Source organism: Choloepus didactylus, chromosome 23 (assembly GCF_015220235.1).
Source record: "Choloepus didactylus isolate mChoDid1 chromosome 23, mChoDid1.pri, whole genome shotgun sequence".
Classification (NCBI taxonomy): Eukaryota; Metazoa; Chordata; class Mammalia; order Pilosa; family Megalonychidae; genus Choloepus; species Choloepus didactylus.
The window spans coordinates 18,119,442-18,363,234 of NC_051329.1; the positions used below are offsets into that span (position 1 = coordinate 18,119,442).

The 243,793-nt window shown below is 44.6% G+C and overlaps 2 protein-coding genes across 6 annotated transcripts; both read left to right on the forward strand.

Moving 5' to 3' along the window:
- Positions 1 to 42,983: 42,983 nt before the first annotated feature.
- On the forward strand, positions 42,984 to 243,206 carry CCDC60 (coiled-coil domain containing 60). 5 transcript variants are annotated; one of them, XM_037817366.1, is made up of 16 exons: positions 42,984 to 43,564; positions 121,808 to 121,887; positions 165,921 to 166,091; positions 174,188 to 174,295; positions 181,273 to 181,380; positions 202,233 to 202,323; positions 215,837 to 216,071; positions 226,208 to 226,292; positions 228,926 to 228,997; positions 230,576 to 230,638; positions 231,276 to 231,398; positions 233,326 to 233,457; positions 235,469 to 235,658; positions 238,146 to 239,484; positions 241,080 to 241,197; positions 243,097 to 243,206. In XM_037817366.1, exons 1-14 carry the CDS (start codon positions 43,475 to 43,477, stop codon positions 238,245 to 238,247), a joined length of 1,650 nt encoding a protein of 549 aa, XP_037673294.1. In that variant the 5' UTR covers positions 42,984 to 43,474; the 3' UTR covers positions 238,248 to 239,484; positions 241,080 to 241,197; positions 243,097 to 243,206. The 5 variants fall into 5 exon arrangements, with proteins under 5 accessions (XP_037673294.1, XP_037673293.1, XP_037673295.1 ...); XM_037817365.1 differs by having other exon boundaries at positions 174,185 to 174,295; positions 243,097 to 243,205; XM_037817367.1 differs by lacking the exon at positions 228,926 to 228,997 and having other exon boundaries at positions 174,185 to 174,295.
- On the forward strand, positions 125,034 to 126,178 carry LOC119519625 (interleukin enhancer-binding factor 2-like). The gene is given in 2 exon segments (XM_037817371.1): positions 125,034 to 125,193; positions 125,196 to 126,178. Coding segments are annotated over 2 exon segments (1,143 nt in total).
- Positions 243,207 to 243,793: the final 587 nt, after the last annotated feature.

Consider the following 243,793-nt stretch of genomic DNA (forward strand, 5'->3'; position numbering starts at 1 on the left):
ATTTCTCCATTGAATGTGGACCCCGTGTGTTTGATTTGCCTAGAAAGGTGTGGAAACCACCCAGACACAGTGCTAATGGGATGTGACAGATCTTGCAGCTTTCCCAGCCCTGGAAGGAAGGATGTTGACGGAGGGGAGCTTAATGAGCTTCCACCCACATTTCAATTATCTTAACAAGCTGCCAAAGGAAGCCCTGTTTGCTGTAGCACATTCTGGAAAGTTATGACAAGCCCTGGAAGAATCTGTCCAGGCCGAAGCGGAGAGTGCCTTAGGAAGGAAAGCAGTCTTCCTCCATGAGAAAGGTTTATGGATGACAAGGCCAAACTAGCAGTCAGCTTTGTCATCTGATATTCAAGAGGTCTCTCTGTGCAAAAGACTGCATCATTTACTATCTCAGTACAACTGTATCAGTTATCTACCACCACAACAATGCTGCATAACAAACAACCATGAAACCTCGTTGGAATACAATAATTAAAAATTATCTTCACTCACAAGTCTGTGGGTTGGTTCTGATGAGCTGAGCTGAGCTCAGTGAAGTTCACACATGTCTCTTTGGTCAGCTTGGTAGCTTTGCTTTTCTTGGCTGTGTTTTCTCCCATGTCGGAGACAAATGGGCCAACTCAGCGCTACTCCACTAGGTCTCTCATCCTGCCTCAGACTACTCAAGGCTTGTTCATAGGGCAACAGGAGTGTTCCAAGAGAAAGGCCAAAATCGTGTAAAGCTTCCTGTCCTCACACTCAGAACAGGTAGACTGTCACTCCGCGTGCTCATGGTCAAAGCAATCACAAGGCAGCCCAAACTCAAGGGTCGAGAAACGGATTCCATCCCTTGATGGAAGGAGTTGCAAAGTCAAGTGGCAAAGAGTGTGGAATGCCAGACCATTGACCAGGTCCATCGGAGCAGCCGATCTACAGCAACAGTGTGAAACGAACAACCACGTTTTATTGAACAGCAACTATATGCCCACTTTTGCATAACAGGATGTTAAAATGGAATGGTTTGAGTCTTGGTTTCAGCCAAGGCCACACAGGTCAAGAGTAAAATATGTTCAAATATCCTACATTTCAAAGCAAGACGCTGGCCTTGCAAAGAGTCTAGGTGAAAACAATTTGTGACTAGGTTGGGTTGAATAGCTTCTAATCAAAATTCATGACCACTTAGAACCTGAGAATGTGACCTTATTTGGGAATAAGGTCTTTGCAGATGTAATCAAGTTAAGATGAAGTCATTGGATTAGGGTGGCTCTAATCCAGTGACTGGTGTCCTTATAAACAGAGGGAGATTTGGAGACACATAGACACACAGGGAAGACAAGTGAAGCGGGAGACGAAAATTGGAGTGATGTAGTAACAAGCCAGGGAACACCAAGGATGGCCTAATCCACCAGAAGCTCAGAAGAAGTCAGGAAGGATGTTGCTTTCCAGCCTTTGGAGAGCATGGTCCTGCTTCTACCTTAAGTTTGGACGTCTAACCTTCAGAATTGTAAGAGAATAAAGTTCTGTTGTTTTTAGCTGCCTAGTTTGAGGTATTTTGTTACAGCAGCCACAGGAAATGAAGACAGTGACCACTGGCCCAACATCCACCTCCAGGGTATAAAATGGTTGAAGCTGGAAATGAGAGTGGACTTTTTTTTTTATTGTGAACTTTATCATACATACATAACACTGATAACTTTCAAAGTACAATTTCACAAGTAGTTAGAAAGCAAATTTCAAAGAATACCATGGGTCAGTTCCACAACTTCAGACATTTCCATTATTGTAAAATATAACATACTACAGAAAGGTGTCAACTCTTGATGTACAGCTCAACAAGCAGTTATATAGGTAATTTCAACAGTTACTATGGATTACAACAGTCTCAGACCCTTCCATATTATGCAGTAGGAGGTATATACAGAAAAGTGAAGACCTTCAAGGTACAATTCCATGAGCAGCTATAGAGCAAATCCCAAAGGATGCTACAGGCTACAGTTCCGCCATGTCATTTACCTCCTTCCAGCCATCCCAACACCCCAGCATCCAAATATATATATATAATTATATAAACTTTCAGCATTCATAGACCTTTGTTTAATCTTACCTTGTTTGTCACTACCCCTTCCACTCACTTAATACCTTTCTCCATCTTTAGGGTGTCTAGGCAGTGAGCACCCTGACTTGTTCATATTGAAAGGGGATATCAATACCATGGGGAAGGGGGCTGCATCTGATTGTTGTTCTTAAAGAGGCTGTTGCCTCTGGATTTTAGGACTTGTCTGGCATAGGAACACTCTGGTGGATTTGAGTTTCTGAAAGATAAAACTTAGTGAGTGAATCTTTTATAGAATCTCCGGTAGGGACCTAGGAGAGTGGACTTTGGGGAGCAAGTCATCCAGTGCGCAGTGAGTCTCACTCCCCCTGGAGGAGGGGAGAGGCAATTACTCCTGACTGTAGCGTGGTGAGAGGAATTTTGAGGGAACATCACTTATATGCTATACGTTCCCTGGAAAATGGGGGCGGGGAGGGGGAGGCTGATTCAGACCTGAACAATGTATAGGTCAGTCAGACAACGGCTGGAGCCCCTCAAGATCTTAGGATAAGCAGTGGAAGCAGATGCTATGTCCATGCTTGGGATGGCAAGGATGCATGAGTTTTACCATGAGACAAGTAGGTGTGTAGAAACTGGGCTGGAGGTGTCTTAAATGTATCTTCCCCAAAAGGAGTAGAAAGAGGCAGTGACGTGTACCAACTGGATTGGGAGCTGGAGTCCCCACCCCATCAGGGGACCGTGCAATGTGAAAGCCACTAGAGGGGGTCCCAAAGAATCCACAAGGAACCTTCAAGGCATAGCTGAGAGGAACTTTAAATACCTGCCAAGCAAAGAGTGAAACCCCAGACTGTGACAGTACTAGTCAAAGCACTATTCAAGGAAGCCCTCTCCTGCCCTCACTTCTCCTCCCTCCTGTCTCAAGTCTTTGACTAGCAAGCTGGGAGAAGGTGAGGACACAGGGAAGCTGACCACAACCCCCTTTCTAAGTCCCGATCTGAGGGGGAGGTGAAGCAGGGCTACTGCTAACCCATGCTAAGACTACACTTTGCATGAATTAGAAAAAGGCACCCCCTCGGCAAGAAATTTTACTTGCATCCATCTGAAAGGTGGCATAATACGTGATATTGGTTATCTGTTGCTGCATAACAAATTTCCCCAAAACAGCAGTTTAAAACAACAACATTTATTATCTCATGGTTTCTAGGGCTCAGAAACCCAGGTGCCACTTAACCTGGATCCTCTGGCTCAGGGTCTCCCATGAGGCTGCAGTTAAGGTGTCGGCGGGGGCTGCAGCCTCATCTGAAGGCTCGGCAGGGGGAGAACCTGCTTCCAAGCTCACATGCTTGGTTCTGGAAGGAGGCAGTCCCTCTCCGTTCCTCGCCATGTGGCCTCTCCATAGAGCAGTTCACAACCTGGCAGCTTGCTCCATGAGACCAAGTAAGTGAGGAGAGCCAAAGAGAGCCGGTGCCAGCCAGACGGAAGACTGTCTTTTATCACCCAATCTCAGAAGTGACATCCATCACTTTTAGCATCTTCTATTCATTAGAAACAAGACAGTAGGTTCAGCCCTAAGAGAGGGGTGGGCACGGGGCACAAACATCAGAAGGAGGAGATGATTGCAGGTCATTCTAGAAGTTTGCCTCCCATATACCCTGATTTTATTAGAGCAGCACGCTGCCTTCAGCCAAGGAATTGTTATAATAAATACACAGACCTCCAATGTCTAGGACGTGAACTGTACCCACTAGTCTTACGTGCTATACCACCCGCAATCCTATGTGTTTGCCTGGGGGAGAGGCTTTAACATCTCTTTCAAACTTTTCCTTGTGGAAGTTTTCAAACATTTATAAATGGAGGGAAACTAGTAAAATAAACATGGCCATTCCTGTTTCACTTATGCCCTAACCCCTTCCCTCCCAAGCCATCAGATTACTGAAAAACAAATCCCAGTGTATTATTTCATCTTTACTCAGTCAGCATAAATCTCTACATACCATATTTAGCATTACATAATTAGCAAGTCCTTAATTTCATCCAATAGCCAGTAGTCAAATTTTCTCTAATTATTTCAGAAAAAAAAATTTTTTTTCACAATTGGTGTATTTGAAAGAAGGCTTCATATTAACTGAAACCCAGAGTTTTAACCATTATGTAAGCCTGGGCATGTTAATGGCTGAGATGGAACCCTTCTGTGAGTAAAATGACTGCGGGATGTTTTATTACCCAGGAATGCCCATAAAGGGATGGAGCTGCTCAGGATTTTCCCCAGGGGCAGAGACAGCTACAGACTTGTCAATGGACAGTGGGGAGGAGAATCAGGCTGCTTGCTTGCGTCTATGGATCCTGTGTGTTCAACGGGATGGGGACACACAGGTTATCCCTCATCCTCGCTACAGTCCTTTGAGGTGGGTGTTATCACCCCCATTTTACAGATGGCAAAATTCAGAGTCAGAAGAATTTGCTTGCCTAAAGTGACACAGCTATTACTTGACAGAGCTGATATTCAAACATGGGTCGGTTCCACCTTCCCTAAAGACTCTGGGCACAACCTATAAACTAATACTGTCATAGCCCTTGGAACAGACACTCAGGGGTGGTGAAGGGCTTCTTACAGGACCTTCTCCTCTCCACCTGGACTGGACACCTGGCAAGAACTAAATCACGCCTGCTATTCACTCAAAAATTTTTTTTTATTGTGAAATATAACATATATGCAGAAGAGTGATAAATTTCAAAATACAGTTTAACAAGTAGTTATAGAGCAAATTTCAAAGTATGGTATGGGTTACAGTTCCATAATCTCAGGTATTTCCTTCTATCTGTTCTAATATATTACAGACTAAAAAGAAGTATCTATATAATGATTCAGTAGTTGTAATTATCTGCTAAATCCTAACTTCTCTGTTACAACTCCTCCCTCTCATTTGATCATTTATTTCAATGTTCAGGGATATTTGGACAATGACTGTTCTAACCTCATCATGTTGTAAAGGGTGTTGACATTATGGGGTAGCGGGATGCAACTGGTTGATGTTGGAGAGACTGGTACTTCTGGATTTCAGGGTTTATCTGGCATAGGGACAATCTGGGATTTTAAGTTTCTGATAAACTTAGTGAGTGAAACTCAGAGCCCTTGGGTATTCTTTAGGGTTCTCAGGAATACTGTTGGTTGGGGCTTGCCATACCGTGGCAATTTGCATTATCTAGCTGAAGCTTGCATAAGAGTCACCTCCAGAGTAGCCTCTCGACTATTTGAAATCTCTGCTATTCACTTTTGTACCCTCAGTGCTTGACCAGAACTGGATATACAGTAGGAGCCTGTGGTGTATAGTGGGGCCTGTATAAAGCCTAGCCAGCCTGCTTTAGCTCTGAAGCCACCACAGCCCAGAACCTTATACGAAGAAACCCCAGATCAGACAGCCAAACAGCCCATCGGAAAAGCCATCTCTTTCCATTGCCCCAGCCACCGTCAACTTCACTTCAACTCCTGTTCTCCTTAACAATGTGCCACAATGGCTGAGTTGGTGGAGAGACAGATTTATCCCACGCTAAAGAAACTCACCTGGGAATATTCTATTTGCCTTGCTTTCCAGAAACTAGGCATTTAGAGGGGTCTGACGGGCGAGTTCCTAGCATTGTATCCTTTGATGAGGAAGCTGTGGCTAGGTAAGCTGCAAGCTTTCATTCTACGAAGCCTTCTCAAATGCGGTTACCTCTGTCTGAAACTAAACATACACTCCACCCCAGCTCTCTGCCTGATGAACTCCTAATCCTTCAGGGCTCAGTATAAATCTCACTTCCCTGGTGTGCCGGTTTGTATATATTATGCCCCCCAGAAATGGCCATATTCTTTTATGCATTCTTGTGGGGGAAGTTGTAGTAGTGTGGATTGGGTTGGAACCTATTGGTTCAGTGTCCAAGGAGATGGGACTCACCCAACTGTGGGTGATAAGTCTTGATTGGATAATTTCAATGGAGGTGTGGCCCCACCCATTCAGCGTGGGCCTTGTTTAGTTAACCAGAGCACTATATCAGCTCAGACAGAAGGAGCTCATAGCGAGCTGGAGCTGAGACAGACATTTTTAAGATGGCCGTTGGGAGCTGATGCAGACATTTTGGAGAATGCCATTTTGAAACGCAACCTAGGAGCAAGCAGATGCCAGCCACGTGCCTTCCCAGCTAACAGAGGTTTTCCGGATGCCAATCGCCTTTCTCCAGTGAAGGTACCCTTTGTTGATGGACACTTTATGGCCTTAAGACTGTACCTTTGTAATCAAATAAACCCCCTTTTATAAAAGCCAATCTATCTCTGGTGTTTTGCATTCCGGCAGCATTAGCTGACTAGAACACTCCATGAAGTCTTCTTCACCTTTCTAGATGAAGCTCCTTCCCTGTAGTTCCCTGGGTTCAGTCTGTCTTCCCCTAAGAACTATAAGCCCAGTAAAGCAAAGACTGCATCTGTCTTGTACCTGGAACCTGGAACCCAGTAGGCACCCAATACATATTTTATGATTGATCAATTCCATAAAAAAAAAAAAGGTATTTTAAAAATTGCCTTTATTAAAGAACCTTAAAAACTATCATAGAGACACTCCATTCATAAAACAGAGCTAAAACTCACTTTCTTCTCCCCATCACTGTTCCCTGGCCCACACCACCAAATCTCTCTCCTCTAGTTTGCAAACTCCCCAAAACCTCCGAACCAAGCCATGCAAGTTGTTTTGTGTTTTCTTCTCTAATCTTCGGACCCTGCTCTCCTGTAAATCAACTTGACCTTTCTTTCTGCTTTGAGATTCTTTATTCACCCATTATCCAGATTCTAGAAATCAAAGAAGCATGCTTGAGGCTGACCCAGTAATCCTACCTCCTTTAAAGGTGGTGCAGGATTGTAAACTCGTGAACCATGGATTTTTGCCCATTTTCTCGCCTGCTGTGTTCTCAATGCCCAGAAAAGTTGATGCTCAATCGGTGTTTATTGGCTGCAGAATATATCTTTTAAACTTGTCACATATTTTTGTTGTTTTGGGATGAATGAATAAATAACAAGAGGTCTTTCAGGAGAGAAAGGAGGCAATAAAAAAAGATGAATAAAAAGTGTTTTCTCTATTTGGAGGTCTAAGATGGGGCGGTGGCTTGAACCAAACAGCCAGACCCCACGGTACACAGCCCCCAGTCACTCTCAGACTGGAAGAGCTGTCTGCTGCTGAATCAGCAGGAAACTGCACTGGGGACACAGGTGAGTTACAGCTCGGCAGTGTGGCAGCAATTTGGCTGACAATTTCCTTCTGTGTTTCAGCATAATTGAATTAGCATCCATGGAGACCATCTCCCAGACATCAGCAAATCCAATACTATGGAGCAGGCGCTGCAATTCATCTGGCATTATGAGACATTGAATTGCCATCCAATCCCGTACCTCTCCTTGTTGATTTGTGTGAGCTTGTTAGAGGAAATTAGGTGGCTGTGATGAGCCTGGGAACAATTAAAATCTTCCACTTAGCCGGATCTCAGTAGTAGTGTCCAAGTTTTCCCGACAGGCACTCAGGTTTGCTCAGCTGCTGTGCACGACTTTCTAGATGTGCTTTCAAATTTTGAGCAATGGATAAAGATTTATTTTTGCTACAACCAAGGGTTTAGATTGATAGGGCATGGAGTAAAGAGGACTTGCAGGGACAGCCATGTTAAAAAACCAACCAGGACAGCATCCGTAATGGATAGTGCTGACATCAGGAATGCTGGCGCTCAGTCCAACTAAGAAAAGTATTTCACAAGAAGAGTCTAGGGCAATGGAGATAGATGGTGAGCCAAGGTCAAGGGCCAGGAAGATGACACCCAACATGGAGTTCAGAGGGAGAGTTGAGAATGGGAAGCTGGGAGGATTTGGAGAAGGATGGAGTGTGGAGTAAAGAACAGCGTTGGGCAGATGATTCAGAACAAAAGTCGTGAACATCGAGAGAGGGCTAGATTCAAGATACTGTAAGCTGGGGCCGCCTCTTAAAGGGTTGTATTTCATGGGCTGGAGGGACTGGCTGACAGCCACTGAGGAGCAGGGTGGTGTGGGAGAAAGAGATTTCTTGAGTACTATGGATCTGAGATTGAATTCCAGTCCTACCACGTGTAGTGATTCAACCATTTTACCCCTGGAATCTTCTGTTTCTTCAAAAGAGAAAAAAAAATCTTTCAAGATTGGGAGAGGATTAGGGTTGTAGTAAAGACAAGAGATGTTACATGGGTACCAGGACTTTGTGTTCGTGTGAGTTCCACCAGACATAGACTCCCAGATAAGGATACGCGTGCACATAGTTTACTGGGATGTGGTAGAAAGGGGGCAGGGAATGAGGCAGGAAGAGAAGGAACCAGTAAAGGGGATGTTATCAAGCCAGATACAGCTTTGGGCACCGGAAGTAATCCCATGGGGAACTCTGGGAAGCCATGCAGAGCACATGCCTCAGAGTTATTCCAACCTAGGAGAGAGGGATTTGGGAAAATGATACACCAGCTCCCACCCATCATTGTTGAGGCTGCCTCTGTGCAATCCGGCACTTCTGTTCTGCGTGGGGGTGGGCAGCCTGGTTTTCCTCTTCTTGAGAGACAGTCCCCAGGCACAGAGATGACGATACTGGCAGATGAAAGTTGGCCTTTCCGGCACTGATGGGGCAAGTCCTGAAGGATAAGGATGGGGCCCTGCCAGCTTCTGCTGCTGGTGTTAAAATGGGACATATGGTCTTGGTTTGGGCTAGGGCCCCTAAGACAGCTGAGAAGAAAACAGTAACTCCCAAGTCTCCCCACCTTCCCAAGTGAAGTACAAGACCCCCAGTGGGACTGCAAAGGAGGTGGTCAGCATCCGGTTTTGTGGCTCTTTGCTGCTCGCCTCATTCGAGGGTATAAGAGGTTCAAGGTGAAGTGTGGGGAGAGTGGGAAATTGGAAGGAGGATTTCTTTAGAGAGAGCTGATGGGGTGCTGTGATATTTTTGTCTCCCCCATTCTGGGTATGCTCCTAGTGGGAGGGGCTTTGAGAAAACCACTTGGAGAGCTTGATTTGTGTCCCCCAAAGAGTAAGGAGCCCTGTGGTGACTGGGGTCTGACTCAGGCCCAAGGAATCTAGTGGACACACGGCTGGTTGAAGATGCTGCAGCGTGGCAAGCAGCTGCAGTCCCACCAACAGTGTGCGTTTTCTGAGAGTCCAATGTGGGGAGGTGAAGAGGACAGAAAGAAGAGAAAGGCAGAGAGAAAGAGAAAGAGAAAGAAGCGAAGAGAGACAGAGAGCAATGAGGAGAGAGCTGACCTGGGGTATCTAAAAGATGCTCTATTAAGAAGGCCTCCTGGAGGGGCAGTGGACCCCAGTTTTTTTTTACTGGACAACTGGAGAATTGCACCTCCAGTGTGAGAGAGGTGTGCTTCCAGGGTCCCTGCAGACAGGTGTGCAGTCTGGGCACCGAGCCAAGGCTCTCACCCAAGAGGGCGAATGGCAGCTAAAATCCGGTTCACTCTGCTTTCAGGGAGTGCACACACATGTGGGCTTGCAAAAACCTTACAGGAAGGGGAAGGCTCTTCTGGCTCGCAGAAAGACAGCATCCATTTACCAAGCCATGCATCCAGGAGGGTGCATCTGAGGACAGGGCAGATCTTTTTTCTAACTCCTCTAAAGGTTGTGTTGTGTTTGAAGTCAATGGAGACAGAGTTCCTAAGCTCACAAAAATACCCCACGAGAGAGTCAGTCCGCAGAGCCCAGATCACAGCAGGCCCGGCCAAGTGAGGCATTTTTCTTCCCGTACTCTCTCCCCCCACTGTGCCCTCACCCACTTTGGAGGGTCAAGGGCAGCCTGGTTGGGGAGGAGGTTGGAAGGCAGAATTACTGCTCACTTAAGAGAATCTCTGGCTGACAGTGACCCTTTCCCACTGCAGCTCCCTGCTGCAGCAGGCCTGGGCAAACGCAGCCCAGAGTTTGATCACTGCTCTGGGCCAGACATACTCATCAATAAACTGAAATGGTTTGGGGGACTACATATGCCAAAGACATTTTTATTACCTCCATATAAGAAGATGAGCTGAGGGGTCTGTCTGAGATTCATCCAGAACCAGGAAGGAACCAGCCCTGGAACTGCATGACAATGGGGGGAAAAATAAAAGTAGCATTACGATTATACCCTGCAAGTCCTGCTCTTTCGATATACAGGTTATTTAGAGAAAGCATTTGATAGGCATTCGATAAATGGTAGCTATTATTATGTGCTGGCTGGACAGGTGAAGGTGAAGCCAGAATTCTCAGACTGTCAGAGCTAAATCCCAGGGTGTTTGCACCTGCTGATCAGCCAAGGGCTGGCCCAGCTCTTGGCCCAGTGGGAGAAAATGAATGGCTGAGAGCAGGATCTGTTTTTTCAAGCAGAAGACAAGGGCTGCCCCTCCTGCCCACCACTACTGAGGGTCATTAGTCCCAGGAAGGCTGCCCTTGGCCATGTTTATGCGATGCTGGCTGCTGGAATGGCATCTCTGGTCCCTTTGGACAGCAATTGGAGAGAGCCATTTGCTCATTATTCTTCCTAAAGCTAAACCTCAGGGTGGATGGGGGTGAGCAGTGGGGGTGTCCACTAGGAACGTCTGCTTCTTGCACCAGCCTTGCAGTAGAAGCTTCCAATTCTTCACCCAGAGCTCAGCCCCCAGCTGTGGGGTGAGCAGTGGTAGAACTTCTGCTCCTTTGGGGTTTAGGGTGCACATGGAGGCTTCGGGCAAAGGTTGCAAAAATAAAGCCTAAACAAAGAGGAAGGGATTCCCATGTGACTTGTACATTCACTGCCTTCTCTTCTCGCTGGAGCCACGGAGCTGTGTTGTTTTTATCTTCACATGATTCAAGGTTCAGCAGGGTACACTTTAGCTGAGCTAGCTCCTTTTTCTGCAAGACACTGACACAGATGGCTATGTCTCAACTCATCTTTGAATCCCTGGGACCTGGCCCAGGGCCTAGGATAATAAAATAGAAGGAGAGTGGGTTTGAAATTCACACAAATGGGGTCCGAATCTCAGCTCTGCCACTTACTAGCTCTGTGACCTTGGGGAAGTCACTTCATCTCTGAGTTTCAATTTCCTTACCTGAAACATGGATATAAAGATACCTCCTGCTGTTGGGGAGGACAACTCTATTTAATATGCTGATTAAAGCAACTGACACCCAGGAAAATAGTAGCTTTTTTTTTTTTTTTTTTTTTTTTTGGCAATGGCTTCTTCTCATTTCCTCACATGTTCTCAGTCTTAATGATTATGCTCAGATGGGTCAGCTTCTTTTACAGAATTTAATGCAAATCTCACCGGCTCATTTTCCTACTGAAGGCACTTTCCATTTCTGGTGCAAATCCTTGGTTACACAAACTGTAGACATTGTCAGAGCTGCAAATGCTTTCTCGTTATCAGAGAAGAAGATCCCTGCTTGTCCTTCCTGCAGTCTCTTCCTGCTCTAATTCTGGCCCCACTTAGTCCTAAGGAAAAGTGATCTTGCATCACATGTCAGTTTTATAGCTAAAATAAAATGTAGCATCCCAGGTCCCCATGAGGTCAGCTCAACATTTCCACAAACTTCCAAAACGCCAAAGAGAATAAAACTGCACCTGTTGTTTCGAACCAGTTTCCCCCAAATCAGATTTCGACTCAGTGATTTATCTGAGCCTGAGTTGCTTCATCTGTAAAATGGAGCCAACAACACCAACCTCTCGCAGAGGATGATGGGTAACCGGAGTTCTCGAGTCATTCCCCCAACTTCCAGGGGGAAATCAGTGGCTCTAGTCCATTATTGCTATTGGCCAACATTGCATCCAGGCTAGATTTGATCTGGAAAGGGCTTCTAGGTGGAGCAAAATTGACTGGCGCTATGACATGCTTTGTGTGTTCTGGTGAAAGACACCATGTCGTGTGGTTCTGTTGTGTTTTTATTTTTTTAACCATTTCAGAACTCTGCAAGCTGCAGACAGAGCATGGAAGGAAAAGCAGTGTGCATTAGCAGGCTGGAGGGGCCAGACCACGGTGTTTGTGATTAGAGACAAGGCTGGAAAGGTGCGTGAAGGGGATGGCGGCCAAGGGGAGGTGCCTGAATGTTATCTCCTAAGCATCTGGGAATCAGGAAAGGAATCAGAATGGAAAAGAGTGCCTTTGCCTTGGACAGCACACCCAAGTGACCCCCCATGGAGAACCGTACATTTCTGGAGTGGAAAGTCCTTAGAGATGGAAAGAGGAGAGGCGCCAGGGAGTAACAACCCCAGCCACCAGGTGCCGAGCACCAGCCACACGCCCGGGCTGGGCTGCGTGGGTGCTTCACATCTTTCTCAAACTCAGGCCTCTCCAGCCTATCCGGGTCAGTACTGTCCTCGTTGTACAGAGAAGGCAACCGAGACCCAGAGGAGTGACTTGCTCAGTATTCCCTATTCTGGTTTACTAATGCTGCCCGTTAAGAATAATACCAGAAATGGATTGGCCTTTATAAAGGGGGTTTATTTGGTTACAAAGTTACAGTCTTAAGGCCATAAAGTGCCCAAGGTAATGCATCAACAATCAGGTACCTTCACTGAAGGATGGCCAATGGTGTCCGGAAAACCTCTGTTAGCTGGTAAGGCACGGGCCTAGTGTCTGCTCCAAAGTTCTGGTTTCAAAATGGCTTTCTCCCAGGACGTTCCTCTCTAGGCTTCAGTGCCTCAAAAATGTCACTCTTAGTTGCTCTTGGGGCTTTTGTCTTCTCTTAGCTTCTCCGGAGCAAAAGTCTGCTTTCAAAGGCCATCTCCAAAATAGTGCTCTGTAAGCTGCAGCTCCTCTCTCAGCTCCTGTGTGTTCTTCAGTGTCCCTCTTGGCTGTAGCAAGCTTGCTCCTTCTGTCTGAGCTTTTATAGGGCTCTAGTAAACTAATCAAGGCCACACTGAATGGGCAGGGCCACACCTCCATGGAAATTATCTAATCAGAGTTATCACCTACAGTTGGTGGGTCGCATCTCCATGGAAACACTCAATCAAAGAATTGCAATCTAATCAACACTAATACTTCTGCCCACACAAGATTGCATCAAAGATAATGGCGTTTTGGGGGACATAATACATTCAAACTGGCACATTCCCCAACCAGGAAATATTTAAAGGCCAGGCCTTTAAATGTTTCCATCATTTATTCAACATCATTTATTTCTTCAACAGTCACTGTCTGGGTGTCAGGCCCTTGCCAGCCACTAGATGGGATAGAGTTGGGTAAGCAGAGAGGAAAGAGGAAAAGAATTCCAGGCTAAGGGTAAGGAATGAACAGAAGCCCAAAGTCAGAGCCAGGAAGGCTTCCAAACCAGGAAAGTGCTGAGAGGCTGGGAAACTATGGGTCAGGCACACCTGGGTTGTGCAGAGAGGGAAGGGGAGCCCCCCATAATCCTGACTCTTCCCCAGTCCTGTTGCCCCAGCCATGTGAGAAGCTTGTGGTGCTGATGAGCAAGTTTTGTTTTTTCCAAAGTGACTGAGGCTCTGGTGCCAGCAACCTACATCCAAAAGCAAACAGAAGTCAAAACAGAGTCACCTAATCTCACCAGGAGACACAAACAAACCTCCCTGAATCATAGACTTCCCAGAAATAATAATAGTAACAAGAAGCTGTTGAGTAATTTACTATGTGTATGACTTCTTCCTGGGCACTTAGTATGCCTTAGCCCATTTAATCCTGAAAATGACCCTATAGCAAAGTAAGAGGTGAGTAGGAGAACAATCCACATTTAGCAGATAAACTTAAGCTCAGAGAGGTGAAGTCACTGTTCCAAGGACACACAGCTTGGAAGTGGCAGAGCCAACATTCGAATCCAGACTCACCCCACTTTAAAGGCTGTGTTCTGAACCTCTGCGTACACTGTCCCTCCCACAGCCCCACAACCACGAGCTCACCCCCACTTCTTTGTGGCCAGGATGGCTGTAGCCATGATGAGAGCAGTAAAGCAGCTCTGCCTCTTCTAAGCTGTGTGGCCTCGGGCAAGTGGCTTCACCTCCTCTACCCCAGGAACCTCAGTCCCCTCATCTGTAGAGTGGTACTATAACCCAGAGTTGTGAGGAGGTTGCACAAAGCCTTACCCACAGAAAGTAAGCACACACACACACATACACACACTGTATACACTCCATGTTGGAAAAGCAAATGCCGGTGGGCCCTGGCAGGTGAAGGAAAGATCGCCACCCCTAGCCACCCCCAGCCTGTAAGGTCAGGATCCCAGGGCCCAAGAGGCTGGACATGTGATGGGCATTCAATAAAGGTTTCTTGTGAAAACACACACACGCACACACACACACGCACATACATATACGCACACACAGGTCAGAAAGGAAATACATCAGCATGTTCTCGCTGGTTGTCTCTGGGTTGTAGCATTTTATCTTTATATTTGTTTATCTGCATTTTCTGACTTTCTTATAATGAACGTGTATTATTTGCAGCATTATCTAAGATCACGACACACACACACCCCACTGGAGCTAAAGGTTACCACTGGGAGATGGGGGTGGGTGGCACTAGTTAATTGTGGGTATTTTTTTCTACTTTATGTACATCCTTATTTGTTTGTGTTACTTTTGTAATTTTTTCATAAAAGAAAAATAAGGCACATTATGGCAGGAATATTATGAACTTCAGCACGAGAAAGACTTGCCTTCAAATGCTGGCTCACCTATTCACCTCTCTGAATCTCAATTTCTTCGTCTGTAAAATGGGGATAAAAATGCTACTTCGTAGAGATTGTTGTAAGGATTAAATATAATGTGTGTAAAAACGTGACATATAGTAGGTGAATAATAATTTTAAACAATTATTAAGGCTTATTTGAGGGCAGGTAATTTTGTCTGTGGGTTTATTCTGTATAAAGCACGTATCTGATGAAAAATGAACCCTTATCAAACACCCAACTAAACTGCCCCATGTCACCGTGGTGAAAACACATCAGAAAACTTCAAATGCATTTGAAAGAAAATACCCATTTACATCCTCTATATCCAACTTAATCACTTCCCCAAGCTAGGGAGAAAACTCTAGAGGGTTTACTTTTCTTTTTATTTAATTCAAATTTGATTTTCTCCTTTTTCTATTCTACCGCAAAATCTTCCTCTGGCTGGAAAATTCAGCCCACCTCCTCCATCCCCAAAAGAGCCCAAGGAAGCGAGTTTTACCCCAGATAAAACGGCGGCGCCAAGCTAATCTATTCTTGCGTCTTTAGGAATCCGCTTGCCTGCTGACCCAGATGTCCTACACACGCTCACAAAAACCTTCTGCCAAACCTCATTAGCTATTCAGGCTTCTGTGGTGCTATTCTTAGTTCCTTATTTTCTGGCATTAATTTAAAGCAACATTTTTTCACTTTTGTAGGCATTCCTCCATGAGTTAGAGGCTTAAAAAATGGATTGTAACCTATTTTGTCACAAATTGCCTAAAATCTTTTCCAAATGATTAGGAGTCTCTGCTTGAAGCACCACATTAAGAAGGAATCTGAGACCATTCCCAGGCAAATAAGAACACAAACACACACACACCATAGCCTGGTTAATTAATTTTTTCCACTGAGGGAGTAGTGATGTCTGCTGTGGGCATAAGATTAGGGGCTGGTGGCATGTCTGACATCCCAAATCTAGACCTCATCTAATTAAGAACTTTTTCCTTTCACTCCAAAGGAACAGCCTGGTGGGAACTCCATGCAGTACAGCGGGGTATTTGGGAGAGAGATATTTCGAGGTGAGGGGCTTGGTGAACCCCTCATCCCAGATCCATTACATAATTGCTGTGCGGCTATAGACAAAACACTTAACCTCTATGAGTCACATTTCACGGAGGCTGCCTGCTCTTTCCATGGTAATAATAATAGCTATTATTTACGCAAGCCACTAGGAGCTAGATGTTTTCCATACATAATAGGTCTGTGGCAACTCCCCAGTTATCAGGACAGATCTGGTCGCAAGTGTCAGACAAACAACTCACACTAGCTTAAACAAAAAGGGGATGTTTATGCTCATGTAACTGAGAAGAGAACTGAATTACAGCTTAGCATCCCAGGAAGAGTTTCGGGAACCAACCTCAGCAACTGGCTCCAGAAAGCCCCTCTCTTCATCTCTATGTTTGTCTTTGCCTATTGACCACATTTCCTCCTATTACAAAGAGGCCTGTGGCGAGGAAAATGGCCGCCATTTTCCCAATGGATATAAAATGCTAACTTTCTCTCAGCATGTGCTTATCAATACCAGGGAAAAACTGATTGGCCTGTCTGGGTCACATGCCCATTCCTTGGACCAATCACTGTTTGTTGTCAGGGGACTTGGCCAGAAGGGGATTATTTTCCCATATTTCTGGCCAAGAGGTTCATGTCTGTTAGTAGAAGAAAGAGGTTAAAAAAGCTTATGAAGCAGGCAAAAACAGGGCTGCTATGAACAGTTGTATAGCTTGTATGCTGCACAAGGACACCAGCCGAGGGGCTAAGAGGGAAAATCTTGCCTCGGCTAGAAGAAGGGATGCCTTTTTCTGGTTCATTCAAAGGTGTCATATGAGCTAGCAGGAGCCCTGAGTAAAAGCAGTAACGACCACAGACGACTTCAAACTCTAGGGAGTAAATAATGTTTATCCCATTTTGCAGATGATAAAACAGAGGACCAGAAAGGTAAAGTGACTTGAGCAAGGTTATAAAACTAGGATACAGTAGAACCAGGATTCAAACCCAGGTCTGTCAGGCTCCAAAACCCATCCTTTCCCCCTAACAACCCTTTCAGCCACCTGTAGGAAAACTAGGACTCACCAGGTTCCCAATAAACTGAGGAAGAAGAGAGAAAAATGGCTTCTGAAAATCCAGCAAACCTCATAGAGACAGACAATCCATCAAAGAGAAGCCAAGCCCAGCCCAAGACAAGACACTTCACAAAAACTGCGTTTGCAAACAGCTTGAAAGTCATGGTGTTTCCCTTAAAAAGGTAATTTCTTGCTTGGAACGGTAAGAAATTAGATGCAATCTGTTTTGATTTCTTTCCAATTTTGGACATGCTTTAGTGACCAATCTGAAGACATGCCAGCAGCCTTCTGTCTGGAGGATATGTTAGCTTGGTTTATGTCTCTGTTCATAAAGAAAGTCTAAATCATCCCATGGGAATAGCAGCCCAAAATGTGTACAGTCATATGGAGACAGGATGAGCTTCCTCTTTCTGGATATTATTATTAAGAAGAAGAAGAATTACCATTTATCAGGCTGTTACTGTGAGTCAGCCATGGGTCTAAAGACAACCATCAACCACACGGTCCTGTCAGAAAATCGGGAGGGGATGGCAGATCTGGGCTACTCAGCATCGGAACACACTTCCTGCTGGGGGAAAATCCCCCATTGGCAGAGTCTTGGTGGCAGCTGGACCAGTCTCCCTCCAAAGAAGCGGAAGAGGCTAGAGCTCAAATATCCTTCCAGTAAATTCCTTTTTGCTTATGTTAACCAGCCTGTTTCTGCTGTTTGATTGCAAGCATCTGGTTACATAAAGGTGTTGAGACTGAGAGAGTGAAGGACTTGGTGATAAAGCCATCAAGCTAGAGAGGGCCATTGCTTTATGAAGTCATGAAGGATGGACACTGCTGTCAACACAAGCTCAGCTTTGTGGTCAGACTTGACATGGATGTGTAAGCTTTGTCACTTACTAGCTGGGGTACCTCTGGCAAGTTACTTAACCTCTCTGTGTCTCCGTTTATACTTCTGTAAAATGGGGAGGGTTGTAGCTATATGATAGGATACTTGAGAGCATTTAAAATAACGTACATATTGCTCTCAACACAGTGTTCTGGCACACAGAAAGCACTCAACACAAGTTAGATATCGTATCTGTTGTTATTGTTTGTGCTGATTAAATCTCTTTCTATCGCATCATTTTTATACTGGGGGCTAGCTGACCATCTAGCAGGATTCTGTTTGCTCTATTCCGCGATTCTCTCCCAACCATCACCCCTGGAGTCATGGTGAAGGCAAGTAGAGGGTGAGTGATCATTCCCCAGGGAATCCTTGACAGGGAGGTGACTTCTGAAACCAGACATTCACTCTGGCCTTGTCTGTTTTTTTCTTTTTTGTGTCTCAGGAAGTCCCTGGCACGGCCCAGTGGACGCTCAGCCCGTGCTCATTGATCACACTAATGACGATGGATTTCTTCCCCTTTGCCACTTGATCACCAGCTGCCCAGGGTTTTATCGCCATTTCCCAGGGCAGAGCACACCACCCCCGCCCCCGCCCATGAGAGCCTTTTTTTTTTCTTACTCCATGTCACCCAGAACAGAGCCAATTAAAGAACTCATTCATTCTCCACCCTCCACCTCCTTCATTACAAACAGGGCTGAGAGCTGAGTAACACAGAACAAAAGACAGATTTATTTACCCCAGGACATAAACAAGATTATCATAAACAGGCATTCAGAAGCCCTTAGCTCCTAGGAGATTTTTAATTTGCTGACCCCTGCCTCACGGAAATCGCAGGTCTTTTTTACGTAATTATAAAACCCCAAGAGTTTCATCTGCCTGCGTTATTTGTTCGCCCGCATTGATCATCCGGGCTCCTGGCTTTCATCCGCCAATTATAAGCACTCTGTGCGGGCTTTAAACCAGGCTCTTTTGAGTCAGTGCAGGAAACTGGAGAGAAATTCTCTTTTCCTGGTGAAGTTTTCCTCCTGGAAGCTGAGAGATATAAACAAGACGGAAGAAGAGGCGTAATTATATAGGTTCAAATGCTCTTGGTTATAAAACATCAAACCCACATCAAACTGGCATTAAGTCAAAAAGGGGATCTATTGGCTCGTGTAACTGAAATATATGCCACTAAAACTATCTTCAAGCACGGCTCAATTCAGGGGCTCTAATAACTGTGCCGGCTTGGTCTCCGCTGCATCCCTCTCCTGTTTTCCTCTGTGTTGCCTTTTCCTGCATGGGAAAGATAACCCCAGAACTCCCAAGCTGCCGACCTATCAGCTCCTAGATCAAGTCTCATTGGATCGGCGTCGGTCACGTGCTCATACTTTAGCCAATCACTGTGCCTGGAGGGTGAAGTATACGGATTGGCTCGACCTGGTCACATGCGCAATCCTATGTCTGGGATATGTTGACTGAGGGTGTCCGAGAGCGAGTACCCGAAGAGAAATTGGGGTGCTGTTTCTGGAAGAGGGAAAGTGGATGCTGACAGAGGAAAACAATGATGTCCATCAGAGTATTCCTCTGGGGTGGGAGATACAGGACACCCCCACGGTTTTGCTTGGGGCAGCTTGGAAGGAGTCATTTCAGTATTCCTGGGGGTCGGGGAGGGTGTTAAGTCCCCCTGAGGGCCTGGCAAGGGTTGATTCAAGCCTAATTCCATGCCCTCGGGAGTCCAAAGCTCTACCCGGCTTCCTGCACATTTCTGGGGGCTTAAGCCTTGTTAATCACTCCTGGTTTGGGGCTCCTGTTTCCAAGTGGGTTTTCTCTGTTGCACACAGAACTGATCCAGAAATGAAACTTATTCCTTTTCCGCAACTGCCATCTGTAAAAAGAAACTCCTCACCTAAAACCTGTTCTCTACACTTTGCTGAATTCTTGGAGTGAGGGAAAGGAGGAGATTATATTGCAAATTCACAGTTCTTCAACATCAAACAATAAGAATCCATCTTCATTCGTTTGTTCAGAAATATTTATTGAAAGCCCACTGTGTGTCAGACACTGTTTGAAGCATGAGGAGATTCCGTAGAGAACAACATGGATAAGATCCTTGACTAATGGAACTTACGTTCTAGTTGGGATGGCTGGTGATAAGTGAATTATACAAGAGAATACCAGATGGTGCCCTAAAGATTTCATGGGAGTAGGAACTTTTGGGATAATCTTTTCTTGAAAAGGGGTTCAGGAAAGGCCTTTCAGAGGGAAAGAAAGTGGGACTGACTCTAGAGAAAAAGAGAAGTGAGCCATGCGGGGAGAGCGTTCAAGTGACAAGAAGAGAGCATGGTATGTAGGAGGCCTTAAGGCAAGAAAGAGTGGCTGGTAGGTAGGGAGGGTAAGAATGAGCCATCCAGGATGAGGTTGAAAAAGTGGACCCTGCTCTCCCTTCCTAGGTATGAGTAAATTCACTTTCTGCATACTATTATTTGTTCAGCGTTTTCTTCATCTGGAGACTGTTAGGCGCCCCCCCAGATTCTGTTTTGAGTGCCTTCTAGAAGAGTGTCATCCAATAGAAATTGCTCACTAGTCACGTATGCAATCTAAAATTTTCTGGGAGCCACGTTAAAATAAAAGGGACAGGTAAAATTCATATTAATAATTATTCCAGTTGGCTAATGCTGCTGTTATGCAAAATACCAGAAATGGATTGGCTTTTATAAAGGGGGTTTATTTGGTTTCAAAGTTAAAGTCCTAAGGCCATAAGAGTGTCCAAAAAAGGCATCAACAGTAGGGTACCTTCACCGAAGGAAGGCCAATGGCATCCGGAGAAAACATCTTTTAGCTCAGAAGGCACGTGGCTGGCATCTACTTGCTCCCAGGTTGCGTTTCAAAATAGCTTTCTCCCAGGACATTTCTCTGTATGTGTCTGGGGGAATTCTGTTAGTTTCTCCCAGGCAAACTCTGGAGAAGCAAAAGTCTACTTTCAATGGCCGTCTTCAAAAAGATCTCGCTTGGCTGCAGCTGCTCTCCAAAATGTCACTCTCTGCTGCTTTGAGGTCCTTCTGTTTGTGAGTACCTTTATAGGACTCCGGTGATTAAATCAAGACCCACGCTGAATGGTCGGGGTCCATATCTCCATGGAAATAATCCAATCAAACATTTTGCTTACAGTTGATTGAGTCACATCTCCATGGAAATGCTCAATCAAAGGATTCCAACCTAATCAAGACTGATACATCTGCTGCCTCAAGATTGCATTAAAGAACATGTCTTTTTGGGGGACATAATACATCTAAACCGGCACAATAATATATTTTATTTAACTCAATATATCCAAAATATAGTTCTTCAGCATGTAATCAATATAAGATATTGTTGAGATATTTACATTCTTTTCTTAGTACTAGGTCTTTGAAACCCAGTGTGTGGCACAATTCAAGCACATCTTAATCTGGATTTGCCATGTTTAAAATAAGTGGTCAATAGCCACATGTGGCTGTGGATCCAGAATTGAAGAACACAGTTCTAGATGATTTTCCAGATTTGATTCCAACTGTATAGAAGAAGGAGGAACATGGACCTTGAGGAAATTCCTTTCCAGGGAGGGTAGTATGAGCACAATCCTGAATACAGAAATTTCATCCCAGTGCCTCTCTCATTTCTCTTATTCTCAGTCTAGGAAAAGAGGTTCAATGGCAATATAAAAAGCTTCCAGGTTCTGAGTACCTATAATATAATAAGCTGTGTTCCAGTTTGCTAATGCTGCCAGAATGCAAAACACCAGAAATGGCTTGGCTTTGATAAAGGGGGTTTATTTGGTTACAAAGTTACAGTCTGAAGGCCATAAACGTGTCCAAGCTAAATCATCAACAATAGGGTACCTTCACTCTAGAAAAGCTATTGGCATCTGGAAAACCTCTGTTAGCTGGGAAGGCACGTGGCTGGCGTCTGCTTGCTCCTAGGTTGCGTTTCAAGATGGCGTTCTCCAAAATGCCTATCTCAGCTGCAGCTCTGAGGTCCTTCTGTTTGTGGGCTTTTGTTAGACTCCAGTGAACTAATCAAGGCCCACACTGAATGAGCAGGGCCACCCCTCCATGGAAGCATTCACTCAGAGGTCACACCCTAAATAAAGGTGTCACTCACAGTTGAGTGGGTCACATCTCCATGGAAACAACCTCATCCCAATATCCCACGAGACTGAATTAAAGGATCATGGCTTTTTCTTGGGGAACATAATATATCCAAACTGACACAAGCTCCCTGCTATCTACTTCTGTATTATTGCCATTCTTCTCCTCAACCCAGTGATGTAGTGTGACGGTGCTTGTGTCAACTTGGCCAGGTAATGGTGTCCGATTGTTTGGTGCAACAAGCACTCGCCTAATTATTACTGTGAGGACGTTTCGTGGACTTAAATAATCAGTAAGTTGATTGCATCTATGGCTGATTACATCTACAATCAACTGAGGAGATTGCCTTTGTCATTGAGAGATATTTAGTCCAATCAGTTGAAGGCTTTAAAAGAAGTGAGGATTTCAGCCATCAGAAGAGAGAATTTTCATTTTTACTTCAGCCAGCTAGCTTCTCCTGGGAAATTCATTGAAAACTTTCACTGGAGTTCCCAGCTTGCATCCTGCCCTAAAGAATTTGGATTCGTGCATCCCTACAGTTGCATGAGACAATTTTTTAAAATCCCATAATATTTACAGATATCTCCTGTTGGTTCTGTTTCCCTAGAGAACCCTGAATAAAACCATAGGAATTATTATTATCCCCACTTTACAGGTGTGAAAACAGAGGCTTGGGGGTGGGTGGGTTATTCACCTGGTCAAGGTCATGCAGCTAATGAGTCAAAGCCGTGATTCCAAACTTGAATCTATCAGAACCTAAAGACTAGGCTCTCCCCACCAAACTCACCAGCTCCCTTAAGAGGCCAAAAGGTACTAGACTAGGCATCAGAGATATGTCCAAATCAACTCCAGACTTTATCACAGAGGTAAGTGCCGCCTCCCCATCATCAGCATTGTCCTCCAGTCAGGAATGTTGCCTCCCATCAATCCAAAGCCATCCAAATCTCAGTTTCAAATAATAATATATTAGTAAAAGTAGGAGTAACAGTAATGACAATGACAGTATCCATCGTTTATTGAGCATTTATTATTAGCCAGGCACTTTTTCAGGTATTTGTAATTTAATCTTCACAACCACTCTATGAATTAGGTATAGTTATCCCCATTTTATAGGTAAAGAGATTCACATGTAGCTGGCCAGACCTGATTTTGAATTCAGGTTCAACTGAGTCCAATGCCCATTTTCTTTCAAGGGGAATTAAATGAATGTGCTCTCTCCCTGACAACTTGTTCCCTATTTCTATGGATTAAGATATTGTAAGCCTGTCAATTAGTGCAGGTCCTTAAGAAGTTTGTGTGGGCTCTTGTTTGAGCAGCTGTTAGATGACCTACAGAGGAGATGGAAAATGTGGCAGTATCATCTCCCTTCAAGTGGGTGGTGAGATAGTACAGGGGAACTGCCTGCAAACCCCGCTTGTGCCAATGCTGGGTCCAGACTGTAAGTGAGGATCGTAGGGCAACATCACCTCCCTGATGGTGGGGCCAGATTTTCCCTGAAGGGAGTGGGAATTCCCAATGGCAGTCATCCCATATCCATGGCAGGAATGAGGATGGGATAAGAAAGAATGTTCCTCTTCTCCTGAAGTAGGTGGGTGTGACATCCAAGGAAGGTGATGCCCTGAGCCCTGCAGGGACCGACAGGGAGGGAAGCTCTGTAAATGACCACAAAGTTGGGTCCAGGGCTGTGAGCACATTCTGCTCAGAAGTTATAAGCAATGCTTTGCATCTGCTTCCCTTCCACCATCTTAGAACTTGCTGGGCCTATCCTGTGCTTGAAAGGGAGGAACCCCGGTCAGCCCAGCAGCAGCTAGGGGCAGAGGGAGGGCAGCCGACACAGAGTGAGCAGAGCCCTTTGGGAAACGTGAAGCAGTGGTCCAGAGAATGGCGCTGGCTCAAGTGACAAGCAAGATGAATTTGTGAAACACACACATGTTCCCCAGTGAGGGAAACCTGATTTTACAAAGGAAAATGAAAAGAAAGGAAAACAAGTGTGAGGGAAGCTTCCAAGAATTGAGTGGGATAGGGGCTAGAACATCACAATTTGGGCCTTGGAAAGAAAACCCCAATCTCACACCATAAACATAGGGACTTAACACCCAAAGCACAAGCAACAGAAGAAAACATAGATAAATGGGACCTCATCAAAATTAAAAACATTTGAGCATCAAAGGACTTTATCATGAAAGTGAAAACACAACCCACTCAATGGGAGAAAATATTTGGAAGCTACATATCCAGTAAGGGCTTAAAAGCCAGAATATATAAAGAAATCCTACAACTCAACAATAAAAAGACAAACAACCCATTTGAAAAACTGGCAAAAGACTTGAATAGACATTTCTCCAGGAAGGAGAAACAAATGACCAAAAAAGCACATGAAAAGATGCTCAACATCATTAGCAATTAGGGAAATGAAAATCAAAGCCACAATGAGATACCATTTCACACCCACTAGAATGGCTGCTATAAAAAAATGAAAATTACAAGTGTTGGCGAGGATGTGGAGAAATAAGAATACTTATTCATTGTTGGCAGGAATGTAAAATGATGCAGCTGCTGTTGAAGACCATCTGGCGGTTCTCAGAAAGTTAGGTAGAGAATTACCATGTGACCCAAGCAATCCCACTTCCTGGCATATACCCCAAAGATTTGAAAGCAGGGACTCAAACAGATATTTGTACACTAATGTTCAGGGTGATATTATTCATAATTGCCAAAAGATGGAAGCAACCCATGTGTCTATCAACTGATGAGTGGATAAATAAAATGTGGTATATGCATAAAATTTAAAAAGAAATAAAGTTCCGATATTTGCAACAAAATAGATGAAACTTGAAAACATCATGTTCAGTGAAGTGAGCCAGACACAGAAGAATAAATGTTGTATGATCTCACTGAAATGAAATAATTAGAATAAGCAAATTCATAGAGTCAGAAACTAGAATACAGTTGTGCCGATTTGTATATTGATGTCCCCCAGAAAAAGCTATATTCTTTAATGCATTCTTGTGGGGGGAGACATTAGTGTGGATTGGGTTGGAACCTATCGGTTCAGGGTCCATGGAGATGTGACCCACCCAACTGTGGGTGATAACTCTAATTGGATAATTTCCATGGAGGTGTGGCCCCGCCCACTCAGTGTGGGCCTTGTTTAGTTTACTGGGGCACTATATAAACTCAGACAGAAGGAGCTCATAAAGAGCTGGAGCTGAGACAGACATAAAGAAGACGGCCATTGGAAGCTGATACAGACATTTTGGAGAACATCATTTTGAAACTCAACCTGGGATCAGCAGACGCCAGCCACATGCCTTCCCAGCTAAGAAAGGTTTTCTGGACACCATTGGCCATTCTCCAATGAAGGTACCCGATTGCTGATGTGTTACCTTGGACACTTTATGGCCTTAAGACTGTACCTGTGTAACCAAATAAATCCCCTTTTGTAAAAGCAAATCCATTTCTGGTGTTTTGCATTCCGGCAGCATTAGCAAACTAGAACAACAGGTTACCGGGGGTCAGGGTGGGGAGTTAATGCTTAAATTGTACAGGGTTCCTATTTGGGTTGATTGCAAAAGTTTTGGCAATGGATGGTGATGATGGTAGTACAACATTGTGAATGTAATTAACAGCACTGACATATATGTGAATTTGATTAAAAGGGGAAATTTTAGGTTGTATATGTTACTGGAATAAAAATTTGGAAACAACAACAACAAAAAACAAGAAGAGCAGCATCACAGACTGGTAAAATCTGGGGCCTGCTGGTTACGGTACAATGACAAATGCTATCTTTTCTTGAGGACTTTACATGTGCCCAGGAAGGAGTTTGGTCCTTTCCATGGTTTATTTAGTTTAATTCCCCAACAGCAGTGAAGCCAGGATGGCTACACTCACTTTATATCGATGAGGATACTGAGGTTCAGAGAGGTTAAATAAATTGTCCAAGTTCACACAGCTAGAAACCAGTACAGCCAAGAGTTGAACCTGGTTCTCTCCATCTCCAAATCAGAGACTCTTAACTGTGACACCAGAGCTTCTGAAAAGGTGTTCTGCAGACCACTATGGCCCAAACGGAACTGTTAGGGAAAAGAAAAAAAAAAGAAGAAGAAGAAGGAGTATAGTTTTGACCAAACAAATTTGGAAAATGCTGCATATTATCTCCCACTTTGAAAGTCACAACACACAGCAGGTTGTGAGTTCCTGTTTCAGTTTATCTACTGCTGCGTAACAAGCCACCCTAAACGTGGTGGCTTCAAACCACTACAATCATTTTATGTTCATGAATTCTATAGGTTAGGAATTCAGACAGGGCAAAGTGAGGACAGCTCTTCTCTGTGCCGCAACATCTGGGATTTCATCTGGGAAGGCTCAGATGGCTGGAGCTGGAATGGCAGGGGCTGGAGGCTCAGGGCCAGCAGACGGAAAGCATGCCTGTGGCCTGTCAGTGTGGTGGCCTCAAGGTATTCGAATTTCTTACATGGCGGCTCAATGTTCCAGCAAACAAAGTGGGAGAGGCATGGCCTTTTAATAGAGCCCGGCCTTGGAAGTCACATAGCCTCATTTCCACCACAGTTTGTGGGCTACTAAAGTAGTCCCAGGAGTTCCATCCAAGTTCAAGGGGAGGAGACAGGCTCACTTTGAATGGAAGGTGTGTGAAAAATTTGGCATCCAAGTTTTAAAACTCCCACAGAGACCCTAAAGGAAGGAAATCTGTTTAGTTTTGCTTACCCCAGCGTTCTCAAGATCCCACTGAGGTGTTACCACCAGTCATTCATTCATTCATTTGCTGACTTACTCATTCAGCCAAATTCAAGGCCTTTCACAACTTCCACTCTCTCCTCCAACTCCCTTCCCTTCCCCTCACTGAACTACTTTCTGTTCCCTGAAACTGAGATTTTTGTGAGGATTAAATGAAAAAAAAATGCCCAAAATGCCTGGTAAATATAAGAACACAATAAATATTGATTCCCTTTCTTTAGCTGCTTGTCCTCTCCTTTGTTTCACTTGTTCACTGCCCTTGTCCTGTGGGTTTGCTTCCCTTTTTGGGCTCAGCATCTCCCAGCCACCTGAGCTTTCCAAACATAAAGAGGCTGGAGCCTGACTCCTCCATCCTCATGCGAACTCCTCCTTATGGCTCCATGCAGACCCTCTGGGCAGCCCGAGGACAGGGCAAGGGGCTCACCAAGTGGGAGATAAGACTTTGAGACATTTCCAGGTTTGATGGAAGAAGTGACATAGCAGAAAGATTGCCAAGCATGGCAGGAGTCCGTGTTCAGTCGTGACTCTAATAATAATTAACTGTGTGATTTTAGGCAGGACTCTGAGCCTCTCTGGGCCTCAGTTTCCCCATCTTATATAAGCCAGATAGCCTCTGGGGTCCTATTTCCCTTAGGACCTAGACAAGGTTGACAGTCCTTTCTAGACATTGCATAAAATCTGGTGCCCTTATCAAGATTCCTGTGAACCCCCATGTGTGTTTTGTTCTCATGATTTCCTTTGGGTTCTGCTGTCTTAATTCTACTTAGGGATCATCTTGATGTCCCACTCCTGGGGTCTCGTTCTGCATTAGGGCATGCAGATGAGGATTCAGCCCCTTGGTAATCTCCACCAAGATAACTACGCACATGAGGTGTTCGTGCAAATGAGCTGGTAGAGGCCATCTGTTGTGTTTTTGCTTCCCACCTTTGATTCTCTGTATGTGAACCTAGTTTTTCAGAAACTACTCTTCTCTCAATCCAATTGGATGTGGATGTGACGTAATCTCTGTTTCCAAGGATAGTGATGGGATCTAAGCCTGGCTAATCAGAACATTCCATCTCTCTGGCCTTGATGAGTTCAAAGATGGGCTTCTGATTCTAGTCAATCAAATCAGAATGAGTCCTGGGTCTTTTTGGGAAAAAAACAATTGGGATTCAATACCTGTGAGTGAAGCCAAAATAGAGAAAAGAGATAGAGAGACCAAGTTTCGGTGACATTGATTAAGCCCCTGGATCCAGCTATGCCTGATACATTCAATTTCATGAGCAAATAAATACTCCCAGCTTGATTTTTTTCCTCCTTAATCCAGTTTGAGTAGTATTTCTAGCACTTGTTCCCAAAAGAGACCTGACTAATATTAAATCTTACTGAAAAGGGAGGGTAGATGAATTTACAGTGTAACAATGCAAATAACATCAATTCAATATGAGATAGTCTTGTTTCGAAAACTCCTTCATTTATTTTGTTAACTCAGGTTCTGCTCCCTGCCTTGTGGCTAAGTGCTCTCCGTTCCAAATTCCTGTTTATTCCTTGTGTAGATTGGTTCAGCAGCTCCCACGCCTGAGCAGATATAAAGGTATTTTTCCTGAACAAAGAAAATTCTCTCCCTTAGGGGAATTCTTAACACCGTCTATTGAGAAAATAAAATGTTCATTCCTCTGCATATAAAATTAGGGGTTGGACAAGACCCTGTCCGTGATTCTATCCAACTCAAAACTCAGGATTTCGAAATACAATAAGCCATTAAAATTATGGCATAGGAAAATGTTTTCAAAGTGCAAGTCACAACCCATTAGTGGGTCTGAAAATCAATTTACTGGGAAATAACCAGTGTTTTTACAAAGTGAAAGAGAGTAGGATAGAAAATAATAGAGTACATCATACATTAATGGAGGTGAGCATTGGTTCACGAAACTTGTTTTCAATTATAAATATATATGCATTGTACATATGCTGTACTGACTCATAATTTAAAATGTATTTCTCACTGTGTGTCATGGTCCAAAATATTTGAAAGCCAGTCGCTAAGTCAGTACTTACTGACAGGGAAAGATATCAGTAAGTTAAAATTTAGTATATTTGATGTGATCCAATGTTTGTTAAAATAACAGAAGGGATAGTGCCTAGATGTATCTGAAAAAAAATATGGAATTATATATACCAAAAAGCTAAATTTATTATCCCTGGGTGGAAGGATTATGGTGGTTTTCATTTTCATGTCTATGCTTTTTTTCTGGGAAGAAGAAAGTTCTTTTTTTAATTAATTAATTTTTTATTAGAGTCATTATAGGTTTACAGAAAAATCACGCCCCAAAGTAGAGTTCCGCTATTTGCTCCCCTTAACACACACAGTTCTCCCTATTATTTACACTTTGCATTAGTGTGATACCTTTGTTACAAATGATGAAGCAATGTTATTATAATTATGCTATTAACTATAGTCCATAGTTTATATTAGGGCTCACTGCTTGTGCCATACAGTCCTATGTTGCTGCTTTCGTTTTATTCTGGTAACATACATACAACCTAAAATTTGCCATTTTATGCACTTTGAGATATAAAATTCAGTGGTGTTAATTACATTCACGATGTTGTGTTGTCATTACCAACACCCATAACTGAAACTTTCCCATCACCTCAAACAGAAACTCTCTACCAATTAAACATTAGCTCATTATTAAAAATAGACACGTCAAAAATTTTTTGACTACTTTTATTTTGAAAGGGAATCCTATTTCTAAAAACCTTCCAAGAAGAATATTTATAAGAATACCTAAATATTAAAAGTACTGATTTTTAAGTATTGGAATCAGAGGTGATTTTGCATATTTCCTTTTTTTTTTTTTAAACTCTTTGTATTTTATAAATTTCCCACAACTAACAAGTGTTACTCTAAAGGTAAGAGGGAAAGGGTTTTTGGTTGGTTGGTTGGTTGGTTTTGTTTTAATTCCATGATTCTTCAGTAGGTGAAAGATGTTTGAAAGCAAAACGTGAAAAATCAGGAAAACAGACACCGAAAGAAATCGCTGGGTGGGGCTGGGGGTGGGATTTGGGTTGGGGAAATTGGCAAATCCTTTGATTTGATTTTCCACATCAGTGAGTTCCTTTTCTTCTTTGAGCTACTGTCTGATGGAAGTATATGTTAGAATGCAATGATTATATATTCCAAATGTCATATTCCTCAACACCTGTTTGAAAGAGCATAATTTATTGAGAAAGAAGTGTCACTGAAGCTAAGAGAAAGAAAGACAGTTTCTACAAAATGCCAAAAATTGGACTACGACTAGATGGGAAACAGTTGTGGACTTCTGAGGCTGTCCTTGAACAGAAAGTAGACATTGGCAGAGGACAAACCCAAAAGACAGGAGGCAAGGAGAATCTTTTCAAATGAGATATTGTCAGGAAGTTGAAAAATTGGACCACCCTATCCACACTGTCTGAACAATGAAGGCGAGAGTGGGAAAATTGCTGCCCAAATGGTTGTTTGAATTGCGAGTTCAAAATTGTATGTTTTAAAAAAAAATTACAGAGAGAAAAATGGGGAAGGGGGAGAGGAAGGAGGGAGAGAGATAAAGGAAAACAATCATGGTAAACTAAATTCTTACCTGTCTCCTTTTCAGAAGAGCAGTGGGAAAGGTAGCACTGGGGAAGAGATGCATTTGGGGGTAGATGAACACAAATGAACATTTCAGTCTTGTCTTGGTAACGATCAGCCCAGCAGCCTTACCCAGAGTCCTCTGGGAAAGAAAAGGTTCTGCCAAAGCTTTAACCCTCCAATGGGAAGCCATTTGTCCCTCCCTCTTCTTTTCAGAAGGTAACACATCTCTCTTTGCTTCTGTGTGTGAAATGGGGAAGGGAACTGACATTTATTTTGATTTCAGTATTTTTAAGGTAAAGCAAAGTAAAACAAAGGGTTAGAGGGGGAAAAAAATCAAACAGTACAAAAGAGTACCCAGTGTAAATAAAGTCACCTGTTCTCCCCTGGCAACTTTCCTGCAAGATTGCCTCACACCAGCTGTATCTCTCTACAGGGCATTAGCCTTTCTCATGTGACTGCTCTCCTTCAAGACACCACTCCCTCCCCTTGTCCCTTGAGGGTTAGGAATGATCACAGCTTGGCTGCTTCTAACTGGGTTGCTGCCCTTCCCTTTTGTTCCTCCACAACCATGCCTGTGGGCAGAGTCCCTTTGTAAAGAAACCCTCCTAATAGTATCCTAAGAGTCTGCCATCTGTGTCCTGTTGGGGTCTCGGCCAACGTACCCTCCGATTTCTGATCCCCTCCCATCTGCTGCTATGCCCCATTACAAAGCAACCAGTGGTACAGTTTCTTGTGTATCTTCAAGCATCTCCCTCCTTCCTCCTTCCTTCCCTCCCCACCTCCTCTCTCTTTGTTTCTCTCTCTCTCTCTAATAAAAATATTAGTATATGATACACTTTGTCTCCCTCTTTTAAAAACTTAACAATGTATTTTGTAGATTGTGCTGGATATTTTTTTTCTATTTGCACAGCCTCTGCCCGACCCCCTCCCCGCTCTTCTGCAGACTGAAATACATGGTCTACATAGATGGGCTTCCTTCCCCTCTGGCATCTGGTTTGACTTTGCCAATTGGTGACACTGGCAATGAATAAGAAGGCAGGAGGAGTGTGAGCCTGTGGTATTTGTCCCTTTCAAGACATTGGGCAATGAAGGACAGTAATCTCTGAAAGACAGGAAACAAACGAGGTGAGCCCTGCGATTGATTGTTCTAGTTTGTTCACTGGAGGGAGTTTTCAGACTCCGCACAGGGAAAGGGGACCCAGGCAGAGCATAGTCTGGTAGAGAAGATAAAGCTGGGAGTCCAGGGAAACCAAGGCCTCCAGAACTCCCAGGGAAGAGTACTGGAAAAGAGATTGCTGCACAAGGATCTCTGGAGCGCTGCAGAAGGTTCCCTGGAGTCTTCAGCCAAGTTCTGATCACAGCATGCGTGTGCGGAAGCCTCAGAGGCTTCGGAAAGAACCTTCCAAAAGGATTAGAGGAAGCAATTTCCAGATCTCACATAGCACCAGGAACAGTGTCTGTTTCCACAAGCCAGATTGGAAAACTTCATAATTTATGTGGGATCAAGTACTAAGAAAGGTTTGTCTTTGTAATGGGGCAAAATTAGACCCACATTAAATCTGCCTAATAAAGTTTAAAAGCAAGACTTAACAGAATCAAATTTAATTATGTGCCAGAAAAAAGAATCTCATGAACATTTATAGGAATACAAAAATATTCAGCACTCAGCAAGGCAAAATTCACAATGCCTGGCATCCAATAAAGAGTTATCAGGCATACAAAAAAGTAGGAAAATCTGGCCCATGATAATAAGAAAATTAATCAGTTGAAACTGCTCAATTAATCAGTTTTCAACTGGCATAGTTTTTAATAGTCAAGGATATTTAAACAGCTATTGAGTAGCTAGAAGAAAGATTGAGCATGTTACGTAAAGCAATAGAAGATTTTTAAAAAGACCCACATGAATTTCTAGAGATGAAAACTACAATATCTGAAAAGAAAAATACACTGGATGAGATTAACAGATTAGACATTGCAGAGGAAAATATTAGTGACCTTGAAGACATAGAAGTACCTGTTTTCTTGAACACATTAGTCCTAGTTATTTTAAAGTCTGTGCCTGATAACTCCAATATCGGGATTATCTTTGATTTTATGTTTATTGTTTCTTGGTTCTCTTGATTTTCTGATATTCACGCCTGCCTGCTAGTATACTGGTAATTTTTGATTGACTGCCAGACAATGTGTATGAAAAATAACTAAGAAAGTTCTTTTGAGGCTCTGAGTAATATCATCACCATTTACAGAACATTTACTTTTTATTTTTGGAAATCTGTTAGAGAAGGAAAGATCACTGTGATCTAGTATGGGATTGAGTTGATTTAAAACTGTTTTAGTCTTGGCAAAGGCTGATCTATTTCCTGGCTTTATGATCATTCTTCTAGTTCAGCCATCAGGGAATTCTAACTACAGTATCAAGTGCTTTTCCAGGCAACTCCTTGGAGGGCTCTGAACTCCAATTTTTATATCTCATCAATTTTTATATCTCTTAGTTACAATTTTCTGCTCAGATTTTTAGCCTCTGAGCCCCGTACCGTTCATGAGTTCTCAAAAGCCTCAAGGGAAAGCACTACAGTTTGCTAAACCCACCTCAGTGCATGTCCACCTTCTTTCCAGAGTCCTTACACCTCAAGTCCTAGCTGTCTTGGTGTCTCTCTAATGCCTTCAAACCCGCACATTAATAGAAATATTAATATTGTATGGGTGTGGGTGTGTACAACCAGCTTCTCTAGTTGTTCTCAGCAGTAGGGATGGTCTGATAAAAACTAGCTCATGATCAGAGAGAAAGTTTCACTATTCCTTAATATATGTATCTAAGTGACAGTAAATTTACACTGGGTACTCTTTTGTACTGTTTGATTTTTTTGTACTGTTTGACAGTTTCTAGGAACTTTTTCTAGAAAGTCTTTATTTCCATTGAAGGAAGAAAGGAAGGGAGGAAGGATCAAAGGGAGGGAGGGGAAGGAAGGGCCTTTTAGGAGGACAAAGGGAGCTAATAATCATAGCAAACATTTATTTTGTAAATATTATATGTTATGTTTTGTGTATAATATACATATTAAAATATATTTTGCATCTAAAATATGTAAATGATAGATAATTATGTCATTTATCCCCCACCTGCCCCATGTTGGCGATTTGATTCTTGTTCTTTGTAACAAGGAAATTGAAGCTCATATGATTTAAGAAACTTGCCCAACATCACACAACTAATATGTGCAATGCAAAAGGAGGATGTGAATTCATTCTGTTTGGTTCAAAACCCCAGGCATTTCCCCCTCTACTACCCTGCCTCAGTTTGTTGTACTCTCCCCTCCCCTAAACCTACCTCTCATGATACTGCCAGTCAAAATGTCCTGTCTCATGTGTCAGGGTATATTTTTAAATCTCAAATGGGATTTTGGGAGACTGGGACAGAACCGACCCTTTGGGTGGAAAAAGTCTCTTTCCAACACAGATGACAAAGTCTCAATTCAAAACAACTTAAGGAAGATAACAACCACCACAGCCACACTAGCTGCAAAATGGGATTCATGGACTCACATAAATGGAATTTTTTGCGTGGTGCTATGAGCCCACCTGGACCCAAGCATGCAAGCAAATTCATCAAAATTCAGCCTCTTCAATTTTCTTCTCTCTGAGTTGGCCTCATGTTTTTCTACAGAAAGGATTTTCCTTGTGACACGAAAAATGCCCTTGAACAGAGCCCAATTTGGATCCTTCTCATTCGATGACTTAAAAGGAAGTCCCCTTTCCTATAAGAAAATAGCCTCGGGAGTGATTCTGATTGGCCCAATTTGGTGACATACTTCATCGGCAGCCAGGGGGAAATAGGGTTCTCTATCAGTCACTTGGATGATAAACTCATTCCCATGAGCCTCACAAGAATCCCTTTGTAACAGGGATTTAAAAAGACCCACATGAATTTCTAGAGATGAAAACTACAATATCTGAAAAAAAAAATGCACTGGATGAGATTAACAGACGAGGGGAAGACCAGTTCCCAATGGAAGGAGGGGAGCTGGACAGACGAAAGCAGCAAACGTCCACTGTGTAAGGTCATGGCTATGTCCCAGCACTAGGCCCCCCAGCAAGGGGTGGACGCTCAGCTACAGTTGATCTCAGGGCTCTGCAGCCAACAAAACATCATTATACCCTCAAGAAACTACCCAGGTCGTGGAGCCGGGATAAGAATAAACTGATTCCTAAGCAATAATAAGGAATCGGTTGAACAAACTGGACACACCCATAAAACTGGGGCCCCATTTTGGTAAGCACTTAATTTAAAACCATGTTTAAAATGCCTGGGAACTTTATTTTTATTTCATGGAAAATTCAGTGGTGCCTAATATTTAATTTTTAGTCACTGACTATGGAGCTATGCTGCAGGCTTCCTCTATTATCCCAAAACTTCTGTAAAAGTCGACCATACACAATGTTGAGAAAGTGGCATATTGGAGGCATAAATAAATCAAGGTGGGGAATGGAATAAAGCTGGAGTCAAGGTGGATAGGAAGCAGGCTAGAGTGTAGAATGAACTGAAAATTGTGAGCTACCTGTAAATCCGTGGAAATGCTTACTGGAATATGCCTGCCTACCTGGAATGGGAGCTTGAGATGTCTTATTTGGATAATAACACAGAGGCTTTCCCCAGAAGGCTGGAGACCTTGAAGTCTTACAGGTAGCTAGGCAATTCCAGTTTTCTTGTTGGCAGGCCTTGTAGAGTTTGTTCCCCTTAACTAAACTCTCTCTCTGTCTCTCTCTCTGTCTCTCTCTCTCTCTCCCTCTCTCTCTCTCTCACACACACACACACATGAAGTCAAAGAGCATTAAGGCAGTGTGACAGAGTGCTGAAATAAATCACTGTATTTGGAGTCATAAAATCTGGGTTCTCAGACAACCTCCACCATTAACAAATTTCTAAATCCCCAGAGCCTTAATTTCTTCAAATGTAAATTAGGGTCAATAATTCTGTAATTCCAATCTGGCCCGCCTCCCAGGATGCTGTGAGATGAAGCAGGTCCAAATGGAAAGCATTACTCATAAAAGGTAACTTGGGCCACATCCTAGATCTCCAGTGTGGGGAAATCACTAAGACTGTATCTGGGTGCCACACTCTTTCCCCGCTATTGTGCCCAAGTGAAGAAAGATAGGGGAGTGGGAGGAGGATAACATATTTTCTCTCTTCATTTATAAAGAGCAGAATTTGCCTCCTCCTCATTGGGAGTGGTTTGGAGGAGAGGGTAGAGATGGGATGTGAGACCACAGGCTCCAAAGGGCAGTGTAGTGTACAGTAATCTTCTTTCATCTAGTGACACACAGCAATCTGTGCAGGTGGTGCAAACACACGTTCTCCAGTGGCATTTCTTCCTGGCACAATTCATCAATAGATTTCCAGCCACCAGGTGTCAAGGGAGCCCCAAGGTTTACTCTTGCTCTGGGCCCCATAATTTGTAAATCCAATGCTGACATTTCTGCAAAAATACCCAGAAGGAATTCTCTGGGTGCTAGATGCAACACAGCAAAGCATATTAAAGATACTCAGAAAATGATGACTTTTCCAATAGGTTTTTTTTTTATCTTCATTTTATTGAGCTATATTCACATACCACGCAGTCATACAAAACAAATCGTACATTCGATTGTTCACAGTACCATTACATAGTTGTACATTCATCACCTAAATCAATCCCTGACACCTTCATTAGCACACACACAAAAATAACAAGAATAATAATTAAAGTGAAAAAGAGCAATTGAAGTAAAAAAGAACACTGGGTACCTTTGTCTGTTTGTTTGTTTTTTTCCTTCCCCCATTTTTCTACTCATCCATCCATAAACTAGACAAAGGGGAGTGTGGTCCTTATGGCTTTCCCAATCCCATTGTCACCCCTCATAAGCTACATTTTTATACAATTGTCTTCGAGATTCATAGGTTCTGGGTTGTAGTTTGATAGTTTCAGGTATCCACCACCAGCTACCCCAATTCTTTAGAACCTAAAAAGGGTTGTCTAAAGTGTGCGTAAGAGTGCCCACCAGAGTGACCTCTCGGCTCGTTTTGGAATCTCTCTGCCACTGAAGCTTATTTCATTTCCTTTCACATCCCCCTTTTGGTCAAGAAGATGTTCTCCGTCCCACGATGCCAGGTCTGCATTCCTCCCGGGGAGTCATATTCCACGTTGCCAGGGAGATTCACTCCCCTGGGTGTCTGATCCCATGTAGGGGGGAGGGCAGTGATTTCACCTTTCAAGTTGGCTTAGCTAGAGAGAGAGGGCCACATCTGAGCAGCAAAGAGGCATTCGGGAGGAGGCTCTTAGGCACAATTATAGGGAGGCCTATCCTCTCCTTTGCAGCAACCGTCTTCCCAAGGGTAAAACCTTTGGTAGAGGGCTCAACCCATCAAACCACCACTCCACTCCACTGATCAAGGCCCACCGTGAATGGGCGGGGCCACGCCTCCATGGGAACATCTCATCCACAGCTGGGTGGGGCACATTCCAAGCAAATCTAACCAGCACCAAAATTTCTGCCCCACACAAGACCACAAAGATAATGGCATTTGGGGGACACAGCAAAGCATATTAAAGATACTCAGAAAATGATTACTTTTCCAATAGGTTTTTAATGCCAAACATATGTATTACTGACTGAAATTTGAGGGTTTACCAGATTTTGCGATGTCACTTCGGCTACCCCAGCTGGTGTCCAACACATTCCAAAATTCTTTTTCTATTTGATAGGTCTATTTTTAATCCCTTCAGATGCCTTTCTTTTTGGCAAATTGGGAGGAAGGAATGCCTGTCGCTTCAATTCCCTCAGCTCGTATTTTGCATAAATCAAAAGGGAATTAAGAATTAAACAATCACTTCATATCTCGGTTGTCAAATATTTCACTGTTGGGGGATGTGTTTGCAGATCTGAAAGCATGTTGGCCTCCCAGCATTTAAGGAATGTGGGGAATATTGAGAAACTCTTTACGATATCCATGAGAATAATGGCAAGAAGGCGACTATGGATAAGGTGGTCACAAGAGGGTAGAAGCACATGTAAGGAGGTGAGGAAAAAGGAAGAGTTCAAGTGCCTAGATAGAGAGCGAATCCTCAGTCTCCAGGGCCTGGTGCGGGTCACTTTCCTCATCATTCCAGAAGCAGTTCCTGAGACAAGGATTTAGATTTAAGTAGTTTGTTTGGGAGGCGATCCAGACACCCCAGAAGGGGAGCAGTGAAGACACACAGGAAAAGGAGGGAAGCCAAGGCTGGGTGTGTTGCTGAGGGCAAAGGGGCTCAGTCCTTCAGAGGGACTGCGGTGGAGGGGGTGGGGGGGTTTGATGGAGAACATGTCCCAGAGACCACCTGTCCCAGGGCCAAGAAGCGGGGTATTTACCCACGAACTCCTGTTAGTCGTTGGTTGAAGGTTACTCCTGCGGGTGTTAACCTCCTAGCACTTTCCTCAAAAGCAGAATGCCTCCCTATAGCCCCATGGTTCCCAAACTATGCATGCAGGTACCTGGCAAGCGACAGCAAATTCACAGGGGAGGCAAGGGATATGTTAAATTTTCAGGGGAAATGCAGTGACATCTATCAAACACTGCTTGCACTACCACTACTAGCTCAAGGTAGATGAGTTTCAGTAGACTGTGCTATATTCCTTTTAGGATATCATATCTTTGAAAAGCTGGGTTTGGAGCAGTCACTGTGCTAAAAAAAAAAAAAAAAAGAGTGAGTACTGCACAAAAATCAATACAGTACAGAAAAAAAGGATGACGGTGTCCAATCTGATTCCAAAGTTTGCAAAGTTGTGCAATAGGTACACACATCCCACTAGTAAGCAAATTGTGGCTATGTAGAAATAAAATACAAATATTATTTTTCTTTCAATTCATGTGTATTATTTTCTTCAAATGGATATACATTGTTAGTGTATCAATACTTATTAAGTTTTGTGAACCTAAGCACTTAGTAAATGGGATTCTTATATCTTTTGTCTCAGGGGTGCTGTGAAAAAATTGCTGCGACACAAAGGGTGCCATGAACCAAGAAGGTTTGGGAACCTCTGCTACAGCCAGAGGAAGCTCTTGGGCAGAAAGGTAGCAAGGAGCCCTCTTTGGGAACTGTGAATGTTAAGGGAACATAAACTGGGAGCTGGGGTCTGCCACCATCACCAATCTCTATGTCCATGGAATCTCTAAGCACTAGAAACCCACTGCACGTGAAGGAAGTGTGGGAGTTTGTCCATGACATGGACCCATGCGGTGCATCACATACTGCACCATCCAGGAGCAGATGGCTTCACAGAGCCCTGGACCAGTCTGTTGAAGGCACGGCTGAAACGCCAGCTCAGAAGCAATACCCTGCACGGTTGGAGAATACTATCACACAGCTTTGAAGAATATTCATCAAGAACTCTGTATGGCACTGTGTCCCCCCAATAGCTTGAATACATGGACCCAGGAACCAAGAAGTAGAAACAGGAGTGGCCCTACTTCCCATCACTCCCACTGACCCACTGAGGGTATGTGTTCTTCTTATCCCTACATCTCTGGGCTCTGCCGGGTTAGAGGTACCAAAAGTGGGGAACTTTTGCCAGGAGACATGGCAAGGATTGTATTGACCATAAGCTACAGTTGCCACGGGGCACTTTGGACCCCTTGTGTCTGGGAACTAGAAGACAAGAAGAGGAGTTGCCATCTTGGCAGGGGTAAGAGACCTTGATCAGCAGTTGCACAAGAGGGGCAGGGAGGAATATGTATGGAACCCATGGGATCCACCGGGGTGCCCCCTGGTACTCTTGCCCAATTGTAACTAGGAATGGACACGTGTAGCAACCCAGGCCTGAGGAGAGTATGTTGCCCAAGGCTGGGAACTCTCAGGAATGAAGATTGGGTTACGCTATCAAGGAAGCCTCCAGGACCTGCCAAGGGGCGAACCGAGGGGGAGGGCAATTTCGAATGGATAGAGGAGGAGGGAGAGATGAGCACCAGTTTTAGAGCCAAGACCAACTGCAGGGATGGGGGCTGCAGTTTATTTCCTTCTCTACACTGGCCTTCAGGAAGGAGGCCCATAGGAACCATGCAGGAGCTGCTCCTCAAACACGCATTGTGAAGTGGATCTGTGCAGCACAGAAGGCAGCCGTGGAGGTGTCCAGCTCAGATCTCCCCCCAAGAGAATGCTCCAGGAAGCACAGTTGACTGAGAGCTGCTGCCTCTTTGGGTCCACTGTGTGCTTCCTTCCCTATCTCCACCCCCAGTTGCTCCTAGCCAATCACTGGGCACAGCGGGTTCCTAGAACCAGGTCATGCCTGCCCCATGGGGGATTCATGTAACAGGCAGCTGTGGTCAGGGGCTTCCCATAAGCCTGGCCAAGACTCTCAGAACTGGGTACAGTGTGTGGCTCTGCCCATCCAGTCCTTCCATCCTTCTGTGCTTCCACAGGCTCTCCCTGCCTCCTCCTGCTCTTTCCCCTTTTATCCTTCACAAGCATTTCCTCTAACAAATTTCTTGTATGTATAATCCCATCTTGACATCTTTCTCTTATATACTTTCATTGTGTGTGTGTGTGTGTGTCTCTCTCTGTCTGTCTGTCTGCTCTACCCACCAAGGTTGGAAGACTCCATGGGGCCAAGGAGTTTTTCTTATCAACTCTAGTTGACTCCAAAGAGTACCTTTCATTCTTGAAAATATTTTGGTTCGTATGATCATAAAATAATAATAGCTAGCATTTATTGAGCACTTGTATGCCAGATACTATGCCATTTTGTTGCATGTACTATTATCCCATTCTATAATCAGAAAACTACAGCCTTGAGAGGATTAGTCACTTAAATTGTTAAGTGGCTGAGTTGGGATTTAAACACTGACTTAACTGGAACCCTGTTATGGGTTGAATTGTGTCCCCGGGATTAAAGTCCTAATCCCCGTAACTCAGAACGTGAACTTATTTGGAAATAGAGTCATTATAGATGGAATTAGGTGAACGAGGTCATACTGGAATAGGGTGGGGACTTAACACAGTATAATGGTGTCCTTATGAGAACTCAGAGAGAAAAGAGGCCATGTGATGACGGAAGCAGAGATTGAGTATGCCACAGGTCAAGGGGCGCCTAGGATTGTTGGCGTCTCTCAGAAGCCAGGAGAGAGCCATGGGATAGATCCTTTCCCTACCTCCTTTTGAGGGAGCACAGCTCTGCCAACACCTTGGCTTCAGACTTCTGGCCACCAGAACTGTGAGACAATAAATTTCTGTTTTTTTAAGCCACCCAGTTTGGAAAACCTAGTTAGTTACGGAAAACCTAGGAAACTAAGATAGTTTTTGGCTCTGGGAAGTGGGATGCTGCTGTAGCAAATACCTAAAACTGTGGACATGGCTCTGGAATTGGGTAGCAGGTGGAAGGTGGAAGAATTTCAATACGCTTGATAGTAAAAGCCTAGATTGCCTTGAAGACACTGTTGGTAGACATGTGAATGATAAAAAGGGGATTCTAGTAAGGGCTCAGAAAGAAGTGAGGAGCACTGTAGAGAAAGCTTTTACCATCTTACAGAATACATAAACCATCATGAACAGAAGGACCGTGGTCCTTTCAACACCTTGATTTTGGACTTCTCACCTCCAAAACTGTGGGACAATAAATTCCCCTTGTTTTATGCTACCCTCTTTGTGGTACTTTGTTATAGCAACCCCAGGAAAGTAAGATATACTCCATATTGACTCTCAGTCTGTTTGGAAAGAACCTTACGTCATCTAACAGCTCAAGTGATAAAATGAGCCTCCTCCATCTATTGAAAGGCCGTTAGCATCCGGTTGAACACCACTAGCAGTAAGGAGCTCATGCCCTCCCTATAGAACATATCCCTTAATAGACAGAGAAGGGACAGAATGGGCATTGAGCCCTTACTGGGTAGTAGGTGCCATACTTCCATCATTTCACTTAGTCTTCCCAACTGCATGAGCTGGGCAAAATCATCACCATTTTTATACATGATGAAATTGAGACTCAGAGAAGTGACTTGAACAGGGTCTCATTGCCAATGAGTGGCAGAGTCAGGATTTAAACACAGGTGTCTTCAACTCCAGAGCCCTTGCTACCTCCGATTCTCACATGGCTCTGGCAGGGGAGTGTTAATAACAAAAGTAGTAAGAGTTAGCATTTACTGAGCACTTCTTCGGCACTAAGCACTATGCTTCATCAGCATTATCCCATTTGATTCTCATTACAGTCCTATGGAGAATTATTATCATTGAGGCTACTCAGAGACTGAGTCCATCCGACTCCAGAGCTCATGCCTTTTAAAATGATGCTTTGATGGAGAAGCAGTTCCCCATATTGAGCCAAAATCCTTCTCCAATTCCTTGGCTTATGGAAATGGTTGAATCCTTCTTCACCACAACTGCCCCTCAAAGCCCATGAAGACAGCTCTTTGTTCTGCTTGGAAACTGAACACCTCCCATTCTGTCTTGTTTTCTTATCCTCTCTCTTCCGGGGACACATTCTCTGAAAATGATTCAGTTTATCTGCCTCTTCCTGAAAGTGCTTGCTGATTGCTTAATGCTGCCCACAAAGGAAGCCAGATACCAAAATTCCCCATGAAAGGGAAGGTCAGACTCAGTCTTCAGACAATGGCAAGAAAATAATGATTTCCAGGCATCTGCACCTGGAGCTGCCTGCCGAGGCATTTTGCATTCTATGGCGTGTCATCCTGCAGTGAACGCTTTCTAAGGAGAAGGTAAGACCATTATATGGCAATGATGACATCAGAATTCTCAGCAGCTCAAAGTTTACTATAAAACACAAATCCGATTGATCCAGTGTGAAATAATGCCACAGATAAGGCAGGCAAATCAGAACACATGCAATAAATCTGCTGCCCATAGGGGTTATTGGGTTAAGTGAATTAATGCTTAGTGGAGCACCTGGCAGAGAGCAAATGATCAATAAATATTAATTATTATTATTATCTGTGTGAAATGAACACCGCACTGCGAGAATGGCTAACTCTTCTGGGGGAGGGCATGTCAAGAAATCATACACTTTAACCAGGACTCCCCATTTGCTCAGACTTGATATACATTATTTGCATTAATCCTTGACAATCCTTGACACCTGTGGCAAAGTTATTATTTCCCCATTGTAAAGATATGGAAGCTAAGTCTCAGCAAAGTTAGACATCTTGATCTAGCAGCTAAGTGGTTAAGAGCTTGGGTTTTAGAATCAGATGGTTCTGGCTTTGAGTCCCAGCTCAGGCATTTGCTGTGTGATCTGAAGCATGTCATTTAACCTCTCTGTGCTTCAATCTCTAGTCTGTAAAACAGGTTAATAGACAACCTTTCTTAAAGGCTGTTGTGAGGATTGAGTTAATATATGTAGAGTACTTAGAAATGTGTGGCACATTCTATGCCCCAATAAATGTCATACACACATATAAAATATACATATATATGTTTATGTGTGTATATGTATGGGCTTTGAAGGATGAGTAGGAGTTTGCCAGGTGGAGAAACGGGGGAAGAAATAGGCGTCTCAGGTTAAAGTAATTGAGAAGCTAAAGCCAGACATTAAGCTATCAAACCCAAGACACAAAGAAATCACTACTGGGGAAGGGTCAGGACAAACGAACAGCATTTTAAAGGAAGTAGTCGCTTGTAGTGGGAGGAGAGAAAGGATCAGGTTCTCAGGTGTGAGAGGAGAAACCAGAGTTTGGAGAACGTGGCTCCCCCGCCAGCCACGGGCTCCTTACCAGGGTCCCAGCAGCCAGTCGCATTCCTGGGCGAGTTCGCGACCCCGCCCCCACCAAGCCCAACCAATAGGGAAGCCCTCCACGGCGTCCCGTTCCCCGGCAACCGACTTGGGCCCCAGCCTCGCGATTAACCGCCGCTTTGTCTCCGTGGTAATGGGTTGCTGAGCCCCGCGTTGGGGCTGCCTTAGCTCCCGGTTCTTCAGGAGTTGTTGAAGGATGGGGACCTGGGGGCCCCTCGAAGGGGCCCCCTCACACTTTGTCAGTGGAGTTTTATTTTTTTAATTCATATTTTATTTTGTTTAAAGGAGAGAAAGACATCCCCTTCTGGAGACGGTGGGGAAGCTCATAAAAGACTAACTTTCTAAAAAGTAAATAGTTCCAGGTTTGCCTGATTCCACCCTGTCCGGACTTCCTTTTCCTGCTTGTGGGGGACCCAGATCACTTGCTTTCCCATAACTCTTTGGACAGAAACCCCTTTGGGGTCCTTGTAATTGGGAGTTAGGAATCAGAGAGAAATTGCTGGAACCCTCACACCTATGGCCGCTGACTTAGAAGACTGTGGATAAACTCTTCTTTGGAGGGTGCAAGCTCAGCCCGAAGAATCTCAAAGATGACCAGGGTACCAGCCAACAAGAAGACGCAGAATTCTGCCAACTTGGGGGCCCTCTGGCCCTTTTATGCCTCAGATAATCTAACACAGGTAAGTCTCCCCTGTCTACTGAAACCGAGCTTGTTGTCAAGAACAGGTGAAATGGGAAGAGAATCATGGTGTAATTAACTTGTTGAGACACATCTGTGTTGCTAGCAATGGTTGGTTTCCCATAAAAAATGAAACCGCAAGCCAGCATGGTGAGGCGGTCATCCTGTTAGCCAGTAATTCCACAATGATGGAATAAATTGGCAATGACACTGTAGAACATCAGAAAAAAATTAAGATGAATTGTAGGTGTGCCGTCGCAGAAATTATTTTCAGAGATCTGCTGGGCTCTGGAAAGGTGTGTACTCTCTTTATGGAGAGGTTGCAGACTGTCACACTTTGGGGTTTGACAAAGTGTCATTGTCAGACCCCCAAAAAAAAACCTGCCTGGCTTTGCTGCTCACCAACTGTGTGATATTAGACAAGCAGCTTAGCATCCCTGAGCTTTTATTTCCTTGTGTCTATGAAATGAGGACAGTAACATCAACTGGGCAGAAATAGTATGAGGACTAAATGAAGTAAGGCAGAGAAATTGTTTAGCGTGATGCCTTGCAGATACCAGCACTGGATAATTTCTGAATGTGATGCGAGATACTGTTGTCGATTTGAAAGACAAAAGAAAAACCAGCGTGTGTTTAATGGCTGAAGTCAAGTGTTTCTGTTTTAAATGATTCTGACTGAGTAGGCTACAAATATAAATGTGCCTTTGTTGTCTTATCCTGGAGCCTTTGTGGGGGGTCGTCACGGATTGGCCAAGGTAGGTGAACAGTGGGAGAGAGGATGAAGGGCACTTCCAGCCTGCAGGGGCATATTTTGTGGCTCAAAGTCATGCCCCAGGAAGAGGGTCTGGCCAGTGAACAACGGAGAGCTTAAGACTAACTGGCGCTTTTCCTGGTGGTCCCAAATCCTCCCAGTCTGTCTCTTGTGCTGATTAACCCATCTTTACACGACCTCATTGTTGCATCCAGATCACTCTGCCAGATGCATTCATCATGCATCTCCTTTCATCTCAAACTGTTAACACAGAAACGTGTAGAATCTGGAGCAGCCCCCTCTGAATGGAACATCCCAGCGGGGTTGGGAGGGGAGGAATGAGAGAGAATAAGAAGCAAGATTGACTGATGTTTCAGGAGCAGAGGTTTGAGCCCAGGATCTGCCTCTTGCTACCCTCTGACCTTGGACAAGTTGCAAAACTTCTCTGTGTCAGTGTTGCCATCTGTAAAATGGGTATATCATGGCACTTCCTCATGAAATTGTTGTGAGCATAAATGAGTTAATCTATGCCCAAAGCTCCTAAGACAGTGCTTGGCACTCCTTAGGTTTTAGATACATTATAATTTCATTTCACAAATATTTATTGAACCTGGAAAAGGAGAACCAACATATTTTAGGAAGATTTTCCTCAACGAGAGAAACCGTGACTTCCAGCACAGTAAGTTTCCACGTGAAATGATTATCCTCCTTGTCCAGATGGAAAAAATTGGGGCCTGAAGAGGTAAATGCCCAACTGTGGTGAGTCAGTGGGCTTTGCTAGAAGTGAGCTCAGTGCTGGGTGCTTTGTCTGGCCTCCAAACACTGAGACTATGCCCCCCTGTCCTGAATCACTGATTACTCTGAAAATAAATAAAAGATCTCATGACCACTTGAGATTCAATTCTGAGGAATCCCAGTCGGCTGCACCTTCATTTCTATATCACTCATGACTTAGGCCAAGAAAATAGCAACGAATCCTTTCCTCTCTCAAAGGGGTTCTCCTGGCCCACGGCTACTGGCTTAGACAATTGCAGAATTTGAAGATGTTGGTTTTTTTTCTTTTTATGCCCCAGTGCTTTGGAATTGTAATGCTTGGCTTGGCGAATCTTGCTGTGTCTAATTGCAGGCCCGGTGACTTTCGTTTCCCCTCCATGATAAATCAGAATGCCAGGAAAGGGACTGGTTCCTTACCTTCTGACACAGGGAAAGTGGGAGGGTGCATTCTTTCTGCTGGGCAAAATGAAGCAAGCTCTTCCTCTCATCCGCAAAGAGGCAGCTGCTCAGCATAGGTCTGGGGTAGGGGTGGGGGAGGTAGAAGAAGCCCTTCAAAGGGTCTCATTGATGTGATAATACTAAGCCTAATGACTTAGTTAGGAGCTCTGCCTTTGAAGTCAGGCAAAGCTGGGTTTCAGTGAATCCCCTTTTGTCACATTGCAGTGTGAGGTTCTATGAAATGGGTTGAATAATAACAGGGTCTACTGCCCAGGTACTTTAAAAGCATTAAAGTAAAACAATGCATGTGAAATCCTGAGCACAGTTCCTGGGACACAGTTAACCCCGAATAAGTGGTGACAGCAGCTATTTTCATTATCTGTGCTCCTCTCCCTTCTCTGGCTGGACATGAGTGCCACCACCAGCATTTTGGAGAAGTGGCCAGCCCAGGTATGAAGTCTGGAGGAAGCTATCTAGTGATAAAGTCACAGGGTGGGGTCCATCAGTTTGTGAGTTTGTTAAGGTCCCACCTTAAGGGTGGAAGGAACTCAAGCAGCGCTGAAAATATTTTTAGAACTGGTGTGAGAATATTTGCATAAGGGATGAGATATGTTGCAAGTGAAAATTCATCCTGATGGCAGAAATGCTTGACCCAGTTGAAAACTTTAATTGGAGAAAAGGATGGGTGTACCTGAGCACCGCTTCAGTTCCCTTGGTTTTGGGTCTCATCCCAGTCCCATTACTCATGTTTGAATCCCATGGAGAAAGGACAAAATGTTACCCTGTGTATCAGTTAGGAATAATTTTTGGCAGCAAATAGGAGAGAAACTGAAAAGCAGTGACATAAACAAATGTTAACTTATTTTTCTCATGTAAGAAGTCTAGAGGTAGCTGACTGCTGGCACTGGTTCAAGAGTTCATGCCAGGGCTGGCATGGTTTTTTCCTTCATGGTCACAAAACAGCTGCCCCAGCTCCAGGCATTACATCTATATTCCCACAAGAAGAGGGAGCCAGAGCTACGTTTGTTCCTTTTAAGAGAAAAGCAAAGGCTTTCCAGGGACGCCTCTTTTGTCTCATTTGCCAAAACTGTGTCACTTGCTTTTTCCAACTGCAAGGATGGCAGAAAAAAAATGTGTATCTAATGTTAGTGTGGAAAGCAGGGGCAAGGGAGAGTGGTATTGGAGATGGGCATTGTATTGACCACCCAGCAGTGACTGACACAAATCATTTCACAAAAACATTGGAAGTCCCAAGCAACACACTGGTAGCAAGTAATCCAAAAAAGAAAAGCATCCCCTATCTTAGACAGTGTTCTAGTTTGCTAATGCTGCCGGAATGCAAAATACCAGAGATGGATTGGCTTTTATAAAAGGGGGTTTATTTGGCTACACAGTTACAGTCTTAAGGACATAAAGTGTCCAAGGTAACACATCAGTAACTGAGTACCTTCACTGGAGGATGGCCAATGGTGTCCAGAAAACCTCTGTTAGCTGGGAAGGCACGTGGCTGGCATCTACTCCAAAGTTCTGGTTTCAAAATGGCTTTCTCCCAGGACGTTCCTCTCTAGGCTGCAGTTCCTCAAAAATGTCACTCTCAGTTACCCTTGAGCTGTTGGTCCTCTCTTAGCTTCTCTGGAGCAAGAGTCTGCCTTCAACGGCCATCTTCAGACTCTCTCTCATCTGCAGCTACTCTCTCAGCTGTGCATTCTTCAAAGTGTCCCTCTTGGCTGTAGTTCCTCTTCAAAATGTCACTCTCAGCTGCACTGAGTTCCTTCTGTTTGTCAGCTCATTTATATGGCTCCAGTGATTTAATTTAGACCCACCCTGAATGGGTGGGGTAACACCTCCATGGAAATTATCCAATTAGAGTCATCACCCACAGTTGGGTGGGGCACATTTCCATGCAAACAACCTAATCCAAACATTCCAACTTAATCCCCACTAATATGTCTGCCCCACAAGATTGCATCAAAGAACATGGCATTTTCTGGGGGACATAATACATTCAAACCAGCACAGACAGCAATGGCTTGGAAATCTCAAGGGCACTGTCTTCTCTGTCTTCTCCAGAATCATACCCTACAGGAAAACAGCAGTGCCCAGCTGGGGGCTGTGGGAGCCAGGGGAAGAATAGAGACTTCTGGTGGGAATGTGTATTCTTTCAATTAATATTTAATGAGCGACAAGTATGTGCCAAGCACTGTTGAAAGTGTTGTGGATGTAGAATTGAATAAAAACAAATAGGACACCCTTCTGGATAGTGAAAAAAAAACTTATTGGGAATCCCTTGAAGAGGGAAGCGAGCCAGGGGAAATTGGGCCATCTCTAGCCCTTCAACCCCCATCTGTTTCCACCATTTGGTGGGCCTTAGGAACTCTGCTTAGACAAGTCCTTACACAACTGTGCAGGGAAACCTTTCGTTAACCCCCTTGCAGCATCCCCACAGCCTCCCAACACTCAGCCGTCAGCTGCTAAATTCAAAAGCTGCGGGGATCCATGTGGGGTTCAGCGGCAAGTAGCACTTACAGAAAATCTGACAGAAGCCAATTAAACCTTTCTTGGACTGAACAAACCAACACGCTTTCCTCAGCAATCTTTCTGATGGCTAAATTCAAAATCATAATCGTTGGTAATGGGATAACTTCTCTCAGGAGACGGTGGCATTCTCCCTTCTAAATTCCTGCTTTCAAACTCCGCTGGGAGAGTGTATTGCCAGGCTCAATTTTGATGTAATGTATTTCTGCCTAAACTGGAATTTGTGCTATCAGTGGTTTTATTTAATAACTCGAAAATTAACCGCATCCGGTAATCTGCTTGCAAGCCTGGAAGTGTCTCACGGTTTCTGGATTTCAAAAACTGAGGAGATTATAGGGCCAGGGTGGTGACTGGGATGAGTTTGGCATTGTCAGGGGGCTTCAAAAGTTCATGGTGGGCTCCAGCTCGGTGGCAGAAAGGACAGAAAACTCACTCCATTGCGGCCTCGTGCAAGTCAGGGCTACCCTCGGACACTTCTATCAAACACCTCACCATGTGACAGATATTTGGGAGACACTAAGATGAGTCAGACCCGGCCCCTTCCTTCAAGGAACCCACATTTCTGTAGGGGAGCAAATTCATAAATAACTTTGAATTGAGGTGGCAAATAAGAAATACCAAAGAGAAAGGCTAACAACATCTAGGAGCTTAGAGATGGAAACCAGTTCTGTCATGGGAAGAGATGTAGGGTGAGGCCATCTGATCTGAATCATGGCCTTCAGGTGGATGAGGATGAGGACTTGGGGTGATGCGAGTCACTGAGCCAACGCTAGGACTTATTTTCTGGTGTGTGTGTGTGTGTGTGTGTGTGTGTGTGTGTGTGTCTATTATTCTCCCCCAAGGAGTAAGTTCTTTTTTGGTATCCCGTCTCCTCACAGAGCTCTAGCAAGTCAATCTTTTCATACTCCTCCTCCTCCATACGCAGAGTGTTGCACATTTCTATCCTGGGTGGTTGTAAAATTAGGGAGCACTTTGCTCCACGAATTCCCACCGAAGAGTGAAGTAACTGAAAAGCTTTCGGCAGAGCAGGGTTTCTTACCCTTGGCGCTATTGATATTCTGGGTTGGGGGGTGGCATCCTGTGCATTGTAGGATGTGGAGCAGCGTCCCTGGCCGCCTCCCACGGGATGCCAGGAGCTCCCCCCTCCCTAGTTGTGACAACCCAAACTGTCTCCAAATACTGCCAAATTGGGTGGGGAGCAAAATCTTCCCTCCCCTGTTGAGAATCAGTGCAGCAGGGGACTACTGAAGCCCTGGAAACCGTCCCCTGATTGAATGCATGCATGCGCGTGGAATCGTCCCTAAAGAGATGAATGGTGCCCTCGCGTACCCCGTTGTTCAGGTGGAGACCGCTCCCTCTCCATCACCCCCTGCGTCTAAACTAAGCTGCCATAACGTGGTGTCCTGCAGATACGACCTCCTTCCCCTGGTCACCAGCTGGTCCGTCTGTAGTCTGGACTATCCATCAGCCTCCTAACTCAACCCTTTACCTTCAAACTGACCTCCCTCCAATCCATTCTCTTTAAATGCAAGTATGATATTGTCATTTCCCTGGTTAGAACAATGCAACGGCTCTCCGTGGACCTCAAAATTAAGATTAATACCTTTAACAAGGTTTAAAATGCCTTGCCTGGTCTGGTCCCTGACAGCTTGAACTTCTCCAGCTTCTTCTCTCCTCACTTGGTCTGTATTCAGGAGCCAAATTGGGTCTGTACTCAGGAGCCAAATTGGGTTTTTAATATGTCATGTTATACACACACACACACACACACACACACACACACACAGGCCATTCCTATGTAGTTTTCTTAGGGAAGGCTTTCCTGGCCACCTCCCATCCCAGCCCCCAATCCAGGTCCCGTGTTTTCTTCACACCATGGAATTCCCCATCCTAACACTTTTTGCACATCATTACCTATTCAGAGCCTATGTTCCTTGGAGACCAGAAGCTCCTTGAGGTCACAAAAGCCTATCTGCCCTGCTGGTTGCCATCCCCCATGCCCAGCAGGGTTAGCCATAGAGTTGCTGCCCAGCCGGGACTTGGATGAGTAGATCAGGGTTTCCTTGTCTCAGGTGTCCATTAATTAGCATTAAAGACAAACCAGTCCTCACTGGGATAGTCCCAGGATCCTGTAGTCCAGGTGGTATCTAGGAAGGGATCAGCTCAGAGATACCTCTCAGGACAACTTCCCTGAAAAAGCCAAATCCTGTCTGGATTCCCGTGTTTCTAGAACATTGTTTGGTGTTCTAGATGTTTCTAGAACATTGAAGGGTGGTAGGGGATGCATAGCCCTCACCTGGAATTAGGAGGCCTGGTTATAATCCCAGCTGTCTTACTCCCTAGCTGTATGGCTTCGGAGAAATCACTAACCTTTCTGGTTTCTTCATCTTCATGTGAAGAACCAGGGAATCTATCTTGGCGATTAATTTCTGGGTTCCCTCCTTGCCTTGTGACTCTAGAAATAAAAAAAAAAAGTGGCTACTACTTACTGAGTATCTATTATGTACCAGGTGTTCGGCAAATGTTACTCAGGTTGACTCCCCAGTCTTGTGGGACAAATGCAATCATTACCCCACTTGTAGAGGTAAGGAGACTGAGGCTTGGGTTTTATAACTTGCTCAGAGATTACCCGGATGAGCAGGTGATGAATCCAGGATTTGAATCCAGGACTGGCCAACCGCTGGGAGCCTGCGCTCTTGGGATCATCTGGTTGTCTGCAGTAAGAAAGGGCAGTACACAAATGCTTCTCTATAAGGGGCATTGCCCGATGTGTGTTTTGAAGAATATATTCAAAAGTCTCTGGCAGAGGAAGGAAAGTGCCAATTTTAGCTGTAGGCAGTGCAAACAAGAATGCGACCACAGACAAGGGCATTTGCATTTTCTTGATCTCCTGCTAAAATATGCTAGTGAGCTTTTCTGACAGAAGAAACCTAGATAAGATGGGGGGAAAAAGAGAAATCGTTGTCAGTGGCTTAGACTCATTTTTCTAAATAATGCTCATTCCAATGAACATTTATAAGCCATTTCTAATTAGAGTCACATTTCTAAGAAAGGCATATTTTGATCCTGGGTCAATACACTGCCAAGACCTGCTAGATAACACGGAGAGGAAGACAGGCCCAGCTAATAATGGATGAGATTTTGGGTTGCATGTGGCTGAGATGCTGATAATCGTAAACAACTTAATTGGGTTGAATAATTTGGGTAAGTATCGAGTTAAATGGATTCACTCTGAATCCAAGCTCTGACCTGCTGAATCTTTTGTTTTCTACAAAACAAACAAACAAACAAAAAATCTTGGGCAATCATTGCCTACTTATTCATCTGATTTGGCTGCTAGATGTGGTGCTCCTTGAGGGCAGGGACCTTGCTTTGCCCAAGATCCTATCCCCAGAACTCTTCATAATACCTGGGACCATGTCACGTTTTTGCTCAGGATCAAGGACAGCTCCACAGTGAATCATTAGAGAGCCCTGTGAGTCACACATCCCTCAGGCGACTGTAAATTCCATTTAGACAAGGGCTACAAATTTTTATTCACATGGTGGTGTGCAATAAATATGGATACCATGAATAAATTAGGTGCACACAGCTCTGGTGGATTCATCTGATTCTGTGGTTCTTGGGCTTAAAAAGCCCTTTTTGGTCAAGAACATTTTCTCAATACCACGATGCTGGGTCCAGGCTCATCCCCGGGAGATGTCCCTCGTTGTCACGGAAATTTATACCCCCGGGAGTCATGTCCTATAAAGTGGAGAGGGCAGCAAGTCTACCTGCCACGTGTCTGTCCATGTCTTTTTTGCTCACCTTTGGCCCATATTGAACTTTTTGCAGTTTCTGGAACATTCCATGTTATCTCAGACCTTTACATAAGCTTTCTCTCTCTGCCTCCAACATTCTTCCTCACACATCCCTCTGACTAACTCCTTTCAGACTCAGATTAGAAGTCCTCCAGCTCCACAGGCTGAGTAAGATGCCCCCCTCTATGACTCCAGGGCATCTGGGATTTTTCATAGCACCAGCCATTGTAATTTATATGTGTCCATCTCCCCCCACTGACATGTCATCTCTAAATCTCCAGCACCTGGCATATATCTGGGCCATAGTACAGTCCGAGTAAAATCATGGCTTTATTTAACATGTTTGCTGGTTACCTACTTTGGGCTAGACACCATTATCAGAACTGGGGGTACTTTAGATGGAAAAGACCTCTCTATCATGGAGCCTATATTCTGGTGGGGAGATGTGAACTCATTGACTAAATAAGTAATAAATGGAGTTGTATCCTTTTCTACTCAGCTATCTTAATAGCATAACTGAGTTGGTTACCAGAAGATAAGAATAGCATGATGGTTAGGAATGCGGGCTATGAAGTCAGACTGCCACTTCCTGTGAAACTGGCAATATTCAACTACTCTTGAGCCCCCAAATGGCAGTGCATGTGTTTCTTCCTAAATTTGCCATGGAACCTTAGGCGTGTTACTCCCCGTGCCTCAGTTTCTCCACCTCTCATACGAAAATAACAGTACCTGCCTCAGAGGGTTGTTTTGAGGATCCATGGGATGATGCTAAAAAAAGCACATGGCAAGTGGTAATTGCTCATTAAATGTTAGCTCTTAATATTTCCACTTACGGATCAAAGCCAAGGGTCCCCAAATACCAAGAATTAAAACATTTAAATGCTGACATTTTCAGAGATGATGACTCTCATGTTGATCATTTTTTATGCATTCGAGAAAAGGCAGCCAAAAGAGTAATGTGACTAAAATGTATCATTTCCGAGAGGCTCTTGAAGAAAGCGCCCAAAAGGCAATTAGCACATGCCTGTCATCTCCCTTGCTATTACTTATCAGCTGATCTGACCCTCTGCTAATCAAACCTGCTTCTTTGATATTTTTAGACATTTTTAAAGAGGCTTCTCAAAATTCAGGAAGCAATGCCTGTTGACAGGTACGAAACCATCTGAATCTGGCTTCCTCATAGGGGATGGGAAAATGGTGAGCATCAGGGAGCATTCTGCAGGATATTTGGGAACTTCAGCCCAAATATCCTCCCCATTTTTTCCTTCCTTGCCCCCAAACAAATAACTCTCCACCCCTTTTTCTTCAATTCCAAGACTTGGGATTTAAATTGTCTCAGTAAAGCACAATGCTTGAGTTTCCTTGGCTGACCAGACAAACTCATGTCAGGGCTGTGATTGACTTAGTACATGGTCCATGAGTCATTCCAGGGTTTCGGAGCTGCTTGCCTGCTGTGTGGCCTTAGGCTAACTGCTTCACCTCTCTGATGCTGCTTTTCCTCACCTTTACTTTAATCTCTTGAAGATTCACAATAATGCTCATTAAGGGCAGGGTCCAGAACAATAACTGAGATTGATTTGTGATTAACATTATTCTATCTTTGCATGGTTTATGTGCATTCCAACTGCCTCCATGTTCTGTTGTGCTTAATGCCAGCGTGAGGGTTTTATCAAAGAAAGAGTATGGTATTGAGAACAATCTATCTACTGATGAACTGTTATTCTCTCAAGGTTGTTCTGGGGACAGAAAAAACGAAGCATGCTTTTTTAGGCTCCAGAAAGTCAAAAAATGATGTCAGTTTTCTAGTTTGCTAAAGCTGCTGTTATGCAAAATACCAGAAATGGATTGGCTTTTATAAAGGGGATTTATTAGGTTACAGATTTACAGCTCTAAAGCCATAACGTGTCCAAACTAAGTCATCAACAAGAGGATACCTTCATTGAAGAAAGGCTGAACACCTCTATTAGCTGGGAAGGCATGTGGCCGGCATCTGCTGGTCCTTTGCTCCCAGGTTCTGGTTTCAAAATGGCTTTCTCCAAAATGTTTCTGGGCTTCTGTCTCTCTTAGCTTCACTCTCTCAGCTCCTGTGCATTCTTGCTTGTCCTCCCAGGGCATTTCTCTCTAAGCATCTGGGGGGTCCTCTCTTAGTTTCTCTGGGGCAAACTCTGGGCTTCATCTCTTAGCTTAGCATCTCCAAACATCTTTCTGTCTGCATCTCTAACTGTCTCCAAGCGTCTGGGTCTGTGTTGGCTCTTAGCTTCTCCTGGGGCAAACTCTGGATTACATATCTTAGCTTCTCTCCAAAATGTCTCTCTCAGCTTCTCTGAGCTTCTCCTCTCCATGAGCTCTCTTAAAGGACTCCAGTGAACTAATCACTGGGTGGGCAGGGTCACAGCTCCATGGAAATGATCTAATCAAATGGTCTCACCTTCAGTTGGGTGGGTCACATCTCCATGTATACAACCTAATCAAACGTCCCACCTTAATCAAAAGACTAATAAGTCTGTCCCCACAAGATTGCCTTGAAAAACATGGCTTTACTAGATTCAAACCAGCAGTGTTAAAAAAAAAAAAAGTTACATTATACAGTAATGAAAGTGGTAATAGAAATAACTGGTATTTTGGGTTGAGAACTTACCAAGTGCCATGTGCTATGTTAAGCCCTCAAGCAAATTATCCCATTTCATTCACCCTACAATGCTAATTAGTAGGTACTTTTCATTCCCATTTTACAGGTGAGGAAAGTGAGGCTGACAGAGGTTAAATTACTTGACCAGAGTCATACTAGTTAGTGCATCTGACATTTGAACCCAGGTTGGTCCGAATGCAAAATACCCGTTCTTAAGCATCATGCTGCTTTGATTAACAAGGCAAGTTTGACTTTTTCTGGGATTGAGCAGATTGAGGAAGACAATGCTCTCTCTCTCTCAAAAGAAGAGCAGAAAGAAGGGTTTGGGGGGAAAAATACTACATCCTATAGGCTATTCACGTCCAGCTTGTCCTCACTCACCAAGGTCAAAGTCAAGGGTCTAGTAATGCTCCACTGACCAACGCAGACTTTGTCAGCCACCAGTCTAGAAGCCCCTAAATGTGGCAATCAACAAACATTCCACAGGAACTCTCAATTCACTCCAACCCACTGCCAAACACCACTTGAAGCCTCCCTCCTAGCTTTTGTAATGTCGGTAATCTCAAATGTAACCTGTTCATTGAACTCGAGCGTTGCCTGCGATCTAATCAAAACACAGATTTTTGTCTCTCGTTGCTCCCTTAAAATATTTTCAGTGGAGGACACTCTTCTCGGGCCCCAGCATGGAAACTTTGTGTGCCCAGTGCCTTTTCTGCTTACCCTTGGGTGATGGCCAGCCTCGCAGTCTTTTTAAGTCTAAAAAACAGTCAGGATTCAGAAATTAAAAGTATCCAGCCAATGCAATAAAGTATTAAGCAACACTTCAACCTTTCTTCAAGGTGAAGGTTGCTTTCCCTCCTGGTTAGGGGCGGCTTCACGCAGACCGTCTGCCACCTGGGCAGAAGGTGTGGGGCATGCCCCTTCCTTTCTCCACAAAGAATCCCCCCATTTGCCTTAACCTCCTAACAGTTGGCTGGAAGGGAAGACGGTTCTATGGTAAGATGGCTCTCATCTCCCCAGGACCCGCTAAAGTGATGTCTAAGCTGGCTTTTTCTCCTAGAGGCGTTTCTCTTGGCTTTTGGGAAGTTCTCTGCTACAGCTCTCTGACTCCAGGGCTATACAGTGTCTATCAGCTGTCCGTTCCCTTTGGATTCTGGTTTTTCCAACAGTTCACCCATCCAAACCCATGACATTGGGGTCTCCCAGGCCTCGTTGGGGTCCCCAGTTCGCACGCCCTTGACATACTGTTGAAGACAAGCACCTCTTCCTGCCCCAGCAGCAGCGGCTCTCCTTCTCTCTCTCCTGCCCCAGAAGCACTCCCCAGCCTGCCCCTGTCCTCTAGATCTTCCAGGAGGGTTCAGAGCCCCCCACTGCCCCAGCTGCAGGGGTCACGTGTTACCCTCTTGAGCCATCCCATGGAGATCCTTGCCTCATTCCATTTGAGGTAAAGAACGAAGTTGCCCTCTTCCCTTTTGGAGGCAGGATTCAAAGCTTCGCAACAGCTGTTGCTGAAGAAGTCACTTTGCAAACCCCTGTCTCCCTTTCCAGTCTAGTTTTATGTTCTCAAAGTGACAAAGAATTTGTTCTTCTAGAGCTGCCTGGAAGACTCTTTCAACGCAGCCCTTCCCACCTACATTTTGAGTCTGGTGCTGTGGTGTCTTGGCTCCCCAGTTCACACCATCCCATCTGTGAGTCTGTCCTGTTCCCAACCATTAACTGGGGGTTCACGGTGTGCCAGGTGATTCACAAACATTATCTTGGGGGCTTCCGACAACCCTGTGAGGAGGTACGGTCACCTCCATTTTATAGGAGTCTCTCCAGGTTCTCTTCCCCATCATGCTTGTATAACTCACATCCTCATTGTTTTGGGGTGAATTGTCTCTCCCCAAAAGATATTTTGAAGCCCTAACTCCCAGTTTCTCAGAACGTGACTTTATTTGGAAACACGGTTGCTGCAAATGGAATTCGTTAGGATGAGATCATACTGGAGTAGAAAGGGCCCTACCAATATGACTTGTGTCCTTTTAAAAAGACGACGCAGGGGAGAAGGCCAGGTGGAGACGGAGGCAGAGTCTGGTGTGATGGGGTGCAAGCCAGGGAATGCCAGGGGTTGCCAGCAAACACCAGAAGCTCCGAAGAAGCAAGGCTTCTGCCCTAGAGCCATCGGAGAGAGCTGACATCTTCACTTCAGACGCCTGGCCTCCAGAACTGTGCAAGAATGCATTTCTACTGTTCCTAACCACCCAGTGTTTAGTACTTTGTTGCAGCAGCTGCAGGAATCTAATACAGTATTTGGGAGCTCATCAGAAGTCACAGGAGCATCCCAGAGAGGATGTTACACCGTACACAGAATTCACACCAAATGCAGCCGTTTCGTGGTCACTCACAAAACTAAGTGCCTCTTTTTTTCCCTTTTTGATATTAGAGCATGGTCCTCTTGCAAATTAACCTGAAAGGAAGCCAGATGCCATTGTTCTTTATCTGCCTGTGAAGAAAGGAGGCCACTTCTGGCTGTTGAAGGACATCGATTTAATCTATGGCAGGGACCTTAATAAAGGGGTGGGGGTGTTGGTCAGAGGTCAGACGCCCCCCCAGGGCAGTGAGCCCTGAGTCAGAGGAATCAGAAATGATCACTCCCCAGAAAGCAGCTTTTATTTTACTGCAGGTTTGGACGCTGTGTTCTAAAAGACTCCCTCCCTCCCTCTCCATCCCTTTCTCCCCCCCGTTCCCTCCCTTGTATCACGGTGCCCAACAATATTTGTTAGCTCTTCCTATGCTTCCTGTTGGCCTCTTTATTTAATTATCATGGCAATTTCATCGCTTTGAAAAAGAAAATAAAAATCCCAGATCGCCTGTCCCTTCGGATACCAAGGGAGGACAGCCTTTTGGACCAATTCCTAAGGAATCCAATCCACAGACTTGATCTCTCACCTGCCCTGATTGTAAAGCGCCTGTTCTGTAATTGTGATCTTTAGGTAAATAGATCATTAGAGAAGACTGATAACAGAGTCGACAGGTAATGTTTTAAACCCAAAGCCCTAGAGCATGTGGGGCTGTCTCCAGCTGTAAGTGACAGAGCCACAATTCACAGTTTCAGTTAAGGGTCTGTCAGGGTTTTCCGGCATAAATCGCCATTTTCTGAAGGTTCGCCTTTCTGCGTTAACAAAGAAAAAGGAAGGTTTTCTTTCCAGCTACAACAGAGAGCACAGGGCTTCCGGCAAATGGGCAAGGGTTTGTTTTTGTAAATAACTTGAAATCAAGTTACAACTCATTAATGTAGACCGTGCAATGTTCTTGCAGCTAATTTCCTCATTTTTACAAAGCCTGGTTCTCAACAAAGCATATTATTGGCCTCAAACAAAATATTTTTTTTAAAAAGAGTCGATGCCACAAAGGCCCAGCGGGTTCAATGCAGAAAATGCATTAGCTGTGCGGAAAGCAAGATTTATCAGCGTTTCGTTGCTGCAACTTCAGCAGTGCAGACCGAAGGTTTGTCCCCGTTCTGAGATTCCACCACCTGGAACCATGGAGTCCCAGAGAAACCTTGGCAGGTAGCTAATCAGCTTCTAGTCCAAAACAGAAGGATGATCAGCTTCCAATCCCAAGCAGGAGGATGTGATGGAAACGTGTGCTGGCTTTAGAGTCCTCTCTTCTCAGCTGTTTGACCTTGGGTCAGTCACTTCCTGCTCCAAGCCTAAGTGTCTTTATCTGCAAAAGGAGAAAAAGATAGTTCTTGCTTTGTAGGATCCTGGTAACTTGAGTAGTCAGACTATTCTGGTCTCCAGAAGTTCTTCCCTTCCGAATCTCTCTCTGCCTGGCTCCCTGTCCCCTCCCTCCCCAGCTGAGTGGGATTCCATAATCCTAGCCTTCAGCACACATCTACTGACAAGTCTTTGTCACCAGCCCTGAGCCCCACTGGAGCAGAGACTGTCATTAATGATCTCTGAATTCATTTATTCATCCAACAGCTATTTGCAGCACACCTACACACAGTGCTACTTACTGTTCGAGTTAAGCCTCCAGGAAGACACACAATAAGTATTTGCTGAATAAATTAATCCACCTTCCCCCAAATAGTGGGCTTGTTATCTCCTTGAACCTTTACGTGCTCTGAAAAATACAGATCCCTTAAAAAATGTCTTGCTCTCGGTAGTTTTGGAAAGTTTCCACTCATTCCTGCCTTTAGGTCTTCTGGCAAAAATTCTAGAGGTCCAGTCACTTCCGAGGACATACACTTTGTGCCCTCTTTGGTGAAATTCCTTGCAGTATCTTGGCTCACCAGTGCTCTGTGGAAGCTGAGGTTTCCTTAGATGCTGTACTCCCTGCTTGGATTCATGGTTATTTAGGCAAAACTTCATTTTCTAGAGTCTCCAACCCATCTAATGGCTTTTCTAGGGACTTTGGCCAGTCATGAAAATATTTTACCAGATTTCTAGAACATTTTCCCCCAAGGCATGGTACAGAATATGCCCAGAATTATCTTCCTTCCCAATGCAATATTAAAACCCAGATACTGTGGTTGACTTTCCCCCAAAGTTTCCAACAAGATTTTACTCCTTAGTACTTCCTGGTCCATTTTTCACTTTAGTCTTGTGTCTGTCCAGAGATTAAATTCCTGGCAATGCAAATGAGAAATATATCAGATGCTTCACTCTGGGTCCATAACAAAGGCCTCAAGAATTGGCCTCTCATTGAAATATCTGGTGTCAGGACCAATTTTGCAATTTCCCGCATTTGCCTGTGCATTCTGAAGGCTTTTTCTTCTATTAGATTCTTTCCAAATAATTTTGTTCTAAGTCGAATGCCTTTAAAAATTTTGTTGACATATAATATACATAGATAGAGGACAGGTGCACAAATGTGAGTGTACAGATTGGTGAGTTTTTACACAGTGAGCAGGTCTGTGCAACCTTGTCACCAAAATCAAGATACAGAGCGTTACCAGATCCCCAGAAACTCTCAGACTCCCTCCCAGCCACCACTGTCCTTTTCCCCAACGGTGACCATCATCCCGACTTCTATCACCATCGATTTGTTTGGCTTGTTCTCTGACCTTGGTATAAATGGAATCATACAGTATATACTCCTTTGGATCCAAATCCAGTGCCCTTTTTTTTTTCTTTTGCACAACAAGGTGTTTGGGAAATTCATTATGTTTTTGTGTGTAATTTCCATTTGTTCAATCTTATTGCTGTGTGGCCTTCTGCTATCTGAATGTTCCATAATTTATTCATCCATTTACCTGTTGAAGACTTTCGTTTGTGTTTTATTGGTAGGGGTGGGGGTGAGAATGGGGGGAGATGTCACAAAAATGCTGCTATTAATGATTTTTGAGCATGTCTTTTGGAGAACACATATACAGATTTCTGCTAGTTATATGCCCACAAGTGGAATTTCTGGCCGTAGGGTATGCAGATGGTCAACGTTAATAGATGCTGCCAAACAGTTTTCCACAGTGGCCATTCCAACTTACTCTCCCACCAGCAGTGTGTGAGTGTTTCCACTCCTCCACATCCTCGCCAACCTTGGTAGGATCAGTCTCTTTAATTTTAGCTATTCTGGTGGGTGTGTATTCATATCACATTGTGGCTTTAATTTACATTACCCTAATGCCTAATGAGGTGGTGCCTCTTCATAGGTTTATTCCCCACTCGTATATACTTATATACTTTTTTTGTGAAATACCAATTCAAGTCTCTTGCTCATTGTTCCATTGTTACATATATTTAAGATCTACTCCCTGGTGTGAGGAAACCGGGACTTTTCAAACACTGTAGGTAGGAATGAAAATCTGCACATTTTTGAAACCAATCACATTTTAGATGTTGATCCCACAGAAATATTCCCATAAGTACTATTCTCAAGGATATACATACATATATATGCACACACAAGGATGCTTATCAAGGAAGTGTTTTGTCAGAAATCTTTCTGTTGCAAGTGACAGAAATTCCCGCAAACTTGCACAAGCAAAAAAAAAAAAGGGAAGTAGAGGCTCAAGTAGAGGCTCACATGACAGAAAATGCTAGGGGAAATAGCTTCAGGTATGGCTGGATCCAGGAGCTCATACAAAGTTAGCAGGAATCTGCCTATCTATTCATTGTCCCTATTTCCATCTAAGGTAAGAGACCTCCTGAGTGTCAGAATGGCCACCAGCAGTTCCAGGTTTAAATTTCTCTGGTTTGGTAACATCAGGGAAAAAAGAAGCATTAGGAGTCCCACCCTGAGTTGCCTACCTGGACAGTGCCCACCCACAGAGCCCAGAGGTTAGATACCCACACCTGAACCACATGTACTGAGGGTGAGGAAGGGGTAGTTCCTGGAGAGAAAATCCATGTGCTTTGATCCAAAGAAGGTAGTCCACATGCTGAAAACATAAAGACAGGAAATGCCTACTCCAACAGCCTTAATCACATCATCACAACACTGGGGACAACCTAAAAGGCTGTCAGTAGGAGTGTCGAATAATAAGTCATACTCATGCATACTACAGAGTGTTATGCAGCCGTGAAAATAAGATGGGTCCATCTGTGTAGACATAGAAAGATGGTCATTATGTATAGTTGGGTGAGGGACAAAAGGGGATTGCTATGTATGGGATAATGAATGTGACCATGTAATTGATTGTCCCAACTGGTCACTTTTCAGAGTGAAAGGAGGCAGCAGGTATAAATTGATATTGTCCTGGGCAAACAGATGTGACCTTAATTATAAACCCATTTTTATTAAAATCTTTATATCTATGTCTGTGTATCTGTCTATGTAATAATCTATCTATAAATGATCAGTAGATTCATACATCTGTTTGAATGTGTATATTTGTTTTTATGTAGGAAAGACTTAGAGGTTGACCGTAGGCAAGTGTGAGAAGGGGATGAGGGGGATTCTTTTTAATTTTTTAATTGAGGTATAAATTACATGAAGTAAAATGTTTAAATCTTAAGTTATAGCTCATTTAAATTCTACATATCTATATACTTGTGTAACCACCATGTAAACCAAGATTAGAACATCCCCATCATTCCAGAAAATTCTCTCAAGTCTCTTCCTAATCATACCAACCTTGTCCCAGAAGTAATGCTATTCTCACTTCTCTCACCATAGATTCGTTTTGCCCATTCTTGAATGTCATATAATGAAATGATAGATCCTGTTCTCTTTTTGCATCTGGCTTCTTTGGTTCACCATTGTATCTGTGCAGTCCATCCATGCAGTTGCATGTATCCATAGTTCTTTTTTATTGGCGGATCTTATTTCTTTGCATGGATACATTATTTATGTACCGTCCCGTTGAAGGACATTGAGATTGTTTCCATTTTGGGACTATTATGAATTTAAAGCTACTTGGGAATTTTTTAACAATAATATATTGTTAAAATAATTATATTTTTTGGGTCAATATATTCACTAAATTCACTTAGGAATTGCTGCATCATAGGATATAGATGTTCAGTTCTATCAGAAACCACCAGCTTTCCAAAGATAATGAATGTGACCGTGTAATTGAATTCCCGTTATGTCTCAGTCTTTAATTTTAGCCATTCTGGTGGGTGTGGTGATACCTCGTTGAAGTTTGAATTTGCATTTCTCTGAGGAGTAATGATATTTAGGATCATTTCATATGTTTACTGGCCATTTGGAGTCCTCTTTTGTGAAGTGTCTATTTGAGTCTTCTCTCTTCTTTCTTTTTTTTAATTGGGCTTTTTATTATTGATTTGTAGTTCTTCGTATATCCTGAATATAAGTCCTTTCTCATATGTATGTTTATGTATGTATTTTTACTCCTTTAATGGTACCTTTTGATGAACAGTTCTTAAATTTAACGAAGTAAAAAAAAATCCATTAAAAATTATAGTTGCTGTTTTTTCCCTTTATGTTTTATAAATCCCACAAACCATAGTTATTAGTATTACTTTAAACAGTCCATTTTATATCCCTTTACACACATATTTGGCCCTTTCAGGTGCTCTTCATTCTTTTCTGAAGGTCCGTGCTTCCATCTGGGATCAACTTCCATCAACCTGCAGACTTGTTCTCGTCTTTCTAGTGCAGGTCTGCTGGGGACAAATTCTCTCAACTTTTGTGTGTCTGAAAATATATTTTGCTGTAATTTTTGAAGGATATTTTTACTGGATACAGAGCTGAAGGAGGGCAGCTGATTTTTTTCCCCAGCACCTTAATTATGTTATTCCATTGCCTTATGGCTTTTATAATTTCTAGGAAGAACTCTTCCCTCTCTGGAATTTTAGTTCATCTTGTCTTTCACTGCCACAGATTTTTGTAATTTCTCTTTTTCTTGTTGTTGCAATGAGAACAGTGAGCTCCCCTAACTGCTACATCCCTCTTGGTAGTTAAATTGATGTCTGGCTCTGATTTGCAGGGAATTCAAGCTTTGTAACTTGCTTCCCTTCCTCCTTCCTTCTGTCTTTCCTTCTTTCCTTCCTTTTAAAATTATTTTTGCTTTTTTTCTGTTTTATTCATTAATTTTTTAAAAATCAACTTTTTGAGGTATAATTTATATAGGATAAAATGCACACATGTTAAGTGTACAGTTTAATGAGATTTGACAAATGCATACATCCGTGTAACCACCACTCCAATCAAGATAAAAAGCAGTTCCAGTGTCCCCAAAAGTTCCGACCATTTGCCATCAATCCCCTCCTCCAACCCTCAGCTCCAGGCAACCACTGGTCTACATTCTGTCACTAGAGATTAGTCTTATCTGCTTTAGAATTTCCTACAAATTGAATCCTGCAGTAAGTATTCATGTCTGGCTTCTTTTGCTCAGCACAGTTGTTGTTGTTGTTGTTTTTAAGGAAATTTTATTTAGATATATTTACATACCATATAATCTATCCAAAGTTGTACAGTCAATAGCTCACAATATCATCATATAGTTGTGTGTTCTTTGCCACAATCGATTTTAGAAAATTTTCATTACTCCAAAATAAAGAAAAAAAATAAAAAAAGAACATCCAAAACATCCCCAAACCCTTATCCTCCCCCCAGTTGTTTTTATTTTTTTGTCCTTATTTTATTATTCATCTGCCCGTACACTGAATAAAGGGAGTGTTAGTCTCAAGGTTTTCACAATCACATGGTCACATGATAAAAGCTTTATAGTTATAAAATCATCATCAAGAATCAAGTCTACTGGATTATAGTTCAACAGTTTCAGGTATTTCCTTATAGCTATTCCAATACACTAGAAACTAAATAGAAATATCTATATCATACATAAGAGTAACCTCCAGAATGACCTTCCAACTCTATTTGAAATCTCTTAGCCACTGAAACTTTATTTCGTTTCATTTCACTTCCCCCTTTTGGTCAAGAAGATTTTCTCAATCCCACAATGCCAGGGCCAAGCTCGGCCCCAGGAGTCATGTCCCACGCTGCCAGGGAGATTTACACCCCTGGGAGTCATGTCCCACGTAGTGGGGAGGGCACTGAGTTTACCAGCTGAGTTGGCTTAGAGAGAAAGGCCACATCTGAGCAACAAAAGAGGTTTTCTGGTGGTGATTCTAAGGCATAATTATAAGTAGGCTTAGCCTCTCCTTTGCAGGAATAAGTTTCATAAGGGCAAGCCCCAAGAGCGAGGGTTTGACTTTTTAAATTGGGACTCCCTAATGCTTGTGAGAAAATTAGTAATTCCCCAGGGGAGGAAGTTTAATATTTCCACATTTTTCCTCAGTTCCTCAAGGGAGCTTTGCAAATATTTTTTTTTATTTTCTGCCCCAAATAATCTGGGATGTATCAGGGTATTACATTAACTTGTATGGAATAACAAGATCTCATTCTCTATTCTAGGCTCTATGTAATTATGTTGTTTAAATAAACTGACCAGACAGGTTAAATTAAGTAGTAGCTCAGCACGTTTTGGGGATCCCTCCACAGTGCTGTAGGTTTCACGTGTTCCTACCTTTTCATTGCTGAATTGTGTTCCTTCACATGAATATACCTGAGGTTATCCATTCACCTGTTGATGGACATTTGAGTTGGTTCTAGTTTCCTTCCTTTTTAAATCCAAAATGCTGTGAGCAATTTGCCGATGCATCTTACAGCTGATGTTCACACTGGTGAACAGAGCCCACTCCTGGCTGTGTATGTAGCTGCAGCCTTGTTGGGGAGGTGCAGGTTGAACAAGAAATTTCAAGTGTGATGAGCATTGGAGAAAGGCAACAACAGGCTGTCATGGGAGCAAACAGCAGGGAGACCTCGTTTAGTCCAGGGCTTCAGGTAAAGACTCCCTGGAGAAGTGTTTGAGTTGAAAACCAAGAAGGACCAGGAATGAAAGAGGTGAAGATTGACGCAGGCTCGGGGGTATAGTAGAAAACTCAGCAGACATGGAAGGCAGAAGAAAATTAGTGCATGACAGAACATCTGTACACAAGGAGGCGGACACTGTAAGAGACATTTTTAAAAAATATGATTCCATTTAATCCTGACAAGAATTGTGAGAAATATATTAGCTCCATTCTACAGTTGAGGAGCCTGAGATTCAGGGAGATGTATCAGGATTTGAACCCAGATCTGTCAGCTCCAAAGTTCATGTTTGATGATGCCTGGGGACCACCTGCTGAGGGACCTAGTTAGTTCACTTGCAGGAAAGATGGAAAGAAAAGGGGCAGATTAAAGAAGGATTGACATGTCCCTGGTTCATAATGGGCACTAAAACAACAAATGAATACATTTCCAAGAAAAGGAAACCCTTCAAGTTATTATCCCTATTTCCTTATTTGAATTGAGTTCATTGCTTAAAAAAAAAAAAGTCAGACTTATCACTGCCAAATTCATCAAATCCTCTCCATTCTGCCCTTGCAATGTCACATTATATAAACATAGATCATGTCTTTTTGTGTGGTCAAAGGCGAAAGCCAGAAGAAAACAGGATCAGAGAATTACCAAGAGGTGTTTACAAACGAAAGGGCAGGGGGATATATCAGAAAGCAAGAAAAATAGAGCTGCCAATTAATGTTACATTCTCAGAAGCAGTTGAGCAGGGAACGCTCCCTGAACAATGAGAGCGTCGCCGCAAGCTTTCCTATTTGGTGTTGTCTGTGTGTAGCTTGTTCCTTTTCTACATAAAAATATGTTTTATTAACTGGATGTGATTAGAGTAGTCGCGGAGGCTGACTTCAACAGGAGACACACAGGCCGGCGACTCAGCAGACAGAGAGCAGAGACCGTCTTTCTCTGGTAAATTCACAAATTAAGAGTAAAATGGAGGGCACCAGGGCAGAGGTGACAACGTTTAAAAGGCCCAGGCTCCCCACCTGGGGTCCTGACCTCACGGTAACAGGAATAGCTGAAATGCACGGCGAGCCTATGGCGTGCTGACGGCGGGCAGTGCGGCCCTTCCCACGTGTGAAGGCATCTTATCTTCATGGCAACCACAGAAGGGCGATGGTATTGTTATCCCCATTTTAGAGATAAGGAAAATGAGGACAAAAGAGGTTCAATGGCTTGCACAAGGGTGTGGGGCCAGGAGCCCCTTCTGTCTTTTACGGAAGCCCTTGCTGGTAACCTTGTCTCTCTCCTGCATCCACATGGCATAGGTGAGAGGAGCAAAGTGGTGATGGGGTGGGCATTGGATGGCAAAGTCCCCCCAACTGGAGGGCCTGAGAAAACCCCACTCCCACGCAGACAGACTCCACAAGGAACCCCAAGAAATCAGAGGGATCTGCGCATCCTTAGGCTACATGTGGCGCTTCTCCTAATTTAATGGATAGGAAAAGTGGGGTCGAGGGCAGGGACAGTGGGGCAGTGAGATTCTCTTGGGACAGCTATGGCCTGCAGGGACCCAGGAATCAAGACGTCTCCCACATAACAATAGAAGGAATGGCAACGTCTCCCATATAACAATAGAAGTAGTGGGAGACTCTTCTAGCACCTTCACACTATCCCAAGTGTTATTCTAACCACTTCTAGAAAGATTAACTCAGCCGCGGAGGCGGGGCAAGATGGCGGCATAGAGAGGAGTGGAAGCTAAGTAGTCCCCCTGGAACAACTACAAAAAACCAGAAACAACTAGTAAATAATCCAGAATAACTGCAGGGGGACAAACAAGACCATCCACTCATCATACACCAACCTGAATTGGGAGGAATGCCCAAGAACACAGCATAAAATCTGTAAGTAAAACCTGCGGATCCAAGTCGTGAGACCCCCTCCCCCATAGCCCGAGCTGCAAAGCCTCGTGGTGCCAGAGAGAAGCTCTCTCCCAGCAAGCGAATATAGCTCAGCTGAGCTCCAACTGGGGTTTTAAGTAGCGAGTGTGAACTGCTCACTACAGGTACGCATCCCCAAAAAACAGAGGCTTTGGGTGACGACTGACCTTGGAGAGCCGGAGGGTCGCCTTGGACTGGGTCTGAAGGGGACTATCTGTTTCTTTTTCGGCTCAGTGGAGAAAGCCCCAGTCATATTCAGTTTCCAGGGCTGTGACTCTGGGAAGGGTGGAGACAGCACAAGCAGAGAGCAAGACCATTGAAATGCTAATGACCTCCACCTGGGGGGGTCTGTCTTCTCTAGGAGGAAAGGGGTGGGGCCCTTTCCATTCAGAACCAGACCCCAGAGCCTGGGGGAACACGGCCATACCTCCTCACACCAGTCAAGGATTATAGGCTAACAGGCGTCACCTGCTGGGCAGAAAAGCACAGTGACCCGAGGCATCAAAGGGTGGAGCAATTTTCTAAGACACACCCGCAGGGAAACCAGATACTGAATATTTCTTCCCTCTGGGACCTGAGCCTGTTCTGGTCTGGGAAACCCTGATTTGGATAACCAAGGAAACCATGCCTAGACAACAGAAAATTACAACCTACACTAAGAAAAACAAAGTTATGGCCCAGTCAAAGGAACAAATGTACACTTCAACTGAGATACAGGAATTTAAACTAATGCTAAATCAAGTCAAAAAGTTTAGAGAAGATATTGCAAAAGAGATAGAGGCTGTAAAGGAAGCACTGGGCATGTATATGGCAGAAATCCAAAGTTCAAAAAAAAACCAGTAGAATCTATGGAAATGAAAGGCACAACACAAGAGATGAAAGACACAATGGAAACATACAACAGCAGATCTCAAGAGGCAGAAGAAAACACCCAGGAACTGGAGAACAAAACACCTGGAAGCCTACACGCAAAGGAGCAGATGGAGAAAAGAATGAAAAAATATGAGCAACGTCTCCGGGAACTCAAGGATGAAACAAAGTACAATAATGTACGTATCATTGGTGTCCCAGAAGAGAAGAGAAAGGGAAGGGGGCAGAAGCAATAATAGAGGAAATAATTAATGAAAATTTCCCATCTCTTATGAAAGACATAAAATTACAGATCCAAGAAGCGCAGCGTACTCCAAACAGAAGAGATGTGAATAGGCCTACGCCAAGACACTTAATAATCAGATTATCAAATGTCAAAGACAAAGAGAATCCTGAAAGCAGCAAGAGAAAAGCAATCCATTACATACAAAGGAAGCTTAATAAGACTATGTGCAGATCTCTCAGCAGAAACCATGGAGGCAAGAAGGAAGTGGTGTGATGTATTTAAGATACTGAAAGAGAAAAACCTCCAACCAAGAATCCTATATCCAGCAAAGCTGTCCTTCAAATATGAGGGAGAGCTCAAAATATTTTCTGACAAACAGACAATGAGAGACTTTGTGAACAAGACACCTGCCCTACAGGAAATACTAAAGGGAGCACTACAGGGTGATAGAAGACAGGAGTGCATGGTTGGAACACAATTTTGGGAGACGGTAGCACAACAATGTAAGTACACTGAACAAAGGTAACTATGAATATGGATAAGAGAGGAAGATGGGGAGCATGTGAGATACCACAAGAAAGGAGGAAAGATAAAGACTGGGACTGTGTAACTTGGTGAACTGTAGAGTATTCAACAATTGTGATAAAATGTACAAATATGTTGTTTTACGAGGGAGAACAAGCAAATGTCAACCTTGCAAGGTGTTGAAAATGGGGAGGCATTGGGGGAGGGATGCAATCAGCATAAACTAGAGACTGTAACTAATAGAATCATTGTATTATGCTTCCTTTAATGTAACAAAGGTGATATACCAAGGTGAATGCAGATAAGAGGGGGGGATAGGGGAGGCATGTTAGACACTTGACATTGGTGGTATTGTCCGATTCTTTATTCTACTTTGATTTAAGGTTATTTTTCTTTTGCTGCTTCCTAGCTGTCATTTTTTTTTCCTCTTTCTTTTGCCTCTCTACCTTCTTTGACTCTCCCTCCTGCCTTGTGGAAGAAATGTAGATGCCCTTATATAAATAGTGGTGAAGGTGGTGAACACATGAATGTATGACCATGCAGAAAACCATCGATTATTTACTTGGGATGGAATGTATGGTGAGTGAACAAAACCATATTAAAAAAAAAAATGGGTTGATGACAAAACCTCGAGGGCAATATACTGAGTGAAATAAGCCAGATACATAAGGACAATTATGGCAGGGTCTCACTTTTAGGAATTAATTATAATATGTAAACTCATAGACATGAAATATAAGGTGCCAAGATATAGGACGAGGTTTAAGAATGGGGAGTGGTTGCTTAGTATGAGCAGAATGTTCAACTAGGATGAACTTAAATGTTTGGAAATGAACAGGGGTGTTGGTAGCAAGATGTGAGAATAACTAACAGTGCCGAATGGTGTGTGAATGAGGTGGAAAGGGGAAGCTCAGAGTCATATATGTCACCAGAAGGAAAGTTGGAGGTCAAAAGATGGGAATGTATAAAACTGAATCCTATGGTGGGCAATGTCCATGATCAACTGTACAAATACTAGAAATCGCTTCCATGAATCAGAACAAATGTATGGCAATACAATTAGAAGTTAATAATAGAGGGGCATATAGGGAAGAACTATATACCTATTACAAACTATATACTACAGTTAGCAGTATTTCAACATTTTTTCATAAACAGTAACAAATGTACTATATCAATACTAGGAGTCAACAATTGAGGGGGGTTGGTTAGGGATGGGGAGGATTAGAGTTTCCTTTTCTTTTTTTCTTTTTTCATCTTTCACTTTATTTGTTGTCTGGAGTAATGAAAAGTTTCTAAAAATTGAACAAAAATTAAGTGTGATGGATGCACAGCTGTATGAGGGTACCCAGGGGCAAGTGATTGTACACTTTGGATCTTTGGATAATTATATGGTATCTGAACAATCTCAATAAAAATGAAAAAAAAAGAAAAAAAAAAAAAAGATTAACTCAGCCTCCAAACAACCCTAAAAGTCCTCATCTGTTATCCCCACTATGGATGAGGAAACTGAGGCACAGGGAGGCTAAGGGTCTTGTCCAAGTTCACGCAGTCCTGTAGACCCACCCTCAGAGGTCAGCATATCCGGCCCTCACCTTTCACCTGAGAGCCCTCTACCTGTCGGAGAGAGCCATCAAGTCCCCTTCTCTCCTGGTTCCTTCCCTGCATGATAATCCCACACCCCACATCCCCCTGAGTCCCCCAGACTCTGCATTTCAAGCATAGGCCTCCCCATCTATCGTGAATGTGGAGTGAGGTTTCTGTCTTAGTGTTTGCACACAAAAGCTAAGGGGCAGCCCTGGGTCTGAGTTCCCAGGTTTGCCCTTTACTCTAACCTTGAGTAAGTTAGGTACGATGCAGGGGTTAAGATGTGCACTGTGGGGCAAGACTGCCTGGGTTCCAACCCCAGCTCTGGCCACTTCAGAGCTGCTGTACAACCTTGAGCTAGTTAACTGAGCCTCCCTTGGACTGGTGGCAGCTGAGGATGATACATTTAGTGACATCAAAATGTTTAGCAAACAGCACGGCTAGGACCCTGGGCCAGCGGTTATCCTGACGTCGCTGGATTGTATGGGGGTCTGGGGGTCTGCAGGTGAGGGCCTGGGGCAGCCAGGGGGCTGAAGCCTATTCGCCAACTGGGAAGGAATCACACCTTCAGACTTCTGAGCTGAGAGCTTGCATCCACGAGAGAAACCACCTGAAATGAGGTCTGTCCTCAGCGGCGAGGCAGCCTTGCCTTGCGACTCCATCAGGGCACGTGGTGCCCGGTTCCTCCTGCCCTTTCTGAGCACCGTTTCCAGGGCGGAGATTTCCATATAATTAACACAAGTTCATGAACGTGCCCAACTTGGGTTTCCATGGAGACTCCCCGCGCTTAATTAACACGGCCGGGGCTGCGTCGCTGCACTTGGGTTCAGGCCAGCCTCCGCACTCTTTCCATTTTAATACCCCAAATTTAATCGGGCCTAATTATTTTTCCTCCTCTGCTGGTGTTAACCTTATCCCTTTGCATTTCTTTCTCCTCTTTCTTTGTCCTCTTCTTGCTTTTCCTAATTAACATCCTGAGAGGAGAAAGAGGGAGAGAGGGAGGGAGGGAGAGAGCGAGAGAAACACCTGTTTCCTTTCGTGACAGATGAAGGATGAAGAACTGTGAAAAGGTAAAGTCGCAGCATCCAGGTGCATAGTGGAGTTGCAGCTGATAGGATTCGCGGCTGCAGAGCTGGGGACCAGAGAGACAAAAGCCCCGCTGGCAGGTTTGTACAAGGAGATGAAAACTACACAAGCATGACCTTATATGGGGTCTCCTTTGTCTCTGCTGGAGGAACCAGTACCAAACCCAGGCCTGAGACGTCGCCATATTTGGAGAAAAAGATGCTCGCGGTGTATATTTGAAAAGGATTTCCAGTGCACAAGGCAACAAGTGCCATCTCGGAGCAAGTCTCCCTTTCAGCTCTGAAAGGGGTGAAAATTACAAGCGGAAGGCTGACAGTTGGCATTCATGGAGGGAGGGAGAGCTCCCCTGTTTTATTGGGTTTACAAACACTTGTGGTGCATTGCGTTCTTCAATCTGCAGACATGGAGAGAGTTATAGGGCAGCAGTTTAAAGTTTAAACACAAGCTGCCTGGGAAGGAGTCTTTCCACAAAAACAACGAAGCGTGGTGATTAAGATCGTGAACTCACTAACTTTGCAGCCACAGGTGAGTTACTTCGCCTCTCTGAGCCTCCATGTCCATCCATAAAATGGGGCAATAATAATACTTACCTCATGGGCTTGACGTGATTCGATTTAATGCATTGAAGCAGCGTCCAGCTCGTAGGACCCACCACCTCATGGTTTAATTACAACTGCCCACAGCTTTCCTGGCACTCAGGACCAGGCTAGCATAGAGCAGGTGCCTGGTAAATGGTTGTTGAATGAATGAATGTGATGCAATGGGGCAGGGGTAGGGGCAGTCCAAAGGCCTTCCAAGGGTTACCCAGATTTTCATCTCTGAATCTACTTCCTAAAAGCTGGGACCTCAAATTTAAATGCCTTCAAGGACCAGACAGGAAATACAAATAAATAGGCTTGGGGGTGGGGGCACTTACCTCCCAATTGAACCCTAGGAAAGGCCAGACAGACCCAGCCTTGAGGCTCTGTCAGGAACAGTTTTCACTCAACCTGCCCAAACCTGCCCGACATCCGATTCACGCACACATACACACACACAACTGCACCTAGATCATTCCAAAAAACACAATCCATTTTTAAAGGTCAATTTCTCTGCAACCCCCAGCATCCAAAGTGAATTAAGGAAAGCATATCCAATATAATAATGCTCTGTTGTTGGGTTCTTGGCAAAGCTGCTGAATGCCGGGTGGTTGACACGTCCTCGATGCGTCTCACACCTGGGCCTGTGGCTCGGGTTGTCACGATAATGAATTGCCAGCTCGCTTAGGTTGGGAATGGATCCAGCATATCATGTTGGGTTAAGAAAAGAGCTACCTCATAAAGGTGACACCTTATACCTCATTTGCAAGGTGACAAGTCCCAAACACACATCACAGATGGATGAGAGGAGGTTCTTTCAACACAGCTCTTTAAAAAGGCAAGAGAGGGTTCCCAAATCCACTTGAAGGGGCCACACTGGCGGGGGTGGGGGGGAGCACAGCCCATCTCAGCAACTTCTCCGAGATCCAACCATCATCCCGGGACTTGAAGCTCAGGAATAACCACATAAGCCAGGATGTGGTGAGGGCATGCGTCAAAAACACTTGCTCTCCAAAGGCTTGGTTTAAAATATGCGAGCAGCTTTCAAAACATCGTGGGCCCTGGAAACTAGATACTGCATTTGTTGGGTACCTTGGCCCTGACTACCTGATTCTGTTTCTTGAGACATCCTCATATTTCTTCATTAAACATCCATCACTGGGGAATTGATTCCTTCTATAGAGCAAGCTTGCGAGGTTGCGTCTGCATCAGCAAAATGAATATTCAAGATGATTAACAAAAAACGCAGGGCCCCAGAGTGATGCCGTGTCTAGTGGGGGTGGGGGAAGGAGGGATTTAAACCCAGGCTATTCCAGGGAACCGTCTCCGGAGCCCAAATCTCCAACACAGTTCCCGACCTATTCCCAAGGCCAGGACACAGCAGTTGCTCCATAAAGATTTGTTGAATGAATGAGTGAATGAATGAATGAATGAATGGCTCAGTCTATCTGTGTGTCAGGAAGAACAACTGCCATTATTGTCAGAGCTGGGTTAGAATCCCAGGTCCACCACTTATAGAACATAACATCTTGGTCAAGACACTTGGCTTTTCTCTGCCTCAGTTTCCCTCTATTGGGATTTCAGAGGCTCTCCTAAGATGCTGTTTAGATGTCCTAAAACAAACCCCAGCATCCATCCAGTTCTTCAAGCAGCCTGAGGCTTTCTAGCCCCTGGGCCATTCATTTCTTCAGGGGCAGACTTTTCCCCAGACCTCACGAAAGAGCCTGCCTTGGACTTCTTCCTCTCCCTCCTGCAGAACCTGTGCAGGAGCTCCCCTCTCCTTGTTTCTGGGAAGATCCCAAGAGCTGCAACCCCTTGGGATCTCATGATCCCGAGTGGGAGGTGGCATCACGAGGAGGGTCAGGTTGACAGTTAAGCATAAATAAGAGTTTGGGCTTTGATGACATTTGGCTATCTGGGTTCAAGGCCAGCCCTCCACTTGCTAGCTGTGCCACTGGCCTCCATCTGGGCTCTCATCTGAGAAGTTGGGGCACATAGCCTTGTGGGAGACTGTGAGGATTAGAACTGATGCATAGAACTGTGGCAGATGGGAGCCATCCTCCAATAGCCACGGGCTCCAGGGCACCAGGAAAACTAAATCAATACAGAGACCACCATCTGCCAAAATGTTAGAGATCTGACTGCCACATGGTGAAAACCCCTTCCCATGGAAGTCGGATGAGGCCCCAGTCCAAACCTTCTTCTTGGAAGGGTTTTAGCCCTTAGCATCCATCGGAGATGCTCCAGGCTAAGAGATGTCCTGGTGCTTGCGCCCCTCCGCTCGGTCAGCAGGCGTGACATCGATTTCACACGCCACCTGGGCCATGCTGCACAAGCCACAGGTGGTAGACAGGGTGATCTTACATGCACAGCCACTTTGAGTTTTCATTATTATGTGTTAATTTTAATGTTGCTTTAAGAATAGTATAACGAGCACTTGTGATCCGTAGTGTCATGGATATTGTTGCTTGGGGAGAGGCTAAAGTCGATACTTAAGGTTTTGTTTTTTAAGGGCGATATAAAGAAAAATATTAATAGTGAAATAGGTGGTACATGGATACCACAAAAGTTATGCTTGTCTGTGGATGCCTGAATTTTGGGCAACATGGAATGGGATGGAGGGGAGAAAATCAGGTTTTAGCTGCAGAGTGGGGGTGGGGGTGGTGGGGGGAGGGAGTATGCAGTTTTTAGGGAGGACTGAGGTGCAGGCTTGGTGGCTGACCTTGACTTAATTCTGGAGCAAAGTTTAACTCCCTGATGCTAAATGGGGAGCTCAGAAGACTCCTCCAATTCCTTTTCCAGTTATAAGATGCCTGGCACATAGTAGGCACTCAATAAACAATTGTGGTTCTTAAGATGATGCTTAAGGGGAATTGGTCATGACCGATTGTCCCCAAAGGAAAGCTGGGTTCCAGTTGACTCCACCTCACCTGTAGCTGTGTGACCCTGAGCAAGTTGCCTCACCTCTCTGAGCCTCCATTTCCTCCACTGCAGGTGATGGGGGTTTTCATCAGTCCAGTCCTGCTTATCACTTAAGTCTCCATCAGGAGAAGCTTGGTCCCAAGGGCTTGGGCTTGTGGAGCTCTGTAGCTGCTCTGTGTCAGGCAGTTTCAGCAAAGGGGGTAGCCTGGAGAGCTTGCAGACAGACTGATGTGAGTTTACGTCCCAGGTCTGCCACCAAAACTCCGTGTGACCTTAGCCAAGGTAATGCCCCTCTCAGAGTCTCGGTTCCCCCTTCATTTACATAAGTTCTCATTAATAAAACTTGGCTTGGCCCCTTCTGTAGCCATCCAGATGCTCCTAAAATATACCAGTTCTGACATCGCAGAGACCAAACATGTGGATGATTGACTACGTTTTTCAGATTTCATTTGTCATCCAGACAGGCTTTAAGTACATGGATAATGAACTCAGAATTCCAAATGAACTTAAACCAATTCCTTTCTCGCGCTCTCTTTGCGGAAAGACAGTTTCTTAGAAGGAAATGAGAACCTCATCTTTTTTTTTCTGCTTCCCGGCAGAGCACCAGTGCTTGCCTAAGACTGAGTAGTGAGAAGACACATGCTAGTTGGAGAGAAGGGTTGTGCTGCAGAGGCAGTTCAGTGCAATGGTTAGATACATAGGCTTTGGGATTCTAAAAGCCCTGGGTTCCAATCCAGCTTTCATCCAGCTACTTAAAATCTCAGAGACTCCCCTTCCACACTCAGATACCCATACTATTGAGTCACTGTGATGTTTGAATATATCAAAATATTAAATGCAGTGTACTATACTGCTCTTTCCTGGTAGCCTTGAAGAAATCACCCCAAGTTGTTTAATGCTATTATTATCCCTATTTTACAGATGAGAAAACTGAGGCACGGAGAGGTTAGCTGGCTTGCCCAACTTGAGAGGTAGTATCTGGTAGATCCAGGGAGGTAAACTATATAGAAACAATAAATAAAACAAATAAGAGGGCAATGCTGCAAAACGCTAACAAGGAATGGTGGGGATGGGAGACAGTGCCTTACATCCTCTTGGGGATGTGTTAATACAGAGAGAAACTTTTTCCCGCAGTGTTTGATAAATGATTAACAACCAGTTCTTTGGGATTAAAAAAAAAAAAAAGCAGCCCGAATTTGTAGCGGTTGCCAATTTCTATGGTGTAAATACTCCCACTGTGGCCAATTGCAAGCTACCAACGTGACATAACTAAACTCAAAGTGGGAATGAGATGCACGCAATAACTCCTGCACAATCGCTCTCACAAACGAGGACACTATTGTTTTGCTCCGTTGGATTTCTGACACATCTCCCTTGAAAGAAACCCTTAGCTCTCTCTCCTGAGTCCCATTCCTCCACCCCAGCTCCTGGACCGTCACAGAATGTGCTGGTGCAAGTGGAATGTATCCATGAGTTCCCGATCGCTCTCTATGGAGAGCTCCCCGAAGGTTGTGCTTGATTTGATCACTCAGCGTGATGGGGCGGCGGTGGGGGATGTTATCAAAGAGTGGAGGAGCAGTGTCCTTCCTTGACCTAAACAGTTCTCTGTGCAGGACAAGGGCTGTTTCGAAGAAGAATAGATAGCAATAGAGCTGTGGAGGGAAGTGGCTCAGATGTCATTAAAATTTCATGTACTCCTAGTGCACACAGAATGCAATGCGGGGGCTATCCGGGGGCCCTGGAGCTGGTTTTCAAAATGAATCAAGTCCACATCTCCTTCCTGCAATGGCTCTTCCCCTTCCCTACAGCCCCTCCACCCGCCCCCAAGAGATCTTAATGTAAAGTCTGACAAATGTAGTGCCGCCTAATTAACTTGCTATTGTCTCCTAAAAATACCTCCTCTCCTGGCTTTCCTTTGGCAAAAAGAGCAGATGGTAATCAGAAGGAAAGGTCACATTATACCAAGAAATGTGACCGTGTTGGAAGAGGGCCCCCACATCCCACTCCCCATCCAGGGCTGTGTGTTGGATACCTTTCCTTGCTGTATTTCATCAATAGTGGAGGATGCATGGCTGCCTGCAGAGAAACCCACTCACAGCCACCCCAGTGATGCTAGCATAGCCTGCTGGAGCAGGGAGTAATCCTTGTCTAAGCTGAAGAATGTGGTTTTGCAAACTGGGTGACACCCCAGAGGCTCTTCCTCACCCACCTTGACATTCTATGTGCCAAGTCCTGTCCTACGTTTCCAGAAACACATGCAGGTATCCAGCGAATCAGAATGAACTGGCTCACTGTGGCCCGAAGACGGGGAAGTTGTATCAGTTCAGATCCTTTGGGAAGCGGACGCCAAGTCAGAGTTGGAAGTTCAAGAGAATTGTTGGGGGCAATGCATGTGATAATTAAAGAGGAGATGGAGCAGGGTTAAGCAGGGAGAGCCCTCAGACTGTGATGCAGGTCTGGCACCTGGGAAAGGAGAGAGGGAAGGAAGGAGGACTGGGCAGGGAGAGCCTCGGACAGCACTGCAGCTCCGAGAATATCTTGGCTGCCCAGTGGCGAGCTCTGGTGCAAATACCGCCATTGGAGGGGTCCCACCTTGGGCAGAAATGGGCAGGCCCGAGGACCCTCCCGGTGCTCAGTCATCGGCTGGGGCTGTCCAGGGAGGGAGTGTCCTCGGCTCAAATGCTACCACCGCAGATTGCTGGCTGATGGCCTTCCTCATGGGAAATCTGAGTGGCTCACCTCCATGGCCACCTCAGCCTTAATGGAGAAAGGTGGGTGGTTTTGGATGATTCCAAAAATAATAGTCCAGTTCATACAAGCTATCTATTAAAGAATACAGATGTTGGATTTAAAAATAACTGCTACTTATCGATGACATTCTATGTGCCGAGTCCTGTCAAACATGCTTAAGCTTTTTAGATGCCCTAAAGGGGATAATGCATGTAAAGTGCTGGATAAATTGGTCTCTGCAAAAATCAGGCATTGTTCTGTTGTTTTGCAGATATCGAATGAGAGGTAGATACTGTTGTCCTTCATTTACAGAGGAGAAAACTGAGGCTCAAAGGGTTTAAAGAACCCCCCCCCCAAGATATCTCTGCTAGCAGATGTCCCTGTTGAGGTTGACACCCTATGTCAGTCTACTCCAGAGTCTGTGTTCTCATGCAATGACACTGATACAATAAAACAGGTTCCCTTTGTCCTTAAATAACCCAGGGGGTTGACCCAAGCACAAGGCAGAAGTAATGTCAAGATGCTGGCTTTTTCTTGTCCATTCCCAGTCCTCGCTTGGGTTCCTCTCTTTCAGCAGGTAGCCCTGTATATTCCCAGCAGTGGGACCACATTATAGGCTGTGGAGTATCAGTAGCTGCCTCCAGGGTCATTTCCACAATTCAGAGTTTCTTCTGTAGCTGCAGGGATTAGGGCTAGAGAAAGGCCTTGCCATGCGTTGGGCCGAGGAGTATTTGCAGTTGCCACCCTATGTGGAGGGAGCCTGCACAATACTCTAACCCAAGTCTCAAGAGTTGCAGAAGTAGAGTAAGGATTATTTACCCATTGTAATAAAGCCTTGTCTGTGCAGCCTGGGAAACTCATGAATCAATCCATCTCCTTTTTATTCTCAGTGCTCACATGCAGAAATAATGCATGGGTACATTAAAACCTTGTAAAACAGGTAAAATATTACAGATAAAGTTGAAGTCATCTTGACCCTCACCCTGAACCAGTTCTTACCCAAGAAGTAACTGTTATTAACTATTTAGTGTGATTCTTTCTATACCCCACCTTTTGATGAACAACTAGTAATTGGAGAAACTTGGAATCAAACCCAGTACTATTTGGTTCCAAAGTCTTTCCATTTTACTTCAACATATTTCCTTCTGCACCAGTTGACTATTCTGTGAACACAGACCCTTAAATTCTTTGCCAGGGAGCATAAAAAGGGCTTACTATATGCCAGGCGCATGCCAAGTACCTTAACTGTTTCAACAACCGAGTGAGGGAAGGTGTTATTAGTCCCATTTTACAGACACAGAAACTGAGGCTCAGAGAGATGAAGTAACTGGTCACAGAGATAATAAGAGATAATAAGTACCAGAGCTGGGATTTGAATCCAGGCCTTGTCCACGCTCTCAACAGATATTGCACCTGCCTTCAGGACCCAGCTGAAATTTTCTCTCCCTCCAACAAGTGGCCAGTACATTGCCAAATCGAGTTTTTTTTCCAAACTTCTCAAGGCACGAGCCCAGATAACATCACAGGCAAAGCCTTGCATGCTGGCCAAGCTTGTCACAGGCTTGTCAAGACAGCAGGCATTGGGCCTGCTGGACGTGTGCAGAGATCCAGACCCACGGATCAAAACCTCCCTGTGCAAATGACAGGCAACCCACTCATCTACGCTGTCAGTAAAGACAGACGCTTACCCCAGAGCCAGCACACTCTGGTGGGTCTGGGACTGGGGGTCAAGACAACCCGGCTTTATCCAGCAATTCTCCACTCATTTATCTCAGCCTGGCGGGGGCATACAAGAGAGCAGCCAATCCCTCCATTGAAGGGTTGAAGGAAAAAAACACACACACAATAGGAGCCGGTGCCAAACCTTTGCTAGCCAGCTAAAAATAGCTGTTGCAGATGGCCACGGATCATGAAACGCATATGCCAACATAATAGCCCTGTGTAAAATCACCCCATGTGGGGTGTCCTCCAAGCCGGTCACAATTAAGCTTAAGTGATGATACATAGAACACCATTTTCCAGGTGGAGGACGTTCCAACGCTTTGCAGCCTGGGCACCCACGAGGTGTTGGGAGGGCCGGGCTGGACTGAAGAGCAGCCAGGACTGGCATCTGGAGCCATTGGCAGACCCACCACTGCCCATGAGCGTCGATTAGGGACCCCCAGGACCCACCGCGCTGTCCTGGGTTTTGTTGGGTTGCAAGAAAGGAGAGAAAGCCAGGCAGGGCAGAGGTGGCTTAGCCCCTTATTTAATCCCCACCACCATCCTGCAAAACAGACACACCAATAATCATATAATGCCCAGCACCCAGTGGGCCCACAGTGAAATGTGATTTAGAGCTAGTTCTTCTTTGGGAGTATTTACAGTGAAATGTGCAAACACATCAGATGAATATTTAATTGTCGTAATAATTCACCTGCATATAGATGCAGGTGGTAATTGATGTGTGAGAGATGCTAGGACCTTGCAAGGCAGTGACTGATGTGAACTGACCCAGGAAAGCGACTGGAGCGGGGGAGCCTTGTGCTGTAATGAAAAGTTAAGCAGGCAGGAGCCTGAACAAATCAAAGCTGCAGATGAGAATGCGCAGCAGGTGAAATGCAGGTGTGAATTAAATGCAGATGCGCACAAGGTGGGCAACTGAAAGTCAAGCCCAACTTTGGTGGTTGCTAAAATATCTATAGGGGGTGCGGGCAGACGTGTGCCTCAGTGTGTCCACCTTTGAAATGGGCATAAATGGAATCAGATCTTGGCATGGTACCGCAGGACATCTTCTAGTCTATCTCTCACGCACACACACGCATGCACACACACAGAGACACAGAGCAAAACTGGATATAGTTCTTTAGGAGATTGCCAAGTGTCTTAGAGGCTTTTCTGGAGATTTCTAAGTATTAGATCTAAATCTCTTGGATGCAGTTTTATTTTACATCCTTAGGAGGAAAACCACAGTGGGCTGGGAATAGGGGTGTACTGGAGTCAGCTCCCCAAGCCTACTGTATACTCACCTCTCCCCGACTCGGTGTTCGGTGACATCATGTTGGCAGCTAAGGTGGGAGTGGACAAGTCGTGAAAACTGGCAAATGCTAAAAATCAGGGTGTCTTCCCCAGCTCCTCGCTGCTGAAAGTCAGTTGTTAAACATTTACTGGAAAAGAAGTTAATATCAAGAAAGTACAGTGGAATCCTGAGGTCATAAAATCTCTGAATTGAAAGGGATCTTAGATCTTCTCTTACCCAATCTCAGATTTGTGCAGAATTCCCCAGGGGTTTTCCCAGAGCATGGAGGGCAGGTTCCCTAGTGTGGGCAGTGAGGTGATTTTCAGTGTCCCACAAACTATACCCTGACATCAGTAGTGGAAAGGTAGTTGTTTTTAAATCTTCTTCCATTCTTTTTTTATTATGCAAAGAAGAAAGTCTCAGTTTAGTGCTTTGACACCTCTTTGACACTTGTTAATCTTCCTTTTAACGAAGAGAGGGCAGACTTCTGGCTCAAAACTAGTGCAGGCAACAGTGTCTAGCTGTAATTGAATATATTGTTTTGTTGGCATTGTATTGGCTTTTATTGTTACTTTCTATTCGTGACATGTCATAATGGCTTTCTACCTACAAAAGTGTTATCAAATTTTCCTTTCACTGTGTTTTAAAATGAGTCCATTTAAAGGCAAATATTAAGTACTTAATAATGCAAGTGGTGTATAGAGATAGCAAATATCCTTCAGGTGGTTTGTGAATTACCGTAGTGTGGGAAACACAGATGTACCCTCTCCCCGTCACGTCCTCAGGCAGACTTTACTTGAATTACATCCATGACAGTGAGGTCACTGCTTTGTGAAACATCCCCTTCTATTACCATAATCGGTGAAATGTCCCATCCAAATAAAAAAGGCTTGTTTCATTTTCCTCCCCCTGCTCCCATTTTTAGAATTAAGTACTTGTAGAGCACTTTCTACAATATTCTGCTATTAGGACCAAGCCCTTGGGTTCTCAACATTTCCAGTTTCTATTCTTGATTCATCTTTGGCTCAAGATCCCCATTAATTGTCACAGGGTTTTTGAGTCTTTGTAGTGAACTGAGCCATGACATCCCTGAAGGTCTAATTCTGTCCTTGGTGTTTCAACATTTCTCCCATGGAAGCTGTTCTGTTATAAGGGAGGAATTGGTTACCAAGAAAAGCTGCAGACACAATTCATTACTGTGCATAATATCTCTAGAATTGCATTCTCTAGCTTACTATCTGTGTCCTTTGGAAAACCAGGCTCTCGGCATGATATCCTGATATTCAGACTAGATATTCAGGTAGCTGATGACAGCTAGCATCTCTTGTGGCCTTCTCATGTGCCAGGCCCCAAGCTGAGAGCTCCACATGCCTTCTTTCACTAGCAGCCCATTTTACAGATGAGGGAGCTGGAGGTGAAGTCACTGGCTCATGTCACAGGCCAGTGAGCAAGAGAGCATGGACTCCAGATCAATGAGCCTCCAAAGTCAGTGCTCATAGCCCATGACAAGGATTTCCCCTCTCAAACCCTGAGCCCTCCAGTGGGGGGTTAGAGCTGGTGACAAGGGGAGGTGTCATGCTGTCACCAGAAACAGTTCAAGGGAAGCAGAAGAATGTGCAATAAGTGAGCACAAAGCAGGGGGACGGTCAGCATCTGACTTGAGCGTCTCATGATTTTCCGATCTCCATCATCAGTGATTGTGTGTGTGTGTGTGTGTGAGAGAGAGAGAGAGAGAGAGAGAGAGAGAGAGATTGCACTTGACTCCCATCCTTGCAAATGAAACCTCTCTTCTTCAGCAAACAGAGAGCCAATTTTCAGGTGCTTTAGCCACCACTCTCTTTCCCTTCTCAATATTCAGTGATTAAAATAAATTTTAAAATCTGTGAATGAATTCTGTAGAAGTCTGTAGTGTTTGACCATGAGGCTGAGATGTGTCTTCCAGCCCTTTGTTCGACATGTACTCATAAGGCAGACATTGCCGGATGCCCTGCTCTGTGCCAGGAAGCACCCTGGGCACTCCAGGTACAGCGGGAGCAAGGAGGGCACCGGCCTCTCCGTACATCCCAGCAGGGAGGCAGATGATGCGATAAGTACTTAGGGTGTGAGGGTGTGACCGAGCAGGAGGACAGGGTGTATAAAGTGCTGTGGGAGCAACTAACAGGTGAGGGGTTGAGGGAAAAGTGTTCCTGGTAGGGGTAATAGTATCTGTGAAGGCCCTGAGGCACGAGAAAACAGGAGAGCCAGAAGTCCAGTATGGTTGGCATTCAATAAAGGTGTGAATGAATGAATGAATGAGCACAGAGGGTGAGGGGAGGGCAGTGAGAGATGAAGATGGGACTGTCCACTTGGGCCAAGTTGTGAGGTCTCCGAAGGCTATGGCAGGGTCTGTTGGCCTTGATCCCGGCTGCAAGAGGAGACCATGAGAGAATTCTAGGCAACAGTGACGTGCTCACGCCACGCTTCTCCAGAAATAACAGCTCACGTGACTCGCCACCTTCCTGCCCACCGTTGCACCCACCAGTGTTAACATGAAGCTTCATTGCTTACCTCTACTCCTAGGGAGGTGGGTCACCAGCTCGGCAGATTAAACACACAGGTATTGTCCCCCCTGAAAATGCAGCAGACCCACGAACACTGTCCCTCCTTTCTTATCAGTCTTTCCTCCAACAGTTTTGCTCCTGGGAAGAAAACCACTTGCAGTTGTGACTTGAGGTGGGGGCTGCCCTGGGGACTTTTCCCATGTCAAGGAACCAACTGACTAACATCATTTCCTTGAATTTTGGCTTCTCCAAAAGCAGAGCCTGAGGCAAGGACTTGGGCACAGGGAGTTTATTTGGGAGGTGATCGTAGGAAGAAGGAAGGAGGTGGTGGAGAGAATGAGACAGAGAAGGAGGAGAAACCAATGATGGGTGAGCTGATGACCACTGCGGACCGCCTAGGGGCAAGCCTCAGAGAGGAAGCCGGAGTATTTCTCCACTTGGACCATCCTCCTGGGTTGGGTTTGCCCTCTTCCCAGGTGTTAAATCCCCGACACATGCAGGCTGCACCTGCATGCTGGCTGAGCAAGCTCAGGAGGCACCAGAGAAAAACAGGGAGCAGAAAGTAAAAGATACAGGTGCTTGAAGTGGCAGGCTGTCATCATGTGTAGGAACTGTCCCCTGCCACGTCTGCTGAGGTCAGAGGTGGGCCGAGAGGATGGAGGGTGTGCCACCACGTAACATTTACAGGGCATTTACCATGTGCTATATCTGTCATTCCACATTTGGACGTATCTGAATTCATTCAACCCACCCCAAAACACTGTGAGGGAAATGTTACCAGACCCATGTGCCAGATGAAGACACTGAGGTGTAGAAGAAAAGGAAAAAAAAAAGTAACTTACCAAAGGCCACAGATCTGGAACTGGTTGACTGAATAGGAATTTAAGTCCAGAGCCGCTTTTGGCACTATAGCATCTCTTTCTAGAGGTTCTAGGGTAGTCCTTCTGGCTCCACCCACATTCCATGTTTTACATACCAGACAGTCCCGCCCTCCAGGCCATAGACGATTGGCTCACAGGGCGACACCTAAAGCAGGCTGCACCAATTGGATTTTCTCACCTGGGACTTTGGATTCTGAGCCCTGAAAGACTGATGCAGATAACCACAGAGCATGGAGATGAGGGTCCAGAATACTCCAGGGCCGGGGGGAGGGGGGGGGGTCACCATTTTGGCACAGGTGCGATGGACTGGGTAAGGAGGGGGCAGACCTTAGAGGCAGAGAGGAAGAAAAAAGAAACAGATGTGCAGAAACAGAAGAGCTGAGCACCCATGGCTTTTTGAAGAGCCCAAGAGACAGAGCAAATAGCTGCATTTTCCTGCCATTGGATTCCATGAGATTTCCCACATCCCTATTTTTTTTTTTTCGCTTGAGTTCCTGTTCCTGCCACCTGCAAATCCCTGAATAAAACACATTCTAAAAGAGACAGGAGCCACTCAAGGGAGCATGTTCATAAATTGGGTGAGCATCTTATAGGCAGATGAAAAGACTTGAGGTGTCCATGACTTCCTTTGTAACATCGCTGCCTGGTTGCATTAAAAGAGACAGAGCAAAGATCATCTGCAGGCGAGGCAGATTGATGGGAGAAATGTCTCAAGCACCGGGCTGCAAAATGAAAGATGCTTCATTAGGGGGCTCGGCGTCTGCTTCTTAAAAAAAAAAAAAGAGCACAGCTCGGGCCTCATCTCTCACCACAGCTTTACCACTAATAAAAGCAGCTGGGTGTTGGGTTTCTGTATCCGGCAAATCCCCCTTTGTTTTTTTGCCCCTTTGCTGGCTGTAGTGTAAGACAGTATGAGAAGAAATTAATACTCGGAGTTGGTGTCAGTCCTGCTGACGGCAGATCAAAGCTGAGAGACAAATTGCTCATTACAGTTGAGGGAGCCTGAGCCGGGAGAAGACAGCCGTGCCATCCCCCAAGAGCTTCCAGCCACTTCCACCAGTGACTGACTTTGGCACAGGGCCCTCCCTGGTGTGCCCGCCCATGAGGCTCAGGGGTCTGCAGGGAGGCTGATTCTGGGGGAGCAGCCCATTTGGACCGCCTTGGAGCCCCTCATCAGCCATCTTTATTGGGAGTCACCCTATTAGCAGCATGATTGAGCTTAACTCTCTGGAAAAGATGTTTCTGTGGGTCACCCCTCACCTGTTCGTTCTGTTTTGCGGCAATGGCCCTTGGTGGCCACAGGGCTGTCAGGAAGGCAGAGGGCTCTGGAACAGACAATGAGACATCAAGCCTGGGCAAAATCCCCACTACCTCCCCTTGCTTTGCACTATTAGTCTCTGCTTTTTTTTTTTTTTTAACTTTCATTATAATACCTGGACTACTTGACATTCAAAGATGTCATGCTCTGTGGGTTGAGTTCTATGAAAGCTCCTGACCCATAGAGCGAGCGGGGGCTGATACCCAGCCTGTGCTGCACCCACCAAGCACGTGCCTGTGCTGAGCTGCATCCCTGGGGTGGGCATGGGGGCGTGTTCTTCGAATTTGTGCAAAGGTGCTGCTTGGATTGGCGAAGGTCCTGGCAACGTTGTATTGTAGAGCTATTGGCTTGTCTGTTTATTGTCTATCCTCCCCCAAGCAGAATGCAAGCTCCCTGAGGGCAAGGACTGTGCTGGGATAAACCATTTGCCTCTCCAATCCCCCCCGCCCCGTGTAGACCACGTTGATGAACTCCTTTGCTCTCTGGTTTCTGGTTGGGTTCGGCCACTGAGAGGCAGCACTGGGAGATCAAAGGGCAGGAGGAGAGAGATCTCAGAGAAATTGTGCACAGCTCCTTTCTGCCTTGTTGCTTTGGTTGGCTGTGACCTGCTACCAAAGGCCACAGCTCCTGGGACCCGGGCTCTCCATTCAGCTACCTTCCTTGCTTCTGCTGGCGGCTCCCTTCCTTTGTTCCTTCAGGCTGAGGGCTGGTCAAGACTCCCTGCTCTTGCTAGTTCCAGGGAACTGCACCCTTCCTTGTACATTTTTTAAACCTTCAGCACATCTTTGTAGATAGTCCCTTTATGCAACTTTCCTCAAATTCCAAATTTGAATGTGCCAACTTTTGCCTACTGGGACCCCAGTTAGGATACAGGGACTTTGCTTGGTCCGTTGCTACATCCCCAGTACTTACAAGCAAGAGCAAACCACCCCATAGCTGTTGAATGGTTGAATTCTGATGCCAAAATGGGGACAGGTGTTGGTTTCTTGGTGCTTTGTCAGACTCCCCAGCATCCTCTTTATTCCATCCTGCAGCTCAGCTTCTGGAAATCAGTTCAGAAGGACTGTTCCCCCACCTCGTCTTTCCATGCTCAGCAGACCCCACATCTCCCTGCGCTCCACCATTATTTCAGACAATTAGACGTGGTCTGAAAAATTTTGCTTGTGTCCCTTGCCGGGGGCGAAAAGAAATAAGTGATACATTTAGACAGGCATCCTTTCTGATTTCCAGAAAAACGTTTCCCCTGCCATTCTTCTTTTCTTTACACCCATTCACCAGACCTCGCCTCCAAAATTATTGCTAGTGGATGCTCCCTGACCAGGATAATTCCACTCTGAAAAGGTGGGTAGCAATAACGGGCGTGCCGGAGACGTCTAGCCTGGGGAGACACTGTGCAGTCACCACAGAGACGCACGTCTTCGGGGGCAGCCATTCGAGGACTGCTGGGCGTAATGACCAGGAGGAGGTATCCCAGTCCCGCAGGCCGTGCAGTATTATCCCTCCAGGGGTTTTGCAAAACTGGCACTGTCAGAGAAAACAGTGATTTAACAGCAGGGAGACAGGCACCTTGAGAGTGATGGAACCCCAGAAACCAGAGGCAGGCAAACGCAGGAGGCACCTGGGAGGCAGTTATGACACAGCCCACGGCTACAGTGCCATCATCACCAACCCAGCGTTGCTGGAAGCTTCTTTTCTTCTGAAGGTCAACTTCACACGGTGCCAAGTGGTTGGGACAGAAGAGCTGGTGCTGGGAGACACAAGGCAGGTGTATTGCTATGGAGAATTCTCCAGGATCATATAGAAAATAGCTCTATCCTCTCCCCCCACTCCCTTTGTTTCCCTTTCTTGTCTCTGACCTTCTTACTGTCTTTCTTTTTCTGCCTTTCTCTCCTCCTTCACTGCCATACACACACGCGCGCGCGCGCACACACACACACACACACTTTCCAAACCCAGCTCCCACTAAGCTTTATTTACACAGGCTAGGAAAAGTGGCATTACCCACCTGACAAGTAGCACTTGATTAAAAACACCGCACTCTGCCCAAGTAACTGTGCTACACACAAGAAAGACATTTGAGGACCTGGGAAGAAATTCCTCTTCATCCCCAGGAAACATGAAATAGTGGTTGAAAATGAAAGACGCCTGGCTTGCACAATTTGTAGAAAACTTACACTGGTACATTCTCGTATTTTCTAGGTTTTCCTATAGTGAGCAACTGGGATTTTTTTCCAAACATCACTTGTAATGACAAAAGTCATAAATGAATCCCAAAGTCCAGGGCTATAGATAAGAAAGCCAAAGCCTCTCCTGACTATCATTCCCTGTCCAAACCCCATCATCAGAGGGGGGCACATCTGTGTGTATGACGAGGCTCCTTCGGGCCCTTTTTCTGCAGAGGTTTGTCTATGAATGGTTACACATTTAGTATTGAGGATGGTTTCATTTTGTTTTGTTTTTCATAAATGGTGTTATGCCACATGCATTATTTTACAACTTTTTGAAATTTAAACATATGGTGTGGAGATCTTTCCATGTTGGAATCAGCATATAAAGACCTACCTTGTGGTTTGGGGTGGCTGCTGCTCAATGCACAAAAAGCCTGGAGACCAACTCCATTCTCCTCACCACTTACTAGCTGTGTGACCTCAGCCCATCATTTAACCTCTCTGAGCCTACTTTGCCCATCACAGAGTAGCCCTCATGGGTTTGTTGGAGGAGGTGAGCAGATGGGCCAGTGCCTTGGCGGCGTCCCCTCGGCTCTCACCATCCTTGCACACATCCATGGCTTCCTACCACAAGCCCAGAAGGGGCAGGAAGGGAATGCCCCCAAGAGCGGCCTTCACCCAACAGCAGACAAACGTCAGCTGTCTGCCTGCCTTCAGGTGGGGCAGTTCTGGGGCACGTTCCATACCAGGGGTTGACAAACCATAGTCCGCTGGCAAAATCTGGCACACCATCTATTTTTGTAAATAAAGTTTTTTTGGCCCACGCCCATTTGTTTGTTTGTTGTCTACCGCTGCTTTCACACTACGAGGGCAGAGTTGTGTAGTTGCAATGGAAACTGTACGGCCCGTCAAGCCTAAAATATTTCCTTTGCGGCCTTTTCCAGAAAAGGTTTGCGGACCTCTGCTCTGTACCATCCCCCAGAGGCCCCAGCAGGATTGAGCCCAAGTTGCCCACAGTGGTGAACTGCTCATTAACACATCTTCCTCTGCTTGTGTCACTTCTTCACTCCCCTACTGGTGCTTCCTGGGATCTCTCTCTCTCTCTCTCTCTCTCTCTCTCTCTCTCTCTCACACACACACACACACACACACAAAACACCCCAACCCCAAATTCACTTGCTTTCCTAAAGCTGTCATGTCCCAGGCTGGCTTGGATGAGAAGTAGGTACAATGAAGAAAGGCAAAGGATTGCAACCTACAGTAGGTCTGAGAACCAAAGCATCTCCAGGGTTATGATCCTCACCCTCCCATCACCTCCACTAATCGCCACCAACACACACACACACACACACACACACATACACTGAGCTTGCCATTTGCTGGGGCAGTGGGTTTGCTCCTGTTAACATTAGTGACAGAATTTGCAAACTAAATGGAAAATGCAAACAGGAAGACAAAGATGCTTTCCTCTCCTCTGCACCCAGGAGAACACCCTGATCCTGTACTGCGTGTGAAAGAGGTGGGCGCTGTCCCCAGGGAAGCATGGTGGTTTAGTCTGTAACTGTGTGTTTTCATATCTCAAGTAAATAGACCACACAGCATCTTTTTTAGAGAGGGGGAAGGGGGCATTCTCAAAACTGGGGGGACAGGGCTGTGGAGTCCTAAATGTACCAAACATAGTCTCACCTGTGGACAGGTGCACAAACCGTGCCTGGTGCCCACAGTGCTCCCTCAATAAATGTGCTTTGGTCATCATTCGGGCCTCAGTTTACCTATCCCTTCCCTCATCCCCCCTCACCACACCTCCCACCACAAGCAGGTCGGGTCCCTCCATAACACTGCATTTGCCATGTTTACTAGACTTTTCCATTGTAGCGCTTGCCATAACAACTAAATATTTAATGCCTTCCCCTCCCACCAGACAACAAGCTCCACAGGGTCAGGAATTGCATCTCCCCAATTTCCACCTGTAATCCCAGTGCTTGGCACACAGTGGATGTGCAACAGCATTTTTTTAAATGGATGAATGAATGGGTAAATGAATGAAAGAAAAGTGATAATAATTCCTACCTGCAAGGCTTGCTGTAATGTCGAATAGAAGAGCATATATAATGCAAAGTGCAGAGTTTGGCACTTAGCAAGTATCAATAAATGAAAGTATTATTATTATTATCGTTGTTTCGATTTGCTAGAGCTGCTGGAATGCAATATACCAGAAATGGGTCAGCTTTTTCAATGGGGTTTATTAGGTTACAAATTTACAGTTCTAAGGCCATGAAAATGTCCAAATGAAGGCATCAAAAGGAAGATACCTTCTCTGAGGAAGGGCTGCTGGTATCTGGGTTCCCTCTGTCACGTGGGAAGGCACATGGTGACATCTGCTGGTCCTTCTCTCCTGGTTCTGGTTTCAGTGGCTCTCTCTCTTAGCTCCTATGGGCCCTTTTGCTTCTCTGGGCATTTCTCATCTCTCATCCTCATAAAGGACTCCAGTAAATGTTAAGACTCACCCTGAATGGGCTGGGTCACATCTCAATTGAACCAAAAGTCCCCACTCACAATAGGTCTGCCCCCCATTAACAGAACATGGCCTTTTGTGGGGTACATAACAGCTCCAAACTGCACAGTTATTATTTTAGTCATTATTGAAAGCTAAGGGTATTTTGATGTTGTAAGTTGATGGGGCTTTTCTGTAGTAGTGGAAGTGAAGGTCTGATGCCTTTTTTGTCTTTCTTCCTTCTGAACCCTGGGAAAATGCCTAGCCCAGGGTTTCCACCTTTTGGAAACATTCTGCAATGGAAGCCTGCCACGTGCCGGTGGGCTGCTTGACATGGTTGACTGCTCAAGACACCTGTACCCCTCTATCCCTCTGCTCCCCTGCAGGATGCAGTGTTGCAAAGGACAAATTAAAACTTGGGGAGAGGCCCTGGAAATACTCATATATCTCTGAGTCCAAGATCAGCTAACCCAGCCCCCCTCTGCCTTAAGTAACCCAAACTTTTTCGAAGAAGCTTCATCAAAAGGGGGAATTTATTTAGTGGTAGAAAGTGTAGTGGGACTTCCCAAATGAGTGTGCCCAGGAGCGGGGAAGCCAGTGGTCTCCTCCCATCCCTTCCATTTCTCCCCAACCCCACTCTCTGCAGACCAGCCAACATGGGAGGTGAGGACTGTTCCTAGTGACCCTCCTTCTCCGAGAACTGCCTCCTGCTGGATGTAGCAAGGTTTGAGCTTCCTGGTACAGTCCCTCCCTCTTCACCTCTGGCCAGAGCTTATTGGAGCAGAGGTGGAGGCCTGCCCAAAACTGGGCCAATCAGATTCTTCCCTGGGAGTTTGGCATTGAGGCTAAGTCCTGACTGGTTTTCTCATCTGTACAATGGAGATAATAATCTACACACCTTGTAGGGTTGTGGTAAAGATTGAATGGGAGAATCCATGCCAAGTTCTTAGCCCAACACAGGGCACATAGAGAGCACTCAGTAGAGTCTAGCTATTATTACTATTTTTATTCCTAATACTTAGCACCCTAGCATAGGGTCTGGCATGTAGTGGTGCTCATTAAATGCTTGTTAGATGAATGAATGAATGAAGAAATGTCATAGGCTACAGACCTCTGTGCCATTTTATGATGCTCATTTTTAGCAATACATGGACTGCATGTTTGTGCACAATTTCTTTCTTCCAAACACTAGAACTTGCCTCCTCAATGAAACCTAGTGGAACATCCCACAACCCCATGCCCACACCTGGACAGGTTTCAAGGGGATCCCATTTTTTTGTGAGGTGCAGGTGCTGTAAAGTTTTGAGGGTTGCCAGGTGTTTGTGCTACATTTTACAGGCCATTAAACCTCTGGTTAGACAAACTCAATCATGTGTATTCATTAAAATGCAATTGGGGCCATTTCAAAGATTAGGTTCATAGTGCAGGAAATATGTTTTAAGTTTTCCTTTGGAAGGAGGGGGGAGGGGAAACACATCTTGAAATAACATTGAAGTGTCCCACAGTGCATTTGTCATTTTATACTTCCTGCAATCACCTTCTCTTGCAAATGATTCCTTGTTCTGCTTTCACTGCTCCTAAATAGTATTTATTTTGTCTGGGTTTCCACCTACACGAAAGGCTCAAAAAAATGCACATCCTAGAGATTTGTACCAGCATTAAACAGGAAGCATGTTTATATTTTTAAAATCCAGTGGCAATAAACAACTTTTGAAATGTCCGTTGAATGAACTCAGATGAACACGATGGCTCAACTCGTCCTCAGAGAGCAAGTCACAGGGGAAGTTTTGCAAATGGAATTTTCTCCCAGAGGCTTAGAAAGGGGCCTCCCCAGTGGCACCCCATGCCCACACCTGGACAGGTTTCAATGGGAGAGAAATATCAGTCTGTAGCTTCCTGCTTTGGTGACATTTTCAGTAAAGGGATCCAGCAAGGAAATAAGGACTCATTGGATGGGACTCCTCTCTGAGGTGTGGGCAAAACTGACAAAAGGCCACATGGCCTTTTCTAGTCCAACAAGGCTACAATGAAGCCGTCTGATGTCAATGGGCACCTTCAGGAAGAGAACACTTGTGCACGCCTGCTTTGGTCTTCCGAACAGTGTAACAGCCCTAAGCATCTTGAGCCTAAACATTTTTGAGTACCAAGATCCAGGAATAATGACTGGCTCATAATAAGCCCCTAGAAGTGTTAGATGAATTAATATTCCTGCTAGATAGAAAACGACAGGTACCATTTACTGATGGCTTGCTACATTCACTGTATCGTGGGTCTGATTGTCATACCTGCCCTGAAAGGCTGGTATTCTTATGAACATCTTCACCATTTTAGAGATGAGAACATTGAGGCTCAGAAAGAATAAAGGACTTGTTCAAAGTCAAACCACCAGGAAGTAGAAGCTTCAGGATTTGAAACCTGTGTGTATCTGACACTTAAGTCCATAGCCTTACTTCTTATCTCTAGCCCGCCCCCATACCCCTCCTGCCCCTTTAAGCTTCTTAAGTGCAATTCTCTAGTTCTTTCTGCCTATCATGAAGGAAGCAGAAGATAATTTCATGGTGAGGGGGTCAACCTGTTTTGCATCTCCTCCCCACTCTCCCATTGCATTGATCTGTGCAGGGACCATACTTCTTTGTTCCTGCTAAGCCTGGAGAGGCTTCTAACTGCCCCCAAACATCCCCACAAACACAATTGTGCTTTCTCTTTGCTCCCAGAGTGGGCAGGCTTCTGGCTGTTCTGGAAACAGTACTTCTCTTGAGTGACCACATGGGCAACAGGTCTCCCCAAGATTGATTAGGAAAACTGAGTATCTTGATCCTTCACGTCCTTTTAGTTCCTGCATATATTCTGTCACCTCCCAGCTTTTGCATCTCTTATTAAACAGCATCAGTTCCCTCCGTCTTTCATTATATGTTCCACATAATCATTTAGTCATTCAACAAACATTTCTTGATCCCTTACAATGATAAGACCATCCCTGATCTCAGGAGGTCACAGTTGGCTTAGGGCCAGTTGCATAAAACAAATAACTTTAGCGCATGAGCTGAGCGTTGCAAGGAGGGAGGTTTGTCCAACATGCTATGGGGACACAGCGAAGCGACTAACCCTGCCAGGAGAGGGGGAGTTGGGGAAACAGAGCTTGGGAAGGCTTTGTGGTGGCAGCGATATTTAAGCTGGATGTTGAAGGATGAGTAGGAGTCGCCCAAGTGGGCAAGAAGGAGAGGAGAAAAAGGGCATTCCCTGTAGGAAATATAAGGGAATTTATATTCCCTTATAAATAGCGTGTTTCAAAGTTTGAGAGCGATCAGAGGTCAGGGTTGTGTGGGTTAGCAGGTGCAAAATCTTGCAAGGCTCTGTAGAATACACTGAAAAGCTGGGACCTTGCCTTGAGGTCAGTGGGGAGTCATTGGAGGGTTTCGAATAAGTGAGTGTGGTAATGAATTTTGCTTTATAGAAAGAAGAGGAGGAAGCAAGAGTGTTGGGGGTAGGGTGGGGGGCATGGGTGCCAGCCAGGAAGCCAGAGGGAATGGACCTGGGTGGAGGCAGCAAGGGGAGAGGGACTTTCACGTGGGAAGGAAGCGGCGGGAAGTCCCATCAGAAGGGAGCTGGAAGATCACATCACCCAGTTTCCCCAGTTTACTGGTGAAAGTGGTTGCAGAAGCTATGAAGTGGTGGAACCCCAGTTTTATAACCAGGTAGTCTGTCTCAAAGATCCCTCACTTTACATTCTTATTTTAATGCATCCTGGCTCATCCAGGAAGATTGAGTTTAGCCTGGACCTTCAGAAGCTGATAATCGTCTTAATAGCCAACATTTATTAAGCATATGAAATGCCAGGTACCACACACAGTACTTGGAGTTCATTATTAGCCCTGCATCTCACAGCGTCTACCAGTTTAAAATCCCGATTATACAGGTGAGGTTTCAACTTGCCCAGGGTCACACGGTGGTGATGCTGAACCGGAATCCAGGGCCATGTGATGCCAAAAATAATAATAATAATAATAACTATTAAGCAAACTAACACAGGATTAATCAGTTTGATGAATTTGTGTGGTCCCCAATTTCTCTTGCTCCCGAAGAAGGAGCTTCCCTGTGCATAGCTCAGGACAAAGAACCTGTTCTAGAAATCTGGATGACAAACTGAGGTCACCACCCCCGTCTGTGGGGTGCTCAAAAATCGATGCACACAGCACCCCACACAGGCACCCTCCCGTCGAGCCAGGGGCCAGTGCTCCAACTTAATGAATCCCCATTTCTCTGCCAGCACTTTCCTCACCCTATCATCTGTTGGAAAGAAGTCTTTTTCCTCTCTGGGGATTAAGGGACCTTTTCAGTTGCAGCTTATTCAGAATAAAGTTCCTTCAAACGAGTGGCCAACTTCTTGTTTTCCTTTGAGCCTGCCGTGCAGAGCCAGCTGTTAAATCAGGAAACTGCCAATAGGGCCTGTTGTACCCAGAGCTCATCTGGTGCCTCCTGGGTTTTTGTTTTTTTTTTTTTCCTTTTTTTTCTTTTTCAATACTTTGTAGGGTTTTCCCCCTCCCCTTTTAATTCTTCTTCTTCAAAGAGAATCTGGAATGTATGGAAACTGCCACCGTGCAGGGTCAGAGATCCAAGTCTCAAGAAAGGCTAGTTCCTCCCCAACCACCCAGAAGGGACTCCAGATACACACGGGAACGGCAGGGTGGGGACAGCGCCATCAGCCTGATTAAGCCCAGCCTTCCCTGAACCCCCGGCATGGCCCCTGTGGTCAGGGTAGGAGGTGACCGATGGAGTGTGATCTGAGGGTGAAGCAACACACTAAAATTCCACTGCCTGCCGAGCACCCCTTTGAGTTAAGCACTGCCCCTCTCCTGCACTGCACTTTGAGGGTGGAAATAGTATTGGGTCAAACAACCCCTGTGGCACGTCCACCTTAGTATAACTTAGTCTGCAGGTTGCCTTCCCCAGGTCAGAGCAGCACGAGGCTATTTGGCACCTTGAGGGGAAAAGGCTCAGTTAATGGGGAAGAGTAAATATTTAGACCAGAAAAGGAAAAAAAAAAAAAGGACACCAAAAGTGATTAAGCACCTGTGTGCCAATCCTTTACAAATGTGATATTTTTATTTCTGTTTTCATAATTCCCACTCAGCTTGTTATTAGCTTCTACATTTTATAGTTGGAGCCTCAACATCCATCCCAACCGAAGAGTGTAAACCAGTGGTTCTCAAACATCAGCAGGCATAGGAAACCCCAGGAGAGGCTGATAGAGGAGATTCCTGGGCCCCAGCCCCAGAGGTCCTGATTCACCTGGTCTTGGGGGCGGGGCCATGAATCTGCAGGAATGACAAGCTCCCAGGTGATGCTGTTGATAATGGTCCAGGGACCACAGTTTGATTAGCACTGGCCTGGACCAATCACGGCAATCTTAGTCACCCAGCCAATGCCTGGCTCAAAGGATGGGCAGGCCTGAGCTCATCTGGGTTGATAAGACGCAGGAAGAGGCTTGCCAGGGCTTCAGGGGAAAAGCCTGGACCCCGACTGCTATCAGCAGCCCCGCGAGGGAGGTGCCTGCCGATGAAGCCCATCCTGTGGCCAGCGGGCTGTGGACAGTGCAATGTCATGACAGGATTGCAAAGCGAATCCCAAAACCCTGAATCCTACTCCAGACTCCCTCTTATGTGAAGTAGTACATTCCCTTGTTGCTTTAGCAAGGACAGATGGCGTTTTCTGTCACTTTCAGCCCAAAGCATCCTAAGAGATACAGTATTGTCATTTTCAGATGAAGAAGCAGAGGCATGGTCTAAGACCCGAGGCCACACAGCTGGTGTTCGGGTTTGCTAATGCTGCCATTATGCAACACACCAGAAATGGATTGGCTTTTATGAAGGGGGTTTATTTGATTACAGAGTTATAGTCTTGAGGCCATGAAAGTGTCCAAGCTAAGATGTCAACAATAGGGCACCTTCACAGAAGAATGGCCAATGGTGTCTGGAACACCTCTGTTGTCTGGGAAGGCACATGGCTGGCGTCTTCTTCCTTTGCTCACAGATTGTGTTTCAAAATGGCTTTCTCCCAGGACGTTTCTCTTTAGGTGTCTGGGGGTATTCTCTTAGTTTCTCCCAGGCAAACTCTGGAGTAGCAAAAGTCTACTTTCAATGGCCGTCTTCAGAATGTCTCTTTTGACCGCAGCACTAAGCTCCTTCTGTCTGAGCTCTTATAGGGCTCCAGGTAACTAATCAAGATCCATGTTGAATGGATAGGGCCACACCTCCATGGAAATAATCTAATCAAAGGTATTACCCACAGTTGGGTGGTCACATCTCCATGGAAATATCCAATCAAGAAGTCATACCCTAATCAACACTGTTCCCACAAGATTGCATTGAAGAACATGGCATTTTGGGGGACATAATACATCCAAACTGGCACAGCTGGTAATCCAGATCTGTGCAATGCCAAATGTCTTTTCCAATTTGCCACATTGCCTGAATGTTTTCTCTCCCGCTATCTGATGTGACTCCCCATCTACTTTGGTCCAAGTATTTGGGGCCAGACCCACCATATTTCCCATCACCAGGAGGTTAAGGATTCGCTCCAGCCCTCCAGCCCTCCGTCCAGCCCTCTAGCATTTTATCCACTGCCTAGTACTTGTCAAGCCCTGTGCTCAGTGTCGGGGGCCCACTGGAAAACAAGATTCAGTCTTAGCCCTGAAGGAGCTCGAGTCTAGAAGGAGAGACAGATCTTAACACTTCCTTCTACAATTCCAGAACCTTTGAGATCAGCCTATGGATGCCCAGTCCTGGTGGATGTCGAAGCTCTTGAGGGATAATAAAACCCCAATCTTATTTTATTCTACTAAGATGGATTTCCACATCATTGGAAGGTTGGATGTTTTCTTTAACAGCAGTAAAGCAATTCAAGATCTGTGGTAATGGGGATTATATAGATATTCAGCCATCAAATTTCTCTGTTTATAGATCATCAAAGGGCACAGCACATAATAAAACTTCTAATTAATCCTTGTAACGCTCTGGTGTCATGAACAAAGGGCAGATAATAACCCTCTTTTACCAATGGGACCAATAGCTACTGTGATTCAGCGATTTGCCTGTGATCGTGTGGCAAATCACCTGCATTTTACACCTTCATAAACAGCACAGCTTATTAATTATAACAATTACATTGACAACTAGCATTCATTGGGAGCCCCCTATAAGCCAGCCTCTATCCTGAGAACTTTGCACACATTATCTCATTGAAACTCCATCGAGACCCTATTAAGCAGGCCCCAAGGTTATCCCCACCAGACACATAAGGAAACCAAAGCGCAAAGAAGTGTCGCTGTGACAGAGACCGTGGCCAGTAAACTAAGGTCTGTCTGATTCCAAGTCTCATACCCAGCCCTTTGATGTATTGCACTTGCTGGTTGGCACGTTGGGAGTTGAGAACCTGTATTTTCTTGTCCTGAGTCCTCCACTTCTTTGCTTTGTGACCTTAGGAAACTGCTCAGCCCTCTCTGGGTCTCAGTTTGGTTATCCGTTGGTAGAGAGTGGAAAATGCAGACTTTGGAGCCAAACCACAGTTTAGATTTGAACCCCACTTCTGTCACTTCCTGGTCGTGTAACTCTGGAAATTTACTTAACTTCCCTGTCCTTCCATATTTTAAATTTTAAAGTGGGGATTAAAATAAACCCACCCCACAAAGTTTGCTGTGAGGGTAAAATGAGTTAGTACATGCAAAATGCCTGGAACAGTGCCTAGCACTCAACAATAAGTGCTCAATAAACGTCAGCCTTTTTTAACACACCTGCCGTATGATGGAGGGGTTGTGCTGGGTGATCTCTCAACTCTGATGATCTCTGATGATTCTAAAATGAAATGATCCCCCATGGATTTTGGTTTAACTACAGGGAAATGGTATAACTCTCCTGGGGTATAGTTTGGGGTCATCTAGACGAAAATATTTGTAGTGTGCAAACAAAATCATGCTCAAGTCAAGACCCTTTTAATTGAAAATGATAGAAAACCCCAACTTAAAGTGCTTTAAGCAAAAGAGGAAATTGTCTTGGGTAAACAAAAAGTCCATAGATAAATAAAGCTACAGGAATAGTTAGGTCAAGGTGCTCAAATCATATCTTTGGATACTCTTCTTTCTTTTGTATTGCGTTCATTCTCAGGTTGGCTGTAGCAAAATGGCGGCCAAGGTGGCCACTAAGATCTCTGGACTGACATTCTCCCAGCTTAGTAACCCCGCTGGAAAGAGATCTTCTCCCCCATAGCTTCAGCAGAAGTCCCGGATCAAATGCCGATTTGTTTGCTTTGGGTATCCAGCCCATAAAAGAACCAATCCTCACTGTGGCCAGGGAGGTGAAAGGCTTTGATTGGCCAAGCTTCGGTCATGTGCCCACCTCTGGATCCATACAGATTGAGGCTGGGAAAGGAGGGCTCACCATAGAAGGTGATTGCTGGGTCTCTGCCAGGGAGAGGTTACTGCAGCTCTAGCTGCTAGTCAGCATGTTTCCTGGGTTTGGGATACAAGAGCATAATGTTAGGCTACAATTGCCTGGCTGCAAATTGTCATCACGTCCCCATTCACAGTAGGGTGGGGGTGGGGGTTCCCAGCAGCCAATGCTTAGACCCGTCAGCACTGTCCACACCCGTTGCCCTGAGTATGAAACCGATACTCCATATCAGCATCCTCATGATTAGGCCCTCTGCCTCACCTCCTTCATTCTGCACAACTCCCCCAGCTTGAATGCTCCAGCCAGATTGAACCACCCTCAGTTCCAAGGCCTTGCTTCCCTGCAGATCTTTGCATGTGCAGCTCCTTCTGCCTGGAGCGTGCACCTCGTTCCTCTTCCTGTAGACCTAGAAGTCACTTCCTTCATTCTTTACTGTCCATCCGCCCCTGCTGGGTCAGATGTGCCCTTGGCTCCCAAGCCCACCACATGACCCACCACAGCCCAAATCACACAGCATTACAATGGTCTGCTTCATTATTATCCTACCCCCAAGATAGTCTGGGATGGGGCTTCCAGAAGGGCATGTATTGCTCATAGGTTATCTCCAGTGGCTCTAGGGCTGACCTAGGGGCTCAAATAAGTCTTTTCTGAATGAAAGAATATCCAGTGTGTCCTAGACAGTGGAGATGATTCATTGAGAAGCCCAAGGAGCAGGCAAGCAAGCACCCATGATGGAAAGGAAGTGAGAGGGCTCTAGACAATTGTCAAGGAACCCCACTCTTGATGGGGACAGTAGAGCAGCCCGAGGTTGTGCAAACGGGGCACACTTTGAATCTCGGCTCTAGCTGGGATCTTAACCCAGACCAAATACGCTGTCCCAGATGGATCTAGAAGGTAATGCCCAGCAAGGCCCCTTTGGGACAGGGATCCTCACCACTTCCTCCTCAAAGGCACATCTGAGATGGTTTTCAAGGGGCCTCTTTGCCATGCCCAGTTAAAAGGTGGCGCTCAGAAAACAAAAGTGCTCCAACTCTGCTGTTCCGGTTTGCTAATGCTGCCCTTTTGCAAAGCACCAGAAATAGATTGGCTTCACTGGAGAAAGGCCTTTGGCATCTGGAAAACCTCTGATAGTTGGGAAGGCTCATGCCTGGCGTCTGCTTGCTCCCAGGTTATGTTTCAAAATGGCTTTCTCAAAAGTGTTGCTCTTGGGGTGTTTTGTCCTCTCTTAGCTGCAGCTGCTCTCCAAAATGTCACTCTTAGTTGCTCTGAGATCTGGGCTTTGTGGCTCTTTTTTCAAAGTACTCCAGTGATCCAATTAAGACCCACCCTGAATGGATTGGGCAACACCTCCATGGAAATCATCCAATCAAAGATCTCGCCCAGTTGATTGAGTCACATCTCCATGGAAACAATCAAAGATCCCAACGTAATCAAATACGTCTGCCCTCACAAAATTGCATCAAAGATAACGGCATTTGGGGGGACATATAAACTGGCATGTGCCTTGGTGGTGTTTGACTCACTTCCCTCCAACTAGCCAGGTGAATCTGCTTCTTTCCCTCTCTGGCCCCAGGAAATCATGATGGCAAGCGTCTGATGTCATCGAGGGCGTCCGTGCTTTCCCCTCTCTGGGGGAGCGCGCCCCCTTCCGGCTTCTACATAAAAAATAGTAAGGGGGCTCAGCTTGCTTCTCCACCCCAGGCTGCAGTCCCCTTCTGTCCGTTCAGCCTCCAAGACCCATGTTTGCAAACTCTGAGAAGGAAGGTGTTTTGCTTTTTTCAAACAAGTCTCAATCCCGATTAGTTTCTCACCAGCTTGCTACCCATTGGTGGCGACCACGGTTTCTCATCTCGCGTTGTTATTGATTTGGTCAGAAGTAATTAAGGAGATAATTCTTACTCAATTACATTTCTCGGAATTTCCTGAGGTTGCTGACTCTGTTCCCTGATTGTATTTTCTTTTCCAAATTAATTTTGTCCTGACTTCTGAAATGAGAATGGATATCATGGGTTTGTGCTTGTTGATTTCCACAGGAGCCAAGTGGGTCTCTGCATTCTAATTCCAACCGGGGCTCCCAAACTGTTTTAATTTTTCTTTTTTTTAATTCATGAAAAACATATCCAGGTCAGAAATCCAAATAGCATGGGAAGTCTTCAGAAGAGCCGGAGTCCCTTTTCCCTGCCCCCTTCTCATCAGGGCAACCACTTCTAACAATTTTCACTATTCTTTCAATGCACAATATCTCTAAATTATTTATGCTTGACCTCTATTTATCAGCTTATACATTTAATACTTTAATGACTTTCTGCTATGAAAGATGAGGCTCTGGTCCCTAAATCACTCCCTACCTCCAAATCCCATCCCACCAAAAAGTAACACTTCTGTTTATTCCTCTATTGGTTAATTCTGTAAGTTTTAAAAATGTCACCCTTCCACTTCTTACGCCATTCCCCACAGAGAGTTTCTTAGACTCCTTATTTTGTAGAGGAGATGGGCTCCTCATGAACTCTCCCCCTTTCTTTTTTCACTACTACTTGTACATTGTCATGATTGACAGCTTTCATGTACTCTGTACTCACAACTCGGTTTTTCAGGCTCTTATCAGTGGGTTGAGTCCAAAAGTTGAAAGTCAACAAATGTTAATGTTACAGTTTTATTTTCATCCATTCACCCACCCACTCAACAAATAGCTGCCAAAACTGCTCTGGGTTTGGCCTTGTGCCAGAGACCGATGAGGCAACGTGACAAGGTCCCACTCCCTGCCCACGTTGCAGGGTTAGAATCTGGAGGAGCGGAGAGAAAGCACACAGACAATTACAATGTAAGCATAACAGCCACTTACGCCAGCAGTTTCGCACTTTAATGTTAGAAAACATGAGTACAAAATATAAGAGAGGTAGGCTGAATATGACAAAAGATTTTAAATTGGAGCCGCTTGGTTTTCTTTTGACCTCATGAATATGCAGTCTTGGTGCTCAAACCTTGGCCCGCTTGCCTTCCCCTGTGACCCTCAGACCGCTGGGTTCTCTCCTTCCTCCAGGAGCTGAAGGGTGGTGAAATGAGAATGGATATCATGGGCTTGTTGTGCAGAATCGTGTTGTATCTGTAAAGCTCCTTTGTCAACGGGGAGCCTCTGTGGCAATCCCTGCCCAGCACACACTGGATGGAAATATCGCCACTGAGGATGGCTGGGAACTAACATCTGCTCGTAAGAGGTGCTGGAGCGTCACTGTGCAGCCAGTGGGGCCAGCGCAAAGCACCAGGGGGTCTCTGGGACCACCGAGGACACAGGGGACTGATGTGACAGCCCTTGGCTTGAAGGTTCCAGCCAGCCAGATGTGTGTGTGTGTGTGTGTGAGTCAGGGGAGCATGACAATGCTAGAAGCCAGACCCCCAAGTGTGCTGGGAAAATAATAATTAGAGGATGTAATCTCTACTTAAATACATGCATACATACATACCAATTAAGAGAGTCCCAGACCGTTCTTCTATTTACTTATCTTGTACACAATCCAATAGTTTATTTACTTACTGATCATCATTCGCTTGACTGTGTTGCTTTGTCCTATTCTGCCCCTCCATGCCTTCATTTTTTTTCATCTTTAAAATGGGCATTTGACAGCACATATTTCTCATGGCTCCTGCCGGGAGTAACAGCAAATGGCAGAGCTGGAGTTTGAACCCAAGTCTCCCTGATTCTAAAGTCTGCACTTTCCATTACCACAATCTACCACCTCCCACGGTAGCTTAGTCTTGGGACTATCTTCTTCCCAACCAAGTCATGCCCTGGCCCATTCATTCTCTGAAATGGGCCGACACTTTTTCCTCGCCAACAGGTACGGTTGATATGAGCGACAAGTTCCGCTAATCCTACGGCTTGGCCATAAAGAGAGTGGTTTGTGTAGCCCAAACCACTGTTTCCTGTGGAAATTTTGTTCTTCTTTGGCTGCGTATCAGTTATCTATTGCTGTGTAACAAATCACTCCAAGATCTAGCAGCTTCAAACAATAGACACTGACGATCTCACAGTTTCTGTGGGTTGGGAATCCTGGTGTGGCCACAGTCAAGGTGTAGGCTGGGGCCGTGTGGATCTCAAGGCTCAGCCAGGGGAGGATCCCCTTCCCAGGCCCCCATGTGGCCGCCGGCCTCAAGTGCTTGTTGACTGTAGGTCAGTTCCTTGCTACCTGAGCCTCTCCATAGGGAAGCTCAGAACACGGATGCTGACTTTTCCCAAAACAAGAGGGGGCACCCAAGACAGAAGCCATGTTACTTTTGTAACCTAATCTCAAGATATACATCCCTTCATTTTGGCCATATTATGATATTTAGAAGCAAGTGGCTGGTCCAGCCCACACTTGACATGAGAGGATTACACAAGGGTGTGGACACCGGAGGAGGGCATCTCCAGGGGTCACCTTGGAGGCTGCCTCCCACAGAGAGGCTTAGAGGAAAGGAAAGCCCCCACCCCAGTCATCCACAGGCTGGGTGCCGATGACCCCCGGTTCCCAGCAGAAATGAAAGCACAGCACTTGTTCTCCCACACCAGGGTTTCTCAGTCTCAGCACTGCTGACCGTTTGGACCAGATGCTGCTCTGGGAGGGAAGGTTCTCCATGTCTGTAGGTTTAAAGCACACTGGAGCCAGGTAATGGACTCCGTGACTCTCCATCTTCCAACCTTCGTGAACACGACTGGAAAGAGAAAGGCAAGGATGAGAGAAGGACTCCAGGCACCATTGCACCCTGGTAGCTGGGTGGGATGAGGTTTGGAATGGCAGCCGCTGTGGATTTGGGAGCCAGGTATTTTCCTTCTTAAAAACAATCCTATAGCTGCAAACTAGTCCACGAAAGACCACGTTCATGCTTCTAAGTGAGGGGTTGGCAATTTTTTTTCATCAAGAGCCAGAGAGTAGCCATCTCAGTCTTTGCAGGCCATACCATCGCTATGGCAACTACTCAACCCTGCCATTGAAGCACAAAAGTGGCCACAGACAGTAGGTATATGAACGGGCACAGCTGTGTTCCAATAAAACTTTATTTACACAAACAGCAGGTTTGTCTGTATCTTCTTCTTGTTACTCTTTCCTCCTTGACCACTTTCCTTTTGGGCCAGTCCTTGGCCTTCTAATCTCATATTCTCTCTCTCTCCTCTCCACCTCCCCTTCTCTGACAGTTAATCCCCCACCTCAGACCTTGACCTCCAATTCCATCCTCTTCTCTGAGCTCTAACCCCTGTTTTGACAACTGCCTCTCAGCCCCTACTCATCATCCCAGATCCTGCTCTCCCTCATTCCTTCCCACCAACTTGGCTTTCCCCACGGTGAGCTTCTCTCCCAGCTCCAAAGACTCAAGAGCTTGGAGTCATCTTTGCTCCACGATGTGGGAAAAATCAGAGTACAAACTGTGCTGTCATTTGTGTGAAAAGGGGAAGCTTGTGGTGGGAAAGAATGTGTGTGGATGTGTGCATGTGTGTGCCTGCTTCTAAACCTGTGAACTCTCTCTGGAAGGAGACACGAGGACTTGGTAACACCGTTTGCCTCTAGGGAGAAAATGAATGGCTTGAGGTCAAGGTGGAAGTGTTACTTTTTACTACATACCCTTTTGTACATTTTTAATCTGAACCATGTGAAAATATTGCCCATTCGAAAAAGCTAAATTTAAAAAATGAAATGAAATGAAACTCCATGCTTCATCTTCAATCCTTAGCAGTCGCCCTTGCCTCTAAGTTTATTTTGTTGCAGTGGCTTCTCATCAGCATTGCACGCTTCAGGTTTGTTCTCTCCCATTTGGGGATGTCGGGAAATCCTTCATCATCCCCTCACCGCCTCATCGTGTTCTCCACTCCAGTCCTCCTAAGCTCCTTACAATTCCCTTTGCCCAGAACATTCTTCCGCCACTTTTTGTGTTCGGTTCCATCTGAACCTCTGTCAATAGCCTCCCAGCCCCCAAGCTGGGTTCTGCGTCTGGACTTTACCATGATGCGGTGTAATTGTCTGTTTGTTGCCTGTCTCTCCCACCAGAGGTTGAGCTCCTTGAGGGCAAGGATGTGGTGTTATTTAGGGTCACATCCCCAGCCAGTTTCTAACTCGTAGTAAGTGTTACAGAAATATTTGAATCACTCTTGCCCCTCGTGGAGCCTCAAAAATGTGTTCCATGTTGTTCTGGTTTGCTAAAGCTGTCATTATGCAAAATACCAGAAATGGATTGGCTTTTATAAAGGTGATTTATTAGGTTTCAAATTTATAGTTCTAAGGCCATAAACGTGTCCACGCTGAGACATCAACAAGAGGATACCTTCACTAAAGAAAGGCCGATGGTGTTTGGAACACCTCTGTCATCTGGGAAGGCATGTGGCTGGCGTCTGCTCATCCTTTGCTCCTGGGTTCTGGTTTCAAAATGGCTTTCTCCAAAATGTCTCTGGGCTTCTGTCTCTCTTAGCTTCTATCGGCTCTCTGCTTGGTTCTCCTGGGGCATTTCTCTCTAAGCATCTGATAGTCCTTTCTTAGCTTCTCTTGGGCAAACTCTGGGCTTTGTCTCTTAGCTTAACATCTCCACATGTCTTTCTGTCTGCATCTCAAAGCATCTCCAAGTGTCTGTGTTGGCTCTTAGCTTCTCTCCAAAATGTCTCTCTCAACTTCTCTGAGCTCCTTCTGTCTGTGAGCTGTCTTAAAGGACTCCAGTGATTTAATTAAGACCCACCCTGAATGGGTGATGTCACATCTCCATGGAAATAATTTAATCAAAGTTCTCACCCACAGTTGGGTGAGTCACATATCCATGGGAACACTCAATCAAGAGTTTCCACCCAACAGGATTGGATTAAAAGATCATGGCTCTTCTGGGGTCCATAACAGTTTCAAACCTGCACACATATGAATTGGCTCTGAATGGCAACCGGAAAACGGCGTCACAGACTATCATTCATATGGTGGCAGCCCAGTAGTCACAAATAAGGCTCATCTCAGGGGGAATTCAAGCCCCAACCAGTTCTTCTGCCTCTTGGCTCTTTCCCCTCTTACAAGTGGCTTAAGTTTGGCTCTCCTGCTTCTCATGTGAAAAATGAGGTTAACAAGTTACTAACCAACGGGAAGCTGAGTGTCTTTAAACCCTCAGGGGATTCATTTGGATGTTGCAGAAAAGCCTACCTCATCTTCTTCCAGGGAGAGAGAAAAACAGACCTAACCCACACACACACTGTCCCCGCCAGGCATTGACAGTGTGAAAGGAGACTTTCTTGGATTACAACTTGTTTCATTTCTCCAGGATGAATTGCCAAATGTGTTCATTTTCAAGGAAGAGCATATATTGTGGTATGATAAGCCATAGAGAACCCTGCAGTCCAAGAGGCTGTTCGAACTGCTGATCTGACCTCTTACTAGCTGGGTGACTCGGGCAAGTTATTTAACTTCTCTGAGTCTCATACGATGGGATGATGATAATAACAACACTCAGCTTTTGGGGTGGTCCTGAGGATTGAATGAGAAAAGGCAGGTAAAGCACCCCGCGTGGGAAGGGCAATTATGTGTCTTTGATACTGCTTTCCCTCTTGGGTCCATGGCAGACATTGCCAATCAATCACAGACCTCTCTCCCGACGAGCCCAGTCTGAACTGCAGGGTGGCCCCAACAGTTATTCCGAGCGGTTAGATAGCATCTGACACTCAGGTTGTAGCCAATTTGCCAGCTCTAGCCAAGCACATTTCCAGACACGTGGGGGGTGCTGAAAACATGGGTGCTGTTGTTATTATGAAACAGAAGTAACATTGGCAAGATTTTGCAATATGGAAGAGAATAGTTGTGACAGCCGGGGCCCCCTTTCTTGAAGCTGCTGGCAAGGTTGTCAGCAGTCCCCAAGCCATCCCACAGAAGCCCACTGGCTCCTAGTGCCCAACAGCTAGACGGTCAGCCCCTCTCTTCTAGTATTTCAAAAGAACTCATGAGATTAATGCGTCTGATTAAAATAATTTTTTTTTTATTGAATTGATAGTGCATTGGCTGCTGGAATGCCAGCTCAGTCCCAGGGCTGCTGGGGGTTCATTGACGCTGGCAGCCAATTTCCATTTCAATCAAGTGAAGACGGGAGAGAGGCAAAGATTGAAAGAAACCAAGGCTTGATTGAAAGCTGTGGCATCCAGCGCCACCTACTGTTTACTTGCTGCATCGTCACCATTGCTGACTACCTTGGATCATTTATAGTTTTAATCGGCCCTTGATGAGTTTATTTGGGAAACAGTTTCTAATCTCACCCAATTCATGTTTTTCATTGATAACTCACAATTTGAATTTGTAAAAACTACAAGAACTCGTGGTGTAGTGACAACAATAGTACATTCCCTTGGTGTGTTTGGTTTGCAGAGCCCTGTGTGCGAAGCCTTCCTCCTGGTGTCCTCACAGCTCTTAGATGAAGGCCGGGCAGGTGCCAGCTCAGAGCCCTGCTGCACAGACGGACAGACTTGCCCAGGGTCATGCTGCTGGGGGGGCGTGGAGCTGGGACTCTTTCTGACTCCCCATCCCATTCTCTGCCTGCGTCTCTCTCTGCTGCACCCCTGCTCCCCCCACCCCATCGCGGGGCCTGGCTTGCACCCCATCAAGCACCTCACAGCACAGTTCCCAACCCCAAAGTGCTGATACATAATGCAGATCTTACTGGAGCGTTCACAGAAGAGATGGGGGGGAGGGTTACATGGCACCCCATGAGACAGGACCCAATGAAATGAATTTTTGAAAGCTCTTGCTTTGTTTCTGAAGGCCAGTGGCCACTCCTCTCTGCTCCAAGTCTCCTCCTTACCCTCTGTAGTATGTGACTCTGCCCTGATGAGCTGGAACCATTTCATTCTCTCTCTGTGCTTTTCCACTTTCCATCTTCACACTCACTGTCCCTCTCAGCAAACCAACCACCCTCGTTAGAAAACAGGAGAATTAAGAAGCACACAATGGAATAAGGTTGCCTTTCCTTCTGGCACCAAGCATTGGAAAAGAGTGAGTTTTCAGGGAGGATTAATGGTTAAAGACCCAAGTTTTAAAAGCAGGCAGACTGGGGTTCAAGTCTTGGCTCCGACAACTGACAAGCTGTGTGACCCTGAGCAAGCGATTTCATGTTCTGTGCCTCCGTTTCCCCTTCTGTAAAATGGGTTTATTCATAGTCACCTCTTTGGGTTGTTGGAGGAAGTAAATGCAATTGGTGTTGTAAAATGCTTTGCACAGTGCTGACGTGTGGCCAGCTCCTCGATAACTTGTAGAGGCAAGGCAGCTGCCGGGGATGCTCCCTCTTCCCGTTCCCCACCCCCAAGGGGAAAAAAAGCCCGGACATGTCACATTTCCTGCAACTTTTTACTTTGTGACACAGCTAGAAATCTGGTTGCTCATGAAGAACATCATGGTTTCTAGAGGCTGGAAATGAATTCCAGTGATCATAAAACCCTGCTTAGACCAAATAAATCACAGCAGCCACCAGGCTGGGATCTCCATCTCTGGTCTGCTCCCCTCATTTACAGAGGGGAAACTGAGTCTCAGAAATAGTCTTCCAGCAGGTTAGAGGGTGCCACTCTGTGCCTGGGGCCCCAGGGCCACCATAGAACCTTCTCCCTCTGGTCCAGGGCCCAGCAGATATCAGGCACTCAATAAAAAATATGTTGAATAATAAAATAAATACAGTGTGTTGCTTAATTTTAAGTCTCATGTTTTTCCTCATCTGCAAGATGAGGGAAAAAATGCAACCTTGTGTGCCCAGCTCACAGGGTTTTCTTAAGGATTCAGTGAAATAATGTGTACAAAGTGTGTAGCTCAATACCTGGCACCCAGTGGGCACTCCGTGAACAGTAGCTCTTATTACTGCCCTTTTTGTTGGTTTTGGCCATCTACTCTTGGAGGAGCCTTCTAGTCTCATTTCTTCACTGGCAAAATAGTTTTCCTGACCACAAAGGGCTGTCGAGAGAATTAACTGAGGCAACTGAAGCTGAACTTTTAGCCCAGCACATGACGGATTGTAAATATCATCCATACTCTAATCTGCCCCATCCCCATTTTCCCTAGGCCCAGCAATGAAGAAAGGGTGGGACCTTAAGCCTCCCCCAAAAAGCCTCTAAAGAGGTTCAGTGTTTTACCACTCCAAGCTGGGTAGGGCCCACTCTGATGGAGTAGGGTGGGTGGAGTTGTCCCAGAAGCCTGTGGGTTTCCAAGGAAACTAGATCCTTCCTTTTCTGCCTCAAGATCTCAGTCGCTCCAACAGGAGCAGCAGAGAATGAGTGCAGGTACTGCTGGATCAAGCTGCCTCAGAAAGATGGTCCTGAGGCCCTCGCATTACTAGAACAAACCAGGTATGATCCTGGCTTAGCAAGAACGCCTAAGAGTTCTCCAGCAGGGCTACCCTATCTCAAGAAATATATCTCTATATTAGGGCAAACGAGGCTGCTGTAACAAACAGGCCCGAATATATCTTTTCTTCTCCTTGCTTTGTTTTGCTTCCTTTTTTTCTTTTCTATTTTTCTTTCTTCCTTTCTTTTATTTAGTTGAGGGGGTGATCTTCTTATCAGAGTTACTCTGGAAACAGGTTGATGACCACTCTGCATCTCCAATGCTTGTCTTTCAAGGTCACCCTGCCACCAGCCCAGTCAGAGGGGAGGGAAAGAGAGCATGGGGGGAGCACAAGTGACTTCCCACAGGTGGGCCTGGAAATGCCACCCACATCGTTTCTGCTCAGAGCTGGAATTCAGTCACCTGGCCACCCTTAACTGCAAGGGAGGCTGGGAAATGAGCTGATGACAAAGGGGAGGGCATTTGATGGTGGACAGACAGCCCTTTCCCACACGATTTCCAGAAGCCAATCACACGTAGCACTGGTGCCTGGACAAAAAACCTGTTTTATGATCAAGTTGCAACAATCCATTTGAAGGCCTGCAGGGGAGGATTTTCCCAAGAACCCATTACCAAAAGAGCAGATATAGTTGCCAGATCTCAAGGGCCCAAGCTTTGGCATTAGTCCACCTGGGTTCAAATTCCCTCTCCGCCAGGCACTAGTAGGGAGGCTTTGGACAAGCCCCTTAACTTTTCTGCCTCCAGGTCTTTAACTATCACATGGAAATGACCATAGATGGCCTTGTAGGGTTGCTGTTCATAATGAAATGAGATGATGCATGCTGGGAGCTTAGCATGGAGTCTGGCACATGGAAACCATCATACGTATCAGCTGTTATCAGACTCCTCAGGCCTGTGCTCTGTAATGCCACATCCCTGACCCCCCTCCCCAGGCCACCTGGGTCTCTGGGTTAAAACACCAGCAAAAGGGGGCACAGCCTTTCCCCATGCTGGCTGCATACTGGCCAAATCTGTCCATTTCCATTTCATGAGGCTGTTAGCTTAGACAAGAAAGGGAGTAGAGAAGACCTGTGTTGTTCCATATTTCTCTCCTTACCTGTTCCCTGTGACGGTCACTTGAGCTGAAACATGAGTAAGCATCCAAGCAGAGCTGGAGGTCACCAAACAGAAGGCCTGATGGGAAAGGACATTAACTTTAGACTTGAATACGAGCCAATAGGACTCACTCGTTCATTGACAAATACTGAATGGGTGCCTCCCATGTGTCTGATACCGTGTGATACATTGTGGAAGCAATGGTGACAAAATGGACATGGACCCTGCCCTCATAGAACATCTAGTCCGGAAAGACAGGCAAATAATCACTCAAATTTACAGTTATAAAATATGGGAAGTAATACAAAGGTTTAGGGAGGTAAAAGAATGTTTAACAGAGGTGGGTGCCCATTAGGGCTGCCATGTACGCTGTACAGGTTGGGCACAGCACAACTCCAGGAGACAGCATCCACGTAGACTGCAGTGTAAATGGTGCCTCTCCGCAGAGTTGTGCAGTGCCCAACCTGTACATCCTTATGTGCAGCATGCCTGACTTAGAGGAAACCAGGAATGTACCCCAGAGGAAGTGGCCATCAAGGAGACTTACAGGATGACCCAGAGTTAACAAGTTGAAGGGGAGAGGGTTGGACTAAAGTATCCCCAGAGGAGAGAACAGCAGGTATAAAGACCCTGTGGCCAGAAGCTCACATAGAGCTTTTGGACTTTATTCTAAGGACAATGAAGAGCATTTTTAAAGTGTTTTGGGCAAGAGAGTGGCAGGACCAAGTGTGCGTTTTGGAAGCGTCACCTGTGTTGACCATGGCTGAGGGGAACCAGAGTGGAGGAGGGATGCCACTGGGAGGCTGTGTCCGGGTGAGGGTCAGCAGTGGCTTGCAGCAGCGTGGCGGTGACATTAGGGATGGAGGGAAGACAGATTTGAGAGCTCCTTAGGAAGTAAAGCCAACAGGACTTGACGGATTAGATCAGGGCTCTGCAAAGCTTTTCTGGCAAAGGTAAATAAATATTTCAACTTTGCAGCCACACAAGCCTCTGGCCAACTACTCCCTTTGCCGTTGTGGTCGTCAAGCAGCTGACAACAATAGTAAATGATGGGTGTGGCTGTTCCAATATAACTTTAATTGACCAACACTAGGAGTGAGCCACATTCGGCCCACAGGCCATAGTCTGCTGACCTTGAATTAGATAAAGGACAGGGGGTGTGGGCAGGTCAGGACTGCAAATATTAAGCTCCATGTGACCTTGAATAAGCGTCTTAACTTCTCAGGTCCTTGTTTCATTTTCGGCAAAATGGGAACGAGGATGCCTACTCCACGGGGGTTGGTGTGAGGATTAAATAAAGCAGTGTAATTAAAATGTCTCCTGCGGAACAAACCGGGAAGACTCGTCCACAGACACACGCCAATGAGAAATAACTGCCAGTATTTGCTTATCCAGCTGTATTCAACAGGGCCATCGAGGGTAGGAAATGGGGTTCTTTATTACCGATGCCCCCCATATGGAGAACAAATAGGACTTACACAGAAAAATCTGAGTCTTTGGAGGAAAAAGAAATTGCTGATTACAACTTCCCTTGCAGAGCTCAATAGATTTTTACTTCAAAACCAGCCTATCGCAGGAGGAGGGCCCCCACCTCGGCAGAAGTGATGGGCAGACAAATCGTGCGTCGTCAAGTAGAATGTTTATTTTGTTGCTTATGTTTTCAGATGGCCTGAGTTTCTTGAGTTTCCTCCAGAATCAAGGGTTGGGCCAGGATTTAGATCAAAGTCCTTGCAAAGAGATTACCCCATTGAGGTTTGACTCAATGGTTCTCAATCAGGGGCATTTTTGCCCCCCAGGGGACATCTGACCATATCTAGAGACAGTTTGATTGTCTTGACCTCTGGGAGGGGTGTTTCAGGAGGCCAGGGATGGGGCATCACCTCCTACGATGTGTAGACAGTCCCCACACGGGGGTTATTTGTTCCCAAATGTCAATCGTGCATAGATAAGAGCCGTGGATGAAACAGCCTTGTGAGTTGCCTGGAGGAAGAAACAGTTTACTTCTTGGAATGAAGCAGGACATTTCTTTTTCCTTTCCTCCTTCCTCCTCTTCCTCCTTCCCATCCTTCTTCTCCTCCATTGTTGGCTTTGGCCATGAGGCATACAATCCCCCTTCTTAACAGCCCCCTGTTTCCTTTCAAGGAGTTACTTCCCCCCATTAGATACAGTCGGGAACCCCCCTTCCTTTGGCTGGGTCTTCAATTGGCCCCAGCTGCTCAGATGCCAGGCAGGGGGACTGGCTGTGCCGCCTTCCATGGGACAGGAATTAAGGGAGAGAACCCGCTTGCCCACATCCTCCCTGACCCACCAGTATGGCAGAGAGCATTGCTCTCTTGACACCAGAGAGGAAAAGGGACCCATTTATTGGGTGCGGTGCACAAAGAAGTAAGCAGTGGTATCAGCTGCCTTTCCCCCACTCCCAGTCTCCAAAACAGTCCCAAGGCAAGCTCCTCCCTGAGTTGGGACCCCCTCCCTCAGAGCGGATGTGGCTGACGACAGACGTACGTATGCACTTGGATGCTCCGAGTGTTCCCAATTTCTCCAGCCTGAGGCGCATGGGCCTTTCCTGAGTGTCCAACTCAGAACAAGCCCCCGCCCTGTGTGTCACCAGGAAGCCCGGACGCTTCCCTTACTGCCCAGAGTGCCCCTGAGCTCAGGCCAGCCTTGCTCGACTGACTTTTCAATAATGTGCGTTGCACTAAGGTATAGACAACCTAACATTTCCCCCTTTTACCCACTTTCAATTGTATGATTCAGTGGTGTTAATTGCATGCACAATGTTGTGTCTTCATCAACACCATCCGTCTTTACTGACATTTGAAAATGACCTAAGGGAGTGACATATGGTAACAAAAGGAAACGTAAAACTGGGGTTGCAGGGGTAACAGTGTGACTGTGAAAACCTTGTGGATCTCACTCCCTTTATCCAGTTTACAGATGATGAGTAGAAAAATGGGGACAAAGACTGAATGAAAAAATAGGATGGGATGGGGGGATGATTTGGGTATTCTTTTTTACTTTTATTTCTTATTCTTATTCTGATTTTTGGTGTAAGGAAAGTGGTTAAAATTAGATTGGGGTGATGAAGCATAACTGTAAGATGGTACTGTGAACAGTTGATTGTACACCATGGATGACTGTATGCAATGTGAATATATCTCAATAAAACTGAATTTTAAAAAAAAGTAAATCAACAATGGGGGGAGGAGGGGAAAGGAATGTTTTGGATGTTCTTTTTTATTTTAATTTTTATTTTATCTTTTGGAGTAATGAAAATGTTCAAAGATTGATTGTGGTGATGAATGCACAACTATATGATGATACTATGAACAACTGTACACTTTGAAGGATTGTATGCTATGTGAATATATCTCAATAAAATTGCATTAAAAAAAAAAAACTGGGGTTGCAGCCGCCCTGTTTTTTGCCTCCCAACTTTTTATCCTAAATTATCTCACACCTACAGAAAGGTTGCAGCATTCACTGTTATCATTTTGCCAGGATTAACTTGAACATTTTGCCATGTTATTTTGCATATACAAGTATATGTGTATATATGTGTATTTGTAGCATGGAGGGGAGCTGTATAATATTATTTTAGCTGAGCTGTTTGAGAGCCAGTCGCAAATACTTCATACCTAAATGCTTTGGAATGAATTACCTAAGGACAGCCTCCTTCAAAACCACAATACAATTAACAGGCTCAGAAAATTTCACATTAATAGAATACTACCTAATATATAGTTCATATATATTAGGTAGAATTTCCCCACTCATCCCAATAATGCCCTTTGTAGCTCTGTCTTTCCGATCCAGCATCCACTCGAGGAACCAGGCATTGTGTTTAGTAGCTGTCCCCCCTTGGTCTCCTAAAGGAACAGATTCTCTGCCTTTTATGTCTTTCCTGACATTATGGAAGCCACAGGGGTGTACCCCTTGGACCTCTCTCCAAGAAAGGACTTGCCACCCAGCTGCCAGGAATGCAGGTAGCTGAGATTCTCCAGCGTTAGCTGTCAGGACCCACAGCAGCTTTCATGCCAAGGCCAGACCCTCCCTGACCACTTCCAGCCAATGGGGAAGGGGTGGGTCTCGGGCCTGGCCATTTCTGCCCTTCGCGGGCCTCTTCCAATGGGCAGTCTTCGCTCAGAGCTCCCTGTTGAGTGGGCTGGGACCTGGTCAGATCAGCCTGCTGGGCTGAGACTGTTCAATCCTGCTGGCTCTCTCATTTCCTTTTGCAGGTTTGGAATCGGCATCACCAGCTGCCGGTTCTCCCTGCCCAGTCCTGCTTCTTCCTGCTTTTCTCATTCACAGGTTTACCCCCCACAAAGCCTCTTACTCACCTGTCTCAGTGTTTGCTTTCTGGCAGAGCCAACTGACGCAGATGCTGGCATTTCTTAAGAGTACAGGGCATTTATTTGGCAGAATGGCCCTCACTTTCTTTATTTTTCTGATTGTTTTCTCATGAGCGGATTCAGGTTGGACATTTATGATGATGATGATGATGATGATGATGATGATGATGATTTTGGCATGGCTACCCATGCAGGCAATGTTGTGTATTTCTCAGCACCACTTCGGAGGTGCACGATGTCAGCTTGTCCCATCGTTGTGATGCTCAGCACGTTCATGGAGCTTGAGGTAGCATCCTTAACCCACACAGCTCCTCTATGGAGTGAGACCTACGGGGTGAGACCTCGAGACTGGTTGATGCATCCACTTCCCCACACATTCAGCACCTATGCATAGAACAGTGATGCAGGGCCTGGCACTGTGCCAGCAACTGGATACTAGAAGCTTTCTCCCTGGGCATCACTGCCCACCCCTCACTTCCTGCAGGGGACCCCTGCAGGCTTGTTCTCTCCTTCAGATCTCAGCTGAGGGTTGACTCTTCTCCCCCCATGACCTCTCTCTTCCAATCCCCCAGCCCCCGAACTCTTTTCTTCTGGGTCCATAAGAAGATGCAAAACAAAGTAGTGTCTCTGCACACTCAGTGAAGAGTCTTTCAAGAATTCAGTGGCACTCTCTGTATTTCATTCTGAAGGTCTGTGTTCCAGTTTGCTAATGATGCTATTATGCAAAACACCAGAAATGGATTGGCTTTTATAAAGGGGGTTTATTGGGTTACACAGTTACAGTCTGAAGGCCATAAACTGTCCAAGGTAAGGCATCAACAATTGGGTACCTTTGCCAGAGGATGGCCAATGGTGTCCAGAAAACCTCTGTTAGCTGGGAAGGCGTGTGTCTGGCATCTGCTCCGGAGTTCTGGTTTCAAAATGGGTTTCTCTAAAATGTCAGTGTCAGCTTCCAACGGCCATCTTCAAAATGTGCCTCTCAGCTGCAGCTTCTCTCCAAAAGGTTACTCTCAGTTGCTTTGAGGTCCTTCTGTCTGTCAGTTCATTTATATGGCTCCAGTAATCCAATTCAGATCCACCCTGAATGGGTGGGGTAACACCTCCATGAAAATTATCCAATCAAAGTCATCACCCATAGTTGGGTGGGTCATATCTCCATGGAAACATCCAGTCAAAAGTTTCCAATCCAATCAACACTAATACATTGGCTCCCATAAGACTGCATCAAAGATAATGACATTTGGGGGGACATAATACATCCAAACCGGCACAATCTACATTTGGATGCTGTGCCGGTTTGTATATATTATGTCCCCCAGGAAAAGCCATATTCTTTGACGCAATCTTGTGGGGACAGATGTATTAGTGTTGGTTAGATTAGAATTCTCTGATTGAATGTTCCCGTGGAGATGTGACTCAATCAACTGTGAGTAATGACTTCAACTGGATAATTTCCATGGAGGTGTTACCCCACCCATTCAGGGTGGGTCTGAATTAAATCTCTGGAGCCATATAAATGAACTGACAGACAGAAGGACCTCAAAGCAACTGAGAGTAACCTTTTAGAGAGAAGCTGCAGCTGAGAGGCACATTTTGAAGATGGCTGTTGGAAGCTGACACTGACATTTTAGAGAAACCCATTTTGAAACCAGAACTCCGGAGCAGATGCCAAACACACGCCTTCCCAGCTAACAGAGGTTTTCCGGACACCATTGGCCATCCTCTGGCGAAGGTACCCAATTGTTGATGCCTTACCTTGGATAGTTTATGGCCTTCAGACTGTAACTGTGTAACCAAATAAACCCCCTTTATAAAAGCCAATTCATTTCTGGTGTTTTGCAAAGCAGCAGCATTAGCAAACCAGAACAGATGCCATCACTAGTTCAAGGTAATCCCTGGCTTATATCTGATGACAAAAAGGCCTCACTCTCCCCAAAGAAAAGTATTGGCTGCCACCATTAAACCACCAAACCTTAAATATCAGGGCTTAGGCTAAGGTCCTGGAGTCATGAGTGTGTTCTTGTCAGGGACCTCACCCACTCCCTGCCTATTTTGTTCTTTAAGCTTCTCCATCATGAATCTCAAATTTGCTAATCATTTAGCTTGCTCCTTGGTGCTCTCTTTTCAAATAATCTCCCTTCCCCCTCACCACTCAGTGGAGCATCCCAGCTGTTTCCCTGATGTCTGTATCAGCCCGAGCATATTTAGCAGGAGTTCATTTCCATCTTAATCTGCTTCCAGGAAGTAGATCATATTTTAAGGAATAACAAAGATGAGTTTGGAGCATTCTTTCATAAAACATGGAGATCAATAGATATTTAGAAGCGTGGCTCTCCGGTTCTGGCAAATCATTCTGGCTTTCTGCCATATAAAATTTTTTTATGACAAAATCTAACAAAATTCAGTGGACAAGCTTTGGAAATAGTGTCTTTAAATCAATAGCCAGCACTGCCATCCCTTCATTAGCTCCAGCTGTGCAAAATGGAGGAGGGGGAGCACAGAGTCGTGGTTAAGAATGCGGGAGTTCAAATCTAGACTTGGCCACTATTAAAATCCTCTCTAAACTTCAGCTTGCTCCCTTATAAAATGGGAATAATAATATAGTGAGGACTAAATAGAATCATGTATTTAATCATGTAAACAAGAACGCCTTTATAAGGCATGTCACTAGCTCCATTGCAGAGATGGGGAAATTGAGATTCAAGGAGGGTATGTAACCTGCCCAAGTTCAGTCAACTCCCAAGGGACAGGGGTAAGACTCAAACCTGGGTATTTCTCATAACAAAGCCTTTTTCACTCATTCCTGCCACCTCCCATTTCTCAGATGTCAGTTAAATCAAATCACTTCCAAATGTTACTACTTAAATAGTCTTGGCCCACGACTGCTAAATGTGAGTATAACTGTCAAAAACTCTACCTAGGGCTCCACCATGAGTCCGTGGCTCTCAGCTCCTACCCCCACCCCACCCCTTCCCCACATTTATCAGCTTTTAACCTGATAGTTACAGGATACCACGTGGCAAATCTCCTGGGTTTGCTCTCATTTATGGATTTGTCGGAGAGAGAATGCTATTCACACACGCTGTAGGAAAGGTGAGCAGGGCATAGATTTGGACTTGTTTTCCGGGAAACAAATAATGTCGTCATCACCCATGCTCAGCAAAGCAACCGAAAAATTGAAGGCTCTCAAGACCAGTGACGCATCTAAGGGAAACAGGGACAGAAATCAAAAGCAACCATTTCCAAGGTGGCTTTTATGAAATTGGACTTTGAAAGCAAAGCTGAAAGGACTTCCGCAGAAATGGTGATGAAGTTATGCTTGGTTTTTATTTTCTCCTAATTTTCTATCTTTTCCTGGTTTTCTACAGCATGCATTAGTTAGTTTCATAATCAGAATAAAAAATCCTGACCATAGAGCTCCGCTGTAGATGTGTGGCCTGGATGGGGTGACACAGGCATTGGTGTTGAGTACTTGGAGCTAAGGCGTTTGTTTGCATGAGCTGGAACCATGACCATTTGCTTTTGGCTCTCACTTCTGTCTCCTGCTTATCCTTAAAAACTGCATTTCACAAGTACCCTTGCCAGTTGGCTTCTAGGTAGGTTAAGCCAATTGGAGGCACTGGCAGGAAACATGGAAGGAGAGAGAAAGGTTGAAGCAAGGCTATCGCCCCTCCTCTCTTGCTCAGTTTTGGAGGCAGCTCCAGCTGAGTCTATATTCCTCCCTGATTCCGACTCCTGCCAGGGGACCCAGGGCTTAAAAGCCTCCACCTCTTCCAATAATAGTCCCACCGGCCTGAGGGGACGTAGCAGCTGCCTTCTGTTGCTAATCTCTGGCTTGTCTCACCATCCCTTATTTGGCTTCTCAGCTCTTCCAATACCGTTGTAACCAGGTCCCTATATTCAATTCCCTCTATCGAAATACTTGGCATGTTCGAACTCTGATTTCCTGCCTGGATCCTGCTTGATACAATGTCTCAAAATGAACTATTAATTTACATCATTCCAGTCTGTTAGATTACTCAATTTATGACTGCATTAAACACTTATTTTGCGTGCATTTCAAAGAATTATTCATAATTGCTTCACTGACATGAGAAAAACTGTGTATCTTATTATTATACAAGTAATATGTGTAACTTGTAGAAAATTAGGAAAAAAAGATAATCAAAATAGAAAATTACTCTAATTACCTATAATTGCAATTCTCTAGGATAACATCCCTATTAACACTTCATTATATTTACTTCCAGATTGTTATATGTGCTATGTTATTTATATATGCACGCCTTGCTATGTATCAATTTTTAAAATAATCTGTATCAGATAATATAAATGTCTATAGATTTTATGATATAAATATACAGCTACAGAAACATTAAGTGATAGCACCAAGCTCAGATGCATCATATGCCATTGTCCATGGTGGCTACAATTTCTCATGCAATGCCTGCTACTGGACATGGAGGTGTTTTCCCATTATAATTCATACTTCTGTTAGGCATCTTTGTGGATAAATCTTATCTTTGCCAGATAAGTTCCTAAGGATAAAATTGGAATTTCTGTACTTTTAAGGATATGTAAATATATATAATTACCCTACAGAAAGGTTGTAGAGAGAGTGGTTTGGGGAAAGGTTGTAGAGAGAGTGGTTTGGGGATGCTTTATAAAGTTTTAATTGCTGTAATATCGAATGATATCCATAAATGTATTGACAATCAGAACTCTCTTGTTCAATACCAATCATTACTACTGGCTTATTACAATTATAATCAAACAAAAGTCACAAAGAAAGTGATTTTCTGAGAATCCACTGAAATGCTGACATAATTTGTGGGGCTTGGGGCAGGTCTCGTTCTGATAGAGACAAAAATAAGTTTTATGTTGAGGACACAATTTGGCTTAAGTTGCAGCATCAGCTCCAGTCAATACAAACTCACTCTGGTGCCTGGCAGCTACCATTAGGTGGCATTTGAAAAAAATGCTTGAAAATTGGACATTATCATGGCTGCTTCATGAGTGAGGGATGTACAGCTGTCAATGGGGTTTAAACATGTATTTTCGAATTATCTGGCAGGTCAATTTGAGTGTGTGTGTTTCCTTTGTTCATAAATATGTTTAATTCCACATATCTTTGGAGAAAGTTATTTTGATCCTGCAGGAAAGAGTTAATGGGGTGCTCAAAAACAAAGGGATTTTTTTTAAGAGGATTTAGAAAGAAAGTCTTAACTTCAAATGTTGCTTTCATTGCAAAATGCACTGGAACAGGGGTCATCTGATCATGATCCCTCAAGAGGCATGGGGAAGGGGGAAGAAGGACTAGGTGAAATAACTCTCAGTCTTTTGCCTACCTTGGCACACCCAAAGGAGGAGCACATTTCAGATAGAAATCTTGCTATGGCAGGTAACAGAAAACCCAAGTCAAGCTGATTTCAACCATAAAGGAAATGTTCCTCAAAAGCTCAGATCCCGGTGAGGCTTGTCCTGTTCAACCAGCCACCATGGGATGAGTTTCTCTCTGAGTCTCCTCTCTGCCTTCCCCTACATCTTCTTTCCCAGAGGCTGGTTTCCCTCATGGGCACAAAATGGCTGCCAGCAACTCCCAGGGGATGTCTGCTTCCCTATTCATAGTCACTGAGGAGAGTGAACATGTGTATGTGTTTCCTTAGGAGATCTAAGAATCATGTTTCCCAGAAGCCTCTGGCAAAGGTCTGCTTGCATCTCATTGGCCCAAACTGGGTCACATGGCCAACCCTGAACCCATCACTGTGACCAGGGGGTGGGAGGGTGGGCTGTGCTGCAAGCAGGAGGGCCACAAGGCCTAACCAATACCAGGGAACTGGTATCAAGAGGGAGGGAGAAGGGATGCTGGGTGTGTAAGAAAAGCACATATCCACAAGGCAGATGTTTGAAAAAGTAGTCCTGGTGATCCTTACCTGCCTCTGCCACCTTCACCCATCACTCAAGGTGGAAGCTGATGGGTTTGCCAAGGGATTAAAACTCCCAGGTGTACTGAGATAAGCAAGATATATCAACTATCATTCATTACTAATAATAGCTAAAGAAATACAATTTGTAAATGATTGCATGTTCTCATATCCAGTTGAGCTTATTCAAAGCTGTCCCAGGTGTGTTTTTGTTGTTGTTGTTGTTGTTGTTTTGTATCTGATGTACCTTCTTGAGTGGGTGAGAAGGAGCTGCAGTTAGGAGCACTGTGGGGAGTTGGCTAGAGTTTCTTCACCCTTAATCTGAGCTGCCCTGCGTGGGAACATGTACTGGGTAACCCAGGAGAAAAATGTTCGAGAATCAGGCAAGCCAATGACATCCTCTTCCCTCCAGACTCCCACGCTCCACCCCTCTATCCATCCCGCCACAAACGTCATTCAACTTTGATACAGCTACACACCTTAGCTTTCACTTTCCACTTAAAAGGCCCAGAGCAGCAGACACTATAGCCCAATTTCACTGTCAGAGTCGCTGATGATAGTGGCAGAAAAAGCCACTTCTTACTTGTCCATATTATCACCTCCAACAGTGTGTCAGTGACACTTTCTTACTCGGCCTTTGACAAAACACTCTCAATGCAGCACTACCAGGCAGCCTTTGTCAAACTCCATTTTGCTATTTACTTTTCCTTTTTAATTTTTTCCCTTTGTTTATTATGCCACTAAATAGTACTTATTACACGGTAATAGAAGTGAACATGAGCTAAGAACAAGAACTTAAATCTGTCGTAATCCCTGCCCGCAGAGTTCATCACAGCTAGCTAGCATTTGGAGCTATGTCCTTCCATATCATTTGATATTGTGTATATCCACATATGTCGTTTTTCAATAAACAGAATCAGAATCATGCTATACCTATTACTTTTTAACATGTTTTCCCACTTAAAAACTTGAACGTCTCTATATGGCTGTAAATATATCATTATTTTATCATTATATCTGATGGCTGCATAGTAGTCCACTGTTTCAGTGTGCCTAATTTATTTAACCTGTCATCTCTGAGCTATATAGGTGGTTTCCAGTAGTTTGCTATTGCGAGCAGCATTCTGCTGAACAATTTTGTTGATAAATCTTTGTGCTCCAGCATGGATATTCCCTCAGGATTAGGGACGACAGAGGAGTTGTTAGATCTAAGGACACTGCATATTTTTAAAGCATTTGGTGTGCACTGACAAATTGCCCTTCAGAAAAGTCATCACAATGTGTTCTCCTACCAGCTTCATCTAAGTGTGCCCATTTTCCCATAATTTCCTTCCGTTTCTTTTTCTTCAACAAAAATCTTAATACGGTGGGAATTTGTTTAGAGACAGGATAATCCAGATAATATTCTTATCGTTTTTGCACACTTAGGACCGAGTAAAATAACTTTTCTACTAAAATATGGTTAATTCAACTCTATTCTTTATGTTGACATGGTATCCACCTCTGAGTAATGAGGTGTTTCCTATATGTAATCAAGGCACATGAAAAGAGGAAGGAGAAAGGAAAGCCTATGGACAGTTATCTCAATAATTCACCTGGGGTGCAGGAAAGGCAAAAAAGTAGATTTGTATCTTTACGTTAACCAGATTCAGCTCTCCAAATCTGCTGGCTATGCCACCAACAATAGCAATAACGATGTTTAATTCTTTGCTTTACTTTGAGTGTAATGCTAGTAATAATGGCTGTCATTTATCAGTGCCTGCTCTGTCAGAAATTTGGCAATTAATTTAATCCTCATGACAAGGTGGGAATTATTTGCCATTCTACAGGCAAGAAAACTGAGGCCCAGAAAGGCTGAGTAATTCATCCAAGGTCACACAGCTGGTCATGGGGCAGAACCTGGATCAGGTCAGTTTTCCCAGTCTGCAAAGATTTTGCTATTTCAGCTGGGCGGCACTGCCCCCTCTTTGGTGGAGAGGTGGGCTTTTGCTGCCCAGGACCCCTCAAACCTAGTCAGTCATTCCAGATGAATTCATGGACTCCATTTATAATGGCTGTATTAACATTTTTATTTCTTTTACTTCTTGGCTTCCCATCAGATGACAGACGCACCATTGAAGAGCATCAAGTATATGGACCAGAAAATAGTAAACCTGAGAAAAGACCTTATACGAAGCCGGTGAGTAGGCCCAGTACAGAATAGCCCCTAGACTACCTGACAGTGATGCATGGGCTGCAAAGCAGTGCTTATGAGCCCTTGGCAAGGCCCATTTCCCCCGACCCTAAACATGGAGTAGAACACTTACAAGAGGGTCTTCTTATAGGGAGCTGTAGACAGGACCTGTTGCTTGGGTGGACTTTTCGGGGAATACCTGCGCCAGATCCACATCCTTATTCTTGCTCACGCCAGCCCCCTACCTAGAATTCCCTCTGCTTTCCTCCCTGGACCTGAATCCAACTCAAGAGAATTCCCATGGGCTCCAGAAAATCCTCCCTTTTTACCCCAGGCTTACAGCATACAGACTTAGTGTCAAAGGCTGGCCCTGCCACCTTCCAGCTGGTGACACAAGAAGAGATATTTCACCTCCCTGAGTCTCTGGTTCCTTATCTATAGAATGAGAATCGTATGCGGTTGTAAGAAGGCCTGAATGCATTAATGCACAGGCAGTTGGATACAGTGGCTGTTCATATCCGCCCCCCCAATCCTTCCCCCATCATATTGTGAACAACTCGAGGTCCAGAAACCTAGTTCATTCATCTCTGTGAGGTGGGATGGGATGTTTTCTTCTCACCCCTTAACTCCTTCCTGGGACCCAGAACATTCCAAGGTAGTCTAATAAATAAATGGGACTTTTGGCAATGCAACTCAAAGCAGAAAAAGAGATGGAGACTCTTAGCAAAAAACACGTAAGAGATCTACTAAGAAGAGATAATAGAGATGACACGTGCATCTGATGCATCTCCTATTCTGAATCAGACCACGAATAAGAGTCATGGAAAAACACTCCCCTCCTGCATCTCCATCTTTCAAAAGCTCCCCCTTCCCCTCTGCCCACCAGTGTCTCCATCTCCCCCCAACCTGGCAGCACAGGAGGAGGCGGGAAGGTGGAGGTGCAGAGATGGGGAGAAGAAAAGGGGAGGAGGGGGCAAGAAAAAGTTCCAGGGGAGATATTCCCCTACCGACTGCAAGACGGGTGTCCCTGCTGGGCTTTCTGAGGTGCTCTGGACTTCCACCGCCCAAAAGGGGTATAATGTGAGCCACGAACGTGATTTAAATTGTTCAGTAGTAGCCACAGTAAAAAAAAAAAAAAAAGGTAATTCTAGTAATATATGTAATTTAAGCAATTATATCCAAACTATTATCATTCAACATGTAATAATTATTAAAAAAAACTATTAATGAGATATTTTACATTGTTTTTCACACAGAAAGATGCAAAATCTAGGGTGTGTTTTATACATGGGGTTTGAAATCAGGATATTTTATACTTAAAAGCACATATCGATTTGCATCAACAACATTTCGAGTGCTCAGTCATCACTGTAGGGATAGTCCTGAGCGTGTCACTAGCTTGAGGGGACCGGAGAGGCTCCCTCTCACAGATTTGCTAGAGACAAGCTCACAGGTGGTACGGGAACTAGGCTCTCAAAATCAAGGGCCGAGACCCACAGGACCCAGCGTCCCTCGGGCCTCAACAGCGTGTGAACTGAAGTTAGAGGGCTTTGGAGGCTGACGCCTTGGGAGCCTTGCACCCCAGAGACTGGTGTGAGGCGGCGTCGGACAGCCAAGAGGTATCTGAGTAGGGGCAGCGCCTGTGGCAGGCAGCAAAGAAAGAAGATGGCACAGCTGAGGACAAGGCCTCCTGACCAAGATTTGCCCACTGCTCTCTGCTCCACAGTAGGATCTGGAGGCTGTTCCAATCTTCAGAGGGAATGGCGCAGCAGCAAGGTTGGACAGGAAGTGAGATTCAAAGTGCATCATCGTCTCCATGGCACCAGCCAATCAGAACACCCTGGCCCCTCCCAGCCACTGTGTGCATGTCTGGTCTTACCAGCTGCAGTTTATCAGCTGATTCTAACCCAGAGCCAGCTGCATATACATAGGAGATCTCTGGAGCCTAGGAAATGAGTCCCTCCACAGTCATCTGTGTACTATAGGCAGTGATGGGTAACTCGAGACACCAGTAAATGCCTTGATCTGTGTAAGTCCCAGATTCCAAGACTCAACCCACCCCAAGGCAGGGGCCAAGCAGCGGTATGCTGTAGCTAGCGTGTAACTAGCTCAGGAGAGCCAATTGCTAAACATTCAGGAACTTGCAAGCCAATTATTAAACACAGCCATTGTTAAAAATTAAATTATATAACTTACGATCAAATAAACTGCACTATAAATAAAGGTAATAAATGCCCAAACTCATCACTTCCTAATTATTCAATACGTTTTGCTATTATTAAGTGTGTTTTGAAGTTATTTATAGTTATATTATCTGCATGGTGGAAATACTATATAATTGGTGTAACTGCGTGTCTCTGCCTGTGGTTTGGAGCTATAGCTATTCCAGAAAAACATGTTCTTAAATTTAATCCATTCATGTGAGTGTGAATCTGTTATAAGTAGAACCTTTTGGTGAGGTTACTTCAGGTAAGGTGTGGCCCCATTCAATCAGGAGGGGTCTTAATCCCATTGTTGGAGTCCTTTATAAGTGGAATGAAATTCAGACATAAAGAGAGAAAGCCACAGAGGGGGTAGCCAGAAGCTGAACATCAGTGGAACACAGAAGGGAAGGGAGAGGCCAGGAGAGACCACTGTGTGCATTGCCATGTGACAGAGGAGCCCAGGACCAAGGATCACCAGCAGCCAGCCCTAGAATGTCAGTCTTCAGGAAAGAAGCAACATCTTAATGATGCTTGGATTTGGACTTCTGTTAGCCTCAAGACTGTGAGCCAATAAATGCCCATTGTTGAAGCCAAACCATTGCATGACATTTGCTTGAGCAGCCAAGGAAAATAAGACACTTTCCAACTCTGTTTTCTGCCGTCATGTTCATAGTTTGGAATCAGCTGTGGTGGAAATATTTTTACCTCACAGAAATCAGCAAACACTGCAAATCACGGCTTCGAGGCTTATTTTCCCCTCAAAGAGCTGGTTGTTAAACATGCGCCAACCCACATGGGGAACAAGTCCCAAGAATGAGTGAGGTGAAGGCAAGAGCCAATAGCACCGGGTTTTGCTGGGAGACGCTGGCAAACTCCCTCTCCAGCTGTCGGCTTCTCAGAGAAAAGGGGCGGTTGGTACAGCCACCATTGTTGGGGATTTAGGGCGCCATGAGGGGTGACAGAGGCCATGGTTGTGGTGGGTGCTTTGGTTCCAGAGGCCCAAGAGGAGGGTTCAGGCCTTTTGTACCACATATCCCATTTGATTTCTATTTGTGTGAAATGGCCTTCCCCCGGGTTAAGCCAGCACCTGATGAAACCTCCTTCAGTGAGGCCTTGCTCCCAATTCTGCTGAACAGGCCTCTATCCTTTCTCTGGTGACAAAGATAAATGTGCTTGACAATTTGATTGTGGCTCCAGGGACATTTGGAGTGCAAATTGAAGAAGTGCAACAGGTAGGATCATGTAAAAAGGGAACTATGACTACAGGACACAACATGGCTGACCTGGTAGTAATCCTAAAGATTCTGCCAACATTGGAAGCTGTTGCCGCCCTGGGGAACAAAGTTGTAGAAAGCCTAAGAGCACAGGGTCCTTCTGAGGTTTTGACTATGGTGACCAATGAAACTGGCTTTGAGATCAGTTCTTCTGATGCTACAGTGAAGATTCTCATTACAACAGTACCACCCAATCTCCAAAAACTGGACCCAGAACACCATTTGGATATCAAAGTGCTGCAGAGTGCCTTAGCAGCCATCCGGCATGCTCGCTGGTTTGAGGAAAATGCTTCTCAGTCCTCAGTTAAAGTTCTCATCAGGCTGCTGAAGGACTTGCAGATTCGTTTTCCTGGCTTTGAACCCCTCACACCCTGGATCCTCGACTTACTTGGGCACCATGCTGTGACGAACAATCCCACCCGACAGCCTCTGGCCCTCAGTGAGGTAAACAGGCGTTGCCTACAGGTTCTTGCTGCAGGACTGTTTCTGCCAGGGTCAGTGGGTATCACTGACCCCTGTGAGAGTGGTAACTTCAGAGCACACACGGTCATGACTTTGGAACAGCAGGACATGGTCTGCTGCACAGCTCCGACTCTCGTCCGAATCCTCTCACATGGAGGCTTCAGAAGGATCCTTGGCCAGGAGGATGATGCTAGCTATCTTGCTTCTGAAATATCCACCTCGGATGGAGTGATAGTGACACCTTCAGAAAAGGCTTATGAGAAGCCTCCCGAGAAGAAGGAAGGAGAAGAAGAGGAGGAAAATACAGAAAAACCACCTCAAGTAAAGGAAGAAGAAAGTACAGAGACTCAGGAGTGACCCTCCCTTCTCTTCACTCCCTTTCCTACCCAAGGGAAAGACTGGAGCCTAAGCTAACTGCTACTGGGCTTCATTATACGGTGGCATTTCTGTGGGAAAGGGGAGAGAGTAAGAAGAAAAACTCTGTAGAAGGAGGTTTCATTCCACTGGGTTCTGATATTGGCTTTGCAGCCAGAAGTCTCCCGTTTATGACCTAAGCAAGCCCTCCATCTATAGTGAAGCAGGATATCAGTTTTTCTTCCTAATACTCTAGAATCCCCAACTCCTGGAAACTCTCAATCAGTACTTTGTTGAAATGTTGTGAACTGTTAGTGTCTGGAATTTTTTTTTTTCCTAAGAAAAATGATTAAAGTACTTCCTAGTAGGGAGGAAAAAAAAAAAAAATGAATGAGGCTGAGTAAGCTCTTCCCCCTGACCCTGGAGAACCCATCGCTTTGCTGCTATCCCTGCATCTATTTCTTGTCTATTTCTCCTGCCACACACAATTACCATGGTTCTGGAACAAACCAGAATTTCACATTCTCACCAGACAGGTTTAGGCCACGCCCATCCATTATGCAAATATTGGGTCTTATCAACTGCACATTATCGGCTGATAATAACCCAGAGCCAAATGCAAGTACATGTGGACTGGACATCCAGCCAACAGGAGGGAGAAGGTGAAACAGATCAGATAGAAAAGCCACAAGCAAAAAAATAAGAGACAATAAAACGTTTCATCTGGCCACATGCCCAGATCCCTCTGACGTTTTAAGGGTTTAGTGATTCTTCTTCAGAAGGAAATGCCTTGTCTCCAGAAGACACCTGCCCAAGAGGGACAAAAACCCTGTGGCTCCATCCCCTAGCATTAAATGAGGCAAATTATTAGCAAAGAGGATGTCATCTTTTTCATTCCTTGTTTTTCAAATCTGTTTCACTTCCCAGTAGAGTCTAGCCCACCTTGAGCCAAACACGTTGACTGTCTCCTGGATTGTTATTTAATATTTCAGCCCTCTTATAATTTGATTGCATCATCCTGGTTTCATGGCCAGTTTAACATGCTGCTGAAAAGAATAAGAATCTAACTGCTTTTCTCCTTGCCTGTTCCACCAGAAATGCTGTGGCATGAAGCAGCATGCCCCATGCTTACTTGCCCAGTTTCTCCTAGCAGAAGTTGACATTCAGAAGTCTGCATGTGCCCAGTTCTTGGTGGACTCTTGAAGCTGTTGACATATTTTCCTCCAAAGCTGATGGCGCTTTTTAATGTGAACGTTTTAAGGAAAACAAATATCTCTGCAATAAAACAACTGAAAGGTTAAACCTGGAGCCGTGATTTAGCCATGACGAGGTTCAGTTAGGTACAGCCATTTGCAAACAAATGGTGAAAAATGACCCCACAGCAGACCATAGAGGGTTATAGATTATGCAAGTGTTTACGGGATCTAGAGGCTTTGCTTTCCGGCTGCATTTGGTAGACAGCTGAAGTGAGGTGATTAGAAATAACAAAGGTGGAATCTTGGCAAAGGAAGAAGCTCTTTTCTTTGCATTGGGTTAGATGCTTCTTGGTGCCTCCATAGTCCTGTGGATCAAAGACTGTGATCATTCTTGTTACCATCAAATATTTACTGAGTACCAGGTATATGCCTGGCATTATTGGTTGCACGTATTGGAGACACAGACGTAAACACACCAGACAAGACTCCTATCCTCAGTGAATAAGAGGTGATGATTATAATGAGCTAAAACAACAAACAGGTTAGCAAGTAAATAAACAGGATCTGGGGGAAGTTGGGGATATGCCATGAACAATTTAAAACGGTTACATATAGAGCATGGCGACTCGGTGAGGGGGACACCAAACCATTCCTATGAAGACATAGAGGGGAGAGAGGTGGAGTGTTTCAGAGGACAGCAGGTGAATGGGAGCCAAAGTAGTAAGAAGCTGGAAAGGCTAGAGGAACAGGGAAAAGGCCCATGTGACTGGAGTGAGTGAGAGAGGAAGAGAGAGACAGGAGACGAAATTGGAGAGGTAACCAAGGCCCGGATCATGATGAAAAGTTTGGGTTTTAGTTTCAATGCACTGAGAAGGTTCTGGACAAGAGAAGGATGCGATCTGTGTTTTAAAAGAATGTCCGATCGGCTGCATGGAAACCAACTGGAAGGCTTTGGTGAGAAATGACAATGGCTGGGATCAGGGAAATAGCAGTGAATCGGAGGGGAGTGGATGGACTCAGGATTTATTTGGAGGTAGGGCCACAGGACCGACTAATGGATGGGATGTGGGAGCTGAGGGATGGGTGACAGTGGCCCATTCCATCTCTGCCTCACTCACTAGGGTGTAAAATCCATCACTGTGTGGCCTGTGTCATGCCCACTGTCGTGGTCTCGAGTGAGTAAATGTTTTTTGATGGGAGGAATTAATTCTCTTGTCTATCCCTAGAACTTAGCAGTTAAAAATAAGGGGGAGGCTTGTATATTAACTTAATGGGAGAAGAGAGTAAGGGAGGTGGTTTATATGTAAATCTCAGGGATGAATCAGGAAACGGGGTAAAGATCCTTTGCTTTAGGCATCTTGCATGAGCTTCTGGTCTCTCCCTCTTTACATTGCCACTAAATCAGGAGTGTCCATTATGACTTATTGGTGACAGATCTGTGGCTAGAAGAAGGAGGGTATGCTGCCTTATGACAAAGTCAACCTGCCCTATAAATCCCCAGGGTCTACCTTGGCGCTTTCCACAGAGTAGGCTCTCGATAAATATTTGCTGAAGCTTAAATATGCATAACATCTTAAAGTCCTCCCCAGGGAAGGCATGACAGGTCTTGTTGACCTATTTCTCAGATCAGAGAAGTTGAGAGATTTACTTGAAGTCATTGTATCAGTTAGCGTCTGCTGCATAACAAATCATCCGAAAACTCAATGGCTTGAAACAATAAGCATTTATTATTCTTTATGAGTCTATGGGTTCAGCTAGGAGGTTCTCTGACTTCAGTTGGGCTCCCTTGTGCATCTGTAATCAGCCAAGGGTTGGGTAGGTTGATTTGCATATCTTGGTTAGGCTGTGTCACATGTTTGGGAGTCAACTGGCTGTAGGCAGGTCTAGGATGGCCTTGGCCAAAATAACTTGATCTCTCATTCGTAAGCACATTAGCTAGGGCTTGTTTTCCTAGTGGTAGGGTTCTGAGTAAGAATGGAAGTATGTGAAACCTCTTGAACTTCGGGCTAGGAAATGGCGAAACATCACATGCACCATAGTCTATTGTCTAAAACAAGTAACAAAGCCAGAGCATATTAAAGTGGGATGGTGGACTCCATTTCTTGATGGGAAGAGCTGCAAAGTCACATTGCAAAGGGGTGAAGATTTGAGGCCATTTTTTTTTCAATCTACTGAAACATGAGAGTATCAAAAGATAATCTGTATAAACCAGAGTTTCACTATTGGGAAGAGAAAATGGAAAACACATCAAGAATAAAGCAGGTAGCAATGGCAGTGGAAGCTTCAAGGCCATGAGAACGAGAAACCAGAGGGGAGTTGGCAAGCCATGTGGAAACCAAAGGTGTAAGAGGACAATTACTATGAGTGAACAGATGCTATAAATGGAGGTGAGGAGCAGAAGAAGCCGAATGGGATGCTAGAGGAGAATGGAGCAAACACAGTGAAGAAGGTCTCTAAGTAATGCCAGTTCTCAACCTGGAGACTCTCAAACTCCTGTCTCTGGAGTAACTTCTAGAGAAAATCTTCAGTTCCTTTCTCTGTGAGGTTCTTGTTCTTAGATTTCCATGAGATTTTTCACATCCTTTATCACGCCCACGTGTACGCCTACAGTAAACCTATTCCTGAGAAGGTGAGCTTACCAACCAAGGAATCCGACTAAAATGATTTCTTTAGTTCATAGGATGCAGAGAAATCAAAAGGAAATAGGGCACTTTTATCATCTCACCCTACTTCTTGGACTTCTTTATGAATTAATGGTATTCAATAAGTATGAGATAAAGTTTGTGTCTAGGCTAGCAGGTGAAGTGAGCTTCTCTCGACATTTTTTTGAAACAAGAAGGGACAAACCTAATAACTGAAATTAAACAGTTGGACCCAGGAGACAGATAGGTGGCACATTTACTCCCATGCCTCCTGTGCCTATGGCAGACATCACTAATGGATCACAGAACTCTTTCCATCTGAGCCCAGACTTGGTCTCAAAAATCCTCTCAACCCAGCACTCTAGGCAGCCACCGCCATCAATTAAAGTTGTTACTTGGGATGAAATGTATTTGTCATCTCCAAATTAGAAGATTCAGAGACTTTGGTATCTATAATGACATATTATTAACCCAAATTAAGGGTTTGAGTGGAAGAGACCAGCAGAAGGAACAGATCTCACCCAAACCCCTTTGTGAACGAGGCTGATTTTTAATAGGTAAATGTAAATAGTCGGAAAGTTATTGTTAACCTCAGACTTTTCCTTACTGCTCTTAATAGCTTCTGCATGTCATCATTCAACCCCCAGGACCCCCCGACATCCATAACCTAAAGCCCAGAACGTCTTCATCCAGGAGTTCAACCCTGATTCTTCCCAGACTCAAGACCTTGCCTCAAAGCCTCAGAATTGTTTCAGATCATGGATTTACAGGCTGTTCAGTATCTTGGATGCAAGTAGAATTAAGGCTTCCGAATTGCACTCTGTGAATCATTCAAAGAAGACCTAAGCCAACCCCCATGTTACGTCACCTCTCCCCCCCACCGTGCCCCGTAGCCAGTGGGTGGACAGTAATGAGGCTCTGGAACGTTTCGTAAGGGCAAATGCTTGGCCTATGTCCTTAGCCCAGGACTGATAAACACAGCTGCACTCCCAAAGGGTAGGTCACTGCTGTGGGACTGGAAGAACCTGGCTCAGTTTAATTGCATTTTCATCATCTTGGATGTGACTTCGAGGCTCTAACCATTTTTTTTCTCTGTTTCTGGTGTATTTGTGTGCCTTTGATACCTCTAGTTAACCATAGTTCTAGGGCAAGCTTTCTTCTCTGCTTGTCTTGCATCACTCCCCACTGAGGGTAAATATATATATATATATATATATATATGTTTATATTCCTTTCCTTGTGGTTGGGACTACCTCAGATGATCCCACATACAAAAGAGCTTAGCTAAAAGATCATCATTTCAAACTGAAGCATCAAAATATCTTGAACCCTTGAACTTTTTGTTGCATAAGGATTTGCATAAAACTTTGTTTTCTGGAACTTTTTCCCAACTAACAGGCACTGTGCTCAGTTTTATAGCCAAGGTTGTAGTGCTCATATAATATGGTTGAAAAGTACCCTGGCTTTGAGTTCTAGTGCACCAGTGTGTGGATTCAAACCCCAACTCTACTAGCTATTAGCTGGGTGACTGCGAACAAGTCAATTCACTTCTGTAGACTTCAGTTTCTTTATCTTTAGTATGTGACATAGGGATAAAAAGATCTACTTTGCATTCTTGTTGGGATTTATGAGAACAGGTATGGGTGAGAAATGCAGGAATAGCTCAGTAAAAGGTAAGCATTGTCATTTTTAAGCCGGTTGTCCTGAGAATATCTGAAAATAGTCAGGGGTAGCCACATGGCAAAATGAAGGGCCTGAGCTTTGGAGAATAAAACAAATAGGCCTGTGTCCTAGCTGCATGACCTTGGGCTGGTCATTTCACCCCTCTGAACCTCAGTTTCTTGTCTATAAGATAGGATGAATACCTTCTTTCAGGGATTTTTTTGTGAGAATAAAATGAGACCATGTACATTAAAGTCCCTGTTCCAATCCAGTTGCCCTCTCTTTGCTCCTGTGATGCTCAGGGAATCCAGAGTCTAGGAGTTCCACCCATCTCTGATTAGCCAGATGACCGCAGTCTAGCATCTTCCACTCTAGGCTTCAGGGGCGCTGGACTGTACAGTCACATGGGCCCCACCATGGAGGATGAAACAAGTACAGACAATATATTCTTTTCTCTCGTGGGCAAAAAAATGAGATAATTCAGTGTCTGCATGACCCTGCAAAACTCTTAGTAAACTAATCCTTAGGTGAATTTATCCTCTTGGTTGGTTTAACTGTCTAGTTGTGGTGGGATTTTTGGTGATATGGTCCATTATCCAAAACAGCGACCCCACACTACATGTAACTTCCCTAGAGCCGGGGTGGCCAACCATGCTAGAATTCAGTTCATTGGCATACCTTCTTGACCAATGGGAAGAGTCCAGATGAGCCGTGGTCAGACGGGAAATATCAGGAGATAAAATACTGATAATGAAGGACAATTATTCCTCTTCCATCATTTTTAATATTATCAGAATAGCAGACCTCAGTTTCCCCAAGCCATGAGCAAAGGGGGATGATTCGAAGAGAGTGACTGGACTTTAGCCCTGTATGAAAAACAGTGATCATCTTGTCCAAAGTTTCCCAGTGTGGGTTGAGCAGGGTACCTGTTCTACAAGACGCATTGTGAAGAAAAGCGTTCTGTAGTCATAAGTTTGGGAAATGCTGCAAACTGCATTCCTTCTCAGAGTTTCCCGGGGCACAGAGTATTTTAATACTCTATATAGAGTGCTGTAGTAAACAAGCCTATTTAAATGCATGTAAGCCAGGATTTCCTAATTATTTAATCATGGTCTTCCATTTCTGGCCATATGGCAGACGAGACACTTGAGTGACCCTCCCAAGTGAGGGGGGAAAATGAAATAAAAATCTGGATATAAAATCTATTAATGTTTTATATGTGTTGTAGGATAGGTTCCCAGGAAACAGATTCTGAGGTGGAGATTTGCATACAGGTGGCTTGTGGGGAGTGCTCTCAGGATCAACACCTGTGAGGGGTTAGGGGTGCAGGATGGCACAGAGCGAGAAATTGAACTGTGTGATGCAGCTGCAGAGAGGCCTTAGTATACCTAAGGGAAGCTCTGAAGCTAGGATTTTCCTTCAAAGATATCCCACATTGAGGCTAGAGTTCAACACCTTTGTACCTGTGTAATTCCTAGGGCTCAGCTGTGAGACTTCCACAGGTAAGAGTCTCCACAGGTGGGAGAATAGGGGCTTCTGTCTGGAAGGGGCATGTGGGTAGAGCACCCGTATCCAATTCCATATCCCTTTTGCCTCTGGCATCTACTGGCTTTGTATAATAAGTTCACCCCATCTGGAAATAGATCCTCCAGGATTCAGATTGATTTCTTTTCCTGGGGAAACTTAAAAGTCAATGGTTAGTATTGTCCCCAATACTGTAATAAGACTTTGAGCCACAAATGATATCCGTCATCCCCTTCCTCTACTACCCATTCTAGAGTCTTCACTCTAGCTCCAGCTAGCTCTTCTGCTGGCCTGTGTCATTCTCTTGGTCATCATGTCTTTCTCTAGCCACAGTGGCTACTCTTGTCCATATGTGGTCAAAATTGGACAGGAGAAGACAAGCGTGCCCCAGGGGGTCCCTGATGCAAAACATATTCTCCTTTGCCCTTGTCAAACAAGTTATCTCTACCTCTTTCTGATGATCTGGGTCCATTACCCCTGCCAAGATGGTGACTCCTTTCCTTGGCACAAGGAGCCCAAAGTGACCAGGTGGAAGCCATAGATTAAAGTTTAATAAGATTCATGCTATGTCCCCCTGAGAAACATCCCCTGTTTGGAAGCCAGGACCTCTAAATTCACAGAGCCTAGAAATACAGGGAAGGGAAGCACAGATTCCCCAAGTGGATCTCTGAGAGTGATGAGAATAAGGGCACTATTACTTCCACCCCATGGTTACCAGAGACATATATTCTACCTATTGACAGCACAGTACCACAAAGGGATCAATGGTTTAGGATATATGGAACCTGGAGGATGTAGACTCATCCTCACGGGGTATCACTTCCAACCTTCATAAGGGGCACCTTCATAAGGCTCTTCCATTGCTCTATTAGGCCAGCAGGTTCTGGGTGATGCAGTGTGTGATAGGACCTCCTCTGCTGTCAAGTCGGCCCTTTGGTATGCTGTGTCCTGTCAGTGGGTTAAGCATTCCAAAAACTGTCAGATAATGGTGCTGACCAAAGCCATACAGGCAAGGAAGATGATCCCCAAACTAGGATATGGGTTGCTTCTGGTCAGGATGAGTTTTGTCCCTTCCAGGGTGAAAGAGGTCCCATTTATCAACTTTCCACCAAGTGTCTGCATGTTCTCCTTGAAGTGGTGCCCTTTGGGGGACTCAGAGTGGTTCTATGCAGCTGACAGGTTGGCCATTTGGCAGGGACAGTGCCCTCATCCACCTTGGTGGGTGGAGCCCAAGGCATTGGATCTTCCCAGAGCCTCTATCCTTGCCACCATGGCCACACTGTCCATCTGTCTGATTGTGTCAGCTCTGGGGTGACCAGTGACCAAGAGTAGTTGTCATCTAGAGATCAAGTCATCAGCTGACCAAGTCATTCTATCTGCTTGGCTGTTCAGTGCCTCTCCCACAGTGAAGGCTCTCTGACAGCCTTGAACATGTGATACAAAGATCTTCACCCTGCATGCACACAACCATAGGTCCACCCACATATCTCTTCCCCTCCTTGTCCCTAATCTTCCAGTATTTCTCCCTTCAGGCTCCTGCTCAGGTAGTCAGACCATTTGCCACTCCCCAGGAGTCCATATGTGATCTTACCTCTGACCACCTCTGCATCCACACAAAGTGGATGGCCAAAAGTGCATTTTGCCCTGTGGGAGGATTTCCCCTCATTGCTCTCTCTAAAGACCACCCCTGCGGAAGCCTGTAGTGCAGCAGCAGCCACGTTTTGCTTGCCCCTGTGTACTCATCCAACCTATATGTGACCCAGGTTAGACCTTTTCCTCCCCCATCTGATGGTCATAAGGGACCAGCACTATGTAGCAACAGGTGTGAGATGAGCGAGAAGTACCTGTGCATGTGCCAGTGCTGATTGACACAGGCGTCAGAACCACCTGCTCATGCAACTTGCTTGTGCCCTCTACTCTGCTTGTGCCTGATTCTGGATGTACCACTTCCATCTTACTTATAACTGGGATTGTGACTGTATCATATGGCAGTGTTTCCTAATTTTCCATTATCCAACTTTGTACTGTCCTGGCTCATGTTGGCACCTATTGGCTAGGCTTGTGGCTCATTCAGGGTTACTCTGTTTTTCCCTTAGCAGGCCCAGATCTTCCTTGACTGGGTTATGCTGTGACAGTCCTAGATATTGAGTTGATCACCAGTATGGAGGTAGATGTAGATCTAAACGTAGAAATGTGTTGTCTTGCAAGGCAGAGTATTTTGCATTAATTTTAACGCAAGGGGATGTACTTCCCTCTAACAGGAAGGAGTGGCTCAGAAGTCCAGATGGATCAGGGGGAATCTGGAGAGTCAAGATGTTTTTGTGTATTCATCCAGACACCTCCATCCCAGGTCCGAGGGTCCCACTTCTTCTCAATCAGGGCCCTGATCTTGATGTAGCTGATTTGCAGGAGTTAAGAACTCAACCATCTCTGGAACTCTATCCTTATAATTAAGTCCTGGACCGGTCCTCAGTTTATCTGCTTTCTGGCTGCAATTGATGAGGATCTCATTATCTGCTGCCAAAGAGGTTCTCGGGCTTTCTGCTTCACCTTAAATTGTTGATTAATCACCCTTAGTCTTTCATTGTCTTTTCCAATGCAACGATAGCCTCCCAAACAGCAGGCAACTAACTCCTTAGTCCTTGCAATCACCACTTCCGCCAAGCGTCTCAAAGCCTTGCGATATTGCACTGGCCAGTGCCCTCATCCCCACAGGCATCCCTTCCTGTTTTACCACTGCTGAAACTTTTAACAGTTGTTCTGCTACAGCAGGCCGGGAAATGTCAGGACTCCACCCACCACAGTGATGGGATCAGTGGTGTGCTGGTAAGCGGTTAACATCTGGCTCTTCAGAGGGGGGAAATAATCTTGCTATGTAGAGTTGGTTAATTTCTGTGGCATAAGTGCTCCCACTATGGCTGGTTTTAAGCTACCAACAAGGCTGCGCCAAATGTGGAGTTGGGGAGAGATCTGCTTGTGAGAGCCGGTACAGGTTGGCTACAGCACACAACAGGATGGGTTCTTCATTACCAGTTGGGTGCTGGCTAATCCAGCTCCAAAATCTTATCTTAGAGTAACTTTCAAAGACCACTCCTGCACCTTTTCACAGGAAAGAACTCATCTGTGAGCCTTCAGCAGGCAACAGTCCCAGCATTTGGGGAAATGAGGACCTCCATCTGGGAGGGGTTAAGATGGAGTTGAGCAGCCACTGGAATATATTTCAAGAAATAAGCTTGAAGATGGCATGGTCATCATGATATACAGAAAATTCAGAAAAGTCTACAACAAAGTTCCTAGAGCTAATAAATGAATTCAGCAAATGGCAGGATACAAGATCCAACACTCAAAAATCAGTACCATTTCAACCCACAAGTAGCAAACAATCAGAAGAAGAAATCAAGGCAAAAATTCCATTTAGAATAGCAACTAAAAGAATCAAATATCTTGGAGTAAACAAACAAGAATGTAAAAGACTTACGCATCAAAAACTATAAGCATTGCTAAAAGAAATCAAAGAAGACCTAAATAAATGGAAGGACATTCTATGTTCATGGATTGGAAGACTAAATATTGTTAAGCTGTCAGTTCTATGCAAAATAATTTACAGATTCAACACAATTCCAATCAAAATTCCAGTAACCTTCTTTGCAGAATTGGAAAAGCCAATCCTCAAACTTATATGGAAGGGTAAGGGGCCCCAAATAGCCAAAGCCATCTTGAAAAAGAAGAATGAAGTTGGAGGACTCACACTTGCCAATCTTAAAACTTATTACAAAGCCACAGTAATCAAAACAGCATGGTACTAGCACAAGGACAGACATATAAACCAATAGAATAGAACTGAGAGCTCAGAAAACAACCCTTCCATTTATGGCCAACTGATTTTTGACAGGGGGACAGAGTCCGCTCAACTGCCAAAGAATAGCCTCTTCAACAAATGGTGCTGGGAAAACTGGATCTCCGTCTGCAAAAGAAAAAAAGACCCCTACTTCACACCTTATACAAAAATCAACTCCAAATGAATCAAGGATCTAAATATAAGCACTAGAACTATTAAACTCCTAGAAGAAAACGTAGGGAAGCATATTCAGGACTTTGTGTCAGAGAATGATTTCTTAGACTTTACGCCCAAAGCACAAGCAACAAAAGAAAAATAGATAAATAGGACCTCATGAAAATTAAAAACTTCTGTGCCTCACAGGATTTTATCATGAAAGTAAAATGATAACTTACACAGTGGGAAAAAATATTTGTTATATATATCAAAAAACCCTCAACTTAACAAGATGACAAACAACCCATTTTAAAAATGGACAAAAGACTAGAATAGACATCTCTCCAGAGAAGATATGCACACAGACAAAAAGCACATGAAAAGATGCGCAACATCATTAGCCATCAGGGAAGTGCAAATCAGAAGCATAATGAGATACCTACCAGTTCACACCCACCAGAATGGTTAATATTAAAAAAGCAAAAATAACAAGTGTCGGAGAAGATGCAGGGCAATAGGAACACTCATTCAATGCTGGTGAGAATGTAAAATGATGCAGTCGCTGTGGAAGACAGTTTGGTGGTTCCTCAGGAAGTTAAGTGTAAAATTACCATGTGACCTGGCAATCCCACCATGAGGTACATACCCAAAAGAATTGAAAGCAGGAACTCAAACAGATATTTGCATACTGATGTTCAGAGCGGCATTCACAGTTGCCAAAAGATGGAAGCAACCCAAATGTCTACCAACTGATAAGCAGGTAAACAAAATGTGGTATATACATACAGTGGAATATTATTCATATATAAAAAAGAAGTTCTGATACATACAACAGCATGCGTGAACTTTGAAGATGTCACGTTGAGTGAAGTAAACTTGACAATGCAAAAGGACAAATATTGTATGAGCTCACTGACTGTAAACAAATACTGAACCCTAAGTTAAACCGTGGACTATAGTTAATAATACAATTATTAAAATGTACTTTCATCAGTTGTAACAAATGTACCACACCAATGCAAGGTGTTAATAATAGGTACATGGGAATCCTGTATTTTATGCATGATTGTTCTATAAACCCACGACTTCTTTAATAAATTTAAAAAAAAAAAAGAGGCTTGAAGAGCAAGGAACAAGAGGTTATGTAAGAACAACCGAAGTTATTTGACATGGAATTTTCTCCCCATATGTAACATCTATAAATTAACACCCCACAGACATAGTAATCAACAGAAGCCACTTTGGGAATTGTTAATCCCATCCCTATGGCCCTCTCCCCGATGAGGAAACCAAGACCCAAAGAGAAGAATTGCCTTGCCCAGGATCACACACCTTGTAAGAGGTAGAGCTGGAACTCACATCTCCTCCAGAGCCATCTTTCCACATCCTGCTGGTTTCCCAATGTGTATAATTTTGTAATTTTGCTCAGTTATTCGAATAACGTCCATCACCTACACTACACTAATGGCTGCCCGAGAACAAGTACCATATTTGTTTTTACTTACTAATTTATCACCAGTATCTAATAGCGCCTGGAACATAGTTTGTGAATGAATGAATGCTTCAGAATTCTTTTGGCATTTTTTTTTTAGGTATCGGGCTGAGGGGAAGAGGGATGGAAAATGATTAGATGCCTCCCCCAAAAGACAAAGTGGTTGGGCTGATCCAGAAGGGAATCTGGCTCAGTATGGCAAGCACAGGCCTGACTTCTGTCTGATGAGCCGAGGTAGGATTTGAGCCAGACTGCTTGGGTTCAAATCCAAGCTCCACCACTTATAAGCTTCATGGTGATGAACAAACCTTGCCTAATTTCCCCAAGCCTCAGTTTCCTTATCCCCAAAGTGGGGATCACAAAAATACTTTCTTCCTCTCACAGGGCTGCTGTGAGGATTAAGTACAGGACTTAGAACAGTGTCTGGCACATAGTGGGTGTTCAGTAAACAGTACTGCATATATGACATCATCCATATTCCCTGAGTGACTGTAACTGTTTTACAGTCATCCTTCAATTGATCACAAATTTCTCATTGTCCCCAGTCGTGGGGCAACAGGCAGAGTTCAGCATCAGATTTGGCAAGTTGCACCAGTTCTAAATCTTGTATTCTAAACCTGGATTCTTAACCTTGGAAGTTCATGTCTTAGGGACAGGTGGAGCAAATCTGATGGGGAAAAAAAAATCAAGATGGATAGTTCATAAGTGAAGGCTGTGCAAATGCAGCTAGTGGTACTGGATTTCCATATTAATTTTAAGTCTCTTTCTATTGGGATTGTTTGGAGAAGCCATTACTCTGATGGATGCAACCACATGCCATGCAAGAAAGCACTAACCCACCACTTAGAGGAGATGCCGCACACATTAAGCTGTGTAGGTTTTTAGAATTTTTAACTGAAATATAACATACATACAGAAAAGCACAAAAATCATTAAGCAAATAGCTCAGTGCATTTTCACAAAATGGACACATCTGTGTAGCCAATATCCACATCATGAAAAGGGACATTGTTGATCAAGTCCCAAACCTCCCACCCCATGTCTCCTTCCAGTCACTGAACCCCAAAGAAAATCACCATCCTGACTTCTAAGGCATAGATTCGTTTCCCCTATTTTTGAACTTTACAGAAATGTCTGGTTTCTTCTGCTCAACATGATGTTTCTGTGATTCATCCAAATTGTCTTGTGTAGTAGGAATTTATTCATTCTCCATTTCTGTGTAGTCTTCCATTGTATGAAGATAGCACAATTTATTTATCCAGTCTAGCATTGATGGGGTTTCGGGTTATTATCCGGTTTGAAGCTATTATGAATAAAGCAGCTATGAACATTCTTATATGTGTCATTTGCCTGCGTTTCCATTGGGAATATACCTAGAAGTGAATTGTTGGCTCACAGAGTTTGCATATGCTCAGTGTTAGTAGATCCTGCCAGTTTCCAAAGTCCTGTATTTTACAGAGCTTTTAAAGGTACTGAAAAAATAGTCTAAAAAAAACAGAATACATAATAGCTAAGTAGACATAAAAAAAAAACATAATAGATAAGTAGACATAAAAAAAAAACCCCACCCACAATCACATCACCCAAGAATCATCCCTGTTAATATTGTGGCATATAGATTTTCAATATTTTTCTATGCACAGATGTATACAGTATATTTTTTTAAAAAAAAGAGAGAAAGAACCGTTCTGCATATACTATTTAGTAACCTACATTTTTGCTTACCAATGTTTTGTGAACATTTTCCATGTCAATAAATGTATATCCACAACTTTATTTTTTTTAACATTTTAGTATGAAAGTGTTCAAACATCTATAAAGGCAGAAGAGTAAAAAGAACCTTTATACAACCGTTACCCAGCTTAATGGTTACAACTCAGAGCTGATCTTGTTTCTTTTGTACCTCCTCCTCTCTCTTATTATTTTGAAGCATTTCATCAGTTCATAACATTTCATCTGTAAATATGTAAGAAATATCTCAAGAAGATAAGGACTCTTCTTAATACCATAAACACAACAACTGTCACATCTAAATAAATAACAGTAATTATTTAATACCATCAAATATCATCCCAAACATACAACCATCTTGATGGGTGTGTAATATTCCATTGTAATAATGCAGCATAATTTATCTAACCAACTGGTTGTTTTCAATTTGTTTTTTGGTTATACAAGCAATGCTTAGGTGGACATCTTTAGATTTACATCATTATATACTGAGGATAAATTCGTAAGGTAGGCAGCTTTAAGGTTCTTGACTCCTCTTGACTTAACACAGTGCCTCCGCTGATAATTCGAAAATGCTCACGTCAAAATGAACTTTTCTCATAAGAAATGAAAGAAAAAGCAGTAGCTATGGCCTACGAGTTTGAAATATGTCAGCCATGACCTTTTGCTCTTTCCACCTCAGCATAGTCATCACCAGCAGATAAGCAGTTTCTGGAAAGCAGAATGAAAACATAAAGCATCCATAAACTAAAACCCTCCAAAATTTATTAGCAATGTCAGCTGAGCCACAGACAGAGCCAGCCTGCACCAGCGACATCATTTTCCATCCGCAGGTATTTTCGTTTTCTGGCTGCTCAGGCAAATACCCTGCAGTGGGTTGGCTTCAACAATGTAAACTTATTAGCTCATGGTTTTGAGGCTAAGAGAAAGTCCAAATCAAAGCATCACCAAGGCGATGCTTCTTCCCGAAGACTGGCACTCGGGCTGGCTGCTGGTGATCCTGGGTGCTGGGCTTCTCTGTCACGTAGCAATGCACATGGAGGCCTCTCCTGGGCTCTTCCTTCTCTTCTGGGCTCCACTGATGCTCAGCTTCTTGCTTCCCATAGCTTTCTCTCTCTGTTTGTCTGAATTTCATTCTATTTAGAAAGGCCTCCTGGTTGAGGCCCATCTGGGTTGAGTTGGGCCACATCTTCACTGAAGTAACCTTATCAAAATATCCTATTCATAATGCATTCACACCACAGGAATGGATTAAATTGAAGAACATGTTTTTCTGGGATACACACAGCTTCAAACCACCACACCAGGATTCATGCACGTAAAGTCTTTGTCCTACTTGGCAACACTCCGGGCTCCACACTTCCTTTAGTCCTGGAGGCTCCATAATGATTGTTAAGATCATTTTCACTCAAGTGAACCTGATTGCCAATGTCAAATGAGCCCAATTGCATTTCAGCCGAAAATGTCAATTTTTCTTGAAAAGGCTCCGGTCTTTGCCCAGTTCTTTGTCTGGGGGCTTCTCTATAATATGAACTGACATTTTGCAGTCACGATTTCACTTAAAAGTAGAATAAAATAAAATTACCTTTAAAAGCCAGAAAACCCACAAGTTTGCCGAGCTAATCCCAGAACAGCTGTACAGGGCTCAGGAGCCATGCTTGGGATGCTAGTTGGAAAATCATCTTGCAGCCCACTGTGAGAAATGTGATATCGCTGTCATTCGTTCAACCCACGATCTACATGAGCACAACGTAATAATAATAATAATAAAATAGCAGGCAACTTAAACCCGTTATTCCAAAATTAATGCTTGTAAACATATTTTAGCAGATATTAATTTACCCACTACTTTAACCCAAGGGTGTATGAGAACAAGAATCACCTTTAAAACCAGCTTCCTAGTCTCCTAACAAACACCTGAGTTAATGCACAGGCAGGATCACCCAGCACGGCTTTGGGAAACAGGCAGAATCCCAGCTCCACCGCCTACTAGCTGTTTGAACTTCAGCAAGTTACCTAATGTCTCTGAGCCTCATTGTCCTTATCTGTTAAATGGGGATCATAATAGAACACACCTCACAGGTTTGTTGTGGGAATTCAGTGACTTAAGATACATATGCCAGGCACATGGGTTGCAGAAGTGTTAAACACAAACAGAGCAGCCAGTACATCCGCTGGCTGGTGTTTAGACCTCACCCCAGCTGCTTATCCATGGCCCTGGAATTCTGTCCACTTTCTAGGTGGGATTTTCTCATCGCCTATGAGGGAATGCAGAGTTGCCTCGTTCCTGGCTAATTAGAAAATCAGATGCCAGGGATTAGATGATGGAGATGCTTAGGGGGCTATAGCCTTGGGAGACAAAGGGATAAATTTTTAGGCATTGTTTTTAAGAAAAAAATTAGTACATGGAAAGTACGTGGAATGGCATTACCACATGTAAGAGTTCAGTAAGTGTTGTTATTATTACTATTACTTTTATTGGAAGTAGAGTTAATAGCTTCAATCAGTGGGAACAGAGATGGTTGGATAAGTGCTGGACCAATCTATAGCCTTTACCCATCATTGTGGGGGAAAATGAGCAGCTACATCATAAGGACCATTTATTTCTTCTGTAACATGATCTGGGCTACAAATTCAATTCATAACCTCTTTCCTTCTCTTATTTTTCCAAGTAGTCATATGAGGCATCACATGAATTCTTAGTGAGAATTCCAGTGTCTCCCTCCAAGAGGGTCACCTTCCCACTTGGAATGGCCAATAAACAGGTGAGGTTCCTTCCACACCCACATGGGGAAAAGGTTGGCGATCAGTGTCCTCCACTGCCATTGCTTCTCACTGCCACGAGGTGGCACTGTACAGGAAAGGTCCTCCAAGGTCCCTCAGACCAGGCTGGTCGCTCTTCACTGACTCCTCTGTGATCTACATCAGAGCTCTCGAAACCCATAGGGCTTGATTAGCTGCCTCCCCTAGACAATCAGCCTTGCCACACACGGGAGGCTCCCTTCAGAGCTCCAGAATGCCCTACCCCTGCTCAATCTGAGATTAAAACAAACAAACAAAGAAACAAAAAAACTCTCCTAGAGACCACAGTGGCTCTTTCACCCTTTCCTTGCTGAAAAGCGTACAGAGAGAGCACAAGTCTTTTCTCCCTTGATGCTCTCAGGTGTATTACATAAACTATTTAATAGACGGACAATGATGTAGAGGTAAATGTGTCTCAGAAATCAAAACAAAGTCCACCTCACCAGAGCTGCTCTAGTAAATGCTGCCAGATTTGGGGAACCCCTTAGAAATTTGAGTGGTTTAATCTTCCCAAAACTCCCCATGAAAATGAGAACAAAATCAGCAAGAACAGCCAGAAGAGCAGTTTTCTGCCCTGAGCTAGAAAATGCAGCACAGCCAGGTCAAACAGTCTGAGAAGAGTTGAGAATGATGCTTCAGCCAGTTTCCTTAGGTTGCATTTAAGCCAGACAGAGTTTGGGGATCTGGAGATTCTGACTGTCTCGGTGCCTGCTTTGTCAGGTCCCTGGGTCCCATTTAAAGCAAAGCATGGCGCGGCTTTATATTTTTTATTTTTTAATTCAGTTTTATTGAGATATATTCACATACCATGCAGTCATACAAAGCATACAATCAGTTGTTCACAGTACCGTTATATAGTTGTGCGTTCATCACCAAAATTAATTTTTGAACATTTTCGTTACCACACACACAAAAATAATAATAAAAATTAAAGTGAAAAAGAACAATTAAAGTAAAAAAGAACATTGGATGCCTTCTTTTTTTTTTTGCCCCCATTTTCTACTCATCCATCCACACATTTTTGTGTGTGTGGTAATGGACAATCCCATTGTCACCTCTCATAAGCTACGTTTTTATACAATCGTCTTCAAGATTCAGGGATTCTGGATTGTAGTTTGATAGTTTCAGCTATTTACTGCTAGCTATTACAGTTCATTAGAACCTAAAAAAGGTTGTCTATATTGTGTGTAAGAGTGCCCACCAGAGTGACCTCTCGGCTCCTTTTGGAATCGCTCAGCCACTGAAACTTATTTCATTTCCTTTCACATTCCCCTTTTGGTCGAGAAGATGTTCTCCATCCCACGATGCCAGGTCTAGATTTCTCCCCGGGAGTTACATTTGACGTTGCCAGGGAGATTTGCCCCTCTGGTGTCAGATCCCACGTAGTGGAGAGGGCAGTGATTTCACCTGCCAAGGTGGCCTAGCTAGAGAGAGACGATGGCCTGGCTTTTTAGCACATATGACAGGGTGCTTGGCTTTTAGGAGTTGTTCTGAGTCAGACTAGCTCAAAATGAGAGTTTCCAGGCAGAATGTGGGTACAAAATTGAAGAAAGCAATTAGAGCATTTTTTTTTCCGCAATATATTTTTTAAATAAGAAAAGCTTATGCAGGAGCCTAGTACCAAAAGCAGATCCAAACTGGTTAAAGCAGGAATCTGAGTCTCCACCTCTGCCCTGAGTGAGACAGCCCCAAGTGCCCATTAGCTTAAAAGCAACCCTTTAAAGCCCGTGAACTGTTCTGAAGGTTTCCTGTTACCCAAGCACAAGGGCTGGGGAGAAGGGGGGATGATACGTTCAGGGCAGGGCTGCCCCTTGGCATGCTTTCATGGGGTGCTATTCACAGTGTATGTTCCAGAACAAAGGGTGCCCCTTGAAGCACAATTTATAGCATATAGTGATGGTGGTGCCCCTAGGATGGTGCAATCAAGCAGCCCTTTATTATTATACAATATACAATATAAACAAAGCTATAAATAAGAGCTTAATGAGCTGGTGTGGGGGCGGGCAGGGACCCCTGGTAAGAGCGTCTGGTGGTTCACGCACTACATACAGCCTTAAAAGCTATGTATGTGTTTGTATTTGTCAGCGTTCTCCAGAGAGACGAAACCAACAGAAGATATATATGCATTTAGTTCTTGTGTCCTATTTTGTTGTCCGTTGTTTGTCCCAAAATTATAAACCAGGAGTGCTTTGGAGATTGTCGGTGTGTTCTAGAAAGAGCCTCTCTCTCCCTGCTTATGCCTTTTTTTATGTCCAAATCAGCATGTCCATGAAGATCCCTCCCATTCCATTTAGTCATTAAGCTCAATAGGTAATCATGGATATCGCCACATGGGTGGGGTTTCCATTCTTTAAAAAAAAAACCAAAACCCTGAGCTAGGTGATCTCAACGGGGTCACCGGCTGCAAGCCAGTGGGCAGCGGGACAGTGCCGTGGCTAAAACTCCTGAATTTCAGACAGACCAGAGTCCAAATCCTGACTTTGCCACCTGGTCATCCTGTGACTTTAGGCAAGAGGCTTCAATTCCGTGATCCTCAGTTTCCCCTTCTTTGAAATCCTAGTTCCTGCCCAACAGGGCTATCATGGGGATTAAATGAGATAACTCTTGTAAGGTGTTTGTGCTCACTTGACACTCGGAAATGGCTCAGTAAATAAAGCTATCAGCATGAGGATTTTCCAAGCCTAAGTCCTCGCCTGGGCTTTTGCCCTCAAGGATATTTAGATTATTCTGTGGTCCCCTCCAAGCCATAATTCGCCTCTAACTGTGTTGGGGTAAATAGAAAAGAAGGGGGGTAAGGAGGTGAGGGGAGCAGGGAAGGCATGTCAGGTGCCCTAACGAGGCAGACTTGCCAATGTTCCCTTTCCAATGAGGTTCAGAACTCCTAATAGCAGTTGCCTAGAAACCAGAGCTGCGGTGGGCTTCTGCCTTCCAGAAATCACCCTAATTGGGATGCATACAGAACTGTTTCTTGACACTTGGCAGGTTTTTCTTCTTGTTCTTCCAGAAGAGACATGGCCCTCTTCCCTGGCTGCTGACTCACGTTAATTAAAGCATAGCCCGGGCCACAGGCACCTTTTAACCATGTAGAAGCCAGGCAGTCAACAACTGCCTTGGGCAGGTCCTCTAGCAAAATGGCCTTTTGCATGCATTTCAGGCTGTTTGCAAGGTCCGGGGTGACTTTGGGGGGCAGGATGCTCCCTGTGCAAGGGTTGCTGCATTTCTGTATGTGTGTGAATGGGGTGTGTGTGTGTGCGTGTGCAGGGGAGATTTAAACACCCCTTGTCATCATTTGGCATATGGTAGGTCAGAGGATGCAGTAGGGAGCTAAAGAAATAACTTTCCCAGGAGGCAAATGGGGAGCTTGTTTCATTTGATCACTTCTTCCAGAACACAGCTATATTCTAGTTCCCGGCTGGGAAAAAATATGTATTTCAAGGGCATCCGTTTATCTCTACCTTGTTTGGATCATTCAGCTTTTGCATGTACAGTTATATACACCTGCTCCATCCAAAGAGAATGTGAGCACGCCACATAAATGTAAGACGGTGTCCTTTCACGCCAAGAAGCAAGTGTGTATCTAATTAGGAGTTTTAATTCAAGGATGCAAAACCGTTTAGTTATTCATCCAATAAATAATGTCGGGAGTTCTTTCTGTACGCTAGTTAAAAGATTTGGAAATTGCCCGTTACCCTCCAGGAGCTGAGTTTACGGTGGAGGTGGGAGGAGGGAGTGTGTGGACAGACACACAGACCAGGGGGTCCTTAACCCAGCCTGGGAAAAGCAGAGGGAACTTCCGGCAGCAGGGGATGGGGGTGGGAGGAAGTGTGTGTCACACCCGAGCAGTTTCTAAGGGATGAGGAGGTGTCAGCCAGGTGAAGAAGTGGGAAGGAACACAGCAGGCAGGGAGACAGTGCAAGGCACTGGGGTGAGAGAGCCCGTCTGTGCAGCAGAATATTTGGAATCACTGGAGCATCAGGTGGAAAGGGAGAGGCTCGCTCAGGGCCCTGAAAGCCGTCCTGTGGAGCCTGGAGATGATGCACAGATACAGGAAGAGATCAAAGGGGAAAAGGAGGCCCGAGGCAGGGAGACCAGTTAGGAGAGTTTGGTGGTCCATCATTAGGGAGAGAGAAAACTTTGGGAACTTGGCCCTATAAGGGATGATGGAGCTTTGGGGTAAAGGAGAGCAGCCACTGGAGGACTCAGCAGAGCAGAGAGATGCAGTTGGCTTCACATGTCGGAAGATGACTCTGGTGGCAAAGTGGAGGCACAAAATATCAGGGAAACAGAGCTGAGCGGCAACAATGATGGGCCACTCCATTGCCAAGGTTTTGGACCTCCATATCCCAAGCTAAACACGTCATGCTTTTTCAATTACTTGAGTGGTGCCTGGGGTGATGGGGTTTAGAAGAAAGCACATCAGACCAGGATTCCAAAGACCACATTATCATCCAGGGTCAGCCTCTAACTTGTCAAGTGACACCTCTTGTCTGTGGGCCTCAGTTTCCCCGTCTGCAAAATGAGAGTGTGGGGCCTTCCCCAGGAGCCTTTTCATTTCCAAAATGCTCATTCTGGCTTCTGACTCATCTCCCAATTCCAAGCCATGGACATCAGGAATTGGAGGGCTTTGGTCCCCAAATGCGAACGAGAGTGTAAATTCTTTGGAGGCAAGGGTCAAAGCTTTTAATGTTTTGCATCTTTCCACAGCCTGACACATCACTCTGTGTATAGTGGGTGTCCAATAAAGGCGTCAGGAAGGAAGGAATTGAACGACTCGCATTCAAAATTAGGCAGAATACATGGAAATAGAATTGACTAACAGTGAAGAGATTTAGATTAGATAAATACTTACTGGCAGTAAATTTGTGAATCTTGGGAGATGTTGCCTGAGGATGTTGGTCTCTAATTCTGGAGATAAATAAGAATAGAACTGACCTTCCACAGGAGATCCAATAAGCAACTAATGACACTAAATCAACTAGTCATTTTCTTAAATTGATATTCAAAAATAATGTTAAGTTCCCACTTTATGCCAAAGGAAAGGGGGGGGGGGGTGGAAGCCACGAGGATAATATGCTGTCTGCCTTCAAGGAATTTAATTTCTAGAGATTAGTTTAGCCAAAACTCCAAAGCTGCTTTGCATAGAGATACTGCTTTTTTGCATCTTAATTTCACTCATTGCTCACTCATCTATGTGCATCTCCTACACTGATGAGAGAGTTGGCTTTTCCAACTGTGACCCTGGCAGTTAGCAATAATGTGATTAAGGTGGCAAAGACCAATCTGTCCTCCAGATAAAGCAGTTCGAATAGCTAATTTGGAGTTATACTCCAATGTTCAGTGTTGGCATGGCACTTTTTAAAAAAAACTTCCAAACTGTTTTCACCTCTGTTTCCTCATTTTATCCTTCACAACAAGTCAAATAAGGCACTGTTACATTGAAGCAGGGACGGGAAGAAAGGCTCAGGCCTCTGGCTGGGTAGCCTCACGTAAGTCACTGAACCTCTCTGTGCCTCAGCTTTCTCACCTGTGAATGGGACTAATACTAATGGTAGTTAACTATTCTGCCTAAATCACACAGCAAGTTGCTGGTAGAGTTAGAATTCGAATCTGGCCTTCTAACTGATATTAGTGTACCTCCCCCTTTAGCCTAAACCCAAAGGTAATTAATTGAGCTGTTATCGGCAGTGTCTACCTCTGAAACATCTACCAGGCTCTGATGTGGGTACTTTGGATTCTTCTTTCCTTCTCCTCCTCCTCCTCTTTTCCCTCCTGCTTCATTTGCTTCAGTGGAAATCTGAGATAGAGATTAACTGAAGGAAAAGCCCAGAAAAGAAAACCACTTAAAATAATTAGAAGGCTTCTGCATGTAATTTCTTACTCAGCAGAGCAGAGGTTAATTCCTCGGCCCTTTAGCTTAATAAATTTCATTACTCACGTGATAACCAAACATTTATCTGACCACCACTATGTACGACAGATTCACAGACCCTTATGAATTACTGCATAATGCAATTTACTAAATCCCAAAATAATTGTGATCTAATTGGACTGTTCTTGCCATCACCCTCGGAGAAGAGAACCTCCTAAGCATGCCACTTGAACCGAGTGCCACTTCCCAGAAGCCTGTGGGGCTTTCAGCCAAAGCACCGCCCTACCTGTGTGCAAAGCATCAGGGAGCTGGTCTAGAAGAGAGTTTTAACAGCAGTTATTACATGGCTTTGATGATGATGGTGATGATGATGGTAAAAATGATGACTCTCACCATTTACTGAAAACCTACAATGTGCTATGCACCATGCTAAGCATCTCTCATAAATGATTTCATGAATATTCTTGGATGGGTTTTAATTTATCCCAATTTTGCAGATAAGGAAAGTGCATTCCAAAGAGATGAAATAACTTACCCAAGGTCGCAGAAGTTGAGTGACAAGGAAATGACAATCAGTTAAAACTAGAACAGACTGATTCCAAAACTAGTGTATTTTTCTAATGCAACACTTTGGAATCCATTTGTCTGGGCTTAAATTCCATTTCTACCACTGACTAACCCTATGATCAGATGATGTGACCTCTCTGAGCCTAAGTTTCATCATCATGATTCAGTGAAAGAATGCCTGTCAAGTGCTTGGCTCAGTGTCTTGCAAAAGATAAGCACCAGGTCATTCCTATGTACGTCCTCCCACTACCCCAGATAGCACCCATTTCTCCCTTCCTAATAATCCCTCCCATGCTCTCCCAGCCTTCTCTCCATACAGGCTTAGACCCTCCTGTTATCAGTCTCCCAGCTGCTCCAGGTGCCCTCAATGGAGACTTTGCCAGACCTACCTCTCTTGGCAGAGTTTCATGTTTCTTGGGTTCTTGACTCTTTCCCGTTATCTGAAATAACCTCTCTTATTATCTGAGCTGTACTGTGATTTAAGCAAGGATGGTGGCACTTTAAATGTGAGAATAATGACAGTTTGGTCAAGGAAAGAAAAAGAAAGATTGATTGATTGTCAGCTGGGACTGCATTCTGCTGCATCATAACAGAGCCCTGAAATCACCATGGCTTAAACAAGGCAGAGGCTTACCTCCCTCTCACATAAAAGAAGTTTACTTTCTAGAGGAAGGTGGTTCAGGTCTGGTATGGTGGCTTCATGGTCGTCAGGACCCAGATTGCTGCTATCTTTTGCTTCAATATCCTTAATATTTGCATCTATCTGCAAGGTTTCTTCATGACCACAGAATGGCTGCTGGAGCTCCAGCCATTATATCCAAGTTCCAGGCAGCAGGAAGGAAGAAGTGAAGAAAGGCCAAACAGCATACGCCACCCAGCTGTGGCAGCTCCCTTGAAAGAGCTGCCCCAGAAGCCCCTCCCTATGACTTCCACTTGCACCCCATTCGCCTCTCCTATCTGCAAGGGCAGCTCGGAGGAAATGTAGTTTTGTTTGTTGTTGTCTTGTTGGGATTTTTGTTTTGTTTTGTTTTGTTTTAGCTAGGCATATTGATGCCCAAGATAATATGGCCTGTTACTAAGGAAGCAGAGGAAATGGGTATTTTGGTAGGCAACTGGCACTTTCTGCCATCGGGAGGAAGAGAGAGAGGTGGGGAAGAAAAACATAGATTGCCTACTCCATGCTGGGCACTGCCGTCAAGGAGCCCAGTCTAGTGGGGGGTAGGGTTGAGCAGTGGGGAGAAGGGCAAGGGATTTTGACTGTTCAACAGCCGACGGAGGACAAATAGAAATCTGTTAAGTGAAGAAGGGGGAGAAAGTGTGGCAGGGAGAAGGAAAAGCAGGTGCAATTTTGAGGGTAGAGAGATGCAAGTGGAGTGGCTGGGTGACTGTTCAGAAATAAAAGCCCAGGTGTTAGAGGACCTCACTGCCATGGGAAGGAGGCAGGATTCTGAACTCTATCCAGAGACCCATGGAAAGCAGTTGAAGGCTTTAGAGGACTATGATTGGAATGACTGGAATGATGAACTTTGTATTTTAGAAAGAGACCAGTGGTGACCAGGTGGCGAACAAATTGGGAAAGAAAAAGACCAGGTAGGAGGCTATGTAGAGTGACAGAGGCAATGAAAGATAGTTTCTGGCCAGGATGGCAGCTACGGGAAGAGAAGACAGTGATATTTAAGAAGGAAAGTTGACAATACTTCGTGATTAATTGGATATGAAGAGGGCTAAGGGGGCACAAGTAATCTCTGTTACAGGTGCCACCCTAGAGTGACTTTTCAACAGCACACTTAAACTTGGCCAAAGGAACTTTCTAGGTTGTGTCTTCTTCTGGTTCAATCAGCAATCTGCTTTGTGCATGTGCACTGTTTGCCCAGATCTCAGATATGCCATATGAATTTTGCAGAGGAGCCAGAGAGAATAAAACTGAAGCAGCTCAAGTGACTTTCTTTGCGAGTCAAGTTTTCTGTACCATTTTAAGAGTTCCAGTGCTATCTTTTTAATATCTGATTTTTTTTTTATCAAAAGGAGCACAGTGCTAGGTCCTTCTCTTTGAGCTGAATCATTCAGAAAGATCCGTCTGAAACTTGATCTGAGATAAAAGCCTGACTCAGCAAATCTCCCGTTGTTGGGCATTACAATTAGCAAATGCCCCAGGGATGGTGAAGAGATGTTCCAATGTGATTTAATAAGAATGTGTTTGCAATAAGCACTCAGAATATGTTTGCAATCAATTTGCTGTATACACAATATGCTACCAGAGCAATCTTTTGTGTATGCAGTTGACCTTTATCTCTGGCAATCTTGTCCTATAAAGAAGAGTGAAATCCTCCATTGCAAATCATTAGCACTGAGGAAATGGTTTTAATTTGCATGCTGACAAAGATGTTAACTTAGGGAGGGAAAATAATACATGTCCTTTTGTCTAAAAGGCAGTTCAAAATCTGTGTTGTGACTACAGTTGACTGAAGTTCAATTACTGTAATAAATGTATTCCAAATTTCATCTCAATTGCATTTGCATTTTAATGAATGATTCTCACCTTCTTGTCAATTTGGCAGTCAGGCTAGATTTATTAAGTTATTGTATAAACAAGACATTCTAATGCAGGAATTTAGATGCAAAATATTTGCTTCATGACTTTGAACTGGGGTTGTGTTATTAATTTGCCCGTACGGGTTGCCTGAAAATTCAAGAATTTAAGGACGGTGCTTTAATCCCTTCATGTCATCAGGCTTGCCCTCTCCTCCTCTGAAATCAGTACGTCTGGGTGGGCTGACAATGCAAGGCGTGAACCAGCCAGATGAAGTGGGCTCTCCAAGCCTCCAGCCTCAACGAGCTGGGAATACACTGATTTATTTGCTATTATTTGAAAACAGTAAAATTCGTTAAGTGAAAATTTCCCAAGTAGGCAATTCCCTTCTGCAAGAGCAGGACAACCCTGAAATCGTATCGCCAGGAGTGTTTGTTCATCTTAATGTCATTCTGCCATTCCCGTCGAAGCACTCTTGGCTTTTATAGCCCCATATTTCTTGCAGACAGAGGCGGGAAATGGGAGTGGAAGCCAGCTGGGTGCAGAGCCATAATATCATTGAAAGTTTTTTGTGGTTTTCATTGTTTTTTGAGTACATCTGGGTCGTTTGGTTTTTAAGAAAGAGATTTGTGGTGGTTAATCCCATTCTCCCCATAATGTAAAGGCAGAACTTGAGTTCCCTTTGCCTCCCAGCTCTCCAGTACTCCACAGCTTCCTGCAAGAACCCCAGCAAAGAGGGCTGGCGCTGTCTGTTGTAGGGGCTATTCTGTGCTTAGTTTCCTTTCCGGAGATGGAGGCTAATTCAGGTAATGGGAGGCATATTGCCAGCAGAGCACCCTCAAGTGGTGGGAGTGTCCACCGCAGGTATTTTTAAAGAACTTCAGAAATGTATCGATTGCTAGCAGAGGTGTCTAGGTTTTGTTTCAAACGTGTAGCAAGGGAACCAGTCTTCTAATAAAGCCAATTCAAAGACTGACTTCTGGAGAAAGTTGTTGGTTTTAACAGGGAAAAAATAGTGACTAGACCCATGCATTTCTAACTTCCATGTGTATATGAGTCACCTGGGGATCCTATTAAAATTTAGATTCTGATTCAGCAAGTATGGGATAGGGTCTGAGATTCTGCATTTCTAACACGTTTCCAGGTGATGCTGCCGCCGCCGCTGCAGGTCCTGGGACCCCACTTTGAGTAGCAAAGAGATATAAAGCATTGTTGAGGAAGGAAGGGCTAAAAGTTCACAGTTTTGTTAAAAGTCTGATGGGCCACCTGTGGAGGTAAATATAACATCCTAGAAAGGACTCAGTCTCATCAGAGAATATCAGAAAGTTGTTGAAATATTTTGTCAGAAATGATAAATACTTTTCAGGAGGTTGTGTTAATTACATAATTCAAGTTCTATTATGTCTGAGGCAATTACTTTAATATCATATTTTGTCTGTCTAAGAAGCACCTTTTTTTGCATATCAACATCTCTGAAAATGGGATGCATCATACAATCACATCTTAATTGGCGTATGATTTCTTTCCTTTGTAGTTCATAAAATAATGTTGCCTTTTACAAAATACACGGTGTATTAGTCAGCTATTTTCACCATGCTGTGTAACAAACTACCGTAAAATTCAGTGAATTTCAATAAGCATTTCTTTCTTACATGTTGTCCATAGGTTGGCTGGGGTTAGGCTGATCTAGGCTGGGATTAGCTGAGTTCAGATCTGTTTCACGCGTGAGTCCAGCAGGCTGGTGGGTTTTGTTCTTCTCATGGACTCAACTGAGCAAGCTCATTTCAAGCTTCTGTTAGAGTAAAATCTGCGAACATCCCATTGGCCAAATAAGTCACATGACCATAAGTCACATTGGCCATAGTAAGTCAGGGCATTGAGAAGTAAATTCCACTCTTGAATGTAGGGTTGGGGGAGGAAGGGCATATGTGTTGAATAATAATTGAATCTGCCTCAGATAATGTCTGGAATTACATAAAACATGATATAAAAGTGACCATGGTAAGCCACCAGTTTCTATTTGGCAGGTCTAGAGATGAACTCTGTACAACAAACATCTCAGAGATACGTATACTTGCCGAGGGCCGGCCTCAGCAACGTTCAGGGTCCTGATAGGGGGGCTGGAGTTGGCGAAAGAAGGAGACAGACACCTTGTTGTGTCTGGGAATGAAGATGGAATCTCCAACCAAGCAGAGCATCAGAGCTTTGTTTTTACAATTCTCTGTAACATATGCACTAGCATTCAGGCATACAATACTAGAATATTTTGGCTAAATCTCAGACATTATTTATTCTTACACAGTGATCAATGGGCTAGCAGGGACAGACTCCCTGGAGCGTAGCAAGACACAGTATTTTCGGCATAGGCATAGCAGTTCCTGTTATTTAGTACCAAGCAATCTATAACTATTTTTTGTGTTCATGTTTTTGAATCTGGTAATCATTACCTTTTTGTTTCTTCTAGCTAACTCTTTCAAAGCTTGGAAAGGGGGATTACCGCTTAGTTGACAGGTGGCCAGTGGGAGTGAGCAGAAAGGGTGACCTATTGTCTTCTAAGAAAGGAGCAGGCATTTTCACTTACGCTGAAGCTAATGCAGGGTAAGCCGCTGGCTTATTAATGTAGCTAGGTGTGGGAGCATTCCACCACCACAGAGCCCAAAAGACGTCAAATGAGAAAAAAGAGGCAGTATGAATATAAGAAACGGCAGCAAGAAACAAATTCCTTTTAGGCAGGAGTTATAGGTGCCACTCGATGCTCCGCCTTGCAGAATGGTTACCATGACATGTACTGAAGGCCCAAGGACCGTGCCACTAGGCCGACTGCCGGGTGCTGAATTGGCTGCCCGCGTATACTCAAAGCTTTGAAGTTTTCCTCTGAATGTACTTATGTGCTAGAAGTCGACATCCTTGGGGCATGCACGTGGAAAGAGAAAATTTCTGGAATCAGCCCTATGGGCTTCCAAACCCTGCTTTGACACTTTCCAGCTGTTCTGAGCGTCATAATTTCTTTAACCTTTTCCCTCTGTTTTCTCCTCTGTAAATCACACCAAACTCTCAGGACCCTTAAGTGAGTCAATAATAACAGTAGCCCCAGATCACTGAGTCCCATGTCCCAGGCACTAGACTATATAATCTTCACAACAGCCCTTTGGGGCAGAAACTAGTAATAGCCCTATTTGAACACGAAGAGACTGAGGTTCAGGGAGGTTTAAAACCCGCGTCAGGAAGTGACAAAGATTTCAACCCAGAGGCTGTCTTCTCCAAGGCCTTAGCCATTGCACACTCTTCCACCCCTCAAGTCCGAAGATGCTTGGGTGTGGAAAATCTGTGTGTCTTTCCCTCTGTCCCTCTGGGCAGTCTCATCTAAGCCCTGCAGACAGCAGTCTGACAGCCACAATAACATTCTGCATTTCTCATCCCACACAGACTCCCACACAGAGAACATATGTCCCTTAAACGTAAAAACCCACCTCCTCCCTCTCACTGGTTAAGAAGAAGTTGTATTGGGCAGAGGAAACTTTCCGTTTTGTAATCTGCCTCTTCCTCCGCTTGCCTGGCACAGTTCATTATTTCACTCCCCATCATTTCCTCTTGCGATGCCAGCCAGGGGAATTTTACATCACAGAAAGCTGTGCGCAGGAGGCCCTGGGTGAGTGGATTTCAAGGCAAAACACCGCTCTTCTCTGCAAATAGCTCTCTTCACACAAATAGCCTGGTAATCAGCAATAATGATGAAGAAAATGTAGGGAATATACACGGGAATTAAATGGGAATTTGCTAAAATATTAAGCAGTTTTAAAGGGGCCTCTGCGGAACCAAGGGGGCACTTCAGAGCTTGCTGAATGAACGTCCCGCAGTCTGAAGTGCCCAGAAAGGACTGGCATGTATGACAGGAAGGCATCACCACTCAGCAGGACCCAGACTCTCCGCACAATTCTTCTCCTTTCTCGCCTGGCTATTTCCAGGAGAACTAGCAGCTGGGAGTCTGACTGGCTTGGCTGGAGGGAGACTGCAATTCTACCAAAAATTTGCTTGCTCTATTCTTCCAATTGGCCAGCACTGACTCCCCTAGCTCTGTCTGTGGAATTAAGTGATAAGATAGGCATTCATCACCCTATTTACATCTAGGGGTTTGTGGTAGACCTGGCTTTTCAGTGTCCTCCCTATATGCATTCTTGAGAGAGATATCTTTTCTTCCCAGTTTCAGTACCAGGAACAGCTAGGCATCTCCTGAACGGCATTTTACAAATCTTAGCCATTAGGAATCATGTGAAGGATTGTGTTTCCCTTTTTGCAGTGGCTGCTAGGATACTCAGGACCAAATTTGTGTACCAGATCATGCATCGTGTCTGACCTGATTTTGTTTTGTTACTCTGGTTTTTCCTGTCTCTTACCTTTCTTACTTTTATTTTTTTAATCTGCCTCTATTAAGTTTTTAAATAGGACATAAATAAGTCAAATGAATCTCTTACCAACCTTTTAATTACTATAGAAAATAAATAACTAAGACACAGGGGAAAACTGAGTTTTTTGAACAGAACAGGACACACCATAAGTGCCGAACCCAGGGGCACTTAATATTCACACCCCTTTTGTTTACTGTGATATAGACCATCAGCCTGGCATTTATTTAAAAATAAATTTAATAAGGTTGTTGTTAACCCTCACCGTCAAAGAAATTTAAAAACGAGTTAGGCTGTTGCGTGTTGGTCTATATATTTGATTGTACGCTGCTGTTCTCAGGAGGTTTCAGGTCCTGAAGGGGAAAGCAGAGGCTCTGGTCTAGGGACACATTGAAATCAGCCCAAAACCCACCGAGTGATGGGGTTTATTCTGTCTCCCTGGAGCCCTCCCATCGGCTTGCACAGTCACCACACGTGCCGGGTCTTCTGGATGCCTGCCCTTCTCTGCTCTGCTCTCTGTCTTGGGCCCTGTCAGGCCTTGCTGGCAGCCTTCCACCTCCGGAGAGAATCTGGGTGACAGCAGAAAGGTTTCACGGCTAAAGGGGAGATGCTGGCACCTACCAGTCGGAGAAAAGCCACCCTAGTTAGCCAAGGACACAGGGGCCCATGGAATGTTCAAGGGCAATGAAAGGGATTTCCAGGGCAAGCCGGTGGGACTTTACAAAGGAAAGTTCCAAGATGCCACACACCAGCACAGCGTACAGCTGGACTCCACGGGGAGCACATTGCCAGGGTTCTTTCCACTTTGTGACCTTCTGGGCCTTTGTTTCCTCATCTGAATATGGAAGTGATGATAAAATCACCTACAGCACAGAGCTGTTGAAAGGAGAAATAAGTTAATGCCTGTGCCCAGCAGCGGGGAGGGTGGGGGAGCCCCCCAAAGCACTAAGGCCTGCCGCAGGGTGAAATCACAGTATCGCCCGGTTCACTGAAAGGGCCTCTTACCTGAGTGATTTGCTGGGTGCACCTGAGAAGGCTCATGAAGTCTGGATGGCAGTGAGGGGCCTCTACAGCTCTTCCTGGGGTCCTGCCCATGAGGTTGAGAGACTGAGTTATTAGAGGTGAGCTTCTTAATTAAAACAGTAAAACCTATTGCTTCTGTTCCAGTTTGCTAATGCTGCCCTTTTGCAAAACACCCGAAACGGATTGGCTTTTATAAAGGGGGGTTATTTGATTACAAAGCTACAGTCTGAAGGCCATGAAAATGTCCAAACGAAGGCATCTACACAAGTATGCCATCACCGAAGGAAGGCCAATGGCATCCAGAAAACCTCTGTTAGCTGGGAAAGCACGTGGCTGGTGTCTGCTGATCCCAGGTTGTGTTCAGCTCCTTTCTCAGCTCCTGTGCATTCTTCAAAATGTTGCTCTTGGGGCATTTGTCCTCTCTTAACTTCTCTGGAGCAAACTCTGGGCTAGCATATGTTGACTTTCAATGGCCGTCTCCAAAATGTGTTTTTTCTCAGCTGCAGCAGTGAGCTCCTTCTGTCTGAGCTTATATAGTGCTCTAGTAAACTAATCAAGGCCTGGGCTGAATGGGCGGGGCCACACCTCCATGGAAATTATCTAATCAGAGCTATCACCTACAGTTGGGTGGGGTGCATCTCCATGGAAACAGCCTAATCCAAAGGTTCCAACCTAATCAACACTAATACTTCTGCCCCCACAAGATTGCATCAAAGAACATGACTTTTTCTGGAGGACATAATGTATATACAAACCAGCACAGCCTCCTAGAGTAGCACGCAAAGTAAAGTCATAGGGAAGCAGGCACCCTACCTGAGTCTCCCCACGCTTCCCTACCTTTTCCAGTCTGGGACACAGCAGTGGCCCATCCTCCCTCACTCCCTTCCTCCCTTCTTCCTTCCTTCCTTCCCCTGCTTGCTTTCCTTCTTCTCCTTCCTTCTATCTTCTTCCTTCCTTCCTTCTTTTCTTTTTTAGAGCAGAACCTTTCAATCCAAAAAAGTCTTAAGTGGAACCCCAATACCTTAAACAGCCAAAGACCTTATTTACAGCACAAATATATTGTGTGATATAATTTTGTATTCAGTGAAAACTGAACTATTCTTTAATTGAGAATTGTACTTGCTGAGGACCTCGCATATGCTGTTCCCCCTGCCTGGAACAGCCCCTTCCCCCACCCCGATATCTGTGTGGCCGGCACTCTCATCTCCTCAACATCTTTCCACAAGTGTCCCCTTCTCAGTGAGGCCTTCGCTGGCCATCCTGTTTAAAATCGCCCTGACATCCGCCATGCCCAGGAACCCCTCTCCTCACTTCCTTGCTTCATCTTCCTCTATAGCCGTTAACATATCGTGTACAGTTTCCTTCTTTGTTTTGCATCCGTCTTCACCCCTGGAATACTGCCTGGTGCGTAGTAGGTATTCAATAGCTATAGGGTGAATGATTTTGTTGAATGGCTGAGAATGAAGCATCCATTTGGACAAGCACACAAATTTAAAATTGGGCATAATGGATGTAGTCAAGGGTTTGAATCCATTTTATGTTATAATTTTGTTGAATCAATTGAGATCAAATTTACATTACATAAGATGAAATAAACCTTGTTTAGGGTCAACAAGTCTGTGGCATTTAGTATATTCATGATGTTGTGCAACAACAATTAAGAAATTTCTCCCCAATCTCCCCTTTCCCCAGCCCTGGCAGCCAGTGATATGGTTTCTGTCTCTATGGATTCACCTATTTTGGATGTTTTATATAAATGGAATCATGCAATATGTGACCTTTTGTATCTGGCTTCTTTCACTTAGCATAATGGTTTCGAGGTTCATCCACGTTGTAACAAGTATTAATACTACATTCCCTCTGAAGCCTGAATAATGTTCTATTATGTGGATACTCTTCAAGAAAATCCTCATTTATGAAATTAAGGGGTTGCAAATGGTAACAGCTTTCTTTTTATCAATTTAACAGCAGCCTCAAGACCCTCTAATTGATGGATTCAGAAGCTTGAAAGCAGAACAGAAGCATATTTTAGTTTCAAACACGAATTCCACACTCTAACTACTGCTCACGTTCCTAATGTTAAAAATAAAAGCCAGGCAAAAGTACCCAGACTGACAGCCAAGGGCTAAAATCACCTGCGATATGGTTTCTCTTTGTCACGGCATGTTTCACATTCATTTGTTTTTGCATTATTTTATAGATGAGGAAACTGAGAGGTTAACTTTGGCTGGGACAAGAACACAGGCTGGATAGATTTGCCTGATCCTTGCCTGCAGCTGATTGACTGGTGTGGCAGACATGGGGCCTAAAAGCAAGAAACCTTCAGGAAATTTTGCATGAGTTGAGAGGCAGAGGTCCAAATTCAGCAAGATGAGCGGGTACCTTCCTGGTGATGCACTCATCCGATGTTCAAATACTGCACTTCATTGAATCTAAGACATGCCATTAAAACCAAACAAAAGAATATACTGTCAGTTGAACTAGGACAATGCTTTCTTTTTTTTTTTTTAATACTATTTTTTTATCTTGAAATAAATTAAAAGTTATAGAAACAGTTGCAAAAACAATACTAACCCCATACACAGAATTCCATCATACCCTGACCCCCCTCTCCCAATAGCCCAATCCACCAACTTTAACATGCTGTCACATCGCTATTTCTTTCCCTCCCTCCCTATCTATCATCCATCATCTGTTGCTCTGTCTTCTGAACATATGAGAACTAGCTGCTCACACCCTTGAACAAACACTGTAATTCACATAAACACTTCCCATGAATAAGAACATTCTTTTATGCAATCCCATTAAGCGCAGCTAAGAAGTACAAGAGATTCAACAATGATACAAAGCTTACATTCTATATTTCCTTTTCCTTATGTCTCAGTTGTGACCCTTTGAGCCTCCTGTCCTCCATCCTCCAATCCCATCCAGGTTCATCCTTGGCATTCAATTGTCATCTATTTAGACTGTCTTTTTTTTTTTTTTTTTCAATTGCGGAAACAGATATACAGCCTAAATCTTCCCATTCCACTCCCTCCCTAGCATTCCATTAGTAGGATTAATCACATTTAGAATGTTGCAATGCTCTTTCCCACCATCCATTACTAGAAATTTCCCTTCACCTCAAACAGCAACCCTACACTCATTTCTTAACTCCCCATTGTACCTTCCCCTATTTCTCTTAACCCATACTCTACTTTTCATCTCTATGGTTATATTCTCTAATAATTTCTTTGTGTTTACTGTGGGGCTTAAAATTAACCTCTTAAATCCATAACAATCTTGTTTTTCTTTGATACCACCTTCATTTCAATAGGACACATAAACTATGTTCCTATACTCCTCCATTCCCCCGCCTTTATATAGTTGTCTAAAATTACATATTTTACCTTGAGTTCAAAACCACTGATTTGTCATTAGAGTTTGTGTATTTTATATCATGTAGGAAGTTAATAGTGGAATTACAGTTCAAAAATTATAGACTTCTATTTGTATTCCACTGTGTTTGGAGAATGTGCTTTGAGTATATTCAATTTTTTTTTTTTTTTAATTGAGGCTTGTTTTATGTCCCAGCTTATGGTCCCTTTTGGAGAAAGATCTGTGATCAGTAGAGAAAAATGAATGTCCTGGTGATTTGGGATGTAAGGTACTGTATAGGTCTGTTTAAATTCTCTCTGTCTCTTTCTCCTTTCTTTTTTCTCTGTTGGTAGGGCTCCCTTTAGAATCTGAAGTAGGGCAGGTCTTTTATTGGCAAAGTCTCTCAGCATTTGTTTGTCTGTGAAAAATTTAAGCTCTCCCTCAAATTTGAAGGAGAGTTTTGCTGGATAAAGTATTCTTGGTTGGAAATTTTTCTCTCTCAGAATTTTAAATACGTCATGCCACTGCCTTTTCGCCTCCATGGTGGCCGCTGAGTAGTCACAACTTAGTCTTATGTTGTTTCCTTTGTATGTGGTGAATTGCTTTTCTCTTGCTGCTTTCAGAACTTGCTCCTTCTCTTCAGTATTTGAGAGTCTGATCAGAATATGTCTCGGAGTGGGTTTATTTGGATTTATTCTATTTGGAGTTCTCTGGGCATTTATGCTTTGTGTATTTATATTGTGTAGAAGGTTGGGGAAGTTTTCCCCAACAATTTCTTTGAATACTCTTTCTAGACCTTTACCCTTCTCTTCCCCTTCTGGGACACCAATGAGTCTTAAGTTTGGACATTTTATTTTATCTGTCGTATCCCTGAGATCCATTTCGATTTTTTCAATTTTTTTCTCCATTCTTTCTTTTGTTCTTTCATTTTCTGTTCTGTGGACTTCTAGGACACTGAGACGTTCAACTTCCTCTAATCTTGTATTGTGAATATCCAGAGTCTTTTTTAATTTGGCCTACAGTTTCTTTAATTTCCATAAGATCTTCTATTTTTTTATTTACTCTTGCAATGTCTTCTTTATGCTCTTCTAGGGTCTTCTTTATGTCTCTTATATCCTGGGCCGTGGTCTTCTTGATGTCCTTTAAATCCTTTGCCATGTTTTCATTCCTCGATTGTAGTTCTTTGATTAATTGTGCCTAGTACTGAGTCTCTTCCAATATCTTGATTTGTGTATTTGGAGTTGGATTCTCCATATTGTCTGGTTTTATCATATGCATTAAGATTTTCTGTTGTTTTTGGCCTCTTGGCATTTGTTTTGCTTGATAGGGTTCTTTCAAATTGTTAAAAAAAAAAAAAAGGATATCGATCTAATTTTTCAGAAACACAGTTTGGTGACGTACACTTTCTCTAACTAACCAGCAGATGGCGTCCGTGAGTCACCTATATCCCTCAAGTCAGTTCTCAACCTTGTCCCCGCGGTGTGTGGGGAAATGATTCTTGTGGGGTTCAGTTGGAGAACTCAGTTTGGGTGTGTTGCTGGAGCCGTCCTCCAGGTTCCCGGAGATTCAAGGCCGCCGCAAGAGTCTAAGCCTTCATTTCAGTTCAGCCCCAGACCCTCTCTCTCGCTGTCCCACAAACCACCAGACTTGGCGTAGTGTCCCTGAGTTCTCCGAGCGGGTCCCCCCTCCCAGCCGCGATCCTCCAGGAGCTCAGCTGAGGGAATGCCATGCTACGTCACCAGTGCACGCCGTCCCTCAAGGGAAGCCCCAGGCTGCCGGGCCGTGCAGCAGTGCTCTCAGCCTGAAGCAAAGATGGCCGAATGGGGCGTCTCAACCCCCCCCCCCCCCTGCACAGTTCCTCCTTCCCAGCTCCGGGACAACTGGCGGGACTCTGGGCTGTGGGCATGGCCCCGGGCAGGAGTTTATCCAGCCCTCCGGGGTGCCAGCTGCTAGCTGCGGGTTTTCTTTCTGCTTCCAGCTCTCCCCTCCGTTCCCCCAGCCCCGAGGGTATCTGCAGCGGGCTATCTTCCTGGCCAGACACTGAGAGGCCGGCCCAGCCCCTCTTGCTGTGTTTTACTGCATGGTTCCCACTATCGCACCTGCAGCTGCTCCTGGGTTTTTCCCTTTTTTTTTTTTTTTAAAAAGAGCCGGTCGGTCTCCAAATGCCAAGCCCTGACTTCCCCACAACACTACGCGGCTGTGGGTCTTCCAGCCAGCTTACTCACTCGTTTCAGAATGCTGACTCCCGGTTTCACCAAGTATACGGCCTCTGTGATACTAGCAGAGCTCATCCAGCTGGCGCATCACTGTAACCGGTATTCTGGGTCACTTTCTGGTTTTTATATAGTGTTTTTCACAGAGGTGTTTTTTTGCCCTGTCTCACCTAGCCACCATCTTAGTTTTCCTCAGACAATGCTTTCTTATACTTAGAATTCTAATTTCATAAAAATATTTTATTTCATAATTTTTAAAAAGCTCTGTCACCCCTCTAGACAATTACATATGTCACTCTTCTGTTCACTTAAGAAGGAAAACGCAAGTGAAATAAATTGGTGAAGGTATTCCTCAAACTTCTTCACATTCAGAGTCTCGTTCTCCTGAATCCCTTTTCTGCTCGGAGTCATCAATGTCTGAGTTTTACCCAAGAGCCACAATGATGCCACGTTTCTTAAAATCATGCTCCACTGTTATCTCCAGGATTTTCTTCCTAGCTGTGACCATCAGTCTGCGAGTTTTGATACTGGCACTTTCTTTATTGTAGAAGAATAAGTCAGAGAAGATGACTTTTCAGACTCATGAGCAAATGGTTTGTTGCCTAAAACATCAAGGGTGGCAGTTATCTGGTCCAGCTACCAGGGATAATAACCAAGCTGGGGCACAGGCAGGTGATGGCTACTATGACACAGCTGCTAACTGGCCGGCAGTGACTGTGAAAAGCCAGTGACTGTAATACATACCCTCGTTTCAGTGATGTTAATGTTTGAAAACGTGTGCATCCCCGAATCGATGTACTTAATCATGAAAATAGTAATAGAAATGGCAGGAGAAGCTTGTACAAAATGGATTGATTTTGTGTGTAACCAGATGTTTTGTGTTTTTAGTAGTTTTGTTAATATTTGAAAATTCTTTAATGAACACTGAGTCAGACATTCGCCCATTTCTGAAGCATTTCCAGAAGGTATGTTCCTAACATCCCCCAAATCCAGCTCACTTAAATCCAGAATTCCCGATCTTGCACCATCTGTTCTCTGACAGTATCTCCGGCTTTAGCTCTGACCACTCTCTCACACACCTCCCATGCCCCAGCTGTTCTAAGATACCTGCATCTCCCTAAACAGAACATCTTCAGACTCAACTCTTTGCATTTTCACCTACTATTCCATCCACTGAGATGCCTTTTCCTTCTTGTCCTACTGTTGAATTCCTCTTTATCCCAAATGTCACCTCCTCCAGGAAGCCTTCCTAGATGTCTCTGGGTTCCTTGGCCCTAACACGTAGGTGCTTACTGTGCCAAGTAACCATCTCCTGTGCTCCTTTGGCACATTATATTGAAAGTGCATGTTTGTGGGTACGTTTCTTCCCCTAGACTGTTAACCCTTTGAGGTCAGATTCCTTGTCTTATTCTTCTGCTTAGCCCCCAGGGCCCTGCATTGACATCTGGACTGGCAAGTTATCAGTCAATATCAGCCAGAGAAATGAATGAATGAAAAATTACTATTTGGCAGCTACCTGTGTGAAACAATTTGAAAAAATGCCTCCCAGCTCTCAGCATTCCCCCAATGGATATTTATATGAGTCCCCTGCTGAAATGAAAATATCCTTCATAGCAGCGTAACTCTTCCTAGCAAATAAACAGAGGTTAATTAATATATCAGAGTCTGGCCATGACAGCTAGCTGAGAATACTCCTATCCCACACTGAGCACAAGAGAGAAGCCAGGAGAAAGAGGCTACTTTGAGAGAGGAAATGGAGATGTCACTTCCTCCAGGAACATGTCCAAGACCAACTCAAGTCTGAATTAGCCCAGTGTCTTCCCTCCGCCATCAACCTGTGAGGTCACTGATGATTCTTGCCTCTCTCCCTGCACCAGATCATGAACTTGAGGCACCCAGGGTCTTGTCAATCACTGCCCAGCACACATGGGCTGCTCGTTAGGAATTTGGGGAATAAAGAGAATGGAATTTCAGGACCAGCATTCATATCTGGTGGAGGTGGTTGTGGCTCAAAACAGTGCCTGATGACATCCCAGATAGCCAAACAAGTGGACAAACAGACGCACGTACACAAGTTTGGTATCACTCCGTTGCCACCAGACTGCTGCCGACTCCAACCCCAAAGAGGAGATTGGCAAAGGGGAGGGAAGCGGGTAGACCGTCACGGCTCAGCGTGCCTTCACAGCAAGCCAACATCAAGGCTGAGTCAGCAGGAAAAAAGTAGCAAAGTCGCAACACGTTACTTGGCACAGCAGGCACCTACACATTATTATGCAGACTTCTGTGGCCATGCCCACAAATGCTAGCATTCAGGCAGATTGAAGAGAAGGCCGCCTTGACCAAGAGTCCAAGCCTGGGACTACCTGCTCTGCCATCGACTGTCACGGAGGAGCCCCTCTTAAGAACCAGGCACCTTGCCGACCCCCTTACATGGTTATGCTTAATTCAAAGCACCTAGTAGGCACTCAACAAATACTTGCTGAGTGATGGAGTGCTGAAGGAACTGAGACCTAGAAAGGTGCAATGACTCGGCCAAGGTCATGGGTAAGAGGTGGATCCAGAACTCAAGCTCAAGTTCGTCTGACTCCAGAATTCTTACGGTGGGAAGGCTCCCACCCTGCAGGCTTCAAGTTGCCCGTCAGAGATTATCATCATTCCATGTTGTTAGGACATTGTTTAATAGTCAACTCAGGACTTTTTTTATTTTTCCATTTATCGATCCCTCCCTTTTCTCTCCTAGCCTCTTGATTCAGTCGGTGAAGATAGGCCGTGGGTACTTTACCATTCTGAGGGAGGAAAGCGCGATGAAAAAGAGGCAACAGCAACTTCAGAAACTGAAAGAGGAAGAGAGAAATAAATTCCAACCAGCCAAAAGGTCCTCGGAAATCCACTATGGTGATACTTTCATGATGTGAGTGGATACTGTGGGGTTGGTACTAACGGTCTTGGGAGGGACCATTAGGAGGGGATGTTGCCTGGTTGGGTTGAAGGATGTCTTCTGCTACACACATCCGTCCTCATAACTGATGCCAAGAGCTACCCAGGAAATCTTGCTGGTCCCCAAATGGTCCTCTTTTCCCTCTCCTTCCCAGGCTTCTCCCCACCCTTAGACCTTCCCCATTCTCTCATTTGAGCTTTAAATGCCCTTAAATGCCACATCTTCTACCAACTAAAGGTCTACTGATCATTAAAAGGCAGGTGTAAATACTGCCCCTCCTGATGCTTCCGATTTCAACCCACCCACCTCCAGCTCACCTCCATTTGGGCTCTGGGTTCCCATAACTGTCAAGGAGGAACCCCTCTTCAGAGCCAGGCACCTTGCCAGTTCACTTTCCACACACCACTATCCCTCTTCTAGAACTTCAGCTACATCTCCAGGTCCTAGCTCAGTGTCCACACAAAGCAGGTGCTCAAGAAATGTGTGTCGATTTGTTAAATAAAGTAGAACTTCATTCTTTTTGTAAGAGATTTTTGCTCTGGTTGTGGAGAGACCTCATCAAAGAGATGGGCCCATTCTGAAAAACATGTGTAGATAACAATAATAATTACAACAAGAAAAGCAAAAACAATAGCTGTAATGAGTGCATACCACATGTGGTTTATGTACATCTTTTCATCTAAACTGCAAAACATTGCTGTGACATAGGTACTATTATTAGCCCCAATTTAGAGATGTAGAAATGAGACTTAGAGGTGTTAACTAATTCTCCCCTCTCCCCAAAGTCCTAAGTTAGAAAGCATCACTGAGTCCCAAACCCCTCCTGTCTGACACCAAAATCCATGGACTGCATTATTCTGCGTGGATGAGCTCCTGGGATACTTAGCTTGTGCAGATTGAACGAGGCACAAACCAGGGTAGACAGAAGGGGCTGCAGCAGGCAGAGAGCAAATTATATGGCAGAAATGGCCTGTGGCTGAAGCCACTGCCCTATTTGAGCAGTAATTCTCAGCCCTGGCTGCACATTAGAATCACCTAGCAAATTTAAAAAAATACAGATGCCCAGACTGTACCCCAGGCCAATTATGTCAGACCCTCTGGGGGTGTTACCTGGACATAGGAGTCTTTAAAGTTCCCCGGGTGATTCTAATGTGAAACCAAGGTTGAAAGCCACTCTGCTAGGGCCGCCACCAGGAACCTAAATTGCCAGGGTGTTTGCTAAAGGAGAGATGGAAGCCACAGCCAGTAACCACTTTTCTTGGCACTGCATCCCAAATACTATTCTTCAGAAAGTTAGAGAAATATTAACATGCACTTCTTAAAAAACAAGAGTCCTGGTCTATGAGGTTGTGGGGCAAGGGGAGGTGGTGGCTGGACCCTGCTGACCGGCGAAGGCTCTAAAGCTGGAGGTTCCAGGTGACAGACGGTGAGCCCAGACTGCAGTTACCCTCCCTCTTAAGCATGGCCTTTGGGAATCCCAGCTGATTATGGGATAGGTCTCCTGTTCGACTCCTCATTTTGTGCAGCCCCTGGGCTGAGATTTCTGTTCCACCTGCCTTTTGAACCTATCAAAAGGAAAGTTATGCTTTCCTGAATCAGCAAATGCCCTTAGGACAAACACATCACTCAAATCAGCTCACTTCTTTGATTTCCATTCTCTCTCAAGTTTTGGCCTAGAGATTCCCACTCTGTCAGCTCTTTGCAATTTTGTCTAGCATTTTTGTTTATTTTTACCAGGAGGGTTTGTCTAACTAAGCTAGCTTGCCATTTCTGCACTCATTTATTAACCCATTCTGAGATGAGAGAAAATATTTATCATTTGCAATTACTGGTCTGTGCCTTTTAAGGAGTGAGCATCCCAAGAAGGGGGTCTTTGTTTGATGAGCAGGGGTTGTTCGAATGACAAAGAGCTAAAGATACAAATACAGAGTGTCTCGGTTTGCTGGAACTGCTGTTATGCAAAATACCAGAAATGGATCTGGATAGGCTTTTATAAAAGAGGTTTATCTGGTTACAAATTTACGGTCCTAAGGCCAAAAAAAAAAAGTGTCCAAACTAAGGCATCAACAAGAGGATACCTTCACTGAAGAAAGGCCGATGGTGTCTGGAACACCTCTGTCAGCTGGGAAGGCATGGGGCTACCATCTGCAGGTCCTTTGCTCCCGGGTTCTGGTTTCAAAATGGATTTCCCCAAATTGTCTCTAAGTTTCTGTCTCTTAGTTTCTCTCTCTCAACACCTGTGCATCCTTGCTTGTTCTCCCAGGGTGTTTCTCTCTAATCATCAGGGGGTCCTCTTATCTTCTCTGGGGCAAACTCTGGGCTTCATCTCTTAGCTTAGCATCTCCAAACATCCTTCTGTCTGCATCTCCAAGCATCTCCAAGCATCCACAAGCATCTGGGTCTCTCCAAAAGTCTCTCCCAGTTACTCTTAGCCTCTCTCTTATATTCTTCAGCGAACTAATCAAGACCCACCAAGTGGGCGGGGTCCACACCTCCATGGAAATAATCTAATCAAAACTATCACTCCCAGTTGGGTGAGTCACGTCTCTATGCAAACACTCAATCAAGAGGTTCTACCCTGTACAGGGTGGTTATCAGAAGACTAATAAATCTGCCCCCACAAGATTGCTTTAAAGAACATGGCTCTTTGTGGGCCATAATAGATCCAAACCAGCAAACAGAGAAAGAGCTCAATTTGCTTCATGTAAGAGAGAGAATGGAGATATCCTGGAGACAAGCCGAGAGTGTGAAGAGAAGGATCCTTTGAAGAAGAGAAGAGAGAAAAGGCAGGCCTCCCTGGGACAGAACAGAGATATCTAGCAAGGACTTTGATGAGGTTTTGTCTCATGGTTTGAGATGTAAATCCATTTATCCGTTTCCCCACAAGATCTTCAGTAAAAGACCAGTGGCCCCATAATGCAGTATGGCCTTGGATCTTAGGTGTTTTCAAAGTAAGCTTGGGGGTGCAGAGAGGCTGCTTCAAGGTGGGCACATCCTGGTTGATAGACCAACCACTATATATTGGAGAACTCCTACACGCCAGACCCCGTGGTGGCATGGAGACACGAGAACTTTCGGGGGAGCATTCTACTCCATGCCATGGACGTGCCCACTCCACTGACCCGAGGTGCATCCATCCCCTAAAGTTTAGGGGGTGAAAGGAGAATCTGGAAAACATCCCCAGAGGTGTGACATTTGAGCAGGATCTTTAATGCTAGGTGGCATTGTCTGCTGGGTGGCAAAAAGAGGCAAGTTCAGAAAGAAACATCAATATCAGCTCCCCAGAAATTCCTGCAGCCAGCATTTCTAGAGAGGAGGGCCAAGACTGAAAAAAAAAACGCTCTGCATTGTGTTGGATACCTTTTCAGAGTGAAAAAGAAAGAAGGGGGGGAGGGAAGGAGGGAGGGGGAAAGAAGGAAGGGAGGGAGGGAGTAGGGAGGGAGGGAGATAGAAAGGGAGGGAAAGAAAAGGAAGAAGATAGACCACAGCCTCAGTCACATCCATTCAGCCACCCTACAGGCCACCACTGAAGGGGTCCATGGCCCAGACAGAGGCAACCCATGAGCAGGGAGGATTTCTCTCTTTCCATGAGGAGGGTCCCAAGAGCTCAGTGCAAATTCTGCCTTCCAACCCGAGCCCAGTGGCACTCACAGCATTTGGAACTCGTGACACAAGCCAGCTAGCTGGCAGGCCTTCCTTGGAATAAGTAGGAGTGAACTTGTGGTTCTTTTTCTGCAGGAGTTGTGCTCAGATTAATAAGCAAATGAAGGGGGCAGTGGTTGTTAAAGACGCTCCTGAGGCCATTTAAATGGTTCCTTTGTAATGTTCCACTTGTTTGGATGGGGTTTTAGTCCACGGTCACAGAACACAGTTCTCCACACTCCAGTCCGTGTTTCTGCGTGTGAAACATGGTGTTGAAAGTTTAATAAGATTAAAAAGGCATGAGATGGCCCTTCTTGTAGACGTTGGCCTAAATTCTATGAGCTGTACAGGGTGGTTATTAAAATAAAACCAGAGGCCATTACATAGTTGGGGGATGAAAGTTATAAAATAGCATTTGGAGACGTCCCTACCAGCGCAGTGGTGTGGTCAAAGGCACAAGCCTCTGGAGCCTGTCAGCACTTGGGTTCAAGTCCTGGCTTCACCGTAAGACTGTGTGACTCTGGGCAAATTGCTTTACCTCTCTGAACTTCCATTTTCTTCATCCACATTAAGGCTGCCGACCCCCCTGGCTCATTCTGAGGATTGGATAAAGTGATGCTTTGCAAAGAGCCTGGTGCATAATAAGTGCTCAGTAATTGATAGCTACCATTATACAATAAAGTGAATTTGATCTCTCTGGGCTTCAATGATCCAAAATTCTTAAATCTAGGGCTAAAATGCTGACTTTCCATGAAGGCTAGAAAACAGGCCGCATCATTTTTTGTGGGTCCTTCCACATCTAAGAGCTATACTTTTATAAATACAATCCCAATCACAAAAGTATCAAAAAATGCAAGCTGATCATTTATAAATGCCTTTTTAACAAATGATTTGATTTTGTGCATTATTAAAGCAAAAGGGATTATTTTTTTCCCCTCTAGATCTAAGACCATAGAATAAGTTCTTTTACACAAAAGTTTTAAGTCTGACAAACTATGCAGGGAACAAAAAATGAGGCATTTCCCAAAAGATTTCTGCCTGCAAGCTCTCTTTCCCACTGTGCTCAACGACCTCGATTTTCAGCTGTCGATTCAGCTGAAAAAGTGAAAAAAACAAACAAACCAACAACAACAAAAAACCGTGGATAGAATTTTTTTTATTATGCGGATGAGAGAAGGCATAAAACAGAGATTAAGGAGTGCAAAAACTAGGTTAATTTTTACGTATCAAGATGAGAAGATGGGGCATGCCAGTGTCTTGCTTTATTTTCCTTAGCTTTTCAAGCTGAATGAAGAAACCATGGAAATAGAAATCAGATGACCTAGATTTTGGTCCTGTTTTTTTTATTTAAGTCTGTGACCCCAGCTTGTCTTCAAATTCCAAGGAAGAAGGCAAACTCCTAACATGTGTCTCAGCATTGCCTCTTTGAAGCCTCCATCCCCTTCCCCACAATAAGCCAGAGTGGCCATGTCAAACTACAAATTGCTCCCAGTTTAAAAACCCTTAATGATGATGCCATTGCTTGCACAATAAAGACAGAAGTCTGAGCGGAGGCTACAAAGCCCTGCCTGGTTAGCCCCAGAGCCCCCCCTCCCCAGCCCCACCCCATTGTACACCCTACTTTGCTCCCTCCTGCTTACTACAGGCCCTCCCACCACGGGGCCTTTGCACATGCTGTTCCCTCTGTCTGCAAGGCCTTCCCTTCATCCATTTGCCCAGTTAATTCCTATTTAACCTTCCTATCTCAGCTCAGCATTGACTTCTCACAGTTACTATTGCCAGAAACAACCAATCCGAGAGGTATTAAATTAAAACGATGGACATTTATTGCATGCACACATCTGAAATTTGAAGAGAGCTCAGTGGGGAAGCCTTGTCCCTGCTCCATGCAGCATTCGCTGGGGCAGTTCGAAGATGGCTCACTCGCCTTGCCCCCTCTCCCAGTGGACCTCTTCGTAGCCCGCCAGCTCCCTCACAGCACGGCAGCTGGGTTTGCAGAATGAGCCACCGAGACACTGGAAGTAGAGGCTCTCAGCTCCTTGGGCTTGGGCCCAGAATCTGTCCTCACGTCACTTCTGACATATTCCATCAGTTCAGCCAGTCACAAAGCCAAAATTCAAGGGGGGGAAGATATAGGTCCCCACCTGTCAACTGGAGGAATGTCAAAGAATTTGGGGGCCGTGTTCCTAAATTGCCACAACTTCCCTGGTGTCCATTTCAGTCAGATTCCCCATTTTAGGCTCTCAAAGCATCCCGTACTCTGCCTCTCAGCACTCGTCACCACCGTGTATTTGATGACATCTGTCTCCCCACTAGACTCGGGGCTTCAGGAAGGGAGGGGCCGGGCCTGTCTCCTCACTGCTGCATCTGTAGCCCACAGTCCAGAGCAGATGTTCAATAAATATTGGTGGAAATGAACCAATCGGGGAATCTGTCAACACTTCAATCAATGAAAGCACTTAGGCGGGGGCTCAGAAACGCAAAGGCCTTTAGGGAACAGGTAGGTAGTGGGAATTAGTGAGGCAGGTGGGGAGAGAGAAGGCAGAGGGGGGTGAGTCTGCAGCAATCCGGGAAGCACATGCTTCAGGAAAGCCATCCTCAGTTCCTCTCCGTTCCAGCTGACTCTTGCCAACAGGAACCCAGAGTGGCCAGAGCTTTCCATCTTACAAGAGCCAAAGCTTTTCATTTTTTCCAGTGAACTCTCCCAATTTTAAATTATAGACAATTGATTCAATTAAAGCACACACACTGTACTTTAATTAAAACCTATCTTTGGGCTGGATTTGGTCATGGGAAAACCATACGTAACACTATGACTCAGATGTGCCAAAGAAAAGGAATCTTCTTTACTTTCCATAACTGGAATCACTTATTTCCTTGATGACGGAAGAAAAGACTTAAATTTGGTATTTAATGTAAATTAGTCTTTCCCATTTTGAAACTATCTTTTTCAGGTAACTATCCACTGGTTTCAAAGATAAACTTCCTGTTCAGGCTTTTTCTCCCCTCTGGGAACATCTGCCCTTCCTCCCCCTTCCCTGGATGGGGTCTGGCTTCGGGGAAAGCGTCTCTATTCTCTTTGGGCCTTTGGTTTCACGCAGCAGCCTGGGGACTGCTGATGTGGAACTTGTCGTGGCTTGTATTTTGGGGCATGTGCGTGTCCACTTCTGAAGTGCAAGTTCCCCACGTCTCACAACTGATTCAACCACTTAGTCAACAGTCTATAGTGTCGGGGAAAGCCCCCTTCCAAAAAGTGCTGGAAACTCCTCTGAGCCATTGGCTCCAGACATGTCCTTATTTGTATCCATCCCACCACCTCCTCCACTGCTCATCATCTCCATGGCTTGGATCCTGGCCGAAGCCACCCTTATCTCTGGAGCTGAAATTGTTGCAGTAGCTCTGATTTGCTCTCCTCGACTGCCCTTGCCCTCCCTTTTGGCCATTCTCAAAACAGCAGCCACAGGGATCCTTTTCAGAAGCAAGTCAGAGCGTATGTCTTTGCTGCTCAAAATCTTTTTCTCTAGCTCAGAGAAAGAGATAAAGCCCTTGCAATGGTCTCCAAGGCCCCTTGTCTCTCTCTTCCCTCATCTCCCTCCTCTCGCTGTCGCTCACTCCTCTCCAGCCTCCTGGCTGTCTCTAGAATGCAGCCCCTGCCTCAGGACATTTGCACATGCTGCTCTCTACCCCCCCATCCAGACGGCTCCATCCCCAGGTATCTGAATGGTTCACTCCCTCACACTGTGCAGACTTTTATCAAATGTCACCTTCTCAAGGACACCCTCCCCAGTCACCCCATTTAAAATTGCAATACAGAGCTCCCTGCAGACTTTTATCAAATGTCACCTTCTCAAGGACACCCTCCCCAGTCACCCCATTTAAAATTGCAATACAGAGCTCCCTGGCTTTTCCAGACCTACTTCTCTGCTTTGTTCCTCCCCACAGCTCTAGTACACCTCACCGTCTAGTACAGCAGCTGGTGAACTGTGGCGGCTGGGCCAAATCCAGCCCGCAGCCTGATTTTGTGAACACAGTTTTATTGGAACATGGCCACTTAAGTATTGTTTACAGATTGCCAGTGGCTGCTTTTATGCTATAATCACAGCATCAGCCTCCAGAGCCGGAAACATTTACTATCTGACCCTTTAAGAAAACATTTCTGCCCCCTCTAGGCCAGTACACCAGTAGACCACATGATGTTTATTTATTGTGTTTCTTCTCTGTGTTCCTGTACTAGAATATATGCTCCACGAAGACAGGGGTTTTGTATACGTTCTGTTCACTGGCTGCGTCTAGAATACCACCCAGCACATAATGGATGCCTTAATAATATCCACCGAATAAATCCTGGCACAAGAAGAAAGGAAGGTTGTTGGTTCAAAGTGCTGCCCCCTGTTCACTTGGCTTCTCTCGTTCTTTCTCTTCAGCAGATACGATGATAAGACTAAGAAGATGGAAGGAGGCGCAGCGGTGGCCCTTCGCCCCTTCACTCCCATCCACAGCTGCATCATCTCGTCCACTCTGCCTGCAGCCCACGTGTAAGTAGAGACCCACCCCTGGCCGGTGGGACCACGCAAGCTCAGAAACCAGAGCCGAGGTGAAGCAACTCGGTGAGCTCACACGTTGGGAGCCGCTGAGCCGTTCCTTTGTCCTCTTGAAAACGGACATTGCTCTCGAAGCTAGCAAAGCTATTTGGCATATAAAAATAACAGACAGCGGACCCGGCGGTTTAGAGCTAAGTGGCAAATCAGCCGGGACTGAGTCATTCCATTCCTCACCAAGCCAGACGCTCTAATGTCAAATGGCTTTGCAAAGCCTGATAAAATCTGTCTGCAGCCCTCGCCGAGCAGGTGCGTGAATGTCTCAGCCAGAGCTCAGGGGACAGGTTTTCCCCAAGACTCAGGGAGCTATTTCCCAGAGAAGTTGTCTGAAGTCATCATTGCCATGGGGTGGCAGGGCTAATCAGCCCCCTAAAGAACGCTCTTACTTTCTAAAACCTTGACATCTTGTTCCCCTTGTGTCTCTTCCAAAGAATCCCAAGCCTAACATTTTTTTCACTAGTTAGCCCTTTACAATTGGAATATTTCAGGCACAATGATGGAAGATTTCGTCTTCAGGGCAGGGTTTCTCAGATTTTGTCTTCAGGGCAGGGTTTCTCATTTTTTGTTCCCCAAAAAATGCTTTGGGAACCAAAAAAATCCTTTGTTGTGGAAGCAGGAGGGGCTGACTGTGCATCGGAGCATGTTGAGCAGCATCCCCAGCCTCTACCCACGAGCTGCCAATAGCAAAACCCCCTCCCCGTTGTGACAACCCAAAATACCTCCAGACATTGCCAAATGTCCCCTGGAGGCAAGTCATACCCAACCAGCCCACCACACACACATCCTCACCCCCTCGCCCCCCAACTCCCTGCCGAGAACCGATGCTATAGGGAAATGAAAATGGCGCAATGGATTCTAGGCTTCTCTGTCTGTTCATTTGTCAAATATTCGTTAGGCCCTGTGGTACCCAGGGATAATGCCACTGCTGACCGCTCTGTGGGCATCACCTTATTCAGTCCTCTCGGTCACCCTATGAGACGTGTAGGTGTGGTATTATCCCCATTAGGCAGATGAGGAAGCAGGTGCTAAGAGAGGTGTACTTGCCTACCCAAGGCCCCCAAGCTAAGCGTGGGTCTGCACTGGGGTTTTAAGCCAGGCCTGTCTGACTTCAGAGCCTGAATTGTGATCATTACACAGTGCCCAGAAAGTGTATTCAAAGGTCTTGCCTTTGAGGAGCTCACGGTCTATCTGGAGAGTCAAGTCTCTTGTACTTGAAGAGTAAATAATAAAGCAGGAGTGAAATCATAGGAGCAGATGGTCAAAAAAAGAACATCCTCAATAAGAGCACCTAGATCACAGGTAGAAGATTCTATCATCACTAACACCATCATCGTCGTCGTCATCGTCGTCATCATCATCATCATCATCATCATCATCATCATCGTGGAGCGCATCCCTATTCCCCCCTGATTTCAGCCTTTGATGAGTCCACCCCATGTTTCTCCTCCCTCCCTTTGATCAATGTTATGATTGGCTTGTTGACAGCCCTCTTTGTCCAGCAGTCTAAGCTTGGTCTTCTTAAAACATCTCCTTGCAACAGAAATAGGACTACTTTTTTTATAACATCCCTTAAAAACACTCGTACTTCTGCCCATCTTTCCTGCAGACAAGCACTCTGAAAGTGAATGGTGTACACCAGTGGCTCTTAGACTTCTACTTGCATTTGAATCATCTGGTGCTGGGGGGCAGGAGGTGGGAATGCTTGGACAATGCATCTTCCTAGATCCCACTCTCGATTCATCTCCTCTGAGCAAATTGAAGCTCAAATCAGCTATAGAGGTGACTAAGAGGGTTTCTTGCCCTTTTTCCTTTAATACCAGATGGGGTGACTGAAGCATCAGAGGGGACAGTACTTGCCAAAGGTCGCCCAATGGTAACCCTGATACCTAGGTCAGATCTTTATGCCAGGTTTATTAGATAGGCTTGTAGTATTATCACAGTGGTGGTGCTGGTTATTTGTTACAACTTAGACAGGAGTTGGCAAATATTTTCTTAAAGGGCCAGATAGTAAATATTTCAGGCCTCGCAGACAGATGATCTTTCTTGCAACTGCTCAATTGCATGAAAGCTACAATGAATGGACATAGTCCTGCTACAGTAAAACTCTCACAAGTCTGCAGGTCAGCTGGGGGGTTCTTCTGAGCCAGGCCTGCTCGGCTAATCCAGTCTGGGCTTGCTTCTGTGTCTGCACTCAGCTGGAGGGTCAGCTGGAGGCTGGCTGGTCTTGACTGGTCTCATTCACAGGTCTGTTCGTCGATGTGCTGTTGGTTAGGGCGAGGGGAGTGACGGAGCCCCGTGTCTCATCGTCGAGCAGGCTGGCCCAGGCTTGTTCACATGGAAGTTGGGAAAGGTTGCAAGAACAAGAGCCAAAGCACCCGGAGCCTCAGAACTTCTGCCACATTCCATTGGCCGAGGCCAGTAGAGTGGGGAAAAGGACAGCGCCTCTTGATAGGGAGGGATTGCAAGGCCCCATTGCAAAGGGCATGGATGCAAGGAAGAGTGGAAAATGAGGACATTTTTGTAATCAGTCTACCAAAGAGGAGCAAGGCAGGGTCTGTATGGTCAGTTCTGGAATTCTCGGTCGTTGCATCAGCTTGTGCAGACCCAACGCCTGGCCAGTCCTTTCAATCCCGATGTAATTGATCCCTAAACCAGCTGAAAATTCCGAATCGACTCGGTGGGGATCAATTCAGTCATGTCAAGTGAGACTTGACCTTTATCTTTAAAAAGACATGGTTGGGGGAGGGGGGAATCTGCAGGAATGAGAACCAGCCCCTCGTTTCCTCTCTGAGATGATGGAGCTGCCCCTCACAGCCTTTTGCAACAGGAGTGCAGGTGACCCCTGAACAGTTCTGCCCGTGACAGTCAGCGGAGGGTGCTTGGGGTGGCTTTGGATGCATTTTCTGATTTCTCAGTGAGAGAGAAAAAAAAATCGTTTTTTTCTCAGGGATGTTTATACCGCTCATATTCTGGTGGTTATGGCGGATTGGACGGAGTTGACTGTCCAGGTGTGCTGACCACGGGGTGCTCACCTCAAGTTTCTGAGCCCATGGATTTTTCCAAACAGGCTTTGTGCATCCCATTTGGCACTTTTTGCCTTTTAGGCCCTGCATTTAAGAAAATCAATGCTTTCTCTTTTAATTTGATAAAAATCCAAGGTACTGTGCACAGTCGTCATGAGAAAGGACCGATTTCTTGATAGCATGTTTCTGGGGATGTTTTTTTCTTTTTAGTTTGTTTTCGTGCAGGTTAGAGGACTGATCATTGGGGTCAGAACGCAGGACCCCATCCTGGGGCAAAGGCCAAGGGTTCTTTCCCACACTGAAGACAAAATCAACACTGTGGTTAGGAGCATGGCCCCAAGAGCCAGATGCCTGGGCTCAGATTCTGGCTCTGCCATTTGCTGGCTTTTGTGACCTTGGGCCAGCTACATAGCCCTTCTGTGACTCAGTTTCCTCATCCGTAAAATGGGGATAATAACAGTACCTCCTTCACAGGGTCGTTAGAAGGATGAAATTAGTTAATAGACACAGAACACTTAAACAGTGTCTGGCAAAGAGAAAGCACTCTATGAGTATTATCATTTTGTCGTTTCCGTTACTGTTCTTCATTATCCCAGTGCTTCAACATATGAGGATTGTGCCCAGGTTATCAGCTCAGGAGAATGTAATATCTGAACCAATGCATTCCAATGCATTCCTGCTGCCTTCCATTCAGTCAACAGAAATGTAGTGAGCCTCCTCTGTGTCAGGCATGGGATACCCTAGCGTGGACAGGACTCTATAGCTTGTAGGCTCATGGGCTCGAGAGGTGAGTAAACAGGCAGTTACAGTCGGGTAGCGACCGAAAGGGTGGGGACAAGGTGACATGCTGTAGGAAAGGGGGAAGCCAAGAGGCTCTGTAACCTCTTTGGAGAGTGCCTAAGCCAGACCTAGGGAATCAAGGAAGGTTTCCTGATAGAGGTGACATCTGAGCTGAGACCCACTCAAGGAGAGGCAGAGAAGAAAGAGGAAGGGACTTGTATGTCAGGAGCCAAGAACAGTGCTAAGCACTTCCCTTTGCCCTCACTCTAACCCTATGAGGCAGGTTCCATGATTACCATCATTTTACAGGTGAGAAAACTGAGGTTCGGGGAAATGAAAACATTTGGCCAAGACCACATGGCTAGTAAGGGGCAAAACTAGGATTTTGATCCAGGCAGTGTGAACAGTGTGTGGTGGGCTTGAGCAACAGAGCAGGATTTTGCCAGGCTGCAGATGGTATGCAAGGGGGAATGGGGCTGGAGAGGCAGACACGGGTCTCATGTGTGATGCTTTAGGGAGAATGAAGGTTTTAAGCAAGGGAGGAGTAGTGTCAGGTTGCAACCACTCTTGTCACCTGCAGAAATGAATCTAATGCCCACATGTCCCACATCCTCTGGTGACCAACAAGGCCCTGTGCCGGTTTGGATGTACTATGTCCCCCAGAACATGATGTTTTTTGATGCAGTCTTGTGGGGGCAGACATATTAGTGTTGATTGCGTTGGAATCCTTTGACTGAGTATTTCCATGGAGTTGTAACTCAATCAACTGTGGGTGAAATGTTTGATTGAATTATTCCCATGGAGATATGAACCCCAGCCATTCAGGGAGGGTCTTGATTTAATCACTGGAGTCCTATAAAAGAGCTCAGACAGAAGGAGCTCGGTGCTGCAGCCAACAGAGGCATTTTGAAGACGGCCATTCAAAGTAGACTTTTGCTACTCCAGAGTTCGCCTGGGAGAAACTAAGAGAATAATCCCCCGACACCTAGAGAAAAAACATCCTGGGAGAAAACCCTCTTGAAACACAACCTGTGAGCAAAGGAAGAAGACACCAGCCACATGCCTTCCCAGACAACAGAGGTGTTCCAGAAGCCATTGGCCATTCTTCTGTGAAGGTAAAATACTGTTGACACCTTAGCTTGGACACTTTTATGGCCTTAAGACTGTAACTGTGTAACCAAATAAACCCCCTTTATAAAAGCCAATCCATTTCTGGTATTTTGCCTAATGGCAGCATTAGCAAACCAGAACAGGCCCCATCCCACAACTAGCTCCCTTTGCTTATTCCCCCCTCCCCTCCCTGCTCCTGCCCCAGGCATCCCGCAGGCCTCTGTGCTGAGAAACACAAGAGCCAGCTTCTCCCTGGGCCCTACAACTTCACAGGCTTACGGTGGAGGTGAAGTGACACCCTGAGCTCAGCGTGGCATGGCAAAGCAAGCTGCTGCTATTGCTACATCCGGGCATGGCCAAGTGTCCTGTAGGGACAAAGATGGCATCGAGGGATGAGAGAAACAAGAACTGGAAGGACTGGGTCTACAGGTCCTTTAGATTAAAAGTGAGGTAATAGTGGGTGCTAAGTAAATAATTTGTGGCAGGAAGGAAAGATGGAAGGAAGGGGCTCCAAGAAGAAAACGAGAGCTGCCAAACTCTGGTTTTCCTGAAACCTGATGGACACAACCGCCCAGTGCACAGAGGGGGTCAGTTCCCTTGGAGCCGAGTGAAATAGATGCCTCTCATGGGACAGAGCCGGGGTGACCCCAGGTGGGCTACTTACTTGAGCCGCAGGCCTGGGGCCCCGCCTTCTGAGATGGTGCTTTCCAGAAACAGGGAGGGTGGACTCCTTCCTGCCCCAGAGAGCATCAGGCCCAGGGGGGAGTATTGATCACGGCAGGATGCACTTCTCAATTCCAGAGAAGAGCAATTACACAGGTTCATAATGGAGGCATCTGGCCCATTAGGGAAAGAGGAGAAACCTCGGGGAGTGGGGGCAGGGGGTGGGGGGGTGGACAGGATGCCACCCCATTTCCAGGAAACAGGCAGCAGCGAGTTAACCCTCTCCTGACCCCGCTCTCAGTGGGGACACTGTTCATGGCACCGGCTTCGCCAGGACCTTGAGACATCAGAGTTCGGGCATAGGAGCACGGCTCTGGGGCAAGATAGACTCGGGTTCAAATCTTCATGAATTCTAGCGGTGTGGCCTCGGGCATCCCCGTCGCCCCTCTGAGCCTCAGTTTCCTCATTCATAAAGAGGAGCCGATAGCAGTGCCCTCCTCGTAAGGTTACTGTGAGGGTTAAATGAGATATCGGATCCCATCTCTGTCACCAGCAAGCTGTGTGGCCTTGAGGACATGACTGCACCTCTCTGAGCCTGTTTCCTCCCCCTCTAATCTGTGGATAATACTTCTGACCCTGGCAGGTTGTTGGGAGAATTAAATCACGTGTGTAAAGCACCCAAGTCAACACCTGGCTCCTTGCGGGTGCTCAATGCAGGGTGTCCAAAAAGTCAGCAAGCATAGGTGAGGCTTATTTTTAAACAGTGCGTTAGTTACGCTTTTAAGAAATAGGCTCAGTGTGCTTTTCCTCAACACCTGGATACATTTCCAATTTACATAAATTTAAAGCAAGGAGTACAATTGTTATTCTGGGGTGGGATGGGGAGTACAATAAATACACTGTTTCCCTGTATTTCCAGGCTTTGGGGACACTCCATGCTATAGTTATTATACTTGAATTGGATTAAAACTTGGACATCCTGTGGGAAATTTATTTCCTTTGACTCTCTCGTTTGCCTGAGTCAAGACCCCTAGCTGGGGACCCCTCGATTGTCCAGATAACTAGCATAGGGTCATCTCATTTCAAAACATGGCTCGGCCACCCCCTGGCCCATTGACCTGGCCCAAGTTCCGTAAATCCTCTGGGACTGAGTCCTCATCCATAAAATAGAGCTAATGAACACCTCCCACGGCCATGGCAAAGCTTAATGAGATTGTGGGTGCAAAAGACTAGCACAATACCTGAAACACGGTGGCAGCTCTCCACTCGGGAGCCGGCGCCACCACCACTCATGCCCTAACAAGCTCCCACTGTGCTCCCCCTCTCTCGTCTTTGCAGCGAACCCCTCTTCCGCCAGCTCTGTGCCCTCCACTGGCTCCTGGAGGCCCTGACCATCGACCACAGTCACCACACCATGAAACCCGTGATCACCTGCTGGAACCTCAAGTACGCCCAGTCCTCCACCTGCCCCGTGCCTTCCTCCCCTCCTCTTGCTGTCTTGCTTGGTGGGTGGGTTTCGGAGTCCTTCTGTGCACTCTGTGGGACCCAGGCTGCAGCATGGGGTCTTGTACAGGCTGCGTGTACCTCTTCCAGCTCTGCATTCAGGGGTGGTGTGTTGACAGCTTGGAATCAGCCACAGTGGGAGAACTTACACCACGGGAATCAGCAGGCTGCAAATCAGGGTTTTTAGGTTGTTCTGTTTTGTTTTGAGACCCAGTTGTTAAGCATTTTCCTGCACTCCCATACACCACTGCCTCTACCCCTAGATTTCCTGACCGTCTCTTCTTGGGTGGTGTCTGTCTTTGTTTGCTTCTCTTCTTCTTCCTCCTTCTCCTCTTCCTCCCTTGCCCTTTTCCCCTTCACTTTCTCCTTGTTCTTGGCTTTGGTTTTTTTTCCCCCTTTATTTCAATGTGTCTTGGATTTTTATTTTCTAATCTATAATGCGGCTGTCTCTCCGTTTGGACCCAAGGGAAAACTCAGTGCCCAGGTCCCTGGAGCATCTGGCTTTGCTCAGACACAAGCTCCAGAAATGTTAACTAGACCAAGAAAAGCGTTAGCTGTGTCTGTGTCCCCACCAGAGGGGAAGGCTCATGCAAAAGCCTTGCAGCCACTGTTGCAGAACCCGCAAAGGAGAAAGAGGAGCAGGCGGCAAAGACCCAGGTCTTTGGGGGTGGGGTGGGGGGGTCCGATTGGCTGCAAGAATGAGACAAAAAAGGTAAAGAGCCAGGACCTGAGGAACTGAATTTGCTCTGTGACAGTCCCAGGCTGATTTAAATAAAATAGTTCCCCATCCCCAATGCCAGCCCTCCCCACCCCACCCCCAGTACCCAGCTAAGGGCACCCTCTCAAGGTAAAGTCCGTAGAGCCTTTAGCCCAATGTCTGGGAGCACCAGTGTTCATTAAAATGGTAGCTATTGAAGATAAAAATCCCCATTTTTAATTAAATCGTTCCTCCTGGGGGCATCTACCACCCATCTCCCCAAATCTCCCCGATTCATCTGTTTTGCCCGAGTCCAGAAAAACTAACCTCAAATGCAACCAGAACTACGAATCCTGCATCTGTTGACAGACCCATGATTCCCAGTTGAGTGCATGTTTTTTGGCTGGGATGAATTTAAAACTGTAATTTCCTCTCATGCAGTGGTTTGCAACATTAATTTTTTTTTAAGTGGCAGAATATCTTTTTTTTGTTAATGGAACACATGTAAAATGACTTACTCTAAATGAAGCTTCTGCATGAAGCAAAAGTAGAGGGAGGGTGTGTGTCCCTGGGAAGCCAGGGGCCCCTCCCCACCATGGACCCCAGTTATTTCCAAAATATCCATGTGGCTCCCAAAATCTGTTTGAAAACCACAGCCTTAAAACATTTTCCATGCATTACTTTTCTTTTTTTAAAAAAATTGTTCAAACAACATATGAATATAATTTTTTCTCATTGAAAATGTTCCCCCCAAAATTCAGAAGTACATAAAGTAGAAAAGCCTTTATTCTTCCCTGAATTCATTCCCTTCCCCAAAGGAAAGACTTTTTAAAGGTTTGAGATGCGTCCTTCCAGACCTTTCTAATGCCTTCCCCTTACATAGACACATACATACACAAGCTTTCTTTTACAGAAATGGGATCATACTCTACATATTCTCTACCTGATTTTTTTTTTTCCTTTTACAGTGTGCTTTGGGCATCCTTCCTTGATGGTATATATAAATTCCCACATTCCTTTTAACAGTTTCAGAGGATTCCATGGTATAGATCAGCCATAACTGAGCAGACAAACCCTTTCTAAATTGATGGACACAGGTCATTCACAGGTTTTTGCCATTTCAAGCAGTACCACACAGAACCTCCTCGTATATACATTTTGTGCCCAGCTGAAAATATTTCTGCTGGCTGGATTCTGAGAGATGGAATTGCTAGGTCAAAGCAACATCTAACTTTTTCACAGTTGATTTTAAGAAAAAGGCCCCTGAGCCCGTGGGCTTCTAATAGCCTCTCATCTCCTGTGCAAGCTACCAGTGGCCACGATTTGCCTAAGACATACAGGCACCCATTCTCCTGAACCACGAAGGAATATCATCTAGAATTTGGATGGAGGAGAGGAAAGGGCCATCTTTATTTCCTTTTGGTTGGTTTTAGACATGTGTCCAGAATGTGATCGGAAAACATTAACGGCAGCACAAAAAGACATAGCAATCACACTGAGGGTGGCAGAGATCTCCCATGACTTCCAGGGCAGAATTCCTTCATGGATCCGAGGTTGTCCAGCTCTTTAAAGAGCAGAACCTGAGCCAGAAGGATCCAGAGAGAAAAATCCAGTCCAGGAAAGGCAAAGTATGTGCTGAGTTTTTGTTTTGTTTTGTTTTTTCATAGTGAACCATTTGCTCCTGATGGGGATTTTCATTTGGGGTCAGTGGTGTGCTGATGAGTGTTTAATAACCAGCTCAGGAGGAAAATATCATGATTTGTAGCAATGCCGATTTCCATGGTGTAAATACTCCCATCACAGTTAGTTGTGAGCTACCAGTGTGATGTCACCGAACTTGGAGTTGGGAACAGATGCACACCCTCAGCTCTTAAAAGCTGTAGGAGCTGGCTCCTGCAAAACACTCTTTGGGATTCATAAAAAAAAAAAGTTATTCTGGGGTGGAGATAGTGGTTAAATTCCCTAGAAGATGCCAGAAAGCATCCTTTCAGTAAGCAAGGAAAAGAGTGGGATGTCTTTTCACTAATGCCTAATTCTAATTATGAGGTTTTGCCTTTTTTCACAGTGTGAATTTATCTCAAATCTTCTCAAATGCATCTTTTTTTAAAGCCCAGGGGGATTAAAGGAACAAGAACATAAGTTTTTGCATAAAATGGACCTTGCCACTAAAGAGCTGTGTGACCTTGAGCAAGTCACTTAACATCTCTGGGCTTGTGTTTCTTCATCTCTCAAATGGGTTCCTGCCTCTTAAGTGTTATTGTAAAGATTAAGCAAGATAAATTCTGCAGAGCCTCTAGCCCAATGTCTGGGAGCATGCGTGTTCATTAAAATGGTAGCTATTAAAGATTTTAAAAATCCCCGTTTTAAAGGACAATTAGCTCTATGATTATCAATGCTATGGAGACTTAAAGTGAGGAAGGAAATAAACTTCTGAGCAGATTTTTACCAGCTAATGAGATCTATGTTCACTGGGCGGATGGACAAACAGACAGAAAGCCACACAAAGTCAATCAAAATCTGGCGGCAAGCTGCCAGGGTCCCTTTTATTAAAGCATTTTGAGGCATAAACCCCAGGTCCTGAGACCCAGCATGCATTTGCCAAAAGGAAACACCCACCCCTGGGAATCCGAGATCCCAGAGGCTTCACTTCTATCAGGTACATTGGCAGCTGGCAGATCTGATCCCTCCCCACTATGGATTTTAGAGCAAGAAAGTGCGGGTAGCCTGCCCTCAACGTGGGCTTTCTACAGGTGGGAATATTGAGCCAAAGGGCAGCAGCAAGCAGAAGGGTCTCTGTCAGGTGCAGAAAAACCTCATATTTGGATGGACTGATGGATGGTTGGGTGAACTAACAGATGACAGATCTTAGGATGTCCCTGAGGGCTGCATTCGAGTCTCTGCTTTATTTAAAAACAGAAAGAAAGAAAAACCTCTTTCCAATTTCACTGTGTGGTGATTCAAGCACATGATCATTTCCCAACCTCCTCCTTCATTCTCCTGTTCTTAGGAGAGTTTATTTCACTTGACAGGAGGGTTGCTTACGGACACAACAGAAGCAGAAACCAAGCCTTTTGTCACAAATGTGCTAATTACCCTTCTGTGAAAGACGTGAGCCTCTGGTTGGGCAAAGCCCATCCTGATTTTATATGTAACAGTCCACGGATCTTCATCTGAAGCATTGGGACCAGCTGTGTTTCAGAATGCAGTTTTTTTTTTTTTTTTTTTTTTTTTGCATTTTAGAAAGGAAGTGTGACATATCCCACAGAGTACGTAACACCCCTTCTTAGAGGGTCCTGGGCAGCGCCCTGTCATCAAGCAGAATATTGCTACAGAAAAAATAAATATTTATACTAAATACATAATAAAAGGTAAATAAAAGTCACAAATAGCCTCCCATCTATTCAGATCACGTTTTGCTGCCAAATAAGTTATTAAAGATTTTTTGGCTTTCAAGGTGCTTTGGATCTGGGAGTTAGATAAGGCTCGTGAACCTGTTCTGGTAATGTTCTTATAAGAGGCTAACATCCTAAGGACCCGCTAGAAGGACTGACTACAGAGGCGCAAACCAAACAAGGTGCGGGGACACCCGGCGGGCTTGAAGGCCACGTCCTGTACCCCACACCCGTCTCCCCTAGTCCCAGAAGGAAAGAGCACAGGGCAAACCCCTGACAAAGAGGAGGGCAAACAGTTACTGATTTACCCCTCCAGGCAGGGGACAACATGCACTGCTGGGGGGAGGGGGGAGCAGCTCTCCCAGCAGCTCTGGATGCTCCCCTGTTGCCATGGGAACAGGAGGGGCTACATCTCAGTACCCCAGGCTGTCCCAGAGAGACACCAGTGGACCCACTCTTAATTGGGGGACCAGGTGGGTGTTACCCTGACTTTATCCAGAGTCCAGGCACAAAGAACCTACCCCTTCTTAAAGGGAAAAAATAAACAAAACAAACATATGGCTGAAGACATTTTGTTTGATGAAACAAGCCAGACTCCAAACGACAGTGATCTGCCTGATATGCAATACCTAGAATAAGCAAATTCATAGAGACACAAAGTGGATCAGAGGTTGCCAGGGACCGAGGGGAAGGGAAAGGGGAGTTATTACTTCTTGGCTAACGAGTTTCTTTTTGAGGTGATGAAAAAGTTTGGGTAATGGATGGTGGTGATGGTAGCCCAATATTGTGAATGTAATTAATACCACCGACTTGTACATTTGAAAGGTGTTGAAATGGGAAATTTTTAATTGAAGATGTTACTACAATTAAAAGTTCAAAAAATGTGTCTATATATATATATAGCTAAAAAGCAACCATACTTTGATATTTCAAATATGACACAGGCACCTAAATTCAACTAATGTGCTCGCATAGTAATAGCTGGCAGGAAACTGAGGCACAGAGAATTTAAGTTGCTCGTAGTAGCATGGCTAGTAAAGGATAAGTCAGGATTTGAATCCAGGTATCCTACTTGCAAAGCATTCATGCTTAAGCACTAAATTTCTGTGCCGTCTGTTTCTAGCTAAAGCCCAAAGTCTTCAATAATTTAGAGAACGTTCTGGTATCCCCCGCAGAGAGAGTATCTCATTATAAAGTGGTATTTGCTAGGGAACCCCAAAATACATAAAGGACCTGGCTTACTAACATAATATGGTCTATAAATATATAACTTTCTTTTACAAAAAAAAAAAAGGTCCTTCTACACATACTGTTTTGCAGCTAACTTCTTTGTTGCTTCACTGAATATATAGGAACCATCCTTCCATGCCTGAGCCTCTGCCTTTCAATGGCCATGGAATTTATCAACTTACGGAGGTACAGGTATCTACATAACCATTTTTCCTAAGACCTTTAAGTGTTTTCCAGGTTTTCACTCTTACAAAACCACGCAGCATTGTTGCGAACAACATACATAATGGCAAATATCATATTTAAGTTGCTTCTCGCCTGCCCTGCCACCCCAACCCCAAGAAAGTCTCATTTATCTTGAACCTGCTTCTTTTCCAGGACTGCTGGGAATACAGCAGTAAAGAAACGAGACAACATCCGTGCTCTTAAGAGCTTCCTTTCTAGTGATGGAGTGGGAGGGGTGTCGGGCAGGGAAGAGTCAACAGGTGATAAACATGTGACAGCAATACATGTCATGAAAAAATTAATGGGGTGATATGATAGTGACAGGGAGAGGGGGTGACTTTTAATTGGGTCATCAGGGAAAGACTCACGTTAAGCAAAATTTCAGGTTTCCCTGCTGTCTCCAGTCCGCAGCGATTTAATTGCATCACTCACTCCGCCACTCTTGTACTCAAGTGGGCATTACTAAAGGTGTGGGGGATGTGGCAGGATGGTCGGACTATCTCTACTCAGGAGGCAGGATGAGTCCAGGCGATCCCAAGAGCTATGTCCTTTGCCTCTCCCTGGAGCTAAATGAGCAGCTACCTCTGTTACCCACCTCGGCCAGGGATGTGTGAACAGGTCCTAAACTGGCTGGACAGACTATCCACCTGGAGAATCAGGTGTTTTAACCCAAACACGAGCTCAGGAAGAGAGGGTGAAGTGTCTGAGAAAATTGCACTGCATGCCACCATGGATTGACATCTTCAGGGGCCCACCAGGAACAAAATGTGCTGGTTGAACAAAAGGCGAGGCTGTTCAACACCCTCTTCCCTTGATTTCTGGCTAATAGAAGTCCCCATAATGCTTTAGCCCGGGGAAATTTCAGTCTGAAAATTATAGCTACTTCTCCCCACTAATCTGTCTTAGTGACTGGTCCTCCACCATCCTGAACTCCTCTTCCGAGCCACACTAAGATTTCTGTTGGAAAAAACATGTTAATCGCTAAATTGCATTCACTTCTCCGTACTTTACAGATGAGGACACTGAGGCTGAGAGAGGCTAAACAACTTATTCAAAATCACACATCTAGGAAGCAGCAGGGCAGACTGAAGACGGAATCTGCCAGTCTGAGCAATTCTAAATCCACTCTTTTTTTAAAAAAAAATTTTTTATTGTGGCAACACACATACCATAAAATTTGCTGTTTTAATAATTTCTAAGTGGTTAACTCAGTGGCATTAATATTTACAATGTTGTGCTACCATCTCCACCTTCCACCAGCAAAACTTCCTCATCACCCAAAGCAGAAACTCTGCACCCATTAAGTGATAATTCCCTAATCCCCCAGCCCCCAGCCCCTCCCAATCTCCAGTCTACTTCCTGCCTCTAGGAAATTGTGTATTCTAGATATTTCGTGTAGGTGGAACCATACAATATTTGTCTTTCGTGTCTGACTTTTTTCACTCAGCATGATGTCTTCAAGGTTCGTCCATGTTGTAGCAGGTATCAGCTCTTCATTCCTTTTCACAGCCAAATAGTATTTCTACATCCATTCCTCAGCACCATAATAGATCACTTTTCTAGTTTTGATGCTCAGACAGGTCTCAGGCAATGGACTTTGTAATGAACAATTCCAGAATCTCAGTGGCTCAACACAACAGAAGTCCACTTCTGGCTCACACTACATGTTCAGCCCGGAGGCTGTGCTCATTATAGTCACACTTACCATGACACACCATCTCAACTCTCACTTCCACCATCACAATGAAGGAAAAGGGAATTTGACAGCTTGAGGACTGGCTCTTAAAGCCACTTTCTTAAAGCCACGTCACTTTCATATATATATATCAAGATGGAGAATTTTATTATTTTCTATATCATGTTGCTGCAAATCACTAGAATCTGAGGTTCCATACAACAGGGAAATAAAGATATAATAGATAAAACTATTAATATGGACTGTACACATAGACCTTGATGTTAAGAATATGCTTTTGCCTAGAAATATAATCCAGGATTCTGCTAAGTGTATTTTCCTTACTACATGGATCCATTCATCAGTTTTCTGCAACATGTGAAAGAATATATATATATTTTTTGGTTTGGAAATGGTCTCATTGAATTAGGAAATAAACTCCCAGCTAAAAAGATAAAGGAGCTGGTTTCAATCTGGACAAGCTTTCTGGTCTCAGATAATAAAAATGAAATTTGGTAGGGAAGTGGTTAATTGGGTTAGTTTTGAACATAAGAGTGATTAGACAGAGCTGCGTCAGCAGAGTGGTGTTGAATGGCATTTATTTATTTTTCTTCTTTTCCTATCCCTCCAAGCTCCTTTTAGGACAATGCTGTCCATATATATTTTTTTTTTAATTCAGTTTTATTGAAATATATTCACAAACCATACAGTCATCCATGGTATACAATCAACTGTTCACAGTATGATCAAATAGTTATGCGTTCATCACCACAATCTATTTCTGAACATTTTCCTTACATCAGAAAGAATCAGAATAAGAATAAAAAATAAAAGTGAAAAGAGAATACCCAAACCTTCCCCCCATCCCACCCTATTTGTCATTTAGTTTTTACTCCCATTTTTCTACTGATTTTTTTTCAATTTTTTAACTTTGTTTATCAAAAAATTAAAAACAAACAGGCAAACAACAACCAAAAAAAACCCACAACATTTCAAACAAAGCAATGGATTAAGGAAAACAAATAACCTAAAATAACTACTTTGCTTCCAATATGTTCCTACCATACCCCAAGAAAATTAATAAACCATGTCCAAACAGAGGAGTAAGAAAAACAAATAATCTAAAATAACTACATTGCTTCCAACATGTTCCTACCATACCCCAAGAAAATTAACAACCCCTAAGAAAACAAAGGAATAAGAGAAAAAAAAACCTAAAATAACTCTATTGCTTCCAACATGATCTTACTATATCCAAGAAAGTTTACAAACCATAATCATTCCTGAGCATTCCCATAACATTCAGATTACCCTCCATAGTTTATCTGTTCTTATTAGATTATCATTCCCCCTCCACTAATTGGTATCTCTAGGTCCCCTACATTCTACAGTATAAAACATTGTACATTTTTCACAGAATTCACATTAGTGGTAACATACAATATCTCTCTTTTTGTGCCTGGCTTATTTTGCTCAGCATTATGTCTTTTTTTTTTTTTTTTTTTTTTTTAATCATCATTTTATTGAGATATATTCACATACCACGCAGTCATACAAAACAAATTGTACTTTCGATTGTTTACAGTACCATTACATAGTTGTACATTCATCACCTAAATCAATCCCTGACACCTTCATTAGCACACACACACAAATAACAAGAATAATAATTAGAGTGAAAAAGAGCAATTGAAGTAAAAAAGAACACTGGGTACCTTTGTCTGTTTGTTTCCTTCCCCTACTTTTCTACACATCCATCCATAAACTAGACAAAGTGGAGTTTGGTCCTTATGGCATTCCCAATCCCATTGTCACCCCTCATAAGCTACATTTTTATACAACTGTCTTCGAGATTCATGGGTTCTGGGTTGTAGTTTAATAGTTTCAGGTATCCACCACCAGCTACCCCAATTCTTTAGAACCTAAAAAGGTTGTCTAAAGTGTGCGTAAGAGTGCCCACCAGAGTGATCTCTCGGCTCGTTTTGGAATCTCTCTGCCACTGAAGCTTATTTCATTTCCTTTCACATCCCCCTTTTGGTCAAGAAGATGTTCTCCATCCCACGATGCCAGGTCTACATTCCTCCCCGGGAGTCATATTCCACGTTGCCAGGGAGATTCACTTCCCTGGGTGTCTGATCCCACGTAGGGGGGAGGGCAGTGATTTCACCTTTCAAGTTGGCTTAGCCAGAGAGAGAGGGCCACATCTGAGCAACAAAGAGGCATTCAGGAGGAGACTCTTAGGCACAAATACAGGGAGGCCTAGCCTCTCCTTTGCAGCAACCATCTTCCCAAGGGTAAAACTTATGGTAGAGGGCTCAACCCATCAAACCACCAGTCCCCTATGTCTGTGGTCATGTTAGCAACCATGGAGGTGGGGTAGGCGAATACCCCTGCATTCTCCACAGGCTCCTCAAGGGGGCACTACATCTTTTTTTTTTCCTTGTTTGTCTTTTTTCTTTTTCTTTTTTTTTTTTAACTTTCCCTTCTTTTTTAAATCAACTGTATGAAAAAAAAAGTTAAAAAGAAAACAAACATACAATAAAAGAACATTTCATCGTTCCTTCTTACTGCCGCGTAGTATTCCATCGTGTGTATATACCACATTTTATTTATCCACTCATCTGTTGAAGGACATTTGGGTTGTTTCCATCTCTTGGCAATTGTGAATAATGCTGCTATGAACATTGGCGTGCAGATATCTGTTCGTGTCACTGCTTTCCGGTCTTCCGGGTATATACCGAGAAGTGCAATCGCTGGACCGAATGGTAGCTCTATATCTAGTTTTTTAAGGAGCTGCCAGACTGACTTCCAGAGTGGCTGAACCATTATACAGTCCCACCAACAGTGAATAAGAGTTCCAATTTCTCCACATCCCCTCCAGCATTTGTAGTTTCCTGTTTGTTTAATGGCAGCCATTCTAACCGGTGTTAGATGGTATCTCATTGTGGTCTTAATTTGCATCTCTCTAATAGCTAGTGAAGCTGAACATTTTTTCATGTGTTTCTTGGCCATTTGTATTTCCTCTTCAGAGAACTGTCTTTTCATATCTTTTGCCCATTTTATAATTGGGCTGACTGTACTATTGTCATTGAGTTGTAGGATTTCTTTGTATATGCAAGATATCAGTCTTTTGTCAGATACATGGTTTCCAAAAATTTTTTCCCATTGAGTTGGCTGCCTCTTTACCTTTTTGAGAAATTCCTTTGAGGTGCAGAAACTTCTAAGCTTGAGGAGTTCCCATTTATCTATTTTCTCTTTTGTTGCTTGTGCTTTGGGTGTAAAGTCTAGGAAGTGGCCTCCTAATACAAGGTCTTGAAGATGTTTTCCTACATTATCTTCTAGGAGTTTTATGGTACTTTCTTTTATATTGAGATCTTTGGTCCATTTTGAGTTAATTTTTGTGTAGGGGGTGAGGTAGGGGTCCTCTTTCATTCTTTTGGATATGGATATCCAACTCTCCCAGCCCCATTTGTTGAAAAGACCATTATGGCTCAGTTCGGTGAGTTTGGGGGCCTTATCAAAGATCAGTCGGCCATAGATCTGAGGGTCTATCTCTGAATTCTCAATTCGATTCCATTGATCTATATGTCTATCTTTGTGCCAGTACCATGCTGTTTTGGCAACTGTGGCTTTATAATAAGCTTCAAAGTCAGGGAGTGTAAGTCCTCCCACTTCGTTTTTCTTTTTTAGGGTGTCTTTAGCAATTCGAGGCATCTTCCCTTTCCAAATAAATTTGATAACTAGCTTTTCCAAGTCTGCAAAGTAGGTTGTTGGAATTTTGATTGGGATTGCATTGAATCTGTAGATGAGTTTGGGTAGAATTGACATCTTAATGACATTTAGCCTTCCTATCCATGAACATGGAATATTTTTCCATCTTTTAAGGTCCCCTTCTATTTCTTTTAGTAGAGTTATGTAGTTTTCTTTGTATAGGTCTTTTACATCTTTGGTTAAGTTTATTCCTAGGTACTTGATTTTTTTAGTTGCTATTGAAAATGGTATCTTTTTCTTGAGTGTCTCTTCAGTTTGTTCATTTCTAGCATATAGAAACATTACTGACTTATGTGCATTAATCTTGTATCCCGCTACTTTGCTAAATTTGTTTATTAGCTCTAGTAGGTGTATCGTTGATTTCTCAGGGTTTTCTAGATATAAGATCATATCATCTGCAAACAATGACAGTTTTACTTCTTCTTTTCCAATTTGGATGCCTTTTATTTCTTTGTCTTGCTGGATTGCCCTGGCTAGCACTTCCAGCACAATGTTGAATAACAGTGGTGACAGCGGGCATCCTTGTCTTGTTCCTGATCTTAGAGGGAAGGCTTTCAGTCTCTCACCATTGAGTACTATGCTGGCTGTGGGTTTTTCATATATGCTCTTTATCATGTTGAGGAAGTTTCCTTCAATTCCTACCTTTTGAAGTGTTTTTATCAAAAAGGGATGTTGGATTTTGTCAAATGCTTTTTCAGCATCTATTGAGATGATCAATTGATTTTTCCCTTTTGACTTGTTAATGTGTTGTAATACATTGATTGTTTTTCTTATGTTGAACCATCCTTGCATGCCTGGAATGAACCCCACTTGGTCATGGTGTATGATTTTTTTAATGTGTCTTTGGATTCGATTTGCAAGTATTTTGTTGAGGATTTTTGCATCTATATTCATTAGGGAGATTGGCCGGTAGTTTTCCTTTTTTGTGGCATCTTTGCCTGGTTTTGGTATTAGATTGATGTTAGCTTCATAAAATGAGTTAGGTAGTGTTCCATTTTTTTCAATGTTTTGAAAGAGTTTGAGTAAGATTGGTGTCAGTTCTTTCTGGAAAGTTTGGTAGAATTCCCCTGTGAAGCCATCTGGCCCTGGGCATTTATTTGTGGGAAGATTTTTGATGACTGATTGGATCTCTTTGCTTGTGATGGGTTGGTTGAGGTCTTCTATTTCTTCTCTGGTCAGTCTAGGTTGTTCATATGTTTCCAGGAAATTGTCCATTTCTTCTACATTATCCAGTTTGTTGCCATACAGTTGTTCATAATATCCTCTTATAATTTTTTTAATTTCTTCAGGATCTGCAGTTATGTCACCTTTTTCATTCATTATTTTGTTTATATGGGTCTTCTCTCTTTTTGATTTTGTCAGTCTAGCTAGGGGCTTGTCAATCTTGTTGATCTTCTCAAAGAACCAACTTTTGTTGATATTTATCCTCTCTATTGTTTTTTTGTTCTCTATGTCATTTATTTCTGCTTTAATCCTTGTTATTTCTTTTCTTGTACTTGGTTTAGGATTGGTTTGCTGTTCATTTTCTAGCTTCTTCAGTTGATCCATTAGTTCTTTGATTTTGGCTCTTTCTTCCTTTTTAATATATGCGTTTAGTGCTATAAATTTCCCCCTTAGCACTGCTTTTGCTGCATCCCATAGGTTTTGGTATGTTGTGTTCTCATTTTCATTCGTCTCTATATATTTAGCAATTTCTCTTGCTATTTCTTCTTTAACCCACTGATTGTTTAGGAGTGTGTTGTTTAACCTCCAGGTATTTCTGAATTTTCTAAGTCTCTGATGGTTATTGACTTCTAATTGTATTCCATTGTGGTCAGAGAATGTGCTTTGAATAATTTCAATCTTTTTAAATTTATTGAGGCTTGTTTTATGTCCCAGCATATGATCTATTCTGGAGAAAGTTCCGTGAGCACTAGAAAAGTATGTGTATCCTGGTGATTTGGGATGTAATGTCCTGTAGATGTCTGTTAAATCTAATTCATTTATCAGATTGTTTAGGTTTTCAATTTCCTTATTGGTCTTCTGTCTGGTTGATCTATCTATAGGAGAGAGTGATGTGTTGAAGTCTCCCACAATTATTGTGGAAACATCAATTGCTTCCTTTAGTTTTGCCAGTGTTTCTCTCATGTATTTTGTGGCACCTTGATTGGGTGCATAGACATTTACGATTGTTATTTCTTCTTGCTGAATTGCCCCTTTTATTAGTATGTAGTGGCCTTCTTTGTCTCTCAAAACATCCCTGCATTTGAAGTCTATTTTATCTGAGATTAATATTGCTACACCTGCTTTATTTGGCTGTAGCTTGCATGAAATATTTTTTTCCATCCTTTCACTTTCAGTTTCTTTGTGTCCCTGTGTCTAAGATGAGTCTCTTGTATGCAACATATTGATGGTTCATTTTTTTTGATCCATTCTGCGAATCTATATCTTTTAATTGGGGAGTTTAATCCATTTACATTCAATGTTAAAACCGTGAAGGCATTTCTTGAATCGGCCATCTTATCCTTTGGTTTATGTTTGCCATATTTTTCCCTCTCTCTATTAATGTCCTTTATTGTACCCATACCGAATCTCTTTAGTACTGAACCTTTCTCCAAGTCTCTCTGTCCTGTCTTTGTTTCTCTGTCTGTAGGGCTCCCTTTAGTATCTCCAGTAGGGCAGGTCTCTTGTTAGCAAATTCTCTCAGCATTTCTTTGTCTGTGAAAAATTTAAGCTCTCCCTCAAATTTAAAGGAGAGCTTTGCTGGATAAAGTATTCTTGGCTGGAAATTCCTCTCACTCAGAATTTTAAATATATCGTGCCACTGCCTTCTTGCCTCCATGGTGGCTGCTGAGTAGTCACTACTTAGTCTTATGCTGTTTCCTTTGTATGTGGTGAATTGCTTTTCTCTTGCTGCTTTCAGAACTTGCTCCTTCTCTTCTATGTTTGACAGTGTGATCAGTATATGTCTCGGAGTGGGTTTTTTTGGATTTATTCTATTTGGAGTTCGCTGAGCATTTATGATTTGTGTATTTATGTTGTTTAGAAGATTTGGGAAGTTTTCCCCAACAATTTCTTTGAATACTCTTCCTAGACCTTTACCCTTTTCTTCCCCTTCTGGGACACCAATGAGTCTTATATTTGGACGTTTCATATTATCTATCATATCCCTGAGGTCCATTTCGAGTTTTTCAATTTTTTTCCCCATTCTTTCTTTTATGCTTTCATTTTCCATTCTGTCATCTTCCAGGTCACTGATTCGTTGTTCAACTTCCTCTAATCTTGTAGTATGAGTGTCCAGAATCTTTTTAATTTGGTCAACAGTTTCTTTAATTTCCATAAGATCATCCATTTTTTTATTTAGTCTTGCAATGTCTTCTTTATGCTCTTCTAGGGTCTTCTTGATTTCCTTCATATCCCGTACTATTGTCTCATTGTTCATCTTTAGTTCTTTGAGTAGCTGCTCTAGGTGCTGTGTCTCTTCTGGTTTTTTGATTTGGGTGCTTGGGCTTGGGTTATCCATATCGTCTGGTTTTTTCATATGCTTTATAATTTTCTGTTGTTTTTGGCCTCGTGGCATTTGCTGAACTTGATAGGGTTCTTTTAGGGTTTGTAGACCTATTGAAGTCCTTATCTCTAATTTATCAGATCTACAGCTTCGTGGAGTACACTTTCTCTAACTAACCAGCAGGTGGTGTCCACGAGCCACCTATTCTCCACAAGCCAGTTCTCCCCTGCTTAGCCTTTTTGGTGAGTGGGGGAGTGAGTCTTGTGGGGCCCAATTGGTGTACCAAGCTTGCGTGTGTAGTTGGTGTTGCCTGCCCTGTATGTGGGGCGTGTTTCTGGGCAGTCGGGGAGGGGGGGTGGCCCTAACAATCAAATCTCCCTGATGATCCTAGAGTTTTAAAGCTGCTGCAATAGTCTAATCCTTCAGTTCAGTCCTGCCACAGTTTGCCTCTGCCACTGACCCACAAGTCTTTGGTATTGGCGTATGGCTCCTGAGACTTACAAGTGGGCCCCTCTTCCAGGCTGTGCACCCCGGGTCCTCTGTTGAGGGATGACTGTGCTATGTCACAGGTGAGTGCCATCCCCCCAGGGCAGTTCTGGGCTGCTGGGCTGTGTAGGGAGGCTCGCAGTCTGCTCAAATGATGGCTGAATGGGGCTTTGTTAATTCACCCTGCTCCACCTTCCCAGCTCTGGGACATTCAGCTGAGGTTGCAGGGAAGGCTAATGTCCACGCCCAGTTTTGTGGTGTGTGCCTGTTATTTGAAGCACTTCCGTCACACTGGGTTGTCTGGGGCAGCTCTGGGCTATGGGGCTGGCGATGGGCAGGAGTGTTTCCTGTCCACCAGGATGATGGCTGTGAGCGGACACCCCCCTTTTCTTGGGAAGTTGTGTTGTTTAGTGAATTTTCTTAGCCACTGGATTATTGCCTTTTGTCTCAGAGCTCTCTTAGTTCTGCTCTTGACTTGACGTGCCCAAATTGCAATTCTTTGAAGCTTTCTGTATTGGGCTTCTTAGAGTAATTGTTTTAGTAAAAGAAAAAAGGATTTAAAAAAAAAAAAAAAAAAAAAAAAACGGCCCTCCTCAGAGATCTAATGGGTTATTGAAATGCTCATAGACAAAGCAACCAGGGCCATTAAGGAAAGGTCCACAGAGCAGAGAGATCAGCTTTGCTTCGGGATTTGCATATGCGCCTCAAGGCCTGAGCTCCACCCTTCCCCTTTCTGTGTTCACCAGAACTCCAAAAATCCTCTGCTTTTATTTTGGAGTTTTTCGTGTTGTTTTTTTTCTTTGCCTGTCTCCTCTCTGCTGGGGTGGCTGCTCTCAGATTCTCTGGTGTCTGGTCTCAGTCTATCTATGGTTGGAGTTTGAATCAGTAGAATGAGTTTCCGATACGAGCAGCCACTGCAGTTCTCCCTTCTCCTTCCCGGAGCTGACAGCCCCTCCTCCCCCAGGACTGAGCCTGGCAGGGAGGGGCGCGGGTCCCCTGGCCGCAAAAACTTACAGATTTCGCTGATCTCAGCAGTTCCACGTTTTCATGAGTGTTGTATGAAGTATGCCCAAAGACAGATTGCTCTGTGGTGTCCAGTCCACGCAGTTCCTGGCTTTTTACCTACTTTCCTGGAGGAGTAACTAAAACTTACAGCTCACCAGTCTGCCATTGCTTCCTTTAGTTTTGCCAGTGTTTCTCTCATGTATTTTGTGGCACCTTGATTGGGTGCATAGACATTTACGATTGTTATTTCTTCTTGCTGAATTGCCCCTTTTATTAGTATGTAGTGGCCTTCTTTGTCTCTCAAAACATCCCTGCATTTAAAGTCTATTTTATCTGAGATTAATATTGCTACACCTGCTTTCTTTTGGCTGTAGCTTGCATGAAATATTTTTTTCCATCCTTTCACTTTCAGTTTCTTTGTGTCCCTGTGTCTAAGATGAGTCTCTTGTATGCAACATATTGATGGTTCATTTTTTTTGATCCATTCTGCGAATCTATATCTTTTAATTGGGGAGTTTAATCCATTTACATTCAACGTTAAAACCGTGAAGGCATTTCTTGAATCGGCCATCTTATCCTTTGGTTTATGTTTGCCATATTTTTCCCTCTCTCTATTAATGTCCTTTGTTGTACCCATACCAAATCTCTTTAGTACTGAACCTTTCTCCAAGTCTCTCTGTCCTGTCTTTGTTTCTCTGTCTGTAGGGCTCCCTTTAGTATCTCCAGTAGGGCAGGTCTCTTGTTAGCAAATTCTCTCAGCATTTGTTTGTCTGTGAAAAATTTAAGCTCTCCCTCAAATTTGAAGGAGAGCTTTGCTGGATAAAGTATTCTTGGCTGGAAATTCCTCTCACTCGGAATTTTAAATATATCGTGCCACTGCCTTCTTGCCTCCATGGTGGCTGCTGAGTAGTCACTACTTAGTCTTATGCTGTTTCCTTTGTATGTGGTGAATTGCTTTTCTCTTGCTGCTTTCAGAACTTGCTCCTTCTCTTCTATGTTTGACAGTGTGATCAGTATATGTCTCGGAGTGGGTTTTTTTGGATTTATTCTATTTGGAGTTCGCTGAGCATTTATGATTTGTGTATTTATGTTGTTTAGAAGATTTGGGAAGTTTTCCCCAACAATTTCTTTGAATACTCTTCCTAGACCTTTACCCTTTTCTTCCCCTTCTGGGACACCAATGAGTCTTATATTCGGACGTTTCATATTATCTATCATATCCCTGAGGTCCATTTCGAGTTTTTCAATTTTTTTCCCCATTCTTTCTTTTATGCTTTCATTTTCCATTCTGTCATCTTCCAGGTCACTGATTCGTTGTTCAACTTCCTCTAGTCTTGTACTATGAGTGGCCAGAATCTTTTTAATTTGGTCAACAGTTTCTTTAATTTCCATAAGATCATCCATTTTTTTATTTAGTCTTGCAGTGTCTTCTTTATGCTCTTCTAGGGTCTTCTTGATTTCCTTCATATCCCGTACTATGGTCTCATTGTTCATCTTTAGTTCTTTGAGTAGCTGCTCTAGGTGCTGTGTCTCTTCTGGTCTTTTGATTTGGGTGCTCGGGCTTGGGTTATCCATATCGTCTGGTTTTTTCATATGCTTTATAATTTTCTGTTGTTTTTGGCCTCGTGGCATTTGCTGAACTTGATAGGGTTCTTTTAGGGTTTGTAGACCTATTGAAGTCCTTATCTCTAATTTATCAGATCTACAGCTTTGTGGAGTACACTTTCTCTAACTAACCAGCAGGTGGCGTCCACGAGCCACCTGTTCTCCACAAGCCAGTTCTCCCCTGCTTAGCCTTTTTGGTGAGTGGGGGAGTGAGTCTTGTGGGGCCCAATTGGTGTACCAAGCTTGCGTGTGTAGTTCGTGTTGCCTGCCCTGTATGTGGGGCGTGTTTCTGGGCAGTCGGGGAGGGGGGGTGGCCCTAACAATCAAATCTCCCTGATGATCCTAGAGTTTTAAAGCTGCTGCAATAGTCTAATCCTTCAGTTCAGTCCTGCCACAGTTTGTCTCTGCCACTGACCCACAAGTCTTTGGTATTGGCGTATGGCTCCTGAGACTTGCAAGTGGGCCCCTCTTCCAGGCTGTGCACCCCGGGTCCTCTGTTGAGGGATGACTGTGCTATGTCACAGGTGAGTGCCGTCCCCCCAGGGCAGTTCTGGGCTGCTGGGCTGTGTAGGGAGGCTCCCAGTCTGCTCAAATTATGGCTGAATGGGGCTTTGTTAATTCACACTGCTCCACCTTCCCAGCTCTGGGACATTCAGCTGAGGTTGCAGGGAAGGCTAATGTCCATGCCCAGTTTTGTGGTGTGTGCCTGTTATTTGAAGCACTTCCGTCACACTGGGTTGTCTGGGGCAGCTCTGGGCTATGGGGCTGGCGATGGGCAGGAGTGTTTCCTGTCCACCAGGATGGTGGCTGTGAGCGGACACCCCCCTTTTCTTGGGAAGTTGTGTTGTTTAGTGAATTTTCTTAGCCACTGGATTATTGCCTTTTGTCTCAGAGCTCTCTTAGTTCTGCTCTTGACTTGACGTGCCCAAATTGCAATTCTTTGAAGCTTTCTGTATTGGGCTTCTTAGAGTAATTGTTTTAGAAAAAGAAAAAAGGATTTAAAAACAAACAAACAAACAAACAAACAAACAAAAAAACGGCCCTCCTCAGAGATCTAATGGGTTATTGAAATGCTCATAGACAAAGCAACCAGGGCCATTAAGGAAAGGTCCACAGGGCAGAGAGATCAGCTTTGCTTCGGGATTTGCATATGCGCCTCAAGGCCTGAGCTCCGCCCTTCCCCTTTCTGTGTTCACCAGAACTCCAAAAATCCTCTGCTTTTATTTTGGAGTTTTTCGTGTTGTTTTTTTTCTATGCCTGTCTCCTCTCTGCTGGGGTGGCTGCTCTCAGAGTCTCTGGTGTCTGGTCTCAGTCTATCTATGGTTGGAGTTTGAATCAGTAGAATGAGTTTCCGATAAGAGCAGCCACTGCAGTTCTCCCTTCTCCTTCCAGGAGCTGACAGCCCCTCCTCCCCCGGGACTGAGCCTGGCAGGGAGGGGCGCGGGTCCCCTGGCCGCAAAAACTTACAGATTTCGCTGATCTCAGCAGTTCCACGTTTTCATGAGTGTTGTATGAAGTATGCCCAAAGACAGATTGCTCTGTGGTGTCCAGTCCACGCAGTTCCTGGCTTTTTACCTACTTTCCTGGAGGAGTAACTAAAACTTACAGCTCACCAGTCTGCCATCTTGCCCCGCCTCCTGTCCATATATTTTTGAACAAAGCAATTTACAGTGCGTCTTTGAGTCCCTGACTCCAAGGAGCAAGGACAAACCTGAAATGTTTGGTGATTGGCACGAAGTGTCCACCCAACCAGGCCCTGGGGAGGAATCAGCCGTGGAGCATCAGCCTATGGTGGAAGATTCTGTACAGATCACTGGTTTGGGGTTTTTGTTTTTGTTTTTGGTTTGGTTTTTTAAAAAATCCTTCCCTCATTGATCTTCCTTTTTGGTTTATTTGCTACTGAAAATGAAACATCAGAGAGAAGGATTCTCTCTAACCAGGCCCCTCCTTTATCAATCACTTTGCAAGCGCAAGAACTCGGGGCTTTTAGGATCTGTGGTAACCTTGGTGCTCTTTGAGCTTGTTTAGCCTCTGCTTGAAGTCGCCATGGATTTCGGTCATCTTGGAAGTCGGCAATAAGGGGAAACTTGCATCTTCCCGATTGGGCCTGAATATTTAAGATTTCGAAAGCTTGGCTGGTACCAGATTTAATTTTAAAAACTTCAAGAAGAAGGCTGACGGCTCAGCAGAGGCTGCGTTAGCAAAGGGAAAAGCAGAAAACCCCGCGGTCTTGAAAGAGACTGTCTCTAAAGCAGCAGCACCCGCTAAAGCTTCCAGTTGGCGAGCCTTAAATCAGCCTTCCAAAGTGCCGCTAGTTTCAACATCGTTTATAGGACTCAAGTATTGCTCCTTCTTCCTCCGGCTGGATTTTAAATATTCCCTAATTTGATTACCCGAGGGAGAGGCAGACAGAACCAACGTTAAATGAGCTTTACTGTTAATTATTCAGAGGGCTTTTTATTGTGCAATCAAATACCGAGTCCTGCAGAAAGCTTGGAGGCAATTCTCCCCACCCCGCCTTCCCAGCTCTCCTTCCACCCCGGGATCTGTGTGCTCTGCTCATGGCCTGGCCATGGCCTGATGAGAATTTAGCAAGGTCCTGCCAGTAAGGCGAGGACCCCACCACCCCCACCCCGTTTGGCTCTGCTACCCAGACCCTAATGCCATGAGAAGCCATTCTTAGGTTAAGTTTGTCTTCCTCACATTTTGCCTCCTGTATCTGAGCACCTTTCCCCACCACCAGCAACTTGGCAGCCCCCGACCAGCCCCAGCTCCAGCCTTTGTTTCCTGGCAGTATCTCCTCCCCATCAAAACTTGTCTGTCCGTCTTCCCATTCCCTCAAGTCCCTGTGAAGGTGACAGCCAGCCAGATGAGTAAAAGGACCCCCGCCATCTAAAATCCTTTCTGCAGAGAAAAGGGGGATAAAGAAAGAGACGGATGGATGGATCAAGATAGATAGATAGATAGATCCCACCTCTCTCCACCCCCACCCAGTAAGCAGTGTCTCTCCTAACCTCGGTTTCCCTCATGAGGACAGTGCACCCCCAGCCACAGCTATGGGGAAGCATCCTTCCCTCTTCTTGATGAGTTCAGGAGGGAAAAAAAAATCATAACAGGGACCAGCCACCATTTATCCTCTATTTATTGCAATTCTTAAAATAATTTGTTGTAATAAACTGAGGCTTTGGAAACAGAAAACTCATCATGCTGTTTCTCACCCAGGGACCCAGGTGGAAGCAAAAGCACGATAAAAAAAATCAATAAGGACAAGTCCATGGGACAGAAGTGGGAGCACTTCATCACCACGCCGAAGGTAATCAACAGCACACGGCTCGGCGGCCGGGCCCCAGCCTGTACTGGGGGTGTTTTCACCAGTCTTCTCTCTGATATTTTTGTTGTTGTTGTTGTTTTCTAGTTTGTTGTCAGGGATCAGGGAAAACAGAATCACATGCCGTTGGGTGGTTTTTGTACATCTTAATTAAAATGGTCATATGGGGATTAGAGGAGAAATGACATTTGGGCCGGACACCCCTTCGGCAAAGGGGAGGATGTTGCTGAGAAGATGCTTAATAAGATGTCACCAGAAGGAAATGGACTCATCTCACTCCATCGTTGAAATCAATAACAGTCATTTCTCTCTCTCTTTCTCTCTCTCTCTTTTTAAAACTCAGTCAGAAAATAAGGAGTGATTGAACAGACAGGATTGTCTACAAACTACAACGTGAGGTCTATTATTTTTGCCCAAAGCTATTCCTAACCCCAAACCTCCCAAATTCAATCTACTCAACAAACAAGCGACATCATCATCATCATCAAAGTCATAATAATGTCAAGAAGTAATGCTTAGAGAGTGTTTGCTGAAACTGCTTCCTTCCCTTCCAAATGGGTGTAACACTCATCCCTGCCACTCTACAGTGTCAGCCAAGAGCCTGGGAAGCAATATAAACACTCACTTGGAAACATTAAAATGTTGAGCCTCATTGTGGTAATGTAATTTTGAGGGGCAAGTTTTTAAAGTAATTGCAATGGGCCAGGTTCTGTGCTAAGGAAGCTTTCTGGATATATTATGCAGTTCTGCCCTTTTAATAATCCCACAAGATACTCACTGTTGATTTGCTCCGGGGGGAGAGCAGGGAGTTGAGGGCTCAGAGAGGTTAAGTGACTAGCGTAAGATCACACAGCGGAGTACTGGCAGAGTCAGGAGCTAATACTGGGTCTGTTCATGAAACACTGTACACCATAGATGCATGTTCTCCATAACGTCATGATTATAGTTACCCCACACAAAGATTTTCACCACTTCCTCGCTCTTTCGTCTGGGTACTCGTAGACCTGAGAAGTAAGAGCTTTTGTTTTTATCACAGAAAGTTGCCATGGAGATATCATGTGCCTGCATCTCTGGAGATGCACAGTAAAAGCAGTGGGAGGCACAAATGTAAAAAAAAAAAAAAAAAAATGTCCTTCAGGAATATTCATGATTAAAATTGGAGGGGGAAAGAGTGCAGAGTTGCCAGACTGAGCTGTCACAGAATCGAATTCTGCAGGCAGTTTGTTGGTCAGGTCCTTGGCTGCAGGGTGGTCCACTCTGGGAGTGAGGGAGCAGTAAATTAGCAATCAGTAGCTGGCTCAGCTACTCCCTCACTGTGTGAACTTGGACAAGACATTTCCCATCTGCTGACCTGAGCTTCCCACTTGTACAAAAAAGATTCTCCATCCTACTCCTTCAGTCCTTGATGTTATATATATATGTAAAGCTAGTCAGTGCTAAGGCAGGGCTCACAAACTCACATGCCCTTAAGGGCCAGTCAGGTCACATAAATGAGGAAAGCAGGCTGGGTGGAAGGCAGGAGGGAATGGTGAGGTCTGTGGCAAACTGAAGACCCTTCCCAGTTAAAGGGAAAAATCTCTGCTCAGCTCCAGCTCATTTTGCCATGTGAGAATGGGAGCCCAGGACTTATCATTTTTAAGAAAAACCAGTAACCTAGGTTTTTATATAAAAATCTCCCAATTTTTAAAATGCTAAACAGCTAACCATATCTTCTTATGTACTACCAGTTTGCAACACCTGCTTCTAGAAGAATATAAGGAACTATTGTTTCTCCTTTTTTTGCCCCAAAGCAGCCCTTACTGAGGTGGAACACAGCAGCTGGTTAACACCACTCCTGAAAGAAATATAGAAAACAGAGAAGAAATATTTGGGAGTTTGAGTCAATTCAGAGGGGGTCAGTTCAATAAAGGGCATGCGAGATGCTGAAACAGCCTGTCACATCTTCCTCTCCACATTTTATTTTTCTGCCACTCTCAATTAATCAGAAGTGTCAGCCTCTCACTTTGGATTTCCTGGCTGGGGTGGTTAATTGAAATTTAATTAACAGCAGCTCTAGCAGCTTGAGATAAAATCCTAGTGCAGGGAAGATGAAGGAGGATGCATGCAGAGCTCTGGATGTGAGAGCTCTTCTGAGAGCATCCCAGCCCAGCCCACCCCCTCATTTTATAGACGAGGAAACCAAGGCAGGGCTGAGTGACTTGCTCAAGGCCATCCTTGAGGATCTGTGGCTCTTAGTCCAGTGCTCAGTGCAAAACTCCAGGCTGCCTCTGTAATGCAATCTTCCAGTCTTCGAAATTGACTTTGATCTAAAGAGTGTGGTTTCCAGAGTCATAATTCATACTGTGCCAGATGAAACAGGAAGAGGTATCTTATGCATGCACTGTCCTTTAGTTCTGTTATCATCTCTTCTAGGGCAGCAGGGAATAGTGAGGTCTCTGTGTCAGTCTGGCCAGCTCTTGACCAGGAGCAATGTCAGGACAAAGGGAAAACTATATCAAACTAATTTATCAAAAGAGAGCACATTCCAGCTTTTAATATTTGTTTTTCCTTCACCACAATCGTTTCTGTAACCCACATGCCTCCTTGGAGATCTGGTTGAACCCAATTCAAATTCCATTTGCTGGGTCTGTCACATTGTGAAGCATTCTGTCATTTGTGTGTAGAATTTTGCTGAGGATTTGGGGGAAGGAGGTATCACAGGGAAAGCTCACATCTTAAGCCCCAAAGCCTTCCCCCAGCTCCCCTGCTCTACAACCGCTTCCCCCTCTCTCTTCTCCCCCTTCCCCCAGCCTCTCCTTCCCCCTGTGCAACCAAGAAATCCTTCCCCTCTTCTAGTTCAGGGAAGTTCCACCCGCATTCAGGGCCCCTCAAGGTGGGGCCAATCAAAAAGTTACTTCTGATCACATGCAGTGGAATCTCTGAAAGGAAAACAGCTGGATACATTTCCCCCCACCCTGTTAGGTATTTATTAAATGTTGCTCTCAGTCCTGCTCTTCCCCTGTTCTCTTCTCTGCGTTATCAAATACACTAACATCAAAACACCAAAACATCAGAAATAATTTCATCCAAAGAAGAGCTCATTCATATTAAATGTTCTCAAAGTAAACAAAATTGTTTCTATTAATTGAATGTGTTCTATAGCCCAGTCCTATATAGAATGTGTTCTATACCCGTCCCCACTGTAAACCTGGTATTTCAAATGCCATCAGCATTGTTGGCAAGAGTTCAAGGGTATTTTTCAGTGCCACCGAATAAGGCATAAAACATGTTTAAGAAAGGCATCATGATTGGCTTTGGCGTCAGCCTGACCTGGATTTGAATCCTGGCTCTGCCACTTGCTTTCTTGGGCAAGCTAGGAAACCTCTCTGAGAGCTGGATCATGAGTAAAATGAGAACCTTACAGCACACGCTGCATTCTGAATTGACACAGATCAGCCATGGGAAGGTGCACGGGCACACACACACGCACATTCACAAACCACGCACGTCTGTACCCCGTCCTCTCTCGCCCCTTGTCTTCCACAGTCTACATTCCCCTCCCTACCTCTTAATGTCATCCAGGACTTGTCATCCCATCCCCCCTGCCCACCCATCCATGGCCCCTCCCCGGCTCCCCACTGCCACGCCAGACATCTGCTTCCCCCAACCCCACACCCCCAAATTTCAGGCCTAGAATATTCTCCATCTATGTTCTTTAGAAAACAACAGTGAACATAAATCTTCATTCTTTGAGGCCCAAGCATCTACTTGGTAAACAAGGAGTTGATTAATGCAATTTGGGGTGGAAACCAAGACGTAGTTAAAGAAATTAGAACTGTCCTCTTAGGCAGCTAAAAAATCAGCTCTGATGGTCTTTATATAAACGAAAAGTCAACAATTGCTCCAGGTTGTGGCAACACAAAAGAATATGGGTTTGGCTGCCTGTCGAGACTCTTGGACAACCATGATGCCCATTGGATAGAATTAAGTCCCATTATGTTTGCTTCAAATAATACGCACTTTAAAATTCCCTCTCTTGCTGGGAAGACGGTGGATTATGAGAGACAGAGCAAAATTCTCCTCCATGAAAAACACTAGATAAAGGACAGAAAGCGCTCCAGAAGAGCAGTTCCAGGGTTCCACAGGCTGGGCAGGAATTTCTATACCCACAGTGAGTATGTGCTTGGAGAAGCTGAGGGATTGTGTTTAAGAGCAGTGGGTGTTTGTCACGGAATGCCACCAGGAAACAGTCAGTTGGAGCTGGCTGACAAGCACGGAGGAGAGCAGCCTTCCACACCCTGGGCACCCTCATCAGCACTTGGCTCAGGTGTTAGCCCTTCACCGACCTGCAGCCGAGAGCCCCCGTACCACAGATTGGTGGTTGGAGCAGGCAGACAAGCATGGGAGGGAGTCAGCTTTCCACGCCCCACACAGCCATCTTTGCAGTTGGCTGGGGAGATGACCCTTTGCAGCCTTGTGACCGAGAGCTTCCTTGAATGAATTCAGGGTTCGGTGGGCTTGTGACAGCATCCACTCTTCCTCCGTGGAAGCCCGCGGTGTGCACAGCCTAGAGGCATGGGTGCCATACGGAAGTGCCAGGAGCCCTCCCACAATCCCAGGGACTTGCAGGTGCATGGCAGACAGAGGCTATGGGGCATTTGAGCTAGAAAGTGAGATGCACAGCTCTGCAGCCCCAGGAACTGCTGGGACCACTGTGTCCTGGAGTAGACTCCCTGCCAAACTGCGCAGGGCACACCCCCCACCCACAGGGCTGGCTGTCCGAGTGCACACAGAAAATTGGTGCACTGATTGGACTTCTCCATGGTTTGGATGCCCTCTCAGTGCATAGACAAAGTTGGGGGAAACCTGGTGACTAAAGAGTGCCATCTGCTGGTGGGTCAGGGAAGGTGCATGCCACCAAGCTGTAGCTCTGCCAAATTATAGATAAATGTTCAAGTAATCCTGCATATCCTAAAAGAACCCTATCAAGACAAGCAAATTCCAAGAAGCCAAAAACAACAGAAAATTATAAAGCATATGAAGAAACCAGGAGATATGGATAACCCAAACATCCAAATTAAAAAGCTAAAGGAGACACAGAATTTGGAGCAATTAATCAAAGAAATACACACAAACATAAATGCCATGGCTCAGGATATAAAGGACATGAAGAAGACCCTAGATGAGCATAAAGGAGAATTTGCAAAAGTAAATTTAAAAATAGCAGATCTTATGGAAATAAAAGATACTGTTCATCAAATTAAAAACATTCTTGAGATACATAAAAGATTTGAAGAGGCAGAGGAATGAATTAGCGAACTCAAGGACAGAGCAATGGAATGCAACAGCGTAAAAGAATGAATGGTGGAAAAAATTGAAAATTTTGAAATGGGTCTCAGGGAAATAATCAACAACATGAAGTGCACAAATATAAGAATCATTGGTGTTCCAGAAGGTGAAGAGTAAAGGGCTGGGAAGAATATTTGAAGACATTGTTGGGGAAAACTTCCAAACCCTTCTAAGCACATAAATATGCAAACCAAAGATGCCCAATGAACTCCAAATAGAATAAATCCAAATAAAACCACTCTGGGATATATTCTGATCAGATTGTCAAATGCTGAAGAGAAGGAGAAAGTTCTGAAAGCAGCAAGAGAAAAGCTATTCACCATGTATAAGGGAAACAACATAAGACTCAGTGGGCACCATAAAAGCAAGAAGGCAGTGGTGTGACATATTTACGATTCTGAAAGAGAAAAAATATGAGCCAAGAATTCTTTATCCAGCAAAGCTCTCCTTCAAAATTTAGGGATAGCCTAAATTTTCACAAACAAATGCTGACAATTTCTTATCAAGAGACCTGCCCTTCAAGAATTACTAAAGGGAGCTCTACTAGCAGAGAAGAAAAACAGGAGAGAGAGGACTGGAGAAGGGCACAGAACTGAAGAATATTAGTAGGGGTGACATAAAGGAAATAAAGAGAGATGGGAAAAAATAGATCTGACAAATAAAAACCAAAGGATAAGGTGGCTGATTCAAGAACTGCCCTCACAGTAATAGCATTGAATGTGAATGGATTCCCAATTAAAAGATACAGATTGGCAAAAAAAGCATTAAAAAATATGAACCATCAACATGCTGTTTACAAAAGACTCATCTTAGACCCAGCAACACAAAGAAATTGAAAATAAAAGGATGGAAAAAAATATTCCACGCAGGCTACAGCCAAAAGAAAGCAGGAATAGCAATACTAATTTCAGATACAATAGGCTTTAAATGCAAGGATGTCATAAGCAACAAAGAAGGACACTATTTACTAATAAAAGGGACAATTCACCAAGAAGAAATAACAATCATAAATGTCTATGCACCCAATCAAGGTGCATCAAAGTACATGAGACGAACATTGGCAAAAGTGAAGGGAGCAATAGATGTTTCCACAATAACTGTGGGAGACTTCAATTCGCTACTGTCTCCTACAGATAGATCAACCAGACAGAGGACCAATAAGGAAATTGAGAACATAAACAATGTGATAAAAGAATTAGACTTAACAGACATATATAGAGCATTACATCCCAAATTACCAGGATATACATTCTTCTCTAGTGCTCCTGGAACTTTCTCCCAGATAGATCATATGCTGGGACATAAAACAAGCCTCAATAAATTTAAAAATATTGAAATTATTCAAAGTACATTCTCTGCCCACAATGGAATGCAAAGAAGTCAGTAACGATCAAAGATCTAGAACATTCACAAATATCTGGAGGTTAAACAACATTCTCCTAAACAAACAGTGAGTCAAAGAAGAAATTGCAAGAGGATTTGCTGAATATCTAGAGATGAATGAAAACGAGAACACAACATATCAAAATTTATGGGATACAGCAAAGGTGGTATTGAGGGGGAAATTTATAGCTCTAAATGCGTAAAGGAAGAAAGAGCTAAAATCAAAGAACTAATGGAACAATGAAGAAGCTAGAAAATGATCAGCAAACTAATCCTAAAGTAAGTAGAAGAAAAGAAATAACAAGGATTAAAGCAGAAATAAACGACATGGAAAACAAAAAAAAAATTGAATAAATGAAACCAAAAGTTGGTTCTTTGAGAAGATCAACAATTTTGACAAACTCATAGCTAGACTGACAAAGTCAAAAAGAGAGAAGTCCCAAATAAAAAAAATAATAAACAAGAAGGGGGACATTATTGTGGATCCTGAAGAAATTTAAAAAATCATAAGAGGATACTATGAACAAATGTACACCAACAAACTACGCAATTTAGAGGAAAGGATAATTTCCTGGAAACACGTGAACAATCTAAACTGACCAGAGAAGAAAGAGAAGACCTCAACAAACCAGTTATAAGTAAAGAGATCTAGTCAGTCATCAAAAAGCTTCCTACAAATAAAAGCCTGGGGGCACGTGGCTTCACAGGGGAATTGTACCAAACTTTCCAAAAAGAACTGACACCATTGCTACTCAAACTCTTTCCAAAAATTGAAGAAAATGGAACACTACCTAATTCATTTCATGAAGCCAACATCACCCTAATACCAAAACCAGATAAAGATGGTACAAGAAAGGAAAACTACAGACCAATGTCCCTAATGAACATAGATGCAAAAATTTTCAACAAAACACTTACAAATTGAATTCAAAGACACATTAAAAAAATCATACACCATGACCAAGTGGGTTTCATCCCAGGCAGGCAAGGGTGGTTCAACATAAGAAAATCAATCAATGTAATACCACACATCAACGAATCAAAAGGGAAAAATCAAGTGATCATCGAATAGATACTGAAAAAGCATTTGACAAAATTCAGCATCCTTTTTTGATGAAACCACTTCAAAAGGTAGGAATTGAAGGAAACTTCCTCAGTATGATAAAGGGCATATATGAAAAACCCACAGCTAGCACATTACTCAATGGTGAAAGACTGAAAGCCTTCCCTCTAAGATCAGGAATGAGACAAGGATGCCTGCTGTCACCACTGTTATTCAACATTGTGCTAGAAGGTCTCTCCAGAGCTATCTGGCAAGACAAAGAAATAAAAGGCATACCAATTGGAAAGGAAGAAGTAAAACTGTCATTATTTGCAGATGATATGATCTTATATTTGGAAAACCCTGAGAAATCGATGACACAGGTTCTGGAACTAATAAACAAATTCAGCAGATTGGCGGGATACAAGTTTAATGCACATAAGTCAGTAATGTTCCTATACACTAGAAAGGACCTAACTGAAGAGACACTCCAAAAAATGATTCCATTCTCACAATAGCAACTAAAATAAATCAAGTACCTAGGAATAAACTTAACCAAGGATGTAAAAGCTCTCTACGCAGAAAATTACATAATTTTGCTAAAAGAAATAATGGGACCGAAAGAGATGGAAAGATATTCTGTGTTCATGTATAGGAAGGCTAAACATCATTAAGATGTCAATCCTACCCAAACTGATCTCCAGATTCAATGCAATTCCAATCAGAATTCCGACAACCTACTTTGCAGACCTGGAAAAGCTGGTTATCAAATTTATTTGGAAGGGAAAGGGGCCTCGAATTTTTAAAAACATTATAATAAAGAAAAACAAAGTGAGAGGACTTATACTTCCTGACATTGAAGCCTACTATAAAGCCATAATAGTCAAAACAGCATGGTATTGGCATAAAGATAGAAATATTGATCAATGGAATCGAATTGAGAGTTTGGAAATAGACCCCCAGATCTATAGTCGACTGTTTTTTTTTGTCCCTGAACTGGGACAGAACAGTCTCTTCAACAAATGGGGCTGGGAGAACTGGATATCCATATCCCAAAGAATGACCCCTATCTCACACCCTACACAAAAATTAACTCAAAATGGATCAAAGATCTCAATATAAGAGACAGTACTGTAAAACTCCTAGAAGATAATGTTGGGAAACATCTTCAAGACCTAGTATTAGGAGGCTGCTTCTTAGACCTTATACCCAAAGCACAAGCAACAAAATTAAAAATAGATAAATGGGAACTCCTCAAAATCAGAAGCTCCTTTACCTCAAAAAAATTTGTCATAGGCCGGAGGGGCAAGATGGCGGCATAGAGAGGAGTGGAAGCTAAGCAGTCCCCCTGGAACAACTACAAAAAACCAGAAACAACTAGTAAATAATCCAGAATAACTGCGGGGGGACAAACGAGACCATCCACTCATCATACACCAACCTGAACTGGGAGGAATGCCCGAGAACACAGCATAAAATCTGAGGAAAGTGGAGGGGCCCTTTCCATTCAGAACCAGACCCCAGAGCCTGGGGGAACACGGCCATACCTCCTCACACCAGTCAAGAATTATAGGCTAACAGGCGTCACCTGCTGGGCAGAAAAGCAGTGACCCGAGGCATCAAAGGGTGGAGCAATTTTCTAAGACACACCCGCAGGGAAACCAGATACTGAATATTTCTTCCCTCTGTTCTGGTCTGGGAAAACCTGATTTGGATAAACAAGGAAACCATGCCTAGACAACAGAAAATTACAACCTACACTAAGAAAAACAAAGTTATGGCCCAGTCAAAGGAACAAACGTACACTTCAACTGAGATACAGGAATTTAAACAACTAATGCTAAATCAATTCAAAAAGTTTAGAGAAGATATTGCAAAAGAGATAGAGGCTGTAAAGGAAGCACTGGACATGTATACGGCAGAAATCAAAAGTTCAAAAAACCTACTGGTAGAATCTATGGAAATGAAAGGCACAACACAAGAGATGAAAGACACAATGGAAACATACAACAGCAGATCTCAAGAGGCAGAAGAAAACACTCAGGAACTGGAGAACAAAACACCTGAAAGCCTACACACAAAGGAGCAGATGGAGAAAAGAATGAAAAAATATGAGCAACGTCTCCGGGAACTCAAAGATGAAACAAAGTACAATAATGTACGTATCATTGGTGTCCCAGAAGGAGAAGAGAGGGGAAAGGGGGCAGAAGCAATAATAGAGGAAATAATTAATGAAAATTTCCCATCTCTTAAGAAAGACATAAAATTACAGATCCAAGAAGCGCAGCGTACTCCAAACAGAAGAGATATGAATAGGCCTACGCCAAGACACTTAATAATCAGATTATCAAATGTCAAAGACAAAGAGAGAATCCTGAAAGCAGCAAGAGAAAAGCAATCCATTACATACAAAGGAAGCTTAATAAGACTCTGTGCGGATCTCTCAGTAGAAACCATGGAGGCAAGAAGAAAGTGGTGTGATATGTTTAAGATACTGAAAGAGAAAAACCACCAACCAAGAATCCTGTATCCAGCAAAGCTGTCCTTCAAATATGAGGGAGAGCTCAAAATATTTTCTGACAAACAGACAATGAGAGACTTTGTGAACAAGATACCTGCCCTACAGGAAATACTAAAGGGAGCACTACAGGGTGATAGAAGACAGGAGTGTGTGGTTTGGAACACAATTTTGGGAGATGGTAGCACAACAATGTAAGTACACTGAACAAAGGTAACTATGAATACGGTTGAGAGAGGAAGATGGGGAGCACGTGAGACACCACAAGAAAGGAGGAAAGATAATGACTGGGACTGTGTAACTTGGTGAAATCTAGAGTATTCAACAATTGTGATAAAATGTACAAATATGTTCTTTTACGAGGGAGAACAAGCAAATGTCAACCTTGCAAGGTGTTAAAAATGGGGAGGCATTGGGGAGGGATGCAATCAGCATAAACTAGAGACTGTAACTAATAGAATCATTGTATTATGCTTCCTTTAATGTAACAAAGGTGATATACTAAGGTAAATGCAGATAAGAGGGGGGGATAGGAGAGGCATGTTAGACACTTGACATTGGTGGTATTGTCTGATTCTTTATGGTGGGTAATGTCCATGATCAACTGTACAAATACTAGAAATCACTTCATGAACCAGAACAAATGTATGACAATACAATTAGAAATTAATAATAGAGGGGCATATAGGAAAGAACTATTTACCTATTACAAACTATATACTACAGTTAGTAGTATTTCAACATTTTTTCATAAACAATAACAAACGTACTATATCAATACTAGGAGTCAACAATTGAGGGGGGTTGGTTAGGGATAGGGAAGGATTAGAGTTTCCTTTTCTTTTTTTCTTTTTTCATCTTTCACTTTATTTCTTGTCTGGAGTAATGAAAAGTTTCTAAAAATTGAACAAAAATTAAGTGTGATGGATGCACAGCTGTATGAGGGTACCCAGGGGCAAGTGATTGTACACTTTGGATCTTTGGATAATTGTATGGTATCTGAACAATCTCAATAAAAATGAAAAAATGAAAAAAAAAAAAATTTGTCATAAAGGTGAAGAGGCAGCCAATGCACTGGGAGAAAATATTTGTAAATCATGTATCCGATAAGAGACTGATATCTTGCATATATAAAGAAATCCTACAACTCAATGACAGCAGTACAGACAGCCCAATCATAAAATGGACAAAAGATATGGAAAGATAGTTCTCTGAAGAGGAAATATAAATGGCCAAAAAACACATGAAAAAAAATGTTCATCTTCACTAGCTATTAGGGAGATGCAAATCAAGACCACAATGAGATATCGTCTCATACCAGTAAGAATGGCTGCTGTTAAAAAAACAGGAAACTACAAATGCTGGAGAGTATGTGGAGAAATTGGGACTCTTATTCATTGCTGGTGGAACTGTATAATGGTACAACCACTCTGGATGACAGTTTGGCAGTTCCTCAGAGAACTACATATCGAGTTACCCTATAATCCAGCGATTTCACTTCTCGGTATATACCCAGAAGATCTGAAAGCAGTGACATGAACAGATGTTTGCACACTGATGTTCATAGTGGCATTAATCACAATTGCCAAGAGATGGAAACAATCCAAATGTCCTTCAACAGATGAGTAGATAAACAAAATGTAGTAGATACACACAATGGAATACTATGCAGCAGTAAAAAGGAATGAGGGCATGAAACATATGACAATATGGATGAACCTTGAAGGCATAATGCTGAGTGAAATAAGCCAGAAACAAAAGGAGAGATATTGTAGGTTACCACTAATGTGAACTCCATGAACAATGTAAAATAAGTGTCTTATAATGTAGAATATAAGGGACTTAGAGATAGAAGTAGCAAAGGGGGAATGATAATCTAATATGTACATATATGATAATAAGGGTAAACTTAATGGTATGGGAATGGTCAGGTGTGACTATGGTTCATTAATGGAATTATAAGTATCAGTGATGCCTTGAAGGTGAACATGTTCATAAATGATTGTTTAAAGACATGTAACCCGCAGAGTAGCACCACAAACCTGGGTAAGTCTTAGCATGATATACTCATAAGGTATGGCACTGGTGTAGAAAGTTAACAACAGAGTGGTATATGGAAAAACTATCCATTACATATTAAAGACTATATTTTATAGGAATATTTTACCAATGCTACACTAATACTAGGATGAATAATTAGCAGCTGATAAGAGCTCTGGGATGTGTTATGTTATAATTGCTTAAAGTTGGGAGTGAGGATGATTGTACAACTAAGTGAAGATAATGTAAGAAACTGATCATTTATCTTGGGATAGAATACATATTAAGTGAAATTAGGAGCCCAATACTTAATAAATCAAGCCCTTGAATTGAGGCTTGCTCTTGTGAAACTTAGGGTTGTAAATGGGAGGCTGAGCCTTCCTGTAATTATGCCTAAGATACACCTCCAGAGAACCTCTTTCATTTCTCAGATGTGCCTTTCTCTCTCTAAGCCCATCTTGGCAAATAAACACATTAACCTCCCCCCGACAAGGGACATGACTCCCAGGGGAATGAGTCTCTCTGGTGACATGGGACACGACTCTCAGGAATGAGCCTGGCCCTGGCAGTGAGGGATTGAAAATGCCTACTTGACCGAAAAGGGGAAAAAGAAAGGTAACAAGCTGAGGTCACAGTGGCTGAGAGATTCCAAATAGAGTTGAGGGGCTATCCTGGAGGTTTTTCTTATGCATGTTATATTTAACAATAATGGAAATAGCTGAAGTTGTGGAACTGTGACCCATGACATTCTTTGAAATTTGCTCTCTAACTACTTGTTAAATCGTCCTTTGAAAATTATCACCGTTATACATATATATGTTAAAGTTCACAATAAAAATGCGTTAAAAATTATCTCTCTTGATTTGTGACAGAGGTCACTTCCAACCCAGGATATGTCTCATGGTGTTTGGAAAGAGTCAAAAGGCATTCACATTCTGAACCAGGTTTTAACCTTTTTCCTTCCTACTTTTCTTCCTTCCTTCCTTTTAACTTCCCTTCCTTCCTTTCTTCTTCCCCATTCCCTCCCTCCTTCCTTCCCTCTTTCCTTCCTTCCTCCTTCCTTTTGCTCTTTGCTTCCTCCCCTCTCCCTCCCTCCTTTTTTCCTTTCCTTCCTCCTCCTCCTTATTTCTTTCCTTCTCATTCCTTCCTTCTTTCCAAAATCCCTCTTTCTTCTTTCTTTCCTCCAGACCAAGAAATTAAAAGTTCCCGCACTCCGCGCCACCAGCCGCAAGCCAAGCCGGTGGGGCTCCACGCTCAGCCTGTCCCGGACCAGCGGGGGCTCGTCCCCGCAGAGCAGCATGGTGTCCGTGAACCCCGGCTCCGACGAGCCTCAGAGTGTGGCCACCCAGGTGACGGGCAGCAAGGACATCGAGGACAACACGTCGTCTTCAACCAAACAGGACGAGGAGCCTCTCCACATCAGTAAGTCCCACTTCAGATCCGACCACTCTGCCCTGGCACCAAGAGCCCCTCCTGCCCCGTGTCCCACTCAGAGGGGACATAGGGGTGCCCTAGCCCTGCTTAACTTCTTCAGACACCCTGCTTTCCTTCGTTGATGAGAAATGCACTCCAGAACTCGGGTTGTTACTCTGAGACATTTCCCCCTGGGGAGGCAGTACATGGTCATCAACTGCCTTCTTAAATATTAGTAACATATTTTATTTAGCCCAATTTATACAAAATATTACCATTTCAACATGTACTCAGTATAAAACATTTTTAGCAAGGTATTTTACATTTCTTTTCATACTAATTCTTTGAAATCCAGTATCTGCTTTTTTTTTTTTGACGGCTTTATTGAAATATAACTTATACACCATAAAATTCACTCATTTTAAGTGTACAAGTCAATGATTTTTAGTAAATTTATGGCGTTGCATGACCATCCCCACAATCTAATTTTAGAACATTTCCATCAACCAAAAAAGAAACTCATGCCCATCGGCAGACACGCTTCTCTCCCACCCCCAGTTTCGGACACCCGCAAAGCTACTTTCTGTCCGCAGGGATTGGCCTTTTCCGTATATTAGATCTGTGGAAGTTGTGTCACTCTGTAATGCCCACTCTGGAATAAGCCTTTCCAGTGGTTCTGCACAATCTGGGGACACAGACCCTTTGGTGAATCTTTCTCCAAAAAAAAAAAAATGTAAACATGCATATACACAATTTTGCATACTCTTTTGAGGAGGCCACGGGGAGGGGTGGGGGGTGGTCTGTATACCTCAACCAGATAGAATTGTGACTGGATTCCATAAGTCACATAAGAAATTAATGCTCAGAACTTTCTGGTTGACCTTATAAAGTAAAAGGAGATAGGTAAATAGAGGGAAGGGTTCATACAGGAGATGGAGACAGTAAAAGGAAGAAAGAGAGAGGCAGAGGAGTGAAGGTGGGCTGTCACCGAAAAATTAACTCTCACACCTAGGACATGTTCTGGCCATGTTCTCACCTGCTGTGCCCCCCGTGGTGTCCAAGCCGAGGCCCATCTTCTCGGCCAGCCTTCTTCCAGGCCCTCTAGAATGCTCGAGTTACCCAGGACTGCACTGGGCTGGGCTGACTGGCCTCCAGGTGGTTGAGCTGGAGGTCAAGGTAGACCACGGCATCTGGGGCCCGTGACCAGCCTAGAGTAAGGCCCTGCAGGTCAAAGCCAGCGGTGGGCAGAAGTGCAAAATCCCTCAGGCGGTCAGAGCTCAGAGTAACGACTGCCAACAAGAAAAATCCCCACCTTTGCCCTGTCAGCAGGGGGCTGAGAAGGGCTTCAGAAAGCTCTTTGCTGAACAGAAGTATCATCTGGGATGGAGAAATATTATCTGGGATGGAGATACACCATCAGCAGAGGGGTGACCCATGGATTTCTTAAACCCTCTTTCATTCATCACATATTTATTGAGCACCTACCGTATGCCTGGAACTGAGAGTTATAGTACCTGCCCTCCCCAAGCTTACATTTTAGAAGGAGGCAGACAATAAACAAGAAGGCAATTTCCGATAATTCATGAGCAGCAGAAAATAAAACAGGGTGTTGTGCTAGAGAGAGCCTGTTGGTGGGTGTATTAGTCAAGGTTCTTTAGGGAAACAGAATCAACAAGAGATATTTATAAATATAAGATTTATAAAAGTGTCTCACACAACTGTGGGTATGCACGAGTCCAAATTCTGTAGGGCAGGCAGCAAACTGGCAACTCCAATGAAGACGTTCAATGAACTCCTCAGGAAATGAACTGGCAACTTCAACAAACTCCTCAGGAAATGCTTCGCTGGTTAGCTAAAGAAGTGAAGGTCCTCTATCTGTCTCGCTTAAAAGTCTTCAACTGACTGGATTAAATTCAGCTAACTGCATTCTCTCATTGTGGAAGACACACCCTTCGTTGACATCGTCAGTCATAGCTGTAGCCAACTGACTGATGATTTAACAAACCAGCCTTCTGGATTATCAAGCAGCCGCAAACCTTCTCGCAGCAATGGTTAGGCCAGTGCTTGCTTGATCAGACACCTGGGTGCCATCACCTGGCCAAGTTGACACATGAACCTAACTATCACAGTGGGTGTACCAGTTTGTATGTATTATGTCCCCCACAAAAAGCCACATTCTTTGATGCAGTCTTGTGGGCAGAGACATATTAGTGGGGATTAAGTTGGAATGTTCGGATTAGGTTGTTTCCATGGAAATGCGCCCCACCCAACTGTAGGTGATAACTCTGATTGGATAGTTTCTGTGAAGGTGTGGCCCTGCCCATTCAGCATGGGCCTTGATGAGTTTACTGGAGCACTATATAAGCTCAGACAGGAGTGAACTTGCTGCAGCCGAGAGGGACACTTTGAAGAATGCACAGAAGCTGAGAGAGGAGCTGCAGATGAGAGACAGTTTGAAGACGACAGTTGAAAGCAGACTTGCTCCAGAGAAGCTAAGAGAGGACAAACACCCCAAGAGCAACTGAGAGTGATATTTTTGAGGAACTGCAGCCTAGAGAAGAACATCTTGGGAGAAAGCCATTTTGAAACCAGAACTTGAAGCAGATACTAGCCATGTGACTTCCCAGGTAACAAAGGTTTTCCAGATGCCATTGGCCATCCTCCAGTGAAGGTACCCGATTGTTGATATGTTACCTTGGACACTTTATGGCCTGAAGACTGTAACTGTGTAACCAAATAAACCCCCTTTATAAAAGCCAATCCATTTCTGCTATTTTGCATCCTAGCAACATTAGCAAACTAGAACAGATTTTGATACCAGAGAAGTGGAGTGCTGGTGCTGCTGAGTTTGAAAATACCAAACATGATGGAATGGCTTTTTAAATGGATAAGGGGAAGATTCTGGAAGAATTGTGAGGAGCTTGATAGAAAAGGCCTAAACTGCTTTGAAGAAACTGTTTGTGGAAGTATGGATTCTAAAGACACTTCTGATGAGGCCTTGAGCAGAAATGATGAATGTGTTGTTACAAACTGGAAGGAAGGGGATCCTTGTATTAAAGTGGCAGAGATTTGGCAAAATTGTGTCCTGGTGTCAGATGGAAGACAGAATTTGAAAACAATGACCTGGGAGTCTTAGCTGATGAGATCTCCAAGCAAAATATAGAAGTAGTAGCCTGGCTTTTACTTGCAGCTTATAGTAAAATGCAAGAGGACAGAGATAAGCTGAGAAATGAACTCTTGGTTTCAAAGAAACCAGAAATTGATGGCCTGAAAAACTCTGGGCTTCCAGGGGGTGAAACCCCAGAAGCTACAGCCCAACATGAGGGTGTAACCAAATATGGAACCCAGCCACCATTTCAGTACTATTCAAGGTTGGAGAAGGAGTTAAGCAGAAAGGATTTGTGGAAAGTCCTGTTGTCTGATGGCTTTGAACCCTGTGTGCTTCATGGGAAGCCAATATATTTTTTGCGAGATCTTTATAGACAGAGCCGCTGCCAGTGTGGACTGGAGGAGACAGACAAGGAACAAACTGAAGAAAAGATTTCTTCAAAGACAGAGCCATGGAGGTTGAGATCTGGAGTCAAGAGGTCTCAGGCTGGGAGAGTGGAGTGGCCCACACGCATGGAAAGGGTGAGTTTGCCCCGGAGGTTGAGGGGAGGGCCTTCCACCTCGATATTCAGGAAGGGTGTTGCCACCTCAGGCCTCAAAGAGGGTGGAACACGTTCCCAGGGGACTGGGGAGAGCCTGGCCACCACCCCACTGTTCTGAAGGGGTTTAGCGTGTGCCCCAGAGATGGAAGGGAATCCGGGTGTTGCCCCAATGTTTGAGGAGGGTGGGGCCGAGAAGGTGGTCTCCCCAGTGTGTGGTTATGTTGGAGAACTCACCCCAGCGTTTGGAGAGGAAAGGGCTGCCACAAAGGCCCTTAGGAAGGTTTAGACTCCTGCTCTCTCAAGCCCCAAGGATGCAACGTGTTCTGTAAATGACTCTCAGACTTTGAAATCTAATGGAATTTGCCCTGCAGGTTTTAGAAACTGTTCTGGTCCTGTTAACCCTGTTTTCCTTTCAGTTTCTCCTTATGGCAATGGGAATGTTTATCCTATGACTGTCCCTCCTTTGTATATAGGAAGCATATAACTTGTTCTAAGTTTCACAGGTACACAGCTAGAGGGGAATTATGCCTTAGGACAAACCATGCCTGTAACTGATTTAATGAATCTTGTACTTAACTATTGTTACTGAAATGATTTAAATTTCTGTGATATTGTGATGGGATGCATGTATTTTGTATATGGAAAGATCATGTTTTTCTGGGGTCCAGGGGGTGGAATGTACTGGTTTGTATATATTATGTCCCCCAGAAAAAGCCATGTTCTTTGATGCAATCTTGTGGGCACAGACATATTATTGGAGATAAGTTGGGACGTTTGGATTAGGCTGTTTCCATGGAAATGCACCCCACCCAACTGTGGGTGATGACTCTGATTGGATAATTTCCATGGAGGTGTGGCCCCGCCCATTCAGCATGGGCCTTGATGAGTTTACTAAAGCACTATATAAGCTCAGACAGAAGGAGCGAACTTGCTACAGCCAAGTGGGACAGTTTGAAGAAAGCACAGGAGCTGCAGATGAGAGACAGTTTGAAGACAGCCATTGAAAGCAGACTCTTGCTCCGGAGAAGCTAAGAGAGGACAAACACCCCAAGGGCAATTGAGAGTGACATTTTGAGGAACTGCAGCCTAGAGAGGAATGTCCTGGGAGAAAGCCATTTTGAAACCAGAACTTGAAGCAGATGCTGGCCATGTGACTTCCCAGCTAACAGAGGTTTTCCAGATGCCATTGGCCATCTTCCAGTGAAGGTACCCAATTGTTGATATGTTACCTTGGACACTTTATGGCCTGAAGACTGTAACTGTGTAACCAAATAAACTCACTTTATAAAAGCCAGTCCATCTCTGGTGTTTTGCTTCCTAGTGGCTTTAGCAAACTGGAACAGTGGGCATGGGGCGAATTTAGCCAGAATGGTCAGGGAGGGCCTCTCTCAGCTCTGACGTTTGAGCTGAGACCTGAAAGTGCAGCATTGGGGAGGGAAGCAGGGAGCAGAGCAGGTCGCGTCTTTGTAGAGCAAGGGAAGAAGTTCAGGATTATTCAGGGTGCAAGAAGCCGCCTCTGGAAGGTACAGGAGTGACGGGTGCCAGTTTACTTCTCGAAAAAAGTTGTCCATGTGCTCTTTGATGTTCTGTCCACGCCTCTGTGTCTTTCAACCCTAAATGCTTTGCTCTTAAAAAAAGAACCAAGATGTGTCCTCAGCCTCAAGATACATCCTCAGTGCCAGGACTTGCATCTACTCCTCCGAGTGGTAACTAAGCACTGAAGGCAGGAGGGAGCAGGAGGGGAAGTAGACTTTGCAGAGAGGTTAGGTGACTGGTGCCATCTCTGCAGGCACCTGAGACACCACATACCCTTTCCCGATGGCCACCTCCCCCACACCTAACCCCCTGCCTGTTCCAGTCAATCTAGCTGCCAAAACTCTTTCAAACCCAACCCCCATCCCACCTCCATTCCTATTGCTTTTTGCCTTAGTTTGGAGATAGAAAACTGGAGCACTTAAGTCAGGTCCTGCCACTTCTGTTTTATTTAGCACGCACAAGGCTTTGTTTGGGAAAAAAAAAAAGTGACTTTTTAAGATTGAGAGGTGTGCCAGTTTGAATGTATTATGTCCTCCAAAACACCATTATCTTTGATGCAATCTTGTGTGAGCAGACGTATCAGTGTTGATTAGATTGTAATTCTTTGAGTGTTTCCATGGAGATGTGCCCCACCCAACTGTAGGTGATGACTCTGATTGGATAGTTTCTGTGGAGGTGTGGCTCCACCCATTCAGCGTGGGCCTTGATTCGTTTACTAGAGCACTACATAAGCTCAGACAGAAGGAGTGCGCTTGCTACAGCCATGAGGGACACTTTGAAGAACGCACAGGAGCTGAGAGAGGAGCTGCAGCTTACAGAGCAACATTTTGGAGACAGCCTTTGAAAGCAGACATTTGCTCCAGAGAAGCTAAGAGAGGACAACGCTTCAAGAGTAACTAAGAGTGACATTTTTGAGGAGCTGAAGCCTAGGGAGAAACATCCTGGGAGAAAGCCATTTTGAAATCAGAACTCTGGAGCAGTCGTTAGCCATGTGCCTTCCCAGCTAACAGAGGTTTTCTGGACGCCATTGGCCATCCTCCAGTGAAGGTACCTGTTGATGCATCACATTGGACACTTTATGGCCTGAAGACTGTAACTGTGTAACCAAATAAACCCCCTTTATAAAAGCTGATCCATTTCTGGTGTTTTGCGAAAAGGCAGCATTAGCAAACCGGAACAAGAGGGTTCACGTAAAAATTGTGACTTGAAAAGTCACTCTTTGTGGTAACTGCAGGCCTGCAACCCTGCATGGCAACAATAAGCTGGAGCTGCTTCCTTTAGCTAGGGGAAGGGTACTCTCTACTTTTCCACAGTCCCCACCACTCCCTATTGCACCCACTCATTGCTCCTGAATCGAGATGTGGTGGCCATTTATCATCACATGTGCCCTAGAGGACTCCTATGTGTCAGACACTATTCTAGCTCCTTCATGTGGATTAATTCATTTATTCCACAGCAACCTTAGTCACAGGGCCACACCTAGAACCACCCCTAGCTACAAAGGATGTTGGGAAATATGGACCAATAAATGCCTCTCGCCACCCATGCAATAGCATCTTTCCATTATTAAAGAAGGACGGGAGAGAGGATGTGAGTTCCCTGTGGGTGAGCAGCAGTACTGTCTTAATCACCTCTGGCCTGACACACATGATGTACGACAACAACTAGTAAATGCATTTCCATCAGAGACCTAGCTCCTGGGAGGGCAAGTCCTACTTCAGCCTCCCCACCTCTTTCCTCCATTTATAATTTGACTTCCATCCCATTTATTGCAGCCTTGACAAAATCAGATTAATTTCCCAGCCTTTCATTGCCTTCTACAACCTCCTCAAATTGATTCTGGATTCATGAATCCTATTCTGAGAGGTGCACCATTTGACCAAGGTGTAATTTCCAGGGCTGGCTGCCTAATGAAGTCTTTATGGTTGCAAATCACTGGAACCAGCAGGCTATGGCCTCTCCACGGACTGATCCCCTCCCAGATCAATGGCACGGTGGGGGATTCCGAAGAAACCAAAGCCCAGGCCATCCCTTCTGCCAGTTGTAAAGCTCCAAGTATTGGACTATTAGAGGAGAAATTTACCCAAGTAGCAACTCAAAAAGACGGGCCCAATGTCGTCTAATGTTCCCCTCTGAAACCAACCCCTGAGCAACAAAAATTCGTCTATTTCCCTTGAAGAGATGAAGAAATGTAATTAGTCCATCAAGAGTGGAGTTCTTAGGCTGAGGATGGAAGAAGGAAGAGGGATGGCCTGAAGTTTTTTTTTTTCCCTTTGGGAATAGGATTTGGCATTTGAAAACCCAGGGCCCCAGGAAATGGTCTCCCCACTGCCCCGGGAAATGCAGAGCCAAGCAGGGTCCTCTGAGTGTGGCTGTCCACCCAGGGCTGTCCTGGTGGCATCTGCACCTTCTCCAAGCAAGATGTGGGCCTCCCAGTCCCAAAGCTCTGCTCCATTCCAAACCTATCCAACCTTAGCCTACACGCTGGATGAGGCTTCAGATTAGCAGGGGCTGTCCCTGCCCGGAGGCACTCCTGTTGAGCAGACACCAGTCTGATGCACAGGGCAAGATGTGGGGCTTCATAACCAATTCTCCAGCAGGGGTGCCCTGGGTGCCAGGTCACACGAGGCATTTGCTGGGATCCACCCTCGCCAAGGCTGGTGTGGGTGCAGGTGGGAGCAGGGACAGGTGAGTGGGCGGATGTTGCTTCTTGGTCCCAGGAGAAGAGGAGAAAGTTGAGGAAGCAGCCACAGCTCCCTCTTGAACAGGCTTCTTGACACACACGAACAGATTCTGGGTTGCGTGACAGTGGCGGAGGTGGGCACAGCGAGATGAAAATTTGGATGCAGGTCAAATGGAATCATGCCCACAAATTACTAGGAGAACAAGCCACTTGAGAATAAGTGGGGTGGAGTGGAAGACGCCTAAATGTTGACGTTCATCACAGCCTAGATGGTTCCAAAGTCACCAGCTGAGGGCAGGGGCCCCTCCCCTGGCATCCAGAGACTGCACTGGTCAACAAGGCTGGACACAAGTGGCCTTGGGAAGCACTGGGCTGCGGGCCTCCCTTCCAGGAATGGCTTTTGAGAATGGAGCTTGAGTCAACTACAACCGTCGGCCAAGGGATGGAAAGCATCTCCATTGGTGATGTCATCCTCCATAGATTCTGCAAGTCAAGCTCATAGTCTCCCATATCTTCCCTCTTTTTTCTCCTTCATCATTCAATTATTTGTTTCAGCAAATATTGGCTGGGTCTCCCGTGTGCCAAGCACAGTGCTGGGTGATACCCATAAAGAGCAAGTAGGATGTGGGCCCTGCCCTCGAGAAGCTTCTGGCCCAGAGGGGAAGCCAGGCAAGTGAACAGGCAATTGTCAAACCATGAAATCTGTGTTGAGATGAGATCCAGAGGACAGTGTGCTGCAGAAATCCAGAGGGAGGCACCTTCACCAGTGGGATGGGTGGAGGAAGGAAGAGAATATGCATCCAAAAACCCAGAGGAGGGAGAAAATGTGATAGAACTGTCCAAAATACATGAAACCCACATTAGCCACTTTTCTGTCTGTCCCAAGGCAGTGCAGATCGCCAATATTTTTTTCATCACAATAGAAAATAAAAATAAAAAATGGTGAATACTTTAATTTTATTCTTTTGTGTCAGCCATCACCTCTTTGTTCCCTTTGGGATTCAGACATCTTTGCAGTGCTGAGAAGATATGTTTAAGAACTCTTTCTTCAGTTCAAATTTCAGTAACTGTCTATGGCCGATGCCATCTTGGTTCCTGAAATGATTTGAAAACTATCTCAAAAGAAAAATCTCCCTTATTTTTTACTCCTTGGGATGTCACTGATCTCCCATTTGCCTCTCTGCCTGTGTGTCCCCTCCTCTTTTCACTCTGTGTCCCTTCTCCTCTCTCCTGATTTGTAAATCTGGGGAGGCGTTCTCCAAGAACTAGGGTTACCAAGCAACCAACCTCACCCTGTGACATTTCAGCCCCCTGCACGGCTACAAATGTGATGACAAGGGAGTCCCAAAGCCTGTGGCCTCGTTCAAAGCAGGCTGCACATGAGGAAGGGGGTGAAAAGGTGTGAAGGGGGATAGGCATTCGCAAATCTGTATCCAGATGCAACACTTAGGAGGATTCTTCACTTCTGCGCTCCCCTTTTCTAGAAGCATGTCGCTTTCTCCATCTATATTTCATTTTCCAACTGTTAGAAATGTCAGGTTCAAAGAAATATTTCTACACGATGTAAAAAGCAACAATATTAAGTATGGTAGTAACAGGCAACTATGGCGATGAACCAAGGCAATGCGGAGTGGAGGGGACAGTAGGGACCTGGAGAGCTCGTCTACAGGCTGCAGTTGGCCTGCAGCAGGAAGGAGCGCACAAGGCAGCCGTATCTCAGATTTTTTTCTGAGGAAGCTGGAGGTCTGGGTTTTTATGTGAAACCTTCCAGTTTTTAAAAGGTCGACATCTACAAAAAATGAAACAAAACACATCTGGGAACTGGATTTGGCCTGTGGATCCCCAGTTTGGAACTTCAGGCCTGTGGGTATCAGAGAGGGCTTCCTGGAGGAGGTGGTTCCTTCTCGGAATTGGAAACGGTCCTCGCTGGCTGCAGCAGGGTTTAAGGTTGGGGGAGAGAAGTGAGATGAGACCGGAGAGAAAAGGAACAGCCAGATCCTGTAGGGCTTCTTGGACCAGGTAGAGGAATTTTAGGTTTTGCCCAAAGGAAAAATGGAGAGTGAAGGGTTTTAAGCAAGGGGAGTGTGACAAGGATAGATTTACTGTGAGGTGGCCAAACGGAATGAGCCACCTCTTCTGGGACCCTGATCTAATCTGTCTCCATCTCCTAACACGCAGAAGCTGACACCATCCAGCCCAGGGGCTGGGCCCTGTCCTGCTTAGTCCTGTCTCAAGGGGCCAGATAGTGACGCCATGATCTCTTATGTCCCCATCAGATCTGCAGAAGCTCCTGGAGATGGTGCGGGAAGATGCCCGGAGGACAATCATGATGGAAAATGGGATGCAAAGGCAAGCACCCAGGTATGCTGTCTCAATTCCTAGAATGAATAATGAATCTCAGAATAATAGTGATAACATTGCCAACCGCAGTTCTTACCAATTATTGAGCATTTTCTCTCTGCCAAGCACTGAGCTATGTATTTTGCTCATATGTATCACCTCCCTGAGTTCTTACAACAACTGTATGAATAGGTAGGCACTGTTATCTTTATTTTACAAGTAAAGAAATAAGGCACAGAGAGGTTAAGTTACTTGTTCACAATCACTCAGCCAATGGTTGGTAGAGCCACGACTCAAATCCAGATCTTTCTACCAAAAGCCATTCTGCCACACTATGGTCATTCATTCATTCCTTTAACGAATATTTGTGAGTATTTATGGAGTGTGTACCAGCTTTTATTGGTGGAAGTGTATGAAAGGAAAGTTTAGTCCCATGAGAGTAAATAATAGGGGTATCTGATCTAGTCTGGGATGGGGTTTGGGGATCGGAGAAGTTTCCCCCGAGGAAGACACGTGCATCTGAGACATGGATGCAGCGTGAGAACAAAGTAGCCAGTTAATGTCAGTTGGCAGGAAGGCGGTGGGGGAGCAGGACAGGCAGTGCATGTGTTAAGTGTGGTCAAAAGAGACCAGGGCACCTTCAGAGAACTGAAATGCAGCCAGGATGGAAGGGAGAGAAGCAGACGTTGGTCTAGGGTCCTAGAGACCTTTTCAGGGACTCTGGGTTTTATCCTCAGAGCAACACGGAGCCTTAGACATTTCAGGCCAGTGACCAATGTGATGGATCCATAAAGAGGGGGGTCAGGCTTGGACACGAGGTGCCCTCCTCCTGGTGGAAAGCCATGCACCTGGGACTACCGACATCGAGAAGCCGCAGAGAGCGCACAGGCTGGAGCCAGAGCTCCCTTCCCAAGTGCAGCAACCTCTGAGTGAGCAAATTACGTGGTGAAAATAAATGAGGCACCAGGAGAAGTTCATCATCACCTTCAGCCTACTGGGATGCCGGCTATGACTTATCGGTTATTGTTATTGCCATAATTACAGTTCACGGGGCACTTTCACATGCATCACACCCACCCCTGCTTGCTAATGATGAATTTGTCTGCTGCTGCCTCAGTTCGCATCAGGGTTCCGGAGGGTGGCATTGGGAGGCACTGGGACAGCAGGGGCTGTCAGGCCCTGCTGCTGTGCCTAACTGATGGGCATTAGAGAACACTAGCGATGGTGAAGCATCAACTCGATGGGGATCCTTCAGGGCCCTTGCGGTATGAGCACAAATGGGTTTTGACCCGTTGTTCTCGGACAAGTCACTTTTCTTTCTCTAAACCTCAGTTTTCGAGTCTGCAAAAACGAGACTGGGTAGCAGTTGAAGCACTGGCTTTGGAGTCAAATAAACTAGGGTCAATCTCCATTCCCATCGTGTACTGGCTGTGTGACACCGGGCAAGTTGCTTCACCTCTCTGAGTCTGATTCCACGTCTGTCAACTGGGGCCCATGAACAACTTACCCCGAAGGATTATAGCGAGAATTAAATGAGGTTGTCCTTGTCAAGCACTGTTATTGTTATGGAAATCATGCCTACTTCATTCAAGGAGTCAGTTTAAACATTTAAATGCATGTGAAATAATGCATTTAACATACAGGGCATGTGCTTGGCGTGTAGTAAATGCTCAGTAATTGGTAGCAGTGATGGTGGTGGTGACGGTGGTGGGAGTGGAAGGGCAGGCATCACCTTTATTTCACAGAGTGTCCTGTGGAATCTCTGCCGCACCGGGCCGGGGCAGGTGAATTAACCATTACCATCGCCCCATCTCATATATGGAGACGCCGGTGATGAGCGATTTGTTTAAAGTCTTCAAAGACAAAACCACGCCTGGAGCTGGTTCTCCCAGGACTCACCCTGTGGCCTCTGTATTCACTTTAATGGTAAAATAACCGTGGCTGCAGAGCAAGGACCTGTTGAAATATCCCATTCTCATCAATCCTCCCAGAGGCTTTCCTCTGGGAGAAAAACCTCCCTAATCTCCCGCTGAGGCAGCAGATACCAAAGGTTCAAGGTTCTGATCCTCTTCTGCCCCCTCAGTTTGGAATCTGGGTTCCTCTCTCGCTTTAGATGGCACATCTGCTCCCATGAAGGCCAGCAGAGAATGCTGGAGATTTAGGAACCCCTAGAAGCCAATCCATCCATCCCCCAGCCTCAAGGCCAGGTGGCCCTCCAGACCCCCGAAGGTCTGAATCAGCTGGGGTCCTTGTTAAAAATAAAAAATTCCAGACCTCCACCCAGACCCACTGATCCAGAACCTCCAGAGGAAGCTGTATTTTTTAACACTCATTTCAAGCGAGCCGTTATCATCTCAGGGAATGATGGGAAATTCTACCTTTTTCACAGTGTGCCATCGGAATCGGGGGTAGGAAGGGAGGAAGGATGGTTAACACAGACTCAGGGGCCCCACTCCAGGCCGAAGAATCCGAATCTCTGGGAGTGGGGCCCAGGAATCTGTATTCCCATCAAAATCTCTGGGTGATTCTTATGCCCAGGGGAGTTGGAGGGTCCCAGCTCTAGGAATGGAATTCCCCAGCCACCCACAGATATTCACTGTCCCAGGAGCACTGTGTATTCAGTTCCTTGTTAAGAGAGTCACCTTGCTTTGCAGTATCTTGACGGTGATCAAAAACCACAAGAGCAATTCTGCCTTTAAGGACCCGCAGCCCACCCACAAATCAAGGTAGGAAGGCCTGGAACCTGCAGCGGGTGGCCTGGAAAGCACCCCAAGTCACAGAGGCCACGGCAGAGAGGTGGAAAGTGGAGAGAGAGAGAGTTAGTTTCTTCCTTGTGTACTGGCTGGAAACAAGCCCCTGACTCTCGAGGCTGCGGGTTGAGTGTCCAGAAGTTTCTTCCCCAAAATTCTATATACCATATAATTAAAAATCAGTAGTGTAGGGATAGTGGAGGGTGAGAGGGAGCGGTAAGGTACAGGCCTACCACCTCCTCCCCTTTACTTGGGAGATCTGTAATGGAGGAGCTGGAGATCTGGCTCTTAACGTATCCGTTCATTTAGAAAATAGTCATTAGTCCACCCCCCACCCCCACCCCATGCACCAGGAGCTGTGCTGGGCTTTGGAGATTAAACAGCAAATACAATCTTCCCTCGTGGATCTCACATCCTGGGCTGGGTTCATAAGCTTTTTGGTGCCCCAGCACCCTTTGGCAGTCCGGGGAAGCCTATGCACTACTTTCCAGAAAAAAAAAAAAAGTTTTAAATGCATATTGTAAAATACGAAGGATTACAAAGAAATCCATGGCAATATAGATTACTATATTACAACCAAATTTGTGATGCATTATATAACAAGACTTAACAGCAAGTCTAATAACCACAGTTTTGGATTAGTGTTGAGTGTAAATGATTTTTCAAATTATCTCCCACATTTGTAATGGGCTATGTAAACACCTATGATTTCCATTTTGGTTGAAGTTTGCTTAAAATAAAGCTGTAACTTTCTTCCCATCTATTTTCACAGACCCCAACCTAATGCCTATGAATGTTAGGTTGAAAATCCATGGTCTAATGGGAGAGTCCAATGTTCATGAAATAATCTCACAGACACTTGTATCAAGTGTCTATCTAATTTAATCATAGCCTGAGGTGTGAGTGTTGGAATCCCCATTTTACGGATAAGGCAACTGAGGATCTAGAGGGCAGTTGCTTGTCTGTGGCCTGCGAGGTGGTGGTGTCAGGGCTGAACTCTTCTGAACCCAGCTCTGTCTGCCTCCAAGCGAGAGCGAAAGGTGCATTCAGGACAGGGTCCAGCACGAGAAGAGAAGCGTCCTCTGAAGAGGCAGACTGGGGTCAGGAACACCAAAGACAAACTAGGAGGATTCAGCCATCCCTTTAGCAAATCTGCACTCAGTTGTATGTGAAGCCTTGACTGGAGGAGGAAAGAAAAGTGAAAGGGTTCAAAATGAACTCATCCTAGCACTGGAGAGATCAGTTGTATGCAATTAAAACAGATCCAGAAAATTGGTACCCCTAACAATACACACAGGCAGAAGTTAAAGCTGAACTAGAATAAGCAGGCAGGACATGCTGTGGACTACAAAACATGGGTAAGATATGAATAGATGGAGAAGAAAAACAAGGAGGACCCTCCAGGTTGGGGGTATGGCAGGAGCCAAGGCTAAGAGTTGGGGGAAAGTACGTGAGTTCTAGATTAGAGCCTCCTCTCTTCCACTGATCTGGAGGAAGCAGCCTTTTCATGAGAAGCAGATGCTGGCAACTAGAAAGCATCCTTTTGTGTTTCAGTGACAGATCCAGCAGCACATCTGGGGAGAGCCACACCCAGATAGTACAGAAGAAGTCCAAGAGGTAAGCCAGGTGGGCGACAGAAGGAGGGGGGGCAAGAGGGACTGTGGCAACCACACCCTCTGTCTTCCCAGAAGTGTGGAAATGACCAGACTTCCCTGAAGCTGTAGGCACTGCTCAAGGACAGGGGACCCCCAGTGCAAGGGGCTCAGGGCCAAGATGCAGCAATGCAAGCAATGACAATAAATACCTCTCTGTGCCAGGCACTGCACAAAGCATTCTGCAACCATTATCTTGCTTATTCTTCAAAAAACAGCACTGTGGGGTGAGCCCCCATCCCATTTTGCAGAGGAGCAAACAATGTCTTGCCCGGGGACACACAGCTGAGCCATGGTGAAGCTGGAATTGGAACCCGAATCCCCCAGTTCCAAATTCCATGTTTCATCCCCCTTGTCCTTAACATTTGCTGAGTTTAAGCAACCAAATATTTCACTGTGGGATTGTTTAACAAGGGCCAAACCACCAGCACGATGGTGTTGGGAAGATCTGTCCATCCCCCATCCAGCCGGGTGCTAAAGGAGTCTCCTGCAAGCCGGGAGACCCCAGGGGGTCCAGGGAGTCTCTACCACAGAGTGCCTTGGGGTCCCCAGGGGCTAAAGTGGGGCCCCGTCCTCCATGTCCTTCTTGTCCGTGTCTGTAGCCGCCCCACACGCGACTTCATCCACTGCAAGTCTGGTGTTTGCAACAGCATGAGGGCCAAGTTTTACAGCGTGGCCCAGGAGGCCGGCTTCTGTCTGCAGGACAAGATGGAAATCCTCATGAAGTAAGGCAAACGCATCCATTCACTCAAAAGTCATGTGTCAGACACCTGCTCTGGGCCCACCAGGTGCCAGGTGCTAGGGCTTCAGCAGGGAGCTTACAGTCTCCTGGGAAAGATGGGCAGAAGCCAAAATAAACACACCAATAAATATATACACACAAGTTACAATCATTGCCAGGCAGGCAGAGAACTGGGGGTATAGCAAGGGAGAGTAACTGCAGGGACCTGATTTAGGCTGAATAATCCAGGAAGGCTTCTCCGAGGAGGTGACTTTAGGCTGAGCCTGGAAGGATATGGAGGAACCAACTGTGTGATGGACATTCCAGGCTGCAGGAAAAGCACAGACAAAGCCCCAGAGTAGGAAGGGAGATGAAAAATCTGGAGCATGTGGAGAAGTGGCAGGTGAGGGCTGCATTGTGCACAGCCATAAATGCCATAAGGAGGTTTTGGAACTTAATTTTAAGAGTGTCAGGAGAACATTGGAAGTGTTTTGTCTGTTCAGCCAAGTAACTGCCCCCTTCCCTGCCTATTCCTTGCCTGTAGTGACCACTCACTCCAATTGATTGAACCCATCCATTCAATCAGTGAAGGTTGCATCATGGCCCTTTGCCTTCTCATCCTTTCAGCAGGGAGGGACTGCCTGCTCTGAGCCCGGGGTTTGGAGACAACTAACACAGGCCCCTGCCCTCCGGGAGCTTCCAGTCTAGCAGAGGAGACAGAAACATAAATAGGTGATTGTCACACTGGGTGACGAGCTGCATGGGTGTAGCAGAGGGTATAAAGGGGATGTAGTAAAGGGATGCCCTCCTGGCCTGAGACAGCAGTCAGAAAGGTATTCCTGGGTGAAATAATATTTGCAGTTTAATGAAAATTGCACTTACTGTATACCAGGCCACTTACTATTTACCAGGCACACATCTAAGGGCTTTGCATTTACTTACTCACTTAACTCCTGACAACAGTCCTAGGGGATAGGAGCTATTGTAACCCCCATCTTATACATGAGGACAGTGGGGCTCAGGGATGTCCCTTAGCGAAAGTGACCTAGTGGCAAGGAGTGCAGGTGGAATTCAAAACCCAGAGAGTTACACAGGAAGGGTAGGAGGGCAGGGAGTTCCAGAGGAAAGCAAAATCCCTCAGGCTGGAAGGGCCTCCGTGGGCTGGGACACTGCCAGTAGTCAAGGCTGACCGGGACTTAGGGTGCTTTCAAGGCAGAGGTCAGATCATAAAAGGCCTTTCTGGCCCAGCTGTGGAGGGTAGATTTTATGTAAAAGACTTTGATCATGAACCAAAGCATAAAATGCCAGGCAAGAAGAGTTGGGAGGGATGGAGAGAGGTAAAACGGGAGAATGTCGGAGAGGCTGAAAAATGCAGAGCCTTGGAGGGCAAGTTACTGAGAAGACTTTGTTTGGAGGAAAATGGGGAGCCACTGAAAGTTGTATGCAAGAGAGTCACAAGGTTACATCTGTAATATAAGGTTTCCTTGGAGAGATAGGATATGTGCACAAAATAATAAAAGATGAGTGGGGCAGGGAGAGACCCAACATCAATTAAACACTTACTATGTACCTGGCACTGTGCTTGGAACTTTGTACACATCATCTCATTCAATCCTCACCTCTGAGAAGTAGGAATCATTACTATTCCCATTTTACATTTGAAAAAATCTGTGTCAATACAATCAGAGGTAGGGAGAGAATGAGGACTAATAAAATGTGACAGGATTAGCAAGAAACGTTGTTTCAGGACCTTGGTGAGGGCTGTATTATCTTGTAAAAACCAGACTATAGATTAAAAAGTGGCTGGGAAGGTTAAGAAGAGTCTCACGAGGGAAAAGATGTTTAAACCACATCTCCAAGGGCAGCTAGGACGGTTAAAGGGGAAGGAAATCTGATTCTTCTTCCTCTTTTTCCTACAACCTGTGGTGTAGGCGCCAAGAAGAAAGAGGTCTCCAGAAGTTCCATTCTTTTGTCCTGGTCTCGAATTTTCAAAAGGATATCGCAAAAATGAGACATCAGGTCTCCATGGTAAAAGGAGATGCTGAAGAAATTGCAGACCACTGGTAAAGATCCTGAAAGCCAGATAATACGGTCTCCAAAGGGGGGTGCGTGGGGGTGAAGGATCCCATTATCCTTCAAGGCTTAGACAGGCATCACCCCAAAACTGCCCTTGGCCAACAGTAGGGGCCCCCAAGAGGCTAAATCCAGAGCAAAAGAAGGCAAGGACCCCTCAGTTTCTGAACCACAGATAATCCAACCAGACATGTTCTCCGTATCTACCTTCTGTTTGAGTCAGGCTTGCAAATAAGGAGGACTTAGTCGCCAGCCTCTTTATTTACAGGAAGATGAGGCAAACTAACCCTAAAATTTCTAAAGGTTCAGAAGCCTATGGAGCTTTCACTCCATTACCCAAATTACTTCTCAAGGATACGAAACCAGGCAAGCGTATCCTCGGGACATCATGCCCCAGCATGGGGGTGATAATGACAACAAAAAGCAAACATGAATTGAGCAACTACTGGACAGAAGATACCACTCTGAGCACTTTCCATAAATTAATTCTTTTATTTCTCAAAAATCCTGAACCCACATTTTGTAAACCAGGCAACTGAGACCCAGAGAGGTGAGTTCATGTGCTCTGGCCTCACTGCTAGTGAGTGGTGAAGTCAAGATTTAAACCCTAGTCTGACTCCAGTCTCTGGGGCTAATGGTAATAGAGAATTGGAGTGTGATGAACTGTGATATCATGAACCCCACTGGGCAGGGTGAGTAAGCCAAGACCTGAGAATAAGATGAGAAGGTCTAAAAATGTACCCAGAAGCCCTTCCACTATTTTAATAACATGGAGCTGTAACTTAGAAGCAGGCCTCTAGGGTCTCATCGTGTCCCCTGGGCATCACGTTGTCATGTAGAATTGCCTGGTCCTGGAGATCCGGAGGGGCCCTCATGAAAGAGGGAAGGGGTCTTCTTGCAAACCCTCTCCCCTCTTTGGATGGGAGTGGGGAAGACGGGGAAGGGAGTTGGAGACTAACTCACATTTAAGTATCTCATTAGCAAATTGATGGTATCCTCCCATGAGCTTCAGCCCAAATCTCTAATGGTGGAACTTCTGGTGCTGTTATGGGAGGAGGGATTGACCCCAAAGCAACTTTAAACACAAACCAAACAGACCACGGCCTGGTAAGGATGATGCTGGGTTAGAGCTCTTCATCTGTCCAGTTATTCAATCAATTGTTCAAATCATGTTATGGAGCACCTACCATGAGTTAGGCAGAGTTCTAGCACTCGTTGCCAAATAACACAGACATGGCCCCTGTTCTCAAAGAGATTTTGTTCCAACCAGGGAGACTTAAATAAACATGTGCATATAGATATATATCATCAATATAATATAAAGCAGTATGCATAGATCAATTTCATCTTCAAAATTGTCTACAAATGTATCAGAAAAAAAAGAAAGGAGAGGGGGGTGAGAGGAGAACCCCCCTGATCACACCAGAACCACCTCTTGTTCACACCTTCTCAATGATGGAGTCCCCAACTACCCTCACACTCTGTCGCAACAGCTAGAAAAGTCTTGAAAACCCATTGAAACACACCAAGCTGGGGCCCCTGCCTGGGAGATGAAAAATACACACACACATCTCATACACAAGAGCCTCCTGCATCTTGAAAGGCATCATAGACACGTCCATTTCCTCCCTCACCTGAGAAATGCCCAGAAGAAAAGCTTATGAATCCCAACATCCATTCCTGTCTTCTAGCTTTCCATGTTGTCTGCTCAATAGCAAAATTATAAATGCATCTCTTTAATGCATGCCCTTAGTTTGTTACTTTTTTTTTAATGAGATAAAAGTCATGCTCTAGCCTTTACCATCCCTAAAAAGCAAAGATGTGTCTGGTCTGTGGGTCCTTTATAATTTAGAGTGGTAGAAAGTTCCTCTAGATAAAGCCTCATGCTCCTCGGGACACATCATATGGGTGGTAGGAAGACAGCACGGGGACAGGGGGCCTGAGGGGCCCAAACCTCCCTCCCAGCAGCTTCCTAGCCAACCTCTCCTCCTGGAATTGAAGGTACTTTGATCTGCTGTCCAAACTCCCTGAGGATCTGAAGAGCTTTCGCCCTGCCAAAAAGATCCTGGTGAAGCTGCAGAAGTTTGGGGAGAACCTGGACCTGAGGATCCGGCCGCACGTCCTCCTGAAGGTGCTACAGGACCTGAGGATCTGGGAACTTTGCTCCCCGGACATCGCCGTGGCCATAGAGGTAATCACCTTTTCTTCCCCACCACAGTGCCTTGGGCACCCTCAACCAATCGTTCCCTCAATATCCGGGCACTGCTTAAGCACTGGGGACACAGTGATAAGGAGACACGAAGGTCACTGGACCTTGGTGCTTCAGCCCAGGGAACGTTATATTCTATGTAAATAGTGCCCCCTGGATTTGTGCAACTTGGAGGCTCTGGGGAGAAGGATGAAACAGAAATAAATGGACAAGTAAGTAAAATAAAGGACAGTTATAATAAGGAGCACTCTAAATCTTGCTCCCAAAAGTATGGTACATGGACCTCAGCTGGGTGCTCATTGGAAATGCAGATTCTCAGTTCCCAAGCCATTATCTACCAACTCCAAAACTACATTTTAATAAGATCCCAGGTGATCTGTATACACCATAAAGTTTGAGGAGCACTGATTTAAACTGGTAGTGGAGACCTACCTTAATGGGGATGACTGGAGAAGGTGACTTGTAAGCTGAGACTTGAAAGCCAAGAAGCTAGCACCAGGCAGGGAGGGGGAAAGAACGGGTCAAGCAGAGGGGACAGAGTGTACAGAATCCCCAAAGCAGGACGTAGACTTGACTTGCTGGAGGAACTCAGTGACAGTCAGTGGGTTTAGAAGGAAGCAAGCAAGGAGATGTGTAGTTCCATAGTGACTGGAGAGACAAAGGGGTCGGTCCCTGCAGACCTGGGAAGGCCAGGTTCAGGATTTGGGTCTCTATCTTGAGAGTTCTGGGGAGCCACTGAAAGGTTTTCAATACTCACTCCCCATCATCACCCACTGTAGAAATTCCCAGTGCCCAATCCTCTTGGGGCGTCAAAAGAAACCAGCAGATAGCTGGGGAAAGGACTCTATACTAATGTGTTAACTGTCGCTAACCTTATTTTTCCCAGTTGACCTATATGCATTTTAATAGGGCTTTCAACACCTCCCCTTGAAGAAGTGACTCAAATGGTAGAATTCCCAGGGTGGTGACAGGCTTTTGGATCTCTTGATGTTTTCATGCCAGGTTGACCTGTATGTGTATAGGTGCAAGGCCGGGATTAGGGGGAGGAGATGAGCCTGCAGACAACTTCGGACGTCCAGACTCCCTTCCCCATACCCTCTGAGGCTGGCTCAGGCAGTACTCTGGCAAGTGGGTCCAAAACTACCTCTGGGACAACTGTCCACCTGCCCCCTGCCAGTTAGGGCTACAGAGGCTCCCCCTTTCTCTGAGTAGACCTCAGAGCCCTGGCTGATAAGGACATCACACAACTTCTATGGATGTGGGGTTTTCTTGATCTAGAGTCTATTTAAAACCCTACATTTTGTGTGTTTTAATATGTTCCTGGGAGCAAGCCCATAACTACCATCAATTCTCAAATACGGCTATGAACCAAAAAAGTTTAAAGGCAAATGACTTTTTAAAAATACATTGAAAAGAAAGTATCAGAGAATATGATCATAGAGATGAAAAGTAGAGTATGGGTTACGAGAAGTGGGGGAAGGGGCAATGGGGAGTTAATAAGAAAGGAGTGTAGGGTTTCTGTTTGGGGTGAGGGGAAATTTCTAGTAATGGATGGTGGGAAGGTGATGGCATTGCAACATTGTGAATGTGATCAATACCACTAAACGGAATACTTGGGAGGGGTTGGAATGGGAAGATTTATGCTGTATATATGTTTCCACAATTGAAAAAAAAAGACAGTCTAAATAGCTGATAACAATTAATTGCCATAGATGATCCTGGATGAGATCTAAGAATAGAGGAGAAGGCTCAAAAGGACACACTGGGACATAAGAAAAAAATGAAATATAGAATGTAAGCTTTATATCAGTGTTAAATTTCTTGAATTTCTTAACTACACTTAATGTGATTACATAAATGAATATTCTTGTTCATAGGAAATATATATGTGAATTATATTATTTGTTCAAGGATGTGTGCAACTTGCTGTCGTATGTTCAGAAGACAGAGCAATAGATGATGGATGATAGATAGGGAGGGAAAGAAAGAAATGGTAAAGTGACAAAATATTAAAGTTGGTAGATCTGGGTATCGGTGGAGGGGGATTGGGGTAGGCTGGAGTTCTGTGTATTTGTATTATTTTTGCAACTGTCCTGTAAGTTTGAATTTATTTCAAAATAAAAAGTAAAAAAAAAAAAAAAGATATTGAGGAGTAGAAAAGAAGGAAAATTGCAGACAGCTGGGTTTCCCTGCCCTCCCCAAATTTTCTGGGGTCACTAGTGACAAGAAGGGGCATAAAATTAGCCTAGCTAAGCCAGGAAGCTGGAGAGGGGTCCCTTTCCCCAGTGAACCAACCCCAGCATGATGTTCCAGGCTAAGAATGTTTGGAGGGACCCAGGAGCAAATGACTTTTTACAAAGATATTGAAAAGATCACAAAGCTTCTGAGATCCTGGAGGGTGGGGTTGGGGGGGGGGGACTGGCTTTCAGACCAAATTCTTAGGCTGCTGCCACTATATTTGCCCCACAGTTTGTGAGAGAGCACATCATCCACATGCCTCAAGAGGATTACCTCAACTGGCTACAGAACCGGATCAACATCCCCATCCGGCCCCAGAGCGCCCCCATGTAGTCTGGCCCGGGTTGACCAGCTGTCTGTCCCAGTGGAGGAGGCTGTTCATCATGATTCAGTGAGGTCATCTGGAGACTGACTTCCCACCTCCTGCCTTCCACCAGCTCCCTTTTCCTCCTGAGAGACAAACCAGCTTTTGACAGCATTCTAGAGGGAGATAATCCCAGGTGGCCTTCCTTTCAACTCCACATTCCAACCCCAACCTCCCCATCTCTGACCCTTGGTGGTTTAGCCTTACTCTTCCTCTTTCCTCTTCAGATTTCTTCACCCTATTCCTCTTCCTCAGAATTGTGGATAATAAAATTGAGTTGCATATTTGCAGTTTGGCTGGGAATGAGTTGGAGCTGTGAAATTTGGGTGTACGGATTAGTGGTAACAACAGCTACCATTTTTTGAGAATTGCTTATGCAACAGGCCCAGTGCTGGGTGCTTTGCCTGCATAATCTCATTTAAATCTAACCATAACTTGGTTAAATAGATACTGATGTTATCCCCATTTCACACCATTGGAGTTAGAGTGTGTTTCTCTACATTGGTTGGATGGTTGGGTGAGTGGATTCATTGTTGGAGGGAAGGAAGATGAATGGAGGATGAATGGACGGATGGATGGGTGGATGGATGGATGATGAATTCCCCAACAAAGTACAAGAAAATCTTAACCTTAAGAGTCTCATATGTTTTCTGTTGGTCTTGGTTGCATGAGAAAGCTTATCTTCCTGCCATCTCAAAATGCATGTGGGCTCATTGCCTCTTAACTTCTTTTCTCAACCTGGTCTTGTGCTCACTTAACATTTTCACTAAGTTACAGAAATTGCAAGCGTTTCAGCTCTCACTGATGGCCAAGCTGAATCAATAACTGAACGACTGGACTGGATTTGCTGTCATGCTCACATTATCAGAACTCTCATGTAGGCTGGGCCTCTGACATCTCTCCACGACAACCTAAAAGGGGAAAAGGTTTGAATTGGAACTATTGTTCAGTCTCAGCGACACCATAACCCTCCATTCATCCCTTCAGTCATTCACTCATTCATTCAATGAATATTTCTTAAGAGTCCAATATGTACCAACAGCAATCAACAAAGCATACAAGGTACCTGCCCTCATGGAATTTACATGGATACAGACACGTCAACAAGATGTGATGAGGAGGGCAAAAGGATTTCAGAACATCACACGAATCTCTATGTGGATGCCCTTTAGCATGATACCCTGACAAGCTCTTTAGGGTGTAAAGGTAAGGTAGAGTATATAAGGAGACCCTAAACTGATCTGTATTAAACAGAAATTGGGGGAGAGAGGAGCAGAGAATAAAAGAATGGGGACAGGAAAAAAAAAAAAAAAAAACCTTGAAAAGTGAGGCAGGATCTTGGGAGAGAACCAGCCAAGGGAAAGTTTCCAGGTTGGGTTTGGCTGAAGTAGCTCTAAGAACTATGATATAAACCAATTCCCTCCACCTTGGACCTTCAGCGATTTCTGCTAAATATCCAGGTGTCCTCTGCATGCAATGCTTTGAGGAAATAAGAAAAATACATCTGGGTCTACTTGGGGGCAAAGTAAAAGCTTTAGAGACTCAGAACCTGAAAGCAATAAAGAGTAGGAGCAGGAAGCCAGAGCTAGAGGGACAAGTAGTAATGAGCTCTCTGGATTTATAGAAATCTTGAATGGACATCTAGCATCGCATCAGACATGGGGTAGGGACTCAGGCAAATTGATATATACCTCAAATGTCAGGTGACCATCACAACTCAGTTACATTAGAGAATTGGTGCAACCACGCCAAGTTAAAGCAAATACAAGAAGATCCCAGGGGGACTGGGGTGGGGTGGGGGGACAAATCTAGACTTGAGATGTCAAGAAAAGCTTTCCAGAGAGGATGATGATACTTACAGGATGAGTAGCCAAGGAGAGAAGTAGGAGATAAGGAAGGATAGAGAGAAGGAAATTCCAGGTAGAGGGAACACCAAGTTCAAAGGTCTAGAGGCAAAAGGAAACTTGATGTCATTTGAGGAACTAAAATGACACAAATCCAACTGGACTGTAGGATCATATTGGCAGTGTTGGGCCCAGAATGGCAGGAGGGATGCTAGGGAGGGAGGCAGAAGTCAGATTCTTAGAGCCTTTATAGGCCATGCTATAAAGTTTGGACTTTATCTTAATGGCAATGGGGAGCCATGGAAGGATTTTGAGCAGGGGAATAATCAGGTTTGCTTTTAGAAAAAAAAAAATTGCCTACTGGGGTCAGGGGGCAATGCAGGGAGCTAAGATGAAGCTGTGGTAGTGATTATGGGAGAGAGCCATGGCAGTGGGGATGGGGAGAAGGCACATTCAAAAGGTATTTAAAAACAGAAGCAACAGAACTTAGTTTGGTGGATTACAAGGTTGGAAGGAAGGGGATGCAGGGGTATCAGGAATTGTGCCTGGTTTTGCAGCCTGGACCACTGGGTGAAGGATGGTGCCTTTTGCTACAACCAGGAGGAAAGAAAGAAAGGAAAATTCAAAATAAGCAGGTGAGGAGTTCCGGTTTGAACATGCTGAGCTGGAGACACCTGCAGAGGAACCCAGAACTCAGCAGAGAGGGCCACCCTGGAGATAAAGGGGTGGCATCAACACCCTATGGGCCATGAAGGAAGCCATAAGAGGGTTCAAGTAAGAAGTGGGAGGAGAGGCCTCTGGACAGAATCCCAAAAGTATCCAGCAGCTCCTTGGAATCCAACTTTTATTGAGAGGCTGCTTTGTTGCAAATTCTGTGCAAAGGACTTGACATCCAGGAGCCCATTTCCTCTCCCTGACCCTGCGAGGCAGGGCTCCTGCATTCTTCCTGTTTTGCAGGTGATGAAACGGAGGCTCCAAAAGGTGTTCTGAACTCACATCCAGCTGACTCTGAATCTCGCTGCCCACTAACCCTCTGCCCTCACCGCCTTATCTTGAGACAAGGAGTTCACAAAAGGTACCGTGCTTATTCCGAGGAATAATGCTAACAGAGGGGCTTTCGGGCACTGTGCTAATTCCCATTTGCACTGCATTCCCCAGCTTGCAAAGTACCTTCCCCAGTACTACCTCACATGTTGCTCATAGCATCCCTCTGAAGTCCCCATCACTATAATCCCTATTTTCCAAGTGAGGATTCTGAGACTTAAGATCATTTGCCAACAGACACATACCTGGTAAGTGCAGGAAATGGGTCTGTCGTTTTGTGGGCAGAGCAGATGCTGAAATCACAAGACTTACCCGCCTTCCTGCTTGGGCACTTTCTGAGCTTGTTTCTCAGATCTGTGGCTCCATCTAGTGGCTACTGTTAGTATTACACTCCCACCATGCTCACCTGCAAAATGCAGCTTTCCTGCCCCAAAGGGAGAAGGTGTTAACAGAAGCAAGACTGTCTTTGCTTAGGCAAGGAGTATTTTTTCAAATAAAGGAAGCTATTTTGCTATTAAAATATGCTGGGGATTACAGGGAAGTCATACATCAGGCCCAAAGGAAGAATTCAGGGAGAAATATTTTGGATGTGAGCCTCTTCATCAAAATCATAACTGAGCACCTACTTCTATGGCAACCTGTGCCCACTGCCCAGGAGCCACTGTCCTACTGCTCCAACCAGGTGCCCAAGTAATTCCATCTGAGTGATCCTCCGGGGAGTTCTCAATCCACATGTGCCCTAGAGAAGGGGTGGGGCAACTTTTTCTGTAAAGGAACAGAAAGTAAATATTTACAGTTTGCTGACTATATGGTATCTATTGCATATTATATATAATCCTTTTTTTTAATGTGCAAAAGAATATGTACTGACTAGTAACTATTCCTCTCTCCCAACCTACAGCCCCTCTCCCCTCCAGAGAGGCAGGCTCACCATGCCTCATAGCTTGTGTATCTTTTCAGAGAGATACTGGGCATAAGACAAGCAAAAAATATTAAATAAAAAAAATGGAGCATTTGTTGTTGGGCATTGCTCAAAGTGCTTTGCATGTTATTTTTAGACTGTCCTCACAGCAACCCTAGAAAGTAGGCTTTACTCTGATCCCCACTTTAAAGTGGAGGAAACTGGGGTACAGAAAAGTTGAGCATTTGCCCAAGGCTAAAGCCTGATGAAATGCAATATACCAGAAATGGGCTTGCTACTAACAATGGGAATTGATTAGCTTATAAATTTCACGGTTCTGAGACCGTGAAAATGTCCAATTCAAGGTAGCAAGTCTTCCTGAAGACTGGCTAAGTCACATGGTAGTATCTGCTGGTCCTTCTCTCCCGAGTTTCTTTGCTTTCAGCTTCTGGCTGCTCTTGTCTCTGGCTTTCTTTCTGAGCTTCTGTGTTTCTCTCTTTTAGCTTCTGTCTCTCTTAGCTTGTTGGGGCTCTTTTTCTGTGTCTTCTCTCTGTCTTTTATCCTCTTATAAAAGACCCCATGACTGAGGTGGGGCACATCTCAACTTTAAGATCCTACTCACCAAAAGATCCTACTTACAATGGGTCCACACCCACAGGAATGGATTAGCTTTAAGAACATGATCTTTTCTGGGGTACATACAGCTTCAAACCATCACAGTGGGTATCTTTTTTTTTTTCTTCTTTAACAGAAATAGTGAACATAGTAGACACACTTCCACACTTATTAGTTGAGTTGGTGGTGGTTTCACCGCAGATCTTCTAAGTTATATGAAGGAGGAAAATAGCTGAAGTTTCATAACGGTGCATTGAAATCAATAGCCCAGACTGTCCTCGCCATCCTGTCTTGACATTTCTTGTAATGGATCCCAGGTCAGGGAGGACAGGGACCGCACACTGTGGCTGACTGTAAAGAATGATACTGGAATAAAAGCCTAAGTTAACTTCAAAACAATTCTCTTCATTTCAGGCCCTGAGTCTCACTCTACGTGGCTGACGTCAAATGTCCTTCTGCTCTGTTGAGGGGCCTGGAGGTAACCGGGGAAGCCATATACAGGTAATTTAGGGTAAGAATTTAACAAAAATGAATTTTTTCTGGCTACCCCATGCCAGGTACTATGTCACATAATGCATAGGCTCTAGCTGATTGAGTCCTTATAATCTCCCTGTGAGGCTGGCATTATTGTACTTATTCCCATTTTACAGATGAAAACAAATTGGAGCTCAACAAGGTCATGTGGCATGGCCAGGTCACACAGCTTGCAAGCAGTGAATCCAGAACACAAATCCTGGTCAGCTTGAGATTTCACACCATTGTCTTAACTACCTTACACTGCCTCTCCACTCACTGAAAGGTTTTTGTCTTGGGTTTCAAATTGGTCGTTTTGGGTGGGGGTCAGAGCAGCGCTTTCATAATGATAAACTTTTCAGACTATTGACATCTTTCGAAGGACATTCACATCCATTAATACTATGTGATCTTCAAAGTAATCCTCTGAATGTGCAAAGCAGATCTCACCCAGCTCTGCCAGGCATGACATACCCAGGAACTTGAGACTTGGACTCTCTGACTCTCAAGCTTTCCCCACCACACCAGCATGGGAAACTGAGCACAGGAACCACACTAGAGCACCCCAGTGGGGAGGGAGGGGGACCAAGTTCTTTCA

Bases quoted from the DNA above. Each gene is read 5' to 3' on its own strand.
- CCDC60 (XM_037817365.1), top strand. From the start codon at position 43,475: ATGACCAGGGTACCAGCCAACAAGAAGACGCAGAATTCTGCCAACTTG. The intron at 121,888-165,920 runs GTGAGTAGGCCC...TTTCTCTCCTAG, and splicing joins AAAGACCTTATACGAAGCCG to CCTCTTGATTCAGTCGGTGA. The intron at 202,324-215,836 runs GTAATCAACAGC...TCTTTCCTCCAG, and splicing joins ACTTCATCACCACGCCGAAG to ACCAAGAAATTAAAAGTTCC.